This window comes from Saccopteryx leptura, chromosome 1, assembly GCF_036850995.1.
Source record: "Saccopteryx leptura isolate mSacLep1 chromosome 1, mSacLep1_pri_phased_curated, whole genome shotgun sequence".
NCBI lineage: Eukaryota > Metazoa > Chordata > Mammalia > Chiroptera > Emballonuridae > Saccopteryx > Saccopteryx leptura.
The window spans coordinates 287,474,953-287,760,010 of record NC_089503.1 but is presented as its reverse complement, the minus strand read 5'-3'; the positions used below and the strand labels follow the sequence as shown (position 1 = coordinate 287,760,010).

Genomic DNA, 285,058 nt, shown 5'->3' with positions numbered 1-285,058 from the left:
GGCCGGCCTGCCGCCTGCTTCGCTCTTTGTGCGGCTGCCGCCGGCCGGGCCAGGTGGGTCTTCGGGTCCACGCCGGCTGCCACCTGGGCCGGGGTTACCGGGGACAGTGGGCCGCAGGCGGCTGAGCTGCGGGTCCACGCTTGGAGCCACACATGTCCCCCACATGAGGCAATGAGCTCAGTCTTTAGAGTTGGAAATTAGTGTAAGCATTTGAAGAAAAAAATAAAATCCAATGCTACTTACACCGGCTTTAAACGTGGATCTGGTGAAGGCTGTTCAAACGACGACTCAAACTGAGATTTTTTTTTTCCTGGCTTCCCAGAATTCTGCCCCCGGAATTAAGTCAGACTAGAAGTAAAGACTTCTAAACCGGCAGATAAAATTCCGAGATAAATGTGTCAGCACCTAAGACACAGCAATGGGACAATTGGACAGGACTGTATTTGAGACTTGACACGTTGTGTTTACAATGACTGGCATATTTGGATGATTAGTTCTCAGCTTGAGGAAAGGATTCCCCAGAATCTCAGACTTATTTTGCACAGTCAGCTGCTCCTGCTGCACCGGGCATTGAAATTACGTGGCTGCCGCAGTCTAGGAGGGCACTCTAAACCAGAGTTCTCTATAATGGAGCCATCAGGTCCATTTTGCCCAGCTGTCACAAGCCCTTACCTGGGGACACAAGGGCCAGGAAAAGCTACTCTAGCAATGTTACTAGTATGTCGTTGACACTGGATTTCACCAAGTGCTAACACACACATCATATATATTTGACACAAAACTACCCTGGGGTAAGGTGACCAATCGTCCTCCTTTAGGGAGGACAATCCTTCTTTTGTAAGTTCCATCCTCCCTCCAAAAGTGTCCTCCTACATGTCCTCCTTTTTGATATTGGAAGATTAATCTGTAAATGTCCATATTCCATCAATGCAGAGTTGATCCTTTGAGTGTGATGTGACGTATTTGTATCTAAATGAGTACTTTTTTCTTACAATTATTATTAAAAATTAATAGGCATGTAAGCATAATTACAATATAAAATATTGCAAATGTTTTTATTATGCATTTATCATATTATAGTGTATTATTGTTGCAATGAATGAAATGTTTCTTTTATTAACAATATTGTTTTCTTCCATTTATTTTTGTCTTCCTTTTCATTGTAAAAAAGTTGGTCACCTTACCTGGGGTAAAGTAGGTTTTGTTACTTACTATCCTTGTTGCAAAAAGGAGGAAAATGAAAACCTGAGGAGTTCAATGACTTATCCAAGGCCACTCAAATACTGCATAGCAGAACCCAAACCCAAGCCAGGACTTCTGAAGTCACTCTCCTCCTTCCAAGAAATGGACCCTGAACCAGAGCAATGCAAACCTCAGATGAGAAGGCAGAAACAGCCTACTCACTTTCCTCCTAAATTCACCTATGAAAGTCTAGCCACCATTGGTTTAAATTTCCTTCTTCCAAAAACCATGTCAGCACTCGGCAAGTTTTATATTCTGGCCTCCTCAAAACATATAACTGAGAACCAGGTTTTTCAGCAATAGCCACCTAGGGCAGTGGTCCTCAACCTCCGGGCTGCGGACCGGTACCGGTCCGTGGGCCATTTGGTAGCGGTCCGCAGAGAAAGAATAAATAACTTACATTATTTCCATTTTATTTGTATTTAAGTCTGAACGATGTTTTATTTTTTTTAAATGACCAGATTCCCTCTGTTACATCCATCTAAGACTCACTCTTGAAGCTTGTCTCGGTCACGTGATACATTTATTCGTCCCACCCTAAAGGCCAGTCCGTGAAAATATTTTCTGACATTAAACCAGTCTGTGGCTCAAAAAAGTTTGGGGACCACTGACATAGGAGATGTATTACAGTAAAGCTACTGAGGCTGTGGCAACACCATGATGTCAGTGATGAGGACTCGAGCTTTGGAATGAGACATAGGTGATGATCCAAACCCTACCAGTTACTACTGTGTGACTTTGGACATGATATTTAAATGCACTGCACCTCAGTTTTCTCCTCTGTGAAATGGGAATAATGCCTCTTTCAGACTTGTAAGAGAGATTAAATTAAATGAAATATGTAAACTACTCAATATATAATAGTTTCCTTTCTTCCTCAACTCCTTTAAGATGAATAATGTTACCGTAACTTGAAATCTTGGGGAATAATGGAAGAGAGACAAAAAGTACATGCTTGCCTGACCAGGCAGTGGCGCAGTGGATAGAGCATTGGACTGGGATGCGGAGGACCCAGGTTCGAGACCCCGAGGTCGCCAACTTGAGCGTGGGCTCATCTGGCTTGAGCAAAAAAAAAAAAGCTCACCAGCTTGGACCCAAGGTTGCTGACTCAAGCAAGGGGTTACTCAGTCTGCTGTAGCCCCATGGTCAAGGCACATACGAGAAAGCAATCAATGTACAACTAAGGTGTTGCTACAAAAAACTAATGATTGATGCTTCACATCTCTTCCGTTTCTGTCTGTCCCTATCTATCCCTCTCTCTGACTCTCTCTCTGTCTCTGAAAAAAAAGAAAAAAAAGACATGCTCAAAATGTTTACTGCAGAATTATTATTTATCATCGAAGGTAGATAACTGTGAAGCCAGTGAAACTTAATCTTTAGGACCTCTCACTTTCCCAAGCCCCTTCCGGCGCCCAGAAGGGACCCTAACAATACGATTGCATGGTTCTATTGGCAAAAGTAAGATAATTCTGTATTTTTTTCAAACATATCTCAAAATTATGTTAATTTCACATTTCACAAAACATGTATCGGTTCCTATTTATAATAGAAAACTGAGTACAACCTAAATTTCTCTAGGCTAATCAATTAAGAAAATGAGATATACAATGCTGAAAAATGATGCTTTGGAGGATGATGCAACAGTGTTGGGAAATGTTTATAGTTAGCTAAACATAAAAGCATGTAAAAGTACATGTATATTTTATTTACAGCTATGTAAAATATAAATGCATATACTTATATAAACAAACATTATACATATATATCTCACATATATAGATATATAAATCTATATGTGTCACATATTTGAGCAAAGATTGAAAGTAAATGCAATAAAACAGACAATAAGATGGCAAAATAACATATTTACTTTTCTGTTCTTAAGTTTTACAATTTTTGAAGTACTTAAGCATAAATCTATATAGTTTAAGCTTAAGCCCTAGCCTGGACACTGTTCTTCCCACTACTTAACTAATTTGTTTTTGCATTCATTCAAGCACTTATTGAATATTCAATGCAAGTCACTGTGTTATGCAAATATGAGATTAATCATAGCCCCTACCCTCAAGGAGCTTACAACCTAGTTTGGAAACATTAATTAATATAACAAATAATTAAAATGTTAACATTGCTATAGTGCAGGAGTATACCATATTAACAAAGGAAAATGCAGAAGCACTTAAGTCTGCCTAAAGAATTTACAGAAGGATAATAACCCTGCAGCTGAGGCTTGAAATATAGGTAAGAGTTTGTCAGCCCAACTAGACTGACAAAGGATTCCAAGCAGAAGCATAGCACGTGCAAAGGCACTGAATTGTTAAAGAGCTCTTAGCATATTGGGGATTTGAAAGTAGACCCATATAGAGGATGTATAGGTTGCTTTTAAAGACTGTCAGGAAATGAGTCAAGACCATTAAGTAGGTATTGGATAGTAAAGAGCTTTTTAAAGTTATGCAAAGAAGTTTAGATTTTTAGCCTCTTAACCAGGGGTAGTCAACCTTTTTATACCTACTGCCCACTTTTGTATCTCTGTTAGTAGTAAAATTTTCTAACCGCCCACTGATTCCACAGTAATGGTGATTTATAAGGTAGGGAAGTAACTTTACTTTATAAAATTTATAAAGCAGAGTTACAGCAAGTTAAAGCATATAATAATAATTACTTACCAAGTACTTTATGTCAGATTTTTGCTAAGTTTGGCAGAATAAATTTTTATAAAACAACTTACTATAGTTAAATCTATCTTTTTATTTATACTTTGGTTGCTCTGCTACCGCCCACCTCGAAAGCTGGAATGCCCACTAGTGGGCGGTAGAGACCAGGTTGACTACCACTGCTCTTAACAATGTGGATATTAAAAGTTTTCCTCCTTGATTGGCGTGTTAAATAAATTATCTGGCAGCGGTGTGGATAATAGAAGGGAGGCAAGACAAAAAGTAGGATCACCAGTGCGAAGTTATTTTTAGTCTGTGAAAAGAATGGTCAGGACAGCAGAACGGGGGACTAAAAAGAAATAAATAATAGATTTCAAGAATATTAAATCAAAACAGCAGGATTTGGTAACCTATCAGATGTGTATTGAGAGAGAGAAGTCTTAATGAATTATGCACCCAAATGAATGGGAGTCTCATTTACTAAGGAAAAAAAATGCATACAGAGTATTTCAAGATGGGGTGATGATAAGTTAAACAATGGGTCTTTTTCTTTTTTTTTTTTTTTCTTTTTTTTTTAGTGAGAGGAGGGGAGGCAGAGACAGGCTCCTGCATGCGCCCCAACCCAGATCCACCCAGCAAGCCCACTAGGAGCGATACTCCGCCCATCTGGGGCCATTGCTCTGCTGCAACTGCCTGGGGCCAACTCGCTCCAATTGAGCCATGGCTGCAGGAGAGGAAGAGAAGAGAGAGATACAGATAGAAAGAGAAGCAAGAGGGGGAGGGGTGGAGAAGCAGATAGGCGCTTCTCCTGTGTGCCCTGGCCGGGAATGGAGCACAGGACATCCACACAGCTGGCTGACGCTGAAGCTCTACCAATGAGCCAACAGACCAGGGCAACAATGGGTCTTTTATATTGGCAGTGCCTATAAAACATTCAGCTGGAGATATTTACTAGACAGTTTTGATACAGAAATTTGAACTCAGGAGAAAAATAAAAAATGCAGCTACTGATGATGGGTGGTGAGCTTATATACCACATAATCCAGGGGACATATTGTAGAATAATGAATAGTGATTGAATAGTAATTACTACAGTTTTCTGGACAATGACAGTAAGACATCTTCAGGAAGGGAAACCCTTATTCTCATTCAGGTGAAGTTACATTTGAGCCACCTCATTGGTGGGCTGAGGGTAGATAGTGTAGTTGAAACCATAAAACTACATAACAAGAGTACAGAGCATTTAGTGCAACTAGAAAAGTGATCTAGAGAAGACCCACATGGTATACAAGTATCTAGGAAAAACAGAAGAAGAGAAGCTAGGGAAAGAAACCAAAAAGAGGTAGGTGGAAAACTGGCTTAAAGTGGTGCCATTCAAGAAGATGTGGTCAGTAATGACAAATACAATGGACTGTGAAGAAGTCTACTAAGAGGAGAACTGAAAAAAGACTACTGTGGCATAAGTTCCCAAAAGATTGTTGATGGGACCATACTTTATACCAATATTTTAGGAAAGTAACCTACTTTCTTTTGCTGAGCCAGTAACCCCTTGCTCAAGCCAACGACCTTGGGCTCAAGCCAGTGACCTTGGGCTTCAAGCCAGTGACCATGGGGTCATGTCTGTGATCCCACGCTCAAGCCAGCGACCTCAGGATTGGAGCCTGGGTCTTCACCATCCCAGGCCATCGCTCTATCCACTGTGCCACCTCCTTGTCAGGCACGATCTACTTTCAATGAGTAGAATATAAACACCTTTCAAATAAGAATCTCTCATCTTCTTAGCCACAAAAAGAAAAGTTTATAGAGATATGTGTACATGAATATTTATTATAATATTGTTTGTAATATAAAATGAACATAGCAAAAAAAGCATAAAATATGACAGTTTTATATGGTTCAACCTAATCAGTGGAAGCTGAGCACACTTCATTAGGGAATCATTGAATGAACAATGGTATATACTTATTATGAAATACTCTATAGCTGTTAGAAATAACTATATATATTTATATTACTGATTTAGAAGTATAGACAACATATTGTTAACTGAAGAATAAGTTAGAGAATAATATGTATGGTATGATGGGATTTTTAGATTTTATTTATTTATTTTAGAGGAGAGAGAGAGAGAGGGAGAGAAGAGGGGAGGAGTAGGAAGCATCAACTCCGATATGTGCCTTGACTGGGCAAGCCCGGGGTTTTGAACTGACAACCTCAGCATTCTAGGTCGACACTTTATCCACTGCGCCACCACAGGTCAGGCAAGATGGGATTTTTATTTAGAAGAAAATAAGGAATAAAGGGAGGGAGAAAGGAAAAGAAGAAGAGAAAAAGAGAGAAATCCTATGTAGTTTCATACATGTCTGTTTTAGATTTGGATGGACAAACCATAAAAGTATCTCTAGTAAACATGAAAGTGTTCAAAGTGGACACTCAGGAGTCTAATTACAGGAGGTAGAAGGAAATTTAATTCTAATTTAGACACTTAATTTTTTAGATACTGTGATGACCATTATTTTTTAATGGAAATGATTGAATTTTATAAAATTTGCTAACAAAATTAAAGTGAACAAAATAGTCATTAGTAACATAAGACAAAGTAATTTCAGTCTAGTTATAAGAATGAGCAAGAATGCAGGAATTGCCTGACCTGTGGTGGCGCAGTGGATAGAGCGTTGACCTGGAACGCTGAGGTCACCGGTTCAAAACCCTGGGCTTGCTAGGTCAAGGCACATACGAGAAGCAACAACCAAGCAACGAACAACTAAAGTGAAGCAACTATGAGTTGATACTTCTCAATTCCCCTACCTCCTCTCTCTGTAAAATCAATCAATAAAATATTTTTTAAAAAAGAATGCAGGAATTGAGAGATTAATGGGAAATAGGGATGGAGAAGGGTGGTTTTTCCAGAATTTTATTGGTAAAGGCAAGAGAGCAATTGGGTGGCTGGAGAGGAATTTAATGGTGGAGAAATTGAGGTTGACTCGGTCAAGGTTGATTGGTTACTTTGTTTTGAAGTTTAAAAGGAACATAATCCGTTTTATAACCTAAAGTGAGTGATCTAATAATGAATGAGGAACAAAAAGTGAATCTGAGCCTTCCCAGGGGCTCTGGAGCCCAGCAGGACAGCCTGGCCCTGGGGGGGGGGGGCACACTGCCGCTCTGGGTGAAGGAGAAGCGGTGTACCTAGCAAAGGCTGCTGAAGCTTCAGCTCCCTTCCTCCCACCCCCAGTTTCACAGGCTTCTTCCAGAGGCTGAGGAGGCCCCCTGGCAATGATCTAACAAGGTCATATTAGATGTGCAAGAGATTTATTGGGGGAGTATGATAGTCACCACGGTGATAGCCCTCAGTGATTCTCACCTCATAGTAGTCACACCCCCTGTTCAATTCTCTCTCATACGGAGTAGAGTTGAACCTATTGCTGCAATGATAGAGTGTGACTTTGGGGTTAGACAATGAGACACAGTGGCCTCTGACTCCTTCTCTTGGAGCACTTTCTGTGGGGGAAAATCACCCGCCATGGGTCAAGGCCACTCAAGTAGCTCTATGAAGTGGTCCATGTGGGGAGAACTGAACCTGCCAACAGCCAAGGTGACCGTCTTGGAGGCAGATCCGCCAGGATCAAGTCAGGCCATCAGGTGACTGTGCTGTGGCTCACATCTTGACAGCAACATCACGGCAGATTCCAGACCAGCTCCCCTGCTCCCAAATTCCTGACCCACAGAAACTGTGAGAGAATAAATACTCATTTTGTTCTGAGCCACTCCATTCTGGGGGTAATTGCCACACAGTGATAGGTAACACGGGAAGGGAGAGTGATCCTTCATGCTGAGATGAAGTCTGCCCTTGCAGAAGGAGACAAGGAAGGAAGCATTGGAGTAGAAAAGCTCTCGGGCAGCCAGTTCCAAGAATGAACTTACCAGGTGGATGAGGAGTTCCAAAGCCAGAGTTCCCCATTCAAGAATTCCTAGGTCTTGCCAGAATAGGCCTACTTTAGTCTTCCTTCTGTGCTCTGCCATTGACTGGAATTAACCCTTGGAAAGCATAGCTTCAGTGCAACAGGGCAGTAGATGCAGGGAGAAGTTGTTGACACTGTCAGTCAATTATGCTCTCTAGCAGGAGATCTGAGTGACACATTTTTATAGCTACCACCACAGGTCTGACAATAGGACAGTCTAGTAGTAAGGAGCACAGCTAGTGTCAGATCTTGGCTTCAAAATACATTTTCCTTTGAAAGGAACTATGGCTCCTTAGAAAAATGGCTCATACCACATCAGGGGGAGGGAAAGTATTAGATGAGCCTGGAACACTTTGTTGTGACACAAGAGCAAGGAAGGGCTCAAGGAATGAGGGGAATATGTCAAAAGAACATAGAAGCCAGCTTGAAGGGACTTCCAATGGCCAAATCAGGAACAATTTGAGCATCAAAATTAAAAATGAGAGCAAAATACTATAACCCACTGAACAAAATAGGAAATTATGACTACAAAACAGACATAAATAAATGAAAGCATCAAAAGTTTGATGAGGAATGGGATGTTAACATGGTCTTCGGAAGAAAAAGAGTATGGCCTCAGAGGATATGCCTGGCATATGTCACCTTAATCAAAGAATCAAATGGAACATCATTATTTTTTTAAATGATCATTTGAGAGAGGGGTGGGGGAAGAGAGAGAACATAGATCTATTCCTGTATGTGCCTAGACCAGGGATTGAACTGGCAACCTCTGTGCTTCAGGATGACCCTTTAACCAACCAAGCTATCTGGCCAGGGCCAATAGTAGTGATGATTTTTTAAAAATATTTATTTTTTATTGATTTTAGAGAGAAGAGAGAGAGAAAGGTCGGGGGATGGGAAGCATCAACTCGTAGTAGTTGCTTGCCGTATGTGCCTTGACCAGGCAAACCCAGGGCTTCGGACTAGTGACCTCAGCATTCCAGGTCAACACTTCATCCACTGCATCACCACAGGTCAGGCAGAACATCATAAGTAATGGGACAAATTGAAATTATGAGCCACCTGATAGGATTTAATGAGAAGAAAGAAGCATCACTTCTATGATATTCTTGCCACTGAAGTTGTACAACTAGAATCTAATCACAAGGAAACAGTAAACCCCAAATTATGAGACAAGTTACAAAATAACCTGTCTTCTTCCAAAGTGTCAAGGTCATGAAAGTCAAGGAAGACCAAGGGCTTGTTCCAGGCTAAGGAAGACTAGAGAGACATAACTCAATGCAATTATGATTCTGAACTAGATCCTGTCACTGCTACAAAACCTGTTATTGAAACAATTGACAGAACTTGGGTGGAGTTGGAGAATTAGATAGCAGTCATATATCAATGTTAATTATCTGCTTTTAATTGTGATTATGTAGGTAAGAGTCCTTGTTTGTAGGAAATAATACTAAAAAGCATCGGGGCAAGATAGAACAGCGGATCCGCACTTACTTGCAAACAGTTAAGAACAAAATGTTCTTGGTACTGTACTCAACTTTTTCTGAACTTTTTGAATGTTTCAGAATAAAAACAAAATTACTTACACTATTTAAAGATAAATGTGTTATAAATATAAGGTTTTATTATTTGAATCCAGAGACCCTTTTAACATTTTTTAACTCGATGAGTGACTACCCTTTTTCTTTTCTCCCCATCCAAGATTATTACAATTCATTCACAAGACTGAATGGAATCTTAACATTGAAATACCTAATCGCTTTATTTCATCTTTGGCACAAATGTACTGGATTTCCCCACATGTGTGAGTCATCTGATAACAAATTTCCCAGCTTAAATAGGGCTAAAATTGAACTATTAGTAAAGCAGTGTTGTAAATTGTGTCTCAGACTCGGGATGTAGAGTAACAATGTTTTTAGCCTTCCTGTTCCTTTTCTTTCATACTGTGAAAGTTTTCTTTTTTTTTTTAATTTTTTATTTATTTATTCATTTTAGAGAGGAGAGGGAGAGACAGAGAGGAGAGACAGAGAGAGAGTAGGGGGGGAGGAGCTGGAAGCATCAACTTTCATATGTGCCTTGACCAGGCAAGCCCAGGGTTTCGAACCTGCGACCTCAGCATTTCCAGGTCGACGCTTTATCCACTGCGCCACCACAGGTCAGGCTGTGAAAATTTTCTGACATTGAAAAGTTAGCAAGCAGCTATGCCGTATTAGAGCCCCCCCCCCCCCACTTTTCACTCTTAGAAAAATCCGACAGCTTGATGTGTTTTTAGCTTTAATCTGAATTGTAAAACGCTGCAATCTTTCAGTTTCCCCACAAAATACAATGAAAGAAATATACAGTTGCTATTTTGGAGGCATATGTCCAGATAAATAAAACATGGTCCTAACTAACTTCATCTTCTCCACCCCCTTGCCACTTCTGAGAGGATAGACAGGAATACTGCTGTCAGGGGAGAAGAAATTCTTTTTCAAAACTTCACTGTTGTCAGAATCTATTCAGTTTGGAGGCATATAAACCAAACTTCTGCCTTGGAGACAAAGGAGAAAAAAATGAGTCCTGACAAAATTTACTTTGTCTGAAAACGTTTAGGCAGATACCCTAGATTAATGTTTTTCAAAGGTGGAGTTGGGGGGCAGACTTTTTCCCCTCTCCCAGACTTTGGGCAATATCTAGAGACATTTTAGGTTGTTAAAACTAGGGGTGGGAGATGCTACTGGCATCTCATGAGGAAGGCAAGGAATGTTGCTAAACATCCTACAATCACAGGACAGTCCCCACGACAAAGAATTGTTAGTGCCAGACTGGAAACGCTGCCATAGATGAAAACAGAAGAGAGGGAAATAGGGAGAAAAAAATATACCAGGAAGCACAAACACAAAACACAAAATTAAAAAAACTAATTATTGAACTATGACTTCCACAAAGATTTATAAAGATACAGATTTTTAGCAATTAAATTTCTATTTTATGGCCTTTTAGGATTTACTGAGAGACAATTAAGGCCACTTTGAGTTTTCCCATGACCTACTGAGGACGCAAAATTGGATAAATCTATCACTTTCCTAGAGGAGCTAAATTTTTAGTAGTGGAGATATCTTTATAGGAAGAATTATGATACGAAGGGCAAGAGTTAAAAGGGCAGGTGAAAGATTTATCACAGCCTTGGCCAGATAGTTTGGATGGTTGGAGCATCTTCCCAAAGCACAGAGGTTGCCAGTTTGATCCCCGGTCAAGGCACATACAGCAACAGATTGATGTTCCTGTATCTCTTTTGCTCTCTCCCTTCCTCTCTCTCAAATAAATAATATATATATATATATATAAATCAATAATATATATAAATCAATAATATGTATACATATATATATATATATATATAAGATTCATCACAGATCTTCTCTAATCCAAGCACTTCTGCTTGTCTTGAATAATTCTCATCAGCTTTCTTTTGTATAATTCCCATTTCATGAAACAGGAACCTGTGAGATTAATAACAAGCTCTAATAAGTATGTGTCAGTGCTATTCGCAGTGTGTTTACCTGTTGTAAGTCATTTTATCCTCACGACCACCCTGTGAGGTGAGTACTGATATCGTCACGCCCATTTTACGTGGACTCTGAGGGACCAAGAGCCCAAGGTCCCACAGCCAGGCTGCCGGGCTGCAGCGCCCATGCTTCTCACAGTCCACACCAGCACCTCTCTTAGGCCTTGCCTAAAGAAGGAAACAGTTTCAAAAGGAATGAAATCTTACTATTTGTGACAGTATGGATGGACCTAAAGGGTATTATGCTCAGTGAAATAAGTCAGACAAATACCATATGATTTCACTTATCTGTGGAATCTAGAGAAGAAAATACATGAACAAACAAAATAGAAACAGACTCATAGACACGGAGAGCAGACTGATGGTGGCCAGAAGGGAGGGGTTTGGGGGCTGGGTGAACAAAGGTGAAGGGATTCAGAAGTACTAATGTGTAGTTACAGTCATAGGGATGTGGAGTACAGCATAGGGAGTATGGTCAGTAATATTGTAATAACTATGTGTGATGCCAGGTGGGTGCTAGAAATATGGGGGATCACTATGTAAAGTATGTACTAGTCTAACCACTATGCTATACATCTGAAACGAATATGAAATAGTGTTGAATGTAAATTGTGATTGAAAAATAAAATTAAAAAAAATAAAAGGAAATGGCTGATCTGTGTGTGAAAGCCAGAGTGTGTCTGAAAATGCAAAGCTCTCATCTGCTACATAGCATCGCATGTTCTACCTTGGACCAGGAAAGTGCCCGAGTGCTACAGGCCCACTGACACCTGACTTTAAGGAAGACAAAACAAAATTCACTTTGAAGGTAGCAGCTGAACCCATATTGGAATTCTAAGAAGGAAAGTCATGGGCAGGCACAGCACAGGCAAGAAGGGAGCAGGACAAATTCCATTATGGCTGGAAGTGTGTTGTGGTTGGAGTGTATGTGGTATGTGGAGGAAGGACTAACTAGAACCTGGAGAGGTAAGTAGAGTCCAGTGTCAAGAAGTGTGAGTTGCCTGACCAGGAGGTGGCGCAGTGGATAGAGCGTGAGACTGGGACCCAGAGGACCCAGGTTCAAAACCCTGAGGTTGCTGGCTTGAGTGCGGAGTCGTCTGGCTTGAGGCTTGAGCACGGGCTCACCAGTTTGAGCAAGGGGTTGCTGGCTTGAGCATGGGATCATAGACATGACCCCATGGTCGCTGGCTTGAGCCCATGGTCATTGGCTTAAGCAAGGGGTCACTAGGTCTGCTGTACCCCCCCCTGGTCAAGTCACATATGAGAAAGCAATCAACAACTAAGGTGCCAATTAAGCAATCAACAACGAAGAATTGATGCTTCTCATCTCTCTCCCTTCCTGTCTCTGTGTCCCTATCTGCCCCTCTCTCTGTCTTTCTCTCTGTCACACACACATACACACACACACACACACACACACACACACACAGTGTGAGCTTTGTCCCATATTCAAAAGGGAATTGTTAAAAGGCTATAAGCAAGGCATGATCTGACTTGATATCAACTTTTAGAATAGTATGTGGGGATCTAGAACAAATCTCTTCCATTCCTTTCAGTCCCCCACCTGCCCTCTTCATTTCAATCTCACTTTAACTGGTTTAGATGTTTACAGTGTGGGGGAAGAAGCCAACAACGCTGGACTGCCCCTCCCTTAGCAATTCACCCCAGCAACACCCAAATGCACTCAAGCCAGCTGACATACAGGAGTTGTTCATGATGACAGTGCTGGCATAAAGCAGGAAGCAAGGTGATGCAATTGCAACCAAAATTACACTCTTTAGACCTATGTGGTTGCATACATTTTGAGTGTGACAGTGGTCCTATTAGTAATACTCATTTAGTGCTTTATAGCTTACCAAGCTTTTTCACATGCACCCTGTTGTTTGATCATCAAAACACACCAAGGAGGTAGGTATTATCCTATTTCACAGATGTGGAAGCTGAAGCTTTCTGAGAGTGTGAGTAAGTGGAAACAATGAACACAGAACTCCAGACTTCAAGTCTTAGCCTCCCTCTTTGGCTTCTTGCTTTTCCTACCTCCTTCTTTAACAATGTTTCTTTATATGCGTTTTAATTTTCCCACTTGTGTGGGACAACAAGAACCAGGAGACTTGAGTCTGCCTTCTCTTCTCTTGTGGAAGATGAGCCCACATGGGCACCTATACTTGTTAATGCAGCCCAGTAAGATTTTCCCAAATACAACAGTGCCCCCTGATCTGTGGCATCAGTTAGCTATGGTCAACTGCAGTCTGAAAATATTAAATGAATAATTCCAGGAATAAAAATAAGTAAGTTTTAAATTTCACGCAGTTCTGAATCACGTGATGAAATTTCACAGTTCTTCCTACTCTGTTCCGCTGAGGACTCCATTTATCCCTTTGTTCAGCAGCTCCAAGCTGTATACATTCCCTGCTCATTGGTCACTTAGTAGCGGTCTTGATTAGCAGATCAACTGTCGCCATGTCACCATGCTTATGTTCAAATAACCCTTATTTTACTTAATAATGTCTCAGTCACCTCACTTTGTCTCATCACTAGGCATTGTAGCGTCTCACATCATCACAAGAAGAAGGATGAAGACAATAGAGTAAAATATTTTGAGAGGAAGAGGCCATAGTCACATAAATTTTTTTTTTTTACAGAGACAGAGATAGATAGGGACAGACAGACAGGAACGGAGAGAGATGAGAAGCATCAATCATCAGTTTTTCGTTGCTACACCTTAGTTGTCCATTGATTGCTCTCTCATATGTGCCTTGACCACGGGCCTTCAGCAGACCAAGTAACCCCTTGCTCAAGCCAGTGACCTTGGGCTCAAGCTGGTGAGCTTTTTGCTCAAACCAGATGAGCCTGCACTCAAGCTGGTGACCTCGGGGTCTTGAACCTGGGTCCTCTGCATCCCAGTCCGACGCCCCATCCATTGCTCCATCACCTGGTCAGGCCATAGTCACATAACTTTTATGATAGTATATTGTTACTAGTTTTTGCTGTTAATATCTTACTGTGCCTAATTTATAAATTAAATTTTGTCGGCCCTGCCTGGCCGGTTTGCTCAGTGGTAGAGCATCGCCTGGCGTGCGGAAGTCCCAGGTTCGATCCCCGGCCAGGGCACACAGGAGAGGTGCCCATCTGCTTCTCCACCCCTCCCCCTCTCCTTCCTCTCTGTCTCTCTCTTCCCCTCCCGCAGTCAAGGCTCCATTGGAGGAAAGATGGCCCAGGCGCTGGGGATGGCTCCATGGCCTCTGCCTCAGGCGCTAGACTGGCTCTGGTCGCAACAGAGCGATGCCCTGGATGGGCAGAGCATCACCCCCTGGTGGGCATGTTGGGTGGATCCTGGTCGGGTGCATGTGGGAGTCTGTCTGACAGCTTCCCGGTTTCCAGCTTCAGGAAAAAAAAAAATTTTAACTTTGTCACAGTATGTATGTATGTATGTATAGGAAAGGCATAATATATGTAGAGTTCGGCTCTATCTGTGGTTTCAGGCATCCACTGGGGTTCTTGGAACATATCCCCTGTGGATAAGAAAGAGCTATTGTATATCATGTTGCTTTTAGTAAGAGTCTTATACCCTGAGGGATCAGTATGTACTTCTTTTTATGGCACATAAGAAAACAGAACTGTGGGACAGAGGACTTTCAATGCTAAAACTAGCACAGTTCTGAGGAGAAAGCTAGACAGTTGGTCATCTTCCATTTCCCTCTTCAGCTGCTTAATCTGCCATCCCCCAACATTGACTTCTGAGTATCTCAGTGTCCTAGCATTTGCTGTTTCAACTCGCTGTTTTAGATTAAACTATTCCTTTAGTCAGGAGCACATATTGCCCTGGCTGGGTGGCTCAGTTGGTTAGAGCATCATCCTGATATGTTAAGTTTGTATGTTTGACTCTGGTCAAGGCACATACAAAGAATCAACCAATGAATGCATAAATAAGTGAAACAACAAATTGATACTTCTCTTTCACTCTTCCTCTCTCTCTCTAAAAATCAGTAAATAATTTTTTTTTTAAATGAAGCACATTCCTCTACTTTTTTTCTCTCAGCTACTTTCTACCTTTCTTCAAGACTGTGTTCTCAAGTGCAGGTTCTGAGTCCTGCAGACTTTCCCTGAGTTAGTGTCCTTTCTCTGTGCTCCCCCTCACCCCATTAAACCTTTGTCATAGCATTTAACATCACTCTATTGAAATCATTTTTTTCCACTGTCTTTTTCAGAATATGTTATACTCTTTTGTAAACCATCTTTTTATCCTAGTCTCTAGTAGAATTCCTAGCACATTGTAGTTAAGTAATAAAGTCCTGTGAACTAGAATTCTGTAAGAATTTTTCTCAATTCTCTTCCATAGACTTCTTGCCAGAGAAAGGAGGTCTCATCAGGGAAGCATGTTAGAAGGCTCAAGAAGTGGGCAAAGGTCAGGTCATAGAAGGCTTGGCCTTCCATGCCAAGCAGTACAGACTTACACAATTTAATGATGGAGAGTCATTGATGGAAATTTTTCTCTAAACTCAAAAAGAGCCTGGGCAAAGAAGTATAGGTAACCAGGCCAACCAGAGTAGAAACAAAGATGGTACACGAAAGGCCTCTTAGTCTACCAGGAGTTCTAGACACCTTCCCCAGGTCCCGAAGTGCCTCAGAGGCTGAATCCACCTGAGCTCACAGGGGAGTCTATCTGAGCCCAGAGGAATACCTAGCTAGAGTGAGCAATGAAGAACAAGGCAGGAAACACTGTCTGACAGGAAAAACTCAAGTAGTTTAACTGCAGAGACATGCATGCATATAGGCACTGTATACACAATTCCCTGGCATGGTGTGTCTCAAACTTGAGCATGCATCAGATCACCTCCAGGGCCCATCAACATACAGATTGCTGAGTTCTGATTCAGTAGGTGTGTGATGTGTGGCCGGAAAATTTGTTTATCTAACAGTTCCCAACAGGTGCTTCTGGTCATGGGGACAACACTTTCAGGGCCTCCCCCCTAACATCCACTCCACATTTTTTCTCCTTAACAGATGAACCAGCTAGTCCTTTACCAAGACAAGCAAGTTTCTCTGTAATCCAGAATTTACCTCTCTCCTTTCTGACAACATCCTTCATTCTTTCACTGCCTCATTCTCCTCTTGACATTCTTAGATCTGTGCTGTGGGGGGCAAGGGATGGGGCGGAGAAAAAAAACACTTTCCCTCAATAGAGCTATCCTTAACCATTACTCTATATCTCTCTTTCATTTGCAAACTTTTTATAATTGTTTATATTGACTACTTTCATTTCCTCACCAGTCATTCTCTCTCTCTTTTTTTTTTTATCGAGACAGAGAGAGAGTCAGAAAGAGGGATAGATAGGGACAGACAGACAGGAACGGAGCAAGATGAGAAGCATCAATCATCAGTTTTTCTTTGTGGCACTTTAGTTGTTCATTGATTGCTTTCTCATATGTGCCTTTGACCATGGGGCTACAGCAAACCGAGTAACCCCTTGCTCAAGCCAGCAACCTTGGGTCCAAGCTGGTGAGCTTTTTGCTCAAACCAGATGAGCCCATGCTCAACCTGGCAACCTTGGAGTCTCGAACCTGAGTCCTCCGAATCCCAGTCTGACGCTCTGTCCACTGCGCCACCACCTATTCAGGCTCTTTCTTTTTTATTGATTAATTTTTAGAGAGAGGAAGGGGGAGAGAGAGAAAGAAACATCTAGTTGTTGTTCCACTTATTCATGCCATCATTAGTTGATTTTTGTATGTGCCCTGACCAGAGATGAACCTGCAACTTTAGTGTGTCAAGACAACACTCCAACCAACTGAGCCACCTGGCCAGGGCTCCTTTTAGTCTCTTTAACATTCCGTAATATTTCTTCTACCTTTGTCTACACTTTACTCTCCATAAAGAGTATTTGTAACTTTATGATCTACCAGATCTAGTCACTGTCTGTCAAACTTATTTTGTGACACAGATTTGATATTGTTGATCACCTGTTTTCAATATTTACAAGAAAAAGCTCTATGTTTAAAACATTTTCCATATGTCCTCATTCTTTCATTAACTCATGTTGCTTCTCCTTACTAATACTACTTTCCCTTATAATATTCTTGAATAATACTAACCCAGTGGAAATTAATACTTCTTGCTAACATAACCCCATTTTGGCTCAGGCATCCAGGTGAACCATGATTGATGTAAGCCAACATATTACAGTAGTTCCCTCTTATCCATGTGGGATACGTTCTAGGAACCCTAGTGCATGCCTGAAACCACAGATAGTACTGAACCCTATGTATACTTTTTTCCTATACATACATACACATGATGAATTTAATTTATTTATAAATTTATAAATGCACAGTAAGAGATTAACTACAACTAATAACAATAAAATAGGACAATTATAACAAAATGCTGTGATAAAAGTTATGTGAATGTGGTCTTTCTCATGAGTAAAATATCTTATTGTATTGTATTCACTCTCCTTGTGATGGTGTGAGATGATAGAATGCCCTATTAAGATGAAAACTTTCAGCCTGACCTGTGGTGGCACAGTGGATCAAGCATTGACCTGGAACGCTGAGGTTGCTGGTTTAAAACCCTGGGCACATATGAGAGTTGATGCTTCCTGCTCCTCCCACATTCTCTCTCTGTGTGTCTCTGTCTCTCTCTCTTCTCTAAAATGAATGAATAAATAAAAATAATTAAAATCAAAAGGAACTTTAAAAAAAAGATGTAAACTTTCAGCCTGCCTGGGCAGTGGCACAGTGGATGGAGAGTCGGACTGGGACATGGAGGACCCAGGTTTGAAACCCTGAGGTCACTGGTTTGAGCACAGGCTCATCCGGTTTAAGCACAGGCTCACTAGCTTGAGCATGATGTCTCTGGCTTGAGCATGACCCCATGGTTTGAGCCCAAGGTCACTGGCTTGAGCAAGGGGTCACTTGCTCTACTATAGTTCCCTGGTCAAGGCACATATGAGAAAGCAATCAATGAACTAAGGTGCCACAATGAGAAATTGATGCTCCTCATCTCTCTCCCTTCCTGTCTGTCTGTCCCTCTCTCTGTCTCTGTCTCTCTCGCCAAAAAAAAACAACAACAAAAAAAACAAAACAAAAAAAAACAAACGTTCACCTTTTCACTGAAAGGAAGCACTTTACAAATTCTTTTGGCATGTCTTAATCACCAGCCTCATTACTCTTGAGCTGTGGGGCCATTATTAAGTAAAATAAGGGTAACTTCAACATCAGCACTATGAAACTGTAACAGTCAATCTGATAACTGAGAAGGCTACTAAGTGTTTTAATGGATGAGAAGTGTATACAGCATACACATGCTGGACAAAGGGAAGATTCACGTCTAAGGCTGAACAGAGAAGATGGTGCAAGATTTCAGAATGGCACCTAATTTAAAATGTATAAATTGTTTATTTTTGGAATTTTCTATTTAATATTTTCAGACCAAGGTTGATCATGGGTAACTGAAACTGCTGACAAGGTATGACTACCATAATCCATTTGCCCACGAAAGGTAATTAGTATAAAAATAAGTCTATGGTTCTGTTCTGACCAATGAGACAAAAGGAGAGGTTTGGTGGGGGCGTTCCTGGGAATTATTTTTCTCCTTTGGAAAAAAAGAAGCACAAGGAGATATTACCTTTCCTGCTTTGAATAAAGTTTACATGACGATGTGATATTTGGAGCCATGGCAACAATTTTATTCCAATGAAGGACTACATCTGAGGCCCAAAGCCAGCCCATGGAAGATGTCAAAGCAGAAAGTTGGAGAGCACAGAAGTTATCAACAACATTATTTTGCAACTGAATTAACCAACTTCAGAATTACCTATCTTCAGACTTGCTGCTAGGTGAAGTAATAAATCCCTATTTAGCCCAAGCTAATGCTTCTAAAAGTTTCATGGGCGTATGAGTCACCTAAGGGTCTTGTTAAAGCACACTGTTCTGACTCATAGGCCGGAGGTGAGCCTAGATTCTGCATTTCTGTCAGATTCCCAAGTGATGCCTGTGTTATTGACCCCAGGACCATACTTTGAGTAGCAAGGAGCTAAGCTGTTTTAGTGAGGCATCTGTTACTTGCAGTTTAATGCACCCTGGCTGCAAACACCCCTCTAGTATCTACATACTACTCTGAGTGTCTGCTTACAAATGCAGTTGAGGTGCTGCTCACATATTCATTTTTCAAAAAAGCTTAAAGCCCAATGTTAAAGAAAAAAAATGTTGAAGGCCATCATACCCAGGATATTTTGTACTCTGGGTATATATTAGACAGAGATTGGTGACTGTTGTTATTGTTCTGTTTAGGGCGGCCATGAAGGAGGTTGGGGACTAATTTTTTTCTTTTTGTTTAGATTGACTCCTAAAAAATATTTCTCTTTCTGTTTTCATATAGAGAAACCTAATTTCTTCTTGGTTGTTTTCCCCAGGGGAGTCAAAAATAGTGTAGATCTATTTATTTAGTGCCAAGTCCCCTTAGGATGTCTGCAGATGTTAACAGATACTTCAAAGTCGATAAAGGAACCTCAGATTTTCACATTGGAGTGGGCGGAGAATGGCAGGCCCTTGATCCTTATAAACTAACTTGGTTAAGTATCATCATTGTTGTTTTCACTGCTAAGAAAAATTTTACTAATGGGAATATAAATATTTCTATTTTTTTACTAGTTTTTTTATTAATTTTAATGGGATGATATTGATAAATCAGGGTACATATGTTCAGAGAAAACATCTCTAGGTTATTTTGACATTTGATTATGCTGCATTCCCATCATCCAAAGTCCAATTGTCTTCCGTCACCTTCTAACTGGTTTTCTTTGTGCCCCTCCCCTCCCTCAACCCCCCCTCTCCTCCCCCCACCTTATAACCCCCACACTCTTATCCATGTCTCTGAGTCTCATTTTTATGTCCCACCTATGTATGGAATCATATAGTTCTTAGTTTTTTCTGATTTACTTATTTCGCTCAGTATAATGTTATCAAGGTCCATCCATGTTGTTGTAAATGATCCGATGTCATCATTTCTTATGGCTGAGTAGTATTCCATAGTATATATGTACCAAAGCTATTTAATCCACTCGTCCACTGACGGGCAGTTGGGCTGTTTCCAGATCTTCGCTATTGTGAACAATGCTGCCATAAACATGGGGGTGCATTTCTTCTTTTCAAACAGTGCTATGGTGTTCTTAGGGTATATTCCTAACAGTGGTATAGCTGAGTCAAAAGGCAGTTTGATTTTTAATTTCTTGAGGAATCTCCTTACTATTTTCCACAGAGGCTGCTCCAGTCTGCATTCCCACCAGCAGTGCAGGAGGGTTCCCTTTTCTCCACATCTTCGCCAGCACTTATTCTGTGTTGTTTTGTTGATAAGCGCCATTCTGACTGGTGTGAGGTGATATCTCATTGTGGTTTTAATTTGCATTTCTCTAATGATTAGTGATGTTGAGCATTTTTTCATATGCCTATTGGCCATCTGTATGTCCTCTTTGGAAAAGTGTCTATTCATTTCTTTCGCCCATTTTTTTATTGGATTGTTTGTCTTCCTGGTATTGAGTTTTACAAGTTCTTTATAAATTTTGGTTATTAACCCCTTATCAGACGTATTGTCAAATATATTCTCCCATTGTGTAGTTTGTCTTTTTATTCTGTTCTTATTGTCTTTTGCTGTGCAGAAGCTTTTTAGTTTGATATAGTCCCATTTGTTTATCCTGTCTTTTATTTCACTTGCCTGTGGATATTTCTATTTTAATGTAGTTTTATATCTACAGTAAATTTATTGGCATTAATTAATTCACTACCAAAATGTATACATTCAGAATTTAGACACACAGGCCGTTTAGCAGGACACATTTGACATAGAAAGTGATGAAACTGGCATAAAAAAATGACAACTATTGGCCTGACCTGTGGTGGCGCAGTGGATAAAGCGTCGACCTGGAAATGCTGAGGTCGCCGGTTCAAAACCCTGGGCTTGCCTGGTCAAGGCACATAAGGGAGTTGATGCTTCCAGCTCCTCCCCCCTTCTCTCTCTCTGTCTCTCTCTCTCTCTGTCTCTCCCTCTCCTCTCTAAAATGAATAAATAAATAAAAAAATATGATGAGGCTACAGAGATCTGGGTTCTCAGTCCTAGAGGCTGGGAGTTCCCTGTACCCATCTTTTAAAAAAAAAAAAAATGACAACTATTTACAACTGCTGAGAGGATGTCAGGTCATTAGAGTACATGTTATTACATATCATTTTTTATTATTGATATTAAAACAAGAAATTCATTTATTTATTTTTAAATTTTATTTTTCTTTTTTAAAATGTTTTTATTTTACTGATTTTCGGAAGGGAGAGGCAGAAACATCGATCTGTTCCTGTATGTGCTCTGACCAGGGATTGAACCAGCAACCTCTGTGCTTTGGGACGATGCTCTAACCAACTGAGCTATCTGACGAAGGCTCATTTATTGATTCATTAAAAATATTAACTAGACTGACCAGGCAGTGGCGCAGTGGATAGAGCATAGGACCGGGATGTCGAAGACCCAGGTTCGAGACCCCGAGGTCGCTAGCTTGAGTGCGGGCTCATCTAGTTTGAGCAAAAGCTCACCAGCTTGAGCCCAAAGGTTGAAAAACTAATGATTGATGCTTCTCATCTCTCCGTTCCTGTCTGTCTGTCCCTGTCTATCCCTCTCTTTGAATCTCTCTCTGTCTCTGAAAAAAAAAAATTTAACTGAGCAACTCTTTTACGCCATACTTAGATAATAAAGGCAAGCATCAAAAAGTAGAGCTCAAAAGCAGTTACATTTAAGAGAAGTGTAGTGCCTGACCAGTGGGTAGAGCATCGGACTGGGATGCAGAGGACCCAGGTTTGAGACCCTGAGGTCGCCAGCTTGAGCGCGGGCTCATATGGTTTGAGCAAAGCTCACCAGCTTGGACCCAAGGTCACTGGCTCGAGCAAGGGGTTACTCGGTCTGCTGCAGCCCCCGGTCAAGGCACATATGAGAAAGCAATCAATGAACAACTAAACTGCCACAACGAAAAACTGATGATTGATGCTTCTCATCTCTCTCTGTTCCTGTCTGTCCCTATCTATCCCTCTCTCTGACTCTCTCTCTGTCTCTGTAAAAAAAAAAAAGAAAAAAAAAAAAAAGAAATGTAGTGTTGTTGAAGACATTATAGACATAGGCATAGGAAAAACGAGTTAATAGTGGAAAATAACTACACAAAAGACTTTTGAGAAGCTGAATGCCAAATGAGAGGTGGGAACAGTAACTGTTAGGAGTTCATAGGCATTAGCTCCTTGAGCAGTTTGATTTCATGAGGCAAGGAAGAGTTACTCACAGGAAGTTTGGAGAAGGAGAGAAGTGGAAGGGCTCAGAAGATCACGACATGAAAAGGGGAAAATGGAGGGGAGAATGATATTCTATTCAAGGAAGACCTAGCAAAAGCATATCCAGGGACCAGTGACTGGGCCAATTTGACTGGAGCAGCAATTTCAGATGGTGGAAAGTAAAGAAGTCTTACTTCAGGAGCATTACAAATTATCTATGATTTCATCTACAAGTTCCCAGGGAGAAGTCAAGATTGGAAGGCTATTCTGACTGATGAGCACTTAGTGAAGTTGAAAATGTACATGTCATGTGCACTGGTCAGAATCTCCCAAGAAGCACAGAGTGCTCCCACCCTGTGTCATTGAGGAAAATTTAATAAAAGGGCTATTTACAAAAACACAGGTAGGGTTCATGAAAACAAGCAACAAGGGCAGCGATAGCAAGGGATCTTGGGGAACATCATTGCTGCCTCTGCAAGGATAAAAAAGGAAGTGGCTACCAGATCCTCAGAATCCAGGGAGCAGCAGCCTTCGGGAGAGAGAGGAATGCAGTCAACCCTCTGAGACCCAGCAGGATGAAAGCCAAGAGCACAAACAGCGCTGATCTCTCTCTCCTCCACCCCACCCCTCTCCTCTCACTGGCTTATTCTTACAAGAGCCAGAAAGAAAGGAATTCAGTGATGCAGTCCAGAAAGTTTACCCACCAGAGCGGAGTGGAGGAGAGAGTGGATCTGAGGGCCAATAGAGAACATCCCTCAGACCCCTGGACTCACACGTCTGCTTTTAGGTTTACACCCAATTGAAACTTTTCCGCATGTGGACAAAAGCACCAGCACAAATAGTGTCTTGCTTGGGGAGAAACCTGAATGATCATCAATAAGGGGCAAGATAAACTGAAGTATATTCATTTATTAGAATATGGTGTAGCCATTAAAATGATTAAACTGGATATACACTGCTCACAAAAATTAGGGGATCGGAGAATGTACAGATAACTCCACTTTCAGTCTTTTGTGTAGTGCATTTTCACCAATGAAATAAAAGTTGGTTTTGCATCTCATTTGCATAATCAAACAGCTTTCTTTGACTTGTCGTTTGCTTTTCTGATGTTCTTGTTTAAAAAAAAAATCAAATGCTTCTTTTTTTTAATCGCTTCATATTCATTTTGAAACATCCCTTAATTTTTGTGAGCAGTGTGTATGGTTGTAGGTGCATGTGTATATGTGTTACAGAGAGAGTCACACAATATAATAGATAACTGTATAGAAATACTTAAAATGGGAAAAGCAATTGTTTGTACAGACCTATATGTAGGTGAAGTACAGAAACATGATAGCATACGTGAAGTCAGAGAGATGGAAACTATGATAGTAGCTTTTCCTGGTAAAGGAGGGAAACGAAATATTGGGGAAGATGGAGCCTTAAACTGTATATCCTTTATTTTCGAAAGATCTGAAGCAAATACAAGTCTAGTGATAATTGCTATGAAGGGGGAAAAAGGCAGAGGAAGGAGATAGAGAATGATGGTGGATAATATTTAAAATTTAGACAGAGCGATGGCAAACGTTCCTTTTGGGGAAGTAACACCAATGCAGAGACCCAAATGAAGGGAGGGTAGAGCACTGGAGCCCCTGGGGCACCAGCACCCCTGCTGAGGAAAAGGCAGGTGCAAACACTGAGGGCAGCATGTTTGGCCTGTTCAAGCGCCAGGACAGTGTCGATGGAGGACAGTAAGCGAAGGGGAAGGTGATAGGAAAACACTCAGAGGGTTAGACAGAGACCAGGTCTGGTGGGGGGTTGCAGGCCATGGTAGTAACAGTGGTAAGATGTGTGGGGAACAAGGAGATACCTAAGAAAGGGTAGCATGGAGTTCATGAGTGAGTAGTTACAGGGGCCGGGAAGGCAAAGGAGAGAAAGAGAATGTCAAGTATTCGATTCATTATGATTAGAAGACTGAGACAGTGATTTCCACTGATGGAAATAGGGCAGTGTAGAGACTGAACTGGAGAAAGAAATCTAATTAGGTTAAGGAAAAGCATCAGGGCACTGCCAGTTATTTTTAGGTTTATTTGAATGTTACTAGCTTCTTTCCCAGAAGTTCACAGAAAATGTCTTTTTCATTTATTTATCCTATCTCATGGGCCTATATTAAATCATGGACCAGACACTTAATCAACTTGGGTGTGACAGGGATGCTAATTACTCTTCAGTTTCCACCCTTCCCATTTCCTTTTAGCTCAAGAACCACCACTTTCCCCTCGTTTTAGCTGAGAACATGGCCACGCGCTAGTTTCTCTTTCCACCAGCCATGACCATGTGGCTAAGTACAGGTCAATGGGATGGGAGGGAAAGGGATCCGGGTAACTTCTAGATCGGTCCCTTCAAGACAAAACACTGCTAGCAGCGAACTCTCTCTTTGCAATTCCTGCAGACTGGAATGTGGACATGGAGCTGAGCCAGTCTCCACCGTGTGAGGACTGTGCCTCAAGAGATGGTGGTACAACAAAATAAAAGTAGTCTGTGTTCCTTAATGGGGGGTAGAGCAGAACTACCCAGCTGGCCCTGGACCTCTGAGTGCTGACTTTCATGAGAGTTAGAAGTGAATTTCCATCTTATTTAAAGCACTGTTTTGGGGATTCTTTATTGCCATGGCTTGGCCTCTACCCAAGTTAATACACAGATGGGATAAACTGATTGGTTCATACCAATCAGAGCCCACCTCAGGAGGTGGGGGGGGGGGGGGTCCGCTTCCTCTGAAGCACATGGGTTTTAGAGAGGAAGTTGAACATCTGAATAAAAATCAAGGTGCTTTTCCTTGAAGAAAGAAGAAGAGGGGGTGGACTTTGAGCAACCAAAAACAGAAACTGTCCACTAAACCCCAGAACAGGATTTCTTGACTTTGGCACTGCAGTAATCCTTCAGTTTCCACAGATATTTGTTCCAGGACCCCCAAAATGACAAAAAATCTGCGGACACTCAAGTCCCTTATATAAAGTGGTATAGCATTCTCATTTAAACTACCCACACTGTCCTGTACCCTGTGAATCTTCTCTAGATTACTTATGCTACCTAAGAAAATGTAAACGGCTATGTAGATAGCTGATACAGGTATATTGTTTCAAGGAGTAATGACAAGAAAAAAAGTATGTACATGTTCAGAACAGACACAACCATCATAGGCCTTGCTACATAGTACGTGGAAGCAAGAATGTTACTTTTTTATCTCAATATTTTTAGCCTGACCAGGAGGTGGTGCAGTGGATAAAGCATTAGACTGGGCCGCAGAGGGCCCAGGTTCAAAACCTGGAGTTTGCCAGCTTCAGCGCGGGCTCATCCAGCTTGAGCGCAGGGTCACCAGCTTGAGTACAGGGTCACTGGCTTAAGCGTAAGATCATAGATATGACCCCATGGTCACTGGCTTGAGCCCAAAGGTTGCTGGCTTGAGCAAAGGGTCACTCGGTCTGCTGTAGCCCCCCGGTCAAGGCACATATGAGAAGCAATCAGTGAACAACTAATGTGACACAACGAAGAATTGATGCTTCTCATCTCTCTCCCTTCCTGTCTGTCTGTCCCTATCTCTGTCTCTCTCTCTGTTTCTGTCACACACACACACAAAATTTCAATCTGTGGGGTTGAATCCATGGGTGTAAAACTTGCAGATACAGAGGGCCAACTGTATGGTCATTTGGGGCTGGATAACTCTTTGTTGGGGCTGGGGAGGGTAGTCCTATACATTTTAGGACATGGGTAGCATCCTTGGTCTCTAAACTAGATACTACCACCACCACCACCTATCCCATCATGAAGTAAAAACGTGTCTCCAGACACTGCCAAACATCCCCTGGGGGCAAAAATCTCCCCTCGTTGAGAACCAACTGTTCTAGAAAGAGCAGCAAAGCTACCTCTCCTGTCTCACTTCTAGCCTTTTTCTCACTCAGCGGGCAGAGTTTCTTCGAAACAGAAATATGGCATGCATGGAAATTATAACTTTATTTTGTGCACTCATAGGGTTAAATCTGGACTCTCAAGAGAGGCTTACAAAAGCCCTTCTCATGCTAGTCCCGTGCACAATGCTAGTCCCGTGCACCATGCTAGTACCGTGCACAATGCTAGTACCGTGCACAATGCTAGTCCCATGCACAATGCTAGTCCCGTGCACAATGCTAGTCCCACGAACCTGTCACCCTGGTGATGCTGCGTTTCCCACTGTTCTCAAAGTTGCCGTGCTTTTTTTACTCATATGCTTTTGTACATACTATTCTTTCTATCTGGACTACTATTTTTCACTTTTCTTTTAGGGAAATGCCCATATACTCTTTAAGACCCAACTCAAATGTGACTTCCCCTATTTAAAAAAAAAAAGACCTTGGCCCTGGCTGGTTGGCTCAGTGGTAGAGCGTCGGCCTGGTGTGCAGAAGTCCCAGGTTCAATTCCCGGCCAGGGCACACAGGAGAAGCGCCCATCTGCTTCTCCACCCCTCCCCCTCTCCTTCCTCTCTGTCTCTCTCTTCCCCTCCCATAGCCGAGGCTCCATTGGAGCAAAGAGGGCGCTGGGGATGGCTCCTTGGCCTCTGCTCCAGGCGCTAGAGTGGCTCTGGTCGCAACAGAGCGACACCCCGGAGGGGCAGAGCATCGCCCCCTGGTGGGCAGAGCGTCGCCCCCTGGTGGGCGTGCCGGGTGGATCCCGGTCGGGCGCATGCGGGAGTCTGTCTGACTGTCTCTCCCCGTTTCCAGCTTCAGAAAAATACCAAAAAAAAAAGACCTTAAATTTCTCAAGAAAACTTTGTTTCTCCACCCTTCTTTGTCTGTACTTCTGGAGTCATCCATGGCACAATTTATTGTAATTGTTTGTATATTAATTGCTTTTGAAATCTCTGCTCCTAACACAATGCCTGACACCCAGAAGTTGCCCAGTCACTGCTTGTTAAATGGATGAGGGAAATGAGGAAAACTGTCACAGTAGTAGCTTTAGCTTTCACCAGTAAAAACTGTAGTTTGGCCAGAGATCATTGGCTAATATTAACTCAGACTGGGTTTACAACAGGTGTCTTTGTCACTAACCTGGAAAGCAGGTGCAAGACTAACTTCAGGCCATGGAACTTAGAGCACTGTACTTGATGCATCAGTGAGCATGAAGTGTTTAAGCAGTAATTTCCAGGGAGCAACTGAGTGATGTCCCACAGAAAGTATCACGTTATAGTTTGTTAGGCTCATCCCCCTGTGAAGGTCAACTGCCCATACTTTGCATTCCAGTATGTGGACTCAGACTTTTCAGACAAACCCATTTGTCTGTTATCTGCAAAGTCTTGATTTAAATAAGTGTGTGTGTGTGTGTAAGCAAGTATAATTTATTATGGACAAAGAGTAGCAAGAATTGATTAAATAATTTTAAACATATGTCTTAGAGATATAGATACACCTATAACTTGGACTATATGAGTTCTATGTGAGTATCAGAATCAAACTTCTGGTACCCAGATAGCACAAAATTGTCCTTTCACCGAATTACAAGGTTCGTCTCCATCTCACTGGGCCACACGTCTGTCTTCACTTAGAGTAGTTTTACCAGTATATGCCCACTGCACCCTAGAAACAGCCTCCAAACTGCCTCAACTGCTGCTCATCACTAGTCTTTTTCTCACAAGACTGGCAGGATAACCTTTCTGTAGACTCAAAATTGTCACACTTGGAAACTGTAGAGTCTGCTTAGGATAACACAAACCCTGCTGCTGGGTCTGAGAATAATAAAAATGTCACAAATGACCCACCGACTCTGTATTCATGTTACCACACAAATATCCACTTTATAACATGGATCAGGCAGATAAAAGTTCAAGAGCTGGGAAGCTGGAGAAAGTTCAGGGGGCTAGAGTCCTGGAGCCGGTGAGGAGCAGGAGCTCTCAGACTTGCTCCATCAGTTGTCAGCCTGTCTGCGCACGGGGACCACCAGGGGAACTTTAAAAAGTATAAAGTTGTACACCTGAAATTTGTATAATGTCATTAACCAGTTACCCTAATACATTTAACTTAAGAAAAAGAGAAAAGATGAATAGATACATTAAAAAAAATTTTATTGATTGATTTTAGCAAGAGAGGGAAGGAGAAGAGAGACAGGAATATGGATCTGTTTCTGTATGTGCCCAGACCGGGAATTGACCCGGCAACCTCTGTGCTTTGGGACGACACTCTCCCAATTGAGCTATCCAGGGAAATAGACATTTTTTAAAAAAATACTGTTGCCCTGGCTCCAACTCAATTGGGATTTCAAGGAGTGGTCAGTACAGCCCCTGCTTAACTCTCCAATCATATGTTGGGAGTCTGACAAGTCTTCCGATTCAGAAACACAGGGCCCGGCCCATGTGAGGGAAGCAGAGCACTGTGAAATTCTCATCATGAGTGTTTTGTTCACACCCCCGTGGCCCCTGCCAATCCCCCACACCCACCAAAGAAATAGGATACTGTTACGAGAAGAGGCAGGGAGGGATGCCGGGCAGGAAAAAATGAAAAATAATTACTATAGTTGGTATAATTGTGCCTAGGGCTTACAGTTCATACACTGAGCCTAAACAGCAATTACTAGCTGCCTAAGTCTTATTTTAGTTCAGGACCTGGGTGGAGTTGAGCTGCTTGAACCTATAAGTAAACAAGGCTGGGACACAGGATCCAATACAGATAGCAGCAAAAGGCGTGGGCATATTTTCTTAGCTTTGAGTAAAGGGCATAAAAATTGGACGGGAAATTCCCCCCCCCCTTTTTTTTCCTGTTAAGGTTAATATCTTATAATATTGGAAATTTGAAGGTAAACACTTAAAATCCCCCTGCAAGTTTCAAATGTATTAGGTAATGTATAGCCAATTGGATTAAGAGATGATTCATAATCCATGTGTGTAATGGTTTCTTAATAATAAAATGTATGGTGTTTGTTAACATTATGATTTAAGGCATAAGAGAAGAAAGTGACCTCTTCTTTGGCTCCCTCCTCCATCAGAGACAAACCAATAAAAGCAGTAAAGCCTCATTTTTACAGGCTGCATATGTAGGTGTGGTACAGAGAAGATGTTGCCACTCCGGGTGAGAAAGCCTTACCTGAAGATCAAATAACCAGCATGTCATGCGTTCCCCTGGCCCTTGGTTCCTGCAGGTCTGGAGGGATGTGTCTGGGTCTTGACTGAGGAATTCTTAGACTTGGTTCATCAGTCAAAATGTCCCTGAGGAACATTTATTCTTACCTACGTATACCCAACTCCTTATTAATGAGAGAAAATAATAACAATACTAAATAGTGACTTCGATCTATTTCTACTGTGTAGGCTCTGTGCTGAATACTTTATCTGCCATATTTTACCGGTAATTTACTTAATTCCCACCCTAACTCTGTGAGGTAGAACTTAGCACCAAGTCATTTGGCTGACCTGAGTATGTGCGAGCTAGGTTTTTTGTTTTGGTGTAGTTTTTGGTTTTTTGGTTTTTGTTTTTGTTTTTTAATGCACACATGTGAGATAGAGATTGAGAGAGAGATGGACAGAACAGACATGGACAGACAAACAGAAAGGGAGAGAGATGAGAAGCATCAACTCATAGTTGCAGCACCCTTAGTTGTTCACTGATCACTTTCTCATTTGTGCCTTGACCCTGGGGGAGCCAGTGACTCCAGACGAGCCAGTGACCCCTTGCTTAAGTCAATGATATTGGGCTTCAAATCAGCGACCTTGGGCTTCAAAGCAGCGACCTTGGACTTCAAGTCAATGACATTTGGACTCAAGTCAGAGACCATGGGGTCATGTCTATGATTCCAGGCTCAAGCCAGTGACCCTGCGCTCAAGCCGGCGACCTCAGGGTTTCGAACCCAGGTCCTCAGCATCCCAGGCCAACACTCTATCCACTGCACCACTACCTGGTCAGGCACCAAAGTAGGTTTTTCAGGTGCTTCTTTGAAACCCAAGTTTCCCACTTTTTGGTGAGTGGATAGAATCCACGAGCTCTGGAACTGACAAACTGAACTGTATTACAATGTTCTGGTTCCTTAACTGCCTCAGTTCATCCACAATTCCAGAGCTTGAGATTGGTGCCTGAGGCCCTTCTGGTGAGTCTTCCTGTTGCCGAAGCCCTCTTTGGCCTCTTCCAATCACCTGCTGATTGCCCGCCCCACTCCAGCTTGAGCTGGCCCTTGGAATCTACTGTGAGTTGCTTTATAGCAATGACAGTCCATCTGCCTTTCCCCACGTAGGTTTACCTTTCAGTCTTGGCATATTTGCCAAAGCTTATGTCCTTAGCCAGGTACCTGTGTCCTGGCCAGTAGCCTCTGACTGTTCCCACAGGTGTGCCTGATTTCTGCCCTAACCTGGTTGTAGTTTGGGCTCTGTGTTTATGAAGCAGAGGAATTTTCAGACTCCAGATTCATGATTGAATATTTAAGCAGTGGTTATACAAGTTTGCACACACATGCTGTAGTAAATTCTCCTTCTCAAAAAAAAAAAAAAAAAGTAAATTTTGGATTCTTGTCCTTTGGGGGAGCTGGACTGTTATGTAAAAAATGTAAATGTGCTGTTATGTGTTTTAAAAAATAAGTTGTTTTTCTAATTATAAAAATGACATTTGAGTTTTTTATAGGTAACATGTAAAATGCAGATAAATAGAAACAAAATCAGCAAAAGTCCAATAACACAAATATGGATGGTTACTGTGAACAGTTTGGTGTACTTGATAAATTTTCTTTAAGCTTTTACATACACCTAAACACGCATATATACAAAATTGTGATTATACTTAATATGGTCTCATATTTTATTCAATATTCTCCTGCTAGTTATTCCCCATATGATTACAATCTTTTTTTCCAGCTTTACTGTGGTATAACTGAAAAATAAAACTGTAATATATTTAAAATATACAGGCCTGACCTGTGGTGGCGCAGTGGATAAAGCGTTGACCTGGAAATGCTGAGGTCGCCGGTTCAAAACCCTGGGCTTGTCTGGTCAAGGCACATATGGGAATTAATGTTTCCTGCTCCTCCCTCCCCCTTCTCTCTCTCTCTCTCTCTCCTCTCTAAAAATTAATAATAAAAAAGTAAAAAATAAAATAAAATAAAAATAAATAAAATGGACAATGTGATGATTTGCTTTGCATATACATTGTGAAATGATTACCACAATCGAGTTTATTACCACATCCATCACCTCTGTGTATGTGAGAGAATGCTAAAATTTACTCTTAGCAAATTTCAAGTATACAGTATTATTAATTATATTCACTGTCCTGTACTTTAGAGCTTCAGAATTTATTCATCTTACACCTAAAAGTTTAAACCCTTTGAATACATCTCCCTGCCTCCCTCCTCCAGCTCCTGGCTATAATCATTCTTCCGTTTCTATGAATTTGACCTTTTTTTTTCAGTTTTTACATATAAGTGATACCATACAGTATTTGTCTTTCTCTATCTGGCTTATTTTACTTAGCATAAGGCCTTTCAGTTTCATCCATGTGCTTGAAAATAGCAAGATTACCTTCTTTTTACAGCTATACAATATTTTATTAGAGAGAGAGAGACTGCCTTTTGTTTATCCATTCATCTATGGATGGACACTTACATCTGTTTCCAAATCTTGGCTTCTGTAAATAATACTGCAATGAACATGAGAATGCAGATAGCTCTTCAAGATAGTGATTTCATTTACCTTTTGATAGATACCTAGAAGTGGGACTGGTAGACTGGTAGTTCTATTTTTAAATTTTTTTAGAGAAAGGGAGAGAGTGAGAAAGAGACAGGAACATCAATCTGTTCCTGTATGTGCTCTAACCGGGGATCAAACCAGCAACTTCTGTGCTTTAGGACGATGCTCTAATCAACTGAGCTATCCAGCCAGGGTTACTTTAAGTTTTTTGAGGAGCCTCCATATTGGGTTTCATAATGGCTGTACCATTTTACATTTCCAACAACGGTGTACAAGGGTTTCCTTTTCTCTACTTCCTGTCAGCATCTGTTATCTCCTGTCTTTTTGCTAATAACCACCCTAACAGATGTGAGTTGATAGATCATTGTGGTTTTGATTTTTAGTTCCGTGATGATGAGTGATGTTGAGCACCTTTTAATGTAATTGTTAGCCATTTATATGCCTTCTTCGCAAAAGTTGTCTATTCAGGTCATTTGCCCCTTTTTTTTTTCCTGTATTTTTCTGAAGTTGGAAACAGGGAGGCAGTCAGACAGACTCCTGCATGCACCCGACAGGGATCCACCCAGCATGCCCACCAGGGGGCGATGCTCTGCCCATCTGGGGCATTGCTCTGCTGCAACCAGAGCCATTCTAGCGCCTGAGGCAGAGGCCACAGAGCCATCCTCAGCGCCCGGGCCATCTTTGCTCCAAATGGAGCCTTGGCTGTGGGAGGGGAAGAGAGTACAGAGAGGAAGGAGAGGGGGAGGGGTGGAGAAGCAGATGGGCGCTTCTCCTGTGTGCCCTGGCCGGGAATCGAACCCGGGACTCCTGCACACCAGGCCGACACTCTACCACTAAGCCAACCGGCCAGGGCCCTCTTTGCCCATTTTTAAATTGGGTTATTTGGTCTTTTTGCCTTTTTTTTTTTTAATATTTTATTTATTGATTTTTTTGAGAGAGAGGAGTGAGAGAGAGAAGGGGGAGGAGAAGGAAGCATCAACTCCCATATGTGCCTTGACCAGGCAAGCCCAAGGTTTCGAATCGGCGACCTCAGTGTTCCAGGTCGACGCTTTATCCCACTGCGCCACCACAGGTCAGGCCTCTTTTTGCTTTTGAGTTGTAAGAGTTCTTATATATTTCAGATCTTAATTCCTTATCAGATGACAAATATTTTTGCAAACATGAAATACAAATATTTTCTCCTATTTCATACATTGCCTTTTCATTCTGTTGATCATTTCTTTTGCTGCACAGAGCTTTTAGTTTGATGTAGTCCTACTTGTTTATTTTTGCTTTGTTTACTGTGCTTTTGGTATCATATCTAAAAAAAATCATTGCAAAAATCAGCGTCAAAGAACTTTTTTCCCTGTGGTTTTTTCTTCTAGGAGTTTTATGATTTTCACTCTTAAATTTGTTTAATCCATTTTGAATTGATTTTTGTGTATGATGTAAGATGAAGATCTAATTTTATTTCTTTGCATGTAAATATCCAGTTTTGCAAAACCATTTACTGAAGAGCCATCCTTTCCTCATTGTGTATTCGTGGCACATTTGTTGAAAATTAGTTTTCCATAGTCATTAAAATTCTTTGGAAACATGTTCACTAACTATATTAGTCTACATTATGACTGTACTGTGAATTATTTAATGACTCCTATTCAGAGACTTAGGTTGATCCTATTCATAAATGGGCTTCAGTAGATATATCCTGCTTTAATTTTCTGTAATTCATTGTTCTTGGAATGGGATCATAGATGTAGAATTACTGGGACAAAAGGTAAGATTATCTAAAGCAGTGGCTAATGGAGTTTTTAGTCTCAGGACCCCTTGCATCCTTAACTATTGTTGAAGAGAATTTGTTTATAGCATTACAGCTATCATGACTTACTGCATTAGAAGTTAAAAATGAGAAATTTAAAAGTATTTCTTTCTTCACTCAAAAATAACAATAAGAAGCCTATTATTTTTGAATAAACAGGTCAATCAGTGAGAGGTGGAAGTCAAGTCTGCAACTTTCCTGCAGGGGCCTAAAGAAATTGTCAAGTTTCTAGTGGTGCCTTTCACTGAAATGGAAAATAGAGGAACAGAGGCTTGGGAACAAGGCAGCCTTAATGGAAGTACAGGTGGGAAGATGGAGCATGCAGGGGTGGGGGTGGGGGGAGCCAGCCAGGCCCTCCCCCACACACTCAGAACATTTTTAAAACTCCGGTTCACTAGGCAGAAGGAAGTTCAAAGGCTTATGCTACTGTCTCCCTTCTCACACTTCTAAAATGGCTTCTAAAATACCTGCTTTACAGGGTTCTTTTCTAAACATTAAGCTACTTATCCTCAAAAACAAAGGATGAGGTAAGCTAGACAGGTAGGAATTCTCAGCCTAGACAGATAGGAATTCTCAGCCTATTTGTGAGGAAACTGAAACGGGGTGGGCAGGGGGTGGCAGTGGGGGAATGGGTTGGGTTATGTCCTGATTGCTAGTCCAGCAGTAGGCCCATTGATTTTGGAGGGTAAAAATTCTTGGTTCAGTAGTCTATCTTCTAAATTCACTGCTTGTAAATGAGATTCAAAGGTATAAAAAGTACAAGCTACTCCCCAGACAACTTAGGCAGGACTCATCCCCACTTTTAGTTTTCAACAAGAGACTGAATACCCAAACAGACAATGGCCAACCCATATATCACAAGGGAACTCTGACCCACAACCTCTGCCACAATCTGCTGAAGAAGTCTAACCACTTGGCTTCCAACTCAGGACTTCCGTCTCCTTTCCATCCAGGACTGACCTGATAAAGCCAAATATGCTCCCCCAAAACAACCATACAAGATGCCAGCTTCTAGTTAGCCCGCCTCCACTTTATCCATGCCAGCAACCTCCAATCAGGGTGTACCTGAAGCCTACCCTTCCCCCCAAAGCTTCCCAACTCCTCTGCTTGGCTTGAGACACTGCCAAATGCAACTGATAGTGGCTGACTCCCTTACTAAAGCCAGCTCTGAATAAACAGCCTCTGTGCTTCTCTGACTTGTCTTCGTTTATTTCCACACCACTGAATGAATAATGGAGGATAGAGCCAAGTGATGAAAAAAGCATCAGCTACTAAACATTTGTAAAGTGTTTTACAATCATTTCAGTATGCCCTGTAAACACCTTGTGAAATCCCGACATCCCCATTTCAGAGCTGAGAAAATTGAGAAGGAGATTAAGTGATTTGCCCAGAGCTGGGAACAGAACAAGCCCCCTGTGTTCGGGGCCTGTTGTTTATCCACTGAGCTCAGCTGCACTCTGGAACCATTACCATTTTAAAGCATTTTACTCTGGGTTGAGTGAATATTAAGGAGTAGATCCCATTTCAGCCTGGCAGGCGCTAAAGTATTGTTTTTAGTTTGTTTTTCTAAGTTTTAGTAGACGACATATGGGCTCCATTAACTTCACTATGTAGCACAATTTTGAAGATAGTTTCTTTTCCAAAATATTTTTCACCGTAATTTAACATTTTAAAGTTCAGCACACACCATCCACCCTTGATACTTGTTTTTCTCTGAGCTGTTCCCTTTCCCTCTCCACTGCAGAGGGGAGGAGGGGAGGTCAGAAATCCAGCCAGAGGTATGTTCTGTTTTTGTGGCTGGGTAGGGGGAGGGGAGGGTGAATGTCACCAGTGCCCATGCTGGACAAAGTCCTCCCAATGTAAAAGCTTTTTCTTTAAAAAAAAAAAAAAAAAGATAAGAGGCCAAGCCTTAGATGGCTGACGATGTTGACTGGGATGTGAAGAAAAACTGAGACGTGCAGAACCTGACCTGAGGATGGGAATGCCTGTCTGGGAGGCAGGGGCAGGTGGGGAAGAGTGGTTCTTCTCGGCCCTGGGTGGTTAGCTCAGTCATTTGGAGCATTGTCCCGAAATGACAAGGTTGCGGGCTCAGTTGGGTCAGGGCACATACGGATGCAACCAGTGAATGCACAACTAAGTGGAGCAACAACAAAAAAAAGTGATATTCGGCCCTGGCCGGTTGGCTCAGCGGTAGAGCATCGGCCTGGTGTGCGGGGGACCCGGGTTCGATTCCCGGCCAGGGCACATAGGAGAAGCGCCCATCTGCTTCTCCACCCCCCCCTTCCTCTCTGTCTCTCTCTTCCCCTCCCGCAGTCAAGGTTCCATTGGAGCAAAGATGGCCCGGGCGCTGGGGATGGCTCCTTGACCTCTGCCCCAGGCGCTAGAGTGGCTCTGGTCACGGCAGAGCGATGCCCCAGAGGGGCAGAGCATCGCCCCCTGGTGGGCAGAGCGTCGCCCCTGGTGGGCGTGCCGGGTGGATCCCAGTCGGGCGCATGCGGGAGTCTGTCTGACTGTCTCTCCCCGTTTCCAGATTCAGAAAAATACAAAAAAAAAAAAAAAAGTGATATTCCTCTCTCTCACTCCCTCCTCTCTCTGTCTCTCTAGATCAATCAGTAAAAAAATACCTTTTAAAAATATAGAATGATTCTTCGTAGCTCCTTGCTGTCTGCAAAACTGCTGCTGTCCAGATTCATCTCTAACTTGGGCATCCAAAAAAAAGCACGCGGCATGATAGCAGCACTTGGCATGTGTGCCCCTGTCCCTGATTAGCCCAGCATGGAACACCCTAGTGGCTTGTTAAGGGACACTGGCTAAGGCTAATTAATTTAGCACCATATATAGGTTCATCAAATATTAAACGATAGCATCCTTTTGCGGGCTGATGGTTCATCTACCCAGTTCCCTCTCATTTACCTACTCACCCTCACTCACTCACTTATACACATTTATGCATTAGCCTGGGGTGGTGCAGTGGATAAAGCATCAATCCAGAAGGCTGTGGTCACTGGTTTGAAGCCACAAGGTCACCGGCTGTGAGCGTGGGCTTCGTCAGCACGGGGTCACTGGCTCGAGCACAGGATTGTCCACAAGATCCCAAAGTCCACCAGCTTGAGCCCAAAGGTCGCTGGCTTGAACAAGGTGACACTGGCTCACCCTGGTCAAGGCACAGGTGAAAGCAATCAACACACAACAAAGTGAAAGCAACAACGAGTCAATACTTCTTATCCTCTCTCTCCCTCTCTCTCTCTCTCTCTCTCTCTCTGTCTCTCTCGCAAAAAAAAAAAAAAAAAATCTCCAAATTCTATTTCTTCTATATTTTCCTTTTAGATTTTGTCATTTTTGGCCTGACCTGTAGTGGCAAAGTGGATAAAACATCGATCTGGAACACTGAGGTTGCCAGTTCGAAACCCTTGGTTTGCCTGGTCAAGGCACATATGGGAGTTGATGCTTCCTGCTCCTCCTGCTCTCTCTCACTCCCTCCCCCCCCCCCCCCCCCCCGCTAAAATGAATTTTAAAAATTCCAAAAGAAACAACAACAAACATTTTGTCTTTTGGGTTGTTTTTAAAACTTATTATGCACATGCACACAAAAAAGACCTGTAAGCATGTGTAATCAGGTAAGTGCTGTGAGAACTGGTCAGGGCTTCCTCTTTCCCTCTGATGGTACGAGTGAGTGGCTCCCAGTGACTGTGAGAGCAAGCCAGGTCTCTGAGTGTACCCGTTCCTGTGTCTCCGCGTTTCCTGCTGGAGCCAAGCCCCTGAAGGCAGAGGGGATGCTGGAAGGAAACACAAGTCTCAGAGTCTGAGATGCTGAGGGTGGTTTTGGGAAGAGAGGGAAGAACGAGAAGAATGTGGGATGTCATTGGCCAGACCAATGAAGGGCCCAGCACTCCTCCCTTTTATAATTCTTGTCTAGCTGCATTTGGGCTTCCTTTCATCCCATGAAAGAAAGTCCAAAACCTTAGAACTTAGCCATCTAGAAGATATTAAATCTAACAGATGTTTACTGCTGATCTACACAATGCATGGGCCAGGGGAGCTGTCACCGCAAAAAGAGCAAGGATGGAGAGTCAGGGACAAGGTTGGGCAAGTCCTTCAATTCTCGGAGCTGTATTTTTCTTATTCTTTCCTGCATGTTAGCCACAGGTGGCAAACAATAAATGATACTAGCTATTTAAAGGAAATATAAAAGTGTCCCTGGCCGGGTGATCAGTGGATAAAGCATCATCCCAGCACACCAAGGTCACGGTTTTGATCCTTAAGATATGTACAAGAAGAAATCAGTGAGTGCCCAACTAAGTGCAACAACGTTTGATGCTTCTCTTTGTTTCCCTCCCTCCCCTTTTTCTTTCTCTCTCAAATCAATGAAAAATTTAAAAATAAATAAATAAAATAAAGGAAATGATGGGGATAGAAAACTTAAAAAAAAAAAGATGAAGTGCTACTACTCTTCCAGGCACTTTCATTATTGCTGACAAACTATCTACATGAAAAGATGACAAGTACACAGTTGCATAGATAATTCTGGTGGCCCTTGATAAGAACAGTATTTGCATATAATCATTAAAACATAATTTAGTCATTGATAAGTCTTATGTCCTCATTTTCTATTATTTAAATGTAAACGGATGTTTCTCATTTAAATATATGAAAAACAAACATTTACTAAAGACATTATACCTTGGTCAGATAGCTCAGTTGGTTAGAGCGTTGTCCTGATATGCCACAGTTGCCTTGTCAGGGCACATATAAGAGTCAACCCCAGCCTGACCAGGCAGTGGCGTAGTGGACAGAGCGTCAGACTGGGATGCGGAGGACCCAGGTTTGAGACCCCGAGGATGCTGGTGTGAGAGCAGGCTCATCCAGCTTGAAAACGGGTTCACCAGCTTGAGTGTGGGGTTGCTGGCTTGAGTGTGGGATAATAGACATGACCCCATGGTCACTAGCTTGAGCCCAAAGGTTGCTGGCTTGAAGCCCAAGGTCGCTAGCTTGAGCCCAAGGTTACTGGCTTGAGCAAAAGGTCACTCACTCTGCTGTAGCCCCCAGTCAAGGCACATATGAGAAAGCAATTAGTGAACAACTAAAGTGCTGCAACCTAGAATTGATGCTTCTCATCTCTCTCCCTTCCTCTCTGCCCCATCTGTCCCCCCCCCCCCCATTTCTGTAAAAAAAAAAAAAATTTTTTTTAAGTCAACCCCAGTGAATGCATAAAGAAGTAGAACAGCCTGACTGGGCAGTGGCGCAGTGGATAGAGCGTCGAACTGGGATGTGGAAGACCCAGGTTCGAGACCCCGAGGTCGCCAGCTTGACCGAGGGCTCATCTGGTTTGAGCAAAAGCTCACCAGCTTGAGCCCAAGGTCGCTGGCTCGAACAAGGGGTTACTCGGTCTGCTAAAGGTCTGCAGTCAAGGCACATATGAGAAGGCAATCAATGAACAATTAAGGTGTTGCAATGAGCAACGAAAAACTAATGATTGATGCCTCTCATCTCTCCGTTCCTGTCTATCCCTCTCTGACTCTCTCTGTCTCTGTAAAAAAAAAAAAAGTAGAACAGATGGATGTTTCACTCTTCCTCTTTCTAAAATCAATAGAAAATATTTTTTAAAATACATTATAAATTACATTACATACAATGAAATTGAAAATCAAAACTGGACAACCCCCCCCACTACCAATGTCTAAATGTGTGTGTTACCAGGTACACTATTTCCACAGACACAAACCCTGCTTAGAGCAGCACAGTGTGGTAGGAAGAACACGGAATCAAAAGGCTGGAGCTCGGGGCCCTGGCTGATTGGCTCAGTGGTAGAGCGTCGGCCTGGAGTGCAGAACTCCCAGGTTCGATTCCCGGCCAGGGCACACAGGAGAAGTGCCCATCTGCTTCTCCACCCCTCCCCCCTCTCCTTCCTCTCTGTCTCTCTCTTCCCCTCCTGCAGCGGGGCTCCATTGGAGCAAAGATGGCCCGGGCGCTGGGGATAGCTCCTTGGCCTCTGCCCCAGGCGCTAGAGTGGCTCTGGTCGCAACAGAGTGACGCCCCGGAGGGGCAGAGCATCGCCCCCTGGTGGGCAGAGCGCCCCCCACCCCCCGTGGGCGTGCCGGGTGGATCCCGGTCGGGCGCATGCGGGAGTCTGTCTGACTGTCTCTCCCCGTTTCCAGCTTCAGAAAAATACAAAAAAAAAAAAAAAAAAAAAAAAAAAGCTGGAGCTCTAGGTTTCAGTTTTGACTCTGGCTAACCAACATCATGATTCGGGGACAATTTAGAACCTGAGCCTTACTTAGGCTATAAGAGTGCTCTAAACATTATCTTAAAAATTAACCTAAAACAAGAACACAAGCAAAAAACATTCTGTTAGCTTCACCCTCTCTATAGGCTAAGTAAACTGTGCTACCTCAACTCTAAGGAGAGAAATAAACAAAATCAAAATACTTATCACTGGTTCCTCAGCACATGGACTTAGTTAAGTATATATACTTCATCACTGTGCTCTTGGATTGGATCCCATTCTCTTAAAAATTGCATATAAGTGGGGGTCTTAAGTGGATTTTCTCTTCATGATATAGAAGCTGTTGCATGTACAGGCGATCATGTTACCGCTCATTGCTGAAAGGAATGAACTTCAAGAAACAGGTTTTAAAATTCACTTGTGATCACTTACGGAGTGTCTACTATGTGCCAGGCACACTATCAAGTATGAGAGAATCAGAGAAACATTGCTTTCTAACATATCACTGTCTGGCGCTGTAACACATAAGCTGATATGTTGGAAGATACCATGGAAGTATCTTGCTAATGGTGCAAATCAAGGGCCATGCCAGAAATCCAGGAGGAATTATACCTCTCCCGGGACACTCTGGGAAGACAGTGGTAGAGGTGATGTTTGAGCTGAGTCTTGAAAGGTGAGTGGAAATTGGCCAGGTGAACAAGAAGAAGGGCATTTACAATCGGAGGGAATAGAACGGCTTATGAAGGTACCTGGCACATTCAAGAAATGGAAAATAGAGGTGTAGAGCTAGAGCCCAGGTTTTGTGGGAGGAAAGGTAGATGGGAGGACAGTTGGGTTGGGGCTCTGGCATGGGGAGTAACACTCAATGGATAATTGTCCTTGCAGGTAATGGGGGGCACAGAGGTGTCATGCATGGTGCATTGTGTGTTATGCTTTTAAAGCAACTGGAGGAGGCATGCTGGGGGGGGGGGATGTGTAACTTGGGAGTAAGGACAAACAGGTTAGGGAGACTAAACAGGAGGTAACAGTGGGGAGGGTTGACTTTGAAAGGCATTTTTGAAAGGGAATCGATAATATTTGGTAAACGCTGCATGTGGAGGCTGAGGGAGAAAGGAGGAGAGGACGGTGTGCCTTTGACTAATGAGTGGCCATTAACTTTGGCACAGGTGGTCAGTGACCAAACAAAAAGACAGGATGTCAGCAGCTGAAAAAGTATAGGAAGCCTACCCCATAAAGAGACCATTGGTCTCTTAATTTCCATGCTTTGGACTCAAGGTATCGTGTTCAATTCAATCAAATTTAAAAGTTGTTGGCTAGAATATGTCTGATCTACTGCAAACCTCTTTTTTTTTTTTTTTTGGTTTTTTGTTTGTTTGTTTGTTTGTTTTGCTATACTGTGTATCATCCCAGTTACAAGAATGCAAAGAATGGGAACTCTGGAGCCAGATTATCTGGGCATGTGGCCTCAAGCAAGTCACTTAAACATCTCTGTGCCTCTCAGTTTGCTCATCTGCAAAATATGTATAAAAATTCTTCATGAGGTTGTTGTAGAAATGAGTTCGTATACGTAAAGTGGAAGTGTGCATGGCACATAGCATAAGTACCTTGTAGGTGTGTGCTATCATTATCAATAGAATAGAATATTTGACTAAATGTGGTACAAAACCACTTAGAGATTTATTATCACGGAGCAAGATTGCAACCAGGCAGTTACTGTGTTGGTGATGTTGCTTAACTAAGTCATCAATGACCAGATTCTTCTCGTATCCCACCTTGCCATGCTTAGCTTGTTAGTGACTTCTCCCCTCATGGTGGCAGAAAGGCCCCATGTGATCAAGTTTTTACACCTTACATGACCAGCATTCCAAGCAGGAAGGGGTTGGCAGAAAAAAGGGCTTTCTTACTTGTGTAACCTTCACTAATTAAGGAGGAGAATCTTTCCTAGAAGCTCCCAGGTTTCCTTTCAGCTAGAAATGGGTCACAGGCCCACCCCTAGCTATTTATATAAGAGGGCCTGGGAAGGAATCTGACACTTCCCACCTAGAACAAATAAGGCAAAAGTGGTGCTGGGGGTGGCTGATGCGTGGATACCCTGCAGCGCCCACCACAAGCTGGGACCAAAGTGTTTCGAGGAGGCCTCGCTCAGGCCATGGATAATTGAGAAACAAGAATGTAGCAGTATTCATCCAGAGGGCATGAGCCATAGGCTCTGTTCTTCAGGTGAAATATGGGAGGATATTTTTGAGCAGGGGAACCGCTGTAATCTTCTCCCTTGTACTAAGCTGTCATCTTCCTTGCCCACCAACCAAAGCAGAGAGCTCCTAAATCAGAGCACCCTTGTCTAAAAGGTTGGCTAGGCTAGTCACAGTGAGTTATTTAAAAGAAAGCAAATGCAGGCTTCCTTCCCTTCTGATCCCCGCTTGCAGCAGAGACAGCAATGTGAGAACAGCTACTCCACCTCTTAGAAGCTGGTCTTATGTCCAATGTTTCACCTGCAGTCCACATCCCTCCCTACAGTCACTGCCAGAGATTGGCCCCATGCACCTCTTATCCGGACTACCACTCCAACCTCCAGTCTGGGCTCCCCGTTGAGTTTCTGTCTCGAGAAAGACTGCATGCAGCAAGGTAGACAGGGAGCTCCAAGAGGAACAGAAGAAAACCATTACAAATATCCACAGAAAGCCTACTTTCCACAGTTCGATTCTGCTGACAAAAAGGGGAGATGTTTTAAAATTCTGAGGTCTTTAGTTACTAATCTGATACTGGCCTACAGGTGGTTATTCAAGAAATACTTGTTAAATTAAACTGATTCAAGGTTTTATTTATTCAACCTATTTAAAGCTATGTAAAACCCCTTGGAGATTTATGTCAAGCTGTTAAGTTGGAAAATTATGAAAAGTAACATGTTCAATAGACCAGATTTCCTCCTAATGAGCTTTATGAGCTTTAGTATAACCCAGAGGGAAGAGGGAGGGGTCCCAGAAGAGGGGATGGGGGAAGGAAGAGGTGAGGAGGAAAGAGGAGAAAAGCCTCTTTCAGTCTTCTCCTGCATTTGTCCCCCTCGTTATACTTATTAACCATCTACTGCCCTCTAGTGTTGTATAAAGTGCTCACCTGAATTCCATTTTAGCACCAGGAAGGGACCAAACCTCTTGTTTTGCAGATAAGCAACTTGAAGTCCAGATAGGTAAGGTGACAAACTAACCTAGGTGGCCTCCTGGCTTCTTAGTTACCCACTATAACTTGTCTGGCAAATTCTGTATATTAAAAGCATTTCTCAGACATTTCAATAACTAATCAATGAAAGTTATAACACGCTAATCATCACTGGATAAGAATTTTAAGTGCAATCTACATATTATTTCTAATATTATTCCAAATAAAACCAAAAAATGAGGGTTGGCTAAGTTTAGATACGGATTTATAAATAATATGGTTACATTTTAAACTTAGTAAAGTTTACAAAATGCCTATATTATTATTATTATTATTTAAGTTAACTAGACTAGGTCCAAAGTAGATTTGGCCACTTGTCAGAACTGATATGTCACTGTCTCCATGTAGAATTAATATTCTTCTGCTAGAATTCTCCCAAAGGAACTTCTTCTGCTCATTGATGGGAAAAGGGGGAGGTGGGTTGTCATTTTAATTCAGAACACATATTTTCTTCATTTAATCATTTTGCTGGTGGGAATAAACGGAAAGTTATCCAGCTGGGCATGTGACATACAAGAACATTACTGAGTAACAAAAGATTTATTCAAATATTTAATTGGGAGGAAGTACATCTGGAATACATTTTACGGAATACATATAAAAAAAGAAAGTAAATCCATTAGAATTAATATCACAAATAGTTGACTTTATCAGGAACTAGAAATATTAACAAACTTGAGCCTAAAATTCCTAACCACTTTTTTTTTTTGTTTTGCAAAAAAGCTGGTCATTTTTTGGTTTATTTTGCATAAAGTATATGGCAATATATTTTATTACTTTAGGTAGAGTTTTATTTTCAGCTAATATTTTAGCAATTGATCACATAAATTACCTAACTTGTTTTCTTTCTCCCCTTGGGGAAAAAAAAAAGCAAAACAAAGGAGGTAGGGGCATCTGTCTGTCTTCAAAATACTTCAGAAATCCTAAGATCAGTGAGTGAGCAGAAACCCACTATATTCGGGCTACTAGAAACTATGTGAATTAAGAGACATCTAGTTTTTTCCTTAGATGTCAACATAGATCCCATTGATCAAGTAATCCAGTCTCGAGTAACGTTTCCTGCGGAGAGATTCCAAGAGCATTCTGCCCAAAAGGAGGAGGCCGATCACGAGGAACAGAACACCGAAGACCAAGGTCCCAATGAGGAGCCACTTGTCAAACGGAAGGCCAGGCTGACTTTCTGGAACACTGCTCTGGGAGGAGCCGCCTGATCTGGTCTGCCCACTCTCCTGGGAAGCGGCTTTATTCATAGCGGAAGAATACACATTTGGCAAAAGACCTGTAGCAGGGTTACGGGCCTCCTCTGTGGTCAAAGTCAGGTTGGAAATTTCTCTCAAGGGCACCGTTTCTGGCGGGCCTCTCAAGTCTGTCGGTGCCTGAGAGGCGGGCGTTGGGACTGCTGTGGACAAGCTAGCTTGGGGTGTAGCCACAGCACGTGTCAAAACGGTGGAAGTGACTGTGGGAGGCTGCGAAGTGACTGTGGTGGCAGGCAAAGCTGTGGTGGCCACAGGTGGCTGAGAAGTCACAGATGGCATCATGGGAGCACTGGTGGCGAAGAGAAACACGGGCCCTGGAGTGGCAGAGAGGGTATGCAGAGAAGTCACAGCCGCTGTGCTGGGGAGTGCTGTCACTTTTTCAGGCAGAGGAACTATTTTTTGTTCCGAGAACTGTGAATTCTGAGAATAGCCTCTGTCTTTATAAGCTGGGAACTGTGTACTCACAGGACCAATCTTGAATAGTTCCTCCGAGTGAGCTGAGGCTCCGATCTTCTGAGAAAATGTGTGTCTCCATAAGACCTCAGTGGGCTTTGAATAGTCTGTCAGACGCGGGAGGATGGGAGTGGTTGCTTGGATTGGCAAATCAGGTTCGCCAAATGAAGGAAAATCTGAAAACATAAAGAAAACAAAAGGGAGACTTACATTTTGAAGGAAGGTTAAAAAAGATGATCGTCACCTGACCAGGCAGTGGCGCAGTGGATAGAGCGTCGGACTGGGATACGGGAAGACCCAGGTTCGAGACCCCGAGGTCGCCAGCTTGAGCACAGGTTCATCTGGTTTGAGCAAAAGCTCACCAGCTTGGACCCAAGGTCGCTGGCTCGAGCAAGGGGTTACTCAGTCTGCTGAAGGCCCGTGGTCAAGGCACATATGAGAAAGCAATCAATGAACAATTAAGGTGTCACAACGAAAAACTGATGATTGATGCTTCTCATCTTTCTCCGTTCCTGTCTGTCTGTCCCTATCTATCACTCTCTCTGACTCTCTGTCTCTGAAAAAAAAAAAAAAAGAGATGATCGTCCCAGTTTGTTCAATAAGTCCCCACACTGTTGATACTTGACATTTCACTGAAACTTGTGCAAAATGGAAAAATATGAATCGCTAGATCAGAACGACCAATGAGAGGAGGCAGAATCCAGGTGATGTGCTTTGACAACGGGGAAGAGGGAGCAGGTGGCAGGTCTGGTCTTTTCAGAAGGCACCGAGGCCAAGGCAGCTGATGACATTTTTCAATTAAAGAAAAAAGTTTCAGCACCACACTCAAGGGAGAGGTAATAAACCTGGTAGATTTAATTCTTCAAAGGTTAAAATATTAGCCTGACCGGGCAGTGGCGCAGTGGATAGAGCGTCGGACTGGGATACGGAGGACCCAGGTTCGAGACCCCAAGGTCGCCAGCTTGAGCGCAGGCTCATCTGGTTTGAGCAAAGCTCACCAGCTTGAGCCCAAAGTCGCTGGCTCGAGCAAGGGGTCACTCAGTCTGCTGTAGCCAACTCCCCCCCAGTCAAGGCACATATGAGAAGCAATCAATGAACAACTAAGGTGCCACAACGAAGAATTGATGCTTTTCATCTCTCTCCCTTCCTGTCTATCCCTCTTTCTGACTCTCTCTGTCACTAAATAAATAAATAAATAAAATTATAAAAATAAAAAAAAAGGTTAAAATATTAAAGCCAATGTCTTAGGTTCTGAGGAAAATGGGGCCATATTTGAAATCATGATGGCCGCACTGCTGACATAAAGGGCAGGAAATTACTCAGTCCTGAGTCCTACCGAAGAGGAACCACTGTCCTCGTCCATGAGGTTGAGAACTGTGCTCACCATCACACACACCACTTATCACAGCTCAAACTGCAAAGGTCGATTAAAGCAATCAGGACAGGGAATGGTCACTTGAACTGCTGCTCTGCTACTTAACCAATCATTTCACTTGGGTGAGAACTGTAGAAGACACAAGGAAAGAAGCAAAGGAATTTCCTAGCAGCCACTGATGAACTCTCCCGTTCTCTTTTCCCCTTCCTTCTCCAACTCCCCTCTGGGCCCGCTTCCAAGTGAGACCTCATTCCCTCCCCCCCCCCCCCCGTTTTTAAATACTTTTATTGATTTTACAAAGACAGGAGAGAAAGGGGAGCATGGAATGGGAAGTAACAACTCATAGTTGCTTCATGCTAGTTGTTCATTGCTTGCTTGCTGTATGTGCCTTGACCAGGGAAGCCCAGGGTTTCGAACTGGCAACCTTGACATTCCAGGCTGAAGGTTTATCCATTGGACCACAACAGGCCAGGCATCTCCCCTCTTAACAAACACACCCAGAGGCAACTTCAGATTTGGAATATCTGTGACCAACTCTCTAAGTGTCACACCTCTAAGAGGTTCTTTGGAACTGTCACTTATGAACTCATCTAAGACAGGGGTCTGCAGCCCAAATCTGGCTCATCCCCTGCCTTTGTATGGCCAGTGTGCTAGCAGTGGTGTCTACATTTTTTTTTTTACAGTGACAGAGAGAGAGTCAGAGAGAGGGATAGATAGGGACAGACAGGAATGAAGAGAGATGAGAAGCATCAATCATTAGTTTTTCATTGCGACACCTTAGTTGTTCACTGATTGCTTTCTCATATGTGCCTTGACCATGGGCCTTCAGCAGGCCGAGTAACCCCTTGCTCGAGCCAGCAACCTTGGGTCCAAGCTAGTGAGTTTTGCTCAAACCAGATGAGCCCGCGCTCAAGCTGGCGACCTCAGGGTCTCAAACCTGGGTCCAAAAAAAAAAACAACAAACCTGGGTCCACCGCTCTATCCACTGCGCCACCTCCCGGTCAGCCTCTACATTTTTAAGTGGTTAAAAAAAATAATAAAAAATAATATTTTGTGACACATGAAAATGACATAAAATTCAAATTCTAGTGTCCATAACATTTTACTGGCACACAAACGTGCTCCTTTCTTTATATACTGTCTGTCACTGCTTTCGAACTACAAGGACAGAGGTGATTAAGCATGACAAATTACGTGTGACACACTAAACCTAAAATACTGGCCTGAGAAGTGTGAGATAACTTATCCTTTGGCCCTTGACTAAAAAAGCTGGTGGACACCTACTCCAGGATATAGTACTTTACTCTAAAATAGAATTTATTTAGATGCCTGGAATTCCTCTTCCCTCCAACAATACTACAGAAAGAAGGGTTTCCACTGCAGGTGACATGTCCATAGACAAAGCCTCACCATGAGATAAACAGCAGGATCAGATATTTTTTTAAAAAAAGAGCAGGATTCAACACATTTCATTTTAAAGTAAAAAAAAAAAAAAAGCCTAAGTAAGTGCTCTGTGATATCAGAACTTAAATAAGGCCATTGACAAGAATGACCCAAACAGCTGTTTCTTCCGCAAGAATGCACGCTCATAAATAAAGCAAAGAAAGGGCTCATCCCATTTTCTGATAAGATTCAACTATTGGTGAAGATCCTAGAACCAGGCAAGGATCCTGCACACCTGCTCCCCTGACCTCAACCACTGAGGTTTGCCTTTGGGGCCTGGTGCTTTCTCTCAGTCGTGGAAAGAGGAGCCACAGAGGAAGCTGGGAAACAGCACTGTGCCCTCAACCCCTCTTTTGAGCTTCATTTCTAAGTGATTTCACTAAATAAAAAGCTTAAAGACTATTACTTGAAAACCAGCTGAGCAAACAGACTCCCAATATATTCTACTTCAGAATTCCCCTATTCTGGTCGTTGGTAGAAATATCCCATAAGCCAAAGGGGAAAAAAATGAAATGATGCCAAGCTGCAATGGTTTTATAGAATGAACAGAGTATAATGCCATCTTTCAAATTCAGTCTGTAAACATTAGTCAATCATTTACAGGAAATCAAGTTTATCCGGAAACACACCACCAAACAGGTATTTAATTTCACCCCAAACAGGAGGCGGGTAATTTACTTTTATGGGTAATTTCAATCCATCAACATGGGAAGATTCATGAATAGAATTACACACACAACTTGTAAATGTCCTATAGATATAAACAGTCCACTGCATACTGTGTCCAGGGTTGGATTCCCTTCGCACCTCGCTATTAATCAACCTGCTCTGGGCTGATGGCACCCCCTGGTGGCTGCCAGAGGAACTGTTTGATTCTAATTTCACCTCACTACCTTTACACTAGCCCTTAAAAGATTTATGCACACCCAAGTTCCATTTTCTCTCATTTCCACTGGTGTGTCCCAGCCACTGTTAACGTGTCTCTATACCCTTAAGTTAAACATTTTTTTCACGTAATTGAAAAACAACTGAATGTTTTTCACTGGAAATTTAAGGGAACTTGCTTATTTCTACACCTCAAACTTATTTTTTATGGTCTGAATCATATTCCCCATAGTGGAGTCAATCATGTTCTGGCAACTGGACATTTATGTGGCTTCTAGATTTTTTTATTTTTAGACTAATTATATAATAGTTTCCCAGCAATAGATTTTTTTTTTGTTTCGGCATTGTTTCTTTAGTACAGATTTTATGGAAGTAGAATTACTGGATTAAAATGATCGATATTAAAAAAAAAAAAACTTTCTTGAGAGAGTGAGAAGGATCAACTTGTAGTTGTTTCACTTTAGCTGTGCATTGACTGCTTCTTGTACATGCCTTGACCAGGTTTCCAACCTCGGGCTCAAGCTGAACCAATGGACCCCCTGCTGAAGCCAGCAACATTTGGGCTCAAGCCAGCGACCTTGGGCTTTCAAGCCAGAGACTTTTGGGTTTTCAAGCCAGGGACCTTTGGGCTCAAGCTGGCAACCTTTGGGATCATATTGATGATCCCATGCTCAAAACAGTGACCCTAACTCAAGCCAATGAGTCCCGTGCTCAAGCTCATGACCTCAGGGTTTCAAACCTGTGACCTCAGTGTTCCAGGTTGACACTCTATCCACTGTGCCACCACCAGTCAGGCTAAAATTACCTATATTTTTTAATATTCTGCTTTAATTATGAAATAGCTGATAGACCTAGGGAACACACACTGATAGTGGGAGAAAGGACAGGATGAAGAAGAGGTAGTGTGAAGGAATAGTGCAGGCAGAATGTGACGGTCCAAATCCCACGTGATGGGAGCTCCTGAAGGTGAGGAGCAAACGTTCCAATCCATGTCTTGAGCCCTGACCTCTCTAGAAACTCAGACTGACAAATCCAGTTCCTGCTGGACACCACCCCTCGGTGTCTAACAGGCTCTGCAATGCGCCAGATGATCAAGGAGGAACAGTGAGAAGCCATATCTACATCACACTGCAGGTCCCAGCATTTTCATACAGGCAGAAGTGAAGGAGCCACAGAGATCAGGGCAGCTCACTGAAGCTCCCACAAGGAGAGGAGGAGGACAAGATCCTGTCCATGAAAGGTCACTGAGTGTTTTGAGAAGCCTAATTTGTTATATGCCATAGTGTTTTTAAAAATTATTTCTTAAAAAAATTTTAATGGGCCCTGGCCGGTTGGCTCAGTGGTAGAGCGTCGGCCTGGCATGCAGGAGTCCCGGGTTCGATTCACGGCCAGGGCACACAGGAGAAGCACCCATCTGCTTTTCCACCCCTCCCCCTCTCCTTCCTCTCTGTCTCTCTCTTCCCCTCCCGCATCCAAGGCTCCACTAGAGCAAGGTTTCCCCGGGTGCTGAGGATGGCTCTGTGGCCTCTGCCTCAGGTGCTAGAATGGCTCTGATTGCAGCAGAGCAACGCCCCAAGATGGGTAGAGCATCGCCCCCTGGTGGGCATGCCGGGTGGATTCCGGTCGGGCGCATGTGGGAGTCTGTCTGCCTCCCTGTTTCCAACTTCAGAAAAAAAAATTTTTTTTAATGATTGATTTTAGAGAGAGAGGAAAAGAGAAGGGAGGGAGAGAGAAGGGGGGGAGAAAGGAGAGCATTCATTTGTTGTTCTACTTAGTTGTGCATTCACTGGTCACTTCTTGTATGTGCCGTGACTGGGGATCAAACCTGCAACCTTGGTATTTGGGGACAAGGCTTGAAACCAACTAAGTTAACCAAACAGGGCCAAAAAAATTATTATTTTTTAAATTGTGGTAAAATATACAATTTACCAGTTTAACTCCTTGTAAGTGTACAGTTCAGTGACACTGAGTATATTCACGCTGTTGTGCAACCATCACCATCCTCCATCTCAGAACATTTTTTATCTTGCAAAACTGGAACTTTATATCTTATGTGCCAGTTATTTTATACTTGGGCTCATATTGCTCTTTCGGAAGAATTTACACAAATAATCTGAGTAAAGGAATGTTTAATACATCAGGTTTTTCTGGTTCATGAACAAAACTCAGGCACAGCCCCAGCCAGGGGACAAAGCATTCAGTGCCCAGGTGCCTTGAGCAGTATCATTCTCCAAAGTTCTTTATGTTCAGCTAATACAATCGAGAGAGAGCCCTTGACTACACTTCCTCCTGCCCCCATAACCTTAATCCACTTCTCCAGTCTTCAGCTCAGTAGATAGTGCCACTGTCCATTTAGATACTCAAGATAAAACTAGGACTCAGCTTCAATCCTTGTCCCTCACATCCATGCCAGCAGCAAGTCCTGTCAACTGTACCTCTGAAGCAGCCCCCACAATTCCTCTCTCCAATTCCTCTACCACCTCCCCGGTCTACCATGCCACAGCCTTGCACGTGGATCTTGCCTCCACTCCCTACTCTGTCTTCCCACTCCCCGTTTTGCTGCTGGGACATTGCCCATTCCCAACACAGCAGTCACAGTGTGCTTTGAGAAATCACCTTCAAAACACCACGTTCCACGCCTGCTTAAGCTCCTCCAATAGCTTCCCATTACACACTTAAAATAAAACGCCCTACCTACCCTACCCTGGCTTACAAAACTGAATGTGATCTCTGTGCCTTTCTTACCTTGGGCATATCACTCTTTATGTACATCAGGGGTCCCCAAACTACGGCCCACGGGCCACATGCGGCCCCCTGAGGCCATTTATCCGGCCCCTGTCGCACTTCTGGAAGGGGCACCTCTTTCATGAGTGGTCAGTGAAAGGAGCATAGTTCCCATTGAAATACTGGTCAGTTTGTTGATTTAAATTTACTTGTTCTTTATTTTAAATATTGTATTTGTTCCCGTTTTGTTTTTTGTTTTTTTACTTTAAAATGAGATATGTGCAGTGTGCATAGGGATTTGTTCATAGTTTTTTTTATAGTCCGGCCCTCCAATGGTCTGAGGGACAGTGAACTGGCCCCCTCTGTAAAAAGTTTGGGGACCCCTGATGTACATGGTTCTCTGTGAGTCAGCCATCTGGGATACTGAAACAGGCTATTTCCTCTGTCTGGAACGTCTTCCCATGAACTTCTGACATCTGGGTCCCTACTGTTCAGATCTCATTTTAAGTGTTACTTCTTCACAGCTGCTTCCTCTGGTCATCTAATCCAGAGGGCCACGCAGGGATTATCTATTACATTATCTTAGCTCAACTATCTGCATAGCACTTGTAATATATTTTTCTTGATTACTTATTTATTATGGTTATTGTCTCTGTCTCTCTTAAAATGTAAGTTTCAGAAGCCAGGGCCTTGTTTTCTATGTCTAGTGTGGTATCCTTGCATTCCGAGGGTGTAAAAAGTGCTTGGCACACAGGAGATACTAAATAATACTTGCTGCTTATTGAATAAAGAAAATAATATTAATAATCAAGGGTATAATGACAAAAACTTCCAAGGAAATTTGATACTGGAAGCATTTCATCCTGAAAAATTAACAAGTCAAATTCTCACCAAGATGTATCCAAATAATTATATTATTATTTTCTGTATTCTGAACAAATATATAAATTCCATGTGCACGGAGACTGTATTTCCAATGGCTTGGACATGGCAGATGCTCAATTAATATTTTTGAATGAACTTCTCTCTAGGTCTACACAACAAACTCCACTGTAAAATGTGATTATAAAAGAATTCTAACCAAATGACAAACATACTAGAATTCTGTATATTCACTTAGGTCTGAACCCTTTCAGAACAGAAAACCTGTACACTTATTCCAGTGCTATTGATATTGTTGTAAAGAGGTGTTTCAAAATGTTTTTATGAAAGATCTGTGCACCTGTTGTTTCTTTTATTTATTTATTTATTTTTTTAGGTGAGAGGAGGGGAGACAGTGAGGCAGACTCCTGCATGCCCTGACCCAGATCCACCCAGCAACCCCACTATGGACCGATGCTCAAGTATGAGGCTATTTTTAGTACCTGAGGCCGATGTGCTCCAAAGGAGCTATCCTCAGTGCCTGGGGCCATGCCCCAACCAATTGAGCTACTGGCTGCAGGAGGGGAAGAGGGAGATAAGGGGGGAGGGGGGATTAAGTCACTTCTCCTGTGTGCCCTGACTGAGAATTGAACTTGGGATGTCTATACATTGGGCCGATGCTCTACATGAGCCACTGGCCAGGGCCACCTTTTTTATCTTATGAAGGTAAAAACAAAACAAAATACTATTGTTGAGAGGTCTTTCACTGAAAAAGAGCTGTTTAGTTTAAAAGTTGAATTTTAAATCATGAGATTTTTCTGGTGACCGCATTTGGCAGTTTTACTTAAGACTCTTTGGTAGAAAATCTCTCATGTAAACCATACCATTAAATAATTCCAATCAAAAAAGAAAAAGAATAATGTTCTTATTACCTCTAAGTATCCTGTAAGTCGTAAGTCCCTTGGCTGGTTTCAGTGGACAGGCTTCCTCACTGGGACAGAAAAATAAGTAGCAGTTGGGTTGTCTGGTTGTTTTCCGTGTGTCAAAGATCATCAAGTTACACGCTTTGTCCCCTGCAATGAAAGGCTTCATAAGCATTACTTTGAACAGGATTTGCTAAAGAATACGGCAAGCAAGAAGAACTTCACATCAAGTTCTGGTGTCCACACAAACACCTTTTTTTAAATATATATATTTTAGATTTTATTTATTCATTTTAGAGAGGACAGAGAGAGAGAGAGAAGAGGAGAGGAGCAGGAAGCATCACTCCCATATGTGCCTTGACTGCGCAAGCCCAGGGTTTCGAACCAGCAACCTCAGCGTTCCAGATCGATGCTTTATCCACTGCGCCACCACAGGTCAGGCTACATAAACACTTTTGTTCACTTGCTTGATGCCACTAAATCATTACCTTTTCCTTAGTTTAGTCACTTGAAGCAATGTTTAAAGACACTGCATTTAAAAATCTGAAGTAAGGTAATTTAATCAAAACCAATTTTTAACCCTTTGAGTAGAACATTCATGTACACCCTCATGCCTCCTAATCATCCAGAGTATGATCGTACATGTATGTCTTTAAACTTGTTAACTCATGAGCTAATTTATGTTAGCTCAAAGATGGTATGACAAAAGAGAGGTCAACATGCTAACTACAGTTCATGAGGACTTGATGACTGAAACTGGCAGTGATCACACTACTGGGCAAAGCATCACCAAGCCACTGAGTGTGGTTAGGGATAATGAGAATATGGGCTTGACTGACAGGCTGATGTGCAAATAAGTTTCACAGGAAATGTAAGAAAAACCATGAAATGGTTTATAAAACTTTTCATGAAATTGACATTGCTGTTTTGAACTCATACATTGTGTACCAGATGAAGACCAGAAGAAGACCACAGCTATATGACTTCAGACTGAAGCTCATTGATCAGCTTCTGGAGTTTGTGAATGAGAGGAAATCACCCAGAGGAGGCCGACCATCGTCAGTAGGAGAGACACCTTCGTCTTTCAGGGCGTCACTTCCCAAAGCCAGTCCCTGCAACAGCCTCAAAGCATAAGCCACAACGAAAATGCTCCGCACATCAGCACACTACAAGAGGGGACGTAAACGGAGGGACACAGGGTGGTGTGCATTGAACGTAACAAATCACTTTGCCTGCAACCATGTTTTGAGAAATACCACAGTTTAAAAAAATATTTTATTTATTTATTATTATTATTTTTATTGTACTTTTCTGAAGCTGGAAACGGGGAGAGACAGACAGACAGACTCCCGCATGCGCCTGACCGGGATCCACCCGGCATGCCCACCAGGGGGCGATGCTCTGCCCCTCCAGGGCGTCGCTCTGTTGCGACCAGAGCCACTCTAGCGCCTGGGGCAGAGGCCAAGGAGCCATCCCCAGCGCCCTGGCCATCTTTTGCTCCAATGGAGCCTCGGCTGCGGGAGGGGAAGAGAGAGACAGAGAGGAAGGAGAGGGGGAGGGGTGGAGAAGCAGATGGGCGCTTCTCCTGTGTGCCCTGGCCGGGAATCGAACCCGGGACTTCTGCACGCCAGGCCAACGCTCTACCACTGAACCAACCGGCCAGGGCCCACAGTTTGAAAAATTTTTTATCGTAAGCGAATAAATAAAAATACCTATAAATTGTCCTAAGAATATCATCATATGCGAGTACATATTTGAGATTCTGCTAATAACAATACTTCTTTATTTACAGATAGGAAGTATATGAGAATTGCATGAAATAACAAAAATTTGTATTTAAAAAATGTGTAAGGCAACATTAATAAAAGGCAAATGCAAGGTTCCATTGGAGCAAAGATGGCCCGGGCGCTGGGGATGGCTCCTTGGCCTCTGCCCCAGGTGCTAGAGTGGCTCTGGTCGCGGCAGAGCGACGCCCCGGAGGGGCAGAGCATCGGCCCCTGGTGGGCGTGCCGGGTGGATCCCGGTCGGGCGCATGTGGGAGTCTGTCTGACTGTCTCCCTGTTTCCAGCTTCAGAAAAATAAAAAAAAATAAATTAAAAAAATAAAAGGCAAATGTATGTTCTTGTTTCCATAAATTGGTTATCAAACAAACATGATTTTAAGTTAAACTGGAACTGGAACAAATTTCATTTTTTTTCCCTTTTATTTTATTTTTTTTATTTTTCTGAAGCTGGAAACGGGGAGAGACAGTCAGACAGACTCCCGCATGCGCCCGACCGGGATCCACCCGGCACGCCCACCAGGGGCGACGCTCTGCCCACCAGGGGGCGATGCTCTGCCCCTTCGGGGCCTCGCTCTGCAGCGACCAGAGCCACTCTAGCGCCTGGGGCAGAGGCCAAGGAGCCATCACCAGCGCCCGGGCCATCTTTGCTCCAATGGAGCCCTGGCTGTGGGAGGGGAAGAGAGAGACAGAGAGGAAGGGGGGGGGGTGGAGAAGCAAATGGGCGCTTCTCCTATGTGCCCTGGCCGGGAACCGAACCCAGGTCCCCCGCACGCCAGGCCGACGCTCTACCGCTGAGCCAACCGGCCAGGGCCAACAAATTTCATTTTTTGAAAAAAAAACAAAACTCACTCCTGAGTTTTTTGGGTCAGTGAGCATGAAAAAACTCACTACTCAAAAGGTTAATAGTACAATTCATTCTTTAGAAATAAGCCTTCCGGCCCCGCCATCTGGCCTCGCGGACTTGCCATCCACCGACCCACTACCAACAAATCTGCCCGACTCTCGCGTGCACCATGTCTGGTTCCTCCACTGTCACCGCTATGAAGAAAGTAGTTCAACAGCTCCGGCTGGAGGCCCAGCTCAACCCCGTGAAGGTTTCCCAGGCTGCTGCAGATTTGAAACAATTCTGTCTGCAGAATGCACAACATGACCCCCTGTTGACTGGAGTATCTTCAAGTACAAATCCCTTCAGACCCCAGAAAGTCTGTTCTTTTTTGTAGTGAAATTAATCTTTGAAGGTGTTCTAAATCACTTTTCATAGCTGGAGAATATTCAAAGAGACCGAAATATGAAGCCTGTACAAAAAGCTTATTCCTGTAACACGTGCTATACTACACAAAACTTCTGTCAGTCCTTCACATCTACCTCTCTGAATTTTCACGAATTTCTGTTTCACAAGGGTAATTATTTTATATACACTGGCAGCAGCAAATAAAATACTTATAAAAGTAAAAAAAAAGAAAGAAAGAAAGAAGCCTTCCACTCACTAATACATCCACCAAAATAGACATAGAAATGCTGACTTTGCAGTCTTTACACAACTCACAGTTGAGCTGGGCCTTAACAAATGGATCTAACCCCAAGTTATATGCGACATTTTGTGTCCTTTGTGTTTATGGGTATTTTTCCATGGTTAGAAGCAAATTAAATTATCAAAGTACTTTTTGAGCCCTAAATATTAAAAAAAAACATTGCCCAATAAATGAGGAAAAAGCGTGAGATCCACCACCTGAGACCCACCATTATCTCTGCTTACACTCCAGGAGTGAGGAACTAACAACTCACAGTCCTTTTGCTTAGGGAATAAAGCAGCACACCCTCATTGCTTACTAAACGCCCATCATGGAACTGAAGAGAAATGCTCAGCTTCCTGTACTGCCAGAAAATACCCACACAGCACACAGTCCTGTTTGCAGGTGAAGTTTCTATTTCACATAAATGTTAATATAACATTGAAAGAAAAACTAGAAATTTAAAGGAAATCTCTTTATTTCCATAAGTCACATCTAAAAAGAGTGTCTAATAGCACACTGCTTAATTTGAGAAAACCACAGAATGTTTTTTTTCCCTCCTAACAGCAAATGTGTGGTGTCTTTTCCACACTAATTCTCCGGTTCTCTGATTTTCCTACACCATCTGGGTGTCTTACAATGCCACTCAATTCCGAATGTCAGACTCCACAGGATATTGGCTTTTTCAGCCCATCAGGATTGCCTTCACTTTAGATGCCAACTTGGCTACAAATTCTGATTCCTACAACCCCCAATGCCAGCTTCCATAACTGCTAGAAGTACTCACAGAACAGTAGGAAAATGCTATACTTACTGTCAGTTCATTATAAAGGAGTCAAATGAACAGGCAGATGAAAGGTACATAGGGAGAGGTCCAGGAAGGGTCCCGAGCACAGGATCCTCAGTCCCCATGGAGCTGGAATGCCACCTTCCCACCACATGGGTGTGTTCACCAAGATGGAAGCTCTCAGAACTCATCGTTCAGGGTGTTTTATGGAGGTTTCAACATAGGCATAATTGATCAAATCATTGGCCACTGGGGACAGAATTTAACCTCCAGCCCTTCTTCCCTACTCAGGGGTGGGTGGTATGGTAGAGCTGAAGATTCCAAGCTTCTAATCAAGGCTTGGTCTTTCTGGTGACCAGCCCATCCTGAAGCTACCTAGGACCCATCTGAGTCCTTTCATTAGCATCAATTCAGGGGTGGTTGAAAGGAGCTCATTATGAACAACGAAAGAGTTCCTATGCTCAGGGAATTCCAAGGGTTTTGGGAGGTCTGCCAGGAACTAGGGACAAAGACCATATATATTTTTTCCTTCCTCCCTTCCTCCCTCCCTCCCTTCCTTCCTCCCTCCCTTCTCTCCCTTCCTCTTTCCTTCCCTCATTTCCTCCCTTTCTTCCATCCCACACCATTATAGAAAGAAAAGGAAGTAAAGATCTAAGAGAAAGCAGGATTTTGTTGGCTAATAAACAAGTAAGAATCACTAGTCCAGAACTTACTAGCTTTCTAGGCTCTGAGGGCAAGGGTTTATCCATCTTATTCACTGTTTTATCTCCAGCAAGGCATTAGGTGCTCAATAAATTCAGTGTTTTTTCACTTAGGGAATTAGGGCAGGTTCATAAACAACTGAAAAGCAACCATTTCTCCACTTAGATATATACTTCTCTTTTCAGGTAATAGACTTGAAGCCTGAAATTTGCAAAGGCGTAGTTTAAACCTGGGGCCTCAGTTTCCTTCAGTGTCATATGAACGGTCAGACTAAATGACTTCCCAGGTCCCTAAGAGTCCTAAAAGTTTCGATCAGTGGCCAGTGGCTTCCTGACTTACCTTACACCACCAGCTCCAGGAAAGGGTGACAAAATGGAGAGTCTGTTCTTCCACTTAAAAATCAAATGCTGGCCCTGGCCAGTTGGCTCAGTGGTAGAGTGTTGGTCTGGCGTGTGTGTGTCCTGGGTTCGATTCCTGGCCAGGGCACACAGGAGAAACACCCATCTGCTTCTCCCCACCTCCCCCTCTCGCTTCTCTCTCTCTCTCTCTCTCTCTCTCTTTCTTCTCCTCCCCTCCTGCAGCCATGGCTCAGTTGGAGCGAATTGGCCCCAGGTGTTGAGGATGGCTCCACAGCACTAAAACATGGCTCTGGTCGCAATGGAGCAAGGGCCCTAGATGGGCAGAGCATTGCCCCTTAGTGGGCTTGCCAGATGGATCCAGGTCGGGGCGCATGCAGGAGTCCATCTCTCTGCCTTCCCTCCTCTCACTATAAAAAAAAAAAGATATAAAAAAAAATCAAATGCTGATTTTCCTATGGTATTAGTTAGGAATTTTTCTGTCTAGACTCCCTTTCTCTGTTTAAATGTTCTTTGTAAAATCACACTGTATTGCAACACTCCATGGCGACCGCAGCTAAGCATTTAAATAGCATTTTTGTTTCAATATCCTAGAAGCGATCCTGGCTGAATGGCTCGCTTGGCTGGAACATTGTTTTGCAATGCAGAGGTGGCTGGTTCAGTCCTTGGCTGGGGAACATACAGAAACTGATCGATATCCTAGAAGCGTGTGAGAACCTAACATGGGTGATTCTCAACCTTTTTATACCAAAACACCTCACACACTCATCAGTAACTTTGACTCAGCTGAGGGGAGGGGAGGGCACACTTGTAGAACATTCCCTAGGTGATTCTGTCTGTCACCCACTTTTCTACTCCATTGAGAATCTGTAGTATGAACTACTGAGCCATGTCAACCAGCTAACGATGTCACAAAACACATGGAATAAAGGGTTGTCAAGGGACTATTACTTACCTGATATGTTTTTTGTTGAACAACAAGAATTAATGCAGTCTTCTTGAGTTAATGTATGTATGGGCTCGTTTCCTCTGATTCCCTTAGTGAGAGATGACTGGATGTCAATTACAACATTTTCTAGACTCTGGGTAAGACAATTATGACTGGCAGACACCCTTACTGTCAGGGAACAAATGATTACAAAAGTGTAGGTCAAGCTCTGTTCTTCCCCAAAGAACATTTTAAACTTCAGTATAGTTTTAGTCTTCAAAGGTCAAGGATAACACTTCTTCTGGTCTTGGCTGGTTTTGCTTCAAGAAGCTTGCACAGATCATAGGATTGCTCTCTAGAACAAAAAGAAAATCATCAATGAGTTTTGCTTTTTTAAAAATTGATTTTAGAGAGAGAGAGAAAAAAGAGGGGGGAGAGCAGGAAGCATCAACTCATTGTTGCTTCCCATATCTGTCATGACCAGGCGAGCCCAGGGTTTCAAACTGGCGACCTCAGTGTTCCAGGTCGATGCTTTATCCACTGTGCCACCATAGGTCAGGCAGTTTTGTTTCTTTTAGTAAATCTAGAAGAGATACATTTCATTTCCTTTAAGTCAATGTAAATCATCCAAAAATAGGTGATTTATAATAGGGCAAAAATAAACAAGTATTTTTATTCATTTCACTTTTAAAAGGCTTAAGACAACCTTTTTTTTTTTTTTTTGTATTTTTCTGAAGCTGGAAACGGGGAGAGACAGACAGACTCCCGCATGCGCCCAACCGGGATCCACCCGGCACGCCCACCGGGGGTAACGCTCTGCCCACCAGGGGGCGATGCTCTGCCTCTCCAGGGTGTCGCTCTGTTGCGACCAGAGCCACTCTAGCGCCTGGGGCAGAGGCCAAGGAGCCATCCCCAGCGCCCTGGCCATCTTTTGCTCCAATGGAGCCTCGGCTGCGGGAGGGGAAGAGAGAGACAGAGAGGAAGGAGAGGGGGAGGGGTGGAGAAGCAGATGGGCACTTCTCCTGTGTGCCCTGGCCGGGAATCGAACCCGGGACTTCTGCACACCAGGCCGACGCTCTACCACTGAGCCAACCAGCCAGAGCCCCCCCCTTTTTTTTAATTCAGTGAGAGGAGGGGTGGCAGAGAGACAGACACCCCACATGTGCCCCAACCAGGATCCACCTAACAAGCCCACTAGGGGGCGATGCTCTGCCCATCTAGGGTGTTGCTCCATTGCTCAGCAACTGAGCTCTTCTTAGTGCCTGAGGTGGAAGCCATGGAGCCATCCTCAGCCCCCGGGGCCAACTCGCTACAATCAAGCCATGGCTGCAGGAGGGGGAGAGAGGGAGAGAGTGAGAGAAGGAGAGAGGGAGGGAGGGAGGGAAAGAGAGAGAGAGAGGGAGAGGGAGGGAGAGAGAGAGAGAGAGAAGCGAGAAGGGGAAGGGTGGAGAAGCAGATGGGCGCTTCTCCTATGTGTCCTGACTGGGAATCAAACCCAAGACATCCACACACTAGGCTGATGTTCTACCACTAAGACAACCGACCAGGGACAAGACAACCTTTTGTTAAAAACTTGGCAAAGAACTAATAAACTCAAACACATATATCATCCTATCATTGCTTAAAAGCTGTGAAAAAAGAGGTATAAACACTAGCCCTGCCTCTGAGTTCTAAAGGGAGAGTACACAAAATCCCTAGTCATTCATGAGCAGTGATAATAGGTTTGGCCATATTTCCTTTCTCAGTAGTAACAATTAACATTTTTAAATCACCTACTGGGTGGTAGGGAGTGTGCCAAGAAATTTACATAGATTGTCTTATTTAATTTTAACACCAGCTCTGCCAAAAAAAAAGAAAGAAAATAACTATTATTTTCCTCATTTTATAAGGAAAATGACACTGCCTTTCTTATTGTTTCTTCTCTGTAAGTATCAAACCAGAGACTAGTAACCCTAATAATCTAATTTGAGGAATTAGCCAGTCAGCAGAGGGTATATTCAGGCTCAGTTGAAGAAAACTTTAAGGGCAGGTGTTTTTTTTTACATTGCTAAAACACAAAATTCACACTATTATAATGCTAACTCCACTGGTAAGCTGGTTCTTCTAGGAAAAATAGAAATAAATGTTACCCTGGCTATGCAATATCATAAACTATCCTCACCTACTCACCCCAACATTTCCAGAATGCAAATTATTTACTGAATGATAGTCTAGAGCAGAATTACTGCTTCTTTAATTTGGGAGGTGGGTAATGAACCCTTTGGTAGCCTGGTGAAGTTTAAGATCTGTTCTGAGAGACATGTTTTAAAATGCATAAAGTGAAATATAAAGAATTACCAAAGGGAGCCAGTTATATTGAAATATAATTATTAGTTTGTTAAATAAGCCTACAAAGCTCTGATGAAATAAATCAAAGAAGATCTAAATAAATGAAGAGCTGTCCCATATTCATCAATATTGTTAACATGTCAGTTCTTTCCTAATTGATCTATGGATTCAACACAATCCCAATTAAAATCTCAGCAAGTTATTTTGTGGGTCTCAATAATATAATTCTGTAGTTTACATGGAAATGCAAAAATGCCCAGAATAACCAACACAATGTTAAAGAATCAAGTTGGACACTACCCAACTTCATAATCAAGACAGTGTGGTGTTGCCTGACCAGGCAGTGGCGCAGTGGATAGAGCATCAGACTGGGACGCAGAGGATCCAGGTTCTAAACCTCGAGGTCACTGGCTTGAGCATGGGCTCATCCGGTGTGAGCATGGGGTTGCTGGCTTGAGCATGGGATCATAGACATGATCCCATGGTTGCTGGCTTAAGCCCAAAGGTCGCTGGCTTGAACCCAAGGTCGCTGGCTTGAGCTAAGGGTCACTCACCCTGCTGTGCTCCCCCCCCCAGGTCAAGGTACATATGAGAAAGCAGTCAATGAACAACTAAGGAGCATCAATGAAAAACTGATGCTTCTCATCTCTCTCTCTTTCTGTCTGTCCCTATCTGTCCCTCTCTCTGATTCTCACTGTCTCTGAAAAAAAAAAAAAAGAAAAAGAAATGACAATGTGGTGTTGGTAAAAGAATGGACAGATGGATCAATAGAACGGAAGAGAGAGCCCAGAAATAAACCCATAAAAATATAGTCAACTGACCTTTGACAAAGAAGCAAAGACAGTGCAATGGAGAAAGTATAGTTTTAGTAAAAATGGTGCTGGAATGCCTGAATATTCACATGCAACCCCCCCCCCAAAAAACAAACAAACAAAAAAAAAAAACAAGGGCCTTTTAGCCCTCACAAAAATGAACTCAAAATAGATCTTAAGTCTAATTGTGAAATGCAAAACTGTCAAACTCCTAGATTATACCTGACCAGGCAGTGGCACATTGGATAGAGTGTTGACCTGGGATTCAGAGAACCCAGGTTAAAAACCCCAAGGTCACTGGTTTCAGAACGGGCTCATCTGGCTTGAGTGTGGACTCACCAGCTTGAATATGGGGTCGCTGGTCTGAGCATGGGATCATAAACATGACCCCATGGCCACTGGCTTGAGCCCAAAGGTCGCTGGCTTAAAGCCCAAGGTCACTGGCTTGAGCCCAAGGTCGCTGGCTTGAGCAAGGGATCACTGGCTCTGCTGCAGCCCCCTCATCCCTCCACCTCTGTCAAGGCACATATGAGAAAGCAATCAATGAACGAAGGTGCCACAGTGAAAAATAGATGTTTCTCATCTCTCTCCCTTCTTATCTGTCTGTCCCTCCCTCTCCCCCCCCTCTCTAAAAAAATAATAATAATCTCCTAGATTATAACATAAGAGAATATCTTTGTGAATTTAAGACTAGGCAATGAGTTTTTATATACAACACTAAAACCACAATACATGAATGAAAAAAATGATAAACTGGAGTTTATTAAAATTAATAACTTCCCTGTGCAAGACAGTGTTAAGAGAACAAAAAGACAAGCCAGACTAAGAGAAAATATTTGTAAAACACGTATCTGATAAAGGGCTGGTAGCTAAATATACCAAAAAACTTAAAACTTAGCAATAAGAAAACAAACAACCCAATTAAAAATGGGGCCCTGGCCAGTTGTCCAGTGCTTAGAGTGTCGGCCCGACATGCAGATGCCCCAGGTTCGATCCCCAATCAGGGCACAGGTGAGAAGCAACCATCTGCTTCTCTTCTTTCTCCCCCATCACTCCCTCTTCCTCCCTTGCAGCCAGTGGGTTGATAGGTTCAAGTCTTGGCCTGGGGCGCTGAGGATAGCTTGTTGATTTGAGCATCTGTCCCAGACAGGAGTTGCTGGGTGGATCTGATTGAGGCACATGCTTTCTCTCTCCCCTCCTCTCACTTAAAAACAAAACAAAAAACAAACAAAAAAAATAGGCAAAAGACAAAAACCTGCATGGGAGTATTTGTAGTAACTTCATTCACAATTACCCAAAACTGGAAGGAACCAAAATGTCCCTCAATTGATGAATGGATAAACAAACTATGGTACACCCATACAATGGAATATTATTCAGCAATAAGAAGAAACAAACTAACAAGCCACAAAAAGATACAGAGAGGAATCTTAATTGCATATTGCTGAGTGAAAGAAACCAGTCTGAAAGGTGTAATTCCAATATGACATTCTGGAGAAAGCAAAACCTCACTGACAAAAAAATCAGTGGAGCTCAGGACATTTTTACCACAGTGAAACTATTCTATGACATTGTAATGACAGGTACATAGCATTGTTTTTACTGGTGGCAAAACTGCTACCTTTAACACTGATGGCTTTTGCCTACACACCTCTTAAAGGAAATGCTACATTTCAGTTAGAGATAGCAAAATAATACATTTTCCCACCGAAGTTCACAGACTTTCTGAAAACTATCCATGGTCTGCCCCGGCAGAAGTTAACTTTTTATGTTGTCACATTTTGCAAGTCTTTTTTTTCTAGCTCTAAAGAAAACAAAACAGGAACAAGAAAGGAAAACCAGGCCAACGCTTTCCTTTGGATGGATTCTGACAGAATTCTCCTGAAGCTCTTGCTACTAAACTTGAACTATGCAAGGGGAGGGGCTGTGTTCTCAGGTGTGCAACATGTTTATAGCTCCTAGACAGAGAGAAATACGAAAGAGTATTTGTCATTAAAAATACTCAACAATTGGCCCTGGCCGGTTGGCTCAGCGATAGAGCGTCGGCCTGGCGTGAGGGGGAACCGGGTTCGATTCCCGGCCAGGGCACATAGGAGAAGCATCCATTTGCTTCTCCACCCCCCCCCCCCTCTCTGTCTCTCTCTTCCCCTCCCGCAGCCAAGGCTCCATTGGAGCAAAGAAGGCCCGGGCGCTGGGGATGGCTCCTTGGCCTCTGTCCCAGGCGCTAGAGTGGCTCTGGTAGGCAGAGCAACGCCCCCGGAGGGGCAGAGCATCGCCCCTGGTGGGCGTGCCGGGTGGATCCCGGTCGGGCGCATGCGGGAGTCTGTCTGTCTGTCTCTCCCCGTTTCCAGCTTCAGAAAAATACAAAAAAAAAAAAAAATACTCAACAATTATTAAAGTAATCTTCTAGGCCATTATTATTTAGGCCTTAAAGATATAAAGTCGAATTGAATCTTGCTGAAAGATGGAGGGAAAAGGATACAAGTGGAGAGAGGGGAAGCACCTGAGCCCTGAGCTTTAGTGTCTGCTAACTATAGACAAACATGTTTATGCCACGATGTCAAATACAAAACTGGAAATCGTTTTACTCAGAGCATAATCTAATCTATCAACACACACACATTGAGTATTAGACAATTAGTAGGTTCGCTAATGAATACAGGACACAAATCATACCAGAATAAAAATCGTAAAATATCCCTTCCTTTGAGGACATGTATGTCGCTCACTAAACTATTCTTCTGTCTGTACTGATGACGACGCGGAGCCTGTCATTTATGACAGGTGCCTCTGCCCTGCCTGGAAAGACCCTCTGGGACACCGCAGCGCCAGGAAGATTCGGGTCAGCCTTTCTTTGCCCCCAGCCTGGTCCTCCACTTGCCCCCGGCAAGGAGGGGTGGCGACTCTGCCTGGGGTGGGTCGGGAAGGGAGGGCTGGAAAGCCTTTACCTGGCGGCCAGGGGAGCTGGGAGATGGCTCCGACGAGCTCGCGGGGAAGCCGAGGCGAATCCGTGGGACCGTCTCGGTGAGGATGGCGGGGGATGCTCCGCACGTCCCTCCCGGTCCAACTGGTTTGTGGTTCGCAAGTTCCTGCTTCCGTTGCAACTGTGGAAAGTTTGAGGGGGAAGGGCACATTCCTGCCCTGCAACCCGGAGCTGCTTCCCAGCTGTTGCGAGCGCGCTCCTCCCTGTACAGACACAGACGCGAGCCTCTCGCAGCGGTGGCTTCTACTCCTGGTGGCCGCGCTGAGCCCGGGGAGAGCGCGCTGGTCCCACTCGTCCCCGCGCTCACCGAGGGCCAAGGGCGCGGTGAGGGCCCGTGAGCGCAGGCGTGACCCTCATGGTTGCCTGAGAGTCTGCAGCTGCGCCTTCTCATTTCCTGGGGCCAGAGAACGCGCATATACACGGGATGAAAGTTAAACTACCAAAACGTATATACAGTACAGCAGTGGTCCCCAACCTTTTTTGGGCCACGGACCGGTTTAATGTCAGAAAATATTTTTACAGACCGGCCTTTAGGGTGTGACGGATAAATGCACAAAATAAAATTATGCGACCGGCGTAAAAGCTGTGGTATTTTAAAATATAATTGTCGAACTTACGAGACAAGCGTCAAGAGTGAGTCTTAGACGGATGTAACAGAGGGAATCTGGTCATTTTTTTTTTTTTTCTTTCATTTTTCTGAAGCTGGAAACAGGGAGAGACAGTCAGACAGAATCCCGCATGCGCGCGACCGGGATCCACCCGGCACGCCCACCAGGGGCGACGCTCTGCCCACCAGGGGGCGATGCTCTGCCCATCCTGGGCGTCGCCATGTTGCGACCAGAGCCACTCTAGCGCCTGAGGCAGAGGCCACAGAGCCATCCCCAGCGCCCGGGCCATCTTTGCTCCAATGGAGCCTTGGCTGCGGGAGGGGAAGAGAGAGACAGAGAGGAAAGCGCGGGGGAGGGGTGGAGAAGCAAATGGGCGCTTCTCCTGTGTGCCCTGGCCGGGAATCGAACCCGGGTCCTCCGCACGCTAGGCCGACGCTCTACCGCTGAGCCAACCGGCCAGGGCAGAATCTGGTCATTTTTTAAAAATAAAACATCATTCAGACTTAAATATAAATGAAACGGCAATAATGTAAGTTATTTATTCTTTCTCTGCGGACCTGTACCAAATGGCGGTACTGGTCCGCGGCCTGGGGGTTGGGGACCACTGCAGTACAGGGAAAAGTCTAGTTGTCACCCCGTGTCCTACTCTAATTTCCCACCCCAGAGGCAGCTGCTGACCACAGTTTCTCCACATTTAAGAGTTTTCAGTGTATTTTACCTGAAGCATAGTTATAAGAACCTGTTTCGATAACTGAGGGCATGAAGGGTCCTCAGAGATGGAGATTTTTTTCGAAAAGGGAAAAAGTTTAATACAAAGATTCAAGATTCACATTATGGTAAATATTAACATTAAATATCCTTCTCTTAATAAGAGTTCTACTTTTGCATAGTTTTCTATTTAACTTATCCTGAGAGCTGGCAATTCTTGATTTAAATTTTACCTGCAAGTCAAGCCTCAGGGAAGACATTTGGGATTCTGCAGGACTTATTGTTCATCCGTGTGGATAATGATTTAAAAACAATGGTATCTGTTATAGTTATTAAAATTGTATCTGTAACATTTAGCATAGTGACTGGTACTTAGTAGGTACTCAGTAAATATTTAACTAAAGTGTGTTTGTAGATTGAATGAATGGAAAAGAACTATCAGGGCACAGGTTGTGGAAGTGTGTTTTTCATCAATGCTCGCTCCACCCCACCCCAAGGTACATGCAAACAAATAGAACATTATTAAAGCACTGACACTTCACTTACCAAGAGGCTTAAGCTTTGACATTTTTGTACGTGTGAAAGAGCTTTCAAACCTGAAGTGCTTTGCAATTGTAGATTTTTATTCTAGCCCTGAGAAAGTCAACAGCTATATCCTAGTTTTACCGAAAAGCTACAGGAAGCATATGTTGACAAAAAGGCTGCCGGTGAATAATGGTCTATTGTGTGAAACTAACTCTTACTAGCTGTGTACAGAGGATGACTTACTCTTGAATTACAGTAAAATTGAAAAAGTTGATTTTAAAGAATTATCAAAGACAAGGAAATTCCACAGTGATTTCCCATTAGAGTGATTTTCTTGATGCAACAAGAGGCTGATGTACATAGTACACTTTCTTTCTGCAGATGATATACTTGAGGGTCCAGGGTATAGAAAAGTCACATTCTTTTATTCTTCCTATGAAGAGTAGTTCGTATTAGGTACTAAGTGACCTTTCCCTCACTTAGAACCTTCACATTCAGTGTTTTGATACAATGAAGCTGTTATTATTGAAGTGATATATTATTTTTTCAGTGTGAAAGTGAACATACAGTAAGTCCCCGAGTTACAAACATCTGACTTGCATACCACTCATACTTATGAATGGAGCCCCATAAGGGCTATTGGTAATCAACTGCAGTTGGACATCAGTGAAAATGATTCATAGAGTTACTTGACTCCCACGCAAAGAACTAACCAATAAAGACCTTATGTAACTAGAACAGCAAATGTTTGCATTTAGGGAAGAAAATAGGACCTAGAAACTCCAGAACCAAAAACCTTTTCTACAAGCGTTAGCTAATGCTTTTCCTCTCATTGAAACAGGAATGGCAGTTAGAGGAGCAAGATCGTGATATAAAGAGGTTCGCCAAAGTTTACCATACAGTTAATGAAGGCTTGAGGGACTACAGGGACATTTATGATGAGAAAAAGAAAAGCTCTGTATAAACCTCCTTTGATGCCTTCTTCAAGAAACTGACTCCTACAGCAGAATTAAACCTTGACTTGCTAATACAGTCAGTACCAGTCCATCCTCTCTAACAAGTTCATCATCTTCTGCATCATCCAAGATTGTTTAAGATTGTATTTGAAAATGTTTAAGTATTTATATGCACAGAAAGGTAAAAATAAGTGCTATGTTAAGACAAACATATAAGTTGCATTTAATAGGTAAATGTACCTGTGTTCCAACTTACAAATTCAACTTAAGAACAAACCTATAGAACCTATTTCATTTGTAACCTGAGGATTGCCTATAATTAAAATAAGGATTAATGATGAAAATAATGATTAAAGAACTTTTCTTTTATTCTTAACATTTAAAAAAATGATTTTAGAGAGAGGAAGGGGGAGAGAGAGAGAGAACGAGATGACAGGAACATCCATCTGTTCCTGTATGTGCCCTGACCAGGGATGGAACCAATGACCTCTGCACTTCCAGACAACACTCTAACCAACCAAGCTATCCAGCCAGGGCAGAACTTTTCTATTAACATGAACTAAAGATTTAAATTAGAAATTATATTCATTGTCTTCTCATTGCCGGAAGAGATTACTGATGCTCTTCTCCTGAGACTTAGAAGTTCCTTTTCTGTAGAGGCATATTTTTTTTAAAATTGTTTTATCCAGAAAACATGTATTAAGTACCTGCAAGGAAAATTACAGACCAATAAGACACAGAATCTACCTTTAAGATGCTTCTAGTTCAGTGTGGGAGACAGGTAAATCAGTGGTTGTGTAAAGAATAAATGTTATGAGAGAAGATACCAACTAAGGAAGCTCAGATGAGGGGCATCTAGTGCAGACTTCTGGGAGGAGGGGCATAAGCTCAACCTTTTTTTTTTTTTTTTTTTGCTTTTGTGCTCTTCCAAGTGTATTTCAAGTTCTTTCCAAAAGAAGGCCCAAGGAACCCCCAGGATCAAGTGTGCCTCTGGGCTTGGTTTACTGCCATCCTGTGTTCATTCTTGGGTATCTATTCAGTAACATTCAACTCTGGATAGAAGCTGTGACGAAGCAGGACCCTTCTCCGTGCCATGAGTCCTTGCCGATTTCAGAGGTGGCAGCAGTGGCCAAAGTGGGAAACACACTCAACTTTTCCTCTGGAGCTGGGCTGTGAGAAGAGGTGACTGCCAGGAAAACCATCTTCTCCCTGACCCTCCCCTCTAGTTTCTGAAAGTACAGCACAAAAGAATCTTTTTTGAAGATACGAATTTCAAAAAACAGAAACTCAAGCTTCCAATACACTGTGCTTTCAGGTACTCTGGGTCTAGTTCAGCTGCTGGATGAGCTGGTTGATGCGCTCGCCCCGGTAGCCAGGTGAGCCCACCTCCTTGAGGAAGCCTCCTCTGTTCTTGGTAGCGGGACGGGCCACTGAGAGATGGAAAGGGCACAGGAACTCCGAGGTCGCCTGGAAATTCTTCCCCGGGAAGGCAATTTCATGATGAGGTCTTCCAAGCAAATGACACCAAACTTCCCCAGGTGCTCCTCAATCGCTGCATTATCAGTCAAAGGGATGACTTTCCTCTTGACCTTGGCCTGTCCACGTTTCAAGATGAGTTCCTGGAGAGACTTCAGATTCGGAAATCCCCAGGTCACATAAGGTTCCACTGTACGCAGCGTTTTTATGGTTTGGGGGGTGACTCTGAAAAAGACACCACTGAAAATCTTCTTCAGGCAAAGCCCTGCAATGGTCCTCTGTACCACTGAACTCCATTAACCCTTCGGATGCGTACAACAAAGGCCAAGGGATGTTTATCTGGCACTTCCAAACTATGAGGTTTCACTTCTAGTCTTCTGAGGCGCACCTTATCACGCTGTTGCCGCCAAGCATCGTGTAGGAACCACTCCAGTCGCTTAAACCTAAGGTCCTTTCCTTTCTTCCGCTCCTTCTTGTCCAAAAGTGCCTGCTTTGCTTGGGTGGCTTTGAGGGCCTAATAAGTAAGCCTTCCTCCTTTTGAGGAGATTTTCTGGAACCAAAGGGATCTTTTTTCTTTGCTCTTCCTCCGCCATCTTTCCAATGTGGTGGCTCTCAACCATTTTTATTTTATTTTTTTAAAACAGAGGCCCCGGCCAGTTGGCTCAGTGGTAGAGCGTCGGCCTGGCGTGCGGGAGTCCCGGGTTCGATTCCCGGCCAGGGCACACAGGAGAAGCGCCCATCTGCTTCTCCACCCCTTCCCCCCTCCTTCCTCTCTGTCTCTCTCTTCCCCTCCTGCAGCCGAGGCTCCATTGGAGCAAAGTTGGCCTGGGCGCTGGGGGTGGCTCTATGGCCTCTACCTCAGGTGCTAGAATGGCTTTGGTTGGGGCAGAGCGAAGCCCCAGATGGGCAGAGCATCGCCCCCTGGTGGGCATGCCGGGTGGATCCCGGGCAGGCACATGCAGGAGTCTGTCTGACTGCCTCCCAGTTTCCAACTTCAGAAAAATACAAAAATATATATTTTTTTTTACAGAGACAGAGAATCAGAGAGAGGGATAGGTAGGGACAGACAGGAACGGAGAGAGATGAGAAGCATCAATCATCAGTTTTTCATTGTGACACCTTAGTTGTTCATTGATTGCTTTCTCATATGTGCCTTGACTATGGGGCTACAGCAGACCAAGTAACCCCTTGCTCAAGCCAGCGACCTTAGGTGCAAGCTGGTGAACTTTGCTCAAACCAGATGAGCCCACACTCAAGCTGGTGACCTCGGGGTCTCGAATCTGGGTCCTCCGCATCCCAGTCCGAGGCTCTATCCACTGCGCCACCGCCTGGTCAGGCACAACCATTTTTTGAAAAAGACAATAGGCTGGCCTGTGGTGGCACAGTGGATAAAGTCTCAACCTAGAATGCTAAGGTTGCCAGTTGGTAAAACCTGGGCTTGCCCAGTCAAGGCACATAAAAGAAGCTACTACTATGAGTTGATGCTTCCTGCTTCTTCCCCTGCCTTTTTCTCTCTCTCTATCTTCCCTCTAAGATAAATAAAATAAAATCTTAAAAAACAAAAAAGACAACATTTTTAGATTCACAGAAAAATTGAAGGAAAGGTACAGCAATTTCCCATACACCACCTACCCCCACACATGCATAGCCTCCCCATTATTAATACCAGAGAGGTACATTTGTAAGAATTGTACAAATGTAAAGTCCATATTTTACCTTATGTTCACTTGGTGTTATACATTCTATGGGTTTGAACAAATGTGTCCATGTATCCACCATTACGGTATCATGCAGAGTATTTTCACTGCTCTAAAAATCTTCAGTTTCAGCCTATTCACCCCTCCATGCCTTACCCCAAACCCTGGCAATCATTGATCATTTTATTGTCTCCATAGTTTTGCCTTTTCCAGAATGCCATATGGATGGAATAACACTGTATCTAGTCTTTTCATATTGGCTTCTTTCACTTAATAATATGCAATTAAGGTTCTTCAGTGTCTTTTTATGGTTAGATAGCTAATTTCTTTTTATCACTGGATAATATAGTTGTATGGCCAGTAGCCACGGCACCATCATAGCCACCTGGCCCATGCAGGTTTGCATTGAATTCAGACAGATGGTAATGAAACAACGGAGCCAAGAACTGGTGGGCCATTAGCTTTAATCCTGGCTAGCACCCGGCGGGCAAGTAAAAACACACACTGGGCTCCAAAACCCACTCATTCAGTGCTCACAAAGCCACTGACTTATCCAAGTTTCCTAGAATCAAAGGTTTCTAGCTCACCAGACTTATTCACCTCTTTTCCCCATCTCCTTCCTTCTCCCTGCACAACTCTGAACAAACTGGCTTCTCCCTCAGCACTTCACCATCTTGGCTGCTTCTCCTGGCCTCCTCCACGTGGCCTCTCTCTGCTCTCCTCTCTAATGCTAATCTCAGGATCCAAGAGAGCAAGCTCCCAGTCTTCCCCTATTTTATAGTATAGAAATCAAAATCTTTAATCCGCCTGACCAGGTGGTGGCGCAGTGGATAGAATGTCGGACTGGGATGCGGAAGGACCCAGGTTTGAGACCCCGAGGTTGCCAGCTTGAGCGCGGGCTCATCTGGCTTGAGCAAAAAAAGGCTCACCACCTTGGATCCAAAGTCTCTGGCTCCAGCAAGGAGTTACTCGGTCTGCTGAAGGCCCCTGGTCAGGGCACATGTGAGAAAGCAATCAATGAACAACTAAGGTGTTGCAACGAAAAACTGATGATTGATGCTTCTCATCTCTCTCCATTCCTGTCTGTCTATCCCTCTCTCTGACTCTCTCTCTGTCCCTTTAAAAAAAACAACACAAAAACAACAACAAAAAAACACCTTTAATCCAATATACAAACAAGGAAGTCTCTGATACAAAGTCACTTATCTGAGGCATAATGAGATTCCTCTTAAGAGTGCACCACGCTACAGCAAAAAGGGTGGGAAAGGCTTAGTCCCAAAATCAAGCTTCAGGCTATAAGAATCCTGTCTGCCCACAGCATGCCCCCAACACACATTAATACAATTACGCCCATCCCAAGCAATCACCTGGGGGACAGGCTTCCACGTGGGCAGTGCCATCTTTAATAAAGTGAGCATAATATATTTTATCTGCCCAACAATAGTCCATTATCTGGATGTATTAGAGTTTGTTTATCCATTTACCTACTGAAGGTCATTCTGTTTGCTGCCAAGTTTTGGCAATTACAAATAAAGCTGCTATAAACATCTGTGTGCAGGTTTAGTGTAGATATAAATTTTCAACAAGTTAAATCTTGAAGGATAAAGTTATGTTAGCTAGATGGAGAGATGAAGGCTGAATACTCCAGACAGACTATTTAGGATTCAGGGAATTTCATCCTGACTGGCACAAAGGTGGCCAGTGTACACAGCCAAATGGGACTGGAGCAGAGCATGAAGATTCCCATATGCTAAATTTTAAAGTTTACCCTGAAGACATAAGGAGTTATTGAAGGTTTTTAGTAGGCCAATGACAGGTCCAGAGACCAAATTAATATTCTATAAAATGCTCTCTGTAAGCTGTATGTAGGATGGATTGAAGTGTTGTAAGGTACCAAAAAGCTGAAAAATTAATATTGATACTCTGGGAGGAAAGGTGAGGCTTTCCTGTCCCATCCTTCCTTCGGGAGAGGAGGGAGAAGAATGTAGAAGGTTCTAGCTTGCAAGAACAATGGGTCATTTAGTTTTAAATCTAAAATAAAGGTTAATGGAGAAACTTCTTCTCTTTCAATAAGAGGCAGAATTTACATACCCCCTTACATTGATTGTAGTTCCTCCCCCTTCCTGGAGTCTTGAGAGTAAAATACCTCTAGGTTAGTGAGGGAAGATGAACCCTAAAAGATTTGTAAACATCTTTGATTGTGTTATCTTGAAAGTCTTAATGTTTCTGTGTATCCCCTAAACAAATGTTGTCAGCTTGTGCCATGATGTCATGCTCTCCCCCGCCTCTATGTGATCAAGGGTATATAAATAGCCTCTGAACTATTTTTGGGACTGCATGATTTGGGTCTGCTGCCCCGTGTCAGCCATATGCGGCTGGCATATTTAATAAATCTCCTCCTTTAATAAAACTCTTCAAAATTTATCTGGACTTGGTGTCTCTTTGTAAACCCGTGGAATTGAGGTACGGGTACTTTACAACAGAAGGAGGTAAGGCCAGAATCCTTTTGTTTTCCAAGAAATGGAAGAAATGAGGAAACCCTGAATAGGGCATAGAGAGAGAAGAGAAAATAATGTACGAGGCTCTTTAGACTTGTGCAGCTATGTGTAAGCAGATTTCTGGCTCAGGGATTGGATGGACGGATTGTCGGGCAATATAAAGACATAGAAGGAGGAGCTAGTCTGGAGTGAATTAGAGTCATAATGAGTTTCAGAATACTTGACTCCTGGTTTGATCACTTATTAGTTCTGTGATCAAGAATAAACCCCTGGCCCTGGCTGCTTGGCTTAGTGGTAGAGCATCTGCCAGGTGTGTGGATGTCCTGGGTTAAATTCCCAGTCAGGGCACACAGGAGAATCACCCATCTGCCTTTATACTCTTCCCCCTCTCGCTTCTCTCTCTCTCTCTTTCTTTCTTCCCTCCTATAGCCATAGCTCAATTAGAGCGAGTTAGCCCTAGGCACTGAGGATGGTTCCATGGCCTCCACCTCAGCGCTAAGAAGAGCTCGTTTGCTGAGCAACAGAGCAACGCCCCAGATGGGCAGAGCATCACCCTCAAGTAGCCTTACTGGGTGAATCTCGGTCCGGGTGCATGCGGGAGTCTGTCTTTCTGCCTCCCTTCCTCTCACTGAATAAAAAGAAAAAAGAATAAACCCCTAAACCTTTATGTAAAATTAGAAAAGATTTATCTACCTTATAAGCAGGTCATATAGGATTAATATATATGAAGGTGCTTTATAACTCAAAAGGGCCGTTTAATTATTAGTTATCACATTGTATAAGCCACATAGGTTGTTGTTCGTGTGGAAACAATTTTAAGGTGCTGAGAGACATCAACCCCAAATGCATCCTACCTCTAACCCCCCACCCCCACCAGCAGAACCCTTGTATTAGGAATGGCCATGTAATTTTCTTGCCACCAGACTAAGCTTCCTAAGGAAAGGGACTGGGTCTTGGCACTTTTATCCCTAGCCTCTAGCAAGTACCTGGCACATTACAGGTTCCCAGGAAATGTTGAGTCAAGAAATGAAGGCATTTTATCCTCCAAGATCCTTTCTCTGAATAAGAGCTTAATTGAGATATAATTCACAATACCATACAATTCACCTACTTAAAGTGTACAACTCAGTGGCTTTTAATATATTCAAGGTTGTGTAAACATCACAAAAAATTTTAGTACATTTTCATCAGCCTACACCCATTTATAGTCACTCCCCATTTCTCTTCCACTCTCTTCCTCTTCAGTCTTAGGTAACCACTAATCTATTTCTGTCTCTATAGTGCCTCTTCTGGCCATTTCATATAAATGAAATCCATGATAGGAAGTCTTTTGTGATAGTTATTTTCACATTACATGTTTTCAAGGTTTATCCGTGTTGCAGCATGTATTAGTACCTGATTTCTTTTGGGGGCGAGCCAGATAATACTTGATTATATGGGCATACCACATTTTATTTATCCACTTATTAAAAACAAAAACTCAACAGTGGCATAGGGGTTTAAAGCCTCTGTCCCCCTACAAAGATCAACAATTAGAAAAATATTTATGAACTAAAACAGTTCTGGGAGAGCTCTGGAATTCACTTAAGAAATTAAGCAATACATGGGACAGAAACCCCTGAGAATAATAGCACAAGGAGAGAAGGAAGATAGTTCCATTTTGTCTGCATCGTACAACTCCCCAAGCCAGTATTGCTTAGTGTCAAGAGGGAACGCTCCAGCTAGAGAGAATTCTCCTCACTGGGAAAGAAAGAGTGGGGTGAGGGACAAGCCTTTTGGGGCACCGTGCACAGGTCTTGCTTTGGTTCCACCTCACCCAGACTGGCGAAACTGAGACATGTAGACATGGCTAGGAATAAGGAAGAAAATCAGGGGCTACAGTAGTAGCCATGTAGCAGAAATGATTGAGGTGCCTGGTGACCAGCTCTGTGGACAAGCTCTGTAGACAAGCCCAGCAACTTGCACCCTGAAGAAATCCATGGCTAGCACAGGTACCATAAATACCCTGCAGATTTTACCAGCTTTCACTCCACGGTATTCCTGTTTGCTGATGAATGTTGCCTGATTCCTTCTCTGTTTTCTTCCCGCTTCAACACACAGAACCACATTGGCAGTGAGTGCAGGCTTCTTTGGCTACATGAGTGTAAGGTGCCAGCCTAGACCCCTGCAATTGACCTCCACTACTGTGCACAAAGTTGAGGTTAGCCTCTCCAGCAGTGCCCTCGCATACTGCAGGCCTGACACCCTCAGCAACCTCCACTGTGGTGCATACACCTGGGGGAGATTGTGCAGCCAAAGACAGAATTCTTCCTTCCCCCACAGCTGCTTGTAGGCCTGGATCTGGCTTTATAGTCAGTCATTGGCCTGTACCACTGTACTCACCTGCATCTAGCCTCTCCAAGTGTGCAACTGCATAGCTCTGGAGAGACCCCTGTCACTGACCTCCACTTTGCCCTAGGCAAGACTCAGCAGCTATGGTAATGCACAGCAACAGCTAGAGACCCTGAAACTGCCAGTGGGCATGTAGTTGGCACTAGCCTCTGCTGCTTTTCCTGGCCTCCTTCACCACTGTGTGTCTGCAACCACCCCGTCCCTCTACATAGGCACCTATAGCCGGCCTTCTGCAGCCTACTCTATGAATAACATTTGCTTTGGCCATTACTGCTGCCTGCCCTGGTCCCTAGCCACTGAAACTGGAGGTGGCACTAAAGACTCCAACAGCCCTTCCAACCACTGAAAACACCCTTGCAGTGCTTGTCAAGGCTCACAGAGTTGTTGATTCTGTAGACTCCTGTGGCCTGAGCCAAAAAGATGTCATGCTTCCCTAGGCCCTTGCTATCACATGTTCCTGCACTTGGTGCCCTGTACCACTGGGAACACAGCATGTTCTAGCATGCCTCCACCTACAGGTGAAGATTTTCCCTTACTGAAGTCAACCTGTAAAGTCTGGAGGAGGTGACTGTATCTTCAAACGTGCAGACACTTCCACAGGCTACAGGGATAATGAAGAGTCAGGGAAATATACCTCCACCAAAGGAATGCAGTCAACTTCATTCCATTTCCAAAGAAATGAAGCTATAGGAATTACCTGACAAATAATTGAAAATAAACGTTCTCGAGATGCTCAGAGAGCCTGACTGGTGGTGATGCAGTGGATATAGCATCAACCTGGAATGGCTTGCATGCATGCTTATTAGCTTGAGCACAGGCTCACTGGCTTGAATGCACAGTCACTGGCTTGAGCACAGGATCATTGACATGATTCCAAAGGTCATGAGCTTGAGCTCAAAGGTCACTGGCTTGAAGGCCCAAGGTCGCTGACTTGAGCCCAAAGATTGCTGGCTTGAGCAAGGGGTCACTGTCTCGGCTTGAGCTCAAGCTCCAGTCCCCAGTCAAGGCATGTAGGAGAAGCAACTGATGCACAACTTAAGTGAAGCAACTAAGAGTTGATGGTTCTCACTCTCTCTCCCCCTCTTTTCTCTCTTCCCTTCTTTCTCTCTCCATTCCTGTCTCTGTTTCTCTCAAAAATATATTTTTAAAGATGCTCATAAAGCTACAATTAAATACCGATAAATAATTTAACAGTATTAGTAAAACAATACAAGAACAAGATGAAAAGAAGCTCAATAGAGATATACATATAAAGCATAAGAATTCAACAGAGGGGCTTCAACAGTAGACTTGACTAAGCAGAAAAAAATAATCAGTGAGCTACAAGACAGATCAATTGAAATTACCCAATTAGAGGAGTAAAGAGAAAAAAGAGTGAGAAGGAATAAAGAAAGCCTATGTGACATATGGGACACTGTTAAGAGAAATAAAGTATTCACCATTAGAGTTCCAGAAGGATAAGAGGGAGATTGGGTAGAAAGTTAACTTAAAAAAATAATGGCTGAGGCCCTGGCCGGTTGGCTCAGTGGTAGAGCGTCGGCCTGGCATGCGGAAGTCCCGGGTTCGATTCCCGGCCAGGGCACACAGGAGAAGTACCCATCTGCTTCTCCACTCCTCCCCCTCTCCTTCCTCTCTGTCTCTCTCTTCCCCACCCGCAGCCGAGGCTCCATTGGAGCAAAGATGGCCTGAGCGCTGGGGATGGCTCCATGGCCTCTGCCCCAGGGCTACAGTGGCTCTGGTAGCAACAGAGCGATGCCCCAGATGGGCAGAGCATCGCCCCCTGGTGGGCATGCCGGGTGGATCCCGACCCCCGTTTCCAGCTTCAGAAAAAAATAATGATAATAATGGCTGAGGAGCCTGACCTGTGGTGGCGCAGTGGATAAAGCGTCGACCTGGAAAGCTGAGATTGCCGGTTCGAAACCCTGGGCTTGCCCGGTCAAGGCACATATGGGAGTTGATGCTTCCAGCTTCTTCTCTCCCCTCTCTCTCTCTCTGTCTCTCCCTCTCCTCTCTAAAATGAATAAATAAATAAATAAATTTAAAATGGTGTTGCTAATGCTAAGTTTAAAAAAAAATAATGGCTGAGGAGAGATCTGGGAAGAGATTTGGATTTCCAAGTTTATGAAGCTAATATGTCACCCCAAAATTTCAATGCAAAAAATTTTTTCTCCAAGACAAATTATAATAAAGTTGTCTAAAATCAAAGACAAAGAGAGAAAAGGAGCAAGAAAAAATTTTTCTCATACAAGGGAACCGTAATTAGACCATCTATATATATCAGTCAATGTCTCAGCCAGAGATCTTGCAGATCAGTAGAGAACAGGATGATGTACTATTATTAACCCATTCATCAGTTGATGGACAGAATATCCCTTTTAGAATGAAAAGAGAAGCATGAAAAACATCACATCAACATGGAGTAGGATATGGAATGCAGGCTAAATATACTTTGATGTGGAAGAGGGAATATAAGAGCCAAATTATAAATTATGCTCCCTCTTTTACCTCTTGTCTCACCTGCCCCAAACGAGGGCAGAAATGGTTGGGAAGAGAAGGCACTCCAGGAGAGCAAGGCCACATTGCTTAGTGGGCTTCTCCTGGTCCGATCAGACTGGGGATTTGTATAAACCTCAACCTTAGCAAAACACCACTTCCTAGGAGCTTACTCTGATCTCTCAGGCAGTTTTGAGTTCTATCTTGATACTGTCACAGAATAACGAACTTGCATTCATTTGTACTTTTCTCATGTATTGTAATGCTGAGTAGAGGGAAGAGTCTGAGGTTTGAAATCAGACAGTACTAAATACTAATTCTGCCCAGTGACCATGAGAAAGTTTCCTGTTTATGGGCCTCAGAATTGTTGTGAAAATTAAATGAGATAAATAGGGTAAATATCTGTGATATAGAAGGGACTTAATCATTTAATGAATTTGGCACTCCTTCGGAGGTTATATTTACGTACAGGGTGGGCAAAAGTAGATTTACAGTTGTTCATGTGGAATATAATACAATAATTAATAAATAATAATACAGGAATAAACTTTGTGTTTCGTGTAATACAACTGTAAACCCAATCTTATTACCTCAGCCTGTATAAAAAACCTCATATCATTTGCTTGAAATTTCTTGAAGCAAACAACATAAAATGGCTTGCAAACTTCTGAGAATCCCAGTCTTCCAACTCCTTGTTGTCATTGCATTGCTAGATCTACGTCCTTGACCTGCCCAAACTGGCAGTTTCCGTTTTTGCATTACCTGTACTCCTTTCATGCCAGCCTGCTGATACGGTAATTGTTCAAATTCCCAGAAAGTGCCTAGACTGTAGCGACATCCACTTTCCTTTGAAGATATACACACACCATTTTTGTCTCATTTCCATCTCCTTTCACCATATATTATTTTTTGTATGCTCGTCTACTGCCACACCCCCAGCTTTCCGACCTGAAACAGGAGCCTTCCTTCCACACAATTGTGGATTAGGATCCTAAATCTACCTAGCACCTCTCCTTATCTGTAAAACAAAGTTTAAAAACCACCTATTTTGTAAAGTTCTAATGATAGAAATAAAATGCCTAATATGTGGGTGACGCTTAAAGGTGACGCAGCAGTACACTAGCAAAGAGCTTACTTACCCTTTGGGGCGGGTTTGCTTTTTTACAGGCGGTTGGGCCCTTTAAGGGGGCGTCGCCCTAGTTTCCTGTGCGAGGCTCTCCGCCCAGACTGGAGCAGGGGGCGGTGGCCCTCTAACCCGGAACTGACGGCCACGCGCAGCCCGCGCCACCAATCCACGTTCCGGAAGGAGCAGGCCTGCGGCGCAAGAGCGAGTGAGTGAATGCGGCACCGCCCGCCGGTGGCAGGCGCGGCTGAAGCCGGGTGTTCCACGCCCCCCATCTTCTTGGGGTTCCCCTAAAGAAGGCGAACGAGCAGCGCGCGCCGGATCGTCCTGCATTGCGCGTCCGTTCCCCAAGGAGGGGCTCCCCATTCCCCACTGCCCCCCACCCACGTGGGCTGGGAGCACCATCCGCACGCAGCTGGCCCGCTGCAGACTCGTTGTAGCATCCCGGTCTCGGTCCCCGTCCCTGCCCTGTCGTCCCGCCGCCGGAGCGGTGACCGCCCGTCCCGCCGTTTCTCCGCTGCCATCGCTGCCGGCACCATGGGCAGCGAGCAGAGCTCCGAGGCCGAAAGCCGACCCAACGATCTGAACTCCTCAGGTCGGTGCCCTAAATTCCACCTCCTCCAGCCAGTCATGTCGACTTGCGGAGCATGCTGCCTCCCAGCCTAGTGGGGTCTGGGACCCGCGGACAGGAGCTCACAGAAAGCTCTCACCATGCTCTTCTATCTTGGGAGAAAAAAAAAAAAAAAGTTTACCATCTGTCCTAGCCTTGAACCCCCTGATAGAAGTGAGTACTTGTGACTGCAAGCGAATCCAGCGTGGGCTCCCAGACCCATTATTTCTCAAAACAGCCTTTTCTCTTGGCTATGGCTTACTTAAAAGATGACCTAATTAATTATTGACTTTAGTACACCTGACTGACAGACGGATCATAGACAGGACTTCTAAGAACAGGCTCCTTCTTAAAAACGGGTCTTAAATGCCTTTTCAGAAGGGATGTGTGCCAGGTGTACAATCTTTTAACCCTTGGGTGCGTTGAGTAAATTACCAAGAGGGTAAGAGACTTTTCTTAAAGAACAGTAAAAACAAAGATTCTGGTAGAGTTAATGCCATGCCATAGGAGACTCTAGCCTCTAGGAGGCAGGGCAGTTCTGTGGTATCCCTGGATTAATTTTAGAGAACTTTACACTGATGAGCTTGCAAATACTATCTTATAGAGTGTAAAATATTTTAAAGGTTTATTCTGGCCCCAATGAGGAAGATATTTGGAGAGAGAAGGATGTCTTGGACTAGGTCGAGTCCTTGATAGTCTAAATCACTTTCCCCCAATAGATTACATTTTCCTAAGAGACCTGAAATTGACTCCTCTCTCTTGGAATCCTCCAAGTTTTTGGCTTTTGCCTCAGCCTAGAAGGAACCTAGAAGGGACTGATTATTTTTTACCTTTTTGGACTAACTTTAAGGGTGAGGTGGCTGGTGCTGGTGCCTCAGGAATATGCCTATTATCTAGGGTTGTGTATCAGGGGTTTTTTGTTTTGTTTTGTTTTCCATGAGTAGGACCTGTTAAACATGGTTTGCTGTGATGAATGGCTAGACAGCTTTGCAACCGCAGCATCAAAGGGATGGATCGTGTATACCACCAACCTGTAGACCGCCAATTCTAAACCAACTGAGCTACCCACCTGGGGCCCAATTCCTTTTATATATGTGTGTGTGTGTGTATGTGTGTGTGTGTGTGTGTGTGTGTGAGAGAGAGAGAGAGAGAGAGAGAGAGAGAGAGAGAGGCAGGGAGGCAGAGACAGACTCCCACATGGCCCCAACCAGGATCCACTGGGCAAGCCCCCTAAGCAAGCCCCCTACCAGGTGATACTCTGCCCCTCTGGACCACTGCTCCACTGATCAGCAACTAAGCTATTTTAGCAACTGTGGTGAGGCCATGGTGCCATCTTCAGTGCTCAGGGCCAACTTGCTCGAACCATTCCAGCCATGGCTGTGGGGGGACATGGAGGGAAATAAAGGGGAAAGGTGGAGAAGTAGATGATCATTTTTCCTATGTGCCCTGACTGGGAATCGAACCCAGACTTCCACACACTGGGCCCACAGTCTACCACAAAGCCAACTGGCCAGGACTCCAATTCCTTTCCTAACTCTGTTTCTAGTACTGTTGACTTTGGGCATGTCATGGCCACATTTTATAACCTTATTTCTTCATTGGTAAAATAGGAACAGATGTCAAGAAGGTCAAAGAAGTAAAAATTAAAAATATAATCTGCCTGTTCTCTTGTATGCTGAATAATAAAATAAAATTTTTTATTTTTTTATTTTTTTTACAGAGACAGAGAGAGTCAGAAAGAAGGATAGATAGGGACAGACAGACAGGAATGGAGAGAGATGAGAAGCATCAATCATTAGTTTTTCGTTGAGACACCTTAGTTCATTGATTGCTTTCTCATATGTGCCTTGATTGTGGGGCTGCAGCAGACTGAGTAACCCCTTGCTCGAGCCAGCGACCTTGGGTCCAAGCTGGTGAGCTTTGCTCAAACCAGATGAGCCCACGCTCAAGCTGGTGACCTCGGGGTCTCGAACCTGGGTCTTCTGCATCCCAGTTCGATGCTCCATCCACTGTGTCACCTCCTGGTCAGCTGAATAATAAAATATTTTAAATTAAAAAATAAGCTTCATATATATTCCTGTAATGTTTCAGTTTTTTTAACTACTATAGAAAGTAGAGATTCTCCACGATTCATTTCCCTTACCAGAGCCCCCACCACAGGAGAAATCCAGTTGGCTTTTTGTTTTTGTATAAAATTATTCTTTTTAATAACAACAGTGAAACAGTTTTGGGAAGACAGAGGTGACTAAGTAACATGCAACTCCTGAGCAGTGTAAACTTTATTTTTAGTGACTCCTTCTCCAGCTAAGCATAGAGCCAAGATGGATGATATTGTGGTGGTAGCTCAAGGCTCCCAGGCCTCACGGAACGTCAGCAATGATCCTGATGTCATCAAATTACAAGAGATTCCAACCTTCCAACCACTTTTGAAAGGTAAGAGCTCACATTTTTACTTATCTGGACTTGCTGGAAAGCTTAGCCCCACTAATCTCAGATATCTATGTGCCTTACTCATCTCCTTTAGGTCTTTGCGTAATGATATCTTCTCTGTGAAGCCTTCCTTGACTGCCCTATTTAGAATTGCAGCCCTTTTTCCTGCCTGTTTTCTTCTATAGTACTTTAAAAATCACTGACCTACTGCATAGCTTATTTGGTTACTGTATTTTTTTGTTAGACTGTGTGCTTCATGATGGCATTGGTTCCAAGTGTTGAATCCTCAGCTCTTTGAAGAGAAGCTGGTATAAAGTAGGGTCTGAATAAATGAATGAATGAATGATGTTGGAGTTGGCTTTTACTTGTTACATTTCCACAAAAAGACTTATTTTTGGTCTGGAATATGGATTGACTAGTTCAGATCCGTAAAAGAAATCTCCATGACCACTGATATTACTTCTGGCAACTGTATTGTATGAGAGGAGAGTGGGTGTATTGAGATGAAAGGGTGTATACGAACTATCAGTCTTCCTGATTAGTGTGTATTGAGATTGTTACCTTTTAGTATGAATTTTATTCATTTAATCATTTTATTTTTGTTAATCTTGTATTAGTAAATGCATTCATTTATTTTATTATTTTCATATCTCCATTAAGTAGTGGTGATGATTTTCTGTTAATGGAGTGTGGTTCCTACTATAAGAATTTGTCGGCCTGACCTGTGGTGGTGCAGTGGATAAAGCGTCGACCTGGAAATGCTGAGGTTGCCAGTTCGAAACCCTGGGCTTGCCTGGTCAAGGCACATATGGGAGTTGATGCTTCCAGCTCCTCCCCTCTTCTCTCTCTCTGTCCTCTGTCTCTCTCCTCTCTAAAAATGAATAAAAAATAAAAAAAAAAAAAAGAATTTGTCTTTCTGTATCCCTTCCTGCAAAAGATTGAGATATAGAAATGGACAGAAGGTCCTGGTTTATTAACCTGGTACAATGTACAATTATATAAATCATCCTACATTTATATATCTATTTTAAAGTCCTCCACATTACACATATCATTCCTTTAATACTTATATCATTAAATATGGTTGACTGTTTTGTGCCAGATCAGATAGCTGGCCAATAGAGAAGTTGAACTTGAACCTTCGTCACTGATGTCAAATTCTATACTGGTTACACTATTCTACACTGTACTTAAAAATGACGCTTTGGCCCTGGCCGGTTTGCTCAGTGGTAGAGCGTTGGCCTAGTGTGCAGGAGTCCCGGATTCAATTCCCGGCCAGGGCACACAGGAGAAGCGCCCATCTGCTTCTCCACCCCTGCCCCTCTCCTTCCTCTCTGTCTCTCTTTTCCCCTCCCGCAGCCGAGGCTCCATTGGAGCAAAGTTGGCCCAGGTGCAGAGGATGGCTCTATGGCCTCTGCCTCAGGCGCTAGAATGGCTCTGGTTGCAACAGAGCAACGCCCCAGATGGGCAGAGCATCACCCCCTGGTGGGCATGCCGGGTGGATCCCAGTCAGGCACATGTGGGAGTCTGTCTGACTGCCTCCCCATTTCCAACTTCAGAAAAATAAAAAAAATAAAAAAATAAAAAACCAAATAAAAAAATGGTGCTTTATAGATGATCCATATATCAACCCATTCTTTCTAGCACTTCATCTGCTTTATTGATGAGGCAATACAAGCTTTCAGTCTGTTCCCCCACAGTCCTTAGAGTTAGACTCTGGTGAACTCGCCTGGCTCTTACATAAAATGATACATTACATCCTGTTACCCATCTTCTTATTAGTTTTCATGATTTTGAGCAATGATGTGATTCTCCAAAGAACCCAACATTAATGAAATTTCCATCTCCACATATCCTTGTACAATAATATTAAAAGATATCGCCTTTATCTTTAGAAACTTAGAAGAGGACACTGGTACTCTACTCCATCCCTTCTGGAATTCTGGAATTGCATGCAGTACTGCTCACAGGCAGAATTTTCTTGGCTCTACTTCCTGTTAACTGCGTCCTTTCTCCTAAAGTCCTGTAATCCTGGAGGAAGTCTTATGTGACCAAGTGTTGTCCCCACTTTAGGGAAATACTAACAACAACAAAAACTCCCCCAGAATGCTGAGATATGTTTAATAATTTTCTGAGATTAGTGTTTCTTTTTTAAGCATTTGAAATAATTCATATTTTATGATAATAAATTGACTAGTAGGAGAAACATCTAGGAAGAGGCTTGGTGTTAAGGGAAGCTAACCTCAGATTTAAAACCACCACTGGGAACCCTGAAAGTGAACAATTAATGGGGTGCAGTTAATGCAAAGCAGCAGGACTTGGTTGCATTGATACCTAGGTTTTCATTGGGACTTGGCCACCAACTAGCATGTGTTGTTCTGGCTTTGCTTCTCACCTCTCTGAACCTTGGTTGTTGAGAACATTGCAAATAGGTACAGGAGAGAGGAAAGCTAGTGAGTAGGAGGTGATCTAGTCTGACCAGGCGGTGGCGCAGTGGATAGAGCATTGGACTGGGACACAGAGGACCCAGTATCGAAACCCTGAGCTTGCTGGCTTGAGCACAAGCTCATCAGCTTAAGTGGGGGCTGCTGGCTTGAGCGTGGGATCATAGACATGACCCCATGGTTGCTGGCTTGAAGTCCAAGGTCACTGGTAACTCACTCCGCTGCAGCCCCCCCAGTCAAGGAACCTATGAGAAAGCAGTCAGTGAACAACTAAGGAAACTTAAGGAGCCGCAGCGAAGAATTGATGCTTCCTGTCTGTCTGTCTCTATCTGTCCTTCTCTCTGTCTCTCTGTCTTTATCACAAAAAAATAAAAATAAAAAAGAGGTGATCCAGATTTGGAAAATAGAGAAATCACTTGATGAGAGTGACATAAAAGAAATGGCAACATGTAACAATGGTCAGACTGCAGAAAACAAAACAAAACAAAAAAAAGTCAGTGAGCATTAAAGTTGATGTTCATGTTTCACTTGTGAAGTAGAAACATCTTGGGTGATGACTAGAAAAGACAGGCAGACCTTACCTGTGGTGGTGCATTGGATACAGCATCCACTGGAACACTGAGGTTGCTGGTTTGAAATCCTGGGCTTGCCTGGTCAAGTCATATATGGGAGTTGATGCTTCCTGTTTGTCCCCCCTTCTCTCTTTCTCTCTCCCCTCTCTAAAATGAATAAGTAAAAATCTTTTTTAAAATGTTATAGAAAAGATAGGCAAAGGGACAACTGGGTGGATATAATAAGTATACTTATGATAATAATAGTAACTAAAAAAAATAATAGTAACTAATTCCCTTACCTCTGCAAAATAGCTATTATTCTTCACATTTTATATATTAAAACATTGGCGCTCAGAGCTTAAATTCAGTGACTGAAGTCACTTGACCACAAGTGATAGGCCATCTTGCATGGCATCTGGACATCAAGGGTTTAACAATTTTGTACATAGACTAAGACTCAGTTTCCAATTCTAGCAAAGCCCATTGTTCAGATCTCTAGGCTGTAATAGGAAATAGATGGGTGTGAGGTTGTTTGGTTTTTTTAGGTGCAGCATTTGTGGCGGCGCCCCCTGCTTTGACATTGTTCTGCCGGGTAATTTAAAGCCCTGCTGGCTGCCTGCTGGGCGGCTGCAGGGGCCACTCATCACTCTCGCCTTTATACACTAATCTCTTTACCCCCCTTCACTGCTTTCAGGATGAGGCTATTTCTCAAAGCAGTAAAAAGGCCACACAGTGAGGGCTCTACCCCCCAGGTTTGATTTCAGAAAGCTTTTATTTAAGTTAATGACAGTTTATTCTTCCAAAACAATAAATTCAAGTATTACACAGAGTTCACTATTGTTCCATAATGTCATATGATGTAATGCTAATGCTGGTGGGTGATCTGCAGAGGCAGTGGCCAGGCGAGTTTGGGGCTATTTGTATGACTGAGGTAATGTTTGCATTTTGATAAGCAAGCAGATTCTTTCTTTGGTTTTAACCCTTTGGATAAATACATATACCAGAGTATAATTTATGCTCTATACCAGTGGTAGTCAACCTGGTCCCTACCGCCCACTAGTGGGTGTTCCAGCTTTCATGGTGGGCGGTAGCGGAGCAACCAAAGTATAAAAAAAAAAAAAGATAGATTTAACTATAGTAAGTTGTTTTATAAAGATTTATTCTGCCAAACTTAGCGAAAATCAACATAAAGTAGTTGGTAAGCAATTATTATTATATGCTTTAACTTGCTGTAACTCTGCTTTATAAATTTTTAAAGTAAAGTTACTTCCCTACTTTATAAATCAGCATTACTGTGGAACCGGTGGGCAGTTAAAAAATTTTACTAACAGAAATACAAAAGTGGGCGGTAGGTATAAAAAGGTTGACTACCCCTGCTCTATACTAATGCCAAATATCTGTTCCTCTTTTTTTTTTAAGTCAAAAGAATTTCTATTTTTCATAGCAGTGTCCGAATTACCAATTTATTTTGAAATGTAAAGCATTTAGTAGAAAATGAAAATTAAAAAATTAGAAATTAGCATTAAATGGTCACAACAGACACAAAGTCAAAATGTAGTTTTGATGCAAATTCGTTAGATTCCCAGGGATTAAACATGCTCTATAAATTTCTTTCTTTTTCTTTTGTATTTTTCTGAAGTGAGAAGTGGGGGGTGGCAGACAGACTCCATGCGCCTGACCAGGATCCACCCGGCACACCCACCAGGTGGCAATGCTCTGCCCCGCTGGGGTGTTGCTCCACTGCAACCAGAGCCATTCTAGCACCTGAGGTGGAGGTCATGGAGCCATCCTCAGTGCCTGGGCCAACTTTGCTCCAATGGAGCCTTAGCTGCAGGAGGGGAAGAGAGAGATAGAGAAGAAGGAGAGGGGGAGGAGTGGAGAAGCAAATGGGCGCTTCTCCTGTGTGCCCTGGCTGAGAATCGAACCCAGGACTTCCACACAGCGGGCTAGCACTTTACCACTGAGCCAACTAACTAGGGCAGATTTCTTAAAACTTAACCCCAGTGACACTAAACAGCTCTGTTGGGAGTTTTGTGTTTGATTGTGAAGAACATGATATATATGATGTAGGTTTCGACAATTGAAAGGAGCTAGGGGCTCTTCTTGGTGAAACAAACTTTCACAGAACAGCAATGAACACTCTCAACCACATGGAACATGGAGAATTAGTGCTTGAGGTTGAAGCTGGGTTAGAACGACTTGGTGGAAAAGGGTGATAAGAACAAGAGGAATGCCTGACCTGTGGTGGTGCAGTGGATAAAGTGTCAACCTGGAACTCTGAGGTCGCTGGTTCAAAACCCTGGGCTTGCCTGGTCAAGTAACATATGGGACTTGATGCTTCCTGCTCCTCCTCCCCCACTCTTCTAAAATGAATAGTCTTTAAAAAAATGAAAAATTGAATTAAAATAAAAAAAAAAAAAGAACAAGAGGGAGCTAGATTCCCAATGACCAGTTTCTTCACATCCTTCTCACCCACTCATCTATCAGCCAGACAGATAATATGGGGGGAGAAAGTCTTTGCATTTATCAGACACCTGTCTTTTCCAGCTGTCAGAGCTCATCTGTGCATAGGAAAATAGGGTGTCTAATGAGGGAACAAGAAAATGAATCTTAATCAGAGCTTAAAGGTGACTCTAAACCCAGGTTGATCCTAAGAGTATATTTTCTCCCAAGCACCATATTTGAAAAGTTGATAACTTATTCCTGATTACCTTGTAGACTGATTGATCTGTCTGTGTAATAACTCTTCAGTTAACCTCTTAAACAAGGCTGGTAACCAGCAAAGTGAGCCTTACTCGGAAGAGTGGGAAGCCCCTAGCGAAAGGTCCTTTAAACCGCCTGAGAAGGTGAAGCCATTCTGCAAGAGCAGTCTCACTTTTTTCCTCACTCCAGTACATCTCTGTGACTGTACCCATTTTTGTTTCTTTGTATTCAGTCTCTGAGAAGGTGCCCATGCCTTTCTCTGAAACTTAATGCTTCTTTATTTAACTTTTTCCTTCATTTGCTGAGACTTTGCTTCTTTGTTTAACTTTTAGCATTTAGCTTAGTGATCTATAAGTATTTTGAAATATAAACATCTAGATAAGTGATTTTCCACTGGTGTGCTGCCGGAATTTTTATTCTTTTTTTTTTTTTTTTCTTTCTGAAGCTGGAAACAGGGAAAGACAGTCAGACAGACTCCGGCATGCACCTGACCGGGATCCACCCGGCACGCCCACCAGGGGCGAAGCTCTGCCCACCAGGAGGCGATGCTCTGCCCATCCGGTCGTCGCTTTGCCGCAACCAGAGTCACTCTAGCACCTGGGGCAGAGGCCAAGGAGCCATCCCCAGCGCCGGGGCCATCTTTGCTCCAATGGAGCCTTGGCTGCGGGAGGGGAAGAGAGAGACAGAGAGGAAGGAGGGGGTAGGGGTGGAGAAGCAAATGGGCGCTTCTCCTGTGTGCCCTGGCCGGGAATTGAACCCGGGTCCCCCGCACGCCAGGCCGATGCTCTATCGCTGAACCAACCGGCCAGGGCCGTGCCGGAATTTTTAAAACATGCAATACATAACTGTTAGTCAGGGACACTGACCTCTTTTCTTTTTGATTGTCAAACAAAAAAATGACAACAGCCAGTACAATAGCTGTCTAGTGTGAATGAATCAAAATTATACCTATTGTTTTCGTTAGTTCAGCAAAAAATATATATTTTTGGTGTGCCGCAGAATTTATTAATTAGTTTATGTGTGCCATGAGATAAAAAAGGTTGAAAATTGCTGACCTACATGATGCTAAATCTATATAGCATCATCTTCGACTTCTTGTCCATTTCTTCAACTATGAACTAGTCAATATAGCCAAGTCTTGTTACTTTAAATTCAGCACATCCCATCTTCCACCTAATTTTATTTACTTATACCTCATAAATATTTACTTATTTAACAAACATTACAGAACCTTATTTTTATTAGGTGAATAAAAGACATTCAGGCACACTTGAAAAGAATGTATTCTGTAATTGTTGGGTATAATGTAAGTCAATGTGTGGTTAATGTTATTATTTAAATCTTCTATATTTTTAGTTTTGTCACTAAAAGAGAAGTGTTAAAATTTCAAGCTATGATTGTGAATTTGTCTATTGCTTTTTTTTTTTTTTGTATTTTTCCAAAGTTAGAAGTGGAGAGGCAGTCAGATTTTCGCAGGCATCCAACTGGGATCCACCCAGCATGCCCACCAGGGAGCGATGCTCAGCCCATCTGGGGCGTTGCTCCGTTGTAACTGGAGCCATTCTAGCACCTGAGATGGAGACCATGGAGCCATCCTCAGAGCCCAAGCCAACTTTGCTCCAATAGAACCTTGGCTGTGGGAGGGGAAGAGAGAGACAGAAGGAAAGGAGAGAGGGGAGGGGTAGAGAAGCAGATGAGCGCTTCTCCTCTGTGCCCTGGCCAGGAATCGAACCTAGGACTTCCACACATCGGGCCAATGCTCTACTGCTGAGCCAACCGTCCAGGGCCTTGTTCAGTCTTTTTAACTGAGGGCTTTTCTCTAACTTATAATTAAAATATTAGTATCTTTTTATTTTAGTAAATTTTATGTTATATATACCACTTACAAGATAAGGAAAAAAATGATAAATCCCACTGGAAGGAGTTAACAGTTATATGCCAGAGAGACATTAAAACATTCCTTAATGCTAGTTCATTCATATTTTGCCTTTTTAAAATAAGATGGCCTCCCTTGAATGTAGTTTCATTTATAGCAGCGCTGTTTTAAACACTTCCGCCACTAGATGTCATGAGACTAAAACAATTAGTTACCTGGTTACAACTGCTGCAACCTGTGGGGATGTTTGCAAAGGCCTTTGGCTAATTAGGTTTACTCTGTGGCATCAGATTTCTCCTAAAACCATGTCACAGCTTCAAGCACAAGCTAACTGGGAAATATACATGTTCTATGACACATTAGTAATCTATAATTAATTATTTTAGTATTTATTAGGACAGAAAGGAAAAGCTTCACTGCCACAGGAAACTTTCAGTGACCTTAATTTTTTGAAGAGAAAACTATTTTCAGGCTATTGCTGTACTTGAAATATTTATTACACCAAAATTTCTCAAGAATTGGGATTGTATCTTAATTATCTTGAATTTCTCAGAGCCTGACACAAAGTTTGGTTTTTAGTAAATATTCAGTATGTGTTATTAAGCATTAGGGTAGTATATTAGATGCCATAGGGGAAAAAAGATAGGCCATGACTGTCTCATTTGGGAGACAAGAATCTACCAGCCATGACTGTCTCATTTGGGAGACAAGAATCTACCAAAACAACCTGATCAGGCAGTGGTGCAGTGGATAGAGCGTTGGCCTGGGACACTGAGGACCCAGGTTCAAAACCCCAAGTTGAGCGCAGGCTCACCAGCCTGAGTGTGGGGTTGCTGGCTTGAGCATGTGTTCATAGACATCACCTCATGGCCACTAGTTTGAGCCCAAAGGTCCACTGGCCTGAAGCCCAAGGTTGCTGTGCTGGCTTGAGCAAGGAGCCACTGGCTCAGCTGGAGTTCCCCAGTCAAGGCACATATGAGAAAGCAATCAATAAACAACTAAGGTGCAGCAAGTACGATTTGATGCTTCTCACCTCTCTCCCTTCCTGTCTGTCCCTGTCTGTCTGTCTCTGTCTCTCTCTCGCTAAAAAAAAAAAAAAAAAAAAAAAAAAAAGGAACTTACCAAAGCATATGCCCACAGCTCAGGGTAATATCTTTGTGCCAAATGAGTACTGCTGTCATTAAATCTGTGGTGTTTAGGAGGATCACTATCACCTAGGGGTAGGGATTAGAGAGGAAGAGAGGCTAGAGTAAGTGAAGAAAGTAATGAGCTAAGTAAGGTTCAAGGGTAGGAAATTATGACCAGTAAATTCAGAAAGGTAAGAAGGGCCCTGAATTTAAGGCTTATACTTTTTTTTTTGATATTTTTAGGGGGAGGAGACGTTAAAGAATACCGCGGTGGGTGAATAATAATAATATGTTAAGTAATGCTTTATAATTTACAAAACACTGGCACTTGAAAAAGGGTGAATTAAAGATGATTACTCTTTAATTTTAAAATGCTTCTGTTATTTTAAAGAGATAATGTAGATAGAGGGCTTAATGGAGAGAGTCCTTGGAACTTAGTAAACCCTCAATAAATGATTCTTGATAATATTATTAAATCAGAAATAAATATTAAGGACATTCTACAGAATTACTGACCACAATTCTTCATAAGAGTTGAAGTCATAAAAGACAAGGAGAGACTGAAGAACTGTCAGATTGGAGGAGACAGAGGAGACATGCAATGGAGGGTCCTCAGTTGGATCCTAGAATGGAAAAGGATATTAGTGGTAAAAAATGGTTATTTGAATAAGGTAAATAGTTTAGTTGATTGTATTGTCCCAATGTTAACTTACTAGTTTTGATAATTATGTGTCACTATGATTGTGTACTATATTAATATTAGGGGAAGCTGGTGAAAGCATATGGAACCCTATACTTTATGCAACTTTACTTAAAGTTAAATTTGTGTGTGTGTGTGTGTGTGTGTGTGTGTGTGTGTGACAACGACAGAGAGGGACAGAAAGAGGGACAGTAGGGACATACGGACAGGAAGGGAGAGATGAGAAACATCAATTCTTCGTGTGTTCATTGATTGCTTTTTCATATGTGCCTTGACTGGGGGGGCTATAGCAGAGCGAGTGACCCCTTGCTCAATCCAGCGACCTTGGGCTTCAAGCCAGTGACCTTTGGGCTCAAGCCAGTGACCATGTCCAGGATCCCACGCTCAAGCCAGTGACCCTGCTCTCAAGCTGATGAGCCCACCCTCAAGCCGGATGAGTCTGCACTCAAGCCAGCAACTTCGGGGTTTCAAACATGGGTCCTCTGGGTCCCAGTCTGACGCTCTATCCACTGAGCCACTGCCTGGTCAGGCAAAGGTCATTTATTTTTAAAAGAAAAAAATTTAAATATAATATTGTCTTAGAAAAGATTGCAGTTCCATATTTGGACTAATTTTTCTACTGAAAAGCCAGATGCTGTAAGAGATTTTAGAATCTCATACCTTGTAGAATTTTTAGTAGACATTTGCTAGGATGGCTTAAGGCAGGGGTCTCAAACTCAACTCAGCATGTGGGCCGCAGAGCAAGATCACAGCTGTTCGGTGGGCCGCACTAGGTCTACAAAAGGCAACTGTTACGCAACACTTTTCTCACTGCAGTTGAAAACAAAAAAAAATCAGTACAACAAGCACAATCGTACATGCAGTTTACTCAGTGTCACAAAACGACCAGAAACTGTAGTTTGCATCACAACTGCTGTTAACTAAGCTAATATTTAGCTAGGATGCTAGAGAAATGAAAAATACAAGTAGGCCCTTAGGCTTACTTAATTTTATCCAAAATATTTTGAACTTCGTGGATTAGTCTGCGGGCCACACAAAATTGTTCGGCGGGCCGCGAGTTTGAGACCCCTGGCTTAAGGCAAGAGTGAGTTCCTTTGAAGAAAGGAAAGAACTTCTGAGGATCCTGGAATCCATTGTAATACATATTGTCGCTAATAAATAAATTTCCTCAATGTCCTGGCTTTTAGTGCCACTTGAACATTGGCTGTACAAATAGTTATTTAATATTCCCCACTCTCTTTTTCAAGATGTGCAAAGTAATATACTGCTCACAAAAATTAGGGGATATTTAAAAAATGAATATGAAGTGATAAAATATCCCCTAATTTTTTTGAGCAGTGTATAATGAAGCTTCCAAGGGCTTTACTATCAATTCATACTTTGCATTTCTTTTTTCTTCTTTTTGTGTGTGGCAGAGACAGAGAGAGTCAGAGAAAGGGACAGATAGGGACAGACAGACAGGAAGGGAGAGAGATGAGAAACAGAAACATCAATTCTTGGTTGCGGTTCCTTAGTTCATTGATTGATTTCTCATAAGTGCCTTGACCTGGGGGAGAGGGTGGGGAAGGGGCTACTGCAGACCGAGTGACTCTTTGCCCCGAGCCAGCTACCTTGGACTCAAGCTGGTGAGCCCTGCTCAAACCAGATGAGCTCGCGCTCAAGCTGGCGACCTCGGGGTCTCGAGTCTGGGTCCTCCACATCCCAGTTCGACGCTCTATCCACTGCGCCACTGCCTGGTCAGGCATACCTTGAATTTCAATTTAAAAAAAAAATGATTTTTTACAGAATTTTTCTTACAGGATTTCCCTATATATATATATTTCATCATTTTTACTTAGATTACCCTGTGGGCCGAAACAATAGTGGAGAGACCTCGTGTTTGTAGAGGTGTTGGGTATAATTAGGTTCTAAAATAAGCCCATGAATTTTATGTATACAGCCTTGGAAATTTTTTTAAATCCTCAATAAAGTTTACTTTAAAATATATGTACATTCCTATACTTTAACTGTTTAGAAGAAAAGGAAAGTCTGCATGGACATATCTGGACATCTAGACCATTTTGACCTGTCATAAACAAGGGAGTAGTTTGTAGATTTTGTTTTGTTTTGCTTGTGATGCCTTTGGTATGAAGGTAATCCTGGATTCATAAAATTAGTTTTGAGGTATTTTCCTCCTCTGTTTTGAAAGAGTTTGTGAAGAATTGGTTTATTTCTTCTTTAAATATTTGATATAATTCACAGTGAAGCCACTGGGCCTGAGATTTCTATTTGGTATAGGTCTATTCAGATTTTCTATTTCTACTTAAGTCAGTTTGGTAATTTTTATCTTTCTAGCAATTTGTTTATTTTGCTTAAGTTACCTAATTTGTTGGCATAAAGTTTTTTATAATATTCCCCTTTAGTTCTCTAAATTTCTGTAATGATGTCCCTCTTCTTTTCCTGATTTTGATTATTTGAGTCTTGACTCATCTTTTCCATGGTCAACTTGACTACAGATTTGTCAGTTTTGTTAATCTGTTCAGTGAGCCAACTTTGTCATATATTTTCTCTGTTGTTTTTCTATTTTCTGTTTCATTGCTTCACTAAATTTATTTTTCTGCTTAATTTGGATTTAATTTGCACTTCTCTTTCTAGTTTCTTTAGCTATAAATTTAGTTATTGACTTGACAGCTTTCTTTTTTTCAGAAATAGACATTTAAAAGCTATAAAATTTCCTCTAAGCACTGCTTTAGCTGTATCTCTTGAATTTTAATATGTTTTCAATTTCATTTAGTTCAGAATTCTTTCTAGTTCCCATTTTGATTTCTTCTTTGAGCAGTGGGTTATTTAGAAGTATGTAGTTTAAATTCAAAATATTTTTGGATTTTACAGAATCTTTTTTCTTATTGATTTGTAATTGAATTCCTTTGTGGTCAGCGAATATACTTTGATTGACTAGGTTTATCACTTAGTATATGCTCTATCCAGGAAAATATTTGTGTATTTTATAAAATAATTAATATATTTTATTTTCTAGAACAGTTTTAGGTTTACAGAAAAATTGAATGGAAGTGCATGAGTTCTCATATACTCCCACACCTACTTCCCCTCTAGTTTTCCCTACTAACATTCTTGTATTAGTAGAATATATTTATTACAATCAATGAGCCAAATTTGATACATTTTTATTAACTTAAGTTCATAATTTACATTAGAGTTTATTTTTTGTGCACTTCTAAAGATTATGTACTGTGCAGTCATTGCTGGAATGTTCTATAAATGTCAGTTATGTCAAATTGGTTGATTGTATTCAACTTTTCTATATATATCCTTACTGATTTTCTGTTTAGTTTTATCAGTTATTGAGAGTGAAATAAATAATTATTTACCTGTTATTGTTGAATTGTCTATTGCTCCTTTCAATTCTGAGTTTTTTCTTCATTTGTTTTGAAGTTATATTGTTAGGTGTATATACATTTATAATTATTATATCTTCCTGATGTAGTCACTCTCTATTGTTATGAAATGCTATGTCACTAATAAAACTCTTTGCCTTAGTCTTTTTTATATGATATCAATATAGTTGCTCTCTTATTGCTCTCTGTTTATATATCTATATCTATATAGATATAGATATTGTTATTCTTTTACTTTAAACCCATTTGTATCATTGAATCTAAAGTATGCCTCTTACAAAAAAGCATATAGTTGGATTTTGCTGTTTTTTCCAGTCTGACACTTTCTGACTTTAGACTTGCATTTGCCTTTTTGCTATTTCTTTCCCATACATTCTATTCTTGTCTATTTTGTTCTTGTTTCCTCCTTGATTGCTGCCCTTTGTACTAAATAAATATTTTTAATATACTGTTTTAACTTTTCGGTTTATTTTTTAAAAACGATATTTTTTGGAGTTGTTTTCTCAGTGGTTGCTCTAGGGATTACAGTATGCATCTTTTTCAGAATCTACTTCAGATATCTACTAACTTATTTTTATTGAATATATTTAGGTGATATTGGTTAATAAAATTATACAGGTTTCAGTGCACATGTGTTCACCACCCCAAGTCCCATCTTCCTCCATCACCATCTATCCCCCACTTCTATTTTCCTCTACTTCCACCCACCCCTTTTCCTCTCCAGCAATCCCCATACTATTGTCCGTGTCTATACATTTTTTTATCTTTGCTTAATCCCTTCACCTCTTTCACCAAGTCCCCCAACCGCCCTCCCCTCTCTAACAGCTGTCAGTCTGTTCTTCCTATCTATGAATCTGTTTCTATTTTGTTCTTGTTAGTTTATTTTGTTCATTAGACTCCACGTATAAGTGAAATTGTATGGTACTTGTCTTTCTTTGATTTGGTTATTTCACTTAGCATAATACTCTCCAGGTCCATTGCCTGTTGCAAAAGGTAAGATTTCTTTCTTATATGGCTGAGTAGTATTCCATTGTGTAAGTGTTCTACAGCTTTTTTATCCAATCACATATTTACTATTTTTTTTTAAAGCTTAGTTTTTTTATTTATTCATTTTAGAGAGGAGAGGGAGAGACAGAGAGAGAGAGGAGAGACAGAGAGAAGGGGGGAGGAGCTGGAAGCATCAACTCCCATATGTGCCTTGACCAGGCAAGCCCAGGGTTTCGAACCGGCAACCTCAGCATTTCTAGGTCGACGCTTTATCCACTGCGCCACCACAGGTCAGGCCATATTTACTATTTTTGATGTTTCTTATTTCTTGTGGCTTTGAGTCACCAACTGTTGTCACTTTCTTTTAGCCTGAAGAAACTTCCTTCAGTATTTCTTGTAATATAGGTCTACTAGCCATAAATTTACTCATTTTTGTTTATCTGGAAATGTCTTTTATTTTTATTTTTGAAGGATAATTGATGGATATGGAATTCTTAGTTGACAAAGGTTTTTTCCCAGTACTTTGTGTATGTCATTCAACTCTCTTCTAGCTTCCATTGTTTTAGATAAGTTAGTTTTCTCTTGCTGTTTTCAAGATTTTTCTCTTTGACTCTGGCTTACAGAGTTTGTTATAGATCTAGGTGTTGATCTCTTTGTACTTGTCCTATTTGAAGTTTATTGAGCTTCTTGAATGTGTGGATTAATACTTTTCATAGAAGTTAGTAAAATTCTCTCTTCTCTCCTGTGTGTTTGTGTTGGTGTGCTTGATATGCACAGATTTCTGAAGCTCTGTTTATTTTTCTTCAGTCTTCTTTCTCTGTTATTAAGATTGGATAATTTATGTTTTCAGGTTTACTGACTCTCCTGCCATTTCAAAACTGTTGAATTGCTCTGGTGAATTTAAAAAAAAAAATTTATTGATTGATTTTAGCAAGAGAGGAGGGGAAGATAGACAAGAACATAGATCTGTTCCTATATGTGCCCAGACCAGGGATTGAATCGGCAACCTCTGTGCTTCAAGACAATGCTCTAACCAACTGAGCTATCTGTCTGGGCTCTGGTGAATATTTCATTTTGATTATTGTACTTTTCAATTCCAGGATTTCTCTTTTGTCACAGAGAATCTCTCTGAGGTTGCCGGTTCAAAACCCTGGGCTTGCCTGGTCAAGGCACAGATGGGAGTTGATGCTTCCAGCTCCTCCCCCCTGTCTGTCTCTCTCTCTCTCTCCTCTCTAAAATGAATAAATTAAAAAAAATTAAAAAAAAAAAAAGAGAATCTCTGTTTGAACATTCATGGTTGCCATACTTTTTTCTTTCATTATAACTTTCTTTAGTTCTGTGAATTTATATCTAATAAATGCTTTGAAATTTTTGTCTGCTATATTCATATTTGGGATACACATGGAGTTTATTTTGACTGCTTTTTCCCCCAGTATGACTCACACTTTCCTGTTTCTTTGTATGTCTTTTAATTTTTTGTTGAGAACTGGGCATTTTAGATGATATAGGACCTATGGGTTCTAATTTCCCAAGATTTCTGTTATTTCTTTAATTGAGGGATATTTGATAAATAAAAATTGTATATATTTAAGGTGTACAATTTGATGATTTGGTATAAATATACATTGTCAAATAATCATCACAATCAATCTAATTAACATATTCTGATGTTACTCTTTTTGTTTGTTTATTTTTTTTTTTGCTTGGTAATATGCCTACTAAACCCGTGAAATCTCTATTTGCTGTGATTTGTGGCCATTGATGTCTGCTCACTTTTTAAACTGGTTTGTATTTTCAGTCTGCTTTCCCAGGAGTTGCCCCTATATCTACATGATTTACTAGTTAGTCAGTGAGGTTATAATGAACATTCTGATATAGTTATGTTTCTGTCATCTGTCGATGGATCTGTGTGTGGGAAAGTAGCACATTCAAAGTTCAAACTCTCTCATCTTTTACATCCACTGGGCTCTTTTACCTCTTCTCTCAGCATGCACACAGTCTCAGTGTCAACCAGGAGAGTGTGACTGGTTGGACCATCTTAGGTTTTGCTGTAAAATCACACAGCCTCAGCCAGGAATAAACTTGCTTCAACATGACCACAACCTTGTGCTAGTAGAGTGTTTGACTCTTCCCTCTTGCCCATCTGAAATAGTTCCACTGACCTCACCACTGTGTGTGGGTGTTACACATGGCTCTAAATTAAGTGTCTTCCTACTGCAGCAGAGAAAGCTTCTTATTCTCATAACCTGCCTCCATTCTGGCACATCTGCTTCAACTGAGGCAGGAGGTATAGGAGAAGGCCCAGGTCAGAATGCCACATATTACTCCCACTGTTTTTTTAAAAAAAATTTTATTTTATTTATTCATTTTAGAGAGGAGAGAGAGAGGGAGAGAGAGAGACAGAGAGAGGAGAGAGAGACAGGGGGGAGGAGCAGGAAGTATCAACTCCCATATGTACCTTGACCAGGCAAGCCCAGGGTTTCGAACCGGATAACTCAGCATTTCCAGGTCGACGCTTTATCCACTGCGCCACCATAGGTCAGGCACTCCCACTGTTCTTGTTTAAATTTGTGTGTTTTTAGGCACAAATGTTTCTCAGAATATTGTATATGTCTTTAGTTGATTTCTCAAGCTCCAAGTTGGTTGTTTCTATGAATTTTGTTCTATTTTATAGTTGCTTTTTGCAGAGAGGATTTGTTTATTGTCTCACTTGGCTATAGCAAGAAGTCATACCTGACCCATCCATTTGCTTTTAATCTAGCTAGGTGTTTATATTTAAAGTGAGTATCTTATAGCCAGTGTGTATAGAGTGGTACAAAAGTAGGTTTACAGTTGTGAATACATGAAACACAGAGTTTAGTCTTGTAGTATTATTTCTTATTGTATTATTTTCCATATGAACAAAAGTAAACCTACTTTTATTCTGCCTTATAATTGAGTCTTGTATTTTTATTCATGTTGAATTCTCTGTCTTTTAAACAATATCCTTAGCCTTTTTATATAAGGTGTAATTTCAACGGGATAAAATTAAACTTTTCCAACTTTTTGTTTTCTATATGTTCTGTGTGTTCTTTATTCCCTTTTCCCTTTTTTTCTGTATTAGCACTAATCAGTTCCTTTTATGATACAATTTTTATCTCCACTATTAGCTTATTATTTTTATCATAAATTTTGTGTGGTTGCCCTAGGGTTTATAATACACATCTTTAATTAATCACCATTTCACATATAGTGTAGAGTTTTATCACAGGAAGGGTTTTATACTCCAATTTCCTCATCATATTTTGTGCTATTGTTGTTATACATTTTTCTTTTACATATGGTATAAACCCACAATACATTGCTATTTTTGCTGTAGACCAGGGGCGGCAAACTTTTCTGTAAAGGGCCTGATAGTAAATATTTTAGGCATCGTAGGCCATATGGTCTTTGTTTCTACTACTCACTTTTGTCATTGTAGCATGAAAGCAGCCATAGACAATACAGAAAAGAATGGGTGTTACTGCGTTCCAATATAACTTTACTTACAAAAACAGGAAGTGGATAAATTTGGCCCTTGAGCCAGACTTTGTTGACCCCTCCTTTAGACAATCAATTATTTAGAGCTATTAAAAGTAGAAAAAGGTATTTCAAATCTACCTTCATTTCAGCCATTTCTGTAGGTTGTTTTTTTTAATATATAGATCCAAGTTTCTATTTGATATCATATTCTTTTTGCCTAAAGAACTTTCTTTGACATTTCTCATAGTATGGGTTTCATGGTAATGAATTCTTTCAGTTTTTGTTCTTCTAGAAAAGACTTTATTTCTCCTTAATTTTTAAAAGATAATTCTTATCTTTGTTGCTCTGTTTATAACATATCTCTTTTCTCTGGCTGCCTTAAAGATTTTCTATTTTTCTCCTCTTTTCCTTTTTTTAAAATTAAGAAATAATTAATTTAGCAATGCTTGAGTGATTCTACTTTTTAAACCCCTTGGCAATGGGGGGAAAAAAGAAAGATGGAAAAAAGAGATAATTTAAATAGAGTAAAATTTACCCTTTTAAATATACAGTTCTATGAATGTTGATGTATCTCTATACAGTTGTTTAACCATCCTAACAATCAAGATACGAGATAGTTACATCTCTCCCAAAAACTCTTCCTATGTCCCTCTGTGGTCAGTTTCACTCTTCACCTCAATCTCTGACTACCTTTGATCTGTTTTTGTCCCTATAGTATTGCCTTTTCCAGAAAGTCATTTAAATGGAATTGAATGGTAATATAGCCTTTTGAGTCTCACTTAGCATAATGCATTTGAGAGTCACCAATGTGCTTGTATTTTAAGAATTTATTCTTTTTTTATTGCTGATCAGTACTCCATCTTATGAGTCAACCATAGTCTGTACCTATGGCCACTATAACAATAGTTTTACCACTGTAACAATGCATGACAGGATTGTTTTCCAAAAGGTTCAGTTAAACCAATTTATAGTAAAACCAGCAGTGTCTGAACATATTAAATTTATAATATCCTCTTCAGCACTGGGTATTATTTAAATGTTTTTATTTCTCCAAAATGGAAATGTCTTTTATTCTGATCATAAAAGTAATATGTGCTCATTAAAAACTGTGGAGCTGTCTCTTCTCTAAGCTGACAGTTTCCATCCCTTGTAATATGATTTTGTGTCACACAGCCTTCCGATCTAAAACCTAAATGTACTCCGTCTTGGGCCTTTTAGATCATGGCCCCTACCACTGAATAAAGTATGCTGGTCTTCTGCCTTGCTCTGCATTTGGAATTTCTTCTGATGCAGCCCAAGTTTGGAGTAGCTTTTGTTGGCAGCCTCATGCAGTTGCGGCTGCCACAATTGAATCATCTAGAACAGTGGTCCCCAACCTTTTTTGGGCCACAGACCGGTTTAATATCAGAAAATATTTTCACTGACCTTTAGGGTGGGACAGATAAATGTATCACATGACCGAGACAAGTGTCAAGAGTGAGTCTTAGATGGATGTAACAGAGGGAATCTGGTCATTTTTAAAAAATAAAACATTGTTCAGATTTAAATATAAATAAAACGGAAATAATGTAAGTTATTTATTCTTTCTCTGTGGACCGGTACCAAATGGCCCACGGACCGGTAGCGGTCCGCGGCCTGGGGGTTGGGGACCACTGATCTAGAACCCTAACGTCTTCTTCACGTGTGCTGATGTTAAGCCACACCTCCTTCATTCTATATTTCTCCAGGTCATTTTTTGGACCTTCAGTGTAAGACTTTATAATCATCTGTAATTCAGTGTCAGATGTAGCCTGTTTTTCAGCTTGTTGAGTTGTGTGTGTGTGTGTGTGTGTGTGTACCCCCGTGACATACTATGAGTGACTCATACATACTATGAGTGACCTCTGGTGAGGTCACTGAAAAATGTTTAACAGCACAGAACCAGATCAGAGAGCCAGAGTAGAACTCCTGCCATATCAGTCAACAGATACAGAACTCTTACCATGTGTTAAGAACATTTTTAAAATTTCTATTTCTGTTTAGTATTTTGGAGGATAAAGAGATTTCCATCTTATATGTAATTAGTGAGAGGTAATGATCACCATTGTAAAATGTATTGAGACTCCTCTTGGTATGTTTTTATTAGCACCATGTTTTATTATATATATATCATTAATGTACTATTTATTATGGTATCCTATGTATTATCACGATGTATATTTGTTGTTCCTACCATACTTATTTAAAATGTTGAGGTGTTTTTTTCTGAGACTGAAACCATGTTGTGCACCAGACTTCCCAAACATTTGGTGGCCATGACCAGAGAGACATAAAAATCACACCATTGAAGGAAGAATATTTTAAGACCTGCTCTAAACCTAAATAGGGCAGCAGTGTCATGGTCGCTGCTCACTTAGACTGCATGAAATCAATAAAGAGGAACTTCTGGCCAAGGATAGTTAATATCCAAAAGTAAAAGAAATTTATCTGTAAATAAGGAAGTAAATTTTACCATGGCATTCACTGTTTCCTTTGGATGTGGTCATTGAGCAGTTAGTAGATAAGCATATTAGTAAAACCATCATATCAGGCAGTGTTCCATAGTAATGCAATAATAGGACAAGGCATGAATAATTATGGAAAGGGAACCAGACTCTGAAGGGGCACATGTAAGAAAAGGTAAGTCATTTGGCAGTATGGTCCAAGGTCCAGAGGAAGGCTGACATTAACATTGTGACCAGATGGGCTTTATCTTTCTGCTGTTCTTTCCATTTCCTGCTAATGCACTAAAAAAGATTAAAACAATATCAAGGCAGCCCCACACATTAAGTGTTAGATGGAAATTAAAAAAATATTCCCAGATATGAGCATAACTCCTTTTGATTAAACAATTAAGCCATTCTTTTAGCAAGTGGAAGCCAATCCTCCTCCGACTTGCATAAATTCTGGCAAGAAGCTGCAGTTCTGGGGCCTCTTGACGTGGACTTCGTTTTATCCCTACTTTTGCTCATTGACTCTTACGTTTTCCAACATGGGGACAGGACACAAGTTGTTGAGGCAAATGCTCTAGGTTGAAATAGTTCTTTTCCTAGGTCCATACAAATAAATACATTTTCAATGAACAATAATAATTCTAATTAAGTTTGCACACACCTCTGCCAGAATATTTCTTTAAGCCTAGCTGAAATTATGTGATTCCTGCTCAGACTGTTTGGTTGCTTCATACTGCCTGGCGCATTCAAGTCTGAGCTTCTTAGCTTGACGTGATGATCTCAAGAAGTCGGAATGTCCTCCTCTCCCGCCGCTTGCTGTGTTTTGAGCTCCAGGACAAACTGGACTGCTTCCCTTGCTTTACCAGTGCCGTGCCTTTGTGCACGCTCTTCTGTCTGAAAGCTGTCTGCTCTGTTGCGGCCTGCTAGTGTCTTACTGTCTTTTAAGGTTTTGATTGTTCATTTGTTTAACAGATATTTAAGTGGCTACTGTGAGCCCTTGGCACTGTTCTGGTAGGTGAGCCTCTAGCAAAATATTTAATCTTTGCTGTCCTAGAGCTTACTTTCTAATAGTTCAGCCACTAGAATGCAGGTCTGCCCCAAGCCATCTCTCTCTCATTCTTTTAACTTTCTCTAAATTGATACGATTCATCTTTCCATGAATCATTCTGATGAGAAAGAAAAAGGTAAGATATTTGAAGTGATCGCTGTGGCTAGACAGAGAATATTCCAAAATGCTCTAATTTTTAAAGTGTGGGTCCTAAATATGGGAAGAAGCAAATGTAACCGAAGGTATGAAAGAGTGATAAAGACTTGAATAAGGTCAGGATATGTAAGAGCTAGGATAGTCAGAGGCTTCTGGGATGAGGAGTGGAAGGAAGACCTAGAAATGCAAAAAGTTATGTTCAGAGCAAAAGTAGCAATAAGTAGATGTGGTCAGCCTCTTGAGGACATGCTAATGTAAGACAGAGCAGAACTATTTGATGCCTTTTTCACCTCCATGTTGTTTGTCAAGAGGAAAAATAACTGGAAATGATAGAACAAAGGAGTAGTTAAAAATCCCAGATAGAATATAAGTGCAATTAGCTGATCAAAATACATCTGGCGCGTGTCTCCTCACCCCCGCTCTTTCCCTTCACCCCGTTCTCACCCCTCCAGCCCAGGGAACTGAGAGAACTTGTAGATGAAGTGACTGAACTACCATCTTTAATGAATTGTGGAGAACAAAAGAAGTACCAGAAGCTCATACATAGAAACAGTATCCCCATTAGAAAGGGGAGTGATGGGGAAGAGGGGGCAGTTGAAAGAGAGGAAATGATTTCAAAATATGCATCACTGTAACATTCTATCCAGTAGTTCCGACCCTTTGTACCTTCAGAATGTGTTTCCTTTAAAAATATTTATAGCCTGACACAGTGGCTGGGGCGTGGACCAGGAATGCTGAGGTCGCCAGTTCAAATCCCCGGGCTTGTCCATTCAAGGTACATATGAGAAGCAACGACATGCTGATGCTTCACGCTCCTCCCTACCTTTCTCTCTCTCTCCTCTCTCTAAAATCAATAAATAAAATCTTTAGGGCCTGACCTGTGGTGGCGCAGTGGATAAAGTGTTGACCTGGAAAGCTGAGGTCACTGGTTCAAAACCCCGGGCTTGCCTGGTAAAGGCACATATGGGAGTTGATGTTTCTTGTCGTCCCCCCCCCACCCCCCTCTGTCTCTCTCCCCCCCCAAGATGAATAAATAAAATCTAAAAAAATATATTAAAAAAAAAATCTTTATAGACTGTTGTACTTCCATCAGCCTTGTCTTTTACAAACTAAAAATTTCAAGATAAGCCTACAAGAAGATCACAAATAAGATATTACAGCATTCTGACCTTGACCTCTATCTTATTCCACATTATGTTAGTTGACTTAACTCCTACCAAAGGACCCTGGGCATACTTGATACTCATTAAAGATTTGTTGATTGACCTTAAATAAAGAGGTAGAGGCATATTAATCAAATTTACAGATGATGAAATGTTAGAAGGAATTCTTTTTTTTGTGTGTGTGTGTGTTTCTGAAGTTGGAAACAGGGAGGCAGTCAGACAGACTGCCCGACCAGGATCCACCTGACACACCCACCAGGGGGCGATGCTTGCCCATCTGAGGCATCGCTCTGTTGCAACCAGAGCCACTCTAGCGCCTGAGGCACAGGCTACAGAGCCATCCTCAGCGCCCGGGCCAGCTTTGCTCCAATGGAGCCCTGGCTGCGGGAGGGGAAGAGAGAGACAGAGAGGAAGGAGAGGGGGAGAGGTAGAGAAGCAGATGGGCGCTTCTCCTGTGTGCCCTGGCCAGGGATCGAACCCGGGACTCCTGCACGCCAGGCCGACGCTCTACCACTGAGCCAACCGGTCAGGGCCATTAGAAGGAATTCTAACACGATGGATGACAGATCTAGGGTTCAAAATGATCTCAGAAGATTTGAAATAGGCTTAAACCACAGTGACATTTAAAACCAATAAATATCAAGTCCTACATTTAGATGAAAAACAATCAGTTGCATAAAGACAGGATATGAGAAAATTAGCTCAACAGCAGTTCAGTGGGGGCTTTATTAGTATCAAGATGAGAAAATGGAAGAGCAGGAGTTTCACACACAGCATTTGGCACTGGTCACTCTATACCTAGAGAGTGTTCTGGGTGTCATGCTTAAAAAGATATTTACAAACTAGGGTATATGCTGAACTGCTTGACCAGAAGGTTGTTGTCTGGAAACCTTGTCATGTAAAGAAGTCTTGAAGCAGATAAGAATTTTGAGGTTGGAGAAGAGATGGCTTAGGGGAACACATATCTTGTAATATTAAATGGCTGCTGAATAGATACAGGGTTGGATCTACTTTTCTGAAGTCCTGGTTGGTCATAACTAAGACCAATGGATAGAAGTTATTGGAAGGTAGAGTTTAGTTTGATATAAAAAAATTTCTATAATAATCTTAATGATAATATTTAGTGAGCAATGGCAACATGTCAAGCAGTGAGCCAAGCACTTTTCATGCAGCACTCATATTGAAGCCTCACAGCAACCTTGTCGTATGGGTACTTTTTAGTCCCAAATTATAGATAAGGAAACTGTTGTTCAGAGAAATTGATTTGTTCAATGTGTGCTGCTAGAAAGTAGCTAAACAGCTGTTCTTAACCTAGATCTGACAGGTCTCAAAAGCCTATGCTCATAACCACTATACTGTCTTGCAAAGTAATGAACTCTCCATTACCAGATATGTATAAGCCAAACTGGAAGGATCTTCTTTAATACTTAGAATCAATTCTTGCAACTCATAAGTGTGTGGAAGGACTATGTGGCATAATGGGGAAAAAGCACAGACTTGGAGTTAGTTCAGGGATGGAACATGTCACACATTGGCCATATGATCTTGGGTTGGTTGCTTAACCTCTCCGAGCCCCGTTTTCCTCATCTGTAAAATAAGGATGCTAATACCTACCTCACAGAGTTAACGAAAGTATTGATTTATGTGACCGTATGTCTTATGTATAGTATGTATTTGGTACATATTGGGGGCTCGACAAATAATAGCTGTGATTGTACAGATATTCCTTCTAACTTTAATAATTATGATTATTGGATTTAGACCATCGTCATTACAACTTGTGTGTTTCTCACTGTATTATGTAACATCTGAAAATATACTTGCTAATATTCCAATTAGCACAGATTTGGTTGCTACACTTGATTTCATTTACAATTTTGTACAGATCAGCTGTGAATGTTTACTTTTTATAATTATTCTGTTGTTTTCCTTACTGATAGCATGTTGCAGTCACCTTGTAATTTGTTCATGTTGGCTTAGAAACCAAAATAAAAATCAATAGGATTTTAGGGGCAGTCTGAAGAGCTTCCTGTTACTAAAATACATGGGCATTAACACATGGAATTTATAATAAACTATCTGGATGACCTGTAGGCCTTTTTATTTGTTTTTCTGTTTCTTGGCTACCCAGTGAGTTGAAATTACTAAATAAGTGAGATGCAACTGCATGTGACACTATTTTTGCTCCTGAGTTTTACAACCTAGTAGAAAAAAACAAAACATCATAATGTATTTTTTTTTATAATTTTATTTTTTTAATGGGGCGACATCAATAAATCAGGTTACATATATTCAAAGATCAACAAGTCCAGGTTATCTTGTCTTTCAATTATGTTGCATACCCATCACCCAAAGTCAGATTGTCCTCTGTCACCTTCTATCTACTTTTCTTTGTGCCCCTCCCCCTCCCCCTTTCCCTCTCCCTTTCCCCCCTCCTCCTCCCCCCCATAACCACCACACTCTTATCAATGATAAGAGTCTTATCTTAGTTTCACTTTTATGTCCCACCTACGTATGGAATAATGCAGTTCCTGGTTTTTTCTGATTTACTTATTTCACTTCGTATAATGTTATCAAGATCCCACCATTTTGCTGTAAATGATCCGATGTCATCATTTCTTATGGCTGAGTAGTATTCCATAGTGTATATGTGCCACATCTTCTTTATCCGGTCGTCTATTGACGGGCTTTTTGGTTGTTTCCATGTCCTGGCCACTGTGAACAATGCTGCAATGAACATGGGGCTGCATATGTCTTTACATATCAATGTTTCTGAGTTTTGGGGGTATATACCCAGTAGAGGGATTGCTGGGTCATAAGGTAGTTCTATTTTCAGTTTTTTGAGGAACCACCATACTTTCTTCCATAATGGTTGTACTACTTTACATTCCCACCAACAATGTATGAGGGTTCCTTTTTCTCCACAGCCTCTCCAACATTTGCTATTACCTGTCTTGTTAATAATGGCTAATCTAACAGGTGTGAGGTGGTATCTCATTGCAGTTTTGATTTGCATTTCTCTAATAACTAAAGAAGATGAGCATCTTTTCATATATCTGTTGGCCACATAATGTATTTAAAGCTCGGATTTTAGAAGCATAGTGCTCGTGTAACATTATATGATGTTGTAATACCTACCGTTTGTTGAGTGCCTATTTACCACGTACCAAGTGCTATACCAGTTGCTCTCCATGCAGAATCTTTTTAAATCTTCAAAACAATTCTACAGAGGAGGTATTAACATCACCCTCATTATGTAAGTAATGAGCTATGAGAATGAGAGAGGTTAGACTTGTTCAGCCTCCATGGAGATTTAAACTCAGGTCTATCATATTCCAAAGACCCTGTTCTTTTCATCACCCTGGAAGAAGTGGGCCATCATCATAGAAAACAACTATGTAGATGAATATAATTGTGCAGAGCCTCAAAGAACAGGCAGAACTTTGGAGGGATGTGTTGGCTTGGCTGGGGAGGGGTGGAGGAAGGGATTCCTAGACCGGAGGATAGTATGAACAAAGTGGCCTGGGTATGCCGCTGCTCGGGAACTGGGGTGAAGACAGTGGGATAACTGCTCCACCAAACAGGAGGGCGCACCTTGGGGAGGAGTAACAAGAAAGGCCAGAAAGCGCCCTGGCCGGTTGGCTCAGCGGTAGAGCGTCGGCCTAGCGTGCGGAGGACCCAGGTTCGATTCTGGCCAGGGCACACAGGAGAAGCACCCATTTGCTTCTCCACCCCTCCGCCGTGCCTTCCTCTCTGTCTCTCTCTTCCCCTCTCCCAGCGAGGCTCCATTGGAGCAAAGATGGCCCCAGGCGCTGGGGATGGCTCCTTGGCCTCTGCCCCAGGCGCTAGAGTGGCTCTGGTCGCAACATGGCGACGCCCAGGATGGGCAGAGCATCGCCCCCTGGTGGGCAGAGCATCGCCCCTGGTGGGCGTGCTGGGTGGATCCCGGTCGGGTGCATGCGGGAGTCTGTCTGACTGTCTCTCCCTGTTTCCAGCTTCAGAAAAATGCAAAAAAAAAAAAAAAAAGTTAAAAAAAGTTAAAAAAAAGAAAGGCCAGAAAGCTAAATTGTGGCCAGGTCATGGATGCTCTTGAAAACCAAGGAAAGGAGTTTGGAGGTGCTATGAGAAGCAATTGTAGTTTTATGTTTGTTGCAATAGGGGGCAGGGTATTGACACATTGGTAGCTGTGTTTCTTGTTTGTTTTGTTTTGATTGATTTTAGACAGAGAGGAAGGTGGATAGAGAGAGAAGCTTTCATTTGTTGATCCACTTGGTTGTATATTAGTTGGTTGCTTCCCATATGTGCCCTGACTGGGGATCAAACCCACAACCTTGACGTTTTGGGATGCTCTAACCGACTGAGCCAACCAGCCAGGGCCTTAGCTGTGGTTTTTGAAAGATTGGCAGGATAGTAGCCAGAGATGAACACACCAGTTAGGAGACTTGTGGTTTGTTAGTGTTGAGCTGATGAAAGTCCGGACTGGGGTGAGGATGGTGGAAGGAAGAGGAAGTTTGAGAGACATTTTCAAGGAAGAGATGACAGGACTTTCTGTGAGAAGTCCTGTGGGAAATAAAGGAAGCTGAAACAGCTCTAGGATTGCTTGTACAGGGAGCAGAATAATAGAATTAGGAAGGGGAGATTAATCTTTAAAAATAGCCTTGAAAAACCACAGCTAGTAGAAGTCATTTCAGCGCTGCACACTGAACGGTCTCTGGCCTAGCACTGTTACAGTGCCGCTCTGGTCATGGCGCACAGGACAGTGGTGCTGGGAGTGGGATGGGGAGCGCGGTAGGGAATGGGAGGGGCAAGTGTTGTTCCGAGTTTGCTCTGTTTTCCCAGCTTGATTTGCAGTGGGTCCACTGGATGCAGTAGTACAGTCCTGGTAGATACCTCAGTGCTGATGTGCTCAAACACAAATGTAATGTGTTATAGAGGGCAAGCTAAAAATCTTGGGTGGGAGTTGAAGGGAATTATGAATCTTCGTGATTATTATTTTACAGTTCATGCCAAGGACCAATTCATCCTTCTGGGTCTGCATCTTTAGAGAGAGTGAATGCTAATATGAACTTATGGCACTCATGTTGGAAATTGCTACCCTCATTTAGAAGCCATTAACCTTTATGTTGATAAAATAATGTTCTTAACTGAGCATGTAAAATCTGTGCGAAACAGCTGCAGCCTTTCCGGAACACTAACTTAAAAAGCGCTCATCATACTTTTTGAAAATCAAAAGCATGTGGGTGGGATGAAGTCACCTGATCAATTTTCTCTAATTACAACTTTCAAGGCCTTTTCCTTTGTCTTTTACAGGCTAACTTCACACACACACACACACACACACACACACACACACACACACGCATGCACGCTCACGCACAAACCTGTGATTTTCTTATTTTTCTCCTTAAACCTTTTGCACTTATTTTTGTTCAATAGTTGCAGTTCCCCAGGAAGGTATATGTTTCTTTTTTCCTCCCCTAGTTTATTTTAAACGTCGTACCTCCGAGGACTTGGGAACTCCCGAACAAAGCTAGTTATCTCCCTGAAGACTTCTGAGTTATAAGTGAGACCTCTGAAAGTATGTCTAGGTGTTTTGTATCTAAGCCAGCTCCTCTAGGGTAGCACTGGTGACAGCAGAGTGCCTTGACGTCCTAGAAAATGAACCAGTAAAATGTTAGAGTCATCACATCACATTTTTTACATGGATTATGCTCCCCAGTGCCATCCTGGTCAGCCAGTACTGGTATGTGATAGAATTGGCACTCATACCTACAGCCAAATCACACTTGGCACTAACTAATGCATTCTATATACAGGGGTGGGCAAAAGTAGGCTGACACTTGTGAGTATGCAAAATACCGTTTATTCTTGTATTAGTATTAATTATTGTACTATTTATTTGTATTACAACTGTAAGCCCACTTTTGCCCACCCCTGTGTGTGTATATATATGTGTGTATACACACACACAAATTTATTTGTTGCAACATTGTTTGGAATAATAACAGGTTGGAAACAACTCGAATTTTTTTTTTTTTTTTTTTTTTGTATTTTTCTGAAGCTGGAAACGGGGAGAGACAGTCAGACAGACTCCCGCATGCACCCGACCAGGGTCCACCTGGCACGCCCACCAGGGGGCGATGCTCTGCCCCTCCGGGGCGTCGCTCTGCCGCAACCAGAGCCACTCTAGCGCCTGGGGCAGAGGCCAAGGAGCCATCCCCAGCGCCCGGGCCATCTTTGCTCCAATGGAGCCTTGGCTGCGGGAGGGGAAGAGAGAGACAGAGAGGAAGGAGGGGGGGGGGTGGAGAAGCAAATGGGTGCTTCTCCTATGTGCCCTGGCCGGGAATCGAACCCGGGTCCCCCGCACGCCAGGCCGACGCTCTACCGCTGAGCCAACCGGCCAGGGCCTCGAATTTTTTTTAACATACTGCTGTACAAGGGGATACTACTATGCAGAGATGAAAAAAAAGAGGAAATATACCAATATGGAAAATTTTACAAAATATATGAAGTTTAAAAAGCAGTATGTTACCTTTAGATAACAAAGAGATAAATGTAAGAATATATATTTGTCTTAATTGAATTTTTTAAAACTTCTGAAATGTAATCCAACAAATAAAAGTGGTTACCTCTGGGAATGGGATGGGATCTGGGCTGTGGGTAACAAGCTTTTCAGTGAGTTTTTACACTGTTTAATTTGAAAATCAGTAATTACTAGCTATTTAAATATTAAATAAAATATATTTAACAGTTATTGTAATATTTTATGTTTTATTTACCATCTTTATTTTTTTCATACTTTTCGTTTTATAGCTTTACAGTAATTTTTGTTGTTCATTCTGATACTTAAGTATGGTTTGCTGGTAATATCTCCTGAAAGAAGAACTAGGAAATCATATTTTTTTCCATTGTGCCTTTTAATTAACAAAGTAACAGATGGAAAGGGTTTTGCAGAAGATGGCAGGAGGAAGGCTGAGTACCTGACAGAGTTCAGTAGTCCCATCATAGTTGGACTCACATTAAGAACACCAGTACCAATTTTCCCAATAAGCTAACTGAAAATAATTCTGAATTTTAGCTTATTTTATGTGTAGAATAAAATTGTTGGCATTCCAAAATTATTCATAAAGTAGCATTTTGCCACAAAGAGTGATGTTAAGCATGAAGTAGTGTAATATGTCTGTCTTACTATTTTATAGGTTACTCATATTTTTTCTTCCTTTTTCCCCTCTAAGTAATAAAAGTTCTTCACCTAAAACAGAATTTCGGGCTTGCGTGTTCTTTAACATCGATAGCTCTTTCCTGTTACTGAGACGTACCTTTTTCAGGGAGCTTTACATTATCCAGTTAACTCATTATCACGTTACCGTTCTTCCTTTTAGTAACGAGGCAGTACTTTGTTCTACTGAAACTGTTTGAAAAGCTCTTTTATACAAACCTGTGGAGTGTCTCGGGGCATAGGAATGAGGTGGCACATCTTTCATTTCAGAAGATGCACTAATGCATCAACAACAAGAAGCAGGGAAAACAACATGCAGTTCGTAATCTTGCTGCTTCAAAGCTAGCAAACGTTTTTGGGAGAGCGAGTTCTTGCCGGACATCACTAAATAAGAATGAGTTGATGTCACACTTGGCAAGAAGCAACTCCATTTTTTTTTCTTACAAATAGTACAACATGGCGGGGAGGAGGGATTGCGGGCAAAGGGTAAAGAATTGTGGGGAAAAATAAGCAGGAGAAGGAATGTGAGAATAAGTCGCTTGCTACAAAAGAATTACTATGACATAAAAACCATGTTTGTTTTGTCAGGAGAAATCTGAGTTGGAACAGGAACTGATCAAGGGGAGAGATGTTTACTGGGCTCCTCCCACTCCCTCCCCGGCCCTGTGCACTGATCCCTGTGGAGGGTTATGTAACCGCCTTGACACGCTGTCAGGAAAGAATGGCCACTGAAGCTGTTTTGGCTCATTTGAGTGCTGCGTCAAGTGTGAGTGAAGTCTCTAAAACATGGTGATACCAAACTCATAATATAGTCATTTTAATTTAGGATTTCCAAACACCAGAAGGCAGTAGTACTGCAGGATGTGTGTGTGTGTGTGTGGGGGGGGGGGGGGGTGCCACCACCTGCCCCCCCCCCCGCCCCCGATTTCTGTGCAACATTGGGAATTTGGGCAACCTGATGGCCAATTTTACATATTTCTAACAGCCAGAAAATGTCGAGGTTAGCTAATAATAATATTGAAATTAGCTGGAGTTATCTGCCTCAGTGATTGTCCATGGTCCAGGGTTCTGTAACAAGAGTGTGGGAGTGGGTTGGGGCCATTTTTTATAGACCAGTTGGCATTGCATCGGACTGCCGTGTACACTGAAAGATGGTTAGTGTCCCTTTCCAGTAAATATCACTAGTGACCCCAGTTTCTGACAGCCCCAGATGCCCCCATTCTTCCAAATCCCCCCCAAAGAGGGGGCAGAGTGTGCTTTACAGTATTACTAAGCAGCACCATTTTCTTTATTGTTTATTTTGCATAAAAGTCTTGGGAAGTTATAGGGAGTTGTACATTTATGGCTTTTGTTCCAAATAGATTTCATAAAAAATATTATTGGGAAAAGCAGTTTGGAAAGATGGCTGTCATGGAAGGCCTTTGCCAGGAAAGAAAAAGGTGAGGTGGAAATAGCCTGTTATTGTCCCCCCCCATATCCCTAGTTCTGTGGGTGGCTACCTTTTTCCTGAGAGGCAGCAAATATATGCCCAGGAGTAGAGGCAAGGGTAGGAGTTAAGGTCAGGGGAATAACAGCACAGAGGGATGTGGGGAAGGGCATGTGTAAAGAAGAGATCTGGATCAGTATACAAGATGACAGACGTGGAGGCAATGAAAGGCAGTGACAAAGGAACTTGATTTTACATGGCATTGTTAAGCTTACAGTGTTGGTATTTCTGAGACAATATAGTATGTCGCTTCTAGGGGAAAAGTTTTCAGAGGTCATTAAATCAGTTAAAGAGCTTCACACGGAATGTTGAATTACAGTATTTGCTGTCCTTTTGTAGGTCTGATTTTTAGGCCTTCCTTCCAAAAGACTTTGCCCTTCTAGGTACTCAGCCAGCGATTTAGGTAGAGCATTGCTGTTGCTTTCATCATGGCTTCTTGGTCTCATTTTCCTTAGACTTTGTTAGCTGACCAAGTGTCATAGTTTTCTGATCATCTGGAGTTTCTGATAATAATACAGTGCTTTATTGCAAAAACATTAGCCAAATAATAGCATAAAAATTAACCAAATTCACTGTTATTAAATAAGATGTGCAACTTGAAAGTTTTTAAAAATAGGAAAATCTCATCATCTTCATTATCAGTCACGGTTTAATTTATACCTTGGTTTTACATCAGTGCTTAATTTATTAATTATAAGAACATTTCTTTTAGTGTTTCCTAAACCTTCTTAATTAGTTTGGAAGACATTGAGTTGCATGTGTCTCAGTAGTTGGTGGACTCTCTGGTGATCTTTCTTCAGTGAGTCTTGTTTTTGTCACAGGCTCTTTTTCTGAGAAGCCAGTGCATCACTCCCTCCTGAATTGTCTTGTTTTACTAAATCTTAACATCAGTATAAATTACCTTGGCCAACTACATAGCCAAAGGGAGAGTATAAGTTTTCCTGAATGTCTCTGAAAGTGGCTGAGGGCAGAATGGCAGTGGTAGAATAAATTCTGTGGAAAGCAAAACCAGAACTTCCATCAGGTTTGCGAAGAGCTCTCAGACCCAGAAGAATTTAAGAATTATTGCTGTACTTGCCTTCAACAGAGATTGCCAGCTGCTACCTAAAATATCATTTTATTTGGAATAGCTCAGTGTACAGCAAAAATAACAAACACCTGCATGTCCATTTACCAATTTTCTCAGATTTTAATATTTTGCCATATTCTCTTCAGATCTTTTTTTTTCTTTTGACCCCTGAAGAAAAACATTTCACATACACCTAAAGCTGTCTGCCATCCTTTTGTAACCTTTCCTAATGTTTCTTCTGCCTCTCTGCAGGGAATCATTGACCTGACTGGTGTTCATCATACCCGTGAATTTTTTTCATGGCTTTACTTTTTACTACATATTTTGGTATCTCTAAACAATACCTAATATTCTTTTATGTGTCTGACTTTATATAACTGGCACATATAAACTATCACATACTTCTGTAACTTTCTTTTGGCTTATATTTTTCAAATTTATCCATGTCTATAATATGCCTCATTTTCGTTGTTGTATAGTATTCTGTTGAATGACCATTTTATAGTTTATTTAATCAGTGTCCTGTTAATATTTGAGTTATTTCAGATTTTTCACTATTAAGCAGTTTGCAGTAGGCATCCTTATATATGTCTTCTTATGCACATGCACGTGAGTTTTCTCTTGAGTATGTGACTAAGGATAAACTGTTGTCCAGTAAGGCAGTGGTCCCCAAACTCTTTTGGGCCACAGACCGGTTTAATGTCAGAAAATATTTTCACGGATCGGATTTAGGGTGGGACAGATAAATGTATCACGTGACCGAGACAGGCGTCAAGAGTGAGTCTTAGATGGATGTAACAGAGGGAATCTGGTCATTTTTTTAAATAAAACATCGTTCAGACTTAAATATAAATAAAACGGAAATATTGTAAGTTATTTATTCTTTCTCTGCGGACCAATGCCAAATGGCCCACGGACCGGTAGCAGTCCGCGGCCCGGGGGTTGGGGACCACTGCAGTAAGGCACACGTGTTTCAGTTTTACTAGGTAACAGTCACATTGCTTTTCAAAGTGTTCATGCTGATTATATCCTTACTAGCTGTGTATGTGAGTTCCTGTTCTACATCCTCAATGAAACTGGATATTGTCCCAGCTGTTCCTTGTTTACCGATTAATTTAAAGACAGCACTGTGCTTAGCAACTATCTCAAATGTAAGGTCAGATGTAAACTTATTTTTTTATACCAAGCTTCCTCCTTTTTAAAAAACTTCCATTGATTTGAGGGATGAGGAAAGTTAGAGAGAGGGGAAGAGAGAGAGAGAGAGAAAGAAGCATCAACTCATTGTTTCAGTTAGTTCCATTTAGTTGTGCACTCATTGGTTGCTTCTCATGTGTGCCCTGACCAGTGATTGAACCCATGACCTTGGCATGTCAGGACAACTCTCTATCCACTGAACAACCCAGCCAAGGCCCATGCTTCTTCTTTTTAAAGGAATTGTTTTCACTTCAGAGTTACAAATCCAAGATATTTATAGCATAACTTTTTTTTTTTTTTTTTACAGAGACAGAGAGAGAGATAAATAGGGACAGACAGGAACGGAGTAGAGATATGAGAAGCATCAATCAGTTTTTCATTGCGACACCTTAGTTGTTCATTGCGACACCTTAGTTGTTCATTGATTGCTTTCTCATATGTGCCTTGACTGTGGGCCTTCAGCAGACTGAGTAACCCCTTGCTCAAGCCAGCGACCTTGGGTCCAAGCTAGTGAGCTTTGCTCAAACCAGATGAGCCCGTGCTCAAGCTGGCGACCTCGGGGTCTCGAACCTGGGTCCTCCGCATCACAGTCCGATGCTCTATCCACTGCGCCACTGCCTGGTCAGGCATAGCATAACTTTTTTGCTCATTTATTTTTTTAAATAATGTATTATAGTTATCTAGTTATATAATCATTTCCCCCTTGGCAGGCACGTTTGATATTAAAATAATGCTGGAGTAAACAATCTTGGTATATAAATCTTCTTTGAGTTTCAGTTTGTTTTTTGGATGGTTTCTAGAAGAGGTCAGTAAATATTTATGGAATTAGATTGAATAGATTATAAGCAAGACATCCAGGGAGGAAAAAAAGCAGTCAGGAAAGAGGAAAACAAATGGTTTTGAGGCTCATGAGGTCCATTAACTCAGCTTCTCGCATTTTTGAACTGATTGACAAATCTGTCTCTTAACTGAATTTGGATACCCTTCTTTCATTAGTGCCAAGTTAAAGGTGAACTCTGCCCTAACAATGACACCAGCGAGTTGGTTGTACATCGCAGTGTTCAAAGATTATAGACTCTTAGGATTGGAAGGGACTTTTAAAGTTTTCTCATACAGTCTACTTTTTGCACAGTCCCTGAGTTGAATGTATTTTGTAGAATATCTCATTGAAGTAGGTAGATTTCTAGCCTTGACTTGCTGAATATCTAATCCCAAGTATCTCATTGTCATATAAGGTAATCTGCTCCTTTATTGGACAGCTTTGCCTAGCTGAGTGTTTCCTTCACTTACGCCCAAATTTGATTTCAGAGAACTTTCACTTATTTTCTCAGTGAAAGGCTCCCTAAAAATAATTTGGGATATATTTAACTACTAGTTTCAACTGTAATTAACATAAAAACAAACATACATTTGACCTACTTTTAGTTTGTTTCCTTCCAAGGTATAATTTAGCTTTATCTTATCTTTATAATGAAAATTATGTATGTGAGCACAGGTCAGATAGAAAAAAACTTTCCACATATTTTTATATTTAGTGGACAGAAAAGTTCTAGAATGCTTCCTTTTTAAGATTTTATTTATTCATTTTAGGGGGGAGGAGAGAGAGAGAGAAAGAGAGAAAAAAGGGGGAGGAGCAAGAAGCATCAACTCCCATATGTGCCTTGATAGGGCAAGCCCAGGGTTTTGAACCGGCAACCTCAGCATTCCAAGTTTTCGCTTTATCCACTGCACACCACAGGCCAGGCCAGAATGCTTTTATGTACTCATTTTATTATTTTTTTCTTAGAAGTTGCATGTAAGCAGTAGTTTTGGTATACACAATCCCACTTTTCCACTAATAGACTTAATAACAACCACCTTTATCCTTTCTTTCGTCCTGTCTTCCTCCTCTCTGCCTCCTCCTCCTTTCTTCTCTTCCTCCTTCTCCTCCTTCTTTCATTCTTTTTTTTTTTTTTTGCAAAGGGGTTTTATGTCCTTTAATCATACAACCTTTTAGGGTAGGCATTTTTCTCATTTGGCATATGAAGTTGCTGAGGGTCAGAGGTTTAAAGACCTTTCCTGTGACACAACTTTTTTTTTTTTGTATTTTTCTGAAGTTGGAAACAGGAGGCAGACAGACTCCCACATGCGCCCAACCGGGATCTACCCAGCATGCCCACCAGGGGCGATGCTCTGCCCATCTGGGGTATTGCTCTGTTGCAACCAGGGCCATTCTAGCGCCTGAGGCAGAGGCCATAGAGCCATCCTCAGCGCCCGGGCCAACTTTGCTCCAATGGAGCCTTGGCTGCAGGAGGGGAAGAGAGAAACAGAGAGGAAGGAGAGGGGGAGGGGTGGAGAAGCAGATGGGCGCTTCTCCTGTGTGCCCTGGTCGAGAATTGAACCCGGGACTCCTGCATGCCAGGCCAACGCTCTACCACTGAGCCAACTGGCCAGGGCCTCCTGTGACACAGCTTTTAAAGATAGAGCCAGCATTTGAACCCAGGTCTAATTCTAAAACCAGTATACTAACCAGTTTGCAAGTCTGTCTCCCTAACTTAATTATATTGTGTCATAAAATCAGATGTATTTCTTCTCTAAAGATGTTTGTGTCTTTGGGTCACTCTAGCGATTTTCAACTTTTTTCATCTCATGGCACACATAAACTAATTACTAAAATTTTGTGGCACACCAAAAAAATATATTTTTTGTCGATCTGACCAAAAATCAGGTATAATTTTGATTGATTTACAAAAACAAATAATAATAGTAATTACCTACCATATCTGTACCAAAGTGACTTTTAAATAATCAGGTGCCTGTACTTATATATAGATTTTTGTTACCAAGAATTAACCAATCAGACACAACGTTATTATGCAATGTGACCAATAAGATGCAACTCTATTATATAACCTTTATATTTATGGTTCAAGACAGGACATTCACACCAAACAGCTATTGTGTTGACTGTTGTCATTCTTTTATTTGACAATCTAAGGGAAAAGAAGTCAGTGTCTCTGACTAGTCAAGTACTGCACATTTTAAAAATTCTTGCAGCACATTGTTTGAAAATTGCTGGGTTACTCGGTTAGTGTATAACATTGGTAGAGTGTGTGTGTCATTATTAAAGGTATATTGCTTTTGTTTGCTTCTCTTTAATAATTCCAGATCCTCTCCCTTGCTTTGGGACACCAAGGATTCCCTTCCTGTAATCGCCCATCTCTCCCTAGTTCCCTGTGGTGCTCCTTCCTGTTTCTGGGGAAACTAAAGGAAACTAAAGCACCGAGTGAGAAAAGACTAACGAATAATTACATAATTTTTTTCTGAATATTATCAACTGATGTGTTTCATAAAGGAGGATGTTTTCACAGCTGTGTGCTTTAGGGATAGTGGGAAAAGTTTGAATTTTTATAACTTGAGTATCTTCTACAACAAAGGCAGTGACGCATATGCTTGACGGACTTGGAATGTAGAAGCAAGTTCTGTTAGCCTTGCGATAGGAATCTTTCTGTTTATGGTCACATTGGGATTCAGATATGTTATCTTGGTGAACTTGAGACCAAGGGTCAAGGAACCAAGGAGTGGAATTGCTGAATAAATGATTTAATTACTCTAGATCAATCAAATTCTGACTGAGTGATGATGGGATAGATATATGGTGTATTTTTACATAGTTGCTAGGGGAAAGGAACAAAGTTTAATCCTTGGTTTTGTTGACCTTTGGTATCATTTTTATCTTGTAGTTCCACATAACTGCCTTTGCTGAATTTTCAAAAGGCTGCAGTAAAGTGATTTATAGATAAGGTCTCATTCACTACTTGCACAAGAAGAGCTCATATCTTCATATAGGGGTGACATAAGTTTACTTTAGAGGAAGGAACAAGTTCATTTCTTTGGAGAGATATGAACAGAATGTGTGCCTCTTGCCTGGTGAAGAATGAACTTAAATCAGGATTTTGCTTTGAGGAAATGGAGTGGAGTAACTGGGCACTTGAGCCTTCAGAAGTTAGGGAGCTTTAGCCAGGGCCCAACGGGGCACCATTGTGTGTTTAAAGAACTCTTTCAAATACAGCTAGTGCTCGACTTACGACCATGATTGGTTCTGACAGACCAGTTGTAACACGATTTGGTCGTGGCTAGCGAGTGTGGTCGTAAAGTCGAACGGTCGTAAGTTGCATTGTTCGTAAGTCGATCAATATTTGTACGAGCATTTCTCAGTATGTGAAATAGCAAATATCTATGGAGAACTACTCTGTATATATTCATAAGGCAATTCTGTGCCTTGGTTCTTTCCGAGATAAAAATACATGCTTTCGCCTGACCAGGCGGTGGCACAATGGATAGAGTGTCGGACTGGGATGCAGAGGACCCAGGTTCGAGACCCCGAGGTTGCCATCTTGAGCACGGGCTCATCTGGGTTGAGCAAAAGCCCACCAACTTGAACCCAAGGTCGCTGGCTCCAGCAAGGGGTTACTCGGTCTGCTGAAGGCCCGTGGTCAAGGCACATATGAGAAAGCAATCAATGAATAACTAAGGTGTCGCAATGCGCAATGAAAGACTAATGATTGATGCTTCTCATCTCTCTCCCTTCCTGTCTGTCTGTCCCTGTATGTCCCTCTCTCTGATTCACTCTCTGTCTCTGTAAAAAAATAAATTAATTAAAAAAAATACATGCTTTCTTCTCTCAAGAACCTTATCAAGTAACTGGGGAGAGAGCATGAATGTCAGTAATACACAAAAATAATGTTCTGGTAAATCCCCAAAATGGACCTTTAACCTAGTGTACTCCAGAGATACAGCCCATAAAGAGTAAGATGTAGTTAGAAATGAGCTATGTTGCTACTGGAAACATTTAAATTTCAAACCAAATCTCAAATAAGCAAAAGTATCTTAAACATAAATTAAAAGGAAATGGTATTTTAAATTAATTCCTCAAGTAAGTTGCCAAATTATGCACACTAGAATTTTAAGAATTGAAACTCTAGAGCTCTCATGTTTTGGCTACTGTATTATCTCCCTTAAATTATAGTAATATTTCTGTCACCAAAAATCATTAATTTATAGTATTTTTCTTTTTGTTAATTCTAGCACTTATTTCCATCATTGTGGTTTGTTGTCATAATTATTATTATTTTTTAAAGATTTTATTTATTCATTTTAGAGAGGGGAGAGAGAGAAAGTGACGGGGGGGGGGGGAGCAAGAAGCGTCAACTCCCACATTTGGCTTGACCAGGCAAGCCCAGAGCCATGAACCGCGACCTCAGCGTTCCAGGTCTACTCCCTACCCACTGCGCCACCACAGGTCAGGCTCATAATTATTGTGATGACTGTATTGCTTTACTTACTAGTATAGGGGATAATAAAATGTCTCCTAAGGTCATTCTGACAAATAAGATAAAATATATAATATGCTTAGCGGGCCTGACCAGGCGGTGGCGCAGTGGATAGAGCGTCAGACTGGGATGCCGAGAACCCAGGTTCAAGACCCCGAGGTCGCCAGCTTGAGCGCAGGCTCATCTGGTTTGAGCAAAGCTCACCAGCGTGGACCCAAGGTTGCTGGCTTGAGCAAGGGGTTACTCGGTCTGCTGAAGGCCCGTGGTCAAGGCACATATGAGAAAGCAATCAATGAACAACTAAGGTGTCGCAATGCGCAATGAAAAACTAATGATTGATGCTTCTTATCTCTCCATTCCTGTCTGTCTGTCCCTGTCTATCCCTCTCTCTGACTCTGTCTCTGTTAAAAAAAAATGCTTAGCAGAGTGTTTGGCTAAGAGAGGGCCCTTATTAATGCTATTGTTTTTTATACTCATGAAATGTAAAATGCGTTGTGTAGTGACTGAGAATAGTTATGTTTTAGTAAATTATAATAATAGGTAGCTTATTGTTTCCAAAGGGCTTTAAGATACAGGATGGGGAAAAATAGATTTACAGTTGTTTGTATGGAAAATAATACAATAATTAATAATAATACAAGAATAAACTGTTTTGCATACTCACAGCTTTAAAGCCGCTTTTGCCCACCGTGTATATTATTTCGCTTAATCCTCACAGCTACCTTTAATATACTATTACTTCTCTTTTACTGGTAGAGAAATTGACATTGTTAAGTAGCTTACAGACTCTCCAGAAGAGCTCTAGACTCAGGTTTTGGGCTACCTAACCATGCTTAGTGGCCAAAATCATGCCACAGAACTGACCCACTGAGGTCACTACTGCTGCTGCTGCCAAGGGCTTGCGGTGGCGTCTTGCACACAAACAGTGCTAACTGGCAGTGGAGACTGGACTTTGCATCTGGTTCTACTTCTGTTGCTGCCTTGGAAACATTGTTTTTTTTCTGGAAAGTGCTGTCACGGAAAATATACATCCTGGAAGGCCACTGTTTTGCATTATGGCTCCCTATTTAGAGCCTGGGTTGGGTGTATAGATCGGAATGTCCGTCCTGTGCTTGTGTACTAGCCGCAGGGCAGGTGGGGATCAAGAGACTTGGTTCTTCAGCTTCTTAGTCTGATAGGCCCTCGTATATGACACTTAGCTTTATTGCTAGCTCCTTGTGTCGTAACTCTCTGAATAGAAGAAACATTTTATATTTTCTGTTGTTTAATCTGAGTAGAAACAGATTATTTTCCTTATTATTAGACATCATGTATGGAAAAATTAGGTTTTTTTAAAAAAAATTGATCTTATTTTTAGAAATTAGCTATTATAAAAGTATTGCCTCAGTATTTTAAGCTACTGGTAAGTGAGAACTTTCATCTGATCAAGGTGTTTTTTTCCAGTGTAAACAATCCTGTGTTTTCCATTATCCTTTGAAGTGTAGAGGGTGTGGAACTCTTCAGGGAAGGCAGGAGTTAGCACCTATAAGAAGAGTGACCTCTTTGAGCAAGAAAGTCTTGGCATTTAATATTTCAGATTTCTTTTTTATTTTTTTTGCCAGAGAGTCTGAGAGAGGGACAGATAGAGACAGACAGGAAGGGAGAGAGATGAGAAGCATCAATTAGTTGCAGTTCCTTAGAGTTGTTCATTGATTGCTTTCTCATATGTGTCTTTGCTGGGGTGGGGGGCGGGGAGGGCACTCCAGCAGAGCAAGTGACACCTTGCTCAAGCCAGTGACCTTGGGCTCAAGCCAGCGACCTTGGAGTCATGTCTATGATCCCATGCTCAAGCTGGCAACCCATGCTCAAGATGATGAGCCTATCAAGCCAGATGAGCCCGCGCTCAAGCCGGTGACCTCAGGGTTTTGAACCTGGGTCCTCCACATCCCAGTCGGATGCTCTATCCACTGCGCCACCGCCTTCAGGCAGATTTCTTTTTTGTTACATCTTTTTTCTTAGTACTTCATTTGTTTTCAATGAAAGCAAAACTGTGATTCATCTTTCTGAAAACTAAAAAGAAAAAAATCAGCTACCTTGCCTGACCTGTGGTGGTGCAGTGGATAAAGCGTCGACCTGGAAATGCCGAGGTTGCCGGTTCGAAACCCTGGGCTTGCCTGGTCAAGGCACATATGGGAGTTGATGCTTCCAGCTCCTCCCCACTTTTTCTCTCTTTGTCTCTCTCTCCTCTGTCTCTCTCCCTTTCTCTCTCTAAAATGAATAAATAAAATAAAAAAAAAATAGCTGTAAAAAAAAAAATCAGCTCCCTTGATTGCTGTTGACTCTATAACGATGTTCTCCCTTTTATAGTCCATCTTGGTGTGCCTTGCAAGCAAGGTTTAACTGTCAGTGTATGGACCGGTGCTAGCCCACCAGAAATTTCTTGCTCATCCATAAAAGAGTCATCCACCCTGGTGTTATAACAGAAATTCTCACAGTTCTAGAAGCTGGGAAGTTCAAGATTGAGGTGTGGTTGATTGGGTGTCTAGTGAAGGCTTGTTTCCTAATTCATAGATAGCCTTCTTTTTGAATTTTTTTTTTAAATTGCTCTTTATTTATTCATTTTAGAGAGGAGAGACAGAGTAAGAGAGAGAGAGAGAGAGAGAGAGGGAGAGAGAGAGAGAAAGAGGGGAGGAGCAGGAAGCATCAACTCCCATATGTGCCTTGACCAGACAAGTGCAAGGTTTTGAACCGGCGACCTCAGTGTTCCCAGGTCGATGCTTTATCCACTGCACCACCACAGGTCAGGCGATAGCCTTCTTTTTGCTGTGTCCTTACATGGTAGAAGGGCAGGTAAATGCTCTGGGGTCTCTTTCATACTAGTACTAATTCCTTTTATGAGTTCTCCATCCTTATAACCAAGTCACTTCCAAAAGCTTCACCTCCTCATGCCATGTTTTTGGGGGTTAGGTTTCTTTATTTTTTTCCTTTTTTTTAAAGTGAGAGGTGGGGAGGCCCTGGCCGGTTGGCTCAGCGGTAGAGCGTCGGCCTGGCGTGCGGGGGACCCAGGTTCGATTCCTGGCCAGGGCACATAGGAGAAGCACCCATTTGCTTCTCCACCCCCCCCTTCCTCTCTGTCTCTCTCTTCCCCTCCCGCAGCCAAGGCTCCATTGGAGCAAAGATGGCCCGGGCGCTGGGGATGGCTTCTTGGCCTCTGCCCCAGGCCCTAGAGTGGCTCTGGTCGTGGCAGAGCGATGCCCCGGAGGGGCAGAGCATCGCCCCCTGGTGGGCAGAGCATCGCCCCTGGTGGGCAGAGCATCGCCCCTTGTGGATCCCGGTCAGGCGCATGCGGGAGTCTGTCTGACTGTCTCTCCTCATTTCCAGCTTCAGAAAAATACAAAAAAAAAAAAAGTGAGAGGTGGGGAGGCAGAGACAGACTCCTGCATGTGCCCCAACTGGGATCCATTCAGCAAGCCCCCTGCCAGGCGATGCTCTGCCAGTCTAGGCTGCTGCTCCGTTACTCAGCAACCAAGCTATTTTAGTGCCTGAGGCGAGACCATGGCACCATCCTCAGCACCCAGGGCCAGCTTTTTACCATTTGAGCCATGCCTGCAGGAGAAGAAGAGAGAAAGAGATGCGGGGGAGAGCAGATGGATGCTTCTCCTGTATGCTCTGACTGGGAATCAAACCCAGGACTTCCACACACCAGGCTGATGCTCTACCAATGAGCCAACCAGCCAGTGCCAGGGATAAGGTTTCAGCATATGAATCTGGAAGGGAACACAAACTTTCAGTCTTTAGCATACTTTAATGAGACAGTTGTTTTTTGAACCTCTGGTGTTTTGGAAACTGTTAGGAGGGAGATCTTGAGAGCATTGTTTTTATCTACAGCGAACATTGTAGGGGCTTGACATGTTAGAGTGGGCTTGCCTTTCCTTGCAGTTTCTTCTGCCACAGAGTTTAACCGAAACAAGATGAGCGCCATCCTGACTGGCTCCTTCTCCCGAGTGAGCCTGGTGCTTCTCTGACATGACTGAACGGAGGGAGATGTTCCTGAGCGGACCAGTCATGGAGGGCATCCTTTTCAATTGCCCCAAAGGAACTGAGCACTCACACACATCATAAGATCCTGTCCAAGTTGGGCAGATGTTTTTAGACTTCTTCCTTTCTTTAAGGGGAGGGAGTGCCTTTGAGAACTAGAGTTTTTTGTCTTTGAAATACACTGGGACCAACTGAATCAAAAATCCCTTAATAGTTTTAGGGAGAATTACTTTTCTCATAATCTGTTGTTGCTTAATTGTACCTTCACAGTAACTTTTGCCAAAATTACATAGACTTTGCTTTCTAGATTCTGTGGTAAGAAATGAAGCTTGTTACACTGTTTCTCAAATATGGCCCCATTGCTCATAATACTCATTTCTGGTTCTGCAGGTGACTATGCCTCTAAAAGTCAAGGAAGTCAGCTTGGCAATAACCCAGGTTAATGCCCGCCTGGCTCTTGATTATATTTCAGAAAAACAGTTTTCCCCTACCTGACATTTCAGAAAGAAAAAGATTGCTCAGTAAAATATTCCCCAAATTTCTAATCCTGATGATTTTTCCACTCTACACTCAGCACAGAGAGGTCGGCACAGCTGGCAGTTTGCTTGATCTGGAGTCGTCAGGCTTGGTCCCCGCCCCTCCCCGGGGCCCGCTCTCCATTCCTGTATAAACAAAGTGGTTTCACCAGGGTCTTAGGAACGTCTCCAGTTTTTACCATTTGCAAACCCAGCTCTTCATATATGCAATCTATTAGGTCAGGTTTTTAACTCAGTCAACAATCTACTTTATGTACATCACTGTTTTAAGTTAAAAAAGAATTAGAAAACTGAGGATAATGGCCATATTCCCTAACAGTAAGGAAGCCAGAACTTAGAAACTTTTATGTAACATGGAAGACTGACTGTAAATATGTGGAAGAATAGCATATTAGGAGTGAAATGTCATAATGTCTATAATTTTTAATGGACTCAGGAAAAGGAAAAAAATACAGAGAGAAAGATGAATTAGATAAAGTCTTAGTTGTTGAATCTAGATGGTGAATATTTGGGTATATATATATTTTTTCTACTTTTCTATATGCTTGGTAACTTATGTAATAAAAAGTTAAAAAATGATAAAAATCTCAACCATAAAGAATATTTATAAAATTGTACAAAAAATAATTTCAAGGTGATATATGGTTCATTCTCTAGTATGTAAGGGTCTAGGCTATTATTAGAGTTGGTAAATAGGAATTAAAACAGAGAAGGAAACCTAGGGGCCCTCAGAGGTGAGGTGGATAATGTGAACTAGTGGAAGCTGGCTAGGCAGGTGTGAGACTGTTGGAAGAGGTAGGTGCGTGGGGACTGAGAGAGCAGGAGAGCACACATCTCATTTAATTATCACCAATTTGTAAAAACCCTTAATGTGCATTCACAATAAAGAGCTGTGTGGTCTTCTAAAAAAGGACAAAATGTATCATCTCTAAATTAATTCAGCTTTCTGTTTTCCCTTTCCCTTTTATCAGAAGATGCAGGAGTGGTTCAGTCATCAGAATGAGGCAGATGGGTTCCTGACTCTTGAGAGTGATGGAAGCACTTTGTATTCATGGCTTCTAGCATTTGCCTGGGTTGCCACAGTTTTTTTGTTTTGTTTTGTTTTTTATTCAGTGAGAGGAGGGGAGGCAGAGACAGACTTCCTCATGTGCCCTGACCAGGATTCATCTGGCAAGCCCACTAGGGGGCAATGCTTTGCCCATCTGGGGTGTAGCTCCATTGCTCAGCAATAGAGCTCTTCTTAGCGCCTGAGGTGGAGGCCATGGAGCCATCCTCAGTGTCCAGGGCCAACTCGCTCCAATTGAGTCATGGCTGCAGGAGGGGGAGAGAGAGAAAGAAGCAAGAAGCAAGAGGCAGAGGGGTGGAGAAGCAGATGGGAGCTACTCCTGTGTGCCCTGACCGAGAATCAAACCTGGGACATCCACACTCCAGGCCGATGCTCTTACCACTGAGCCAACTGGCCAGGGCCCAGTTTTGTAACTTTAGAAATAGAAAAAGTAGCCTATCATTTTTCCTTTGTCTTGTTCTTTCTATGATCTGGAGCAGAATTTATGGCAGATTTTCAGAGATTCCTGTGAGTCAAAGAAGTGTATTCTGACAATAGACCCATGAGGCTGGGCTTTGTTTTTTGTTGATTTAGAAGGTACAATTGAGATTTAAACTGTAATTTCTTTTACTTTGATGTTGGCTGGGAAACTTAACTTGAACACCTTAGTGTGTCTTCTAGACTTGGAAGCTTTCTTGAAATCCACCCGTCTTCCATTTTTTCTTAAGAGGAAGAGTAAGGTTTTGTTTGTGAACTAAAGCAAGGTTCTTGAACACAAGCGCTGCTTCAGCCCTCTGGAAGCGTGGGCTTGCCCTGTAGGTCTCCTCCCATTCTCCATACAGGCCCTCAGGAGTCACCCACACTCTGGAAATCCTCCCTATTCACCTTGGACGAGCAGGTTCAGGTTGAGACAAGGCCTCCCTCTTACGTGTATGTAGAGAATACAGAGTAGGGATCCTGAAAAGTCTATTTTTCCTCCTAAAGTCTTCCTCAACCCACTCTTTTCTGGAATTACAACAGAACTGCATCCTCTTAACCTAATTTGGGAACCTTTTATGTACTGAGTGCGGTATGTTAAGGTGACCAACTTTTTTACAATGAAAAGGAGGACAAAAATAAATTGAAGAAAACAATATCGTAAATAAAAGAAACATTTTTTATTCATTGGAACAATAATACACTATAATATGATAAATGCGTAATAAAAACATTTGTAATATTTTATATTTTAATTATGCTTATACATGCCTATTAATTTTTAATAATAATTGTAAGAAAAAATACTCATTTAGATAATCTTATCTAAGAATTGAATGAATTCTTTTCCATTGAATGAATATTTTTTGTCAATGTATCATCTTGTAACAATATATTGGAAATATCTGAACAAGAAACATACTGCGTATTGAATTTTATGGCAAGTGCTGCAGCTAGAGTATCAACATTCAGTCTTGAGTTCTCACTTGTCCAAAAATCGTCAGCAATTGAAAAAACTTTTTCAACTGCTGCATTATTTCCAGGGCAGCACAAAGTAAATTGAACAAGAATAAATAAATTTTCACATGGAATATGTTCATTTTTGAAATGGCTGTGAGGTCGCTGGTTCAAAACCCTGGGCTTGCCTGGTCAAGGCACAGAGGGGAGTTGATGCTTCCAGCTCCTCCCCCCCTTCTCTCTCTCTGTCTCTCCCTCTCCTCTCTAAAATGAATAAATAAAAAATAAATAAATAAAATGAATAAATAAATAAAGTTAAAAAAAAACCATATCAGTATTTTGAAATGGCTGAATATTTCCACCCATCTTTTATCATTTTCCCATTGTATTAATTTTTCAGAATTTAAATATACATTCAGTCTCCTAATTTCTTCAGAGACAATTGTCATCTATTTTGATGTCTGGCATTTCTTTAGATAAAAACTCAAGACAAGCCCTGGCCAGTTGGCTCAGTGGTAGAGTGGCAGCCTGATGTGCAGGAGTCCTGGGTTCAATTCCCGGCCAGGGCACACAGGAGAAGCGCCCATCTACTTCTCCACCCCTCCCCCTCTCTTTCTTCTCTGTCTCTCTCTTCCCCTCCCGCAGCCAAGGCTCCATTGGAGCAAAGTTGGCCCGGGCACTGAGGATAGCTCTATGGCCTCTGCCTCAGGCGCTAGAATGCCTCTGGTTGCAACGAGCGACGCCCCAGATGGGCAGAGCATCGCCCCCTGGTGGGCATGCCGGGTGGGTCCCGGTCGGGGGCATGCGGGGGTCTGTCTGACCGCCTCCCCGTTTCCAACTTCAGAAAATACAAAAAAAACCCTTAAGACAAGATTGAATATCTGTCCAATATACTTGAGATGAAGTAAAAAAACACCATTGAAAACTTATTTCCCGTGGAACAACAACAACAACAAAAAGCCTGACCAGGTGGTGGCACAGTGGATAGAGCATCAGACTGGGATGCGGAAAACCCAAGGTCGCCAGCTTGAGCATGGGCTCATCTGGTTTGAGCAAAAATTCACCAGCTTGGACCCAAGGTCGCTGGCTCAAGCAAGGGGTTACTCGGTCTGCTGAAGGCCTATGGTCAGGGCACATATGAGAAAACAATCAATGAACAACTAAGGTGTCGCAATGCGCAACAAAAAACTAATGATTGATGCTTCTCATCTCTCCATTCCTATCTGTCTGTCCCTGTGTATCCCTCACTCTGACTCTCTCTCTGTCTCTGTAAAAGTAAATAAATAAATAAATAAAAAGAAAACTTATTTCCCGTGATGTTTGTTTCAGACCATTCTTTGATATATTGAAAACATGTCTGATAAAAATTCTGCACTTCTTTCATAAACTTTTCTGTTATGCCCGGATTTTGATTCCTCTAAGTCTGACAATTTTCTTTTTATAATTAAAGGAAGAAATTTTTCTTCAAAATGAGATTTATATTAAGGGATAAAGTCACTCAAAATAAGACTAACTTCTATAGCTGAAATGTGTTCACCTTCAATCTTTTGAATCGTTTTGTGAAAAATAGATGCTTGATTATGTACAAAATACATTAATATCTCATATTTTATTGTTGAAAAACGATTCCAGGATTTTAGGACATTTGTCTAAACTTAAAAAATATGAACAGAGAAGCTCAAATAATTGTAGAACATGCTCTATAGCAGGTGTTAGAGTAGGGGTCCCCAAACTTTTTACACAGGGGCCAGTTCACTGTCCCTCAGACCATTGGAGGGCCAGACTATAAAAAAAACTATGAACAAATTTCTATACACACTGCACATATCTTATTTTAAAGTAAAAACCAAAACGGGAACAAATACAATATTTAAAATAAAGAACAAGTAAATTTAAATCAACAAACTGACCAGTATTTCAATGGGAACTATGCTCCTCTCACTGTCCACCAATGAAAGAAGTGCCCCTTTCGGAAGTGCGGCGGGGGCTGGATAAATGGCCTCAGCGGGCCGCATGTGGCCCGCGGGCTGTAGTTTGGGGACCCCTGTGTTAGAGCAAGCCATCTAACTTTTGAATATCCTAAGTTTTTTGTATTCAACATTTGCTTCTTCACAAAATTGTTTTATTAATATCTTAACAGATTTTTTATGTGACTACATACAGAGTTTCCTCATTCTTTTCTATGATTATATACTACTATTTACAGCTGCACCATGATTTAACTGACAAGTTCCCTTGATGGATATTGAGATGTTTGTTCATATTTTACTATTATAATCACTGCTGCAATGAATAATCTTATATATACATTTTACATCATTTAGCATGTGTGCTAGTGTCCATACAATTCTTAGATGTGAAATTACTGTATCAAAGGCTCCATGCATTTGTCATTTTGACACCCATGAGAAGTTGGCCTCTGTGGAGGTGTCAGTGACTTACACATGGTTCAGCAATGCCTGTTTCTTCAGTTTCACGTACAGAGTTTTTATCACACCTTTGGATTTTCCCCCCCAATTTGATAGGTGAAAAATGGGCTAGCAGTAAAGTTTTAGTTTTTATTTTTCTTATGATGAATAAGGTTGTACATCTTTTCTTATAGTTGAGGCATTGGTATTTCCTTTTCTGTGAAATGCCTTTTTATATGCTTCATCTATCCTCTGCTGATTTTTGGTTTGCCAATTTCTAGGATCTCTTTATGTACTAGGAAACTTACCCTTTGTGATATGGGTTGCAAATATTTTTCCCAGGTTTTTATTAACTTACAGTTGTTTTGTTTGTTTGTTTGTTTGTTTTGCCATGGGAACTGGGACTCTTGATTTTTATATTGTTGAATTTATCAGTTTCCTTCACAGCCTCTGCATTATCCTGGCCCACTGTCAATGGCACAAAACTATTCCTCTTTCTGTGGTGTGTCCTCACCCCTTTCCTACTTCAATCTTGGATTGACAGCGAAAACCTTTTGGGATCTTCCTCCACAAGTCTGTTTCTGGGACTGTGTTCTTGTCAGTGATAGGGTAGCCCTTAATAATTATGTTTGGAGATTTCAGTGGTCTGAAAAAAAATCCTGTTTCCTTGGTTGGAGGCATTCTAGAAGACTGTTTGGCAGTTTCTTATAAAACTGAACACGCAGCCTGACCAGGCGGTGGCGCAGTGGATAGAGCGTCGGACTGTGATGTGGAAGGACCCAGGTTTGAGACCCCTAGGTTGCCAGCTTGAGCGTGGGCTCACCTGGCTTGAGCAAAAAGCTCACCAGCTTAGATCCAACGTCACTGGCTCCAACTCGGTCTGCTGAAGGCCCACGGTCAAGGCACATATGAGAAAGCAATCAATGAACAACTAAGGTGTCGCAACAAAAAACTGATTGATGCTTCTCGTCTTTCTCCGTTCCTGTCTGTCTGTCCCTATCTATCCCTCTCTCTGACTCTCTCTCTGTTCCTGTAAAAAAAAAATTAAAAAAAAATTAAAAACCCCAAAAAACTGAACATGCAGTTACCATACAACTCAGAATTGCTCTCTTGGGTATTTATACCAGTGATACAAAAACTTATGTTTACACATAAACCTATACACAATGGTTCATAGCAGCTTTATAATAGCCCCAAACCAGAAACAACTCACATGTCCTTCAGTGGGTAAATGGTTAAACTCTGGTACATACATGCCATGGAATACTACTCAGAAATAAAAAGGAAAGATCTATTGATAATTTGCAACAACTTAGATGAATCTCTAATTTAAAAAGATAATAATATATATATATTTTTTTACAAGAGACAAAAGAGAAGGACAGATAGGGACAGACCAAGGGAGAGAGATGAAAAGTATCAATTCTTTGTTGTGGCACCTTAGTTTACTGATTGCTTTCTCATATGTGCCTTGACCGGGGGGCTACAGCAGAGCGAATGACCCCTTGCTTCAGTCAGCAACCTTGGGCTCAAGCCAGTGATCTTGGGCGTTAAGCCAGTGAACTTTGGGCTCAAGCCAGGAACCTTGGGCTTCAAGCCAGCGACCATAGGGTCATGTCTATGATCCCATTCTCAAGCCAGCAACCCTGCACTCAATCTGGTGAGCCCATGCTCAAGCTGGATGAGCCCACGCTCAAGCCAGCGACCTCGTGGTTTCTTATTTTTATTTATTTATTTTATTTTTTATTCATTTTAGAGAGGAGAGGGAGAGACAGAGAGAGAGAGAGAGCAGAGACAGAGAGAGAGAAGGGGGGAGGAGCTGGAAGCATCAACTCCCATATGTGCCTTGACCAGGCAAGCCCAGGGTTTTGAACCGGCGACCTCAGCACTTCCAGGTCAACGCTTTATCCCACTGCGCCACCACAGGTCAGGCCGACCTCGTGGTTTCAAACCTAGGTCCTTGGCGTCCCAGTCCGATGCCCTACCCACTGCTCTACCGCTTGGTCAGGCTCTAATATATATATATTATTTTAGGTGAAAAAGTCAGTCCCCAAAATACATATTGTATTATTCAATTTATAAAACATTTTTCAAATGCCAAAGTTTTAGAAATGATAAACAAATTAGTGTTTGCTAGGGGTAAGGATGCTCCCCTAGAATGGATGAGAGAGGTGAATGTGGTTATAAAAAGCAACATGAGCCTGACAAGGCAGTGGCGCAGTGGGGAGGCGGAGGACCCAGGTTAAAAACCCCAAGGTTGCCAGCTTGAGCATGGACTCACCAGTTTGAGTGTGGTGTCGCTGGCTTGAACATGGGATCACTCGCTCTGCTGGAGCCTCCTCTCCCCCGATCAAGGCACATATGAGAAAGCAATCAATGAACAGGTAAGGTGCCTCAACGAAGAAGTGATGCTTCTCATCTCTCTCCCTTTTTTTTTTTTTTTTTTGTATTTTTCTGAAGCTGGAAATGGGGAGGCAGTCAGATAGACTCCTGCATGCGCCTGACCGGGATTCACTCTGCATGCCCACCAGGGGGCGATGCTCCGCCCATCCGGGGCGTGGCTCTGCTGGGACCAGAGCCATTCTAGCGCCTGAGGCAGAGGCCGTGGAGCCATCCTCAGCACCTGGGCCAACTTTGCTCCAGTGGAGCCTCGGCTGCGGGAGGGGAAGAAAGAGACAGAGAGGAAGGAGTGGGGGAGGAGTGGAGAAGCAGATGGGTGCTTCTCCTGTGTGCCCTGGCCGGGAATCGAACCCGGGACTCCTGCACATCAAGCCGACGCTCTACCACTGAGCCAACGGGCCAGGGCCTCTCTCCCTTTTTGTCTGTCCCTATCCCTCTCTCTGTCTCTCTCTCTGTCACAAAAAAAAGAAAAAGAAAAAAGTAGCAACATAAGAAATCCTTGTGCTCTGGCAGGTTGGCTCAGTGGTAGAGCGTCGGCCTGGCGTGCAGAAGTCCCGGGTTCGATTCCCGGCCAGGGCACACAGGAGAAGCGCCCATCTGCTTCTCCACCCCTCCCCCTCTCCTTCCTCTCTGTCTCTCTCTTCCCCTCCCGCAGCCGAGGCTCCATTGGAGCAAAGATGGCCCGGGCGATGGGGATGGCTCCTTGGCCTCTGCCCCAGGCGCTAGAGTGGCTCTGGTGGTGACAGAGCGACGCCCCCTGGTGGGCGTGCCGGGTGGATCCCGGTTGGGCGCATGCGGGAGTCTGTCTGTCTATCCCCGTTTCCAGCTTCAGAAACATACAAAAAAAAAAAAAAAAAAAAAAAAGAAAAAGAAATCCTTGTGATGGAGTGGTGCAGCATCTAATGGATGTGGTGGACACATGACCCAACAGGTGAAAAAACAGTATAGAATCAAAAACACTGGTGTGCGTGCACACACACACAAATGAATGTAAGTAAAATGGGGACATCAGAGTAAGATCAGAGGATTGTACCAATAAAAATTTCAATTAAAATATAAGTCCCCAGCCTGACCTGTGATGGTGCAGTGGATAAGGCATCAACCTAAAATACTGAGATCCCCAGTTCAAGACCCTGAGCTTGCTGGGTCAAGGCACGTATGAGAAGCAACTGTGAGTTGATGCTTCCTGCTCCTCCCTCCCCCTGTCTTTCTCTCTCTCTCTCTCTCTTTCTCTTGCTCTCCTCTCTCTAAAAATCAATAAATAAAGTCTTAAAAAATAAGTATTAAAAAAAAATGGTTCCCAGCCCTGGCCAGATAGCTTGGTTAGTTAGAGTATTGCCCTGAAGCACAGAGGTTGCTGGTTTGATTCCCCGTCAGGCGCAGACAGAAACAGATCAATGTTCCTGTCTCTCTCACTCTCTTCATCTCTTCCTCTTTCTCTAAAATAAAAATAAATATATCACAGCTTTTTTTATTCACTCATCTACTGATAGGCTTCAGGAGGGAAAAATGGGTGGAGAGAGGTAGAAGAGGGTAACGGACAGATGGTAAAAAAAATTAAAATCCCTGTTTCTTCAAATACCAGCCTCACCAAAAGGTGCTATGTAGAGGCAGGCCAACCGGAGTGACTGAGCTATTTGGGATCAGTAGTGGACCGAGGGCTGGCAGCTGGAGGTCGGGTGCAAGGCAGCGCCTCAGGTTCAATCCTGAGCTCTGTCCATCAGGCCAGGTGAGGATCTGAGAGCAGTGACTGGCGCTTCCAAAGATTCTCTGGGCCTGCCCAGCTGGGTAGCTCATTTCATAGCCTGTTGGGGGTGGGGGAACACTAGCTTAGGCTCCAGTACCTTAGAACAGGGAGGGCTTGACCCTGGTGGTTGGGGGCAGGAATAGGGAAGGGCTCTCAAGATGACATTTGATATGGGTCAGCCCCCATCCCCCTCCTCCTCCCCGAATATACAGGGCCCATTGTTGTGTTTCTTTTGGGGTACCTCATGCTGTGTCACTGGCTCTGGTACGAGGTAGAGCATGTCCTTCTCAGTGTGGTGGGGGATCCCTCAGGTCCCAGGACTCTGCTAGGGATTCTCTCAGGTCAAAACCATTTTCACAATAATACTTAGATCTTTGCTAATGTCTCTCATTCTCTTACAAATATACAATAGAGTTTTTCCAGAAGTTACATGATGTGGAAGAGCAACAGATTAAACACAGAAGTGGATAAAAAACTGCAGTTGTGTTCTACAGTGTGTCGTAAAGTCATGGTGCACTTTTGACCGGTCACAGGAAAGAAACAAAAGACAATAGAAATGTGAAATCTGCACCAAATAAGAAGAAAACCCTCCAAGTTTTTGTAGGATGATGTGTCAGCATGTGTGCATGCGCAGATGATGACGTAACACCGTGTATACAGCGGAGCAGCCCACGGTCATGCCAGTCGAGATGTGGATGGTACAGAGGAAAGTTCAGTGCGTTCTGTGGCTCGCTAAATTCGAATCCGTGACCAAAGTGCAACATGAATATTGGCACGTTTATAATGAAGCGCCACCACCTAGGAATAACATTACTCGGTGGGATAAGCAGTTGAAGGAAACCGGCAGTTTGGTGGAGAAACCCTGTTCTGGTAGGCCATCAGTCAGTGATGGGTCTGTAGAGGCTATACGGGATAGCTACCTAAGGAGCCCTAAAAAATCTTTGCATGAGCCCATATCGAACTGTACTGAGTAGTTATGAAACTGGGAGAGTTTTCCTTTTATTTGGTGCAGATTTCACATTTCTATCGTCTTTTGTTGCTTTCCTGTGACTGGTCAAAAGTGCACAATGACTTTACGGACACACCGTATTAAGCCAGACTTAAAAAAAAAAATGACTTAGAAAAACATAAACAAGTGCCACTCTTCTCACTTTTTTGTTTTGGAAAACATAATTTTCTTCTTTTATGAAGTTTTATTTATTTTAGAGAGAAGTGAAGGGAGAGAAAGAGAGAGAGAGAGAGAGAGAGAGAGAGAAACATCAGTCTGTTTCTGTTTGTGCCCTGACCAGAGATCGAACGTGTGACCATTACACTTCAGGATGATGCTCTAACCAACTGAGTCATCTGAGCAGGGTAATAATTTTTTAAAAATGTTATTTGTTAACATTTAATTGGGTTATTGTTATTTTTAAGTGATTTAATACTTAAGAATTTTCGCCTGACCTGTGGTGGCGCAGTGGATAAAGCATCGACCTGGAAATGCTGAGGTCGCCGGTTCGAAACCCTGGGTTTGCCTGGTCAAGGCACATATGAGAGTTGATGCTTCCAGCTCCTCCCCCCCTTCTCTCTCTCTGTCTCTCCTCTCTCTCTCTCTCCCTCTGTCTCTCCCTCTCCTCTCTAAAATGAATAAATAAATTAAAAAATAATACTTAAGAATTTTCTCAGTTTAATTTTTTAATAGGTGAATATTGATATAAACTACATAAACCAAAGCTCTTTGGGTCTTCAGTAATTTTTGAGAAGGTAAAGGGGTCCTAACACCAAATAGTGTGTGAAACTTTGGCTCAGCAGACTGCTCTTGGCCAAAAGTTTGTGGGCCTGCATTCTAGTCAGGGCTTCTCTGTGTGACCACGGGCAAGTCATTTACCTCTTTAATTGCTTTCTTCTTCTGTAAATGCTCATAATTATCCTGTTCTACATACCTTAAATAAAAGTAAGGTAATTCTATATGAAAGGCTTTGAAAGTAAAATGTCTATGCAAATGTAAGGACATTGAATAAACTTTGGTGGAAGAAAATGTGAAGAATGAGGTTTATGGTGAGTCAGCTGACATTCTATTCACTTTTAAATTTTTTCATGTTTGTGTCTCCTCCTAACAGTTTCCTTATACATTTTATTTCTTTTTCTCTGTTTCTCAGACAACCATTTTAATTATTAAAAGGAATTAAGTAAATATATCTTCCAAAGTTTTCAATCAAGAAGGGATTTATATTCCTGATACTTTGAAGAGATGTCATAAGGTCCCAGGAGCTCTATCTTGGAGAAACCGCTTACTAGCTATGTGACTTTAGGGAAGTTACTTAACCTTTCTGTGTCGGGGATTTCTCATCTGGAAAATGGGGCTACTAATACCTTACTTTCAGTGGTGATTGTGAGTATAAATAATGCACAGGAAGCACTCTGCCAGTGCTTGGTACATAATAGATGCTCCATAAATGATAGTTGCTATGGTTGTCATTAGCATAAAACAAAAGATGCAAGATTAATTTTAGGTCTCTTACCCAGTCTTTAGTAAACTTATGGCTAAGCTACATTACTTATAAGTTTAACAGTAATTTCCATTTTGTTTGATTTCATTCTTTTTTTCTGTTTTGAAGGACTGTTGAGTGGCCAGACTTCACCAACAAACACCAAACTGGAGAAACTGGATTCTCAGCAGGTGTTACAGCTCTGCCTCCGATATCAGGACCACCTCCATCAGTGTGCAGAGGCCGTTGCTTTTGATCAGAATGCTTTGGTTAAACGAATCAAAGAGGTAAGTGTTGTGGGAAAATAACATTGCTGACTTCTATTATGATTTCCTCTGACTCCTGAGTCCTTTTCTACTGGGTGGTGGATCCAGTGATCCTAGCTTTATTGAAAGTACAGTGGTACCTTGAGATATGAATTTAATTCGTTCTGTAACTGAGCTCATAAGTCAGTCAACTCGTATATCAAACTGCCGATACTGGACCCGTGTGCCAATGCGCCAACTATCGGCAGCTTCCCAAATCATGACTCGTATCTCGGAATTTTGGTCAGATCTCAAACAAAAATACGGACTGAGTCACAGTTTGAATCTTAAAAAAAAAATTTTGTAGCCTGGCCAGGCGGTGGCGCAGTAGATAGAGCGTCGGACTGGGATGCGGAAGGATCCAGGTTCGAGACCCCAAGATCGCCAGCTTGAGCGCGGGCTCATCTGGTTTGAGAAAAAAAAAAAAAAAAAAAAAAGCTCACTGGCTTGGACCCAAGGTTGTTGGCTCCAGCAAGGGGTTACTAGGACTGCTGAAGGCCCCACGGTCAAGGCACATATGAGAAAGCAATCAATGAACAACTAAGAAGTTGCAACGCGCAACGAGAAACTAATGATTGATGCTTCTCATCTCTCTCCGTTCCTGTCTGTCTGTCCCTGTCTATCTCTGCCTCTGTAAAAAAAATAAAAATAAAAAATAAAACAATTTGTATGTTGGTCTGTTCATATCTCAAGTTACCACTGTAATCATTTTCTAGCTAAATTTTGACATTTGTCCTCACTGCTTTGGGGGATTGTCTTTCCTAACTGTAAAATACGAAGGTGAAAAAGAGGGGTCTATGAAGCTAGACCAATCTGAGTTTGAATCCTGGAAGTATCAACTCATAGTTATATCACTTCAGTTGTTCATTGATTGCTTCTCATATGTGCCTTGACTGGGGGGGCTCCAGTCAAGCCAGCGACCTTGGGACCATGTTGATGATCCCGCACTCAAGCCGGCAGTTCTATGCTCAAGCTGGCGAGCCTGCGCTCAAGCCAGATGAGCCCACACTCAAGACCTCGGGGTTTTGAACATGGGACCTCAGTATCCCAGGTCAGTGCTTTATCTACTGCCCCACCACTGGTCAGGCAGTTAGCTCTTTTTTTTTTCAATTTCAATTTTCTTTTTCTTTTTTTTTTAATTTTAATTTTATTTTATTTATTCATTTTAGAAAGGAGAGAAAGAGGGAGAGAGAGAGAGAGGAGAGAGATAGAGAGAGAAGGGGGGGAGCAGGAAGCACCATATGTGCCTTGACCAGGCAAACCCAGGGTTTCTGACCTCAGCATTTCCAGGTCGATGCTTTATCCACTGCACCACCACAGGTCAGGCTCAATTTTATTTTTCAATTACAGTTTACATTCAGCATTATTTTGTATCAGTTTTAGATGTACAGCATAGTGATTAGCTAATAATATGCTTTCTATAGAGTTCTCCCCAATATTTCCAGTACCCACCTGGCACCATACAGTTACTATATAGTATTACTGGCTATACTCCCTATGCAGTACTTTACAACTATCAATCTGTACTTCTTAATCACTTCACCCTGCTCTCCCATGCCCACAATTCCCTTCTGCTCTGGCAACCATCAGTCTGTTCTCTGAATCTATGGTCTGTGTCTATTTTGTTTGTTCATTTATTTTGTTCCTTAGATTCTCCATATGAGTGGAATCATATAGCAATGTCTTTCTCTGACTGACTTATTTCGAGTGTTGGCTCTTATTAGTATATTTGAATTCCTGCCATAAAAATTTGCTCTAGCTAACATTATATCCTCAGAACGACTTTAGCTGATTCTTACATGTAATTTGTATTTTATTTTCAAATAGGGCATCTGTTCTTTGAGAACAGAAGTCTTGACATCCCCCTAAAACTTACATTCTTCACTGTGTCAGCATATGAAAAGCTTGGCGTTTCTTATTGGTTGGATGGAAACAATTATGCATATTAAACCACAAGGTTCTATAAAGAAAGAAACAATTTTTTTTTTAAGTAAGAGAAACAGATAGAGATAAGCAGACAGGAAGGGAAAAAGATGAGAAGCATCAATTCTTTGTAGCGGCTCCTTATTTGTTCATTGACTGCTTTCTTATATGTGCCTTAACTGGGGGGCTACAGCAGAGTGAGTGACCCCTTGCTCAAGCCAGAGACCTTGGGCTCAAGCCAGTGACCATGGGGTCATGTCTATGATCCCACACTCAAGCCAGCAACCCCGTGCTCAAGCTGGAGACCTTGGGGTTTTGAACTTGGGTCCTCTGCATCCCAGGCCAACACTATCCACTGTGCCACCTCCTGGTTAGGCAAAACAAGATAATTTATGTAAACGTACTTAGTAAGCTGAACAGCATACTGGAGTGTTGAGTAACCAGTAATGACACTGAGTAGGTACTTCAAAGCACTGAAATGTACCCCTGACTGGGCCACGGCACTGCACAGCTCTGGGAGCACCAAGATGTAAGTAAATACATTTTCCAAAGTTTTCACTCAAGAAGAGATTTCTATTCCTGGCACTTTGAAGTAGTGTCATAAAGAAAAGGTTGCCTGACCTGGTGGTGGCGCAGTGGATAGAGCGTCGGACTGGGATGCGGAAGGACCCAGGTTCGAGACCCCGAGGTCGCCAACTTGAGTGCCGGCTCATCTGGTTTGAGCGAGGCTCACCAGCTTGGACCCAAGGTCACTGGCTCCAGCAAGGGGTTACTCGGTCTGCTGAAGGCCCGCGGTCAAGGCACATGTGAGAAAGCAATCAATGAACAACTAAGGTGTTGCAACGCACAATGAAAAAATAATGATTGATGCTTCTCATCTCTCTCTGTTACTGTCTGTCTGTCCCTGTCTATCCCTCTCTCTGACTCACTCTCTGTCTCCGTAAAAAAAAATAATTAAAAAAAAAAAAAAAAAAAAAAGAAAAGGTCTGGAGCTCTATCTTGGAGAAACCATGTATGTGAATGGCACCCCCTTGGAGTTGTTTAACAGAAGAGTTCTGGTCATTGTTTCAGGCCAGAGAAAATGGACAGGAGGCAACACACAAGTAAAAGGCCGAGAATCACTAGAAATTAATTATTTATCAGTAATGGAAGTAGTGCATCCTTAAAATTACAAAGTTATCACCAGTGATATCAATTTAAATTTGCCACAACCTCCAGCATATTAGCACATTGCTCTCATAAAATGCTGTATGTGAGTATGCTTCTCTCACGGAAGTCTTCTATTTGGAAGCCTATGAAATATGCCCTTTCATATGGGTTGGCATTGGTGTGGCCTTTCAAATGATATAAACTATTTTACTACATTATGATTTACATAGCTTCAAGTCCCAAACATGACTATGCATTAGAATCAGTTGGGTTTTTGTTTTAATACTGAATTCTGTCCCCACAGTAGTCTAGGTAGTGGTTTGTAAACCTTTATTTTAATAAGTTTAGCAAATGATTCTGATGCCATTCTTCATTACCTGGGATTTGGAAACTGCTGATCTACAGTGTTTTCCAAAGTAAGTTCTAGAAAACTAGTCCATGTAAGATCAAACCATTTGCATATTCTATCACCACCTTGGAAACTCACAATGCATATTACCTTATTAAAAGTTCTTAGGAAACTTACAACAAAGAAAACCAGCACTTTTCAAACTTTTTTCACCACACAACCCTTATATTCGTTTAACATCTAGTATTAACATCTTATAGAAATAGCATTTTTTTTTTTTTTTTTTTTTTTTTTTTTTTTTTCTTTTCATTTTTCTGAAGCTGGAAACAGGGAGAGACAGTCAGACAGACTCCCGCATGCGCCCGACCGGGATCCACCCGGCACGCCCACCATGGGCGGTGCTCTGCCCCCCAGGGGGCGATGCTCTGCCCATCCTGGGCGTCGCCATATTGCGACCAGAGCCACTCTAGCGCCTGAGGCAGAGGCCACAGAGCCAACCCCAGCGCCCGGGCCATCGTTGCTCCAATGGAGCCTTGGCTGCGGGAGGGGAAGAGAGAGACAGAGAGGAAAGCGCGGCGGAGGGGTGGAGAAGCAAATGGGCGCTTCTCCTATGTGCCCTGGCCGGGAATCGAACCTGGGTCCTCCGCACGCTAGGCCGATGCTCTACCGCTGAGCCAACCGGCCAGGGCAGAAATAGCATTTTTAAAGAAACTTCTTGTAGACATAAGAAAGACTTTATCATTTTTGACTATGGTTCTAGAAATTAACCATGACATTATCTTTCAGAGAGATGATTTTAGAAAAAGTAAAGTTAACTTTTTAATGCTCCTTGTCCTCTAATCCAGGTCTGGCGTTGTATAGTTTAGAAAGTGTAGTCCAGAAAGATTGACTAGCTCATTTTTAAAGAGCTGGGTGAAGTGTTTTGTAGCCGGCAGCACAAGACAGAGCTCCTCATTATGCATTTCCAAGACTCAGAACAGTGTTTCTTGGCCCTGAATGTGTATCAGAATCCCCCAGGAATTTCCCCCCAGTATGTGTGATGGAAAATTTGACACACACACTGAAGTAGACGAACACTGTGATCCCATGGACTCAGTGCCCACCTGCTACAGGCACCAGCTTGGCAGCTCCCGGTTCACTGTACTCCCCCCCCCCCACCTCCTTGGCTGGTCTATTTTGCAGTAAATCTCAAGCGAGCATATCATTTCATTCATAAATGTTTAAGTATGTATCTTTAAAAATAAAGGACTTTTTAAGAAGCGTTTTAATCTGAATCAATTTTAGACCAGAGAAAAGTCACACAGATAATTCAGAGTACCTGTACTGTACACCCCACACACAGCCTCCTCTGAAGGGCGTATCCTCAGAACCTTTAGCACGGTAATCAGCACCAGGAAATCAACACTGGGACGTACTATTAACAAATCGAAGACCTTATTTGACACTTACCAGTTTCCCACTACTGAAGAACTTCTTTTCCAAAACACAGCCACAATGCTGTTATCATACCTCAAGTCTTTAACAATAATACCTTCATTCAGTATAGCTGAGCTGCTTTGAGGAAAATACTGATGTATAGGTCTCACTCTAAACCAGTTAGATTGAAATCTTTGAAGGGTGGTGGGTGGGGAAGGGAGAAAGCTGAGCATTTTGGTGTTTATGAAAGTGTTCTAGAATCTGAAACCAACATTGAGAACCAGTGTTCTGGAACATTTGTTTAACATGACTACGCTGAGGTAAAAATTCTGTTGGAGGAACTTTGGGACTCACTTGGGGTAGTCAGCAGTTGCCTGGGCTTGTTGGAGACTCAGAAGTACTCCCAGTGCTGAGGAACACTCCACAGTTCTCAGGGCAGAGGAGGCGAGCGCTCTCCAGGGTTCTCACTGGTGACTTGTTGTCTCTGTTGGAAAGTGCCAGCACACCCCTGCAACACACAGCCATCTGTGCTCATTTCAAACCTCAGGGTCAAAATTACTCATTTCCAAATGAACAAAGCTGAGGATATAGTTTTGATCAAACACCAACTCTCTGATATTATTCCAGATGTTACCTGGAGATTTGGTTGCCAGAGTGAGGAAGTAACATAATGCTATATGTGTTGAAAAGTAAGTGGACTTAGTAACCATGGAGAATATGTATTAGTGGAGGTGCAGAACCTAGATCGCCCAGAGGCCTATAAAGTTACAGCGCTTGTGATCACTTAACTTTGGGTTAAAGGGAAACATGGCTATAATGTGTCTGATTCAGAGAAAAGAAAATCAAGGAGACAGCTAAGCTTTCCTGTTGCTAAATTTGGATGATGCTCTTGAATGACAAGTTTATGTTTTAAAAATGTGTATGAGAGAGGCCTGACCTGTGGTGGCGCAGTGGATAAAGCGTCAACCTGGAAATGCTGAGGTTGCCGGTTCAAAACCCTGGGCTTGTCTGGTCAAGGCACATATGGGAGTCGATGCTTCTTGCTCCTCCCCCTTCTCTCTTCTCTTCTCTTCTCTTCTCTTCTCTTCTCTTCTCTTCTCTTCTCTTCTCTTCTCTTCTCTTCTCTTCTCCTCTTCTCTTCTCTTCTCTTCTCTTCTCTCTCTCTCTCTCTCTCTCTCTCCCCCCCCCTCTATAATGAATAAATAAAATCTTTTTAAAAAATTTAAAAAAAAGAAAAAAGAAAGAAAATGTGTATGAGAGAGAAGTAGAAGAAAGAGGTGGTCTTCCTTCACAATCAGGGCGTTTTGTAATATACTTTGACCACGAGTTTTAGGATGACCCCTCAGTCAACCAGCTCTCACTGCTGAGCAGCTATGGGAGACCTATTATTGTGAGGCCCTTCCGGGGTTACAGAGAAATGAATGTGACATAGTCCCTGCTCGCCCACAGCTGTCTAGGTGAGGGAACAAAGACACACAGAACAGTAATATGAAAGTGTAAAGCCAGTAGGCGTGGCCAGGGCCACTATCACAGCAGCCCGGCCCATGCAGGTTCGCATTGGATTTGGACAGTCGGTAAAGAAACCATGGAGCCAAAAACTGGTGGGCCATAGTCTTTAATCTAGCTTGCACCCGGCGGGCAAGTAAAAATACACACTGGGCTCCAAAACCCACTCACATTCAGTGCTCACAAAGCTACTGATTTATCCGAGTTTCCTAGAATCAAAGGTTTCTAGCTCACCAACCTTATTCTCCTCAGTTCCCCATTTCCTTCCTTATCCCAGATACAAACTCTACACAAACTGGCATCTCACTCAGCACTCCGCCATCTTGGCTGCTTCTCCTGGCCTCCTCCACGTGGCCTCTAGCTGCTGGCTCTACTCTCTCCGCTCTCTCATGCTAACCTCAGGAACCAAGAACCCAAGCTCTCACTTCGTCCCCATTTTATAGTGTAGCAATCCAAACTCTTAATCCAATATACAAAACAGGGAAGTCTCTAATACAAAGTCACTTCTCTGAGGCATGATTGGATTGTACCGCCCTACATCAAAAAGGGTGGGAAAGGCCTAATCCCAAAACCAAGCCCCAGGCTACAAGGATTCTCAACACACATTAATATCACCTGGGCTACGGCTTCACGTGGGCAGCGTAATCTTTAACAAAGTGAGCATAATACATTTTATCTGCCCAACAGAAAGGTAAGACTATTGATGGAGAATGCTTAATTATGGTTATAATTGAAGTTCTACCAGTTAAAGATTAGGCTCTCTAGGAGCAGGAGGGGTATAAGCTAGGTCTTTGGGAATTTGGGGAATGAATGGAGAGGAGGTAAGTGTCGCTGGCCAGGGGAACAGACTGTCAGTCCTAGAAGAAAATGAACTTGGGTGCTCCAGGGGACTGTAAAGAAACTAAACTTGGTCAAAGCCATCTTCTCTACATTAAGAACAACAGAATGTTGGCATCGGAAGGACCTTGGAGACCTTCTGGCCCAGTGCTGTCATTGTTTAGATGCAGAAATTGAAGCCTGTGAGAGAAAGTAAGCTCCTTCTCCAGTTAGAGTGAGACAGTGGCCAGAGTTATGGGATTAAAAGTGGATGAAGATTAAAGGAGGGTTTTTGTTTTTGTTTTTTGCAGGTGATATACTTGAACGTGTTTACAAATTAAAGGGGAAGAGATAGAAAAAATCAAGATAAAAGATAAGGGATTCATGAAGCATGATCCTGGGGGGACAAGAGGATAGGATCTAGAGCTTATTTATTCAATATTTTGAGAGAAGAGGAAGGTTATGGATAAGTTTATAAAGAGAGGATGCCTCACAGATCAGTCACACGTGAAGAGCCTGTATTCTCTCTGAAGAGGGGCGGTTACCTGTTAAAGAGTGGCCACTGCGGAGCATCCAGTGGTGAGCACTGGGAGTTACCCAGGGCTCAGCTGAGCGGGAAGACCTCTGCCTTAGATTTGTGGTGACTTGGCTTAGTGGTTCCGAGCGCAGACTCCAGAGCCTCATTGCCTGTGTTAAAGTCCTGGCACTGCCTCTAACTCCCTGTGTGACCGTGGCCAAGTTACTTATCTTCTGATCCTCAGTTACCTCTTCTGTTAAGTGGAGATAAAAATAGGATCCTCCTCAGTAAGGTTTTCCTGAGGGTTAAACAAATTTCTCTGTCAAGTACCTAGGACCGTGTCTGCTATATAGTAAACACTGGAGTATTAGCACTTATTATTGTTTTGTTTCAAATACTAATAATGGGCTTGTCCTGTGGTGGTGCACTGGATCAGGTGTCGACCTGGAATGCTGGGGTCGCTGGGTCAAAACCCTGGGCTTGCCCGGTCGGAGCGAATGTGGGAATTGATGGTTCCTGCTCCTCTACCCTTCTCTCTCTCTCTCTCTGTCTCTCTTCTCTAAAATGAATAAATAAATAAATAATACTAATAATGACTGAAAGAGAAAAACCTAACCTTATTGCCTCAAACTGGACCATACCAAGTTTCTTGATACCAGCCCACAAATATTGGCTCATTTTAAATATAATACCCTCAATACCTAAATGACATAAAGAACTAAATAATTGGCCTACTCTGGTTTCCTTCACACCCTGCATGATTCCTTTCATACCATGCATATGTGGTTTTTTGGAATTTTTGTAGTGAATTTAACTGTTTATTCTGCCCTGTGAATAATAAACTGGTGCCTAGGAAACATGAATCATGAGAAATGTGAGACTGGATGGCAGCAAATTAGTCCTGGGCTTCGAGGCTGTGGATCTGTCACTTATTATTTTGGTGATTTTCTATGATATCTCATCATTTCTACTTAAGGATTCAAGTTGACAGGCAGACATTTTCAGTTTTAGGACACATCTGCCATTGAAGTTTGGGTTAAGCGAAAGGTAAAGGAACATGTATCCTCCTCATGTGGGTGCTTTCCCCAGGGTGGGGGAGTTGGAGGAAAGAGGACTGGGGGCAAGTACACAGCCCCAAGAACACATGGTTGAGACATCTGGAGCAAGCAGTTCTTGTCCCTGACCTAGATCATGTTTCTGCTCTACTCTAGTTGCTATCCGCATGCAAACAAATGAGAACACCTTCTCACCAAGATAAAGCCACTAGGTTTATTATGTGCTTGCTTAAAGGCCTTGAAATGAAATTCATGATATGATTCTGGTAGTCACGGTGTTTTTCATTCTTAGGTGTGTTGATAAGCAGGCTATTTTAGCATAAACTAATGGAAGTAGTAAAGGGGAGTGTTGGTCAAATAAGTTTGTAAATATGATATATATGTTTGCTCGCTTATAGTTTGTATTGGGTGTGGGGGACAGGCTGTAAGCAAGCAGCATCCTTATAGCCTAAGACTTAGTTTTAAGACTAAGCTTTTCCCCACACCCTTGACTATTGCATGATGTAAGGTGGTGCACTCTCATCAGGAATCCCATTATGCCTCAGATAAGTGACTTTGTATCAGAGACTTCCTTGTTTGTATATTGGATTAAAGGTTTTGATTTCTATACTATAAAGTGGGCAAACCAGGAGCTTGCTCTCTCTCTGTTCCTGCTATCACCATTGAAGGGGCCTCCCTGATCCCTTGCCCTTCATGGGAAAAGCAGGTTTTCTGCTTTTTCCTTGTCTCCTCTTGTGTCTTGCCTGTTTTGGTGAGACACCAATAAACAGAATGGCCCACCATCCTCCGACTCCGCCATTTCTTTATTGTTTCCCCAAATCCAATGGGAACGTGCATGTGAATGGCCACATAGCGGCTCCTGGCCTTACAACTGGTGTAGTTTGTGGCAGGATTCAGAGATCAGTATAGGGTTGCCACCCTTGAAGGGTGGGGTAGAGTACTGGTTGCTGCTCTGGCTCCCCATTGCTGTCCTTGTAGGGGCCGTGGGCTGCGTGTTTTTTTACTCAAGGGGAAACCAGGAGTTCTGTGTGAGAAGCTGCTCGAGGTCAAAAGCTTCGGTACGAATTGCAAATCGAACGGCAGAAAAGGCTGGAATTGGAGCGAGCACTGGAGAAGGAATTATGGGTTCACGAGTTGCAGTTTACCCTGGAAGTTGAACGTGTTCACCGGCAGTTGTTGGAGAAACAACTGCGGATTCAAGAGCTCGAGTCTCAGCTTCTGGCCAAAAGCCAGCAGCCACAGGAGCCTAAACGGTCACCAAAGGAGCAGCAGCATCTGTGCCAGTGGATTGGCTTTGAGTCAGTGGGAGCAGGCGTTTGCAACTCTTCTTCTGAGGATGAGAAGGCTCAGGCTGAAGCTGCCATACGCACACTCAGAGCCTGACCAGTGGTCGCCAAGAAGGTAAAAACCCAGCAATGGAACACTCTGTGGTCCGGCCCTATACCCAGGCAGAGCTGATGGAGTTGGGGGCACAATTTAGGCAGAAACCTACTGAATCCCTGGTAGCCTGATATTGGGCAGATAAAATATATTATGCTCACTTTGTTAAAGATGGTGCTGCCCACGTGGAAGCCCATCGCCCAGGTGATATTAGGGCCCTTCTTCTTGGGATGAGTGTGATTATATTAATGTGTGTTGAGGGCGGGCTGTGGGCAGGCAGAATCTTTGTAACCTGGGGCTTGGTTTTAGGACTAAGCCTTTCTCACCCTTTTTGATGTGGGGTGGTGCACTCTCATGAGGAATCCCATTATGCCTCAGATAAGTGACTTTGTATCAGAGACTTCCTTGTTTGTATATTGGATTAAAGGTTTTGAACCTACACTATAAAATGGGGACAGACCAGGAGCTTGCTCTCTCTTGGTTCCTGAGATTAGCGTTAGAGGAGAGAGCAGGGATGAGAGCAGAGAAGGGCCACGTGGAGTAGGCCAGGAGAAGCAGCCAAGATGGTGGAGTGCTGAGGGAGAAGCCAGTTTGTGCAGAGAGGAGATGGGGAACAGAGGTGAATGAGACAGGTGAGGTTAGAAACCTTTGATTCTAGGAAACTCGGATAAGTCAGTAGCTTTGTGAGCACTGAATAAGTGGGTTTTGGAGCCCAGTGTGTGTTTTTACTTGCCCACTGGTGCAAGCTAGGATTAAAGGTTATGGCCCACCAGTTCTTGGCTCTGTTGTTTCATTACTATCTGTCCAAATCTAATGCGAACCTGCATGTGAATGGCCACGATGGTGGTTCCTGGCTTTACACCTGGTTACTACGATTATGGGACATAGGGGTGGATGGTATCATGCTCTCTGGAATAGAGATGGAGAAATTGGCCGCCATTACCACACACTCCTCCTTGAGAAGCGTCTTCAGAACTGCCATGGCAACCCAGGAGACCATACCCTATTAGAATGGGTGATGGCCGCCATTCGTATGGTCTGGCAGAATGCTGGAGAATTTCCAGGGGCAATGAGTCGGTGGCAGTGCTACAGTGAGTTAGTAAAGGTCCTTTGGGAACTAGGTATGAAGAATGGTGTTTTCAACCTTGGGTCCCGTGGGCCAGACGAGGAAGTGTTTACGGCAATAATGAGGGAATTTGTCCGCCCCGTCAGCTTTTTTTTTTTTTTTATCCACTTTAGAGAGGAGAGGGAGAGACAGAGAGAAGGAGGGGAGGAGCTGGAAGCATCAACTCCCATATGTGCCTTGACCAGGGTTTTGAACCAGGGACCTCAGCATTTCCAGGTCAATGCTTTATCCACTGCGCCACCACAAGCCCAGGGTTTTGAACCAGGGACCTCAGCATTTCCAGGTCAATGCTTTATCCACTGCGCCACCACAGGTCAGGCTCCATCAGCTTTTTTGAGGTTACTTGTGGCTATCTAGGGTCCCTATGTGGGGCAGCCCATCAATGCAGTTACACAGATGGTAGCAGATTTGGGAGAGCTGGAGGCCGCTTGCTGGAGGCCCCATGCTTTATGTGGGGATCATAAAGCAGTGAGGGCTGCTGCCTATGTTGCTCCCCCCCCCCCCCAACAAGGGAAACGGACCTATAAAGTTTACCTGAACACAGATGTGGGTAGACTTGATTGCGGCTGGAGCAGATAAGGGGAAATTGGATGGCCAGTTCTTTTGGAGCTTTGGCGACAGCTTAAACCAGAACAGAATTTTCAGCCACTGAGACGAAAGGCCCCAGCAGCTACCAATAAAATGTTTGGTGCGCGGGGCAGCTTGCTTACAAGATTATATGATAGAGATGGCCGAGAGAGAGAAGAACTCCCAAGACCCATTGTACCAGTTTGAATAGGAAAAGGGCCGAGGGACCCATCTAACGGGGATGGGCGGGGACCGGAGGCCACACGTGGAACTGGCTATCCATTGGTTCCCTTCCAGTGTACAACGGGTGTTGACCTTGGTGGATACAGGTGTAGAATGTTCCCTCTATGGGAATCCAGAGCGGTTTGCTGGGACCCCAGTGGCCATTGACGGTTATGGGGGCCAAACTGTTCAAGTGAAGCCAATAACTATTCCATTGGGGGTAGAAAGACTGCCTCCTAAGCCATATAAGGTATATGTATCTCCTATTCCTGAATATATTTTGGGGGTAGATGTCTTGCAAGGACTGTGGTTGGAAACTACAGCCGGGGAGTTCCGGCTGTGGATCAGGGTTGTGAAGGCAGTATTGCGGGGACATGCATCACATTCAGGCGCAAGGTTCATTTGCAGCAACTAAGAGTGCTGTCAAGGTGGCACAGGCCTTGAATGTGTTTGATCCTACCAGGCTCTGTGAGCTGGATGTTCATGTAACCTCGGAGGGGTTTGGATGGGGCTTGTGGCAGCGGACAGAGCACTTACGGCAACCTATTGGATTTTGGTCCCAATTGTGGAAAGGTGCTGAAGTCTGTTACTCATTAGTGGAGAAGCAGCTGGCAGCTGTGTGCTGCCCTCCTGGCAACTGAGAGTATTACAACCACAACACCAGGTACAGTCAAGACAACATATCCTATTGCAGGATGGGTGAGAGATTGGGCGACCAACCCACGTAGTGGTATGGCCCACATGTCTACCCTGGCCATGTAGGGTGCCTACCTGCAACAACGCTGTGCTCTTAGCACCAGCCTGTTGAGAGCAGAACTGCAGGAAGTCTTGGGTTCAGTCACCTATGCGACCTTAGAGTCAGGTGCAGCTGGGGCTCAGGAGGCAGAACCTGAAGTCAGTCCCTACCAGGAGGGGTGGGTGCCCATCCCCGAGGATGCCTGGTATACTGATGGTTCCAGCAGGGGCCAACCTGCCAAATGGATGGCTATCGCCTTCCATCCAGCCACTGAGACTATTTGGATGGACACAGGTACAGGCCAAAGCAGCCAATGGGCAGAATTAAGAGCTGTTTGGCTAGTTGCCCATAATGAACCTTCACCTCTGGTGATCTGTACTGACAGTTGGGCTGTCTATCGTGGACTGACCCTTTGGATTGCTACTTGGCACATTAACCAGTGGATGGTAATGCACCGTCCACTATGGGGTCAGGCCATGTGGCAGGACTTATGGGAAATAGGACACCAAAAGCAGGTGACAGTAAAGCCCTGGCTGGTTGGCTCAGCGGTAGAGCGTCGGCCTAGCATGCGGAGGACCCGGGTTCGATTCCCGGCCAGGGCACACAGGAGAAGCGCCCATTTGCTTCTCCACCCCTCCGCCGCGCTTTCCTCTCTGTCTCTCTCTTCCCCTCCCGCAGCCAAGGCTCCATTGGAGCAAAAGATGGCCCGGGCGCTGGGGATGGCTCTGTGGCCTCTGCCCCAGGCGCTAGAGTGGCTCTGGTCGCAATATGGCGACGCCCAGGATGGGCAGAGCATCGCCCCCTGGTGGGCAGAGCGTCGCCCCCTGGTGGGCGTGCCGGGTGGATCCCGGTCGGGCGCATGCGGGAGTCTGTCTGTCTCTCCCTGTTTCCAGCTTCAGAAAAATGAAAGAAAAAAAAAAAAAGAAAAAAAAGAAAAAAAAAAAAAAAGCAGGTGACAGTATATCATGTCATGGGGCATGCCCCTCTATCCCATCCTGGGAATGATGAGGCAGATACATTGGCAAGGGTGCGATGGTTGGAGACTGCACCTGCAGGTGGTGTGGCGCAGTGGCTCCACCGGTGCCTGCTCCATGTGGGACAGAAAACTATGTGGGCTACGGTTAAGGCATGGAACTTGCCTGTGTCCTATGCAGAGGTACTTGCAGCCTGTGAGCAATGTGCAGTATGTTCCAAGGAACACCCTCGGAGACCACTGGTGTCACCTGGACAGATCTGGAGGGGCCATGTTCCACTGACATGGTGGCAGATAGACATCATTGGACCCTTACCAAAGTCAGAGGGTACCAGTATGCAGTCACTTGTGTAGATACTGCCACCGGGCTGCTTGCTGCTTACCCCGCCTGTAACCCTGACCAGAGGGCAGTCATACAGGCTCTGGACCGCCTGAGTGCTGCATATGGGCGACCGCTGGTCCTTGAAAGTGACAGTGGTACCCACTTCACTGGTTCAACGGTGAGGCAATGGGCTCAAGAGCTAGGAGTGGACTAGAAGTACCATGTTCCCTACCACCCCCAGGCTGCTGCTAACATTGAGCGGTATAATGGACTCTTAAAGCAGGGACTGCAACAGGAAGGGGGTACCAGCTCCCTTACTGGATGGACATGCCACTTATGGACATACTCCGGATTTTGAATGAGAGACCTTGACGGGGGAGCCCAGCTCCAGTAGAGGCCCTCCTGCATTGGGTAGCTGCCCCCATTCAGTTGCAGATACACACCAAGGACGTTTTACTCAAGCCAGGTTTTGGATAGCAGGGCAACATGCTCTTGCCTGCCCAACAGTCCTTCTTAAAGGCCAACAGCTTTGATGGACTTGGCCCTGAACTGTACAGGCCGCCCATCTGAATTGGCGGCCAGCACCTGGCCACCTAAGGTAGAAGTGTATTATCCCTTGAGTGCTCAGGGGTCAGCATTATGAAGGGCACCTTGTAATTTCTTTATGGCCGATAGTGATGTTGGGCAGATAAAATATATTATGCTCACTTTGTTAAAGATGGCGCTGCCCACATGGAAGCTCATCGCCCACGTGATATTAATGTGTTTTGGGGCGGGCTGTGGGCAGGCAGGATCCTTGTAGCCTGGGGCTTGGTTTTGGAATTAAGCCTTTCCCACCCTTTATGATGTGGGGTGGTACAATCCCATCATGCCTCAGAAAGTGACTTTGTATTAGAGACTTCCCTATTTGTATATTGGATTAAAGGTTTTTAATCTACACTATAAAGTGGGGCAGGCCGGAAGCTTGCTCTCTCTCGGTTCCTGAGATTATCATTAGAGGAGAGAGCAGAGAGGAGAGCAGAGAGAGGCCACATGGAGGAGGCCAGGAGAAGCAGCCAAGATGGTGGAGTGCTAAGTGAGAAGCCAGTTTGTGCAGAGTTGTGCAAGGAGAAGGAAGGAGATGGGGAACAGAGGTGAATAAGGCTAGTGAGGTTAGAAATCTTTGATTCTAGGAAACTCGGATAAGTCAGTAGATTTGTGAGCACTGAATGAGTGGGTTTTAGAGCCCAGTGTGTGTTTTTACTTGCTCACTGGGTAATAGCTAGGATTAAAGATGATGGCCCACCAGTTCTTGGCTCCGTTGTTTCATTACCGTCTGTCCAAATCCAGTGCGAACCTGCATGGGCCAGGCAGCTGTGATGGTGGCTGTGGTTACTGGCTTTACAAATGAGTTCTCCTATTTTACTACACATAGAACCAGCAGATGCTGGTGTATTGGCCAATAAGGTTTGGTATGCCTGCTCAGGGTGGCCTCTGGTACCAGCTACGGTGCTGTCTGCAGACAAAACTCTGGCCTGTATTCTACCAAAGGGAAAAGATTTGCCTCTCTTGGTGCCGCTGACAGCTCTGTCATTTCGCCCATAGCTTTTGATTTATTAATTCTATTGCTGTAGTTGGTACTGTTTCTGTTTATGCAATGTACCCCACTCCTTGCACAGTGACCATCATGGAAGATACCTGTGGTTTAGATTGTGAAGCGAGCAAAAGGGGTGGAATGTTGGCCAAATAAGCTTGTAAATATGATATATATGTTTGCTCACTTATAGTTTGTATTGGGTGTGGGGGACAGGCTGTAAGCAGGCCAGGTCATTATAGCCTAAGGCTTAGTTTTAAGACTAAGCTTTTGGCCCTGGCCAGTTGGCTCAGTGGTAGAGTGTCGGCCTGGCGTGTGGAAGTCCCGGGTTCGATTCCCGGCCAGGGCACACAGGAGAAGCGCCCATCTGCTTCTCCACCCCTCCCCCTCTCCTTCCTCTCTGTCTCTCTCTTCCCCTCCCGCAGCCGAGGCTCCATTGGAGCAAAAGATGGCCCGGGTGCTGGGGATGGCTCCTTGGCCTCTGCCCCAGGTGCTAGAGTGGCTCTGGTCGTGACAGAGCAACGCCCCAGATGGGCAGAGCATCGCCCCCTGGTGGGCGTGCCAGGTGGATCCCGGTCGGGCGCATACGGGAGTCTGTCTGCCTGCCTCCCCGTTTCCAGCTTCAGGAAAAAAAAAAAAAAAAAAACTAAGCTTTTCCCCACAATAGACTGATTGCATGGTGTAGGGTGGTTCATTCTCATGAGGAATCCCATTATGCCTCAGATAAGTGACTTTGTATCAGAGACTTTCTTTTTTGTATATTGGATTATTGGATTAAAGTTTTTTTTGTTAAAGATTTTTTTTATTTATTCATTAGAGAGAGAGAGAGAGAGAGAGAGAGAGAGAAGGGGGAGGAGCAGGAAGCATCAACTCCCATATGTGCCTTGACCAGGCAAGCCCAGGGTTTTGAACTGGCAACCTCAGCGTTTCCAGGTAGACGCTTTATCCACTGAGTCACCACAGGTCAGGCTGGATTAAAGGTTTTGATTTCTATACTATAAAGTAGGCAGACCAGGAGCTTGCTCTCTCTGTTCTTGCTATCACCATTGCAGGGGCCTCCCTGATCCCTTGCCCTACATAGCAAAAGCAGGTTTTCTGCTTTTCCCTTGTCTTCTCTTGTGTCTTGTCTGTCTTGGTGAGACACCAATAAACAGAATGGCCCACCATCCTCTGACTCCGCCTGTAAGGTATTTTTCCCCACAGAGAAAGAAGGAAGGGGCCGGAGCCACGAAGTGTGAAATAATAAAAGGCTTTATTGAGTACAGCGTGCATCCTGCCCGACGAGGCCCTCTGGTCCCGGGGGACAGAGACCAGAGGAGTTGCAAGGGGTGACCCGTGTGAGAGATATTTAAAAGGTCCCTAGGGTGGTTGAGTTAATATGATGTGGTGAAATCTCACTGGCTGACGGACGGTCGCTCTTTTCCAAAGGGCTTCTGGGAAGTTTCTTTTGGTGCGCTTGGTTGTGGGCGGTCCTAGCCAAAGTTCTCCCATTATCCACCTACCTTACATTCTGACCTTTTGTGTTAAATAGAATAGGGGCGCCATTTATTCGTCTGGCTACTTCCTGCTGATTAGGGCCATCGTGGGGAGGGGAGATTGGCCGGTGGTGGTTTTGTGGGGTGTCAGGAGAAACATCTGTTTGGCCGTGACTGGAGAAACTTCGCGGATGCAGTTCTGTAAGGATTTAAAAACAAGAAGAGTAATAGGGGGATTTGCAGGGTTCAGCCTTTTGGTGAGCTGGAGATGGGTAGGATCCAGTAGTTCCGACTGCCAGTGGTCCTGTATGGAGGCAAGCTTGAGGCAAAACTGCATGTCAGGAGTAGCATAGAAAGGGGAAAGGAAAGGGTCCCATCCATTCCCATAACTGAGACCTGTGAGGGAATTAGAGGTCCAGAGTGTGATGGCAAAACAGAGAAGGTAGCCCCCGTGTCCACAAGAAATAAGATGGACTTACCTGTTTTTGTAGCATTACCTGGGTTTGGGTGAGGCTGATGAGGGTCTCCAAGTCCAGGGTGTCAGTCCCAGGAGTTTGAGCGATGGGCCCACCTGGCTGGATTGGCCTCCCATTGGGGTGGCTTGTCCTCCATGTAGAGACGTTGAGGAAAAGCCTGTTGCCCAAAGGGGCAATTGCTCCGCCAGTGACCGGTTGCTTGCAGTTAGGGCAGTGCTCAGTGGGCAGCTGCAGGCAGGGGCCCTGCTGGGACCAGTGACCCTGCTTGCCACACTTAAAGCAAGCTGCTAGTGGGATTCCTCTTTGTGGCTTGGACTTGGGTCGGGCACTTCCTGTGTCTTGCCTCTGTTGCTCTGCGGGCCTCAGGGCTGCCACAAGAGTCTGGGTTTGGAGAGTTACCTTCTGCTGCATGCGGGCCTGGCGAACAGCCTTGTCCTGTTTCTACTAGTTGGGACCATTAAAAACTTTAAATGCCGTGTTCACAGGTCCCAGATAGGGTTTTGGGGGGGTTGAGAATAAGAGGAGGAGGGCTCGTGAGGAGCCTGGCACCCAGATCCAGCTGGAAACACTGGAGCCAGAGGCAGAACAGGGCCAGAACTTCTTGCAAGAAAATTGGGGTTGGGCCTTGGAGTCCTGCAAACCAGTGTAAGAGCCAATGACAGGCTGAGAATGGCCTGACAGAGGAGGAGTTTAAGAACACAGTGGAGAAGGGAGGGGCCCCTGGCCAGCAGGGGAGGAGAAAGAGAGGTGGTAGTGGTGAATAAGAAACAGGATTTTGCCAAGGGAGGGGAGGGGGCTCTTGGAGGGAAGAGATCTGAGTGAAAGAGGCCCGCAGAGGGACCAGAGAGAAGTCCCGAGAGAGGGGTGCCCCTGGGGGTCAGGCAGGAGGGGGAGAGAGTTGGGAGTCCGCAGAGAAGGAAAGATCAGGAGCAGAGGTTTCTCTGGCCAGAAAAAGGCCTGTGTGGTGGAACAGACGGCACAGAGATTAAGGACGGGTGTATGAATAACTAGAAGCCGTGAATGTAAGAGATCTCCAATCAGTTCCCAGCTCTTTTGGCGATAGTTAAACTGGTGAGGGTGTTAAAACCGAAAGCCCCTTCAGGAGGCTAATTCAGTGGGTTCTGTGACCTGGCCACAGTGGAGAAGAACAGTTTCTTCTTCTTTAGGGAGGGAGATTCCTGTGCCCCCATGGCCGCCCTCAGTCCTCGGAGTGGTCAGAGATGAGTATTGGCGTCCCAAAACTCAAGCTCTGGCCACGAACAGATAAGGTAAAGTGGATGTGCTCGGGACGTCTCCATGGGCACAAGTACTTGGACGGAAAGAGGTCCCTGACGCAGCTGCGGTTTTGAACAGGGAGTCTCAGTGGAAAGAACTGAGGGGAAGGCCGGAGGCAGGGGACTTACCACACAGTGCGCCAAAGTGGGTGGAAGGTCGGAGATCCTGGTTCTTTCTCGGAGGGGACGGGGAGAGGAACGGTCCTTGCGGACTTCAAACTCCTTCCAGGTTTTCGGCACCAAAATGTAAGGTATTTTTCCCCACTGAGAAGGAAGGAAGGGGCCAGAGCCACAAAGTGTGGAATAATAAAAGGCTTTATTGAGTACAGCGCGCATCCTGCCCGACGAGGTCCTCTGGTCCCGGGGGACAGAGACCAGAGGAGTTGCAAGGGGTGACCCTTGTGAGAGATATTTAAAGGGTCCCTAGGGTGGTCGAGTTAATATGACATGGGGAAATAAATCTCACTGGCTGACGTACAGTTGCTCTTTTCCAAAGGGCTCCTGGGAAGTTTCTTTTGGCATGCTTGGTTGTGGGCGGTCCCAGCCAAAGTTCCCCCATTATCCACCGATCTTACTCCGCCATTTCTCTACAATCTGCCTGAATCCTATGGGAACCTGCATGTGAATGGCCACAGTGGCGGCTCCTGACCATAAAAGGAGGTTCAGATGAACAGGGAGAAAGAGCTGCAATCCTTAGAAAGCCATATGATTACACAAGATTATAAAGAGACCTCAAATTTCTCTAATTTAGATCTTTCATTGTAAAAATAAAGAAACCAAGGTCATTGGAGTTTATTTGGGATATGTCTCAGGTTTTTTCTCTTAGTTAATGATTGAAATGATTATTAGATGGGTCTTCCTGAGCCCAGTCCTCTTTCCTGCTTTACCATACTACTTATGTCTCCTACTTTGAAATCTTTCATTTCAATTTTAGTTACTCCTTTTAAAGCAGTAGGCATTTAACTGGTGTGGTTTTTTGTTTTGTTTTGTTTTTTCATTTTTCCTAAGCTGGAAATGGGGAGGCAGTCAGACAGACTCCCACATGCGCCCGACCGGGATCCACCCGGCATGCCCACCAGGGTGCGATGCTCTGCCCCTCTGGGGCGTCGCTCTGTTGCATTCAGAGCCATTCTAGCACCTGAGGCAGAGGCCATGGAGCCATCCTCAGCGCCCGGGCTATCTTTGCTCCAATGGAACCTCGGCTGTGGGAGGGGAAGAGAGAGACAGAGAGGAAGGAGAGGGGGAGGGGTGGAGAAGCAGATGGGTGCTTCTCCTGTGTGCCCTGGCCGGGAATCGAACCCGGGACTCCTGCACGCCAGGCCGACGCTCTACCATTGAGCCAACCGGCCAGGGCTAACTAGTGTTTAAGGCATGACCTTCAAAGGTCTGCACGCAGAGCTACGCAGGGGTTCTTTCTTTTGACAGTACTGTAATATTCAAGACCTCGCTGGAGCCATTTTCCAAGGGTTTGACAGGACTTCCTGTACCATGTTTCCTCCCGTGAGACTTGGGGAGAGTGATCAAAGTGAAATCCATTGCTCACAGTGTTCCACAGAGAATCAGTGTCTGAATTGGCATTACCATTCATTCTGATCCCCTTAAAAAAGCCTGACTCTTGGGGACAACTGGCCAGGTGAGGCTGTTACTCTTTGCCTATCATCTCAAGCTGTGAATCTCCTTTAAATGACAACATCGTTAGATTCCTGTTGCTGCCTTTAAACATATCCTGGCATTGGTTGCTGCTTGTTTGACCTTTAGTTATAAAATGGATTGGGAGTGTTTAATGAAAACTAAAAATTTTGGTAAGAGGTAAGAGCATTGAGATATTGGGCTTCTTGCTGAAATACTGAGGGTAAGGCATTTCAAGAAAATTGTGTGTTCCTTTTTTTTTTTTTTTTTTTTTTTTTTTTTACAGAGACAGAGAGAGAGTCAGAGAGAGGGATAGATAGGGACAGACAGACAGGAACGGAGAGAGATGAGAAGCATCAATCATTAGTTTTTCGTTGCGACACCTTAGTTGTTCATTGATTACTTTCTCATATGTGCCTTAACCGTGGGGCTACAGCAGACCAAGTAACCCCTTGCTCGAGCCAGCAACCTTGGGTCCAAGCTGCTGAGCTTTTGCTCAAACCAGATAACCAGATGAGCCCACGCTCAAACTGGTAACCCCGGGGTCTCGAACCTGGGTCCTCCGCATTCCAGTCCGACGCTTTATCCACCACGCCACCGCCTGGTCAGGCATGTTCCCTTTCTATCTTACAAGTGACTCTGGTGTAAATTTCAGTTTGAGCCCTTACAATATAATTATAGTGCCCCCCTTGTCCCTTGGGCAGCCTTTCTTTTTGGTAAGAAATGCAGCTGGTCCCTTGGGTGGCAGGAAGTAGAGATGGGGGACTGGGCTTCTTCCTGGCTCACCGGGCTGCAAGGTCGGCTGCACACCACTTCCTTCGGCCCGGCCCCACACTTCCTTACACTAGCACTGCGCTGCCAAACGGCAGAAATCCTGGAAGAGGGCCCAATCAAGTTTATTACTTGCCTTTTGGAAACGTAGGCTTGTGTTTTTTGGCGAGGCATGAGCAAAGCCCAGTTATTTGACTGCTCTGAGATTTAACTCCATTCAGATTCTGGATACTGACATATGAGTATGTGTGAACAGCGGCCCCATTTCCCCCCGTTTGTCTGCCCTGGATGTGCCCCTAGACAGCTGGCTCTGCCAGCTTCCCCAGTACTGGCCACACGTGCCAGGTGCTAGAGCCCTGCTCCTCCTCCCCCAGCTCACTCCCAGTTGGCTACAGTGGGCACCGGTAGAAGCTCCGTGTAGCTGCCTCTGCCTCTGCCTCTGAGGAAGGGCAGAGTCACTGTTATCCGTAAGCCAGATGGTAAGCAGTGTTAAGGGCACATACGTTATAGAACCAGAGTAGGGTGAGGAAAAGATATCCCCTGTCCTGTATCTCTTTCAGTGAGGACAAGCAAGGAATTTTTAGCAAATCTGAACATTGCTGCAATGCTGAGAACAATGTCTGGTACAAAGTAACATTTAATAAATGTTTGTAAATTAATAATTTAATATATTCTTCAGTTATTTCATATAAACTTTCTTATTCTATTAGAGAAAATAAAGGTTATGAGAGTTGTATCGGGGGGTAGGCCAGACTGCAACTCGAAGTAGACTCAGAGATGTGTAATGGCTCAAACACAACAGAAGTCTATTTCTTGCTCATGTTCCAAGTGGATGTTTCTGGTTACTAGGTGACTCTCCTCCACTGACTTCGGGACTCAGGCTTCTCCCACCTGCGGTTCTGTCATCCCCAAAGACCACATGGTGATAGCATCCAGTCGCCAGAAGGAGAAAGAGATGGAATAGCACAGAAGGCAGGCTCTTAGCTTTAGTACCTGTAGTATTGTACATCACTGTGCCTAGTACGCAATCTCATGGCCAACTATAAAGGAGGCTGGTAAGTGTAGTCTATATGTGTGCCCAGGGTTATACTAAAATCTCTACCCAACTTAGAGATTAAGAACAGCTGGTGCAAGTTCCCGTGGTAAATTTCACTTGTTTTAAGTGTTCCCATCCGTGAAAACCCAGTGATATTAAGAAAACCCTTAAGCTTTTACCAGTAAGTGAAAAAGCAGGACTTTTTGACTCCCTGAGATAAGAATAGGTCTTTTACAACTTTGTGTTTCAAAAGCAATTCTTATAGGATGCAACCACACTTTTTTTTTTTTTTTTTTTACAGAGACAGAGAGAGAGTCAGAGAGAGGGATAGACAGGGACAGAGAGATAAGAAGCATCAATCATTAGTTTTTCGTTGTGCATTGCAACACATTAATTGTTCATTGATTGCTTTCTCATACGTGCCTTGACCACGGGCCTTTAGCAGACTGAGCAAAGCCAGCAACCTTGGGCTCAAGCTGGTGAGCTTTTGCTCAAGCCAGATGAGCCCTCGTTCAAGCTGGCGACCTCAGGGTCTCGAACCTGGGTCTTCCTCATCCTAGCCCGACGCTCTATCCACTGCGCCACCGCCCGGTCAGGCTGCAACCACACTTTTAAAAATAACTCTGAAGACCCCACAGTTCCATCTTTAAAATGCCAGCTCTACCTACTTTGAGGCTAACTTCCATACTCCCCCTTGATCACCTTTTTGTGAAAGGGGCCTTTTACCATGATCCCTGAGGATATGGATATGGTAGTAATGAAGGTAGACAGAGAGGCACAGTCAGGGGAGCCAAAGAGTGTACTTGCCCCCTCCCATCCCTCTAAAGAAGGAAAGCAGAGAGGAGGTCTTTAATTAGAGAGAGCGCAGAACAGAGACTTTTCAAGGAGACAGAAGATCTCCTGAGGTGTCAGTGTGCCTGAGTGCCTGAGCTGTGTCTTCACAGAAGCAGGGAAAGCTCTCTGAAGGGAGAGGCAGGAGTGCGATTTCTGCCCTGAGCTTTTGTTTCCCCTGATCTTTTCTTTTCCTGATTTGCGCCTTTCCGCCTTTCCATGTCACTCTCCAGCCCTTTTCTGGAGGGAGGAAGGGAGGGAGGGAAGGAGGGAGGGAGGGAGGGTAATCTGCCTGCTAACATATTTAGCTTTGGGAAGTGCTTAAAGGTTTTGAGATTTCTTTCCCACTCTCCCACCTAGACATAATTGCCAAGGGTAAAAGGCATAAGAGGCAAGTGATAAAATAATTGGAACAAAGTGATGCAATTCAAATTCCTCAGGTCCTAGTATCTCTCTGTAAGACCCAAATAAAATTTGTTCCTTTACTGAGACATTTAGATACATTGTTTGAACAAAGGAAAACTGGGTCACTTCAAAATGTCCACTATGTGGTAATCCATGCATTCAGTCGGTATTGTAACTAATGAAAACACTGGCGACAGTCTGCCCATTGTTTGAGGTTGAGCAACAGGAAATGGCAGACCAATAAGGAGCTAGAGAAGGCTTATGTAATTCCAGAAGGAAGCAGACACTGCACAATTTTGAGTGATAGCCTCATGTTTGTAGATTTAGGTCCACCTGAGCAGGCTTTATTCCTCATGGACATAGAGATGTTTGTTTGTTTTGTCCTTGTCGTTTGATTTTGACAGAAATTAACTGTAGATTTTTGCTTTCCTTATGGCCAGAAATGGTGTATTGAAAAACTTTGTTTTAGATGACAGTTTTCACACACAGTTATAATTCATCTGATGAGGTAGAACTAACTATGCAAAAGGAAATGTCACTGGCTGACTTAGTTGCTTGGGACAGTTGACAGTAATGTCATGTGGTGGCCTTTGGACTCAGGAGATGTGGAGTCCAGACCTGGGTCTGGCAGCATCAGCTGTGTAGACATAGGCAAACTGCTTAACCACTCTGGAGTAGTCAAGTCAAGTGAGGGGCTGGGATTGCATGTTCTCTCAGGCTTGCTGCCCTAAAATTCTGTGTTCTAAGCCCTTCGGGGAAGTCAGGGACCGTGAGATGCTTGTACAACTGAAAGGTCAGAGTACCAAGTGTACAAGCTGACTTGCCAGTGAAAATGTCATTCAAGTTTATCTGCTGATAGATAGTTTATCCCTTTGGTCTCCTCTCAGTTTTTGTTTTTATAAATGGACAAGTTCTCTGATAATTTGTTATTTTTTGCTACAAAATAATCAATCTTGGTTAGATTAGAAACAAAAGTATTCTTTCACTACACTTGAAAACTGTAAAACTTGCCATTTAAATTCATCTGTTAAGGATTTTGAAGAGTATTACACACATTGCTCAGCAGGATATGTATTTCAGGGACATGAATTGACACTTGAATTAGCTCTGTAGATAGGGAAGATTAGGCAGAAGATCATGGGTTTAAATTCTGGCTTCACTGCAGGCGCTGGCGGTGTGACCCTGGGCACATTCTGTGATCTCTGAATCCCCAAGTCCACGTCCTTTCTAACTTAAAGTTATGGGCCCTTGTAATATGTATCCCTATTTTGAAAAGATTACCTATACTTTGAAAGAGAAATCACATCAAGAATTTAGACATCTTCCACAGGATGACCCACCTGTCCCAAACCAGCATTAACGCTTACTTTATCAGAACATTTTATTTAACAAATTTTTTAAGCTTATTGAAGAAGATACTCACTAAAGCTCTTCTGTCTGCTTTCAGAATATTTTTTGAAAAAAAAATACATGCATGTAAACTTATATAGTTTTACTTTACCATGCTGGGTAACACGGAACAGTGGTAATCGTTACTCATTCTCATGGCTGAACACATAGACCAAAGGAAGGACCTGTAGGCAAATAATGATTTTACTATTACATAGTGTGAAATGTTTCTGTCAGGAACCTTTGGGATGAGTAATGTGATTCTGTTGTAAGTAGGCAGAAATTTAGAACAAAAATAAAACATGTCAGCAGAAACACACAATGGTGAACTGTCTGTCATCTGAGTGATTGGGAAAGCCTTGAAGGTGTTCAGTGCAGAAGTGAGTCATAACAACGAGCTCCCCTCCTCACAACAAAGCCATGTCGTGCTGTTTGGATACCTCAAAATGTCACCCCTTTTTTCCTGCCCTTCTGTACTAAATTTCTTACCTTGCTTTTCCATGTTTCACGTAAAAGAGGTTTCTAGACATGGTATCTGTTTCAGTTTATGTAAACTTCATAATCTGTGAAGCTTTTTTTTTTCTGGGGCTCTTGTGGGTGTTTTGTGTGTGTTACTGTCATCCTCAAATCAGCCCTGTGAAATAGGTAATATTATTATACCCAATTTAAGGGTGAAGAAGCTGAGGCTCAAAGAGGTTAAGTAACTGGTTCAAGGTCACAGGTAATCAATCATATGCAGAGCCAACATTTTGATCCACTCCTGTCTGACACTCGTGTCTTCATCTGCAAGCTGTGTATTACCTGGTCTTAAAGCTGCGGTGGCTCTTCAGCCTCACACTAATTATTCTGTTGCTTCTCTAGAAGCCCTCTCCTCTTCTGAGAGGAGCCCATTCCTTCAGACAGGCCTTGGAATGTGAACTATTGAGAATTTAAGCCAGTGGGTTTGGAAGCAGTGGAGTCCTATTCTGCCACTCAGTCCCGATGGGAGCATCCGTGAAACAGGTCCCGGCTGAGGTTGGGTGTGCACACTGTGTGGGTTTGGTTTCATGGACAGCCGCTTTTCATCTGACAGCAGTAAGTATCCGGAGACAAAGGATTGGACTCGGGATGACCTTGGTCATGAGCTGGAAGCCTCTAGGACCCTCCAAGGGGTGTGAGAACTGACCAGAATTTTGTCCCTTCCATACTGTGTCAGGCCTTCAGCAAGGATATTCTATTCAGACAATGTCTGGTTAACATCCAGCTACTTTTTTTATTTTTTCCTGATTGGTAGTCCAGTTTACTTAACAGCACCCTTGGATACAATCTTCAGACAAGTTTCACTGGTACTTCCTTGGGTCCTTTGTTCCAAGAGGCTCAGTCCCTCTCCCTGGCTGTCTCCTCGCCCACTGCTGGGCTCTTCACTGGCCCCTCTCCCTACTCAGTTGATGTTCAACTGATCAGTTGGAAGCTCACCTTCCTGGAAGGGATCTTGATTTTCCTTTTTAAAGATCTTAAAAGGTGCTTGGCCAGGCGGTGGCGCGGTGGATAGAGCGTCGGACTGGGATGCCGAGGACCCAGGTTCGAGACCCCGAGGTCGCCAGCTTGAGCGCGGGCTCATCTGGTTTGAGCAAAGGCCCACCAGCTTGAACCCAAGGTCGCTGGCTCCAGCAAGGGGTTACTCGGTCTGCTGAAGGCCCACGGTCAAGGCACATATGAGAAAGCAATCAATGAACAACTAAGGTGCAATGAAAAACTAATGATTGATGCTTCTTATCTCCCTCCGTTCCTGTCGGTCCCTGTCTATCCCTCTCTCTGACTCACTCTGTCTCTATAAAAAATAATAAAATTTAAAAAAAAGATCTTAAAAGGTAGTTTTTTTTCCCTTAGAAATTCAGTTAATGTTTTAGTGACACAGGCTCCAGGGCAGTTCTCTTGAAAGGATCCCAAATTTAGATTTTTTTCTTAATACTGAGTTGTAAGAGTTCTTTATATATTATTCTGGATATATCTATTATCAAATATATGTATAATGAATATTGTCTCTTAATCTGTGGCCTGTTGTATCATTTTCTTAATGGTATCTTTGAAAGAGAAGTTTAAAGTTTTGATGAAGATGAATTTAATGATTTCTTTTTTTTGATGGTTAGTGTTTTTTGAACTACAATATCCGTGCCTACCCCAAGATAATAAAGGCTTTTCCCTAATGTTTTCTTCTAGACTTTTTTTTTTCTTTTTTTACAGGGACAGAGAGAGAGTCAGATATAGACAGACAGACAGGAAGGAGAGAGATGAGAAGCATCAATCATCAGTCTTTGGTTGCAACATCGTAGTTGTTCATTGATTGCTTTCTCATATGTGCCATGACCGCGGGCCTTCAGCAGACTGAGTAACCCCCGCTCGAACCAGTGACATTGGGTCCATGCCAGTGAGCTTTTTGCTCAAGCCAGATGAGCCCGTGCTCAAGCTGGCAACCCCAGGGTCTCGAACTTGGGTCTTTCCGCATCCCAGTTGGATGCTCTATCCACTGTGGCACCGCCTGGTCAGGCTCTTCTAGAAGTTTTATCATTTTAGCTCTGTGATCCATTTCATGTTAATTTTTGTGTTTTGGGTGAGGTGTAGGTAGGGGCCCAGGTTTGGTTTTGTTTTTTTTCCCTGCATACATATCTATTTATTCTAGCAGTAACAGCTGAAAAACTTTCTTTTCGTCATATAATTACCTTGGAGCCTTTGTAAAAAAAAAAAAAAATCAATGTTCAAATGTACTTCTGCATTCTGTTCAGTTTCATTGATCTATATGTCTGTCTCTATACTAATACTACACTATTTTGACTACCATGGCTTACAGTAAGTCTTGATATCAAGTACTACAAATCTTCAAACAATGTTCTTTTTCAAATTTCTTTTGACCAGTCTACATGCTTAGAATCAGCTTATCAAATCCCTACAAAAAAAATGCCTTCTAGAATTTTGATTCAGATTGCCAAAATAAATTATTTTGGCAACAATTGACATCCTAATGGTATTGAATCTCCCAATTTGTGAACATGGTATACTTCTCCATTTTTGAGATATCCTTTAATTTTTCACAGCAGGGTTTTGTAATATTAGTATACAGGTATTGTACAAATTGTGTTGAATTTTTCCCTATGTATTTCATGTTGTTGATGTAATTCTAAATAGTATTTTTTTATTCCATTGTTTAGTTGTTCATTGCAAGTATATAGAAACACAGTTGATTATTGTAAATTGATCGTGTATCTTGAAACCTTGCAAAATTCACTTGTTTTATTAGTTTTTGGTAGATTCCTTAATTAAGATTTTCTAAATGAACTATCATGTCATCTTGAGATAAAGGCCTTTTTTTTTATTCCTTTCCAGTTTCTATCCTTTTCATTTCCTTTTGTGGGTTAGTTGTGCTGGCGAGTGCCCTGTTGAGCAGACGTGAGAGAGCTTCCCTTCCTTGTTCCTGATCCCAGGGGGGAGTGTCTTTCACCAGGACTGCCCTTAGCGTAGCTTTCTTACAGACACCCTTTAGCAGGTCGACTGTGTTCTTCTGTTCCTAGTTTGCTGACATTTTTCATAATTGTATTTGTTGAATGCTTTTTCTGCATCTATTAAAATAGATTATATGATTTTTAACCTTTATTCTGTTGAAATGGCAGATTACTTTGATTTTCATATGCCGCAAAAGCATGCATCCTTGAGATAACCCTCACTTGGTTAGGAAATACTCCCTTTTGTACATTGTTGGCTTTGATCAGCTAACGTTTTGGACCATTTCTGGGAGTGGATTGACCAGGGAGCACACAGGTTGCCCCATCCATAGAGGCTGCTTGGAACACAGTTGAGTGCATTCTGTGGAGAGCTGATGTTAGTAAGGCCTGCAGACACACCCATAAATAATCTCACCTCCTTTTTCACTTGTCCTTTGAAATGTACTCTCATGAAAAACAAGATGTAAATATATAGGACAAGGTTTGAAGTATGAGTTTGAGAGTAAATATTTAGTTCCTTGACGGCAGGGACTTTAATCTTACTCATTTCTATCAGTGAAAAAATGAAATTCAACTGGTGTTACAGAGACCCAAAATTATAGTGCCCTATACAGAATGGAAATTTCTTCTCTTCCATGCTTGGTACTGCTCTCAGCCACAAGAGTCCTCATGGACCCAGACTTCTCTAGCTTACTGCTCTGCCCAGCCAATGATTGGACCTTAGTTATTCCTGTGGTCTAAATGGGCTGCATCCACATGGCAGCAATAGCAGAGTGAGGGAAGGGACAGAGAGGGGGAGGGCAGTGTGTGCCAGCTAGCGGCTGCTGCAACACTTGCACGTGTACACTCCACTGACTAGAAACACAGTCATGCGGTCACAGCAGAGCAGGGCTATCGAGGCAAGAGTTGTGGAGAAGAAAGTCATTCTCTGTATTGGAAAATCTAATCTTTTTTTTTGTTTGTTTGTTTTTTTTTTTTTTCATTTTTCTGAAGCTGGAAACGGGGAGAGACAGTCAGACAGACTCCCGCATGCGCCCGACCGGGATCCACCCGGCACGCCCACCATGGGGCGACGCTCTGCCCACCAGGGGGCGATGCTCTGCCCATCCTGGGCGTCGCCATATTGCGACCAGAGCCACTCTAGCGCCTGGGGCAGAGGCCACAGAGCCATCCCCAGCGCCCGGGCCATCTTTGCTCCAATGGAGCCTTGGCTGCGGGAGGGGAAGAGAGAGACAGAGAGGAAAGTGCGGCGGAGGGGTGGAGAAGCAAATGGGCGCTTCTCCTGTGTGCCCTGGCCGGGAATCGAACCCGGGTCCTCCGCACGCTAGGCCGACGCTCTACCGCTGAGCCAACCGGCCAGGGCCTTTTTTTTTTTTTTTAAATTTTACAATGGTGTTTCTGGAAGTTCTTGAAACAAGGTTATTTACAACATTTCTCTTTCTGGGCCTGAGTTTCCTGGAAGAGTAAAGTTATTTAACAAAGAAGTGGAAAAGAAAAGTCATATTAACGTACACAGTAGGCTGTGTGGATGTGTATAGTTTATTTCCCAGTATCTACCTCCCTAGGACCTTGCATGGTGCACCCTAGTGTACTCAATAAATGTGTGTTGAGGCCTGACCTGTGGTGGCGCAGTGGATAAAGCATCAACCTAAAACGCTGAGATCGCCAGTTCTAAACCCTGGGCTTACCTGGTCAAGGCACATATGGGAGTTAATGCTTCCTGCTCCCACCTTCTCTCTCTCCCTCTCTCTCTCTCTCTCTCTCTTCCTCTCTTTCCTCTCTAAAAAAAAATAAAATAAAAAAGAAACTGCCAAAAAGGCCCTGGCCAGTTAGCTTAAGTGGTAGAGTATCTTCCCTGGCGTGCGGGAGTCTCGGGTTTGATTCCCAGCCAGGGCACACAGGAGAAGCGCCCATCTGCTTTCCACCCCTCCCCCTCTCCTTCCTCTCTATCTCTCTCTTCCCCTCCCGCAGCCAAGGCTCCACTGGAGCAAAGTTGGCCAGGGCGCTGAGGACGGCTCCATGGCCTCCGCCTCAGGCACTAGAATGGCTCCAACTGCAGCAGAGCAATGCCCCAGATGGGCAGAGTATTGCCCTCTGGTGGGCATGCCGAGTGGATCCCAGTCAGGCGCATGCAAGAATCTGTCTGCCTGCCTCCCCTCCCCTAGCCCCACCCCTGCTTCTCACTTTGGAAAAAAATGCAAAAAAAACCCCAAAAAAACCCACCTGCCCCCCAAGATGTGTGTTGACTATGTATATTATATTTATGCTTCTAGAATCTTTGTGCCAAAAATAGAAATAGGAAAGGTGAGTAAAGATAGGTCCCAGATTGTCAAAATAGTAAGATGCAGAAATGCATTAGATACTGACTTTACTGCTAGGGTAGGTCTGTGCTGGGGTTCAGGGACACATACGGAGACCGGGAGTAGGGACTAGGGACCAGGGACACATACGGAGACCGGGAGTAGGGACTAGGGACCAGGGACAGCGTTTTCTCAAGAGCCCAGGACGTGAGGAACAGATATCACCAATCATATCCTTCCAGGTAAGACTTTAAAGTCTTACTTGTACCAAATTGAGACTTTCTTGCAGCAATCAGAAAGAATGGGAAAAGATTTAAAAGGCAGTGACTTTTCCATCATGTACTTTGATGTTCTTTAATGCCAAGCCATGTACCAACTAAAGGTCCACTGTCCTGATTAGGAAAGGAAGAGTAAAAGGAAGGTGCTGGGCAGAGGAGATCTGGGTCTAGTCTTGATTCTTTTGTCCTGAGACCTTGGAGGTCACTCATCCTGAAGTTTCGTCTTCTGTGGTCTTTTTCTTTCATGGACTGTTATGGAATTAACTCTGAAAAGACACACATGCTTGAATGATATATTCTCACCTGAGCGTGAGACATGATGTGGCTTCTGAACTGAGGGTCTGGCCGCGTTACACAAGGTGGAGGGGAGTGTGGAGTGTGGAGGGAAGTGTATGCCATTTGACAAATGCCCCGCTAAGATGCTTGTAACAACGGTCCGATCCGGTATATCGGGGACGGGCTGACTGCCAGGGGCCTTAGAGGTGATAGGTTAGCACATTAGAGGCCATTTCAGATAAGCACCCGAGATGCTGTCGAGTGTTGTGTGGAGATTGAGGGGAAGGGAATGCCCCTGCCCAGAGAAATGTGACCACCTGAGGTGCTGAATTCTGGAGCAGGCTGTGCGACAAGCTGTGCTGGTTCTTTTTTTTTTTTTTTCTGAAGCTGGAAACGGGGAGAGACAGACAGACTCCCGCATGCGCCCGACCGGGATCCACCCGGCACGCCCACCAGGGGGCAACGCTCTGCCCACCAGGGGGCGATGCTCTGCTCCTCTGGGGCATCGCTGTTGCGACCAGAGCCACTCTAGCGCCTGGGGCAGAGGCCAAGGAGCCATCCCCAGCGCCCAGGCCATCTTTGCTCCAATGGAGCCTCGCTGCGGGAGGGGAAGAGAGAGACAGAGAGGAAGGAGAGGGGGAGGGGTGGAGAAACAGATGGGTGCTTCTCCTGTGTGCCCTGGCTGGGAATCGAACCCGGGACTTCTGCACGCCAGGCCGACGCTCTACCACTGAGCCAACCGGCCAGGGCCTGTGCTGGTTCTTATGAGGAGCAGGAGACGGTTATCTCTTAGTCTTCCTCTAAAGACAGTTCTGGGGCCACAGTTGATAAAGTTCTGTTCATGAAGGGTGTTTTTAATCCCCCAGTGTGTCCCATAGAGCCAGTTTCCACCCAACCTGTGCAGATCACCTGACACTCTTGAGGGGCCCTATTTGAATAGATTAATGCATCTCATTTCTTTTCTTTCTAGATGGATCTTTCTGTAGAAACTCTCTTTAGCTTCATGCAAGAGCGCCAGAAAAGGTACGCAAAATATGCAGAGCAGATCCAGAAAGTCAACGAAATGTCCGCCATCCTCCGCCGCATCCAGATGGGCATAGACCAGACCGTGCCCCTGATGGAGAGGCTCAACAGCATGCTGCCCGAGGGCGAGCGGCTGGAGCCCTTCAGCATGAAACCAGAGCGCGAGCTCCAGCTGTAGCGCCGCTCCTCCCGCCTCCAGGCTTGCGTGCGCGGGGACGGCGGGCACCACCAGTTCCGAGGACATTTCGAACCAGTCAGATGACGCGCTGGGGCGCCGCTCCTCCCGCCTCCAGGCTGGCGTGCACGGGGACGGCGGGCACCACCAGTTCCGAGGACATTTCGAACCATTCAGATGACGCGCTGGGGCTCGAAGCTGGTGGAAGGGGATGTGACGCTGTCCACCGGCCTCCGCCCTGCCTCCCCCCCTCCTGGATGCAGCTCCCTTTGCAACATGAACCGCACTGATCCTGATAACTGCAGTTGCAATGGTTTTATTAGGACTTCTTTACATAACTCTGCCTTGGAAATTATTTTTATTTTCTTTAGATTTTTTTAAATTGAGAGTATATATTATCTAGTTTAGCTTGTGGAGTGAAAATATGGAGAGAAGGGCAGAAATCTCTTAAGCTGCTCTGTGTCCTTGATGCCTCCGTGCAGTTTTACTCGAGGTTCCCTGGTTTACGGGTTGTAAACATAAAGATTTCATTCAGTCCAGGCCTGTGTGTGGTCCCTGTCCCTGCCCTGGGTCCGCCTGGCAGGTCTTTCTCCGGCACCCTCTCCCTGCCCGGCTGAAACACTTACTTCTGCGGTGCCAGGCTCTGTGTCCCACGTCATGTCAGAAATGGACGACCCCCTTTCTGCACCCTCACTGGACTCCTCTCCCACTGACCGCCGGTGTCCTTGCACATAGTTCCGGTTTGTTTTCATACATCCGCGCTGGCAGGTGGTAGCCAGCACTTTCTTTCTGACCTGGTACACCTGTGGTGCGGCCAGGCACTGCCAGCCCGCCGGAGAGCGCTCATTCAGTGGGCATTATGGAGCCCATTCGATGTGCCAGACATTGGGCCAGGGACACAGAGGTGGCTAGAGTCCCTATCCTTCTTTTCTGAAGACAATAAGCTCGAAATGTTGAATTTCTCTGGGAGTTTAGGAAATGAAGCAATTTGAGTAACTACAGAAGTACTTCGTGCAATACTTTACACATCATAAATGTTCTCATGAAAGAAAAGACTGAAGACGGAAAGAAATGGAGTGTGGGAGCAGAGCAAGCAGGGACAGAGACGGGCTGGGGAGAAGGGCAGGCCTGGGGCCGGGGAGAAGGGCAGCCCTGGGGCCGGGGAGAAGGGGAGCCTGGGGCCGGGGAGAAAGGGAGTCTGGGGCCGGGGAGAAGGGCGGCCTGGGGCCGGGGAGAAGGGCAGGCCTGGGGCCCTTCGGGGAGAAGGGCAGGCCCGGGGCCGGGGAGAAGGGCAGCCCTGGGGCCGGGGAGAAGGGCGGCCTGGGGCCGGGGAGAAGGGCAGCCCTGGGGCCGGGGAGAAGGGCAGCCCTGGGGCCGGGGAGAAGGGCAGCCCTGGGGCCGGGGAGAAGGGCGGCCTGGGGCCGGGGAGAAGGGGAGCCTGGGGCCGGGGAGAAGGGGAGCCTGGGGCCGGGGAGAAGGGGAGCCCTGGGGCCGGGGAGAAGGGCAGGCCCGGGGCCGGGGAGAAGGGCAGCCCTGGGGCCGGGGGTCACGCAGGTCTCGTGATGCTCCCTTGAGTCCTCCAAACCTCACAGGTGTTTTCAGTGTCAAAAACTGCCTACAATATAGAAGATTAAAATTGATCTCAATTAACTTAGCACATATCTCAGATAAACCTCATCTGCTTCTTAGATTTAAATTTTTTTTCAATCTTGGATTTTAGTCAACCCAGAATAAAATGTAGGACGTAAACAGCATGAAAACAGAATGCAGAGAAGGATGGATTACTCTCTTCTGAATGACAGAAGGAATGTGAATATTCTAAGCTAAATGGAAAAAAAAATGTTAAAAATCAGAGGAAGGCCTGACCTGTGGTGGCACAGTGGGAAAAGCATCGACCCGGAATGCTGAGATCGCCAGTTTGAAACCCCGGGCTTGCCTGGTCAAGGCACATATAGGAGTTGATGCTTCCTACTCTTTCCCCTGTTTTCTCTCTTTCCTCTCTCTCTCTCTCTCTCTCTCCCCTCTCTAATAAAAATGAATAAACAAAATTTAAAAATAAAATAAAAACTTTAAAAAATCAGAGGAAAAAAAAACAACAGCTTCTAGGATTTCCTGAGGACCAAAAAACAGTATCAAGATTGTTTATTCCCTCGGAGCTGAAAAGACAAGTTGGAAGCCAGAGGCCAGAGAAGAGGCCAGAGCAGCACTAACCCTTTCAGCTCTCGGCCGCTGTGCCTTTCTCCTCCCATCACTGAGGAGGGTGCAGACACCCCGCTGAGCCTGAGGACTGGTCTGAGGAAGCCATGGAGGAACTGGAAGCGCGAGCTAGGGGCAGGAAGCTCGACCCTTCACCTCAGTTGAGCCTCACTGGTGAAAGGAGTCTGTTTTAATAATGCCTTTTCATAGTCAGGATTTTAATGGGGCTGTTAACCATTTCTAGAGCAATTCATTAGAGAGTTCAGACCAAGGAAGATGTTCTGTAACTTAGAAACCTAGGAAATACCTAAGGTTATTCTGGGAAACGTCATGGAGAAGACAGCAGCACTGACTGAAGAACCCATCCCCCCACGGATGTGCAGTACCCCTTCTTTCACGTCTTAAATTTCCATATAACTGAGGCTCTAGTTCTGGACTAGATTCTAATCCATTGCTCTTTCTCTGCATACCGTTTCATGCTATTTGTTTCACAAAACATTTTCATATTTAATATGGCTATACTAGATCTCACCTCTTTATTTTCTAACTTCATTTTCTAAATCTTCAAATGGGCAGAAAAATGGAAAAAATAATACAAAGAATAATCATATTCCCTTCACTTAGGCTGATAGTAAGTGGCATTTAAAAGTCATCACCATCACTGTCTCTTTTTGAGTTTCAGTAGACAGAACCCATCTCTGAACACAAGGACATACTTGTCACTTTCAAAGAAGGAAGGACTGGTTGACAACAGGGCTACAGAAAAGCTCAGGGCTCAGCTGCCATTCCCCTCACTGCACTTAATACAGTTTATATAATAAAACGAATTAGCCTGACCAGGCAGTGGCACAATGGATAGAGCGTCGGACTGGGTCCTGGAGGACCCAGGATCAAGACCCCAAGGTCTCCAGCTTGAGCACGGGCTCATCTGGTTTGAACAAAAAGCTCACCAGCTTGGCCCCAAGGTTGCTGGCTTGAGCAAGGGATTACTCGGTCTGCTGTAGCCCCACGGTCAAGGCACATATGAGAAATCAATCAATGAACAACTAAAGTGCCACAACGAAGAATTGATGCTTCTCATCTCTCTCCATTCCTGTCTGTCGGTCCATATCTACCCCTCTCTCTTTTTGTCTCTGTCAAAAATAAATAAAATAAAACGAATTACACAAAACATGGCATAAACTTAGATTTGAGTTTTAAGTAGAGTAGATAGGCTACTTTTATTACTGGGGAACAGCAGAGAATAGGTAAATTTAATTTTTTTTTTTTTTTTTTTTTTTTTTTATATTTATGAAGCTGGAAACGGGGAGAGACAGTCAGACAGACTCCCGCATGCGCCTGACCGGGATCCACCCGGCACGCCCACCAGGGGCGATGCTCTGCCCCTCCGGGGTGTCGCTCTGCCGCGACCAGAGCCACTCCAGCGCCTGGGGCAGAGGCCAAGGAGCCATCCCCAGCGCCCGGGCCATCTTTGCTCCAATGGAGCCTTGGCTGCAGGAGGGGAAGAGAGAGACAGAGAGGAAGGAGAGGGGGAGGGGTGGAGAAGCAAATGGGCGCTTCTCCTATGTGCCCTGGCCAGGAATCGAACCCGGGTCCCCCGCACTCCAGGCCGACGCTCTACCGCTGAGCCAATCGGCCAGGGCCGGTAAATTTAATTTTTAAAGAATTCTAGTTAATTGAATATTTATGGTTTGTAGTGGTTTTGCAATATTGTGCACGTGCACTTGGCTAACTTGTACTATTTTCCAGAATTTCTTTCCCTGCTGATCTCTGGCTAGGTGCGGCTACAAGAGAACTGCGCGTGGGAGTTTTCGGGGGAAGTAATGCAGTGACCATGCTCCCTTGCTGGAAGGTGCCGTCGGTCAGGCCCTGCTGCATCTCATGCACATTTCACAGACCTTGTGGGCAACGGCTGGGCCCCCAGCTTCTCCAGCTCCCAGAGAACTCTGCCTGCTGTTCTTCCCAATCCTGGGCCACATGACACCAACATCTTCAGATAGTCTGCAGCAGGGAGGACGAGGGCTTAGGAGAGGCCAGCGTGGTCCTGGCGAGACAGATGCTGGTTTCGGTCTCGTTGCTCGCAGGTTTCAGTTGTGCTGGCTGTCCCCGACTCAGAGCCAGCGTCTTGCCCCACCACCTGCCCAGTGACTTCAGGGAAAGAAAAAAAAGCTGAATTGGGACACTAACTGCCTAAGGTCAGTCCCTTTAACAACTCCCCTATTCTATATCATTCCTAGTGGTTCTTCCCTGATAACCTGGTGTTACCCATCCTTTCCTGTCTCATACTTTACTTTTTCCAATGGATTCTGGGCACTTGAGTGACTTATTATTTCAAGATAGTTATGCTAGCTGTCTGCTAGTTAATACTTGATGCCCTATCTGCCCTGTAGGACGGTGTGGAGGAGCCCTGGCTGGAAGTTCTAGCCTTACCTTCGGTAAGTCATTCAAATTTCCCCAAGGCTCAGTATCCACCTCCCTACAGCATGAGCTGGTCTGGATGGGCTCGCAAGCCCCTTCCAACTCTAAGATTCCCAGTGTGCAATTCTAATCTTTTGCTCTTTAGCAATGATGACCATCTTCACCTGTTGTTGCTGAGTAGTGGCCCTAGGTCTTGGGGTAGGGACTTCAAAATCCTGTGTTCCCAAGGGAGAGTTCCTTTCCTTCTTTTTGTTAATTATAAATTAGGCATCCAGTGACTCCTTTCTTTTAAGAATGTTTTGCTTGTCAGTTTTTTCATCTGTATTTATGAACACTATCAAACAGGCCCCTGTACATGCAGTCTCCTTGTTGTACTAGCTGAGGTAGGTCGGTAGAAGCTGGCCTTTACTCTTTGTATTATATGTATTTAAATTTATAACAGATGAGCTGTGGGGTTCAAAGCAAGTGATATAGGTCTCATGAGTACCATTATATAGGTTTCATGTCTTCGTTTCCCTCAAAGTTTTCTGTTTTAGTAACGGAATTATATTCTCTGCCAGTGTCTGATGAAATGAGTTTTGAGGACTTCATACTGAGATACTGGAGTGCACTTAGGAAATGAGGGTTGGTTTTTTTTTGTTTTTTTATTCTCTAGGTTTTTCTTTACTTTTTCCTCTGACATATGAAAAAGGTACATTATAGGTTACATAAACCAACAGCTCTGGGGACCAACATGCCACTGTTCCTTCGGGGTGGAGCTGTAGAATTATTTAGCTGGCATTTCCCTTAGCAAGTCGCAAAGCAAAACCAGGAATCTTCAGGAATTGAGGGCTGTGAGCAGACACTGTATTAAATTCCAGACTGAAAAGCTCCTCTTCCCAGCTGTTCATCCCTCAGCTAAACCAGATGTATAGTGCTCCGTGGGAAACTACTTATGTCGTGATACTAGAAATTGTAGAGTGAAGTAGAAGTTTGTCTTAATCATGAGAGAAGTATTTTTGCTTTCCTTGCCCCCACCCTGACTTTCATTCCTCTCTTAAGAGCTACATAGTGCACCAGGGGGATGTCACAGTTCACTCATTTATAATAAATAACACTTAACTTCTTGCACACATACAAGGAAGGTATTCAGACGTCATGGCCACAAAAGGGAAAAGTAACCAGACAAAATTATTCACATTTCAAACCAAAAAACCAAAAATTTTTTTTTTTTTTTTTTTTCATTTTTCTGAAGCTGGAAACAGGGAGAGACAGTCAGACAGACTCCCGCACGCGCCCAACCGGGATCCACCCGGCACGCCCACCAGGGGCGGCGCTCTGCCCCCCAGGGGGCGATGCTCTGCCCATCCTGGGCGTCGCCATATTGCGACCAGAGCCACTCTAGCGCCTGAGGCAGAGGCCACAGAGCCATCCCCAGCGCCCGGGCCATCTTTGCTCCAGTGGAGCCTTGGCTGCGGGAGGGGAAGAGAGAGACAGAGAGGAAAGCGCGGCGGAGGGGTGGAGAAGCAAATGGGCGCTTCTCCTATGTGCCCTGGCCAGGAATCGAACCCAGGTCCTCCGCACGCTAGGCCGACGCTCTACCGCTGAGCCAACCGGCCAGGGCCCAAAAACGTTTTTAGCAATTGATCTGGTTGGCTCCTCATCTAGCCAGTACCTCTTGTGGAATGCAGGTGTGTGTGCATGCATCCATCACTCTTAGGAACTTGTTCTGGGCCATCAGTGCCACTCTAAGACCTAACAGCATTTACTAATGACTCAGTTTTTCTTCACCAATCAAGGCATATGCCTACTGCTACCTTTCCTTATATTGTAAGGCATGATTTATGTTGAAAGCTTTTGTGAACCAAGTACTGTTAATTCAGTCTTTGAAACTGTCCTAATTGCCCTGACCAGAGGACCCAGACCATATCTGCACTAATCGGAAGGTACCATGTGCAAGTGACACTGCTTCTCCAGGGTTACATTCTGCATTTTCTGTGGGATAGCACTTCAACCTGACTAGTAGTTTAGTTAGAACTAAAGGAATGAAACTTGTTTTTACATAAACTCGGTTGATGCCTATGCACATAAATGACAATACGATTGACTTGTAAACATCTTCCAAGAAGGTGCTGTAATTTTCCAGTTGATTTTGCGATGCGTTAAAGATATAACCAGTATAATTATGCTGTCCAAGGATGAATAGGCCCCACAGAATACTAGAAATAACTTAATTCCCTCTTCCATTTATAGAAACAGAAGGGTAATATTCAGAGAAAAGCAGAAAAGCTCCGAGACAAATTTTGTTTACTAGACCCCTGAAAAATTCCTACCTAGTGTCAGAAAAACAAAACCAGACAGGAGAATTTAAAATAAAATGGCAGTGAAGGTTTTAAGGATAAAAATGGTTTTGCCAACTAATCCCACTATGAACACCTTACTCATCATATCTAGAACTTGTTTTCCCTTACTCTAAGCCCTGGTCACATTTTAGTTGTCAGCCTGCTCAGCCCCCCAAATCTGTCTGCGTTTAAACTAGTCACTGGTTTGACCTCAGGCCTTCCCAGCACCTACACCCTGGAATAGCTGCTCCCTCCTCCGCCATCTCCAAGCAGGTTTATCCTGCACCCCTTTGTTCTTGCCCCACAGCCACCTCCACTTTTCTGCAGGGCCCTGGCCAAGACAGCTCTAGTCTTCACTCACCCAGTCCACTCACCATTCTATTTTGAGCTAAATCCTCTTTGACATAAGAGCAGGACAGGTTCCACCACAGCTCCCTTCACAACTTGGACATTACTGTTCCCATCAAGTTTAAATTTTTCTTACTTTTAAATTTTCTTAAATCTAACTTTACCTCAGAACCTTTCACAACCAACTTAAATGACATCACCTGTGATTCTTAGCATCCTTATTCCACCATCTGTTTGCATTGAAGGTAAATGTATTCCTTCAATGCACAAATATTCACTCACAAACTAGTGAGACTAAGCTTCCAGTCTTTTTTATTTTTGTATTTTCTGAAGTAAGAAGCGGGAAGGCAGAGACTGACTCCCACATGTGGCCAACCGGGATCCACCCAGCATGCCCACCAGGGGGCGATGCTCTGCCCATCTGGGGCGTCGCTGCTGCAACCAGGGCCATTCTAGCTCCTGAGGCAGAGGCCATAGAGCCGTCCTCAGTGCCCAGGCCAACTTTGCTCCAATGGAGCCTCGTCTGCAGGAGGGGAAGAGACAGACAGAGAGGAAGGAGAGGGGGAGGGGTGGAGAAACAGATGGGCGCTTCTCCTGTGTGCCCTGGCTGGGAATTGAACCCGGGACTCTTGCACGCCAGGCTGATGCTCTACCACTGAGCCAGCTGGCCAGGGCCTAAGCTTCCAGTCTTTTAATTCATCATGTCCAGTGTCATTTATAAGCAGAGAGGTCATTAGATGTACATGGTAAGAATGGAAAACTGAACTTTAATAACTGTTCTTCCTTGGTTTTTCCTACAGGAATTATAACATTTACATACATCATATATATTAAAATGTACCACAGATGTGTATCTGGTCTTTTTCTTCCCACCCTCTATGTGTTCTGGACACTGTCGGTCAGGTAGATGTGAAAGCAAAGGCTGGTGTGAAACTGCTAATGACCTGTGTTCCATGTGAATGCAGAGCATGTAATATCCCTGATGACCTCACCATTTTATTTTGAGCTAAATCCTCTTTGACATAAGAGCAGGACAGGTTCCATCACAGCTCCCTTCACAACTTGGACATTGCTGTCCCATCAAAGTTTATAGCTGCAAAGAGAGGTCCTTTATCACATTTATGTATAAACAGGTACCAGTTTTGATTTTATTTCATCGTATTAACACACATGACATATCACATGAGAAATGCACAATTTACCCATTAGACAGCCTGCCTTATTCCAAAGGAACACTATATTCATATTAAACATTTATACAATCTTTCCACCTAACTTTACAGATGTCCTAAACCATTTCCCAGAATTTCTCACACAGAAGTCTAGCTTAGCCCTTTATAATCACCGTCTGTGTCCTCCTAGGAGACTCCAGGGCTTCCCCTAGGAGCGCATGCTGAAGAGGGCCGGCCACCATGCCCCCACAGCGCCCAGGCAGCTCCAGGACTGGCGTCTCGGACTGCCCGTTCAGCACAGTCATCTTGATCCCAAGAACTGATTACTTGATATTGACGATCAAGGACTAAAGGGTGTAGTGTATGACTACATCACAGTCACAAGAAAGAAGGGAGGGGCCCATGGTGGGTGAGAAATCCCAGTGATGGAAGGCAACTTTCTGCCCAAATAGCTCATCTGAACCAAGTCCCTTAACCCTCCTGAAGCGTACTCAACATTGCAGCCACTGCTTCCATTTCTTAAAAACGTTCAACACTTGTGACGGAACTGAAAGCAGTGAACTGTTACACATTGGTGTGTGTGTACATAACGCATCAAAAATTACTGTGTGAGACCTTGAGGATGTCTGATTACACCCCAAATTTAAAAGTATAAAGACAAATGAACTCAGATGACTTAACAGGACTTCTTCAGTACGGTAACAGTGCCCTCCCGTGCCAGCTCTGCTTCACCTAGACCCACGTCACAGCACAGCGTCCGCGTGTCGCCAGTCATGCTCATTGTTACAATCAAGTCAGTTCTGAATCATATTCTATGCTGGTGTTTAGCAGTCACCATAGGAAACATTAAGTCACATCCTAGTCAAAAGAGTGTCCATTTCTCAAACATAGGAAAACCTGAGATGTGAGTCAGCAACTAGCTACATTTACAGTAAAGAACAATGACACAACAACACCGCCCTTCCCAAAAAAAGCTGCTGACGTAAATTAAGGCTTCAAAAGAGGGTCATACTGTAGCTGAGAAAACCCAAGCCAGGAAGTTTAAAAGCAGATATGTACTATCACTTGTGTGTTCTAATCACCTCCAGTTTTCAGCTGCCAGGATGGATTCCAGTGACTGCAGGTCCGGGACTGAGAGACCACGTGGTCCCGTCCCACTTTGATATGTCCTTTCTACTAAAAATGCTGAGGGTATTTTCTCAGTATAGCTTGGCTGTGGCTTCCCACTCTGCTCAAAATTCAACCATCTTGACCTCACCTTCCTATACTGTTTTATTGTGAACAAACTCTGAAATTCCTTACGTACTAAAGCCTATCTCAGCCTGATTAGTTAATCTGAAAGTCTAAGGAAATTACAGAAATAATACCCTCATCACATGCTAAGGGGGAGAAGACACTGAGAAACCAGTTTCTTGCCTCTCTGCAGCAATTTTACAAACTTCTTTCATCTTTCTATAGTTTTTTCTCCCTCTTGGTAACTTCCCTTAAAAGTCTACCTTATTGTTACACTTTCACAAAATGTATCTGAGCAGGGAAACAAATGGAAAACATCTCCTCTGGCTGCTGCTCTGCTACCAACCCAAACATCTGGCTTTAAACCAAGTTCACCTTTATTTAAAGGATTACCAATCCCATTTTGAACAACTCTTTGATTTATAAAAAGGGAAGCCAACTTGGTTAGTCTCCCAACCTTAGCTTAAATCATTATGCTGCCAGATTCCTGGCTGTCACATGGAATCCTAGATGGTTTCCTTCTCTTTCATCTTAAAGCTGGAAGAAGGAAAGAAAATATTAACTACCTCCATCCAGGACCAACTGGACATTTGTGCATAGACAGTCTGAATGGGTCTGAAAGTGTGACTAGCTACCTACCTATATTCACGGTGCCGAGAAAACGGGCTACCAGATGTGGTAGTGGTGAAAGCCCCAACTTTCTGTCTGAGGTACTGGGTTTGCTATAACGTAGATCTTGGCAAGGCCCCTAACGGTCTGAACCGGAGAATGATGCTCGAACCACTCAGCTGTCCATTGAGCTTGGATTTGTACATCAGCTTTGGATGTGATCATTTCTCTTGGATTTACCATTAGGTTCTGTCCCTAGTAGGGTCTACCCACCCGACCCACAAGCTGGCTCAGTCTCAGCGCTAAGGTGCACTATGGAAGGACGGGACGAAGACTAGTATTTGAGATCTCTGTAGCACAACATGGAAACGGGAGAGGATATGTCCTCCAACACCAAACAGAACTGGACTTAGTAAGAACGAGAGGATGTGCAATTCATTGCATATAACTGTGTTCTCTGTCTACGGGGAACTCGAGCATCTGCCTTTTGTTGAGAGGAGTATTAGCTGGTCTCTCAGACGCAGGTGTTGAGAACAATTCTGTTGATTCATCTTTTGCTTTTACACCGTAGCTCCATTCTCCAAAAATATATATGTATGTACATACATATATATATACACACATATATGTGTATATATATTTTTTTTTTCAGATTTACAGGGAACTTTTTTTTTTGTGAACAAAAAAGACCTGTCAGTCCAGTCACAAGTGTCTTCTCAGGAGACCTCAATGATTTCCATGCTGCCTGAGAAGCTCGACTGGCTGCCCACCTTCCCCAGTTCTTCCCGCGACCGGCTCTCGGACATGATGCTCTCTCCAAACTCCATCTGGCAGCTTCTGCGTTTAAACTGCTTCTCAAAGGGGCTCTCCTCGTGCCAACTCCGCCGGGAGTCAGCCCTGTCGCTGGGCTTCTGCCGCCTGCGCACAGAGTAGACTTGGTCGCTGCACGTGGGCAGCTGGCTGCAGCTGTAGGCAGAGTAACCGGCGTTACCGCCGTAGATGGCCGAGGCAGAGTAGAAGTGAGAAGACTCTGTTGCAAAATACCAGCTATTAGCCAAGGAAGGGGTGGAGGTCTGGGGAGCCAAGATATCCGAGTGCCAGCCCTTGAGGCCCAGCCCAGCAGCAGACTGTGCGAGGTGCTGCTGGCTGGTGGAAAGACCGAGAAGGAAGTTGGCGTGGTAGTTGTCCTCCACACTCCCACTCCGGTGCAGCGGAGACAAGAAGGACCTCTGGGTGGCGCCACTACTGCCGATTCTTCCTGAATGCAACCGCTTGCTCTGGCTGTCTAAAGGCCTGGCAGTCTGGGGCTTCTTGGGGATGCTGGCTTCCTCCTTATCTGGACTGCTTTCTGGAGTCTGCTCCGAGACTTCCTCAACTGGAGAGAACTGGCAGAGCTTGTTAGGCCCGTCCAGAGTTGAGGAAGTTTTGTAGTAGTCCAGAGCATCTTCTGATGAGGAGAAACCATGCAAAGATGCCGCCATACTGGCAGAGTACGAGACCGACTTGATATCCAGAGAGAAGGAACGCTTGAGCTTATTGCTGTCTTCCAGCTTGTCCGAGGACAGGCGGAGCCCACTGAGTGCCTGTACCAGTGGGCTGTCCTCTAGCAGTGACGGCTGGGTGCTGGGCACACTGGCAGGGTGCCCTGCTGCCTCTGAGGTAGCAGAATTGGCACAGGGTGGACTGAGGGACATCTCGCTTTTCTGTCCACCCTCTGAGACTGCAGGGACAGGTTCATTTGGCTTCTCCAGGTGCAGCAGCTTGAGTTTGCTCTTTGGCCCTGATGCTCCAGTCTGGTTCTTAATCTTCTTCTCATAGTCGAGGAGTTGGCCCAAAAAATTGAAGTTTGGAGATATAGTAGGTCTTTTTTCTTTCACAAATCTATGAAGAGAGGAAAGAAACAAAACAAACCCTGAATTTTATGGCTACACCTTAATTTTAAGAATATTAGGACCCCTGGCCAGTTGGCTCAGCGATAGAGCATCAGCCTGGTGTGTGGAAGTCCCGGGTTCAATTCCCGGCCAGGGCACAAAGGAGAAGCACCCATCTGATTCTCTGCCCCTCCCCTCTCTCGGTATCTCTCTTCCCCTCCCGCAGCCAAGGCTCCATTAGAGCAAAGTTGGCCCGGGCGCTGAGGATGGCTCCATGGCCTCTGCCTCAGGCGCTAGAATGGCTCTGGTTGCAGCAGAGCAACACCCCCTGGTGGACATGCTGGGTGGATCCTGGTCGGGCGTATGCGGGAGTCTGTCTCTCTGCCTCCCCACTTCTCACTTAAGAAAAAAAGACTTTCATATATGATGTAAGGGTGCCTTCTGCCTGGCTCTACCTGGCAAAAGAGGGACTTGGGAAGACGAGCTGGATGAAGGAAGGAGGAGCTTTTGCAGACAAACGGGAGACCCAGCTCCTCCACCTCCTCTCAATGAAAGCTATTCAGGCAGCTCGTTTCTTTTGTCTCAATTTGAAAAGTCCCCATACAGGTCAGCTTCATGCATGTATATTTAATGATTCCTAATTACATGAAAACTAACCACCACTGTCCACTAAGACACGCAGAGAACTTAGGTCTCCAGTTACTGAAGCAACGCCAGGCCTTGCTGTGTGTGCTGTGGCCGCTTGCCTGCCCTCCATTTTGAGAAAGGGGGAGGGGGAACCCAGTCAAAGGAATACACGGCAAAATCTGGCAACTCTAGAATGCAGGAGATTTTACTCAGTGGATGGTGTTTGACAGTGGGTAGTCTGATAATACTTGTATGTATCAGGCTTTTTCCGCACAATGGAAGAGACACAAAGTTTGAAGCAGAGTAGAAATTGTGAGTATTCTCCTGGAGCTTCCTTTCTCATATTTAAAATAGAACAAATGATACTTCCCCCCATAAGGAAAAGATATAAATTCACATAACAGAATAGAGATCTATTTGGACTTGTTATTCCTTAAACATAAAAAATAGCTGAGGATGCATTTGACGCATATTAGGGTAGAATTCATGCTAACTTATAAAAAGGCGTTCTTCTTCAGTTTTTGAAAAGACCATCTGAAAACCCCATCACCTGTAAAGAGTGTAAAATAATCATGATCGGTTCTAATCTGGTTACCCACCATCCTATCTCTTCATGTTTCAGGGCATATGAAAAGCCAGTCACACAGGACACATTCCTGTCCTCACCTGTAAGCTTCATCTAAGGACATGTCCATCCTCTTCATGATGTAGGCGATAGCGATGGTGGCAGAACGCGAGATCCCGGCCAAACAGTGCACCAGGACACAGCCATTGGAGGCTTTTGCTTTTTCTGTATGAGTTAAATTCAAGAAGGTCAGAGTCTTTCCTCTGGCAGCTCAAAGTGCATCTCGTCTACTTACAGATACTTCCTTTCAGTATTTTTTTAAGGAGGTGGGAGAAGATAATTTCCCCGCCATTTACATGTAGATGATGAATCTCCAACATGTTAATGAGCAATTTGTCCCTAATTCCAGCTGACCCACTCCCATTCAGTACTTTTTACCATGTATTATTTTACATTAGTTTTTAAAATCATTTTTTAAATGTATTGATTTTACTAAGAGAGGAAGAGAGAAAGACAGAAACAGGAACATCAACCTGCTCCTGTGTGTGCCCTGACTGGGGATCGAACTGGCAACCCCTGCACTTCAGGACGATGCTCCAACCAACCGGGCCATCTGGCCAGGGCTCCCTTATTTAATAACTTTGCCAGAGTATAAATCCTACATTGTGATTACATGATTCTACTTGTCTAGTATAGAAAATTTCAAAACTGCAGAAGAGTATAAAGAAAATAACATCCAAAATCTTAAAATTTAGCTAGTATTTTGTTTACCCATGTTCTGTCCATCTTTTGTGTGGTAAAGAAATATTAATTTTTTCCCCCGTTTTGAGATAGAATTGACATATAACATTGTATTACTTTTAGGTATACAACATAATTTGCTATACAAAAGATAGTAAAATTTTCAAAATATTTTTCATTTCAAACATGTACCATACATTACCATTTAAACAGCAGGGAGGCAGGATGGTGGACAGACTTAATCACAATGGTATCATATCACAACTCAAACAGATGCTAGGTCAAGCTACTTTTATTTATTTTATTTTATTTTTTTTTGTATTTTTCTGAAGCTGGAAACGGGGAGAGACAGTCAGACAGACTCCCGCATGCGCCCGACTGGGATCCACCCGGCACGCCCACCAGGGGCGATGCTCTGCCCCTCCGGGGGTCGCTTTTTTGCCGCGACCAGAGCCACTCTAGCGCCTGGGGCAGAGGCCAAGGAGCCATCCCCAGCGCCCGGGCCATCTTTGCTCCAATGGAGCCTTGGCTGCGGGAGGGGAAGAGAGAGACAGAGAGGAAGGAGGGGGGGGTGGAGAAGCAAATGGGCGCTTCTACTATGTGCCCTGGCCGGGAATCGAACCCGGGTCCCCCGCACGCCAGGCCGATGCTCTACCGCTGAGCCAACCGGCCAGGGCCAGTCAAGCTACTTTTAAAATGCTGACTCACAAAAAGAAAAAAATGCTGACTCACAGAACCTTTAGTATCCATTTTTGTTAGGAGACTTTTCTATATGCCATAAAGTGGCTCAACTTTATTTACTGAGTTTAAGAAAATTTATATACTATAAATCAGGTTTAGCAGGTCACATAACTGAAATCCAAGGGAACTGTTATTATCTCTTCCTCGATATCCAGGAGTTACTGTCTGATTGCACCATCTTAACTCCCCCTAATTGGTTGAAGGCCTCGTGCACACTGTTAGAGACAGGAACCAAGGCGACTGCACAAACAGTGCTGCCACCTCTCACTGCTGAGGAGCCTTAGCAGCTGTCTTGTGGGCGTGGCTGAGGCTATCCCACAGAGCCTAGAGGCAACTATCATGGTAACCAGTGCTCGGTCTCCACTCTAAACAATGCTGTGTGCTCACCATGAGCTGCTGCCACGGAGCTCAAGTCTTCCCTTCTCGTTCTTGTTTCAGTTGGTACCACCGTAAGTTTACCAAACCTTATATTAACATTCTTGTAATTAACACGTATCCAAGGAATCTGCTCTGGTAGCTGAATAATACAAGGCTACTCCAATCTTATTAACTCTTATAAATATTATAAATTTACAAATTTCAAATGTCCAAAAGACCACAGGGCTTTTGAGTAATATATGAACAATTAAGCAGCTTCCCTTTAGATAGGGAAATCAAACACAATAAAACAGAGTACAAAGGAACATCAAAACAAATATGTGCGGAGGACCCGGGTTCGATTCCTGGCCAGGGCACACAGGAGAAGCGCCCATTTGCTTCTCCACCCCTCCGCTGTGCTTTCCTCTCTGTCTCTCTCTTCCCCTCCCACAGCCAAGGCTCCATTGGAGCAAGGATGGCCCGGGCGCTGGGGATGGCTCTGTGGCCTCTGCCTCAGGCGCTAGAGCGGCTCTGGTCGCAACATGGTGACGCCCAGGATGGGCAGAGCATCGCCCCCTGGTGGGCAGAGCGTCGCCCCTGGTGGGCGTGCCGGGTGGATCCCGGTCGGGCGCATGCAGGAGTCTGTCTGACTGTCTCTCCCTGTTTCCAGCTTCAGAAAAATGAAAAAAAAAAAATATGTACTATATAACACACTATTATACAAATCCATGTACATGAAGCCCTATGCCTCCCTGGGCCTACACAGTTCTCTTCTCTCTCTCAGCTGGACAGTATTTTGCTTATACTAGTTTCAGTATTTCCCCTTTTGCCTTGGCTGCTAAGAAGCTCAAAGTTAAAGGTTTTCACTCTATTTCAATAGGTAACTGTAACTGATTTTACTGTACCTTTCCTAGCCTGATATTTCTTGGTTCTAGCCCTTTTATCCCATTTTAATGCCTATGTGTGTGAATATGTGTATCTTTTTATCTCAATCTCCTATAGCAAGTTGCTTAAAATTCTTATTGGAAGTAGGCTGGATTTAAAAAAAAAATTTGTTGACAATACTCTCTCATTACTTTAAATAATTATCTCAAAATTAGATTATAAGGACCTAGAAGAATCTTGCTTCTAAAGTCCTCCCCCACCCCCAAAGGATTTAACACTGGCTACACTTAACCTGTGGTGGCACAGTGCCATTGACCTGGAATGCTGAGGTCACTGGTTTGAAACCCTGGGCTTACCTGGTCAAGCCACATATGACAAGCAAGCAATGAACAACTAAGGTCAAACAACCATGAGTTACTTCTCACTCGCCCCCCTCTCTGTAAAATCAATATATAAAATCTTTCAAAAAAGCTTAAGAAAATACTGGCTGGCTGATACACATCTTAAAAAGCAATCTTTTTTTTTTTTTTTGTTTTTTTGTTTTTGTTTTTTGGGTTTTTTTTTGAGACAGAGAGAGTCAGAGAGAGGGATAGACAGACAGGAACGGAGAGATGAGAAGCATCAATCATTAGTTTTTTGTTGCGCGTTGTGACTTCTTAGTTGTTCATTGATTGCTTTCTCATATGTGCCTTGACTGTGGGCCTTCAGCAGACTGAGTTACCCCTTGCTGGAGCCAGGGGCTCTGGGTCCAAGCTGGTGAGCTTTTTTTTGCTCAAGCCAGATGAGCCCGTGCTCAAGCTGGCAACCTCGGGGTCTCGAACCTGGGTCCTTCCACATCCCAGTCCAACGCTCTATCCACTGTGCCACCGCCTGGTCAGGCTTAAAAAGCAATCTTTATAAAAATTTGAAAAAGATTGGAAAAAAAATAACCATAGTAGTAACAGATATGTTAGGATGCTGAAGTTACAGGTTTCCTTTTCTCTGTTTTACAAATTTTCTGCATTTCACTTACACTGTCTTTACAAATTATAGCTCTTTTGATGATGTATTTTAAAAATCTAATGAAAAAGTGATTATACCAGAATGGGGTTCATTGGAATATATTTCTTGGAAGAAGTGATTGCTTAACCAAGTCTTTAGGCAAAGGAAGTAATAGACACAGACCTGGCAGACAGAGGGGAGTACGTGCAAGAAAGCTCTCTGGTGACAAGCTGCTCAGAACAGTCTGCTTGGGCCGGTGCGCATGCGCTGTGCAGGAAGTAACCAGGAGAAGGGTTCACAGGTGAGGAGCAGGTGCTGGACGGTCTTATGTTAGACTAAGGACTTGTGGGCAATTAAGGAGTCTCTGCAGTTTGGAGTTTTAAAAAAGCAGGTTACTACCACAGCAATTTTCTAGGTTAAAAAGGGGTGAGAAAATAACAGGTGTAAAAAGTGAGCGGAACAGTGAAGACAGTAAGTTCCAAAGGCTGATGTAGAGCCTGACCAGGTGGTGGCGCAGTGGGCAGAGTGTCGGACTGGGATGCAGAGGACCCAGGTTCAAGATCCCGAGGTCACCAGCTTGAGCGCGGGCTCATCTGGTTTGAGCAAAGCTCACTAGCTTGGACCCAAGGTCGCTGGCTCAAGCAAGGGGTTACTCTGTCTGCTGTAGCCCCACGGTCAAGGCACATATGAGAAAGCAATCAATGAACAACTAAGGTGTTGCAACACGCAACAAAAAACTAATGATTGATGCTTCTCATCTCTCCGTTCCTGTCTGTCTGTCCCTGTCTATCCCTCTCTCTGATTCTCTGTCTCTGTAAAAAAAAAAAAAAAAAAAAAAGGGCAGTAGAAACTGAGGTTACAGGGTACAATTCTAAGGGGGAAAAAAAGCTCATAATAACTTTTATAACAGCTACTATTTATTAGCCAAGTGCTTTGCAAGACAGTCAAAAATCACTTAACTAATAACCAAGGGAAGCAGGACTCAAAGAAGTTTGGCTCCAAAGTATTATGCTCGCTCTTAATTACCCCCATGCAAAATCGTCAGTTCGGTGTGGGTGAGGCGGGGCGGGGCTGAGGAGCAGTGAGGAGGGAGCAGGGCCAGTCTAAGCAGCCAGCGGGGCTGAGGCACCTCCGGGGTACCCCACAGCACAGGCAGGCAAACCATGCTTTCTGCTGCCTACATTAACTGAAAACAAAACTCACACTCCATGGAAACCTGAGTCCTCCCAAGAAGCCCAGATACATACTGAAATTTAAATAATGAAAAGAAAACAAAAAAAACCCCTATTGAATCTGTAAGTTATTAACTCCTGATACAAGGGTTCATCTTCTAATTATATACTCTGCCATGAATAACCATGGCTTAAAAGCACCCTGGAGTAGACTATCAACCATAGTGAACATGGGCTGTATTCCAAAACTAGCTAGAGAGTTTGCCTGAATTACTGGCTGGGATAAGGATGGGTCCTGGGGAATAGGGCCAAGCAAGTGAAAATATTTTCAGACACTACAAATAAATTACATGATGTGTTTGTGTGTGCATATTTAACCAACTTGGAATCTGGTACAGTACTATTTATATGGATTAGAAGTAGCAGGGTGGCATCAGTATCTCCCATGAAAGAAAAAAGTAAGTTGAGGGCATAGTTATTCATATTCCCTTGTCTATTAACCCTCCTAAAGCTTAGATCAGTGGTTGTCAACCTGGTCCCTACCGCCCACTAGTGGGCGTTCCAGCTTTCATGGTGGGCAGTAGCAGAGCAACCAAAGTATAAATAAAAAGATCAATTTAACTATAGTAAGTTGTTTTATAAAGATTTATTCTGCCAAACAGCAAAAATCTGACATAAAGTACTTGGTAAGTAATTATTATTATATGCTTTAACTTGCTGTAACTCTGCTTTATAAATTTTATAAAGTAAAGTTACTTCCCTACTTTATAAATCACCATTACTGTGGAACCGGTGGCGGTTAGAAAATTTTACTACTGACAGAGATACAAAAGTGGGCGGTAGGTATAAAAAGGTTGACTACCCCTGGCTTAGACACTGTCACAACTTAACGGAATCGGGTTCTCTTAAATAGATTCTAAAGTCTTTTTTTTTTTTTTTTTTTTTTTTTTTTTTTAGATTTTATTCATTTGAGAGAGAGAGAGAAGGGGGAGAGAAGCAGGAAGCATCAACTCCCATATGTGCCTTAACCAAGCAAGCCCAGGGTTTCAAACCGGCAACCTCAGGGTTAGGCTGCAGCTTTATCTACTGTGCCAGCACAGGTCAGGCAAATGCACATTAACCACCACTGTTATATGCCTGATACTTCCTACAAGTACAATGAGAGGGATTAATTTTGTTTGTGATGATTTTAATATGAAATAGCTAAGCCATTTATCTTAAGATGTTTCACAGATGGAAACCCTTGGCAATCTGGAATCTTGGAAAAAAGAGAATTGTTTCAGAATTACCCAGAGTTCTAAAAACATCTTGAAAATTTCTCTTGCAGATAGATGAAAGTATATATAATGAGAGGCTTAATTTACATAATTTCACTTTTTCAAAGGAACCGGGTTTTTTTGTTTTGTTTTTTCTTAGTCACAGTAACCAACTCAGAGGATTTAACTACGGAGTGAGTGCTCATATTTATGCCTCGGGGAGAAAAGAACAAGTCCTCCTCCTCCTCCTCCTCCTTCTCCTCCTCCTCCTCCTCCGGCACACCTTGAGTCAGCCTGCTCTGCTGCTTGAGAGCCAGCAGTGCTGCTCCTCTGTTCACCACCCCTCAAACCACACGGCAAACACACATCTCTGATCAGGACCCACAGACCTGATCCCGTAGCACCTGAAGCCCTGGGTCGAGGTGTGGGGGAGGCTGGGTGGGGGGGCAGGACTGACACTGGTACAGATCAGGTCCTGTCCAACTAACACCAAGGAAATGAGCAACTGTGTGTGTGTGTGTGTGTGTGTGTGTGTGTGTGTGTGTGTGTGTGTGTGTGTGTGTGTGTGTGTGTGTTGGAATTTCATTAGCTCCAATACTACTTGAAATTACTGGTACTTGGATTGAGGCTTAGAAATCTTAAGACATAAAAGACTTTAAATTTAATGGGATTTGTTTTCACAGGATTTGCCTTTGCTCTGAGAAAAACACAACACCAAGGACAAAACAGTTTAAGGAAAGCTTCCAAAAGTATTTTATAGGATTTGAAAAAGTGGGTAATAAATTTAACCCCCAGAGTTTAACTGATTTTCAAACACTTGCAAATACACAATTGCAGATCCTGTCGGGCTTAACCTTGGTCGAGTTCATTAGACTTCATCAGGCCAGTCCCTGGGGGAGAGCATGGCACGCACACATTACCTTGGCCACTAAGTGAGATAAGCAGCATCATGTGTTTCCAGACTTTTGAAGTCTCCAAAATAGGCTCATATTCTCTATAGAAAAAAAGGGCGAATGGAAGAAGGGGGAACACCTATACATGAGACTATAATCCAAAGGACTTCTAATATTACTCGAGCTACTTACCAATGAAATCTACAGATCTGTCCAACCATGGCAAAATTTTCTCACAAAAGCTATCATTCACAGGCACTCGCAGGAAGTGAGACTCGGGGATGAAATCCGGCTTCGGACAGGTATTGCTGGCATTTAACACATAGCCAATCCCATTCTGTTGCATCAGCTCCTATGGAGGGGAAGAGCAATTAAAGTTACTAAGAACACACTGGCACGATCATTTTGAAAGAGTCAAGTTTAACGAAATGTTAAAAATTACTAGTTTCCTTGGAATCATCAGAGTTCATTCAGTACTACTTTCCTAGAACTGGTTTATTCAGTAGGTAAAATCCAAAACTCCAGCACAATAACATTTACAGACTTAAGCTAAAAATAGAACTTTTTGTTCCCTGAAGTGAGAAGTGGGGAGGTAGAGAGACAGACTTCCACATGCGCCTGACCGGGATCTATCCGGCATCCCACCAGGGGGCGATGCTCTGCCCATTTGGGGCCCTTGCTCCATTGCAACCAGAGCCATTCTAGCACCTGAGGCAGAGACCATGAAGCCGTCCTCAGTGCTCAGGCCAACTTTGTTCCAATGGAGCCTTGGCTGCGGGAGGGGAAGAGAGAGACAGAGAGGAAGGAGAGGGGGAGGGGTGGAGAAGCAGATGGGCGCTTCTCCTGTGTGCCCTGGCCAGGAATCGAATCTGGGACTTCCACATGCCGGGCCGATGCTCTACTGCTGAGCCAACCGGCCAGGGCTTAGAATTTTCTTTTAAGGGCACAAAAGGCTGTTTAAAATAGTGTGCTTGCAGATCATACACCATTTACATGGTCACCTCTCAATCAGTTGGTTATTACGGGGAGTCGTAAAAAAGAATATAAAATAAAACCATGACAGTTTGCTATGACTTTAGAAGATACGCACATACAAGAATATTTTCTTCCCAAACTGGTTACTCTCTAAGATACAGTTCTATGCAGTCTTCTCGAAACTGAATATTTGTTTAAAGGCTAAATCTGTTTCCATCAGTTTAATTACCAACTCTATATGTTGATGATTCTTAAATATATATATATATATTTACCCTCTTCAGTTTCTAACTACCTATGGGATATCTCTCTTTGGATATTCCTCAGGCCTTTCAAATTCAAAATGTCAGAGGCTCAACACACTAGTTTTCTCCCCAAATCCCTATTTCCTCTCTGTAATCCAAAACTGGTTTATGGTAATAACATCTACCCAGACATCTGAGATACAAAACATATCATTTCATTTTGCTTCTTGCTCACAACCCCCATATACAAATGGGCACCAAATTCTTTTGGTAGCACCTCTCCCCGTATATCCTCTGCTCTCTATTCTCCATCACTACTACTCAGTGGTCAGTCCTCATCATGATTAATATAAAAGCCACCAGGGAGCTCTTTAAGTTTGCAATTTTCCTTACCAAACCATAAGCTGAACAAACACTAGAGTAACCTTTCTCATAATTACCATGGACTAAGTACTTTACCTACACTTTTAATTTCATTGTGTCACTGCCTGTTCCAGGTCCCATACAACCTTCAAATTCCCCAATGTCACATGTATACCATCCTTCCGTGCTACTGTTCACACCACTCCTGTGCTTAGCAGACCCTGTTCCTCTTCCTGATGACTCTCTTCCACTCCTTCCTCTTTTGTTTAAATTAACCTTGCTATGCACTCTTTCCCACTGCTACATGATTAACCATTGCATTCTTGGTCCTTCCAAAGTACTTTGTTCACACTATTAGTAAGGCACTTAGCACATGTTATAATTAGCAGATAGTTCCTGCCTCTCCTATTTATTAAGTAGTGAAGTAGTGAGAACTGGGACTCATTCTTTTTTTTTTTTTTTTTTTTTTTTTGTATTTTTCCAAAGCTGGAAACGGGGAGAGACAGTCAGACAGACTCCCGCATGCGCCTGACCGGGATCCACCCAGCAGGCCCACCAGGGGCGAAGCTCTGCCCATCTGGGGCGTCGCTCTGCTGCGATCAGAGCCACTCTAGCGCCTGGGGCAGAGGCCAAGGAGCCATTCCCAGCGCCTGGGCCATCTTTGCTCCAATGGAGCCTCGCTGTGGGAGGGGAAGAGAGAGAGAGAGGAAGGAGAGGGGGAGGGGTGGAGAAGCAGATGGGCGCTTCTCCTGTGTGCCCTGGCCAGGAATCGAACCCGGGACCCCTTGCACGCCAGGCCGACGCTCTACCACTGAGCCATCCGGCCAGGGCCTGGGACTCATTCTTGCTTGTTTTTCTACCTTCACCACCCAGGCACACAGCTGCATTCAATACATGCTACTTCAACTGACACCCCGTCTCCACCATGTTCCAGACAAGCCTATACAACCCGCTTCATTTAGTCATCCGTTGTTGCTTCTCAGGAAATGTCCTAAGCCTGAAATAAGTCTCTTAAGCAACTCTAGTCACTTCTTCCTTTTCTTGTATTGCCACCTCTGCTACAAATCTTTTCCAACGACCTGAAAGACAGTTGGTCATTTTCTTCCTTTTTTACTCTCCTGAAACACGCCAATTCCCTAATCCTGTCATTTACCATATTTGGCACAAATATATTTTACTCTACCTAAAAGGTGGACTTCATAAATCCAGTTCATGTATGCAACCTCTGAACTATGAGATGACAATGACAAGAAACAGCTTACAGAACTAGGCGAGCTTTTCAGACTGACCTTCAGCCATGCCCTAACCCGTCTTTTTGAAGGTCTCATATGTTTCTATTAGATCAATAATCGGGTGGTAAAGATCTTAATGGTGTTTACTACTACAGCTTTTAAACTTTGGTACATGTAGCAAAGGTCACATCTGTTTTTCTATGCTGAGCTCACCCACCACCGTTTCTCCCCTGTAAGAACAGCAATGGGTCAGGCAGGAGTGACTCAGGACATCAGACGGCTACTGAGGAGACTCATCCATCCTATTTGCCCTCCTTCCCCCTCCAGTGTTTCAACTGCAGCTAGTAGCACAGCGCAAGTCTCTCTGCCGTGCTGGCACTGCGATGTGCTGTGGGGGGGGGGGGGGGGGCTTGCTGCTGCCGGGTCTGTGCCCTGTCCTCACACCGACTGCTGCCAGCGGCAAACTGCAGGTGCACTGCTACGCGGGACAGAGGGAAGAGTGGCAAAGGGGCAGCAGCCATCAGCCAAGCTCAACGTATTCTTCACTTACGATATAATAACCACAAAACATGCATTTAAATACGTAGTATAGTAGCTTTATTTTCCGTAATTGGCAAAGGGGAAAGGGGAAAAACACATTAATGTGTTGAAATTGAGTGATAATAAACAAAATGCAAAAAAGGATTTCATTTGATTATAAAAATTTTACTTTTAGGAAGTAAACTCAATTATCCAAATACTTAACTATTTAACTCAATTATCCAACTGCTACCTGAAATTTTTTTGTTTTAAATGTTGTTTCCTTCTTTTATTGTCTTTATTATTATTATTATTATTATTATTATTGTTATTTTAGAGAAAGGAAGGGGGAGAGGAGACAGAAATATCAATCTGTTTCTGTATGTGCCAACCAATGACCGAACTAGCCATGCATGCACTTCAGGACGATGCTCCAGCCAACCGAGCCATCCAGCCAGGGCCTGAAATTCTTTTCATAATACGATGAGACTTAATAAACAAAACATGGACAATTTTAAAAACAAAAAAGCAAACAAAAATCCTAAAATGTCACCGTATAAAATTTAAGTATGATGTAGGCACTGAATGAAACACCATAAATAAGCAGCTGCTCATTGGGGTTGGGAGTCACTCTGTGGAAGTCAGTTAAAAGAGAAAATCATTAAAATGATATATATAAACTTGAAACATTTCAACTCAAAATAAATAAATGTACATACATTAATTTGCTAACTTCCAATGCAGAACCATGGCTTTTATTATTATAGGTTAGCTGCCTGGAGTTCTTAAGCAAATCACAACCAAGTGCATCTACAACTTATGTTACTATTTCTTTAATGGGCAACAATATCAGAACAGAATTTCTCGAGGTTATGACTATCTCCTAAATATTTTACAGTTGCCTTCCTCCCACCTAGCTAGAAAAAAATGTAAAGTAAGTTGTCTTTTCTGAATCTTTTGAAAACATTTAACTTAGATCACAGAAAAATAATCCTCTTTCCTCATTCATATTTCATTGGTATATGTAATATTCTAATTAATGTGCATAATTATAGTAAGTACACTGGCCTAACCAGGTTTAAGAACAAATACAACTGCCTCCTGAGAATGGTGGAAGTAGGCAGGCTGCAGCAGAGCCCACCATCAACACGAGGCAGGCCTGCAGCTGCTGAGGGCCGCAGGGTAGAGATGTCAGTGCACCTCTGAAGTCAGTGTTTTCTGATGAAGTTCCATATAACTCTTCATTTACTTGTTCTTCTGATTAGTCTTAAGTGCATATAAGTGCCTGAGAGGACATCTATGTCAACATCTCTCTTTTTTAGCAAGGAGAGCAACAGGGATGGACAGACAGGAAGCAAGAGAGATGAGAAGCATCAACTCTTAGTTGTGGCACCTTAGTTGTTCATTGATTGCTTTTTCAAATGTGCCTTGACCAGGGCGCTCCAGCTGAGCCAGCGACCCCTTGCTCAAGCCAGCAACCTTGGGCTTCAAGCCAATGACCTTGGGATTTCAAACCTGGTCCTCAGCGTCCCAGGCAAATGCTCTATCCACTGCACTCCCACCTGGTCAGGCTCTATGTCAATGTTTCTGACAACAACTGCCATGGAACTGAAATTATGAAGAATGGGCCTAATAATAATCGTTTTTATTCATAGATGGATGCCAATGACCTCTTACTAAATTATAAAGATATTTACATTATTCATTCAGTTTTGTTTCAGTGTATTGTGTAAAACATACACAACTGAATTATTACTATGGTCTACAATGAAAACATCATTATCTCTTTTTTATTTTTGGAGTGAGACAGAGACAGGAATGGAGAGAGACAGGATGGGAGAGAGATAAGAAGCATCAATTCATAGTTGTGTCACTTTAGTTCATTGATTGCTTCACATATGTGCATTGACCAGATGGCTCAAGCCAACCAAATGACACCTGCTCAAGCCAGCAAGCCTGTGCTCAAGCCAGGTGAGCCTGCGCTCAAGGCAACGACCTCAGGGTTTCAAATCTGGGACCTCAGCACCCCTGGTTGACTCTCTATCCACTGCACCACCACTGGTCAGGCAAAACATCATAATCCTGAAGCTTCCAGAGAGCAGTCTTCTTCTACTGTTTAATATTCAGCTCAACTTCGTGCTAAGTCTGCTAATACATTACTTTGTACTGATAAAAATAATCTTTCTTGTCTGGTCTTCAAATAGCCTTTCAACACTGTGGCCTCTTGGTCCTCTGCCCTCCTCCCCTTAGCCACTCATTCCCATGACACCTGGCCTCATTTCTGCCACTACCAATAACCACAACCCCCCGGCTCTCGACCTCACCAACTCACTCCTGGACTCCTCCTCTCCGTCCACTTTGCCCGTATCTTGCCCCCTATTCCTGGAACCCTCCAACCCCCCTAGGACTTACACTCTGTTGATCCTACACCTTTCTCCTGGGTCCTTCATCCTCATGTTGTTTTTCTGTCTTCCTTCCTTGCCCCACTTAAATTCTGTGGCCCATCATTATAATCACTCTTGTTGCTTTCACCCTCAATTCCTCTGTCCCACTATAGCTTCTTCACACATATGTGGCAAGATTACAACCCTGGTTAAATCTAAATTCTCCACCTCATCTACATCTGTAAATACACAGAGCTGTACGTGGCCAGAGAAGAACGCTCAGCAACACTGCCGGGTCTCCCTTTGAATTCTCTGCTCCTCAGCAATAGTTCTATTTCCCCAGTCTGTTCACTTGCTCTCCCTCCCAGATACCCACCATTCCATCCATTTCCCTTTCTCCAAACTCTCTATATGTTCTGCCTTCATCCTCACTCTCAGCTGACAGCTACACTGAAAAAATACATTTGAAGAAAATTTCAATAAACTTTTACTACCACATTTGCATTCCTAGCAGCAAATGTACTGCTCTACTCTTTCAGTCGGTTACCATGGGGTTAGCTCAGTGTGACATGGAACCGGGAACAGAATATGGCTACTGGCCCCAGAAAAACCAGAGCACAGCTCAGCACATTACTGTTCATTACCTGAGTGAACTTGTGCAGGTTACCTCATCTCCCTCAGCTTCAGTTTCCTCACCTGTAAAACAGGGCTAATGATGTGTATTTTGTAAAGCTACTATGAGTATAAAGTAGCTGGCACATAATATAAAAGTCTCATTAAATGTTAGTGCACTTACTTTATCTTATTTTAAGAATAGCTTGGGGAAATATAAATCGGCACAGCCATTATGGAAAACAGTAGTGGAAGTTCCTCAAAAAAAATTAAAAACAGAACTACCGTAAGGGCATTATGCTAAGTGAAATAAGTGAGACAAAGAAAGACAAATACTCTATGATCTCACTTGTATGTGGAATCTAAAAAACAAACAAATATAAAAACCAAACTCATGCCTGACCAGGCGGTTGCGCAGTGGATAGAGCGTCGGACTGGGATGCGGAGGACCCAGGTTCGAGACCCCAGGGCGCCAACTTGAGCGCAGGCTCATCTGGTTTGAGCAAAGCTCACCAGCTTGGACCCAAGGTTGCTGGCTCGAGCAAGGGGTTACTCGGTCTGCTGAAGGCCCATGATCAAGGCACATATGAGAAAGCAATCAATGAACAACTAAGGTGTCGCAACAAAAAACTGATGATTGATGCTTCTCATCTCTCTCCGTTCCTGTCTGTCCCTATCTATCCCTCTGACTCTCTCTCTGTCTCTGTAAAAACAAAACAAAACATACTCATAGACAGATACAGAGAACAGATTGGTGTTTGCCAGAGGCAATGAGGGATAGACAAAGGTGGTCAAAAGGTACAAATTTCTAGTTATAAAATAAGTAAGTTGTGAGAATATAATGTACACTGTGGTGATTATATACTGCTCACAAAAATTAGGGGATATTTTATAGCTTCCTATTAATTTTGAATATCCCCTAATTTTTGTGAGCAGTATAGTTAACACTGAATTGTTTATTTGAAAGTGGCTAAGACAGATCTTAAAAGTTCTCATCACAAGAAAAAAAGTTGCACTGGCCGGTTGGCTCAGTGGTAGAACGTTGGCCCAGCATGTTGAAGTCCCAGGTTTGATTCCCAGTCAAGGCACACAGAAGTGCCCATCTGCTTCTCCACCCCTCCTCTCTCTCTCTCTCTCTCTCTCTCTCTCGTCCCCTCCCGCAGCCATGGTTCAAATGGTTTGAGCAATCTGGCCCTGAGCACTGAGGATGGTCCATGGCCTCCACCTCAGGCGCTGAAATAGCTCTGTTCCGAGCAACGGAGCAGCAGCGGCCCTAGATGGGCAAAGACGCACCTTAATTTTGGGGTCTAAAATTTGAAAAAAAAAACGTATTACATAAAGTTATTGAACTCAAGTTTCATTCATCATAAAATTCATACAGCCTGACCAGGCGGTGGCGCAGTGGATAGAGCGTTGGACTGGGATGCGAAGGACCCAGGTTCAAGACCCCGACATCACCAGCTTGAGCGCGGGCTCATCTGGCTTGAGCCAAAAGCTCACCAGCTTGGACTCAAGGTCGCTGGCTCAAGCAAGGGGTTACTCGTTCTGCTGAAGGCCCACAGTCAAGGCACATATGAGAAAGCAATCAATGAACTAAGGTGTTGCAACAAAAACTGATGATTTGATGCTTCTCATCTCTCTCCGTTCCTGTCTGTCTGTCCCTATCTATCCCTCTCTCTGACTCTCTCTCTCCCTGTAAAAAATAATTTAAAAAAATAAAAGGATAAAAAAATTATACAACTCCTCATCACTGTCAAAACTCCCATCCATTAGTTTGTCCTCATCTGTGTCTGATGACAAATCACTGTCTTCATATATTGCCTCGCCCTCAGTTCCATCTATGGCATTTGAAATGCCACACTTCTACAAACACTGCATAAGATGCACACAGTTTTTAGAACCCAACTTTTTCGAAAAAAGATGCATCTTATACAGGGGGAAATACGGTATACAAATATCAAATCATCATGTATTTAAGTACAATTAAAGCTAATACAATGTTATATGCCAATTATATCTTGCCAATTATATCTCAAAAAAGTTTCTAAATCATATGACATATAAATTATATCTCAATAAAGCTGTTGCCCTCTCCCCCTCAAAAAGTCTACAACATATATTTTTCACTAATTTTTAAACTTTCAAACTGTCTTTTCCCAGTCGGTCATAAGAGTGAAACAAAAGTTTCTATTTGAAATTTTAGGTGATAAGAGAGAAAACCAATCAAGAACTTTTTGTCTTCCACATAGTAACTAGAGACTCTTGCTCAAATCCCACTCAGGTCAGATGTGAACTGGGCATCAGCAAACTACTTTAGTATAATAAGCTGTTCCTGTTCCAACCCTAGTACAAAGCCTAGAGGATAAAGGACAGATTGTGAGAAACAAAAGTACAGTTGTAAGGGAAAAGGAAAAGTATTCTTTTCACTACCAATGACTTCTTATGACCTTTTACACAACAGCCATGTCTTTGAAGCATAAATAAAAATGAATACACGCCAACAGTAATGACCTGCATTGTCCAGTACAGTAGCCACAAGCCACAGGTGAATGCCGAGCACCTGAAATGTGGCTCTTCCACACTGAGATGTGCAGTAACTATCAAGTACACACCAGATTTCGAAGACTTAGTACAAAAAACCGTCAACAGTCTCAATAATTTTTATACTGATTACATGTTGAAATAATATTCTGAATATGGTGTGATAAATAGTTATTAAAATTAATTTCAGCTGTTGCCTTTTATGTTTTAAATAAGGCTACCAGGAAAGTTTAAGCTGTGTATGTGACTTGCATTACATTTCTCTTAGAGCTGGTATCAAATATGACATGGAAAAAGCAGGAGAAGAAAATCTGTTGTGATTCCATAGACTGTTAAGACTTGTCAGTCCTTGGTAACAGCCTATTATAGAAAGTTCCATTTTCCAGAACATGGCTACTTCTGGTGTTATATAAACACAGGGCTTAAAGCTAGAGTGGCTTGTGTTTGAATTGATCTCTGCCACTGACTAGCTTTAAAGCCACTGCCTTCCCACAAAATCTCGGGTAAAGCGATCTAACAACTCAGGGCCAACCTAGCTCCGAATGCAATACTATGAAGAACCTAGCATTTCAAATGGTAAATATTATGATCCTCCCAAGAAAATTTCTGTGACAGGCTTTCAACATATTTTGGTGTCACTTTATTTAAAAAAAAAAAAAGGCTAAAGGAGGATGACTAAACGACCTCTGAACTCCCCTTCAGCACTGGGACTCTTCTCAACAATAAATCTGGAGGTGAGATATCAATTTCCTTTTTTTTGTATTTTTCTGAAGTTGGAAATGGGGAGGCAATCAGACAGACTCCCGCATGTGCCCAACCGGGATCCACCTGGCATGCCCACCAGGGGGCGATGCTCTGCCCATCTGGGCCGTTGCTCTGTTGCAACCAGAGCCATTCTAGTGCCTGCAGCAGAGGCCATGGAGCCATCCTCAGTGCCCGGGCCAACTTTGCTCCAATGGAGCTTTGGCTGCGGGAGGGGAAGAGAGACAGAGAGGAAGGAGAGGGGGAGGGGTGGAGAAGCAGATGGGCATTTCTCCTGTGTGCCCTGGCCGGGAATTGAACCTGGGACTCCTGCACGCCAGGCCGACGCTCTACCACTGAGCCAACCGACCAGGGCTGAGATATCAATTTCTATACACTACTTTCAAAGCTGTCCAGCCTACCAGCGCGTTATTTCTCACCATTCCCTGGTCTACACGTTTTAATAAAGAAGCTTTCTGACAGTATTTCATAATAACTCCTTGCTCAAGCTGTTTTGCCCATGAACTTCCATGAACCCATGCTTCCCTCTACAACCACTTCCTCTCAATATATCTATTTACGTACCCACTTTTGTATACATTTAGAAGCCAGTTAAAACAAGAAGACAGTTTCCCTGTCCTCAACTCCAGGTTCCAGTTTAACTGCTCTCACTTGCAGCACAGCAGGAAAGTAGTTGTTAACTGTCACATTTGTTAAACCCAGAAAAGTTGCAGCAAAATGAATGTGCCATTTAATTTGCCATAATGTCAAAAGTAACTAAAGGGATCACACAATTATTTGAAAATTACCTCCTGGTAGAGTGGTTAAGTTTTACAGGGGTAATTGTGGATAGGATCCCTTACTAGGAATTTTATATTAGTTTATTTTGTGATCTGAGGATTAAATAAAGTATGTCCAATTTTACCCTAGGGAGGCATGTGACTTTAGGAAATTAATTTTGCTTTCGGTGACATAGTTTGCTTATCTCTAAGAGAGAATTAATGATCATCACATGCTCAAGGCATTGTGACCTCACCAGAAAGGCTCAGGACAAGCACAGCTCTCAAATTTCAAACAGGCAGCTCTCATAGTAAGAGCTGATATATTAACAACAGTGCTGATGTGACATTTTAGAGGCAGGAGTTTTGAGAAAAAGATAAATAAAACAAAACAAAACAAAAACCCAGAATGCTTTATTGCTGCCCAATATCAGAGTATTTTTTCCAGGACAGCCTGTCCCCTTGCTAAAGTCAAACCGGACACTTATTTTATAGTTAGCCCAAGTCTTTCAGTTCCTCAAGGAGAAAATGGCTAGGACTGGCTTCCTGTAGGAAAACAGCACCTCTACATAGCAACAGCTGAATTTACACCTTTGATTGCTTATTCAAATAAAGTGATGTAAATGAGAGGCTGTAGAGAAAAATCACTTTTCTGGGCACTCAGAGCAGTGTTTTCTAACACTGCTGGTTAAAAGTACAGTATATAAGCTGGGGAAATGATTTTTTTTAAGTGAGAGGAGGGGAGATAGAGGTAGACTCCAGCATGCGCCCCAATTGGGATCCACCTGGCAACCCTGTCTAGGGCCGATGCTCAAGTACTGAGCTATTTTTAGTGCCTAAGGCTAAACTAGGACCAACCGAGCTATCCTTAGCACCCAGGGCCCATGCTCAGACCACTGGCTACAGGAGGGAAAAAGAGAGAGAAGAGGGAGAGGGAGGGGACGAGAAGCAGATGGCCACTTTGCCTGTGTGCCCTGACCAGGAATTGAACCCAAGACATCCATACACCGGGCTGACGTTCTATCTAGTGAGCCAGCTCGCCAGGGCAGGGAAACAATTTAAAACTGAGGTGGCAGCTAGCAATTAAATTGCAGTTTCTCAACGGCAGGACTCCACGGCTAGACTTGTCACCTGAAAAGCTCAGGCAGAGAGTGAGAGATGGGACACACAACACACTGTCCCTTGCCTTTCCATCCACAGGCAGAAGCTGACTGGGCAGAAGCAAGGGTTGCAGAGCTGGGTGGCTGAGTCCATGGAAATGTCCCTTGGGGTGAAGCCACAGGACTTCCCTGGCGTCTGAGGGAGTGGAGGTCTCCCTAGTGGGCACATCTGTGTCCATACTAAGCCCACTTGTCGTGGAGCACAAGGGAATTTGGGAGGGCCAGGTGTTCCTCCAGCCTCTTTCTCAGCTGCCATCTAGGTGGCTGTTTTACTTCAGGGGGTTTCAGTCTCTATGAAATGTAGGGCTCAGTTCTGAAGAATGATTCGGGGAGCTGGCCTGGGAGACAGCGTCAGCATGGTACTTCATTAACTGGGGATTCTTATGATACACCAGAACCACCTCCCAGACAAAGGGCCTCCTCCAGGCTTCAAAATCACTGCACAAGTGCCACCCCGTCGCAGAAACAGTCAGAATCAGCCAGGAAGCAGACTCTGTCCCACTTCACCTCAAAGGAAAACGCCCAGCATTCACAGTTGCAGGAAGGTGTTGCTGCTCAAAAGGTTGCATTTCTTCAGCATAAGCAGTGGACTGTCCATCCTTGAACTCCCCTGTGTAAATTCTCCTACATCAGTCTCAGAGGATTCTAAACTCCTGAGTGCATTTATTGCTGCTGAAAAGCAGAAAGGACTTTCTGCAGAAGTGGGAGAAGACCTGGACATCGAAGTGATTTTCTCTACTCTCCCAGGAATGAAAGAAGCACAGAATCTGTCCAGATTCTGTCAAAATCTGAAACTGCCATCCGAGAACAGAGAAGGTAACGTGTTGTGAGCTGGTTGGTTCTGCTGTACATTTTGAGACAGTCTTTTGGAATCCATTTCAGAAGGGTTCACCTGTCTACCTTTATTCCTTGCAAACAGAGAACAGACTAATACAGCCAAAACCGAAACCTGGTTTCAGGAAAGTTGAAGTCTTTTAGCAATCAAGGCTAAGACTTTTTCCTGTTCCTTTTTCCTGGATGGCGGCTATGCGGACTGCATATAAAATGGATGAGTATGCAGCTACTGCTGAGTTTCTTTGGTCTATACCCTATAGCCCTTAAAGTCTAGATATTTCTTATACCATGTGTCCGGAGGATGCTAAAGCTTTGTGGCACAGTGTCCACAGGCACCTGGGGAAGTAGCCCAGGAGGAAGTTGACTTATTCATGGACTGCCTTTGTTCACATTTCTATAGGCTTTTCAAAACTCATTTATCAGCCACAAGACTGGTTCATGTTTCAGCATCTGTAGCTCCAGCACATACTGATGGAAAAATAAAGATTCTGGGTCATAAACACCTTATTGGAGTGTTGGCATATCTGACAACTGGCAAATTTTCACATCGAGTGAGGCACTGTGGGGACTATCAGTGATGAATACCTTTTCCTCACTGATTATTTGTCTAATTGCTATTCTGGGAAGGGACTGCAGGAAAAACGGGCATCCACCTCTGCACCTGTTTCCTCACAATGCCTCTGGAAGTGCCCAGATGGAAGCCCAAGAAGGACCTAGAAGACCAGAAGGTGTCAGGGGATGAGCCACAGCCTGGCGCTCGTGTAACAGGCATGGCGACCCGTGGTGCCAGTCTCTAGAAAATGCTGAGTTATCATTTGTTAGCCATATTTCTAAAAAATATGGTATGTTTACTATGTCAAACTTTTAGGATTCAAATGAGATATCTCTAACATTCAATATTTCTGATTTGGGTCTCTACAACCTTTAATCCCTGGTAGGCATTTTAGACTCACATTCAGAGAGAATTTCTGTCTTGTAAAGACAGTTTCCCAGCCCTGTTTTTCTGTAGAGAACTAGCAATCAAAACATATTCTGCAAAGGAAACTAAAGAAGAATATAGATTTTTTTTAAAGCTCCTAATATGTTTGGTTTTTAATATTATTCAATTCTTATTGCAATGTTAAATTAAATATTCACTTTTAAAATGGAAAAAAAAGAAAAGGAAGGAGGGAGGGAGGGAGGGAGGAAGGAAGGGGGGAGGGAGGGAGGGAGGGAGGGAGGAGGGAGGGAGGGAAAGCGGGAGAAGGGAGGGAGGGGAGGAGGGAGGGAGGAGGGAGGGAGGGAGGGAGGGAGGGAGCAAAGGAAGGAAAGATATAAGCTGTCAAGGTATCCTGTCAAGGCAGAGATTTTCCACTACTGTTGTTATGCTTGTATGATTATATACAACAGCATCAACAACATGGGTTCCTGTGTCGGGCACACCTTGTTCAGTACAGCCCACGTCCTTTCCAGAAAGCATCCATGCTGCTCCCACAACCAAACTGTTCCAGTGAGCCTCAGACAGCGTGGCCTGCAGTGCATGTTCTTGTCCTTGCCCTCACCATCTTTCCCATCCCAACCCCTCCAGACAGTGATGCTCTTGAAGTCCTTCCTCAATCCCCACCCAACCCAAGTCCCTTTCTAGTGTGCTGCAGTAAATACACACACTTCTAAATGTGAAGTTAGACAGTATCAGCCTCCCTGAGTGTGCCTAATTATTAAAACAGAATAAATACACTATGAAAATAAGGCTCAAGTTTTGAAAACTCCTGTCCTATTCCAGGTTTCTTGGACCTATGAGGAACGACCATATATGACAACAGTTTAGGGTGCCTATTGCAATCATTAACATCAAACAAAACAGCAGTCCAAAGGATGATGCAAGGGCGCGCTGGGGAGCCACCCTGAGAATGGTGGACTTCCTTTCGGGAAGCCAGGTGTGTCTGAAATGACAGGAACGGGTCTATCAGTGTCTCGCCAGCGCTAACAACAAAGCCTGCCGTGAGGGACATGCTCAAAGCACCCACCTTGTTGAGGACATCTCGCTGGCAGCCGAGATAAAGATTGGGAAGAATTCGGGTGGGCCCAATGTTGGCAACAGGTAAACAGGGCTGAGAAATGCAGGTAGGAACTAGAGCAGATTTTCCTTCACAGAGACCTGGGAAACAACGGGAGAACTCCGCGAACCCACCTGCGGAGAAACAGCACAAAATTATGCCACGCACAGAGGTAAAAATCAGCCTCTGTGAATGACTCAGGTAAAACCATTTGAAAAGGAAAATCAACTGCTGCACAAATGAAACTAATACAGAATACTACTTAAACTGTCATTGAAATTTTTAAAAAATGAGAAAATAGAAGCCATTTTTTAAAATCTTGCCCTGATTTCAAATCTTGTGTTTTACGGTTTTCATAATGTTAGTACAACAGTCCATGCATGTAATTTATAAATAAGTACATTGCAAAAAAAAAAAGAAAGAAAGAAAGAAAAATCAAACCCCAGTGATGCAAGTGGAAATCCACCTATTCCTGTCTGCAGATGCCGACTGCTGGGCCTGACACACACTCTGGACCGCAGTCCTGGCTCCTGGGCCACAGCAGGGATGAGCAAGCCTCCAGGGCACCTGGGGTGACTCTTATCTTCCTCCCTCTCTTCACTTTCACATATTCAGCAACATTTGCTACCTGCACCCCACCCCCCATGTGAATGCTTTTTGTGGAATGGAAAGAGGATTTAAGGTAAAGAGCAAGAAATGGAGACAAGAAAATTATTCACACAAAAAAATGGAGATATAAAAAATGCAAACTGAAGTCAGATGACATTTATTCAAAATAAAATAAATGAAGTAAATTCTTTCTGGAATTAAGTTTTAAATCATTCTAGTGGACAGGTTTTTATACTGCAAAGGCATCAGAAACCTACTCAACTCTGCTCTTACAGATATTAAATGTTGTCTATGTCAAGTCCTTGGGATTCCAGTGTAGTCAAGGTTCCCAGCCACCACTGACTCCTGGGATCCTGTACATGTTGCTGGGCACTGTGAAGAGGTGCTGACAGACCCTAACTGGCTGGGGTACATGACGGCCTTGAGGCAGGATTGCTGGGCTCAGGTAAATTCCATTTCTTCTTATTCCTGTTCTTACAACAATCTGCTCCACAGCCTAAGTTACGTCAGACTCTTGCGTTTCACTTAACAAAGAGAAATCTATCTAGCCAAGGAGGCGCTCTCACTGCCGCTGGGAAGAGAAAGAATGTATAAGGCATTCCCTGGGTTTTCCATCTAAATATTCCTTGCTACCCCAAATTCAAACCCAGGGACCAAAGATTCTGATAAATTTTCAAATGAATTTCTTGCTATCAAAATCCTCACTACTCCCTACATTCAAACTAAGGAACCAAAGATATTTGGATCATACCATATACTTATATATTTTAATACTGTTTAATTAAAAAATACGTTCTTTTTAAAACTAAACTACCCTATTTCATTATTTTTTTATTTTAGTTACCGATTTTAAAGAGAGAGGAAGGAGAAGACAGAAACATAGATTTGCTGTTCCACTTATTTATGCATTCATTGGTTCATGCTCGTATGTGACTGAGTGGGGACCAAACCCAAACCTTGGTGTATCAGATGACACTCAAACCAGCTGAACTACCTGGCCACGTAAATATGTTAACTCTTATTACAAGACAGGGCAGCCCCACTTTTACCTATTTTATCGAGCTTAAATAAGACCTTAAAGATCTCATTAAATTTATGAGACTCATAAATCCTCTCCTTCAGTTATAGTCTATAGCCGTCAGTGCACTTCCAGAAGGCATACAAATATGTTCTCAAAAACGGCAGAAGTGCACGGGGAGGGAGAGAGCGCCATCCCTGTCACCCCTGCATTACGTTCAACTCAAGCATACTCTGCTAGACGCCTGTGTCTGTTGTCTGGGTCTGGGATAGGTTCCACAGCAGAGGCAGCCAGGACAGCAGGGAGTCAGTGACACGCAGGCCACCTGCAAAATGTAGAAGTGCATATTCCCAGGCCCCACCTGTCTGTCTGCACTGTTTTATTCCTAGCAGTCTGCTTACCAAAGGTGTTAAGGTAACCTGCTGGAAAGAGTAGGAGGTTCCATTACAGAAACCCCGAATTCCTCTACGTGACAGATGAGGCTCTCAGGATCTGTGCGTGTACAGTGTCACTGCTTATCGTTTCCAACCATGACCTCCAGCCACACAAAACTCATTGCTATCTCACACTTTCATGCTCTTCTCTCGTCCAGGAACACCACCACCCACCCTGACCATGCACACAGCATATGAACCACACACATACAAGCTTCACGATCGTGCAACAGAAAGGAAGAATGCGAGGCTCTTGTACCCAGGTGCACATCTGGTGTCACTGCTTTCTAGTTGTCTGATTTAGGCAAGCTATTTAAGCCCTCTGGCCATTAGTCTCCTCATCTATAAATAGGGATAATGATCATTCCTACTTCACTGAACTGTTTAGAGCAGTGGTAGTTAACCTGGTCCCTACCGCCCACTAGTGGGCATTCCAGCTTTCATGGTGGGTGGTAGAGCAACCAAAGTATAAATAAAAAGATAGATTTAACTATAGTAAGTTGTTTTTTAAAGATTTATTCTGCCAAACTTAGCGAAAATCCGACATACAGTACTTGGTAATTATTAGTATATGCTTTATAAATTTTATAAAGTAAAGTTACTTCCCTACTTTATAAATCACCATTACTGGCCCTAGCCAGTTTGCTCAACGGTAGAGAGTCGGCCTGGCGTGCGGGGGACCCGGGTTCGATTCCTGGCCAGGGCACATAGGAGAAGCGCCCATTTGCTTCTCCACCCCCCCCCTTCCTCTCTGTCTCTCTCTTCCCCTCCTGCAGCCAAGGCTCCATTGGAGCAAAGATGGCCGGGCGCTGGGGATGGCTCCTTGGCCTCTGCCCCAGGCGCTAGAGTGGCTCTGGTCATGGCAGAGCGACGCCCCGGAGGGGCAGAGCATCGCCCCCTGGTGGGCAGAGCATCACCCCTGGTGGGCGTGCCGGGTGGATCCCGGTCGGGCGCATGTGGGAGTCTGTCTGACTGTCTCTCCCCGTTTCCAGCTTCTGAAAAAGTAAATAAATAAATAAAAATAAAATAAAATAAATCACAATTACTATGAAACCGGTAGGCGGTTAGAAAATTTTACTACTAACAGAGATACAAAAGTTAGCAGTAGGTAAAAAAGGTTGACCACCCCTGGTTTAGAGCATTAAATCAGTTAATACATTTAAGTACTTCGTTCTTGACACACAGTAAGCACTCCATAGGTATCAATGATTATTTCAATATAATGATCATACAGTTAGGACCCAGACTCATCCATGAGGCCTTCCTCCAACCTTTATCTACAGCTACTTGTTTGGCTTCACCTTGTTTAGGATTCACCAGAGACACAAAGTTTAAAAAAAAAATGCAATGCTTCTAAGGTTCCATTTCCCAAAGTGTGCTCCAGAGCACTAGTGGCTTGCAGGAAGTTGAAAAACGAGATACTGGCCCCAAAAGTAAGAGAAATACAGCATATCACATGTCCCTGATGGTGTCACAGCACACATTAGCATATTAAACATTCCAAAAAAGTATCTCCAAAGAAACTAGTTTAATTTCATTGCACTCAAATAGTTTCCAAAATTTATTTGATCATGGAATTCCCCCACTTATTTCCCCTCCAAAAAAGTATAAAGAGCTAATAGAACTCATACTTAAGGAAACACTATACTAGGGCTATTGTAACTATTAAAATAAAGTCAATTAGAATTCCTACACCTGCAACTACAACCCACAGGCTATCTCAAAAGAGGGGGTCAGTCAGCATTGATATATGCATGTATCACTGTTCAGGATTTATAATTTTGTTTCTGTTACTGTTTTGTTCCTTTTCAGCCTCTCTAATTGCGTGATAGTTATTTAACACGAGGTGTCCCTCCCACATAGTTCTTTTAACAAATGCTAACGAGTCTCACTGCCTACCCTACTTACACTCAGCCAACAAAATAACTGACAAGCACTACTTTGATTATAATTTAACTGTATGAGTTTAAATTTTAACTTCTATTAACTTCAGCAGATCTGGTGTTTCTCTAAAGAACTGTTTTCATACTTTTTTTTCCTATTCTGGCTCCAAACAGTTCATGGGATGGTGTCTTGTTTAAATCCAACAAAACAATATTCCAATAAATGTTCTCAGAGAAAAAAAAAATCAGACAATCCAAGGAAACTCACTTGAATTCCATTTCAAATGTATGAGTAATCACACTTATAAATAATGTAAGTAATCTGAGAATTACCAGATGTTTATTGTGTGACAAGCATTGCTTTAAGCACTTTACAAGTATTTATTCAATCTTTATAACTACCCTATGAGGTAGATGTTATTATTATTCTCATTTTATAGATTAAAAAAAACAAAGGTTCAGAAGACAGAGGGTACTAACTGGCAGAGCTAGGATATGAGCCCCAGCAGTCTGGCTCGAGGCTGAGACTGTACCCTCAATCACTGTGCTAGATAGATCACTTCTCTGAATACTATGGGACCAACTCTTTCTAGGATGTGGGACAGCATTGCTGATATCCGTGGAGTCCTATCCTCACAGGCTGTGTGACCTACAAGGTTACTCAATACCAGGCTAAAAATGGCCATGGGCCTCTCAAACTGACCGAAGAGCCTTCCTTCCCCAAAGCCATATGGTTCATAAGTGTCAATGATAGAAGAGGAGGAGGTCTGACCTGACCAGAAACACAGAGACTACACTGCTCACAAAAATTAGGGGATCAGGGACCATGCAGATACTCCAGTACTTTCAGCCTTTTGTATAGTGCATTTTCACCAATGAAATAAAAGTTGGTTTTGCATCTCATTTGCATAACTTTCTTTGGTAGTCTGATTTTCTTATTTAAAAAAAATCAAATGCTTCCTTTTTTATCACTTCATATTCATTTCGAAATATCCCCTAATTTTTGTGAGCAGTGTATTTAAATGCAACTTAATGAACTAGTTGAAAAATACAGTGACTGGTTGGTTCAAGATCACAGTTTGCGTGCCTGACCTGTGGTGGCGCAGTGGCTAAAGCGTCGACCTGGAAATGCTGAGGTCGCCGGTTCGAAACCCTGGGCTTGCCTGGTCAAGGCACATATGGGAGTTGATGCTTCCAGCTCCTCCCCCACTTCTCTCTCTCTCTCTTCTCTCTTTCTCTCTCTCTCTCTCTCTCTCTCTCTGTCTGTCTCTCCCTCTCCTCTCTAAAATGAATAAATAAATGTAAAAAATTATTAAAAAAAAAGATGACAGTTTGCAAGTTGGTAGTGAAGCTAACTCTGTCTTGAGAACAACTTTCAGAGGGGATACCATTCTGAAGCAGTCATAACCTGAGAGCCAGCCAGCAGGGGCTGTTCCAGGTCTGATCCTAAATCACCTTTAACTTCAGGGGACCTCTAGAATGGTGTGGCTCTAGAAAATTCTTAAGACAGGAAACAGAAATAAATGATAGAAAGAAACCCATATTTAGCCCCTAAAAACAAAACCCAAAAGGCAAATAAAACAGAGATAATACATTATTAAACACATTATAAAAAAGAAAAAGAAAGTTCTTTTTTACAAATCTTTTCAATTAATCTTCAGCACAAACTGGAACAACCTTAAAATATTTAACAGATTTCACTGAAATTAGAACATTCATTTACTGTTCGGTCTGGCTTGAAATGTCACAAACCGTGGTTCCTAGTCACTTGCAGAAAACTACCTCGGCCAAAGGGCACATTTTCCATGATCTTTATCTATGACAATGTTCCACTCTGCTGAAATCCTCCTTCATTGACAGGTTTTTCCATTCACTGACCTTTCATTCATTGTTGTACTCCAGTGACCCCAGTTTCATTTCATTAATTAACAACAGATGAGACACTGCCTGATTTTCCCAAACCTTTGAAAACCTATCTGTGGCCTCATCAGCAACTCAGTTTTGAAATATGCTTAAAATGTTCCTCTTCCTCTTACAAACTAAATCTAATAAGAAGAAAAGTACAATCCATTTATGTAAACTTTTTGTTACAAATGGCTGACACAGTCAAGAGTCATCTTATCCATCCCTGTCATCGCTCTGTTCTGCCGCATACACTTCACATTAGATTACATTACAGGAAGGCGTAACATCAGCTCATTGTCCTCCTTAGTTTACTGAGAAAAGCAGTACCAAAAAATGGATAAGCTTCTTTAAAAAGTTTAAAAAATACTTGTTAAAAGTTGTACAAGGACTTGCTTCACCAACCAATCTTGTCAAGTTTCTCTTATCCCACATTTTACACTGTTCATCATCTGGGAATATAGAAAATAAAAAGTTGTATAGCCCATGCATGCTCCGCTAAGATAGAACTGAGTCTAGGAAAGAGCTGTAGCTGCTATTTCCCATTATGCTAGAAGTATTTGTAAGAGAAAGACACACAAGGACCCCTGGCCTGTAAAGAAAGGGGAGAGGAGCCTGACAGAGATGTGCACACACTGTGCCTCTACAGATCTGGATAGACAGGCACACAAACTGCAATGCTTTCTTTTTTTTTTAGATGTTATTTATTCATTTTAGAGAAGGGGTGGGGAGGAGCAGGAAGCATCAACTCCCATATGTGCCTTGACCAGGCAAGCGCTGGGTTTCGAACCTGCAATCTTAGCATTCCAGGTTGATGCTTTATCCACTGTGCCACCACAGGTCAGGCCAAACTGCAGTGTATTTCTGCCCTGGCCAGTTTGCTCAGTGGTAGAGCATGGGCCCGGCATGTGGACATCCCGGGCTCAATTCCCAGACAGGGAACACAGGAAAGGTGCCCATCTGCTTCTCCACCCCTCCCCCTCTTCTTTCTCTTTCTCTCTCTCTTTCTCTCTCTTCCCCTCCTGCAGCCATGGCTCAAGTGGAGCGAGTTGGCCATGGGTGATGATGATATCTCCATGGCCTCGCCTTAGGCGCTAAGAGCTCCAATGCCCCAGATGGGTAGAGCATTGCTCCCTAGTGGGCTTGCTGGGTGGATCCTGGTTGGGGTGCATGTGGGAATTTGTCTCTCTGTCTCCCCTCCTCTAACTGAATAAAATAAAATAAGATAAAATAAAACCTATACTTCTGTTTGTCAGTCTTCCATAAGTCCAACTAGTAGCATGCATGTTCATACATAAAAACACATATATTACTTGGGACAAAGAAAACATTTCATAGTTTAAAGGTATTCAATTTATATATCACTTTATTCTAATTCATCCAAGAAAAACTCCTTCCCTTAAGTGTACCTCCTTCATAATTCCAAATCACAAACACCATTTTCTGTAAAGCCAATGTGAACATCATTCAATTTTCAGGGGATAATCTGCCAAGTAAAATAAAATACACATCACAACTATACTAAACAATTCCAATCAGTCACTCTTTTCTCTTTCCTTGGACCCTAGCAATCAGTAATAAATCATGTTTCTTCTTAAAATGAAGGATTTACATAATAAACAAAAGTAGCACTTCACTACAGTTTCAGTGATGTTAAAATTTTAAGTCCCAAACTCTAAAAATTGAACCACTATCCTTTTTTTTCTTTTTTTTTAGAAGGGACAGAGAGAGAGTCAGAGAGAGGGATAGATAGGGACAGACAGGAACAAAGAGAGAGATGAGAAGCATTAATCATCAGTTTTTCGTTGCAACACCTTAGTTGTTCATTGATTGCGTTCTCATATGTGCCTTGACCGTGGACCTTCAGCAGACCGAGTAACCCCTTGCTCGAGCCAGCAACCTTGGGTCCAAGCTGGTGAACTTTGCTCAAACCAGATGAGCCCATGCTCAAGCTGGCGACTTTGGGGTCTCGAATCTGGGTCCTCCACATCCCAGTCTGACACTCTATCCACTGCGCCACTACCTGGTCAGGCCCACTATCCTTTTAAGTTAAACTAGAGATAAACATTAATTCCATTACTTTAGAAATGGCTCCCTGAATGGAGAAACAGAACTTTTATACTCAAACTTCAGTTCATACAGGTAGGGATGCAAAAATGCCCAAAGTGGGAAGAATTAAAGGCAATTCCTTCCCATTTTGTGAATGGAACCCCTGGCTCTTTACAGAAATAGAATACACACAAGGCTCTACGTTATGCACAACATTTTTTCTAAAAAGTCACATGCAAATTTAATTTTCATATATTAAATAACTTTTGCATAGTTTCATAGTTTTTAAATATAGCTCTCATGGTGTTTAATCCTTTTATGAAACAAAGACTCCCCTTCTGTGACATAAATGGAACCCATGCAGTTACCTGTCCTAGAGTGTGTGAAGGTTAAGTGAAGCCACCTACATCTGGAGAGAAAGTATGGCCCCCTAAGAAAGCTTGCTGCTCTGCTGCTGCACGAAGGAGACAACACTAACCTTAAAAATTAAAATGTTGAAATGTATATTTCAGAATAAAGTGTCTTTGTGTGTGTGTGTGTGTGTGTGTGTGTGTGTGTGTGTGTGTGTGTGACAGAGACAGAGAGAGGGACAGACAGACAGGAAGGGAGAGAGATGAAAAGCATCAATTCTTCATTGCAGCACCTTAGTTGTTCATTGATTGATTTCTCATATGTGCCTTGACAGGGGGCTACAGCAGAGCGAGTGACCCCTTGCTCAAACCAGTGACCTCGGGCTTCAAGCCAACGACCTTTGGGCTCAAGCCAGTGATCATGGGGTCATGTCTATGATCCCACGCTCAAGCTAGCGACCTCAGGGCTTCGAACTTGGGTCCTCTGCATCCCAGTCCAAGGTTCTATCCATTGCACTACCGCCTGGTCAGGCACACAATAAAGTGTCTAATTGTTATTAAGAGTAATTATTTTCGCCCTGGCCGGTTGGCTCAGCGGTAGAGCGTCGGCCTAGCGTGCGGAGGACCCGGGTTCGATTCCCGGCCAGGGCACATAGGAGAAGCGCCCATTTGCTTCTCCACCCCTCCGCCGTGCTTTCCTCTCTGTCTCTCTCTTCCCCTCCCGCAGCCAAGGCTCCATTGGAGCAAAGATGGCCCGGGCGCTGGGGCTGGCTCTGTGGCCTCTGCCTCAGGCGCTAGAGTGGCTCTGGTCGCAATATGGCGACGCCCAGGATGGGCAGAGCATCGCCCCCTGGTGGGCAGAGCGTCGCCCCTGGTGGGCGTGCCGGGTGGATCCCGGTCGGGCGCATGCGGGAGTCTGTCTGACTGTCTCTCCCTGTTTCCAGCTTCAGAAAAATGGAAAAAAAAAAAAAAAAAAGAGTAATTATTTTCTGCTTTAGTCTAAAGTGACTGATTCAGGCAACTTTGTTCTCTGGTTACTTAAAAACAGACAAAAGTATGGTTACAATTCTTCCAGGGACAGCAGGCTGTATACATGGAGAGTTGAAACTAGTTAAATGATGCCTGACCAGGCAGTGGTGCAGTGGATGGAGTGTTGAACTGGGATGCTGAGGACTCAGGTTCGAAACCTGGAGGTCGCCAGCTTGAGCACAGGATCATCCAAATTGAGCATGGGCTCACCAGTTTAAGTGTAGGATCATAGACGTGAACCCATGGTCACTGGCTTGTGGCCAAAAGTCGCTGGCTTGAAGCCCAAGGTCGTTGGCTCAGCTGGAGCCCCCACCCCTGCCCGTCAAGACACACGAGAAAGCAATCAATGAACAACTAAGGCACCATGACTATGTGTTGATGCTTTTCATCTCTGTCCCTTCCTGTCTGTCTCTCTCTCACTTTAAAAACAAACAAAACTAGTTAAGAGGAAAACAAAAGTAAAGGCAACACAATTTTCACCCCCAAAGAAAGCAAAAAGAAAAAAATGTAACTGTGATATTACAATATACATAGGTTGGTCTGGGTAAGGCAAGCCACACAGGTTTGATAAGTCATTTCTAGCAGGGTAGAGAGAAGGCATGCTTTTCTCAGTAATATCAGCAGCACTCCATCCATGTTCTATCTATTCAACTCTTCATTGAGTAGCATGGAATCAATCAGCAGCACTCAAGAGAAAAATCCCAATTGTTTTAAAGCATTAATTTAAAACTCTTATTCTACCCCCTCCATCCACTTAAGAGGAAAATGAACAGATAGGCATGTCTGTAGAGACCCTCCAGGAAGTATAAAAACTAGCCTATATCTCCTAAAATGTGTCCCATAAGTACCTCCAAAAAGCTCGCTCTATGTTATACAATCACCTGGCACAGTTGGGGAATGGGAAATCCTACCTCATCTAATCTTCAAATTAACATAGTTATCACATGGAATCAAATGGAATCAAATTTTCAAAGTACTATCATAAAACAATCACTAAACACTAAAATAATACAATTTAAAATTCTTGTGATTCATTAATATCTAGATATTATGATTCCTCAAGATCACATTATCTAGATTAATTCGATTGGCGAAATCCAAAAGTGTCCTTTAGTAAAGAGTTCTCCAATGATGTAGGGGTATTTTTTATTATTGTACTGACAATTCAAATAGGCAATACATAACTATGCCCAGAAATTCCTCCTCCTTAAACACACACACAAACACATGCGTGCACACACAGAGCCAGGCTTAATAAATGCCTTCAAAGATTGAGCTGAAGAATGCAACCAAAATGTTCAAAGGGAACAGGAACATGGCCAGAATCTACCACTTGGCTGAATAAAGTCAACAAGTAGAAAAGCCAGGTTCAATGGCTGGTTCTCTGGGGATCTGAACTACAATATATGGAGATAACAGCCAGGCAAAGACTATCCTGGGACTTCTTGAGAAGGAAGGACTCAGAAGGCCTCAGGCTGAAAGAGGAGGATATTAAGGAGATCATATTTATTCATTTTCACCTGAAAATCAAAGATTTCTAAGTTTGTGTTTTGAGGCTTCATGTCCCAAACTCCAATCTGATGTTTCAACACCTTTTGGTCATTTTTACTCCAAAGACTTAATTGATGCTTTTAAAATGAATTCAAAGCCACATCTCTCTCTTTCATCCTGCATCCCTGTTCACGGCAGCCCCATTCTCCCAGGACCTTCTACCTGTCCCTGCCTTTCCCTTTTCCTGCTATCATCCAATCCTCCATCTCTACACCTCCTTCTCCGATGAATTCAGTAATGGCTCTCTCTGAGCCACTTGTCCTTTTTCCAACTTGTTTCCATGCTGCTGCCATATTAAGAATCCTAAAACAAAATTTTGATGTATTCTGTTCCCAAATAGAATAAAACCCAAAATTCTTACAGACATTCAAGACCCTTCGTAATCTATTCCAAATCTATTATCCAACCTAATTTTCCAGTGCCTTTGGCAATTCAGCCCTTACAACCCATTTCGCATTCCCTTCCAAATCACAGGCAAGCACAAATCACACTTCTTCCACAGCCGAACATTACAATTTTCTTTAACTATGACCAATTAAATACATTTTTCATTAAAACTTTCTGGATACCTACATACACTCATCAGAAAAACAAGTTTTGCAATACAATCTTCCCTTACTATGGGTTGCTCTCTGATAGTTTCTATTCTGTTGCATTAAAACAAAAATCTTCCCTGACCACTCTATCCAGATATGGCCTTGCCAACTTAGAACGTCTATAAAATTTACAGCATTCATCTGGAAATGAGTATTTACCACTGACCCGGTACTGTGACTTTTCTGTGTGTTGTGATGTCTTATTTCTCCAGCAACAATACACTGTGAATTCCTTGTGGATAAGAACTATGTTTCACCAAACAAACAAAAAACTATGTCTCATATCTCTTTGTTTGTATGTCTCACACACCTCAGCATTTAGCACAGTGCTTGGCACATAATTAGAATTCAGTAAGTGTTTACTGAATCCTTCCTTGTTGCAATGAATAGCTGTTGATGGACAGGAGTCTTGTATATTTTTGGTGTCAAAAGGATTTCCTGATTCCATTCAAAGCCAAAAACTGAGTTGGCATGGGTGGGGGCCCAGAATCTGCTTCCTATTCCTAGACCACAATGCCCTAAGACGCTCGGAGTGAGAGAGGCAGCACAGGGCAAGGAAAACATTTTCCTCCACACATCCTCGGTGTGCTTCTCTGCCTTATCCAGGGAACTTCACGAAGAGCTGCACAGAAAAAAACTTCCTTTGAGGCCCCTATGTCTAGAGAGTCCAGTAATACCTCCATGGCTCAGGGAATCAAGGGTCATCCCTGAAGAACTAAGTAAACCAATTACTATCACCCCAGATAAGGATGAAGTGGCTGGCTGCTGGATACGTCCACAGTAATCATCAAAGAGCAGAATAAAAGAGACTGTCAATCAGGAAATAATGCTATGAGTCAAGAGGAAAACGGAATGTGAGTCTGGTCTCTGGAGAATCACTCGTAAGAATCAAATGTGACTAACTTGTAAACTGTCCCTGAATCACCGTACAACTCATTGCTCAGGCCTCTTTCTATGTGAAGCTCAGTCTTTTAATGTACTCTGCAGCAGGCTCTCCCTAAGACCACTTTTGTGTATTCTACTCTATCAACAGTCCTGCTCTTTGGCCAACTGCACACTTCCCAGGTGATGCAGAGAGCAGTGAGGTCATTGACTGATACCTGTCCACAGGGCCCCCAATAATGAGCAGACACTGGGAACTGGACACAGTGCTAGGTGATGGGGACAGTGGTGACCAAGACAGAAGCACGTATAATTGGAATTGACAGTTAGTGAGATACATGTTAACCAAATAATTAGATGAATAATTAACTATTATGGTAGGAAAGTATTTAAAACAGCAGAAACCAACTCTGCCTGTTAGCTAGAGACGGCTTGACAACCTCACTGAATCCAACAGGAGACACCAAGGTGAGTGAGGGAGAGGCCCAGAGACACTGATGCTGCAGGCTTAGAGCCACTGAGAAATGGACTAAAGAGCTAGAATAAGCAAACAAAAAACAAACTGAGGGCTTAAAGTAGCACTAGATAAAGTTAGGCAGGAGCCAGCCACTGCAGGGCTTTGTGAGCCAGTAAAGAATTCTAGAATTTATCCTAAGAACATTGATGCATATTAAACTGGAGAGTGACATAATCAGAATTACATTAAAAATATAAAACATATAACTTTGGCCTGACCATGCAGTGGTGCAGTGGATAGAGCATCGAATTGGGATGAGAAGGACCCAGGTTCGAAACCCTGATGTCGCCGGCTAGAGTGCAGGCTCATGAGTTTGAGTGCAGGGTTGCTGCCTTGAGCGTCGGATCATAAACATGACCCTATGATCGCTGGCCTGAAGCCGAATATTGCTGGTTTGAGCCCAAGGTTGCTGGCTTGAGCAAGGGTCACTCACTATGCTGGAGGCCCCCGCCCCCGGTCGAGGCACATATGAGAAAGCAATCAATGAACAACTGAGGCGCCACACCAAAGAATTGATACTTCTCATCTCTCTCCCTTCCTGCCTGTCTGTACCTGTCTGTCCCTCTCTGTCTCTCTCTCTAAAAATAATAATAATAATAATAAAAAAGATGGCAAGACAGAGGAAGTGAGAATACCAGTTATGAGGCTACTAGAGACTGACCAGTGGTGGTGCCGTGGATAGAACATCGACATGGGACACTGAGGACCTGGTTTGTGAGCCTACTAGAGTGTGGGCTCTCAAGCTTGAGCGCGGGGTTGCTGGCTTGAGCCCAGGAGCATAGACATGATCCCAAGGTTTCTGGCTTGAGCAAGGGATCACTGGTTCAGCTGGAGCCCCTGACCCCCACCCCGGTCAAGGCACGTCTGAGAAGCAATCGATAAACAACTAATATGACACAACTAAGAGTTGATGCTTCTCATCTCTCTCCCTTCCTGTCCGTCTCTCTTTCTCTCTGGCGGTCCCTAAAAACAAACATAAAGAGGCTCCTGGAGCAGTCTGACAGAGGGATAATGTTGGCTTGACTTGGTAGCAGATGGAGAAAAGCAGAGGTCAGAGGAAAGATGTGATGATTGAGAAGTGACAGGCACTGCAGCCAAACCACCGATGGCTCACAACACCCACCACAACAAAGTACAAATCCATCTTCATTTCCTCTCAATTCCCATTTCTCCCCTTCACACACACACACACTAAAACAACAAAAAACCAAAATCCATTCCAGTCTCTTGCTGCCCCCTCAAATCTATGTTCATTCCTGACACTGTTAATCATGTTTCTCCCTTCAGTCAGAATGCCAAGGACCCTCCCCACCCAAATCTTACTCATTTTTCAAGGTTCAATTAAAATTCCACTGCCACAGTCAAATCTTCCCCAACTTCAGCAGACTACTTCAAGTCTTCCCTTATCACTGTATCACACAGATTAGCACATGTTCACATGCTTCTCTGTTTCATTCACTTTAGATGTGTTTCCCCAAATTAACCACTAGGATCTCAAGGGCACCAGCAAGCCTTTGCTGGTACCCCACCCTCTGCCCGGATCCGAGACCTGGGCCCAACCACAGGAGTGCTCATCAAACACTGAAAGGCTGACTGAAAAAGTCTGGACCTGGCCTTTCTCCAGAGCACACAGATTGAATGGCAGGCAAAGGAAGGCTGATGTCACCATTGTTATCGACAGTACTTTAGTTTGTCTTGTGCAAAATATCAGGATGAGGAACTGAAGAACTATCTTTGGTCTGCAGTCCATTTTTTAAAAAGACACAGACTCAGGCATTATGTCAGCCACCGAAGCTGGGAAACGACATAAACTGGCTTACCACACACTGGCAAGTATCAACTGGAGAAAAGATGATCCAATTTGGATAACCTCATACGAACGGAGGAAGCTCAGAGCAGAGGTAGCAAATACACGTCGACCCATAGGCAAAACAGCACTTGTTTTTAGTCTGTTTCCAGTGAGTCTCAGTCACTATGACTCTTTGAATGTGAGACTTAGCCAATTCTTGAATAACTGTACTTTTACTGAAATCCGTTAATATCACTAATTTTTACCAACAGGATTTGAAATGGAATGATTGAACATTTTCCCCTTCTGTAGATAAAAGGACAGGAGAAATGCGCCACTAGATAACAGAACTGATGATTACAATAGCATGTACAGCAAAATCTATAACCAGAACGATCAAGCTATATAATACTCCCATTAGGAAGAACAGTAATTGGCTCCATTATACAAAAGCTATACATTTGTCTGATCAGACTGTGGCCCTGTGGACAGAGCACAGGACTGGGACGCGGAGGACCTAGGTTTGAAACCCTGAGGTCCCCAGCTTGAAAGTGGGCTCACCAGCTTGAGTGAGGGGTCGCTGGCTTGAGAATGGGATCATAGACATGACCCCATAGTTGCTAGCTTGAGACTAAAGGTTGCTGGCTTGAGCAAGGGGTCACTCGCTCTGCTGTAGCTCCCGGGTCAAGGCACATATGAGAAAGCAATCAATGAACAACTAAGCAACAAAGAATTGATGCTTCTCATCTCTCTCCATTCCTGCTTGTCCCTGTTTGTCCCTCTCTCTATCTTTCTTGCTAAAAAAACAAACAAACAAAAAAAACCCCCACCTATTTATTTATTACACAGAACTGCTGACTGAATCCAGATTCCCTTTAAAAGGAAGACACGTAGAGTCAGATACGTTTTTATTCACTCCTAGCTGTAACTACCCTAGCGAATCTAACTCAAAACAAATGTTTTTGGCCTTTAACCACAGCAAATATTAATCTAAGACCACAGCTGTGTTCAGAGACTAAAAGCCCTCAGCACTGTACCTAGCACTGTGCCTGACATCAGTGCTTAGTAAATGGCATCTTCTATCACTATTCAAAGCCACACTTTAACACAGAACACAGTACTCCATCTTCTATTTGATAATCCCCTCTGGTTAAAATATCTTAATGCTTTAAAATTTTTTATATGGCCTGGCCAGTTTGCTCAGTGGATAGAGTGTCAGCCTGCCATGTGGATGTTCCGGGTCCAATCCCCACTAAGGGCACACATGAGAAACAACTATGTGTTTCTCTTCCCCTTCCTCTCCTCTCCTTGCAGCCAGTGGCTTCACTGGTTCAAGAGTTGGCCCTCGGTGTTGAGGATAGCTTGGTTGGTCCTAGCATCAGCCTCAAGCACTAAAAATAACTCGGGTGTTTAAGCATCAGCCCCAGACAGGGGTTGCCAGGTAAATCCCGGTTGGGGTGCATGTGGTAGTCTATATCCCCTCTTCTCACTTAAAAAAAGTTTTTTAGCCTCATCAGGCAGTGGGGCAGTGGATACAGAGCGTCAACCTGGGATGCTAAGGACCCAAATTTGAAACCCCAAGGTCATAAGCTTGAGTGTGGGATCACAGACATGACCTCATGGTCACTGTCTTGAAGCCCAAGGTTGCTGGCTTGAGCAAGGGGTTACTGGCTTGATTGGAGACACCCCCCATAAAAGCACACATAAGAAAGCAATCAATGAACTAAGGTGCCACAACCATGAGTTGATGCTTCTCATCTCTCTCCCTTCCTGACTGTCCCCCACCAGCTAAAAAAAAATTTATACACAGAATAGTTTTATACATTGCTCATTTCATAAAATGTGAAGTAAGTATATATATGATTCTGAAATCCACAGAGGCTGAGAAACAGCCACCACAAAGAGCCTTTCAAGATAAGCGTGGCTGAAATGGGCACCCTGATTCCCAGTCCGGCCTCCTGATGAAATCCCAGAAGCCTCTGGAATCACTGCGGACACGGGCCTTGGCACATAGCGGAATAGTAAGGGCTTGCGAGAGTCACTCAAGGGCTCTGTTATTTTCCTCTTTGTAAATAAAAGGGTTGAAGTCTGTGATTCATTTATGGTTTTTTGCTGTAGGGTTATCCTGTGCCTCATCACAGGATAAAAATGAGTGCTGTAAAATTTAAAAAAGCTGTTATGGGTCCCATCTCCTCTGCTTTTCCTCAGTTATACCAGTAGGGAAAGAAAAATAATAGGACAGTATTTTTCACCAGTTAGTTGATCTTTATTTTTACTAAATTAACCCATTTATTCTCTTTTCTCTGTTAGTAAATTCTGTCATATTTTTCTTCTATTTTTATTTCCAATCTGGCACCCTTAGAAATATAATAGACAAAGACAAGTAGAATAAAGTGATACATAATAAGTAAAGGCCAAGAAACAAAATTAATTTTTAAAGAAAACTAGTTTTCTGAAGGTTAACAAGACCAAAAAAGTTATCAGTAAGTCAATGTTGGCAACTATTTTGTTTTCTAACTCATAATAAATTGCTTTAGCCTGACCAGGTAGTGGCACAATGGATACAGTGTTGGCCTGGGACCCTGAGGACCCAGGTTAAAAACTCCAAGGTCACGAGCTTAAGCAAGGAGTCACTGGCTTGGTGGGAGCCCCCTGGTCAAGGTACATATGAGAAAGCCATCAAGGAACAACTAAGATGCTGCAACTGAGTTGATGCTTCTCATCCCTCTCCCTTCCTGTCTTCCTGTCCCTGTCTGTCCCTCTCCCTCACTAAAAAAAATAGGTTCTTAATAAAAAGAATATTGATAGAGACTTCACATGCATTATGTAATATGATCCTCCCAATAGGGTCCTCAGGTATAAAGTAATTTTTGTGAAAATGTTTGTCATACCATTCTGTCATTCTACTGATTCAAATTCTTAAGTCTTGTTTTTAAAAATGGCTGTGAGAGGATATATGTCTTTAAAAATTTTTTATTTATTTTAGAGAGAGAAGAAGGGAGAAAGACAGAGGGAAACACTGATCTGTTTCTCTATGTGCCCTGACCAGGGATCAAACCAGCAATCTCTGTGCACTGGGACGATACAAGCTATCTGGCCAGGGTAAGGATATATATCTGTAACTGCTGATTCAATAATGGACTTTGATATACTTTTTAAAAAGCGGAAAGATGGTTTTGCCATTATCTCTCCATCAATGATAATGGAGATAACAATAAAGATAATTAAATCTTAAAGTCATGATTAAATATATTAAAACAGATGGAAACATTCATATTAGATACTTTTCCCACAGGAGGGGATATATATTTTTTTATTAAATTTTATTTTATTTATTCATTTTTTAGAGAGGAGAGAGAGGGAGAAAGAGAGACAGAGAGGGAAGAGAGAGAAGGGGAGAGGAGCTGGAAGCATGAACTCCCATATGTGCCTTGATGAGGCAAGCCCAGGGTTTCGAACAGGCGACCTCAGCATTTCCAGGTCAACGCTTTCTCCACTGCGCCACCACAGGTCAGTCTAGGAGGGGATATTTTATTGCTTCATATTCATTTTGAAATATCCCCTAATTTTTGTGAGCAGTATACTTGTTCTATTTGAACAAATGCACTTTAAAAATTGTTTATTTCAGGCCCTGGCTGGTTGGCTCAGTGGTAGAGCGTCGGCCTGGTGTGCAGGAGTCCTGGGTTCGATTCCCAGCCAGGGCACACAGGAGAAGCGCCCATTTGCTTCTCCACCCCTCCCCCTCTCCTTCCTCTCTGTCTCTCTCTTCCCCTTCCGCAGCGAGGCTCCACTGGAGCAAGGATGGCCTGGGCGCTGGGGATGGCTCCTTGGCCTCTGCCCCAGGCACTGGAGTGGCTCTGGTCGCAACAGAGTGACGCCCCGGAGGAGCAGAGCATTGCCCCCTGGTGGGCGTGCCGGGTGGATCCCGGTCGAGCGCATGCGGGAGTCTGTCTGACTGTCACTCCCCGTTTCCAGCTTCAGAAAAAAAAAAAAAATTTTGTTTATTTCAAAAACAATCTCAAGTTTTGCTCTACTTTCAGATTAGTTTCATTTCTGTTTAATACAATAATTTATATTCTAAACTAATAGAATCATATGAAATATAAACGGTATAAACCGACATGCAAGCAAATTTATGTATCAAATATTAAAAACTTAAAGAATGCTAGGCCTGTGGGGAACGTAAAATGAATAAGACATTGTCCTCAACTGAAACAGAGAACCCAATGGGGAGTTAAGCTAACAAATAAAAAAGATAAATGACAATATAAAGTTAAGATTTTAGGATAAAAATTAAAGACATGACAAAATAGTATATGGCTATCAAATTAATCATTTTGTTTAACTATTGACTGGGCTCAGAAAAAGGAAAAGTTTGAGTAGAGCACAGATGTGACCACTATAGGCATGTGACCACTATAGGCAGAGTTCTCAGGGTTCTAATAGAAGGCTTGGGAATCCCGTCTCAATCAGCTGTCAGAGGCTCCATCCTCAAAGCAAGACGTGGTCCATATTAATGAATGAGTAAGCTCACTGCATTCCAGTACAACTTCCCCAAATTCAACCCCCTCCATTCTTCAGTAAGCTGTCCTTTTCTATGCCCATGGAACTACGTCCTATACATAAGTTTGGGTCTCTTCCTGTTTGAGGGAAAAAGCTCGTTTTGAAGCTTCTTCTACCCATTTCTTGGGGAGGTCCTCTTTCTTATTCCCCTTCTTCAAAGTCATTTTCCTCTGGGTAAGGGAGCCCTGAGAATGTGAATGGACTTCAGGCCTCAATCTTTCACTTCCATAACAAATGATCATAAAAACCATCTCACATATCTGAGACTCTTCTCTTGAATTATTCAGTCGCTGAAAGTCCTAAGCTGACAGAGAAATTACTCTAAGAAATCACTTGTCTTTTTATTACCACATCCACATGAGGCTGACAAGGATCTCTAACTGCTGAAAACGGGGATTTTGTGGTGAAAACTCTCCAGTGACCTTTAAATTTCCTAAAGCACCTGTGAGAAGCCAGTGTGCTTTTCCATGACTGTTCTCCCTACCACTATACTAAGTAAAACATCTAAGAAACATTTGTGGATATGTCCTCCTTTCTCATGTCCCCGGAACATCCTCTGACCAGCTGAACCTTGTCAAAAAACAGGAGCCAAGAATTGATGGCATACCTTTCCAAACGTTCCTTCTACTTACCTCACTTTCTGTCTACCCCATGGAACTAACCAACGGAATTTCCAATTGATCAGAACCTTTTGGATGGAGGCTTTTAACAATCCAGAACCCTTTCTTAAGTGTCATAAGAGATCTGGCAGCTTGGAAACTCTCAAACAAGGTGCTTCAATCCCTGAAGCTACCTCCTAAGCTAAAAGAAATACAAGATTTAGAGTGTGGATGATGATATGATGCTACCTATACTTCCAGCGAGGTTCTTGGTGCTCAACGGACTTGTGGTTAGGCCTAGAAAACACTTCCTGCATGAAGTGAAGATGTCAGGAGTTCTAACTCAGTGTGTTAGTCCACATGTCCCTAGGGTTGATCTAGTTATCAGAACGAATGCTTTTTCTTCCTTACCCAATAAATGCCCCCCACCAAAGCCACACATGACTGGTAAAACCAGTTGTGGGTCAAATAAGTTTGCAAATATGATGTATATGTTTGCTCGCTTATAGTTTGCATTGGGTGTGGGGGACAGGCTGTAAGCAGACAGGGTCCTTATAGCCTAAGGCTTAGTTTTAAGACTAAGCCTTTCCCACTCTTTTAATCCTAAGATGTTCTCAACACAAAGTCTTTTCCCACACCCTTGACTGTTGCATGATATGGAGTGGTGCACTCTTATGAGGAATCCCATTTATGCCTCAGATAAGTAGCTTTGTATCAGAGACTTCCTTATTTGTATACTTAAAGGCTTTAATTTCTACACTATAAAATGAGGGAAACCAGGGGCTCACTCACTTGGTTCCTGAAATTAGCATTGCAGAGGATAAGCAGCCAAGATGGTAGAGTGCTGAAGGAGAAGCCAGTCTGTGCAGAGTTTGTGCAGAGAGAGGGAGATGGGGAACAGAGGTGAATAAGGCTGGTGAGGTAGAAACCTTTGATTCTAAAAAACTCTTAAGTCAGTGGCTTTAGGAGCCCTGAATGGAAAGAGATGTGTTTTCCCACTGTATTTCTCGCCCGCCGTGTATGAGCTAGGATTAAAGGTAATGGCCCACCAGTTCTTGGCTCTGTTGTTTCATTACCGTCTGTCCGAATTAAATGGAAACCTGCACGGGCCAGGAGGCTGTGATGGTGGCCGGGGCTACTGGCCTTACACCAGTCTTTGTTACTTCCTAGGTAAAAAAGCTGTGCTCTTAGGTGAAGGAGAAAATGGGTATATGAGTGATTGAAACATCTAGCTAGAAATTCAACATGAGCTCACTCCTTCACAGCAGTGTGTCTGCTTGGCCAGGGGTCAAGTCAGAAACACTCCCCCACATTCTCCCCAGGGAGAATTGGCTCAAACAAGAGTGAGGTGGGAGGTGGGATAGTCACTTTGCTGTGAAGCACATATTGGTGTACTATCTTTGGGGAAAACTCTGGTCCCATCAATTAATAGGATTCCAAGGCAAAGTCCCTTACAGTGCTACAAGAAACAAAGAGTTCCTAAACTCACCAACCTAGTTTGGTGGAACTGTACTATCAGTTGTCATATTTAATAGAGTAATATTCCCAGTAAAAGAATGTGCTTATTAACAAGAGCCAAAAACTAATACTGTAATTCTCAGTTACAAAATTCTGAAAACTACAATCTAAGAAAAACTGGCTTCACTTAAGGACACTAAGTGCTCAGACAGAATCACAGCATCTAGGTAAGATGCGGCAGTGGTGATCTGAAAGAGACAAGAGGCTACCCTTGTTCTCTGGGAACTGAAGCAAGGGCTGACGAGAGAGAACTGGAGACCTGGAAGTCTCATCTAAACCTGCACAGGGTTTAAGAGTGTTCACATACCAACAACTGATTGACCTTACTCTCTTACAAAGTGAAATGTTTATACTCATAACAACCAATCACCAATAACATCAAGTTTACTGTATCCTCCTTGCAACAAGACTAAACGTGAAAACGACAGTATCAATATTTTGTTTTTCTTAGATCACATTTTCAAAAGCACTGTTGACTATCACTATGGTAGAACCTTCCAGATACAACAGCTTTGTGTTAAAGGTTACTGTGCATTGTCAAACTGTACTCCCAGCTCTGAGAGGACGTGGAAGAGTTTCAGTAACGTCTGCAAATCGGGGCAGCCAAGGAGGAACATTCTGCTTTGGAACTCAGTGAGACAGAACACCCACACCATCTTCCTTCAGAGCAGATATGAAACATTTAGTCTTCCCATGTACTTTATAAAATCATTTGGGTGCTTAGCATTTATATCTTTTTTTTAAGATTTTATCTATTCATTATAGAGAGGAGAGAGAGAGAGAGAGAGAGAGAAGGGGGGGAGGAGCAGGAAGCATCAACCCCCATATGTGCCTTGACCAGGCAAGCCCAGGGTTTTGAACCGGCGACCTCAGCGTTACCAGGTTGACGCTTTATCCACTGCGCCACCACAGGTCAGGCTGGGTGCTTAGCATTTATAAGAGACTTTTTTTCAGTTATAAAAGCAAGGAAATAGGTTTTAAAATATCCCCTTCATTATCAGAAAAATAGTCTATAGCCACAGTCTCTCCTGTCCTCTTTCACAACGCCCAAGAATTGTGATCTGATCACTGGAGTCTTCTTTAGCTATAAATGTTTAATAAGAGTTTGACACCAGAACACTGGTCTAGTGGTAACAACCACAGGGGGTGGCAATGAACACTACAGCGGGAGCTGAGATGTAGGGTGTCTAGTGTTCTTAGATCACAGGTGAATAGAAAAGTCCCTGGACAGACGCAGCGGGCTTATGCTATCTGTATAAGCACACAGACCTATCTATGTGGCATGTCTAGCTAATAAATACCAAGTGAAGAGGAATTTGAAATTAAGTCAAAATTCACTGGCCACTGTGGAAGGATGACAGTATTCTAGTTCAACAAAATAAATACATCAATAAAACAAAATGTTGCACACAATCACCTCAAAGTTGTGACAATCTATTGTACTTTGAGCTCATTGTGAAATACTGCTTACTCATCAAGTTCAATGAGATTTCGAGTCTTTTCATTTCTACCACAAGCCTTACCTGCAAGCAGGTGAACAGAGCTGAAGCTCTTCTCCAGTTTACCCAGAAGTACAGTGAGAAAACAGTCTGAAGACAGAGAGGTAACATCCTGGGAGCTTTGATCATAAACGACAACCTTCTGACTGCAATCAATGTCGACCTAAAATGCAAATGAAAGGCTGTTAGAAAGAAAGGTGAGAAAAACAATCCCATAAACTACTGGTGCTGAAGCAAATAAATGCTTCCTGTTTTCAATTAATAATCTGAATAAAAAGGAGACATGGTTAATTTACTGGATAAACCTAGCATATATATGGATTAAATGCCTATAAAAAGTCAATTTCTAAAAGGCACTTGATGCTACTTCTGCATAGATGTGCTCAAAACCACTTGGTTTTAAAGCCTTAATAATACACAAAAGGGAAAAGCATAAAAACAAAATAAGCAAAATAAATAAAACAACCTTTGAAATAAAGAAACATTTAAAAAATGGTTTCTATGTAACAACAAAAAAATCAGTTGTTTATTGAAACATGAACTAGTTTTTATTCCTGAAGAAAAGAAACAGACTTCCCTATCACAAAGATGACATTTTGGTATCCTAGTAATAACTCCTTGAAGATAATATCTAGTCTTGACTGCTACCTTACCTGCCCACAAATCAAAAGCACTTTCTAATATAATTATTTCTACTGTCTCTGCAAGACAATTGAAAAGAATGATTACCTTTCAGTAAATTTGAAGACAATATAAAATAATGTGTTAATATATTATCAATACATGTACTATTATATAGTAATACATAATTATTAATAAGATAATTGTAACTTTGTAATAGTGTTTAAATTAATAAAGCAATTTTAGCAAGCCTTAATGGAAAAACAGAACCTGACCAAATTAAATCAAGTTAACTTCTCTGTATAATTTAGAAGTATTCTTAAATGTGAGAATATGGTTAATAAATTCTTTTGAGGTATCATAAAATACCAAAGTTTCAAAAGCAACCAAACTACCTCAAATTCCTTTTATCCCTAAAAAAGGAGGCATAGTTCAAAATTATTCCCCATGCAGTGTGTCCATTTATTGTAAAGAAGAAAAAAAGAAAGCATTTACCTTATGTTTCGCTGAGTGCTGGATGAGCTCTGTAATTAACACTTTGTCCTGTTGCAACCTCCGCTTCATAAGCTTGGAGCAGTTGATATTAATGGCTTCTAAGATGTGGGATGTATTGTATTCCACAAAAGGCCGGCTATCAATTAGCAGCACTTTTTCCGTTCCACTTTCCAGCAGAGCCACCAATCTCTCAGTAACAATATGAGTCCCAACCATCTCATGGGCCATGACAACAGTAAGTCCTCTTTTCCAACCTCCTTCTTTAATTTGCCACAGTGATGTAATGCTGGTGTGCTCAAAGGCTCAGCCACTCCATTGTACTAAACATGTATGAGGTCAGGCTGGTGGCAACTGGCAAAAGGAGAGTTAAACCCATTTTCAGCAGGAGCCCTCCAAGTGAATGTCTCTTTCTCTTTCCCGTTGATGTGCTCTTGCAAAGGACTCCTTCCACAAAGCAGCTCCTCACATTTGATTCATAAAGAGATGATTGGAATAACCATTCCACAACAAAAGACGCTTTGGGGCAGCCAGGGCATTACATCATTCTTTACCTTTTGCTCCCTCGCTCCAACAGCTTGACACTGGGCTGAAAAGCCTACAGGAAGAGAGAAAGACAGACAGAAGAGAAAACATGGGGTCAAAGAGAGAAAGGGCATCAGATTAGAAAGAGTGTATGATTCATAATATTTACTCCATTAATCTAATTCCATACTTGATGCACTGTTTCATTTGAACAAACAAACAAAAAGAACTGGGGATGGCTTCAGAAAAGCATACTAATGATAATTCAGTTTTACCTCAAAATATAAAAACCCAAAGAAAATAAGACATTCATGAATCATAATCACGGGGGGGGGGGGGGGGCACAGAACTGAGTTACAGCATGAAATTAAAAGAGCTATATGAAGCTGCTTGAAGTATTATTATTCCAAATGGATATCCTCCATTTTATTTGCTTATTTCTTAGAAACACAAGAACAGCCTAGGACCACGGTGGCAATCCCTATTTTCAGAACAACAACAAAAAATCCTTTTCTGATGGCTTGAAAATTACTGTAATGGTATGAGTGTGTGCATGTTTAAACACAAACCCCTTTAAAAACTGCCTTCAGGGAGGAGAGGAGAGGCAGAAAAATGGAAGGTTCTATAAATGTCAGCTGCCTTGTTAGGAAGAGCGAAGAAAATGGCTGATATTCTTGTCATACCAAATACTGAGCTAACTGATGGGGACTGTGATGTACCCAAGCTCCAATCTCTCAACTATAACTCTAGTCAGTCCCCCCAAGCCCCCACCCCATGGAGTTCCATGACCCTTTATAGGCTTACCCCTCCCCTTCTTGTGTCTCATTTGTAAATCACTGACTCACTGACTCCCGCCTTAGAAAATCTCACGCCTTAACCTGGGATTCTAGGACAGTACCTATACATATAAAGCCCTTCGTACTAGACCCAAATGCTTCCCTGTTCTTGCCAAACTCCTATAATCGACCATTTCTTGATTGACACTACCTGGGGTTTTGTGCCCAGAGCTTGGACCTCATCCTGACCTTTAATATTCTCAGACTGCTATCTCCCCTGGCCCGTCCCTGCTTATATGAAATTCTCTACTATGTAAAATGAGACAACTATGGGCATTCAACTTCCAGAGGATAAACCATTTGATGGCAGAGGTTTTGCATTATATTTTTCTTACCTCCAGTGTTTTGGACTTAAGATAATTTACACTGTTATATGTAAAATCCTTCTTGTTCCAAAAACAGTTCAAGATACTGAATAAATACTTGGTTAACTGATTTCATATCAGAATGGTAGAGCCCTCAAACACCACTGAGTCCCACCTTCCTAATTTCAGACCTACAAATTAGAAACGGAAGCACAGAGAAGAGTAGCAAGACACAAAGAGAAAGTGGCCTTGCCATTTACATGTTACGTAACTTTGGACAAATCATGTAATTTTCTCTGACCCACGGTTTCCCCATCTAGAAAATGTAGATGTAGTATCACCCTTGTCTCCTCACAAAGTCTGTTCTGAAGACAAAATTATCTGAGTTCTCTAAAGTGAGTAAGTGAAAATGCTACTACACAGTGTACAGAGAAAGGACGGAAAATCTAAAAGACACCTCTCACCAGATAAAAAAATAAATTCCATCCTCCTACAGTCCAGCTTTAATCAAGCTGTGTCCTTTATACAGAACAAGAGACATACAGTAGGAGGCACCTGAGAAATCACCTCATCCACCCCCACATTTTATCAATACAAATCAGCTCCACAGACTATAATACGTTATGTGTCCATTTCTTGTCTTCATTATATTAAGGTATTTATTTTTAGTATAGCTCAATGGCAATAAGGTACACGTCATCTCTATCTTCAACTGAAGAACTAGAGCAGATAATTTGTTAGCCTAGCCAACCAACTAACACACTTGCAAAGCACTGCCAAGGACAGAGCCCTGAATCAATCCTGACTGCTCAGTGACACAGTTCACAGCAATGTAAGGTCCTGTACTCAGAAAGTCTGACTCCCAAACCAGGGCTCCTACTACTGGGTTACCCTGTTTTTCCCTAAGTACCGGTCCCATAATGAAACTGAACTGAAAAAGAATGATGCGACTTGTCCATGAGGGTGCCCGCGTGGCACAGAAAGTGGAAACCCGAGAACAAGAGCAAGTCGACTCCAACAATGGCACCGAGTCTCTGAGTCTGATTGGCTCCTCGCAATGATAAAATCCGGATGGGACAAAGCAGTTATCTGGGTTAGCAGATCAACAGACAAAGGGAGGGAGATGACAGCAAACATGCAAAAGCAGAATTAGAAAATTCTCATCTTCGCTTCCCTTCAGCCAAATCTCATAAGCCCAAGTCACTGCAACCAAAGGTAGGCTATCGCAAACAGCTCTACTGTGCAGAACACGTTCATTCCTAACCAGGGAATGAGTCAGGAGCTCCAGATACAAAAGATCCTTTCCCTGACCAAGCAAAGGTCTGGTCAAAGTGACCCTAACCCAGTGGTTCTCAAAGTGTGAGCCCTAGAAGATTTCCAGGTGCGCCTTACGGTATTCCAGAGAAATATGTGCCTGTTGGGGACCAAAAAACCAATAGGGTTTTTGGAGTTTATATGTTTGGGGGACAGAGGTGTGAGGAATTGGCTGTGAGCTGACAGTCTGCCCAACCCCTCACCTCACTTGCCTGATTAGGTTGCAAAAGGCTGTTTGTTAACTGTGGTGCTGGATGGTTTACGCTATACCCCATGTTCCCCCGGAAAGACTGGAGGCAAGTTTCTTCTATCCTTTGTTTGGTGTCAAGTTAAGATGATATGTATGGTGGGGGTTTTCTGCCCTCAACACAATTAAGAGTAAAAAGAGAGGAATTCTTCAAAGTATTGACAAGGAAATGAGAGTTTGCCTTTCAAATATATGCCCAAGATTGAAGAAATCGCTAGGACACATCAGGCTCATGTTCCTCATAAACACAATGAAAAAACTTAACACATTTGTGCTGAGGCCAGCTGAATTTACTAAATCTTACTAAGAATGTATATATATATAAAAAGATAACTTTTTTGTCGTTTTTTTATTTTTAACCCCTCTTTTTTATGAATTCTAAAAAGTGTAACAAAAATGTAATATAAAAATGTTTTGTTACACACAAAACATTTTGTGGTGCACACAAAAAAGGTGAGCACCTTTCTCAGTTTTCCCATTTACCCATGGGTTATTTTCTGTCAACGGCCAACAGTTCCTCTGTCACCAGGCACTGCTCCCCTAATGTACACACTCCCAAGGCCTATAGCAGGCAGGGTCAGGCATAAAATAAAGCTCCATGAACATGCTCACCTCCCATCTGAAAAGTGGAATCCAGGAGAAGGCAGAGGTTACCCCTCACAGAAGCACATTTCCATTTTAAACACTTCTTTTACAAAAGAATTCTCAGGAGAAGGAGAAGGATCCTATGGCTTATGGGGTGCTTAAAAGATCTGTTCAGTGAGGACAGCAACTGAGCTTTATTTGTTTGGGCTCGAGCTCAAGTTCAAATTCTCAAAGAATTTATGGGAAGGATATAACCAGGTGGTACTTTTATTAAACTACAGGCTAGTCTTAAATTTTTTTTCCTTCAATAAAACTGAAGAAACAGGCAACAAGATACACCAAACAGCTTTTCAGTAGAGCCTTAAGCATAGACTTTCAATCACAGAAGAACTGAACAAATCACAAGGGGAAAAGCAGGCTGTGATGTCTGGAAGCAAGCAAGAACTCTGTGTGCACTGACTGTCTTCCTTCTACACCAACTAAGGCAACTCTGCCTCATATGCTGTGGGTTCGCCCTGACAGAAATTCTGAGGTCTGATCATTGGTAAAATATATTCAATAATTTAAAAAAAACACACATATTCACCAAAGCCAAGAAGGCTATATGCTCATGTCTTTTAGGTGCTTATTAAAATCTTGGCTATATTTTCTTACCCCAAAACAGAGGACATGTATTTGGTCAAGTGGCAGAAATAATGGGCTAGAAGCACAGCTGTCTAGATAGTACTAGACGTGGAGACACCACTTGTTAGCACTGTAAAACCCAGCCACCTCTCACCAACTGCACAGTGCTGTTGAAAGAACCCACTCTTATCAGAGGCTCAGGTTGTTTACACACGTCTCAAGGACCCACAGATAAAGGCTGGAAGAGCTGCCACCTTTCAAAGACTAAATGCAATGCCTCAGCTGCAACCACAGGCCAGCCAAGAGAGAGTCCCGACCTGGGAAAAGTCTTCACCAAGATTCTGCTAAGGAAGATCAGTGCACTCCTGGGACTGGCTCACGGGGAGCCTCCATCTTCCCTTCTTAGCACTGCTTCCTCTGCATGCTCACCTGTTTCACCAGCTACTTCTCCCTGATCCACCCAAGCTCTCCTCTTCCTTCAACCAAACCCTGTATCTATCTCAACACACAGCCTCCCCCGCAGCGAGGCTCCCCCACTAACCCCTCCCTATTTAGTGCTTCCTCCTGGCACCCTGCCTGAGAACTAAGAACTCTCCCCACTAGTAGAGGGACCTGGAGATGAGGTGGTACTGAAGGAGTGGGAATGGAAGGACCCCTGAATGGAGTTGTTGAGCAAGAGAAAATGTGGCCAGGGGTTGGTGTGATGTGAGAGTTGAGGAGAAAATGTTTTGGAAGAACATTTACAACAAAGACAGGCTTGGGGCTGAAAAAGAGAGAATCAGAACAAACCGAACAGGGGCCAGATCAGGACTGCTCTATACATCCTGGTTCTCATGGACATCTGCCAGGCCTACTGTATCTCCTCCAGCCAACTAACAAATAGTCACTGGGCACCTAACGGAACTATGGAGAATGCAGCAAAAATGAACTGGGCAAAAATTCCTGTCCTCCTGGAGTTCCTAATTTAGTGGTGAGAGACATAATAAACAGCAACAAAAGCGAAACATGTTGTAGGACAGATGGTGATAAGTGCTAGGTAGAAAAAAATAAATCAGAGAAGGAAGGAGAACTGGGGTCGAACTAACAGTCAAGTAAAGGTCACGAGGAGGTGAGAGAGCGAGCTGTGCAGATACCAGGAGACTGCAGCTCTGTACGTCAGAGGCTTGAGAACAGTGAGCACATGGCCAAGGTAATGCTGAATAGGGCAAATGCCAATAAAAGATGCGGCAGGTGTTTAGTTTTTCCTCAGAACTACGGTTAAATCTATAAAGCACTTCCAAGTACTTGAACTTTTAAAATATATATACAAGAAAGTTTAGTACAATTTTTTTCCATAAAACTACAAACAGAGAATCTATGGTTCCTATATTAGTGTGTTATTTGCCAAAGAAATACTGTAATAAAAAAGATTAAATTAACACAATTCTCCCAACTCCACAGTTTGTACCTAATAAGGGAATCTTGGTTTTATAGCACAGAATATAGTAAAATATCAAAGACGTGTTAAACAAGATGTGTGCCTGAACAGAGCTATACAACATGGAAGCAGTTAAAGGATTATTCCATTAATGAAAAATGCTTTCCCCATTAATCACCATATCATTAAAGGCAATACCGCATTTCCTTCCATAACCCTAGAAAGTGAAAACAACACGAGGAGATCGGCCTGCTGCACATCTGAAGCAGGTACCCCTGTCCATAGCAGCCCTGCCGGCGTCCTCCTCACCTGCGCTGTTAGGAAAAGTGTGTGGTCAGGTGAGGTGAGAAGATGGAACAAGTACAATATAAGAAAATTTATGTTCATCGTCAAGGTAAAAGCTGAAGTTCTGCTTCACAAAAGGACTTAAAAACAATTACTTCCAATAACAATATTGGGGGGGGCAAGAAAAATTAAGTTTTTAATCATGTACTTGTGACTATACATCTGGGCCTTTAAAACAGGTCCACTGGGGTATGACTCATAATGAAGAAGGTTTCTCCTCTGTATACAAAGAATGTAGAGTTAAATTTTCTTTTTAAAATAAATATATTCCTTAACACTCTTAAAATAAAATTTGATAAAATTATGATAAAGTTTGATAAAATTTCATTTGATAAAATTTCCAAAATAAACCTGCTTAAAGCACTGCAAATAAACACAGTATGCCTTTCATTCCTTTTACTGCAAAAAAAAAAAAGTTCTTAGTACAAAGTACAGGGTGAGGCAAAAGTACCCATATTCCTCATGTATAAGATGCTCCCATGTATAAGATGCACCTTATAATTTGGGGGCCTGAAATTTGAAAAAAAAAAGTGTATTACATAAAGTTATTGAACTCAAGTTTTATTATCATAAAATTTAGGCCCTGGCTTGTTGGCTCAGTGGTAGAGCATTGGCCCAACATGTAGATGTCCTGGGCTCGATTCCCGGCCAGGGCACACAAGAGAAGCATCCATCTGCTTCTTCACCCTTTCCCCTCTCCTTCCTCTCTGTCTCTCTCTTCCTCTCCCGCAGCCAAGGCTCCACTGGAACAAAGTTGGCCTGAGTGCTGAGGACGGCTCCATAGCCTCCACCTCAGGCGCTAAAATGGCTCCAGTTGCAAAGGAGCAATGCCCCAGATGGGCAGGGCATCACACCCTGGTGGGCATGCTGGGTGGATCCTGGTCTGGTGCATGTGGGAGTCTGCTTCCCTTCTTTTCACTTCAGAAAAATTAAAAAAATATATATATATATTTATACAACTCCTCATCACTGTCAAAACTCCCATCCATTAGCTTGTCCTCATCTATGTCTGATGACAAATCACTGTCTTCAACAATGAGCACAAAAAAAGCATGATAATGCAGCCCCATGTTTATTGCAGCATTGTTCACAGTGGCCAGGACATGGAAACAACCAAAAAGCCCATCAATAGATGACTGGATAAAGAAGATGTGGCACATATACACTATGGAATACTACTCAGCCATAAGAAATGATGACATCGGAACATTTACAGCAAAATGGTGGGATCTTGATAACATGATACGAAGCGAAATAAGTAAATCAGAAAAAACCAGGAACTGTATTATTCCATACGTAGGTGGGACATAATAGTGAAACTAAGAGACATTTACAAGAGTGTGGTGGTTACGGGGGGGGGGGGGGGGAAATGGGAGAGGGATAGGGGGTGGGGAGGGGCACAAAGAAAACAAGATAGAAGGTGACAGAGGACAATCTGACTTTGGGTGGTGGGTATGCAACATAATTGAACGACAAGATAACCTGGACTTGTTATCTTTGAATATATGTATCCTGATTTATTGATGTCACCCCATTAAAAAAAATAAAATTATATAAAATAAAAAAAAATAAAAAATAAAAAAAAAATTTAAAAAAAAAAAAAGCATGATAAAGCAGGAAATGCAAGTAAAAAATATCTACAACCACTGTGTAAGACGCACCCAGTTTTTAGACTCTAAATTTTGGGGGGAAAATGTGTCTTATACATGAGTAAATACGATAGGTTTATAATTGTGAGTACACAAAACAGTTTATTCTTGTATTATTATTGATTATTGGTATTATTTTTCCATACAAACAACTGTAAATCTACTTTTGCCCAACACTGTATACAGAGTGGCCTTGTCACTATTTTCAGTTCCCAAACAGACAAGCACAACAAGACTTGAACACATTCCAGGCGTGGCCTTCAAGCCTGGACCACACCTGCTTCCAAGGCCCCAAGGCTAAAAATAACTCTGGGGCCTCAAAAAATGGGACACCAGCCAGGCCCAGGGGTGGCTGCAGGCCCCTTGCTCAGCTCCACTAACAGTAAAAGGAGCTACAAAACTGCAATCAGTCACAGAAGCTCAACCACAGGCTTCTTTCTCCATCGCCATGTCCCTCCATCCTGGGCCTGTTCAGTTTTTTTGCCCCTTGACACCACGACTAATTCCAGGAGTTTAGAAACAGTCACGTTTCATGGTGTACTGTCAAAAAAAAAAAAAAAATACTGGCCTCGGACTCATGAAACCTTGTTCCTAATTTCAGCTCCTCTACAAAGATGCTAAAATGTCATATCAAGAGTCACTTAACATCCCTAAGCTTGTTTTTTTTCTTCACCTGTGGAAGGAGGAATCATACAATCACTTAACATCTAAGGATGATCTCACCAAGAGTATGACACTGCTTGTCAGTGCATCTCAGGGCTTACTTAGTAAGAGTGACCTAACAGCGTCAGAGGAGCAGGACGGATTTGATTCGTAAGCAGTCACGTTAAGGAGTTGGTTTATATCCTACAGCACACAAATGAAAACAGGTGACTCCTGGGCAATGGCTCCACAAACAGCATGGCAACTGTTTCAAATGATTCCTTTTGTGAAGGATTACCAAGGTTTGCTCTGAGCCCATGACTTCCACTTCTTTGCAGGAGCCTCCTCTGGAACTTGTTTCTCTACCAGATAAGGTAGAAGGGGAGGGAGGCCAGGGGGCAGCAGCAGACTGTTCACTCTAGCCTCCTAGGCTGCACTAATGTAAGTCACTACATCTGCCCCCTTTCTGCGGCCCTAGAGGCGGGCGAGTTAATGATACCAGAAACTGTACCACAGGGCAAAGTAGGCGACAGGCCCAGGACCTGGGCAGAAGAACCACAGCACAGAGACAAGGCCTGCAGAGCAGCCCAACAACGGGAATCACAATGTTTCCTGTCCTCATCCCATTCTTTTCAACTTTGTCCTTTCATCTTGTCTTCTCTGATTTGGCTCCAAGACATCATCTAACTGCAGTTTCTGTGACCTTCATTGTTCTTAAGAGGCTCTGCTCTTTCCCTCTCTCTCCCTCTCCTCTTCATACTCATCTTCATTTCTCGATTCACAATTATAACGAAGCCTCTTCCTTTCTAAGGTTAAGCCCTCATCAACTCATTTTGGTTTTTGTGGGGGGAGTGGCTGGGAGAAACTGCGAGGCCCTCGATGTGTTATTACATTGAGTAATCCTAACTGCTCCAGACCGTTTTGAGATGGTCATCCATGGATTCAGGTGTCTTATCAACTTTTAAAAATCTTCTGATTACTTGTTAGTGTAAATAATTTTTTTTATTTTGGAGGAGGGAGGTAAAATTTTTTCAGTTTGGTGTTTCATCCATGGTTATGCTGAGTAGAGATGATTAATTCACTATGTTACATTTTCATTAGCTCTCAAATGCCCTGACGACCTACATACTAAAGGTTAAGCCCCTATCCAAACTCTCAGAGGAAGACACAACTTCTTTTTTTTTTTTTTTTGTATTTTTCTGAAGCTGGAAACGGGGAGGCAGTCAGACAGACTCCCGCATGCGCCCGACTGGGATCCACCCGGCACGCCCACCAGGGGGCGATGCTCTGTCCATCTGGGGCGTCGCACTGTTGCGACCAGAGCCACTCTAGCGCCTGAGGCAGAGGCCATGAAGCCATCCCCAGCGCCTGGGCCATCTTTTTGCTCCAATGGAGCCTCGGCTGCGGGAGGGGAAGAGAGAGACAGAGAGGAAAGAAAGGGGGAGGGGTGGAGAAGCAGATGGGCGCCTCTCCTGTGTGCCCTGGCCGGGAATCGAACCCAGGACTTCCGCACGCCAGGCCAACGCTCTACCACTGAGCCAACCGGCCAAGGCCAGACACAACTTCTTTATACTAGATACTAAGAAAACTAATAAGCCTGGCCTGTGGTGGCACAGGGGAGAAAGCGTCAACCTGGAGCACTAAGGTCGCTGGTTCGAAATGTGGGCTTGTCTGGCTGGTCAAGGCACATACGACAAGCAATCAAACAATTAAAGCTAAGAAACTATGATTATCGCTCCCCCACCCCTGTAAAAATCAATAAATAAGATCTTAAAAAATATATACTAACAAGATTCAAATTATTCTATAAGCTATTGCTCAGGTTCTTAAAACAGAAAGCAACCTCTGTACCTGTGGACAAAGTTTTCATCTGTAGTCTGAATGACCACCCATGACAGCAAGCACCCCACTCACCCTGCCCTCCCCACCCCACCCCCACCAACCTCTTCTGAGCCAGCAGTGCTCTTCCCCATTAGAGGGTCTTCAACAAGAAATAAAAAAGGCAGGGTGGAACACTAAACATTATAGGTCCTTTATCTCAGTCAGCTCCCAGTAACTTTATTGGCTAATTTTTTGAAAAAATATTTTCCACAATTTGAATAGCAAAATAAATAATCATGGCTTATAACCTACAGAATAAAATAAATACCCATGAGTCCAAAAAAGAAAGAGAGAGAGACTTCCCACAAAACACTTGCTCTACAATGAAAGTTTGCGAGAATGGTATTTCTATTTGTTAATTGTTTGTTTTTCTTTGTTAAGAGGTTACTCTGTCACTTTGGATGGTATTATACTTTGCTCCCTGTATAAATTCTGGTGCGATGTCAGTCAGGCTGGGCAAGCCACACGCAACAGTGAACACCTTGCTCCTACCCTGAAAACTACAGTGCCACAGTACCAACGTCTGCACTGGTTTAAGTTAAATTAACGTAGGTTTCTAAACCAACATAGTGCCCTGTGGGGAAAAAAAGAAATAGATCACAGGTCCCTGATATTAGTTGAGTAAACAGTTGAAAAAATGACATTTGGAAAAATATAAAAAGATAATATGCTGATAGATATACAGCAAGTCAAAGAGGAAGGTGTCCTCGGGTTTTGAAGGAAAATAGGGACATGAACTGCCAGAGAGAAGTGGGAACAAAATTCCAGAGGAGGAAAACGCATGAGCTAAGGTGGAAGGATAGGTTGTGCAGATGTTTCTGGCTGGAGCACAGATTGTATCAGTAAGAAACAGAATACGTCGGTGAGGTTTCCTGCAAGTCTAAGTCGCCTAAGCCACTGTGAGCTTCTTCTTTTTTTTTTTTTTTAAACAAATCTTTTTTTTTTTTTTTAATTTTTATTTTACTTATTCATTTTTTAGAGAGGAGAGAGAGAGAGACAGAGAGGAGAGAGAGACAGGGGGGAGGAGCTGGAAGCATCAACTCCCATATGTGCCCTGACCAGGCAAGCCCAGGGTTTTGAACCGGCGACCTCAGCATTTCCAGGTCGACGCTCTATCCACTGCGCCACCACAGGCGCCACTGTGAGCTTTATGAACAAAACATGCAAAAATTTCACCTGGCACCTTTCTACAGATTGAAATGAGGAGAAAATAGAAGTAAGGAGACTAGTTATAACCACACAGTTTTAGTACTCTAAGGATGGGGCTCTGCCTAGAATGACAACTATTAAATCAGACAGGAAAGGAAAGACCCAAGAGACTGGTGATGGTCAGAGTCCAAGGCAGTGTGCAAAATATGCTTCTTCAATAACTGACTTCCTGACTGAATATGACCATGGAAATGGCTATTTTGACTCCATTATTAAGTTATTCCATCATAAAAATATCTGAAAATATCTCAGTACCCTATTGTGTCCCTGCTTCAAATGAACCAGGACCAAGCAAAATGAGCTTGATACTTATACAGGTTCAAGTTTTACTAGTCAGGCCACTCTTTCTAAACCAGGAAAATCAGGCATAGTAAAAGGCCAAAATAAAGGAAAGCAGAATGCAAACAGAGGTGGACTCTGAATGCTGGCATTATGGGTGACTTTCTCCTATGTATTTTCTAGTAATTCCCAAATTTTCCATTACATGTATAAAACATTTGCAAAAGAAAATAAATAAATATAGCTTTAATCAGTCACAACTCAAGTCAGGCTTGTATCATTCAAAGGAAGAAAGGAAGAAAGAAAAGATTTGGAAGTCAAAGTACTGAGGCCTATTCTCTGTATGAGCTAAGCAAAAATTATTCTGTATGATTATTAACCAAAATAAGTTTTAATACAGAACCACGGGATTCATCCAACAGTAACTTGGTAGTGTGAAAAAATGAGAGGTTTTTTAAATGTAATTACATATCCCTATGACAACCATGCTCCAAGGCTTAATTTATGATCCCATATATAGCAATGGAAGCTCTTTCTCTTGCACACAGTATTTGTTCTTCTGAATTCTGGGATTGTGAACCTCAACTAATCTGTAAAACTCCAGGAAGAAAAATTGAGTTAGTGGAACAGACACGTGTTCATTTATTGGAAACCTACTTACTCTATTCAATTTCCTATAAGCAACTTCCCCCTTTTGTCTAATCACAAGAATCACTTAGGAACTTGGTAAACAAGTATGATAAAATGGTGTAATACTCAGCCATAAGAAAAGGATGAAATATTGCCATTTGTAACAAAATGCATGGATCTTGAATATCATGCAAGGTGAAGTAAGTCAGACAGAAAAGGACAAGAAACATCTGATTTTACTCACATGTGGGATTATATAACAGAAAGCAACAAATGAACAAACAAAACAAGTAAACTCATAGACACAGACAACAGTATGGTGGTTAAAGGGGGGAAGGGTGGGGGGGAAGGAGGGTAAAGGGGATCATATACATAGTGACAGAAGGAGACAAGACTGAGTGATGAGCACACAGTGCAATATACAGATGATGTATTATGGAATTGTACACTTGAAACTTATACAATGTAATTAACCAATGCTATCCCAATCTAATTAAAATAATTTTTTTCTATCCTCTATTCTTTTTACTTAGAATTTAACATGGCATTTAATGTCCCAATTTTATTTTTTATCTTCGTATTTTCAGCAAAGTAATCTCAATACATTCTCATTTTAAAAGATTCAAATGAGGCCCTGGCCGGTTGGCTCAGTGGTAGAGCATTGGCCTGTATTGCAGGAGTCCCAGGTTCGATTCCCGGCCAGGGCACACAGAAGCACCCACCTGCTTCTCCACCCCTCCCCCTCTCCTTCCTCTCTGTCTCTCTCTTCCCCTCCCAAAGCCAAGGCTCCAATGGAGCAAAGTTGGCCCGGGTGCTGAGGAGCTGAGGATGGCTCCATAGCCTCTGCCTCAGGCACTAGAATGGCCCTGGTTGCAACAGAGCAACGCCCCAGATGGGCAGAGCATCACAACCTGGTGGGTATGCCGGGTGGATCCCGGTCGGGCACATGTGGGAGTCTGTCTGACTGCCTCCCCGTTTCCAACTTCAGAAAAATACAAAAAAAAAAAAAAAAAGATTCAAATGAAAGCAACATGTAAAGAATAAAGTTAAGGCAGCAGTATGTAGGAGAGGGGGATTTATAATTTTAAATAGGATAACCAGTGAAAGCCCATCAAGAAGTGACATTTCATAACAAACTTCGAAGTGGTTAGGCAAGAAGGCACTTACTCCAGTCTGGATTATTTCAGACACAGGTAACACTCAATGCAAACTTTCTTCTATTGAAAAAGTTTTTGGCCCTGGCCGGTTGGCTCAGTGGTGGAGCATCGGCCTGGCGTGCAGAAGTCCCGGGTTCAATTCCCAGCCAGGGCACACAGAAGAAGCGCCCATCTGCTTCTCCACCCCTCCCCCTCTCCTTCCTCTCTGTCTCTCTCTTCCCCTCCCACAGCCGAGGCTCCACTGGAGCAAAGATGGCCCGGGCGCTGGGGATGGCTCCTTGGCCTCTGCCCCAGGCGCTAGAGTGGCTCTGGTCGCAACAGAGCGACGCCCCGGAGGGGCAGAGCATCGCCCCCTGGTGGGCAGAGCGTCGCCCCCTGGCGGGCGTGCCAGGTGGATCCCGGTCGGGCGCATGCGGGAGTCTGTCTGACTGTCTCTCCCCGTTTCCGGCTTCAGAAAAATACAGGAAAAAAAGAAAAAAGAAAAACAAAGTTTTTGTAGCTATATTTTTAATTTAATTTAAAAAGAAACTATAATAAAAGTGATCACCCAGCCCCTACCCCTACAGGTTAATACTTGGGGTTTCTCAATCTGCATTTCTAACAAATGTCCCAGAAGGGTTTTAGGATCAGGCAAGTCTGAAAAACACAGTTCTTTTTCTCAGTGTTTACAATCAATCAGTCCTCAAAACCTACCAATTTTTCAGTTTCTCTCACCTGGAAAACATAAAGGCACAAAAGCTGCATTTGAACTGAAATAATGACAATGGTTACTGCTGATAAAGGGAGGAATGGGAAGTCACCCAGAGAACAACTCAAACTCATTGCTGAAGCAGGACTTTCATTTATTATAGGGTATGCCTTCTGGTAGGTCAGTAATATTTCTCTTACAAATGTTAGGTATTTGCCCAAAGTTACATAATTTGTCAATGGCGAACAAAATCAGAGCTTCTATAGAATAGTGCTGTCCACAACCTTAGAGGACTTACGAAACATTCTGTAAATTTTAATAGGCTCATGAAAGTCACATAAAGCAATAGATTTCAAAAAGTGAGAAAAAAATGTACCCTTTTAAGCACCTGATGTGAGAGGCTCTGAAGAGAGGTAGCCTCACTGAGATGCCAGCCAGCCATGAGTTACAGATCAACAGGCATGTATGACGTTGAGGACAAAATGCTGAGACGACAGCCCTCGCAGAACACACATGACTAATAAGGAACCTGGAAGCAAACACTTGTTTGCTTCACTTGATCACTGTGAGGAGTGTGCAGAACAGTACTTTGTGAACTGTGACACTCACTAATAAGAAAAGAACTCCATACAGGATTAACTGAGGAGTATGTCGGCTAATGCAGTAACTTCTGAACCTTGACTACAAATTAAAATCACCCAAGGAACTCATAAACCTCTGGATGTACCTAATGCCAAAATGGCAGAACCTCTGGGGCATCAGTATTTTATACACAAACAGAGAGAGATGGATTCTTTACTTCCTTCTTTACTTCCTCCCAAGGAAGGGTCACAAAGGACAGGCCACTTGGAAGGCAAAGTTTAGGAGGAAGGAAAGGAGAAGTCTGGTGACACACACACACACTGCAGTTCATCTGATCTCTATTTTGAAGTGTGTGTTTTATAGTATCTGCTGGTAGTCTGGGGTTCTCAATACATGGTCAGGTAACTCGTCAAATTCTCAATGTCAACAGTTTCTTTAATTCTAATAATAATGATGGAGCACAACAATTTGCTATGACACCCAACAAAAGAGCACAAGGATATGCTGGGGCACAGAACCTCATTCCAGTTCAGTGGAACAACTTATGGTTGAAGCAATACAGTTTCTAATCGTTCTTCAGTCTTCTTAAGATGTAGGCGTATCATATCAAGAAAAGATCTTTAAAGATTGGGCAGGAGACAAGACAGAGTTCAGTGTTCACCTGTGTATGATGCAAGTCAAACATCTCTACCCAGGAATCTCCCATCACTAAGGACAGATCACCAGTCCAAGGGCAGACTACCGTCTGTAATCCTTCCCTCTAATCCAGTTCTGTAAAAACTTCATTTAACAAACTGCTGGTGGAAAACAAGATCTGCGCTTCCAGCCAAACATTCTATATTAATTAAATAAAAGACATCCTTACCCTTCTCAAGGTTGTACCTACAATTACATTTTTTTTTAAAAAAGGGACATTCAACCAGAGTCAGGAGTTTTTATTCATATTATACTTTACTAACATACAACAAAAGAAAACACTAGATTAGAAAATGCTCATTTGGCAGTCTCCCTTGAATAGGGGGTCTAACGTGGCTCATTCACTTATACAACAGTTTTTGAACATCTATTTTGTTGTGCAAGCCTTTTTGCTCAGATTCCTTTGGAGGACAGTTTATGATAATATCATAGAAATAAAATTTGCACACAGATATCTACAAGGCTCAGCATATGAGGGCTCCAAGGGTGGGAAAGGGAAAGAATTTCTAATGTTAACAAGGAAGAAATGAGAAATCTCACCAACAAGTAATTACTCCAAATGCTCTGCTACCCTTACTCCTTAGGGTGCTGCTACACAATCTCTCTGTATTCACAGATAACCTCTGGCCAAGGGAAGTTTGGATGGAGTGGGGACATCACTAGCCAGAAAGCTCTTCCATGGATTCGACAGGCAATTTCTTTTCAGCCCGTCCTGGAAGGCGGGCTGCTTCTGCCAGGAACAGAACAGAGTCATCTTCAAGAGGCAGACAAGTTGCTAATTCTCACTGTGGCATCAATTTAGCAGAGGGAAAGCAGAGCGGGGAAAGACAGTGTATCTTCCTTTAGACCCCAAGTACATACAGTCCTCGTCCCCAACACTAATACAAACATAAAGAGACTAAAAGGGAGGCACCGGTGTTACAACTCTGACAGTTATCTGACAGAACTACACTGACATTATCGCTGATAGCATCTCCCACAGAGCGTAAGCAAGAAAAATAGGAGAGGAACCCTTATTAAAATTAGTCCATTTTATTGGAAGGCCCAGTAAGGTGGGCAAAAGGCATGAGCTCTCAGGAGCTAGACAATCTAGAATAGCTGTACACAGGAGAAATAGGTATCTAGACCCACTACCTAGACCCATGGTCCTCAACCTTTTTAGTCTACAGACCACTTCAGAGTGACAAAAAAGCCTGGCCCATGTCTTCCTGACACATGTTTCTCTGACTGCTAATGATCTACTACAAATCCTAGAGGAAATGTGGTAAAGAAACTTCTAGAGTACTATAATGAGATCAGAATTTAGATATAAGTATTGAAAACAGCGACACACAGAAACTTGAATAAGAATGTTCACAGCAGCGTTATTTATAGTGGCCAAAAAATCCATCAACTGATGGATACGCAAAATGGTGTGTGTGTGTGTGTGTGTGTGTGTGTGTGTGTGTGTGTGTGTGTAATGGAATATTATTCAGCCATAAAAAGGAGTAAATACTGACATCTGCTACAACATCCCTAAACTTTGAAAACATTATGCTAAAAGAAGCCAGTTACAAAAGGCCACATGGTATATCAATCAGTATATATAAAATACCAAGAATAGGCAAATCTATAGAGACAAAGTATATTGGTGGTTGCCAGAGGCTGCAGGCAAAGCAGGGACATTTGGGAGTAACTGCTAATGTAGACAGAGTTTGCTTTGGAAATGATAAAAAACATTCTGGACTTGGATAGTGGTAATAAGCACACAGTTCTGTAGATATACTAAAAAACACTGATTAGGATACATTAAAGTAATTGTGAATTATACCTCGATTTCTTCAAAAGGGTAAATTTTATGGTATGTAAATTATATCTCATCAAGTTGTTATTAAAAAAATACAAAGAGGCCCTGGCTGGTGGTGCAGCAGATAGAGCGCACACCCAAGTGCCAAGGTCACCAGCTAGAGCACAGGTTCCCTGGCTGGATTCCAGGGTAAACAGCTTGATTCCAGGGTCACCAGCTCCATCCCACGGTTGCTGGTTCAAGCCCCGGTCAGGGCACATATGACAAGCAATCAATGGCAAAACTAATTGGAACAATGAGTTGATGCTTCTCTCTCTCTCTTACCCCCTTCCTCTCTCTCTCAAAAAAGAAACACCAAGCCCTGGCCGGTTGGCTCAGCAGTAGAGCGTCGGCCTAGCGTGCGGAGGACCCGGGTTCGATTCCCGGCCAGGGCACATAGGAGAAGCGCCCATTTGCTTCTCCACCCCTCCGCCGCGCTTTCCTCTCTGTCTCTCTCTTCCCCTCCCGCAGCCAAGGCTCCATTGGAGCAAGGATGGCCCGGGCGCTGGGGATGGCTCTGTGGCCTCTGCCCCAGACGCTAGAGTGGCTCTGGTCGCAACATGGCGACACCCAGGATGGGCAGAGCATCGCCCCCTGGTGGGCAGAGCGTCGCCCCCTGGTGGGCGTGCCGGGTGGATCTCGGTCGGGCGCATGCGGGAGTCTGTCTGACTGTCTCTCCCTGTTTCCAGCTTCAGAAAAATGAAAAAAAAAAAAAAAAAGAAACACCAAGAAATAAAGAAAACTAAGAAAATACATGATAAGTAAATGCAGTAGTTGATCCTCAAACTGGATTCTGAACTACAGGAAAAAAATGCTATGAAGAATCTTGTTGAAAATTCTTCCACCAGCAACACAGGAAGTTCCACTTGCCCTGCATCCTCACAGATCTTGGTATCATATTTGGGAAGTCCCTAGTTTTGTTTGTTAGGAACTATTTACCATAAACATGTATTAGATTTTAACAAAGGCTTTGTCTGAATCCACTGAGATTGTCATATGGTCTTTCTACTTTTTTACAGTGAATTTTACACTGAATTTTATTTATTGATTTTTGAATACTATCAAAACTTTTTTATATGTGTATGCCCTATTTAATTAGAAAAGCTTATTCATCATACAAATTATGATGAAATCTTAAGTTACCCTAATAAGAGACAAGAAGGTACATGGATAAATGGAGTATAATGATAGCATTTTTTGTTTAATTTTTATTTTTAGTGAGAGGAGGAGAGGCAGAGACAGAGTCTCACATGCACCCCGACCGGGACCCATCCGACAAGCTCACTAGGGAATGATACTCTGCCCATCTGTGGCCCTTCTTCTGTTGCACCTGGAGCCATTTTTAGCAACTGAGGCAGAGGCCATGGAGCCATCCTCAGCGCCTGGGGCCAACTCGCTGCAATCAAGCCATAGCTGCAGGAGGGGAGGAGAGAAGAGAGAGAAGTAAAAGGGGGAGGGGTGGAGAAGCAGATGGGCACTTCTCCTTTGTGCCCTGACCGGGAATCAAACCCAGGACATCTGCACACTGGGCTGATACTCTACCACTGAGCCAACCGACCAGTGCCTAAAGATATTTTAACAGCTACCATCAAGCCAGAATTCTATAATCACTTTAGTCACATTTCCTAACAAATCCTTCTCTACCAAATACAAAGCAGATCAGAGAAATGGTGACCAAATTACAGTCCTAGAGCCATATGTACCACTCTGACATTTAATATGCAGATTCTAAAGCATCCAAAAGGAAAAAGAACTTCTTTAACAAATGATACTGATATTGTAATAACAGTAACATTACACTTTTAGAAACCACAAAGGAAATTAGTGTTGAAATAAGGTATATTTGCTATGCAACATAAATAATGAGTAAATAATGAAAACATCTGTTTTATATATTATACATTTCTGAAATGTTATCATTTGGAGAGGAATCTTAACAGCCTTTTGAGAATGACGACATTAATGAATTCTGGCCTGTATTATCAACCACGTTAGTTTATCTTTTCTTCTTTTAAAAAAGATTTAAGCCTGACCAGGTGGTGACACAGTGGACAGAGTGTCGGACTGGGTTGCCGAGGACCCAGGTTCGAGACCCCGAGGTCGCCAGCTTGAACGCAGGCTCATCTAGTTTGAGCAAGGCTCACCAGCTTGGACCCAAGGTCGCTGGCTCAAGCAAGGGGTTACTCGGTCTGCTGAAGGCCCGTGGTCAAGGCACATATGAGAAAGCAATCAATGAACAACTAAGGCAGGGGTCCCCAAACTACGGCCCGTGGGCCATATGCGGCCCCCTGAGGCCATTTATCCGACACCCCGCCGCATTTCTGGAAGGGGCACCTCTTTCATTGGTGGTCAGTGAGAGGAGTATAGTTCCCATTGAAATACTGGTCAGTTTGTTGATTTAAATTTACTTGTTTTTTATTTTAAATATTGTATTTCTTCCCGTTTTGTTTTTTTACTTTAAAATAAGATATGTGCAGTGTGCATAGGGATTTGTTCATAGTTTTTTTTATAGTCCGGCCCTCCAACAGTCCGAAGGACAGTCAACTGGCCCCGTGTAAAAAGTCTGGGGACCCCTGAACTAAGGTGTCACAACGAAAAACTAATGATTGATGCTTCTCATCTCTCCGTTTCTGTCCCTGTCTATCCTTCTCTCTGTCTCTGTAAAAAAAAAAAAAAGAGAGACAGAGTGAGAGTTAGAGAGAGGGATAGATAGGGACAGACAGGAACGGAAAAGATGAGAATTATCAATCATCAGTTTTTCGTTGCAACACCTTAGTTGTCCATTGATTGCTTTCTCATATGTGCCTTCACTGTGGGGCTACAGCAGACCGAGTAACCCCTTGCTCAAGCCAGCGACCTTGGGTCCAAGCTGGTGAGCCTTGCTCAAACCAGATGAGCCCGCGCTCAAGATGGCAACCTCGGGGTCTCGAACCTGGGTCCTCGGCATCCCAATCCAACACTCTATCCACTGTGCCACTGCCTGGTCAGGCTAAAAAAATTTTTATCTATTGATTTTAGCGAGAAAAAACGGGAGAGGGAGAGGGACAGAGAGAGACAGGAATAAAGCCGCTCCTGTACATGCCCTGACTGGAGAATTGAAACGGCATCCTCTGTACCTCGGACGACGCTGCAATCAACCGAGCCATCCAGCCAGGGCTAGTATTATCGTTTCACTTTACCAGTGTTCTGGTAGTGGTTTTTTAAATAACTAAATTACAAATCTATGATCAGGGGATGGTGATAAGGAGGTCTATATAGTTTTTTGCAATGAAATTATCATAACGTTACCAAATGCATTTTAATGCTTGACTTGACTGTATAATCTAGGTTAAGAATGATTCATGGTGGCTCTGAACATTATGGCAGCTTCCTACAATGTAGCTCTCTAAAGTTGACTTAGTCCCTTGTGTTACCTCCCCTGTTCACACACCCAGCTATATTTAGTAGTCTGGCAAGAGTATTTAGTATTTGGTAATGTTCCATCAAGACCCGGCAATAGGCCAGAAAACAATGTAGGAGCCACAGACAGCCAAGCACAAGGACAATACTAGACTAAATCATTGGGTGCTATTGCAAGAACCACCAATGACTCATTTTCTGAGTCACCATGCATATTCCTCACCCACTGCTACTTGGTTTACCGGATTTTGCTTGTTTACCTTATTACCTCATAGAGCACTGTTAGCATTAGAGCATTTTAAGTCACAGCACCATATGGCAATGCCATAATACTCCACATAATTAAGACAAGCTCCCTAACGACTGGTTACCTGTCAGATAGTGTCTATAAGATGCAAAAAATTTAAAACATCAACTAGATTAACCTAAAAGTAATTCTAAGAGTATCATAGCACTGTCCACAGTACCCTTCCAACTCAACCACCTCAATCATATTCTTCCCACTGTTACTTCTTTGCAATACATACCACTATGAAAATCATAAAAAGGGAACAATAGATCAGTAAACTATTATTTCTTTTCTTTGTTGTCAATTACAACTGACATTCAACACTATTTTATATTAGTGTCAGGTATACTGCACAGTGGTTAGACATTCATATAATTTATAAAGTGATCCCCCACCACTGCCATAAGTCTAGTACCCACCTGGCACTACACATGGTTATTACAACACTATTGACTATATTCCCATGCAGTACATTATATCCCCATGACTGTTTTGTGACTACCAATTTGTACTTCTTTTTTGTAAGATTTTATTTATTCAATTTTCAAAGAGGAGAGAGAGAGAGAGAGAAAGAGAGAGAGAGAGAGAAAGGGGAGGAGCAGGAAGCATCAACTCCCTTATGTGCCTTGACCAGGCAAGCCCAGGGTATCGAACAGGCGACCTCAGCATTCCAGGTCAACGCTTTATCCCACTGTGCCACCAAAAGTCAGGCCCAATTTGTACTTAATGCCTTCATCTTTTTCACCCAGTCCCTCAATCCCCTCCTTTCTGGCAACTATTAGTTTATTCATCTTTATCTATGTGTCTGCTTCTGGGTAATAATATTTTAAAGCTGGCAATTAATACAAATATATATCTGGTTTTTCAGAAATAAAAATATACAAAATGTGAACTGGTTGTTCTGTTTGTTCTATGTATTTAAAACAACAAATACACTGTCCAATGAACTTTGGCTTCTATTTCCTCATGACTGTCAGTAGGTTAAAAAACAAAAACAAAAAACTGCTGTATATCTCCAGGGCAAAGTACAAACTCTACCATTCCACAACACACCCACTGAAGGGCATATAGCAGCAGTTACAGAATTAACCATTTAGCCAAGGATTTGAAGGCAATATCAAGAGAAAAATGAGTAAGACTAAAAGTTAGAGAACCAAAGGTCCAACAAAGTATTGGTGGAGTGCTTTTTATTACTCAAAGTTTTCTCAGTCCAGGGGTGTCAGAGAGCACCAAAGTTCCAAGGAAATTTTAGATGCCAGCGGTCAGGTGGTAAAAGGTAATACTCTCAATACTCAGAACTTTTGAGCTGGAAGACACCGTGGTTATCATCTTATCTACCACCCTGGTTTTACAGGTAATGAAGAGAGGAGAGGAGAGAGGAAGAGGAAAATGAATCTGAGGCCTCAAATCCCCTTTGGAGCACAAAGCCCTCAACTAAGCAAACTACACTGGTAATGACGAGATGAGACAGGCTATACTCTGTGGCTAGTGCATCCACTTACTCCATTTTTTACCCCTGCAATGTAGCACACCTGATCTGTGACTAGTTCAAAGTTGCTTTTCATATTTTAAAGGAGAATGGCATCGTACAACAAGATAAAACAACCTGATTAAAAATGAGCAAAGGGCACCTGACCAGGCAGTGGCACAGTGGACAGAACGCTGGCCTGGGATGCAGACAACCCAGGTTCAAAACCCTGAGGTCACCGGTTTGAGCGCAGGCTCACCTGGCTTGAGCGCAGGGTTGCCAACTTGAACTTTAGATCATAGATATGGCCCCAGGGTTGCTGGCTTGAGCAAGGGGTCACTGGCTCAACTGAAGGGTACTAAACACACTTGGACATATTTTACTTCTGTATTTGTTCATTTTCTGTCTTTCTTTTTTTAAGATTTTATTTATTCACTATAGAAAGGAGAGAGAGAGAAGGGGGGAGGAGCAGAAACCATCAACTCCCATATGTGCCTTGACCAGTCAAGGTACATATGAGAAAGCAATCAATGAACAACTAAGGTGCCGCACATAGAATTGATGCTTCTCATCTCTCTCCCTTCCTATCTGTCCCTGTCTGTCTCCTGTTCTCTTTATCGCGCACTAAAATAATTAAATAAATAAAAGAGCAAAGGGTTTAAACATACGTTTCTCCAAAAATTATATACTAATGGCCAACAAGTATAAGAAAAGATGCTTATTATCACTAATCATCAGAGAGATACAAATCACAACCACAATGAGCTATCACTTTATATCTGCTAGAATGGCTATTACTAAAAACAAACAAAAAATAAACAAACAAAACACAATCCAGAAAATAACAAATATTGGCAAGGATTTGGAGAAACTGGAGCCTTGGTGCACTGTTGGTGGGATTATAAAATGGTGTAACCACTACGCAAAAGGGTATGGCAGTTCCTCAAAAAATTAATAACAGACCTACCATATCATCCAACTATTCCACTTCTGGACATATACCCAAAAGAACTGAAAGCAGGGTCTCCAGGAGGTGTTTATATACCCATGTTCACAGCAGCACTCTTCACAACAGCCAAAAGCAACCCAAATGTCCACTGACAGATGAGTAGACAAAATGTGATTAATATATACAATAACAATATAATATTATTCCACTTAAAAAGGAAAAAAATTCTTGTCACATGATATAACAATGAACCTTAACAACATACTAAGTAAAATAGATCATAAAAAGATACTTTAGGCCCTGGCCGGTTGGCTCAGCGGTAGAGCGTCGGCCTGGCGTGCGGGGGACCCGGGTTCGATTCCCGGCCAGGGCACATAGGAGAAGCGCCCATTTGCTTCTCCACCCCCCCCTCCTTCCTCTCTGTCTCTCTCTTCCCCTCCCGCAGCCGAGGCTCCATTGGAGCAAAGATGGCCCGGGCGCTGGGGATGGCTCCTTGGCCTCTGCCCCAGGCGCTAGAGTGGCTCTGGTCGCAGCAGAGCGACGCCCCGGAGGGGCAGAGCATCACCCCCTGGTGGGCAGAGCATCGCCCCTGGTGGGCGTGCCGGGTGGATCCCGGTAGGGCGCATGCGGGAGTCTGTCTGACTGTCTCTCCCCGTTTCCAGCTTCAGAAAAATACAAAAAAAAGATACTTTATATGGTTCCATTTATATAAGGTATCTAAAACAGTCAAATGCATAGAAACAGAATGTAGAATGGTGGTTAACAGGGGCTGGGGAGAGGGAAAAAAGAGGATTTGTTGTTTAATGCATACAGAGATTCAGAATTGCAAGATAAAAAAGTTCAAAAAATATGTTTCATAACAAAGTGAATATAGTTAACATTACCAAACAGTATAGTTAAACTGTTCAAAATGGAAAATTTTGTTTATTTGTTTTTACCACAATAGAAGGGGAAAAAAGAAAGAGGGAAAGAAAGTAAAAATAAGAAAATGACAATAAGTCTCTTACTTTTTCTTGCTATGTCTCTCCCAACTTTCATACCCTATAAGGGGCTAAGAACAGCTCATGACACTGTCTTCCTTCTCCCAAACTACCATTCAGAGCGGCCAGCCAGCACACTGCTCTGAGAGTAAGCAATGCAGGCCTGTAGTCATAGGCGAGAAGGTGAAATGGCCAGCAGAGGACTTTGGGTGGACAACTGACCTCCTCTTCTGACTGTGACTTTATCCCTCAGCCTAGGGGAGTAGAGACTGGTGTGCTGGATCCCCAGTTGTAGAATCCAGCACACCAGTCTGGGTAAAGAGTAAGCTGTCTTTTATGATAATTTGTTTAAACCAATAAAGAGATGCTGGCAACAATAAACACCTTTATGACCAAGGTGGCATGATGTACTTCTATGCATCCCTTCTAATACCTCTCTTAGAAGTCATTCAGTATATACTTGTGAACATGAATGCTGATTACAATGACACGCTGATGACCTCTGGCAAAAAGAATGAACCACTGATCCAGAAAAAAAGTGTACTAGATACAGAATTCAAAGTGATTATTTTAATGAATGAATTAAAGCCACTTCCAAAATAAAAATCTCTACTGATTTCACAATAACTTATATTTAAAACTTGTATAAACCTACTGTTTCCTGGCAAATGGATACCAGACTGCCTAACACTTGGTACTTACAAACCCCCCCCCCCCCCAACTGCTATTTCTTTAAACTAACATCACATTAATTACATTCTATAATGACATAGCCACTGGCAGCATTCAAGATCCTGCCTCACTGGTCATTCATTTGCCAGAAGAAACCACTTGAGTCTGTCTTTCAGTTGGGCTATAGACAAGAAAAGAAGGGGTTTTCCACATATGTAATTTTTATTGTTGCCTATAAAACCAAGAAGCTATAAAATCAAGCTCCCTGAATATTTACATTTAACAAGGCTCTTAGTCATTCACATAATGAAAAATGAAAACAATTGTTTTAGTCACATACTTAAAAGGGTTTCAGTAGAAGGAAAGTTTCTGATATTTGGATATTTTTTGGTAATGAAATTAGACACTGCCCCTAAGCTGTTTTAAAGCAGCTGTTAAATACATATACATACACATATTTTATTCTTAAAAAATACCCTAAATTGCAGATGCTTTTTGACCCCTTAAGTGCCATAGTTAATAACATTTATCTCCAGGACCCCCCAACACCGATATACCACAAATAAAATGCAATGGGATCCTTTTGTAAGATTTTTGTTGAATAAAAGGTAAACACTTTTTAGGTTAATGTTTTAAGACTTCTTTTATGAACAGTGTAATTTGTTAAAGTGGGAATATGATTTCCAACTCCCTGTATATCTAAACTCATATCATCTTGACAGGATTCTATCTGAGGAACCAGATCATTACTCTCTCTGTAATACAAGAAGAATCCCCTCTTAAGGTACTTGAAACAGCAAAGTTTGTGCCACATTCAAGTAAAGTTTAGCTGCCAAAATGCATGAAGGGAATCATTTTTCTTTCGTTGTCCTTTAATTTTATCTAAGGCAAATGCTTGGTGTGAACACTATTAACAAATACGAACAAATACCAAAAAGGAATGCTCTGGCAGGTTTTTAACAATACTGGAGTGCCTAAAATGCCTTCTCTGTTGGGACAGGGGGCATTTTCTCAAAACTCTAAACTAAAGGTTTTTGATTATGCACGTATATGTATATGATCCCCTATTAAAGTAAAAATACTCCCTGGCCAGATAGCTCAGGTGGTTACAGCATCAGCCTGAAGTGCAAAGGTTGCCAGTTCAATCCCCAGTCAGGGCACACACAGGAGCAGATCGATGTTCCTATCTCTTTCTCTCTCTCTCTCCCTTCCTCCCTCCCTCCCTCTCTCTCTCTCTCTCAAATCAATACATTAAACATTTTAAAAAATAAATAAAAATTTTAAAAATGCAGTTAGTTTTCTATTCTCAATGGAAATTTGGGGCAAATATAAGTAACTGCCAAAAAGCTAAAACTCATTCTAGATTTAACCCTCTATACCAGCAATTTCTAACCTTTTTCATATCATGGCACATATAAACTAATTATTAAAATTCTGCAGCACACACAAAATATATTTTTTGCCAGTCTGACAAAATAAAGGTGTAATTTTGGTTCATTCACCAGATGGCTATTGTTGTGTTGGCTGTTGTCATTTCTGACAATCTTTTTTTTCTTTTCTCCAGAGTACTAAACACACTTGGACATATTTTACTTCTGTATTTGTTCATTTTCTGTCTTTCTTTTTTTAAGATTTTATTTATTCACTATAGAAAGGAGAGAGAGAGAAGGGGGGAGGAGCAGGAACCATCAACTCCCATATGTGCCTTGACCAGGCAAGCCCAGAGTTTTGAAACAGCGACCTCAGGGTTCCAGGCCAACACTGTATCCACTGCACCACCACAGGTCAGGCTATTTGAAAATCTAAGGGAAAAAGAGGTCAGTGCCCCTGAGTAAACAGTCAGGTACTTCGTGCTTTAAAAATACTTGTGGTACATCAGTTGAAAATCACTCTACACCATCACGATCTTTATTAAAGCTACTACCCAGCTATCACGATGACTAAAAAAGAGGTCCTTAGTTCATCCTAGCTTGATGCCTGTGCTGGTGAACAGAGCTGTTTTATACTCTAAAAATAAAAATAAAACTTTTTAAATTAAAAAACACCATACAGGAAGAAAGGTTGGGGGAGGGAAGTAAAAGAGAGACAAATGTATGGTGATGGAAAATGATGTGACTTTGGGTGATGGGCACACAATGCAATCTACAGTTCAAATGCTGTAGAAATATTTCCCTGAAACCTATGTACTCTTATTGATCTATGTTACTCCATTACATTTAATTTTCTGAAAAAATTTTTTTATTATATAAAACCTGAAAAAAAATTAAAAACACCATACATTTTCATATTCTCTCTAATCCTATTTCTTTTTAATTAAAAAAATAAAACAAAAAATGTTCAAAAGACAAAAAAAAGGACACGTTTTAGAAACTGGAAACTACCTGAGATTATCTAATATATTCTTTTTCACAATTGAAAAAACTGTGACCTAATTGTCTAAATTAGGTTTTATAACAGGTCTGTACACTCTTCCATCAAAATGAGAAAATGGATATGTCCTTGCTTATGGGGAACACTTAAAACCGTCCCCAGAATAAAAAAAATTAGCAGATTACTTAATTTGAGTAATTCAGCAGCACTTGTATTTGCTTCCCTTTATACTTCCCTTTCTTTATATACTGCTCACAAAAATTAAGGGATATTTTGAAATATATTTATAACAGACTCAAAATTATCCAGCCACCCAACAGACATTTCTTCCCCTCTAATCTGCTAACAGAATCCCAGTTTTTCCTGGGCATTTAGCATTGTAAGCCCATGAAATAATACATGATGCATGTTACACCACTGTGGTAACCCCGTTCTCCTCAGCCACACACTCACCTCCCAGTCTCTCCAGTGAGGGCAGTCTTGTGAAACACTTCAAACAAATGATACTGGAGAGAAAATGAATGATCACTTCCGAGAAGGATTTTGTTCTCTGTTAGGTAAGCAGGGGAGGAAGGATTGCTTGATCTGTCCCTTTCCCCCTCCTTGCCTTGAAAAGGTATGTGACACCCAGAGCTGAGGCAGCCATTTTGTGACGTGGTGGCAATAAGCGAACACACACAAGACAGCAGAATCAAAGGTCAGTGAGATCTGGGGACACTGCTGAGCAGCTGAACCAACCATGAGACCACCTACCTCTAAACTTCTCTGAAACCCGTAAACAAATAGCTCACCAGCTCTGCTGGTGGCCTTCTGTTAACTACAGTTGAAAGCAGTCCTGAGCTTAAAAAATTTTTTTCTGTGGCATGCTATGATTTTCCTGCCCAATCTCACCCCCATTACACACATATATGGTTTATACTACATGCAACTAAAAAGTGACAGGATTCTATTTTTCCTGCATAGTTGACAGAAACCAGTTTTAATTACTTTATAGTTATAGTACCTTAATTATATGATCCTATTTACATAAATGTCATCAGGAGAGAAAACATTAGGGAAAAATTGTGACTTAGACTAATGTTTGTTTTTGATTGTTGACTTTGATCATTCCTTCGGCCATCTCAAATCCTTTCTGGAATTAAGTACCACATAAATAACAGACTGATAAATTGTATCTTTTTGAACTAAACTCTTGTCTCCTTTAATCATAACTGTCTGTTAGTAAAAAATAAAGTGCTAAAATTTCATTCTTGAATTTCACCTGCTTATAACTAAAGCGTAGAGATTTGCCAACACTATTCCAAACTCATGGCATTGCTGTTTTCTCCCACTGGTTATTGCAACAGTATTCAAATATTGGTAAGACATTACAAGTCAGTCTATTCAGTACCCTTATTTAAATAGTTGTTTTAACCATATTTTGATGGGAGTCTTTCAAATAACGTTCATCTCCATGACTCCTGTTACACCCATCTCTGTACTGCTGCTCGGGCCCCACTCTTCCTGGGTCCAGTGCATGGGAGAGCCCAGTTCACCCCCATCTTCCTCTCTGCCCTCAATGTGATCTCCACTCTCTGTCCACAGCCCAGTTCTGCCTATAGCTGTCCCCATAATCACTAATGTCTACTCCACTTCCCCATTTCACAATTTCTTCTTTCCAACCTCATGTCTTCCATCATTCCTCAGCTTTCACAGAGAAAAAGATCAAGTCTCCCCAGTCGGAAGGAACAACTGTTGTGAGCACCTGCTCTCCTCTCAACTGTGTTAGCATCTCTCCCCTGTTGTCATTCAGGGGGGAGACGGCTAAGTAATCCTGATATAAATGAGCATGACCCCTATATTCTGTATGTCTATGTGGGCTCAGTGATTTTTTAGTTTACAAAGAAAAACACAGGGACAGCAAACACTTGCTTTTTGCTAAGCTGTAGTAAAGTGCTTTTACCAACTCCCCTCTGTCTACCTTTATCCCACCACTCACTGATGCTATATGATCTTCCAATAATTATGGTCTCTGGGTCACATGACTCTGCCCATATTCTAGCATATTCCCATCTTCCTCACCAATTAATCAGTTAAATGGAAGCATTACATTACTGATATAGATATCTCGTTAGTGGCTCTAAAAACATATTAAGACACTGCACTAGTTTATGTCATCATTTTCAAAGTGTGATCCAGAGACTTCCGGGGGGAGGTCCCTGAGACCCTTTCAGGGGATCCACAATATCAAAATTATGTTTAGTAACGCAAAGATGTTATTTGCCTCTTTTGCTCTCATTCTCTTGTGAGTATACAATAGTGAATCCAGGGAATACCTGGTGTGTAATGACAATCTATCACTCTGGCAACAAATTAAACATATGTTTGTATATTCTTGGGTTTTTTGGAATTTTCAAATGTAACACATTTAAGGCATAAAAATACATTTTTTAAATAAAATTAATGCAATGTATTCTCAGTACTTCTATTTCCTAAGCATAGCAATCTTTAATTATATATATCTGCTATAATCTTCATTATCTCATTATCATCAAATGAATTCATTGAGTTTTAAGAAAAAGAAATTGCATGTTTTAAACATTGTCACGATGAACTCTTTAAAAGCTCTGGTAAAAGCAGCACACAAAATAGCTGAGAAATTAATAAAGATGTGTACAGCTGACATTGTTGACTGTCTGCTGGATGAAACAGTCAGTAAAAGAAATCATGGAAATGCCACAGATCAATGATGCAGTATCACAGCAAATTAAATATTTTACTGCTAATATGAACTACAGATTAATATCTCGCCTTAAAGATGGTGCTTTTGCTTTATAAGCACACAAATCCGTAGACGTGGGTGGACTTACTGTTTTGTTTTTATTATTCCTGTATCCACACCAACTAACCATGAAAGAAGGTCTTCTTTTATGAATGCTTGGCAACAAATACAAGTGCTGCTGAATTACTCCAAGTATTAAATAACTTTTTGAATCTCATGATTTATCCCCAAAGCACCATGTTGATACCTGCTCTGATGGCACACGAGCAATGGTGGACAAAATGCTGGCGCCTTTAGCATGAATCAAGGCAGGGGTACAAAACTGTACCAGTAATAATTAAACTCCTCGCTATCAATCATTGTTAAAAAGCTAGTTTCACTTAAAAATATTTTTGATAAAAGTTATTAATTTCATTAAATCTCACTCTTAAAAACTTGGTTTTTTTAACAACCTATGTGATAAAATGGGAGGAACACACAAAAATCTCTTCCTCAGCATACCTAATAGCTTTATTAAAGAAAAGTGTGTATGTAATTGAGTTCTGAGCTGAACTACACACTTTTCTCACAGAATACCATTTTTGCTTAAGAGAGTGACTGGCAAACAACATATATGCTGCTCACAAAAATTAAGGGATATTTCAAAATGCATATGAAGCTATAAAATATCCCCTAATTTTTGTGAGCAGTGTAGTTTACTCAGACACAGATATATGCAAACATTTTCTCAAAAATGAATAAAGGGATCCTGCCACTTGAAGAAAAAGCTGATATCTGTTACCAATGATAAAATTTGAACTTTTGAGGAAAAAAAATAGAATTTTGGAAAACTTGAACTCTACAGCAAAATCTTGACTGCTTCCCAATTCTTAAAGATTTTGCTGAGATTAATGGTCACATTAATGAATGTGATTCATTAAATACTGTATAAGCAAATATGTCAACATTTTAAAGATCTGCACGTAACTTAGTAAACCATTATCTTTCAAGTATCCAATGTATGATGTTATAAAATCATATACACATCAAAGATCCATTAGTGTTTTTGTTTTAAAAGTGTGAGAGCAAGAGGGAGGGGCAGACAGGGACAGACAAACAGGAAGGGAAGAGAGATGAGAAGCATAAACTCACAGTTGTGGCACCTTAGTTGTTCATCGATTGCTTTCTCATATGTGTCTTAACAGGGTGAGCTTCAGACCAGCCAGTGACTCCTTGCTCAAGCCAAAAACCTTGGACTCAAGCGAGTGATGTTGAGCTTCAAGCTAGCGACCATGGGGTCACGTCTATGATCCCATGCTCAAGCCAGTGACCCCACGCTCAAGCTGGTGAGCTTATACTCAAGACGGCAACTTCAGGGTTTCAAACCTGGGTCCTCAGTGTCCCAGGCCAAAGCTCTATCCATTGCACCACTGCCGGGTCAGACTCAAAGATCCACTCAAAATGCAAGATAGATCAATATATTTTTAATGTTACAGAGCACAAAAAATTCACTGATATGTTTTTAAAGTTAACATTGCAATTAACTTTTAAAGCATCATCACTTTTTCAGTTTTTGTTTTTTTTGTTTTTTTTTACAGAGACAGAGAGAGTCAGAGAGAGGGACAGACAGGAATGGAGAGATGAGAAGCATCAATCATTAGTTTTTCGTTGCGCGTTGCGACTCCTTAGTTGTTCATTGATTGCTTTCTCATATGTGCCTTGACCGCGGGCCTTCAGCAGACTGAGTAACCCCTTGCTGGAGCCAGCGACCCTGGGTCCAAGCTGGTGAGCTTTTTGCTCAAGCCAGATGAGCTCGTGCTCAAGCTGGCGACCTCGGGGTCTCGAACCTGTGTCCTTCCACATCCCAGTCCAACGCTCTATCCACTGTGCCACCGCCTGGTCAGGCACTTTTTCAGTTTTGATGTAACAGATATTCACAATTACATGAAAAGACATTGAAATTCTCCATCCTTTTTCAACTATGTATCTGTGCATAGCTGGATTTTTTTTTAAATGCTTCAAACAAACAACATATCACAACAGACTGGATATAAAAGCAGTACTGAAAATTCATCTGTCTTCCATGAAGCAATACATTAGAGAGAGCAGCAAAATGTAAAACAATATCACAATGTTCACTGCAGTTTTTGTTTTGAAATACATTTTCCATAAAAGTATGTTATTTATGTTAACCTGTAATGAATTTATTATTTTTAAATAAATAAACATTTTAAACATTTCTCAGTTTTAATCTCTAATGTGTTAAATATTGATTCATAGTCCACATAAACAAAACATGCTTGGGGTCCTCGAAAATACTTAAGAGCACCAAAATGCTGAAAACCGTGGGTTAAAAAAAGAGCACTTATAAGTATGTGTATAAAAGAGAATGGGTACCTTAAAATGAATCAGAAGATCGCAGCTCCAGTTCTATCTAGCACCACTCCTTACTCGCTTTGGGATTCGGATAAATCGCTTAGTCTCGCTTCGTTTCCTCATCTGTAAAATGGTTAACTCATGTCTTTTTCTGAGGATGAAAGACAAAATATGAAAAAGCAATTTATAAACTATAGGTATATTATTAGTACAAGGTCTCAAAGATAAGAGTTTTAAACACTTCTGATGACCAAGTTTTTATAAAATACTCCCTTCTTAAAAACTTATTACTAAAAGCAGAACTTAAAGAAAGTGCAAAAGTGGAGCTTTTTGATTAGTCAATGAGCCCAAAGTCCAACCACATAATTTTACTGTTATAATTTTACTATATTAAATGTCTTCCTCTAGTTATAACTGGTAATGTATAGTTTAACTAATTATGACCATTCCCAAAATCTACAAAGTACAGAAAATAGTAACATTCCCCAATGTACTCATTATCCAGCTTCAACAATAAAAAAACTGTCAATATTGTTTTCTCATTAGTGTGTTTGTGCCTATCCTCAAGTTTTTTAAAACAAACATTAGTCACGATTTTATTTTACTTATACAGTATATATGCTTTCATATGCACCTTTAACATATGAGAATTTTTAACATCACCATAATACCATTACTATAGATAAAAACTCCATGGTTATAATTCTTAAATACCAAATAATACACACTCCATGTTCTAATTTCCTGACTGGCTCCCCAAAAGAGTCTTTGTTAGTTTTTAGTTGGTTTGTATCATCACAATATGATTCTTACCAGTTCATTTACAAGGAACACAAGATTTTTAGTAAAAACTCAGAAGAGAAAATAATTCCATGCTTAATTACGCAATGTGCAGTTTACAAAACAAAGTCAAAAACTGTCTTCCTGAGGAATGTGCTTCTACCCCAACCAAACAACAAACAAAAATTACAATAGAAACCCACTACAAAACAGGCCAGACTGGTAACACTTCTGAGAAGTCTTCTGAGAAGCAACAAGAAGAGGACACAGCTGAGCTGCTCAGGAAGAGGAGTTGATAGGAAACCACCACCTGCCATTTCAGAAGAGATGAGGTCAGGTCAGCCACAGGGTCAGGCAAGCTGGAGTTCAGTGAGCACACTGCTCAAACAAGTCAGGTAAGTGCCCAAGGCTGAAAGGCAACCAATCCTTCAGGTTTCAACTCAAAACGCAAAACCAGTTGCTTTAAGCAAGAGAGTTTTAAGCTAGAGATGTAATGAAACCAAGATCAAAAGTAACATGAGAATGAATTCAATTAATTCAGCAAACATTCACCAAAAACTGACCCTACCAGATACTATCCTAAAAAGAGTTTAGTTTACTTTTAATTTATACAATGCAAATAAGTAGCATATACTTCTCTACATATATCTCACCACATTAAAAAATGAATATATTTAATATTAATTACCTTGTCATACACCACTACAAATTATAGTGCATCTTTTTTTTTTCTGTAAATCAGTTTGTCCCACTTCTCAGCCAGACACGGAAACAAATTTGAGCTTTACTGTCTTTCCTAAATACTTTTGAAGAGTACATGTCACATTAGCTTTTATCACACAGACCACAGACCTCCAGCATTTGTATCTAACATCCTTTTCTAAATGGAGTATTTAGTTTAAAAGAAAATCATGGGAATGCTGAAGAATTTCCTACCTCCACTGAAAGTTTTCTTACCCAAGTGGGTCAGAATATACTTAAGATGAAAACTGATTAGGAGCACACAGAAAAATTTTCAAAAGATTTGTTTCTATAGATACACACACTTAATATCAATCTTTTTTGGAATCCTTTACCTCAATTTACCTATAATTTTTTTTATGTTTAAAATTGCAGAAAGTGTGGAGAAGGGGAGGAAACATATTTCTTTAAGAATGCTTAAGAAGTACTTCATAAATGTGTTCAAAAACAAGATATGGCCTGACCAGGCAGTGGCGCGGTGGATAGAGCGTCGGACTGGGATGCGGAAGACCCAGGTTCGAGACCCCAAGTCACCAGCTTTAGCGTGGGCTCATCTGGTTTGAGCAAAAATTCACCAGTTTGGACCCAAGGTCGCTGGCTCAAGCAAGGGGTTACTTGGTCTGCTGAAGGCCCATGGTCAAGGCACATATGAGAAAGCAATCAATGAACAACTAAGGTGTCGCAATGCGCAATAAAAAACTAATGATTGATGCTTCTCATCTCTCCATTCCTGTCTGTCCCTGTCTATCCCTCACTCTGACTCTGTCTCTGCAAAAATAATAATAATAAAATAAATTTAAAAACAAACAAACAAGATATGCAAGAAATTGTCATTAACAAAATTTTAGTTGGCACTATAAAGGACATCTTCTCAACAGCAAAACCTGGAGTAAGACTCCAGACTTCCCCATTTCAGAACTGACACTCTGCTTCAAGTTTCTACTATTTATAGAGAGTAAAAATCCCAAGTTTAAGATAGTATTTCCAATGAGACCACTAACTCTACTAACACATCTTTAAGGACATAGGACCCAGCACAGTCCAAATTTACTTTTTGATTTCGATACCATGCGGACAAGGCCCAGAGAGGGGTCCATCCTTCAACCTACTTTACCCATCTGGTAATTAAGCCGAAGAGCTTACTCACACTGTCCATACGTCTTGTGTTTCCTGTGCTCTCATACAAGGTACCATCAAAACCAGCTGTCCTGGGAATTCAGCTTTCCTTTACAGCACTGTTGTGACATTCTTCCTAATAGAGAAGCTAACCTAACTATAGAGCCCAATACGTCACAACTCTTAAGTAAACTGTAAGCAATGATACACTGTACTTCACTGCAAAAACATGAGATTTTCAGCAAATGGCAGAAAAAAAATGTAGATAAATTGTTAATGAGGAATTACAAACTCAAAGCTTATATGCTTCAATCTAAAAAACATTATGTAGGTTTCTTTTTTAAAAATTGGGACCCTGGCCAGATAGCTCCATTGGTTAGAGTGTAGTCCAGACAGGTAAAGGTTGCCAGTTCAGTCCCCACTCAGGACACATACAGAAACAGACTGGTATTTCTGTCATGCTCTCTCTCCATTACTCTCTCTCTGAAATCAATATATAAACAACAAAAATTTGGGTAAAGATGAAGTTAAATGTGTTGACATCTATTCAAATTGGTTTGGGCCACAAATAAATATTGTTATATCATTAACATTATTTATTAGTATATCATAGGCAAAACAGCTTATTCACAGAGTAAGTGGGTCTGTAACTAGCCATCTATAATTTCCTGAACCCGATCATTATCTTCAAAAAACATCACCGCTTGACATCAGATTTTCCATGTAATGTTTATTGTCCTTCCATATTCTCCTACTAGAATGAAAGTTTCATAAGGGCAAAACATTCGTGTTATTTTCCAGTGTATGCCCAGTTTCTAGAACAGCGTCTGGCACGTAATAAGAGAATCCAAATACATCTGCTGAATGAAGAGATAGGTGAATGGTCCCCTACTTAAACGTCCCCACTTCCTTTCCTCCATATACAAGTTCATGATCCTTTAAAGCCAAGGTCAAATTCTATTATCTCTGTGAAGATTACCTCCCCTGATCCTCCAACCTCTCTTTTATACCATGAATTTGGCACTTTTCTGCTGTCTGTTAATTGTTTGCATATGTACATACCCCGTTTTAAATTCTTATAATCCTCTCCTTATTAAAGGCAAAAACCCATATCCCCAACTTTTGGTATCAACCTCAGTACACGTAAATAGTGTATCATTACTAAGTGTTTTGCTTGATTGATTTATATTTGTAGCCAATTTAAAAATAAATAAATAGGCCTGACCTGTGGTGGCGCAGTGGATAAAACGTCAACCTGGAAATGCTGAGGTCGCCGGTTCGAAACCCTGGGCTTGCCTGGTCAAAGCACATATGGGAGTTGATGCTTCCAGCTCCTCCCCCCCTTCTCTCTCTCTGTCTCTCCTCTCTCTGTCTCTCTCCTCTCTAAAATGAATTAAAAAAATTTTTAAAAAAAGAGACATGGTTTAAAAAATAAATAAATAAATAAATAAATAGTTTCAACTTTTTATAACCTATCCCTCCCTTTCTAAAAACTCAACTGAAACTGTAATGGGCCCTCTCTATTTTAAATTCGTCTTTGGCAATTCCAAGTTTTACATACTTATATAATTATAACATATACTCATAATTTCTTCTATCCATACACCATCCCCCAAAACAATCTTGTGACTCTTTGGCAATACCCGTCTAACCCCAATCAACATGTGAAGTTTCATTACTCTCTTCTTGTTGCTGAGGGATAAGAGGGTATTCTTCCCCTTCATGCCTTTTCCCTTTCATGCCAAGAAGTATCCCATTTCCTTCTTTATTGACAAGACACCTGGCAAGCTTTTATTATTTCTTTGTACCTGTCTTTAGATACTTCTTTTTGAGACACTACTGTTTCCTCCAATCATTTATTTGGTTAAATTTCAAACTCCCTTTCCTAGTCTGTGCATGACAATAGCCTCTTCTTAATGCCTGCCTGAGTGTGCTTCTTTAAATCTGGCAACCTTTTATAAACCTCATCCCTCCTTCACATAGTCAACCCTTGATCATCTGGGCTAATGAAATGTACAAAAATATCAGATTTCCTACAACACAGGAAAATCAAGAAAAAAAATGGCATCTGGCTTTGGAATATATCATGTGGCTGTAGGCAAGCTTTAATTATTTAATTATGTTTTTTAGTTAAGCCAACATTAGTAACATTCTTTATGATGCTGGATATCTGTTTTGGTTTTAAACTGTGATGTAATTAAATATAAGGGAAAAAAAGCCCATCAAACATCAACTGTGATTTTTCCTATGAAGCCTTTTTAACCAGTTTCTTCAATCTGTTGAAATTTGTCATAAAATTGGATGTCTATATCCTCTGATTTATTTTCTACCTTTTCTTGAGATTCTTATCCAAATCAGCTTTCTTATATTAATTTACTTCTTCAATTTAAAGTACTATTTGTTTGATAATGCAAAGCATTTTTAAAACATTAAGTGTCCAGGGAAATTTTTAGTTCAAATGATACAAGATAGAAAACTTCACCTTTGTTTTTTAGTTTTTTGTTTTTTTAAGATATTCCAGGAAAAAGTGGGTTCTTAGGATAAATTACACTAGTAATTCCAGCAAATTATATTTAGTAGGATGTTATGATTGGTTGGAAAAACATGAATATTGGACAGCTATGTAAGTCAGCTTCATCACTACATAATCCCATAGACCAAAACCTCAATGGAATTAAATTTCCAATACAGACATTTATGAAAAATAGCGTCAAAACAAACTCACACATCAACCCTAGCCCTTCTGACCCCCGCCTAAACTCTGCACCTACCTCAGACCCCTTCTCTGCTTCACTTCCACAAATAAGTTTTAAAAATGTATAAGAAAAAGAACTGGGCTAACAGGGTCTTCTCTTTTGCCCCTTTTCATTTACTGTCATCAAGCTTTTGGCCAAAAAGACCCCTAATCCTCAATTTTACATGACTGTTTTTACTTTACAGGTACTCAATTATTTTACATCTGAATGTAGGTTTAAAGTACTTTAACCGACTTTTTTTTCATACACTAGCCACCATTATTACCAGCAGAATTAAAAATAAACTCATTTTTAATTTTCCCATGTTGAATCTTGATAAGTACAAATTGTTTTACCTAAAACCCAACTTTTGCCCTGGTGTAATTTTGCCCAAACTTTTATGTAAGATGTTAAATATTAAGCCCTCCTCTCAAACTTCTTAACAGCAATCTTCTATACAATCCTCAAACTCGGTAAATTCCACAACTTTATTTAAAATAAAAATTTTTTTTTCACATTGCCTGGTTACATTTCTACCAAAATACCAACAGAGCCATAAGTTCTTAGTTTTTCTATTTACTTCTCCAGGTTGCTGCCTTCAACAAAACATAGGACTCCACAATTCTCAATTAATTAATTATGTTCTCTCAAGCTGTGTGTCTACCAATATACACGATTCTCAAGGAAAAGTAAATAATAAAAAAGTAACTCAACTGGTAAGAATTCTTTTCTTTTTAAAAGTTTATCTTTACTTTAAACATTGTTTTTTCTTGATGGAGTTTAAAAAGTATAAATCCTTTGAAGAAACAGTTGTCACCTATGTGCACTCTCAATCAGCCCCATAAAATAAGTGGCATTGAAAAAGGCATTTTTCTGACAGTCTAAGTTCCCCAAATAGTAGTCATAAGGTCTTTCGTGGATGGTAAATTTCACATCCACATACACACACTCAAAAGAAAGAAACGAAACATACCTGGTCATTTTCTAAACAGGTTTGATAGGTTTGGTTCACTTGTAAGAGCAGAGTGTTTACTTACAGTCTTTTAAAGCAGAAGTGGCACTGGGTAAATAAAATCTTGGGAGAGTTTTTAAAACCCTGCATCTTAACTCACTTCCCTTTCATTCAAGGGGGATGGCACAGCACACCCCACAGCAAATGAGATTATGCAACAGGTTTTTCCTCTCCACTTTATTCATCACAGGCTGGTTACAGGTATGCTTTCTAAACCCTTTGAGACACCAGGCCTTTAGGAACTTTGCAACTAATGTTTAATAATAATCATTTTTATAATTTTGCAGTATTCACGCATTTTAGGATCTACTTATATTTTTCTCAAGTTAATTACGTGTGTTTGTGTATTAGGTAATAAACCTCAGTTTTGCCTAAATATTTTCCTTCCTAGTATTTTATTACATGAAACCCCACATGATAAACAGATCCTCGGTTGTCTCCTCGGTCTTTTTTTATTTCTCACGTTTTACGACTAGTGTAAATAAGTCACTGGGGCACCGAGTCCCCCAACATCATGACTCGGGCCCCAACATGAAAAATTTGAGTTGTTGGGAGGTTAGTTTGGTTTAAGAAAGCAACGCCGTCACCACCCAGGTGGCCTCGCTGCTTACACCAAAGGCAAATTTGGGATAATGGGAACAGTCAGGCCGGGCCCCACTTGGCAGGCGTGTTGTATAACAGACGCGCCTGGAAGTGAGCTGCTTCGCCCACGAAAGGACCGCGTCCCGCGGTGGCGGCTTCTCGCGGCGGGACCCGGCCGCCCGGCCCGCACGGACCGGGACCCCGCGCCCGGCCGCCCGCCCCCTTCCCGCTCGGGCCGGCCCCCAGCCAGGCCTACACCCCCACTTCAAACGCTCGTGTGGCTCCGGGCCGCGGTCGCCCCCACCCTGCCTTCCGAAAAGGTGGCCCGGACGCCGGGGCGGGCTGAGCCGGCGGGGCGAGAGCGCGGCGCCCGGGGTCGGGGCGAGCCGCGGAGCTCCCCCGCTGCCGGCTCAGCGGGCGCCCCGAGCCCCGCACCCTCCCGCCCGCACAGTCCGCGCGGCCGGCCCGAGGCCACTTACTTTTGGGGCCGCCGACCTCCCGACTCCCTTGGGGGAAACGAAAGTTGTCACGGCGTCTCCCCGCGGTCCCCCCTCGCCTCCCGGACTTGCGAGGCGCCGCCGCGGAGCCGGGAGGGCGGCTGCGCTCCCGCTCGCGTCCGTCCCGTCGCGCTCTCCTCGTCTTCTTTTCACTATATTATCTTCTCCTTCTCGGAGGGGTGGGCGGTGGCGGGAGGCTTAGGAAGAAGGGAGACGTTTGCAAGTTTTCTTCACTCTTTCCCCCTCCCCAGTCAGCCTTGAAAAAACAATGTTAAAAGGGGTGAAGAAGTTGAGGAGGTGAAAGTGGGGGGGCCGCGTGGGGAACGTGGAGGGGGTAGGGAGAGGGAAAAATAATCGTTTAAACACTGACTAAAGCCCCCCAGTGATACACAGAGAGAGGGGGAAAGGCGGGGGGGTTGGGGGGAAAGAGAAAGAGTCGCTGGTCAGGAAACTTCAAGCGTGGATGAGGTCATTGGTTTAAAAATAAAGAGATGGCGTCACTTGAAACCAATCCCAGTGAATGAACTCAGCGGAGCCCGGGGGGAAAGGAGGAGACAGGCGAGGGCAGGGCGGTGGGCGCCGGACGGGGCGGGGCCGGGCCGCCCACCCGCCCATCCCGCGGCCGCACTCCGCGCCGCGTTCTCGCCCCGCGGGGAGGGGTCGGGGCGCGTTCCGTTCCCGAGTTCGGTAACTCCGAGGCAGGTTCCGCTAGTGCCGCTGGGAGGAGCCGGAGCTGCCCGCGGAGGCGGCCGCGCGGCCTCCTCCTTCCGCGCCCGCGTGTCTGCCGCCCCGGAGCTCCTGGCCCCCGAACCCCTGGGTCCTCGCCCCGGCCGCGCGCCTTCAGGGCTGCGCCCAAACAGGTATTTAAGGATTTCCCCCGCAACCGAGACCCCGAGCCTTTGCCACCTTGGGCTGTTTGCAGCGGCTTCACCAGCGTGAAGAAATGCAAACAATGATTTGAGAGAATTACAATCAAAATTTTAAAAAGAATGACGAATCCAAAATGCAGGTTTACTGCTGTCTGTTAATGAAAGAGAAGTCACAGGAACTTTAAGAAGAATCACACTAGTATTGTCAGGTATTCAGCCATCATGTTTGTCGTTAAGAGCCCCCTACATAAATGTTCCTAGCATTCATTATTTTACGTGGCTTATATTTTTGTATGTTTATTTATATTAACAAATTTAATGAGTACGAGCAGCCAAAATTTCTCTTTAAAGTTGTTTTCTACATCGAGCAGTACAGAATGATCTTTAAATCAGACCGAGGTTCATGCCTCTCCCGTGGTGCCAGACCCTGTGATTTAAACCCTATATACACTTTGTGCATTTTTTATTTGGGTTAATTACAATAGCTTTGTTTTGAGACACATTACACACTTTGAAAAACTAGAGACCTGAGGTGGTGACAAACCAGGACTTGGAATCACTGAATAGGACAATCAGAGCTTTATTCAGTGTTCTTTGAGCATTTGAGCATGAAGCTGCTTCTACTGAGAAGTACTCACGTGGAGATCACATAACAAAGATGTGATTAATGACGGAAAAGCACACTGCGAATGGACTGCTTGAGCCAGAATTTGTGTAGGAATAATCTAGCTCCTAAAATATTCCATTTGCAATGTACGACATTCGGGACATTGGTTCCCAAAGGCATCTTTGTTGTGGAATGTCCATTTGGACATTGCCTAAGGGACGTTTTTTAAAATTGGCTCAAGAACTGAGAAGCAGGTTTGGAGTGGGTTAGAAAGATAAAACATCATACTTTTCTGCCTTTAAATCCTGTAACTAAAGTACATTCGTTATGATTAGTAATCATTTAAGGTTAGTACTGGGGTAAGCGGCTGGTAACTTCCGGCCCATCTTTAGAGGGAAAAAAAGGAACCCATCTGGAAATGTGAAACCGCTGAGCACTTCACGCAGTAAAAAAAAAAAAAAAAAAAAAAAAGCCTAAGGGCCACTGATGGAGAGGCCACATTTTACTTCTGCCTTTGACCTCTAAGACGCCTGCTGAAGAGAAGCGGTCTTTCCGGCTGCTCCCTGTCCTCTGGTGGCTAGAAGATGTCACTGCAGCTTCCATGGGCTTATCTGAGCTCAGGTAAACCTGTGAAAATCAAACTGTAGACCCTCTGGTTTTAAAAGTTTTGAAGGGATAGTTGGAAAGGATCTGCATCTCAGTTTTCCTTACTGGACGAGCTGGGATTTCGGAGACGGAAGGAAAAGAGAGAATCCTTGTCCTAGAAGTGGAGAGCATGGATCTTGCCCGGGTGAAAGACTCCGTGAGGATTTATGAAGTACCCCTTACATGTTGCAGCTTCAGTAGCCTTACTCACTGACACATCTCAAAACCTCTCTGCCTTTCTACATCTATAGAATTAAATTGAAGTGCCTTCCAAGTATTGTGGTGCTATGATGGCTATTAATCACCTAATTAGGGAAACAAGGTATAGATTAAAACTAAATGAATGATTTAGTGGCATACAATATTGGTTAAAAGAATCCAGCGGAGATAAGAAGCAATGTACAGCTTGTCAGGAAAGACATCTGCTGAGGAATGCTTTGACCGCATCCTTGAAGTATATAGTTAAGATTTAACTTGGGGTGAAAGGGCTCAGTGGAGGGACTATTCTAGGGGGTAGGTGGCAGAGCAAAGACATGAAGTGGAATGAGTGAGGTATATTCAGGTCAGGGACAAGTAGGCCCTTCTAATGGTAGTATAGATTTGTGTGTAGCAATTAAGAATTGGGTTAAATTTAAGAAGTTTAGAGGCATATTATGGAGGTCCTTTAATGTTAGGATAGATTGTTACTAGTCCCAGGTTAATAGTGGACAAGTTTAATTCACTAAAGGGTACATTTCTCCATGTTCTACTGAAAGAGCTTCTATATGTGCTAACAAACATGTGGAAACAAAAGTTAAAAACAATACCATTTTCCCTGGCCGGTTGGCTCAGTGGTAGAGCATTGGCCCGGCGTGTGGAAGTCCTATGTTCGATTCCTGGCCAGGACACACAGGAGAAGTGCCCATCTGCTTCTTCACCCTTCCCCCTCTCCTTTCTCTTTATCTCTCTCTACTCCTCCCGTAGCCGAGGCTCCATTGGAGCAAAGTTGGCCCAGGCGCTGAGGATGGCTCCATGGCCTCCACCTCAGGCACTAGAATGGCTCTGGTTGCAACGGAGCAGCGGTCCCAGATGGACAGAGCATCGTCCCCTGGTGGGCATGCCAAGTGGATCCCAGTTGAGCACATGCGGGAGTCTGTCTCTCTGCCTCCCCACTTCTCATTTCAGAAAAATTAAAAAAAAGGAAAAAAACACAATACCATTTAAAATTGCTCCAATGAGCATGAAATACTTAGGTATAAATCTAACAAGCAACGTACGGATTTGTATGCTGAAAATTTTAAGATGCTGATGAAAGTAATTAAAGAAGACCTAAATATCTGAAGGAACTTACTATATTCATGGATTGGAAGAAGCAATATAGTAAATAATGTCAATTCTTCCCAAGTTGATGTATAGATGAACACATCGAAACCCCAGCAAGGCTTTTTCTAGGCCTAGACAAGCTTGCTTAACCTAAATCTACTTCCAGTATATTTAAAGGTACAAGTGAATGCAAATTCTCCAAAAGCAGACAAAGTTCATATACTTAGGTCTGCAGTGATTGGCAAACTCATTAGTCAACAGAGCCAAATATCAACAGTACAACGATTGAAATTTCTTTTGAGAGCCAAATTTTTTAAACTTAAACTATATAGGTAGGTACATTCCTTATCGAGGTAGTGCCTGCACGTGGTCTTTTGTAGAAGCGCCACACAGGAGCCAAAGAGCCGCATGTGGCTCGCAAGCTGCAGTTTGCCAACCACTGATTAGGGCAACAGCAAAGCAAGGGCTCCAATGTCTTAAATCAGATACTTAATCTACAAAGAAGCTACTTTCACTTCAGTACATGTAAGTGTATGGCTGGTTTCGTATTGTTTTTAGTTAAGAGTTAATATGGGTGAAGGGGCACCAAAATTTTTATTAGAATTAAATGGAGGAGGAACACCATAATCTTTTATGCGTAGATCTTCTTAAGGTTTTAATCCATCCCTGGCTGAAGTTTAATCATTCATTCAGCAATTGGTAATTGAACACCTGCCTAATACAGTGTATCCGTAAAGTCAAGGTGCACTTTTGACTGGTCACAGGGAAGCAACAAAAGACGACGGAAATGTGAAATCTGCACCAAATAAAAGGAAAACTCTCCCAGTTTCATACCTATTCAGTGCAGTTTGATGTGGGCTCACGCACAGATTTTTTAGGGCCCCTTAGGTAGCTATCCCGTATAGCCTCTACAGACTCGTCACTGACTGATGGCCTACCAGAACGGGGTTTCTCCACCAAACTGCCGATTTCCTTCAACTGCTTATCCCACCGAGTAATGTTATTCCTATGTGGTAGCGCTTCGTTATAAATGCGCCAATATTCACGTTGCACTTTGGTCACGGATTCGAATTTAGCGAGCCGCAGAACACACTGAACTTTTCTCTGTACCGTCCACATCTGCACTGGCATGGTCGTGGGCTGCTCCACTGTATACACGGTGTTACGTCGTCATCTGCGTGTGCGCACATGCTGCCACATCATCCTACAAAAACTGGGAGGGTTTTCCTTTTATTTGGTGCAGATTTCACATTTCTATCATCTTTTGTTGCTTTCCTGTGACCGGTCAAAAGTGCACCATGACTTTACGGACACACTGTGTGCGCAGGCGCTGTGCCTGGCTCTGGGAATATGGTTATAAATAAGAGCGGCAAGGCCCCCTCCATCATGGAACTAACATTCTACTAGGGAGAGAAGACAATGAGCAAATGAAAACTATGGTCAGGACTGTGACAAGACTGACTATACAGAGGGAAAACTAGGTGATGTGCTAGCAATGATTTGAGGATAGGTGCGAAGGTGGTTGGGGAACACATTCATGAGAAGGGGACATTTGAACTGAGGCCTGAAGGACAGCACCCAGGGAAGTGATCGTGGCAGAGGCAACAGGTCACACTGAGACTCTTCAACAGAGAGACTATGAGTTGAAGACCATTGGCGTGTTCCCAGAGCAAAAGAAAGTTCAGTGGAGCTCAGAGTTCAAAAACAAGGGCAAGCAGGAACCAGACTATGGAGAACTTTGTAATGCATGGCAAGGAGTTTGCATTCTATTCTAAAAGTTTTAAGCATGAAAACACAATTATTTTAGTTTTAAAAAGAATTTTAATAATATTCTATAAATATTTAATTTAGCAGCTTTTCTTTTTCCAATAGGAAGGAAGTATTTCTGATCATTTAGTTATCTCCAGGGATCCCGTCAATGTCCCAAACCAGTGTCCTTAGCCTAGGATTCATGGGTTTATAGAGAATACCTAATACACTTCAGAGGGTCTAGGGACTCCCTAAAATTTTATGCATATATGCTTATGTATGTTTTTCTATGAGTAGGTCCCTAGCTGTCAACAGATTTTTAAAGGGTTTTGTTACACACAAAATAACTGAAACTACTTTACATTTAGGTCTTGGCTGTGTTTTAGATGGTAGTCGCCTCTATTGCCCTAGGGTTCGTGGCACCATACAAACGAATCAGTCTGAAAAGAGGCAAGTTCTGCCTCAGAGGTGACACTATGTTGGAGGAAAGCAGTATGTATTTACAGCATAGTAGGAGGGAATACTCCAAAGAAACTTCATGGAAGAAAATTTTTTCCTATGTAATGTGAGAATTAGAAGATACCTAAGACATTACCTGGTACCATCAGACTCACTTTACATATAAGAAAGTGAAGGACCAGAGAGGTTTAGTGGCTTGCCCAAGGATGCACAGCTAGTTAGGGACTAAACTGGGCTGATGCCTGACCAGGTGGTGGCACAGTGATTAGAGCATTGGCCTGGGACGCTGAGGACCCAGGTTTGAAACTCCGAGGTTGCTAGCTCTAGCATGGGCTCACCAGCTTGAGCGTAGGGTTGCCAGCTTGAGTGTGGGATCATAGACATGACCCCATGCTCGCTGAATTGAGCCCAATGTCACTGGCTTAAGCAAGGGGTCACTGGCTCAGCTGAAGCCATCCAGTTGGGGCACATATGAGAAACTATGAGTTGATACTTCTCACCTCTCTCCTTTCCTGTCTTTCTGTCCCTGTCAGACCCTCTCTTTGTTTCTCTTGGGGGGGGGGGAGATTCTAAACTGGGATTAGAAAAGGTCTCCAAACTCTCATCTGTGCTCCCTATCTAAAAATTTAAAAAGAAACTGGACCAAACACAGTGCTTAAAAGTCTGATAGGAATTAAGCATTTAATTCACTTAATTCAAATAAAGACACATCCTTCCTAAAGAAATGGAAGGAAAGAGAGAGGTAGAAGTATTCAAAGATAAAATTCCAGCTCAGAAAGAAATGAAAAAACCTCAATGTCAAATTAAGATGTATAACTAAGAAAGAGTAAATAGCAATAACATTCTTGTCATCAGTGTATATCTGATCTTTCTGTGGCAAATATGTAAAGAGACATAAGTTATAAACACTAAGTGATTTTTCACTTACAATTTGGCAAAGATTGTTAAAATGATTAATCCAAGGACAGGGTCAAGAGTGTGGAGAAACTGGCCTTCTGATACCACCAGTGAGAGTTTCAGTTGGTATAACTATTCTTCAGGGCAATTTAGCAATATATTTTCGAAAGTCTTTAAAAATGTATACCCAGCAATTTTACTTTGAGAATTTATCTAAAGAAAATAATAGTACTATTTTCCAAAAACATACAAATAAGGATATTTATCATAATTTAAAATAATAGCTAACATTTATTGAAAATTACATCACTTAATCCTCACAACTATTATTACCTCCATTTTACAGTTAATGTGCTCAAGGTCACACAGTAAATGGGTGAGCTGGGATCTGAAGAGCCTATATTACACACCTAACCAGAATCATGATCATAGAGCCCTTGTAAGCTGTGCCAAAGGGGTCAGGCTTTACTCAAGGTAAACTACGGAGTAGTCACTGAAAGATTTTAAGCAGGAGAAATGACAGGATCAAATCAGCATTTTGCTGTATAAAGAATGCTTTGGGCCCTGGCTGTGGCTGAGTGGTAGAGTGTCAGCCCACTGTGTGGATGTCCTGGGTTCGATTCCTGTCCAGGGCACACAGGAGAAGCACCCACTGCCCTCTCCTTTCTCTTTATCTTTCTCTTCCCCTCCCACAGCCAACACTCCATTGGAGCAAAGTTGGCCTGGGCGCTGACGATGGCTCCATGGCCTCCGCCTCAGGTGCTAGAATGGCTCTGGTTGAAACGGAGCAGCGCCCCAGATGGGCAGAGCATCACCTCCTGGTCAGCATGCCAGGTGTATCCCGCTTAGGTGCATGCTGGAGTCTGTCTCTCTGCCTCCCTGCTTCTTACTTCAGAAAAATACAAATAAATAAATAAAGAATAGTTTGGCCTGACCTGTGGTGGCGCAGTGGATAAGGCATCAACCTGGAATGCTGAGGTTGCCAGTTTGAAACCCTGGACTTGCCTGGTCAAGGCACATATGGGAGATGGTGCTTCCTGCTCCTCCCCACTTCTGTGTCTCTCTCCTCACTAAAATTAATAAATAAAATCTAAAAAAAAAGAGAAGAAGAAAGAATGGTTTTGTGGGAAGGACATAAAATAAGAGACGCCTATACAAGGTAGAGAATCAAATAAATATAAATGGAGAGAAAACAAGATTCAAGAGATATTGAAAAACTAGAATCAAGAGGACCTTGCGACTAGTTAGATCTAAGCTGTTAAGGATGACTCCTAGGTTTCTGACGAAAATGAATAATGCTGTGCTGCTTCCTATGGCAACTGGAAAGGTAGGAGTTTGAATTTTAAGCATGTTGACTTCAAAGTGCCTATAGAACCTCTAGAGCAGGAGTAGTCAACCTTTTTATACCTACTGCCCACTTTTGTATCTCTGTTAGTAGTAAAATTTTCTAACCGCCTACCGGTTCCACAGTAATGGTGATTTATAAAGTAGGGAAGTAACTTTACTTTATAAAATTTATAAAGCAGAGTTATAGCAAGTTAAAGCATATAATAATAATTACTGGCCCTGGCCGGTTGGCTCAGCGGTAGAGCGTCGGCCTGGCGTGCGGGAGACCCGGGTTCGATTCCTGGCCAGGGCACATAGGAGAAGCGCCCATTTGCTACTCCACCCCTGCCCCCTCCTTCCTCTCTGTCTCTCTCTTCCCCTCCCGCAGCCAAGGCTCCATTGGAGCAAAGATGGCCCAGGTGCTGGGGATGGCTCCTTGGCCTCTGCCCCAGGCACTAGAGTGGCTCTGGTCGCAGCAGAGCAACGCCCCGGAGAGGCAGAGCATCGCCCCCTGGTGGGCAGAGCATCGCCCCTGGTGGGCGTGCCGGGTGGATCCCGGTCGGGCGCATGCGGGAGTCTGTCTGACTGTCTCTCCCCGTTTCCAGCTTCAGAAAAATACAAAATAATAATAATAATAATTACTTACCAAGTACTTTATGTCGAATTTTCGCTAAATTTGGCAGAATAAATCTTTATGAAACAACTTACTATAGTAAAATCTATCTTTTTGTTTATACTTTGGTTGCTCCGCTACTGCCCACATGAAAGCTGGAACGCCCACTAGTGGGCAGTAGGGACCAGGTTGACTACCACTGCTCTAGAGGAATAGACTTACATCTATGCGTCTGATGATCACCCAGACCAGTCTGGGCAGGAGATAAAGATTTGGGATCCATCTGCCATAGTCACTTGCAGCCATAGTTATTGGATGAGCTCATGCAGGGAGAATAAGAGAAATAAAGGTGTTGGGAACCAAGGGAATACTGATGTTTCAGGAAGAGGCAATCCAAAAGAAGCTTATAGGGAGGCTGAGAAAGAGAAACTAGAAAAGCAGAAAGAAAAGCAGGGACATGACTGTAACCATAAGCCAAGAAAAGAGAGTTTCAATTAGGAAAGAGTCTATTTCCAGTGCGTTAGTGCTCAGAGAAGCCCCGCGAAAAAGAGTTTCTTTGGTTTACCAATAGTGACTGTGGAGAGAATGGTTTAACCGAAAACAATCTTGTCTCTGCAAGAGGTTGGTGAGTTGAAAAGGGAATAAGAAGGAAGAAAATGGAAACAGTAGAATAGAAGCTTGACTGTTAAAGGAGAATAAAAGTTTAATATCTAGCTACAAACAGGTAGGACGTTTAAACCCTACAAAGATCCCAATGTCCCGATAACTAAACAGTTTGTTTTGTTTCAATCAAACAATTCATAGCAAACAGGTATTAGAGAAGTACACGGAAAAATGGGGATTTCTCAGTTGCTATCTCAGGGAAGTTGCTGATGGACTTTTGCTATCTATGGTCCAAACTTTATTTTCAAGGGAACACACATTGGGGGTTTTTGTCCAAGTTATTTGGACAAGTGAAATAAAATATTAAAGATGAAAGAATTATCATTCCTAACATCAGGTGTATTCATCTTTCAAAGACTGAAAAAATAATTTATAACCAGAAAAATATGGTAGTGGTAGTAAATAGGAAAGAAAGTAAGCAAGTGAAAGGCTAGAAAATATTTGTGAATTTTCCTTCTTTCATCCTACCCTAGAGGAAAATAATTGGAATGAACACAGTTTTTCCCTTTTCTCTGATAAAAAGAATATTTTTTAAAAATGGTGTCTGTTTTTGAAGGTCATGGATTTTAAAGTAATTTTTGCATTTTCCAAGTTAATATAGGTCTCAAATGTACTCAGTTTTAAAATTTGGACTAACAATGATAACATTTTAAATTCTGGACTAACAATGACAACATTCAATACCAACATTCATGTTTATAAATGTAAATAAATATTTACCTTTAGGAAAATTTTTTTGAACCTCTTGTTCAATGTTAGTTAACCAGCAAGATAGATATTCTGACCAAATAGCAAAAAATACTCTTTAATTTTATGTAAAATCAGTTTTTTAATATATTGAAGATAAAGGTCTAGTCTTTAGATCACTGAGTTTTCAGAATATATTAAACAACTACTATGAAGAAACTAGAAATTAAGTGGAATTTAGAAATATCAATAAATTAATATCATCATGTTAAATCAAATACACAACAATCAGCTCTTTTGTGCAAGACAGACACTGGGTTTTTAGCTCTCCTAACAATGCCAAGAGTTAGGTATTATTGTTATCTTTTCTATTTTACCATGGAGAAAGTTGAAGCTAAGAAAGATTCAAGAGCCTGAAGACATATAACTAAGAAATAGCAAGTTAGAATTTAAACACTAGTTTTACCACAGGAAGTTTTGTTAAGACAAACAAGAATGCAAAATATAAGCATTCAAAATAACATTGTAAGCAATCTTAAGAATGCACTTCTGTGATTATTGGTCCAGCTTACTCAGATGTGTGCTACAAAAGTTGAAAAAAAATGAGAGCTTACTGAGCTAAGGCAGGACAGTCAGCCAGCTACAAATTCCAGCTCTGCCACAGGCTGACTGTGGGACCTGAGGGACACTTAGTTAGTTCCTCATCTGTAAAATGAACGTAATTAATACAAACCATCCAGAACTGTTGTGAGGTAGAAATGAATACCACGTAAAGCACCAAATATAGTGCATAGCCCACACTCACTGTAAACACTCACTACATACTGATTCCTTCCTTTTTAGGAGGTCTGGATGTGGAACTGACTTCGATCTTGAACAATAGATTGAATTGGGATATTAAAAGAGAATGAGAAACTCACTTCAGGAAAAGAAAACACACAGTCAGAGGCACAGCAGGGAAAGAGTGTTTAAAACAGTTTAACTGAAGCAGAACATTTGTATTGAATAGTATAAAATAAGCCTGGAAAGCATTTTGGGGCCTGATTACATAGGGCCTCAGCCAGAGAATTTAGCTTTTATATTATAAGTAGCAGAGAATGTGGAAGTTTTGGTTTCTTTTTAATATTATTGGCCCTATTTTTTATTATAAGGCAATACATGTGCATTGCTAAAAGTCTATAAATTACAGAAAAGTATAAAGAAAAATATACAAATCACCTTATCCAATAGTTACCCTTGGAAGAAAGAGAATATTTTTTATTGCTAAATCTTTTGTGGTATTTTGATTCAGTTTTTCTTTTACTATGTATATTTAATACTAATAATGAAATTTATAAATATGTAGAAAACACTAAGCATATTATATAACTGGTTATTTTTAAGATTTTATTTATTGATTTTAGAGGGAAGAGAGAGAAAGGGGGTGGAAAGCATCAACTCATAGTAGTTGATGCTTCCTGTATGTGCCTTGACCAGGCAAGCCCGGGGTTTCGTACCGATTACCTCAGCATTCCAGTTCGTCACTCTATCCACTGTGCCACCACAGGTCAGGCACATAACTGTTTTCTTATGCAAAGGTTTGCCTCTAAAAAATAGAACTGCATATATGGGATGCTCAGATGACCAGTGGGAGTTCCCCAATGCCGGAACAAATGAAGTTTGAACTACACATCTATATGGCACAATGTTTGTTCAACTTTATTATGTATCTTGTTCTATAATTTCAACCTACAGTTGTAATATTTTTCCTGTTAATTTTAATATAATGAAAATTATTTAATTTTTCAAAAGAATATTGCTACAATCACACTGTCCAAGGATAAACCTCTGGGGACATTCGGGTGTACCTTCAGCAGTTTAAAAGTTTTAACTTAGAAATGAATGGGATCTAAAAGTGGGATTGTAGATGGCTTCATTTGATCAAAGCATATTAGAAAGACCTAAGAAAGGGGATCATGGAATAAGATGGACCATATTATGCTATGTCAACAATTCAGGCATAAGTCAAAAAGGGCTAACTAAGACTGGCCCAGTGGCACTGGACAAGGACAGAAAGCAACAAGTACATTGAGAGGACATGGTGATTCATGAGCTACGGAGCGTGAGGAGGGTGAGCAATGAAAATGATGCTAAGGTGTCACCTTTGTGTTTATATAACTTTCAATTTCCTCATCTATAAAATGGAGTTAATAATTGTACCTTCCTCATAGGGTTGTTGGGGGGATTAACTGCATGATGTCTAAAACTCTTAGCACTGGGATGTATTCTCAGTAAGTGTTAGCTGTTATTGTTTTTATAGCTATTGAGTCTAGATGACTTGGTTAAATAATAAAATTCTTAAAAGAAATAAAAAACAGGGTAGAGGTCTGATTGAGGTGAGGGAGGTGGGGTTAACCTATATTTATCTATGTCAAATCTAGGTTTATAGTACATAATAAATTAAAAATGTTTAGCAAGAAGTCTCCACTGGCAAGTGATGCTTTTGACAGTAGGCACATTCTAGGAAGACTCCATATTCCCAAGAAACAGACATACGGAGACTGAATATCCACCACAAAGTATTATCTACTCCGCTACCCACAACCTCCAGTTATTAGGAGAAATTACCCTAACTAATAACCAGTCTCTTCATGTATTGACTTCCTGGCTAAATGGCTGTCCAGACAGGACAAAGACCAAGGTGGTGAAGCACCTAGGTGTTGGAACCAGATCTGTTTGAATCCCAACCCTTCTTACTATTGTCTGATTTCAGGAAAAAAACTCTCTAAGCTTCAGTTTTCCTGTTTACAAAATGGAATAGTAAAAAAATGCCACCTCATAGGATTCATGGGAACATTAAATGAGACTGTGTAAGTGAAATCCTTTATGAAATAAAAGATGTAATACAAATACCAAGTATGGCTATTAAGCCTGTCTCTCCTGGAGGTTATGAGTTATACCCATATTTCTTCTCCATCCCGTATCAGGCCAAGTATGAAAAGCACTCCCTTCAAACTGCTGAACCCTTTGCTCTTTGACACTGATCTTCAGCCTCTCCCTGTGTCTCAGTTCCTTTGGGAATTTTAAAGGTTGTCCATGATAGTGTGAAATTCTAGAATGCCAGGCAGCATCTTTTGGGCACAATGGTCTGTCAGCCTTTATTTGGAGAAACCTTTTGTATTTGTTTTCTGTTGTTGCTGTAAATAAATTACCACAAACTTAGTGGCTGAAAACAAGACAAATTTATTATCTTACAGTTCTAGAATTCAGACATCTAAAATGGATCTTGCTTGCCTGACCAGGCGGTGATACAGTGGATAAAGCGTCGACCTGGGATGTTGAGGACCCAGGTTCAAAGCCTTGAGGTCACTGGCTTGAGCGCGGGGTTGCTGGCTTGAGTATGGGATCATAGATATGACCCCATGTAAAGCCAGCAGCCGGGGCTAGCATCACAGCAGCCCGGCCCATGCAGGTTCGCATTGGATTCGGACAGTCGGTAAAGAAACAACAGAGCCACAAACTGATAGGCCATTTTCTTTAATTCTAGCTTGCACCTGGCGGGCAAGTAAAAATACACACTGGCCTCCAAAACCCACTCACATTCAGTGCTCACAACGCTACTGACTTATCCGAGTTTCCTAGAATCAAAGGTTTCTAGCTCACCAGACTTATTCACCTCTGTTCCCCATCTCCTTCCTTCTCCCTACACAAACTCTGCACAAACTGGCCTCTCACTCAACACTCCGCCATCTTGGCTGCTTCTCCTGGCCTCATGGCCTCTTTCTGCTCTCTGCTCTGCTCCCTCTGCTCTCTCATGCTAATCATCCCAGGAACCAAGAGGGCAAGCTCTCATTCTGCCCCATTTTATAGTGTAGATTCCAAACCTTTAATCCAATATACAAAATAGGGAAGTCTCTAATACAAAGACACTTCTCTGAGGCATGATTGGATTGTACCGCCCCACATCAAAACGGGTGGGAAAAGCTTAATCCCAAAACCAAGCACCAGGCTACAAGGATTCTACCTGCCCACAGAGACACACATTAATATCACCTGGGCAATGGCCTCCCGTGGGCAGTGCCATTTTTAACAAAGTGAGCATAATACATTTTATCTGCCCAACACCCCATAGTCGCTGGCTTGAGCCCAAAGTTGCTGGCTTGAACCCCAAGGTTGCTGGCTCGAGTAAGGGGTCACTGGCTCTGCTGTAGCCCCCTGGACAAGGCACGTATGAGAAAGCAATCAATGAACAACTAAGGTGCCACAACGAAGAATTGATGCTTCTCTTCTCATCTCTCTCTGTTCCTGTCTGTCTGTCTCTCTCTCTCTTTCAAAAGTAAAATAAAATAAATAAAATAAAACAAAACAATAAAATTAAAATTAAATAAATAAAATAAAATAAAATGGATCTTGCTGGGCTAAAGTCAAGTTGTCAGCAGGGCTGTGTTCCCTTCTGGATGCTCAGGGAAATCCATTTTCTGGCCCTTTCCAGCTTCTAGAGGCTGCCACAGTCCTTCGCTCATGACTTCATCTTCCATCTTCAAAGATAGCAACAGTGGGTAGAGTTCTTCTCACATCACTAACCCTCTCTCTGGTTGTCCTCTGTCCCCTCTACCCCCATAAAGGACCCTTGAGATGACATTGGGCCCACCTAGATAATCCAGATTAATCCCTCTTTGTTAAAGCCTGCTAATTAGTGCTTTAATTCCCTTTGCACTTTTGACCTCCCCTTGCCACACAGCCTGACATTCCAGGTCCTGAGGATTAGGACAAGGGCGGTGAGGGACCATTATTCTGCCTACCGCGACTTCCACAAAAAAAACTTAAGGCAGGTTTCCTCTGCTTTGTTCTTCCTTGTAAGACCTATCTGATTCACCAAATGATGAACCGTTAATCATAATTTGATCATTGTAATAGTCACAATTAAGGAAGTATTTCATGCTGAGATTGTCCTTTTGGTCTAAACCTGGTTCTGATCTATGCTTAAAGAGATATTTGCAGCCAAACACATGAATATTAACTAGCAAATATAAAAATAAATAATGATCCCAGTACATCTCTAGCCTGGGAAAGAAAGGTTTATCATCAAGCATTAATTTTTACAAATGATATGAATGTCTATTTCATTTGAGTCTAAACTACCCCACACGTCCACAGTGATTATTACAAATACATATTTCTTATTTATTTAATGGAACCTCAACAGCAGTGTTTAGCTCCAATTGATGATTAATAGACAGAAGAGTGTGTCTTTGAAAAACAGATGAAAATACCAGGTTGAAAGGCAAAGCATGTAAATATATCAGAGACTGGATTTTTCTAAGGGGTAAAAGGCCATGAGTACTATTTTAGGAGTAAGCAGGAGTTCAAACACTGTAGTTGAAAATGGGTAAAACCTCAATACCTTTGAATTTCACTCTGAAATTCAGTATTTCTGTCTTTTATTTTATCTCTGAGACATAAATGTGCTCAGAATGAAGAAGTCCAAATTCCTAGTTAAGGTAATTAAAAAAATTTTTAACAGTTGATCCTAATTTTTTAGTGGGTAGAAGGCTAGCTTTAATATGTGATTGAAAGACTAGCTTGAAAAACAAGAGAGGCTAACACTTACTTTTTTTTTTATAACGTTGAGCAGGATACTCTAGAGAAGGAAAGGGGAGAGAGCCAACAAGAATTGAACATCTCTCGCCTGAACTGTGGTGGCGCAGTGGATAAAGCGTCAACCTGGAACGCTGAGGTTGCTGGTTCGAAAACCTGGGATTACCCGGTCAAGGCACATATGGGAGTTGATGCTTCCTGCTCCTCCCCCCCCTTCTCTCTCTCTCTCTCTACTCCTTCTCTCCTCTCTAAAATGAATAAAGTCTTTAAAAAAAAAAAAAGAATTGAACATCTCTTATTACCAAGCACTGTATTTACATACCATTACTCATTCTCCCCACAACCCCAGTAGGTAGGGATTGTTACCCCACTTT

At 42.7% G+C, this 285,058-nt stretch overlaps 3 protein-coding genes, 2 non-coding genes and 3 pseudogenes across 6 annotated transcripts; 4 read left to right on the top strand and 4 right to left on the bottom strand.

Annotated features, from left to right (window-relative positions):
* Positions 1-44,145: 44,145 nt before the first annotated feature.
* MANSC1 (MANSC domain containing 1) lies at positions 44,146-65,805 on the bottom strand. Its single transcript, XM_066355543.1, has 4 exons — positions 65,682-65,805; positions 59,621-59,948; positions 53,536-53,676; positions 44,146-45,491 (listed from the first exon to the last, which is right to left on the bottom strand). Exons 2-4 carry the CDS (start codon positions 59,841-59,843, stop codon positions 44,611-44,613), a joined length of 1,245 nt encoding a protein of 414 aa, XP_066211640.1. The 5' UTR covers positions 59,844-59,948; positions 65,682-65,805; the 3' UTR covers positions 44,146-44,610.
* Positions 56,253-56,630, top strand: LOC136389350 (guanine nucleotide-binding protein G(I)/G(S)/G(O) subunit gamma-5 pseudogene; annotated as a pseudogene).
* A 3,927-nt stretch (positions 65,806-69,732) lies between the features above and the next one.
* On the bottom strand, positions 69,733-70,589 carry LOC136389349 (large ribosomal subunit protein uL30-like; annotated as a pseudogene).
* A 7,492-nt stretch (positions 70,590-78,081) lies between these two features.
* TRNAA-GGC (transfer RNA alanine (anticodon GGC)) lies at positions 78,082-78,157 on the top strand. Its single transcript has one exon. It is a non-coding gene; the product is annotated as a tRNA-Ala (tRNA).
* A 2,212-nt stretch (positions 78,158-80,369) lies between these two features.
* BORCS5 (BLOC-1 related complex subunit 5) lies at positions 80,370-170,977 on the top strand. 2 transcript variants are annotated; one of them, XM_066361155.1, is made up of 4 exons: positions 80,370-80,399; positions 83,091-83,234; positions 137,821-137,978; positions 170,213-170,977. In XM_066361155.1, coding segments are annotated over exons 1-4 (534 nt in total). In that variant the 5' UTR covers positions 80,370-80,398; the 3' UTR covers positions 170,444-170,977. The 2 variants fall into 2 exon arrangements, with proteins under 2 accessions (XP_066217252.1, XP_066217251.1); XM_066361154.1 differs by lacking the exon at positions 80,370-80,399 and adding an exon at positions 80,410-80,786.
* Positions 133,807-133,882, bottom strand: TRNAI-GAU (transfer RNA isoleucine (anticodon GAU)). Its single transcript has one exon. It is a non-coding gene; the product is annotated as a tRNA-Ile (tRNA).
* Positions 170,978-181,309: 10,332 nt separating the features above from the next.
* DUSP16 (dual specificity phosphatase 16) lies at positions 181,310-269,905 on the bottom strand. The gene is made up of 8 exons (XM_066355529.1): positions 269,273-269,905; positions 261,849-261,978; positions 229,152-229,746; positions 228,060-228,198; positions 205,218-205,381; positions 191,019-191,178; positions 183,902-184,025; positions 181,310-182,618 (listed from the first exon to the last, which is right to left on the bottom strand). Exons 3-8 carry the CDS (start codon positions 229,377-229,379, stop codon positions 181,454-181,456), a joined length of 1,980 nt encoding a protein of 659 aa, XP_066211626.1. The 5' UTR covers positions 229,380-229,746; positions 261,849-261,978; positions 269,273-269,905; the 3' UTR covers positions 181,310-181,453.
* On the top strand, positions 199,663-203,766 carry LOC136404094 (centromere protein L pseudogene; annotated as a pseudogene).
* Positions 269,906-285,058: the final 15,153 nt, after the last annotated feature.

Excerpts from the sequence above, each read along its gene's own strand:
- MANSC1 (XM_066355543.1), bottom strand. The coding sequence starts at position 59,843 with ATGTTCTTTGGGGAAGAACAGAGCTTGACCTACACTTTTGTAATCATT. Across the intron at positions 53,677-59,620 it reads TTCAACAAAAAACATATCAG|GGGACAAAGCGTGTAACTTG; the intron begins GTAAGTAATAGT and ends CTTTCATTGCAG. Across the intron at positions 45,492-53,535 it reads GACTTACAGGATACTTAGAG|ATTTTCCTTCATTTGGCGAA; the intron begins GTAATAAGAACA and ends TTATGTTTTCAG.
- BORCS5 (XM_066361154.1), top strand. The coding sequence starts at position 80,729 with ATGGGCAGCGAGCAGAGCTCCGAGGCCGAAAGCCGACCCAACGATCTG. Across the intron at positions 80,787-83,090 it reads CAACGATCTGAACTCCTCAG|TGACTCCTTCTCCAGCTAAG; the intron begins GTCGGTGCCCTA and ends CTTTATTTTTAG. Across the intron at positions 83,235-137,820 it reads CTTCCAACCACTTTTGAAAG|GACTGTTGAGTGGCCAGACT; the intron begins GTAAGAGCTCAC and ends TCTGTTTTGAAG.
- DUSP16 (XM_066355529.1), bottom strand. The coding sequence starts at position 229,379 with ATGGCCCATGAGATGGTTGGGACTCATATTGTTACTGAGAGATTGGTG. Across the intron at positions 205,382-228,059 it reads CTCTGTTCACCTGCTTGCAG|GTGGGTTCGCGGAGTTCTCC; the intron begins GTAAGGCTTGTG and ends GTTTCTCCGCAG. Across the intron at positions 191,179-205,217 it reads AGCGAGATGTCCTCAACAAG|GAGCTGATGCAACAGAATGG; the intron begins GTGGGTGCTTTG and ends TCCCCTCCATAG.